The sequence below is a fragment of the Watersipora subatra genome, chromosome 2, assembly GCF_963576615.1.
Source record: "Watersipora subatra chromosome 2, tzWatSuba1.1, whole genome shotgun sequence".
NCBI classification, from domain to species: domain Eukaryota; kingdom Metazoa; phylum Bryozoa; class Gymnolaemata; order Cheilostomatida; family Watersiporidae; genus Watersipora; species Watersipora subatra.
The window spans coordinates 35,683,978-35,921,140 of NC_088709.1; the positions used below are offsets into that span (position 1 = coordinate 35,683,978).

The window sequence follows — 237,163 nt, forward strand, 5'->3', positions numbered from 1 at the left end:
CCAAAGAGCCCAAAATACCAAGATTATTCTAAGCGTTAGTCTTAGTATTTTGACTAAATGTGCTGTTAGTTGCAAGTACCCAGTTTTTAAATTACAATTGTAAAAGCATCAAACAAAACTGAAATGCTCAGAGCATGACTCAGAGCATGACTCAGAGCTACGTCAGCACGCCTATAACTATTGCCTGTTCTCTAAATTTTTGTGAGGTTATTCATAAAACAGATTCTGGTGAGAAAATTATAGAGTATAAATTATAGAGTAGCAAAATTATAGAGTAGCAAAATTATAGAGTAGCAAAATTATAGAGTAGCAAAATTATAGAGTAGCAAAATTATAGAGTAGCAAAATTATAGAGTAGCAAAATTATAGAGTAGCAAAATTATAGAGTAGCAAAATTATAGAGTAGCAAAATTATAGAGTAGCAAAATTATAGAGTAGCAAAATTATAGAGTAGCAAAATTATAGAGTAGCAAAATTATAGAGTAGCAAAATTATAGAGTAGCAAAATTATAGAGTAGCAAAATTATAGAGTAGCAAAATTATAGAGTAGCAAAATTATAGAGTAGCAAAATTATAGAGTAGCAAAATTATAGAGTAGCAAAATTATAGAGTAGCAAAATTATAGAGTAGCAAAATTATGTCGCTATGAAAAACATTCAAAAATTGAAGATTAATGTTGACATTGCTTACAAATATGAAACTTGATTCTCGCTTTAGGTGGCATGTAGAAATGTAAGTCCTACCCACAATGCACCTTGAATTGGTTTTCCTGTTCATCTTATCCAAACACTTTACCGGAGCATTCGTTCACCCTACACACAGCTTAGATGAACTTAAAGGTAATTACAATAATTATCGTTTTCTTTTCAAATGAAGTAATACACTTTCAGCTAGTTGTTTTTAGCATTTGTGTAAACATAAAAACTATCTTTAAAACATTGCTTTTATAAGACTTCTATTCAGTATTGCAAAATGAATTGTTAAATATTGTACAGCAATACAACTGTAGAACAAGTTAAACATTCATTCTATGGTTAAATATTGTACAGCAATACAACTGTAGAACAAGTTAAACATTCATTCTATGGTTAAATATTGTACAGCAATACAACTGTAGAACAAGTTAAACATTCATTCTATGGTTAAATATTGTACAGCAATACAACTGTAGAACAAGTTAAACATTCATTCTATGGTTAAATATTGTACAGCAATACAACTGTAGAACAAGTTAAACATTCATTCTATGGTTAAATATTGTACAGCAATACAACTGTAGAACAAGTTAAATATTGTACAGCAATACAACTGTAGAACAAGTTAAATATTCATTCTATGGTTAAATATTGTACAGCAATACAACTGTAGAACAAGTTAAACATTCATTCTATGGTTAAATATTGTACAGCAATACAACTGTAGAACAAGTTAAATATTGTACAGCAATACAACTGTAGAACAAGTTAAATATTGTACAGCAATACAACTGTAGAACAAGTTAAATATTGTACAGCAATACAACTGTAGAACAAGTTAAATATTCATTCTATGGTTAAATATTGTACAGCAATACAACTGTAGAACAAGTTAAACATTCATTCTATGGTTAAATATTGTACAGCAATACAACTGTAGAACAAGTTAAATATTGTACAGCAATACAACTGTAGAACAAGTTAAATATTGTACAGCAATACAACTGTAGAACAAGTTAAATATTGTACAGCAATACAACTGTAGAACAAGTTAAATATTGTACAGCAATACAACTGTAGAACAAGTTAAATATTCATTCTATGGTTAAATATTGTACAGCAATACAACTGTAGAACAAGTTAAATATTGTACAGCAATACAACTGTAGAACAAGTTAAACATTCATTCTATTGTTAAATATTGTACAGCAATACAACTGTAGAACAAGTTAAACATTCATTCTATGGTTAAATATTGTACAGCAATACAACTGTAGAACAAGTTAAACATTCATTCTATGGTTAAATATTGTACAGCAATACAACTGTAGAACAAGTTAAACATTCATTCTATGGTTGTATTGCTGTAGAATGAATAAAACCAAATGCAATGAATGCTTATGAGATTATTTCTTGCAATATGTGATGATTTGAAAGAGCTAGCTGCTACCAGATAGAAGTAGCCTGACTCTATTGGTTAAGTGCAAATACACTGCCTCGATGCCATGCTTCTTTTCAACATTTCTGCTCCTCATCTAGGCCTCGCAATCATGTCAAAATTGTTTTAAACACCAAAAAGAGTTATCAGCCCCATAGCTTGCAAATGAGAGACAAGCATAGCAACGGTTTCAAACAAACACTTAGGCCTGGTTCAGACGATGCCTTAGTCCGGAACACCAGAAGGCCCTGGCACAGATATCAGCAGAAGCCTGCACTGTCTCCATATGGTCTTCTGTCACATAGACCTGCTGATTAAAAAGAACATGGCTAGTCATTTTCTAGGTTTTAGGAATATTTGAAAATGTTCTCCAAAGTTTTGTAAAGACATGAATTCCATATGACGGTGGCATAACTATGTGGCATGCAGGGTTCTCTCCATAACTCACTTGTGTTCAAATGGCAGCCCAAAACTTTGCTGTAAAGAAGTTTTGGCAAGCCTTCCAACCCTTATAGATCCTAATCTATTGTCTCCGGGTCACAGACAAAAATTTTAATGCAACATGTGAATGGCACTTAGTTACTTCTCCACTTGCTGAAGTTTTCAGGGTTGAATGAGAAGACTACAGTATCTCTGGTAAATGCAACCTCATTTACACTTTCTTGATTTTTGAAAATTTGTATCGTGATGTCTAATATCGTTGTAATATTGCATGTTTGCTGGATGGTGGTGATTGGATGGAACCGTGAGGCATGACTCATTGTTAAATCTTTTGGTAAGTTACATTTAGTTTACCATCTGTTCATTATTTGTTTGGCTGAGCACGCTAAAACTTCTAACTGGTTTTTGATCTTAATTTGAATAAGCTAAAAAGGTTGGCAATTGAACACTGAAATAAAAACCCTCATAACTATATAGAACAATCCGGAAAAACATTGTGAAATATTTTTGTAGAATAGCTACTTTTTGCTTCCTCATCTGCTCCACTCAAGTATATGTGTTTCTCGTGTTAAAAGTGCAAGCAAGTTACTCAAATATAGAGAGATGAAAAAGAAACACAAACATACAGGGGTACACTCTGTAGTTCACTCTTGTATATTTACTAGCAGGCTTCAAAGAGAAACACAAACATACAGGGGTACACTCCGTAGTTCACTCTTGTATATTTGCTAGCAGGCTTCAAAGATAAACACAAACATACAGGGGTACACTCCGTAGTTCACTCTTGTATATTTACTAGCGGGCTTCAAAAAGAAACACAAACATACAGGGGTACACTCTGTAGTTCACTCTTGTATATTTACTAGCGGGCTTCAAAAAGAAACACAAACATACAGGGGTACACTCCGTAGTTCACTCTTGTATATTTACTAGCGGGCTTCAAAGAGAAACACAAACATACAGGGGTACACTCCGTAGTTCACTCTTGTATATTTACTAGCAGGCTTCAAAGATAAACACAAACATACAGGGGTACACTCCGTAGTTCACTCTTGTATATTTACTAGCGGGCTTCAAAGATAAACACAAACATACAGGGGTACACTCCGTAGTTCACTCTTGTATATTTACTAGCGGGCTTCAAAGATAAACACAAACATACAGGGGTACACTCCGTAGTTCACTCTTGTATATTTACTAGCGGGCTTCAAAAAGAAACACAAACATACAGGGGTACACTCCGTAGTTCACTCTTGTATATTTACTAGCAGGCTTCAAAGAGAAACACAAACATACAGGGGTACACTCCGTAGTTTATAATATGAGAGTCGGTATTCTGGCTACTTTTACACTCACATGATTGGTTTTACATTGTTCTTTATTTTCAAATGATGACGGACAGTAGTTTGCGCATATCACTGCTGATAAACCTTGGTAACCCAAATAGATTAATAAGTTATAGCCAGATGATGTTACAAAAAAGACCCTGTACATTTATCTATCGAAATAGACTTTGCCTAATCCAAAAACCAACCAGGTGCGATAGCTCTTAGGCTGAAAAACTTCAATGACCTGGTTTGTTCGATATATCACCACTGCATACTCTATCAGCGAAATATGCTTTTGGTAAACATTCATTAATTAGAAGGACAACGTGCAAAAATACCTATTCCATCCAATCGTTTGTCACACAGAAAATACTAAGCTTTATAATGCGTTTTCATAATAAATTTACTATGGCCATTATCGGATATCTTCTGGCTGCTTGTGACTAACATTGGCCATTATCGGATATCTTCTGGCTGCTTGTGACTAACATTTCTTTATAGAATTTTAAACATACCAACGTACGTGAGCACCTGCTGCCTAATAGTAATATAACAAGCATGAACAGGGTGAAAGTATGCCATCTCCCTTTTACGTACTGGCACAATATGTGATAACTGTGTGTCTTTACATTGCTGATAAAAGAACAGTAAAACAGTGCACATACATGTAGGTTATCCCACTGTATCAACTTTAACAGTAATTTAAGGCGCTTTTAAACCCTTATATTACATTAAAAATATTTTATTACATTTTATGTGAAAGGTTTTACATAAAAACTCTCAATATCTTGCAGATATTTTTTGGTGTTTCTATCATCCGATGGCACAATTGCATGGTTTAAATGCTAGCTGTAGAGCTACAGATACAGCTATACACTGTCTTACTAAACTGTACTTCAAAATGACAAGAAGCTATAGTTGCTTGTAGTGCAACAGTTGTTCTTTTTCACATTTATCATTTTTAGTAGAATGGAAGCAAATCTTTGACTAACAGCAGCGTCTGCTGTTCATTGTCACTTAATGAGGCAGCGCATGTGTTAACATGCATAAGTGTTGACATGACTAAAAGAAGGTTTTGCTGCTTCTAAACGTCTCTCACTGTAAGTTTGACAAATAAATCGACCAGACAGCTCGTTTACCTCTAAAGTTTTGAAGGCTGTCACTAGGTGCATGCTTGTAAATGTGCCTAAATCGATGGTACTAGTATCGATGGTACTAGTACCGATGGTACTAGTATCGATGGTACTAGTATCGATGGTACTAGTATCGACGGTACTAGTACCGTTTGCATCAGTTCATCGCCACCTAAAATAATGAAGCATTTACACTGCAGAGGTTTTAGCGCTTGCGTTAATAGCAGAAATGGGTCAGGCTACCACAAATAGTTCATGTAACATTACAAGCAGGATTATATAATGGCTTATAGGAATATATAGGAATAGTGGTATAGTGATCTCCCTCAACTGCCTCATTCATTTCATGCATTTACACTCCACAGAAAAATCAATGACGTTTACTGACAGCATTTGTCTAGTCGTGAGGTCGCAGGCTCTAGCACCCTCTCATTCTTCATCGGAGACGCCGTCAGGCAGCTCGGCTCGATTGATCACTCACAAAAAATTTGATGTTTTTGTGTAAAAGCTTTTATTTGGGATTTCCTGAAACATAATTGGAGGATTCTTTTGATGAAAGGGTAGATGGATGATGCGAAATAGTTGGTACCATTCTTCATCCGGTATGGGACCTCCGGGCATTGCCTGTTTTCTTTTTATGCTTATGGTCACTTTTGTGACTGCTGCCGTACCAGACCCAGGTAAGTTCGAACACTGAACTTGTTTTCTAGATTATATAGCTGCTTAGCACTTCCTTGTCTCATTAAACTAGCATCGGGGTTTTTTAAAGACTAGACTTTTCTAGACTATGAAAGAGCAACATATTTTCGTTGAGAACAAACTAGGTGCAGATATAAATGTTGTTCAAACCAGCTTCAACAGCATATTGTCCCAAGAAGATCCCAATACTAAATGCAAATAGTCGTGCACGCATTGTGTATTGGTCCCTCTTTTACACACACCAGAGGAATAAAGAAATTTTAAAAGAAACATTTACCTAGCAAACATGCATTCGCTCCTTCCTTGCCTTCGTTTCATTCCATCCATTAACTGATTTCTTAGGGAAAATGTCATTCAAGGGAAGAATTTTCAATTATATATTTTCTAATGCTTTAATCTGCCTTTAAATGTTATTTCTAATAATCTTTTATTTTTATAGAGAACATAAAATTTACGACTGGTTTGGTAAAAAAGTTGTGCTGTGAATACAACTAAATTAGACACAAACTTTTTTGAACTTACATAGACACCGACATGTGTTACATAGACACCGACATGTGTTACATAGACACCGACATGTGTTACATAGACACCGACATGTGTTACATAGACACCGACATGTGTTACATAGGCTTATGGTTATTTTCTGGGTATCTCACTAGCATTCCTCCATGTTCACAGTTTCTATATTTGACCAAACCTATGAGACACATAGAGGTTTTCTCATCTTATGTTGTTACTATTTCTTCCAGCTCTCGATGTTTCTATTTTGATACCCAATCGACTATGCCTCCTCTCTTTTATCAAGTAATTCATATTCGAAAGTCTAGTAATGATGGCTTTTGCTTTAAATAAACAATTTTTCTTTAGCAATTTTTGGTACTTTTGGCTGCAGTTAAAGGTATAATTTTTTTACTGTTGGTTGCAGTTGAAAGTACAATTTACAGTTTTCAACAAAACCAGACATCACTTGTAGCATGTAGGGTCATAAAAGATTATAACTTTTCCATTTGTACAAAGATATTTCTAGAACCCAAATTTTAAACATAAATGTCATAAGGAATGCTTCCTTCCAACTGTCAAGTGTGTCAATTGTGCTTGGTTTTACGCATTGAATGAGCATGTGAAGAGCTGATCTTCAAAGCATGTAAACAGGCATTGTAAAGCTGAACAAATCCAAAGACTTCTTCACCCTTCAGGTATTTTACCATTGAGAGGTTCAGCGCTTAGACACCTAGCGTGAATTCCTTAGACGATTTACAACCGTAAATCTAATTAATTTATTGAATTTTTGCTCTCTAACTTGATAGACAGTTAGTTTGTTTAATGAGCTGACAAGGTGGCTTCCAGAATGTTCTGTTGCCATGTTCTGTTGACTTTGCTTTAGCGTGAATACAATTTCTTGGCAAGTTGACAAGAGTGTCTCGCATTGTTTAAGATGGATGAATATCAGCGGCTAGAGAAAGTTCAAAAATGGAAAAGGTGGACACAAAAGTTACACAAGGTGACTTCCATGTCCGTGGGAAATCCAATATCTTGGATACTTCTAAAAATGTCGCTATGCCTGCGACTTAGGATACAGCAAAGACCTCTATTTGAACGCCACGGCGCTCTATTTTTCAACCCTTCTTCTTATTATATATAATAATGGTGGTCACATAGAGGGGGCGTTCAAAATAGAGGCTAGCGGTGTATTTTTCAAATGGCTTGTCAGAGTTTTGGAAAAATAAATTTAGCCCTTTTATGGGCGACGCGAAAGCCTCTTATATTTTGCCCTCTTTTTCATTGGAGATTTTGGATGCAATAAATCTTTTGGATGCAATAAATCTTTTGGATGCAATAAATCTGCTAACATAACTCTAACTTGTCAAAGATTTTTTAATAGATATACATCGGGAAATCGAGAAGTATTAACCCAGTTAATATCTAATATCTAATCTACCAGTTAATCTATTGCTTGCAATTACCCTGCTTTGCAATTCGCTATAGAACTTTCAATTTTTATTTCATTTTAAATTTGAAGGCATATTTTTATTTTATATTTATATTTACTAATGTTGCATAAAAGCCTATTGCACTCATTAATATATTTGCTACAGTTTGCAGCCAAAACTGGCTTTTTACGTGCAATAGAAGAATTTATTGTAAGATCAGATTACCGCAATGATGCTATCAAATAATGTGCTATAAATCTGCAAATTTATAAGTTATATAATGATAATCTATCAAATGTTACAAATATATAATTATGAACAAGTGACATAAAAGAACCATACTTATAATACAGGCAGAAACAAAAATTAAGGTTTTTAAAACAAAAATATTTGCATCATTTGCTCAGCCAGTTGCCTTTTGATTGTTGCTTTCGATGGAACGAACATCTTCTGGTTGTTCAATACCTTCCACAATGTCTTCTGACCTTAACTCTTTTTCTGTACTACTGAACTAGTCCATATTAGTGTTCAAACAATTTATTTAACAGAGCAAAACTTTTAGCCTAAAACTAGTGGTTCATATACCATTGTAAGTGCAAATCGTTATGTATACTTCAAGTATTAAGACCGCGTTAAACAAGGAGCTACTATTAGCCTGAGACAGTTATTAAAGATTTCTATGGTGTTGCTTTTAAAGTTTTAGCAAAAAAAGAGAAGCTTTAGAATTGGACATCGAGAGAATTAATTGTTATTCATGTAAACGATTTAATATTAATGTGATTTTGTGAACACTTTTCTACTAATCAGTTGATATTATGGGTTCATAAAAATCAAAGTAGTGGTCAAATGGAAGTGGTGCTCAATTAGAGGGTGGGGCTTTATTTTTCAATCCTTCTCCCATAGTGATCAAATGGAAATGGCATTTAAATAGAGGTTTTATGGTATTTGAAGCTCTTTAATAAAGTCATGCATCTGGTCTGTACTCCATCAGACCTTTATCAAGTTGCCTCTAGCATAAATACTATAGCCCAAGATCTATGAATAGATAGCCATACTCATATGGCTCCGTTTCCATACAAAATATTTGTTCTTTATAACATCTTCCTCTGCGTTAACAAATCCTCCTCTGGGTTAACAAATCTTGTTCTGTGTTAACAAACCCTCCTCTGCGTTAATAATCTGGCGTAACAATTATGTTACTAGCTATATTTCTAGAAACCTAGCATTTTGTCCTTAGCCAGTCAATTTCTGTTCATTAATGGTAACATCATCAAGATTGAAACAGCCTTTTCGATCTGTGACCTCAGCGATCTGTGACCTCAGCGATCTGTGACCTCAGCATTAATGCACTTATATCGTGAAATTAACAGCCAATAAGACAATATCAAAAATAAAAGTTTTATATTTGCTGCTTTCTTTATTGATGGTGGCTGCAACAACTGCGATTGATCAACTAGGCATTACGGATTGGCTGTCAAAAGACGATCCAAGAATTTAAATGAAGCAGTGTGAGTGGGATGTGTGCTGTCAGTGAATTATTCAGAGCATATCTACAATTGCGCTTTTCTTGTCAGAATATACCACCTTTTAAACATTGAACTACGAGCAAATATTACTTTAAAATTGGTTTCCTTCCCAGACTGAAACACAGTGAATGAACATACAAATGCTAACTGAAGACATTTTTAAAGAAGAGTCATTTTTAAATATCTATATTTTTTAAATATAAAAAATGTTAATTTTTTTGCTCAGACTAACGGACAAAAAGCATTTTTTATTTTTATCTGCTCGTTAATCATAGATCTAGTTGAGCGATAGAGCTTGTTTAGAGGGGGGTTTAGAGGGGGTTTAGAGGGGGTTTAGAGGGGGTTTAGAGGGAGGTTTAGAGGGGGATTTAGAGCGGAGTTTAGAGGGAGGTTTAGAGGGAGGTTTAGAGGGGGGTTTAGAGGGGGTTCAGAGCGGGGTTTAGAGCAGAGTTGAGAGGGGGGTTTAGAGGGGGGTTTAGAGCGGGGTTTAGGAGGGGTTTTAGAGGGGGGTTTAAGGAGGGGGTTTAGAGGGGGGTTTAGAGGGGGGGGTTTAGAGGGGGGTTTAGAGGGGGGTTTAGAGCGGGGTTTAGAGGGGAGTTTAGAGAGAGGTTTAGAGGGGGGTTTAGAGGGGGGTTCAGAGCAGGGTTTAGAGCAGAGTTGAGAGGGGGGTTTAGAGGGGGGTTTAGAGGGGGTTTAGAGCAGGGTTTAGAGGGGGGTTCAGAGCAGAGTTGAGAGGGGGGTTTAGAGGGGGGTTTAGAGGGGGGTTTAGAGCGGGGTTTAAAGGGGGATTTAGAGGGGGTTTAGAGGGGGGTTTAGAGAGGGTTTAGAGCGGGGTTTAGAGGGGGTTTAGAGGGGGGTTTAGAGGGGGTTTAGAAGGGGGTTTAGAGGGGGTTTAGAGCGGGGTTTAGAGGGGGTTTAGAGGGAGGTTCAGAGGGGGTTTAGAGGGGGGTTTAGAGGGGGGTTTAGAGCGGGGTTCAGAGGGGGGTTCAGAGGGGGGTTTAGAGGGGGATTCAGAGCGGGGTTTAGAGCAGAGTTGAGAGGGGGGTTTAGAGGGCACTAGTGAATAAAGTGAATAACGTTGAAGTGAATAGACAATCTTGTTAGATATTCTTCTGCTTCAAATCACAATTGAATTCCCATTGAAGGAGAATACATTTGATAAGCTTTTGAATTGTCAACAACTTGGCATGTTTCCCACTCAAACACTAATTTGCTGCTGAAGCTGTGTGAAAGCAAACAATGCTCAGGTAGTAATTCAATAATCGTGTGTGCAGCCTGGCTAAGCAGGTGATCAGAGGAGAATTGAAACTTACAAGAGTATCATGGAGCTCGTATGACTGCTGAATATTGGTTACGGCAAATATTGTTTGGCCGTTGCCAACTGCTCGCAATGAGCAAGACGTGAGAATTAGTTGTGGCTCGCCGCTGGGAATATGGCGCTCTTTTGCAACTTGCTCTGGAACTTGCTCTGGATCGTTCTTACGGGTCGGTAACGCCGTTACACTCTGTCCACGGTTGTACATGTTTCTTGATTTTTTATCTTGAGTAGGGCTAAAGTTTTTATGTTTCAAGTATAGTAGGTAGCCATTATAGCCACTGTGTTCTATGAGTACATAGCATTGGATGGGTGTTCTATGAGTACATAGCATTGGATGGGTGGAAAATAAGGTCTGAAGTCTGAATATATGACCATTTTATATTCACCTCATTGAACTACTTCACAGTTTATTTTCTTTTATACTTTTTAAATATAATTAGCGATGATATTTATTGTGATTAGTGTCAATGGAAAATGATATAGTTGAATTTTTTTTATTAAATTTGGTTTCATAGTGTTAGATTTGCCTTTGAGGGCCATTTTTAAACTCTGTTGATGATTGAGCCATTTTGCTTCTTAATACTTCATACTTGGCGTTGTATCATGTTAAATACCAACCAAGCGAAACTACAACAATCATTCTTTCTACCAAATGCTGAATGCACAGTTTTGAAGTATGCAATAATATTATACAAGTATGCTTTTTTGGAGAAAGTTGATTAGCTACTGCCATGGCTTCAGGCCTAATATAAAAACATGCATTTTTTCTGAAAATTTTTGAAAACCATAATCAATTTCTGGGCTTCTCATATTCTGAAGAGCACAATAATTTGAAAACCATTTAGGACTAATGCTACCAGTGGCCTGGTTTGATAGATGGATAGCTGTCGCATTTGCTGTGGTGGTCACACTTGCTGTGCCTGTCATTTATGGCGGTGTCCTACACTAGCGGCCTTTAATGATTATCTCTTCGCCTTTGTTTTTTACACAAAGGTAGCCGATTGAGTGTCAAGTCTTTCTTTCATCTTTTCTCACTCGATTTGACTTAGATGTGATTTGCTGCACTCTCACAACGCGAGAGTTTTGTCCCGGATCGATACCTTATAATAGAAAATGTTGACTTCTCTGTCTCATTATTTCATTCGTTCATTTTGCCTCAATGAGTTGCTTTACATTCAGAACATTCACATCTTATGAAGCACCTTATGGCGCACCTTACAGTACACCTTTTGGTATACTTTATGGTACACCTTTTGATACATCGTAAGGTACACCTTATGGTACACCTTACGGTAGATCTTATGGTACACCTTATGGCACCTGTAAATACTCTTGAAGTGTAAATAATATTCAACAAAGAATTTTTCAGATTAAGAACTGTTAGTGGCTAACAACCATAATATCGGTTAGTAACCATATTAACAGTTAGTAACCATATTAGCGGTTAGTAACCATAATAGCGGTTAGTAACCATAATAGTGGTTAGCAACCATAATAGCGGTTAGCAACCATATTGCAGTTGGTAACCATAATAGCGGTTAAGGTTGGCATCTTTTAAAACCAGACAAGTGGTTGTGAGAGTCCAGCTTTGGTAGAAAGTTGAACATTTGAATGGATACACTATTAGAACATCGCTGAGACGCTTACGTCAAATGAGGCTAGCGGAAATTTATTCTCCGTATTTCAATTTACTTTCACCATAGTTGAATTGTGCTCTAAAAACTCGATGCTTCTAGACCCAGGTTAGTTTTAAATTTGCTTCACTGGATACACGTACATCATCATTGACAAAGCTACTTTTTCCTGAGCCATAATGTGTTTTAGCGCTACTCGTTTGTCTATGATTGGAAAGCTCATTTGATCTCGGGAAAAGCTAATTAAAGCACAAATTAATAGTATTTGTTTGCCATAGAAAAACACACGATAGTTTACATTTTGAATTACCGACTCTCCTTTCTTCAAACGCTTTTGTTCAAGCATGAAATAGAAATGCTGATGCATGTAATTATCACTCATTGATAGAATATTTGAGTACTTATTAAATCTTTTTTAGTTTCACAAAAGTTAACAGATATTCAATTATCTTTCTTTTGAAGTAAACGAGGTATGTTGACTTTGTGAATGTTAGGCTAATATTTTTGTACCGCCAACACACCGACTATACATCCCCCTGTAAACTCTGTATAAACTCTGCTGCTTGAGCAGTACGTCTGACAGCTACATTGTACACTGTACATTGCACACTGTACAGCATACACTGTACATCATACACTGTACATCATACGCTGTACATCGTACATTGTACATTATACATCGCAGAGCTTATCTTAGCAATCTAGTTACAGCGTACTTTTCTGAGAGCAAGTTGGCTAAAAAAGATTTTTGTTGGTTTCATATACAATCAAAGACATTTGGATACTGAGTCCTTTACATGAAGCCAGGAACAAATACCTCTTTACATGAGAACACAGCTCTTAAGTGAGGCTAGTAGTAAGATATTAAAATACTTGGCATTAGGTATAATTCATCCCATAGCTCCAAAAATGATATAAAATTTTGTTTGAGTCCCATTAAAACGAATACATTATATAAAACTACATAAAAGTCGTATGTAAACATCTAAAACATATGTATAAACAAAACTAATGAAGTGATAATCAGTCACTTTATATGACTTTATAAAGGCATATAAATTGATACCTAATTAGTCACTTTATATGACTTTATAAAGTCATATAAAGTGATAATCAGTCACTTTATATGCCTTTATAAAGTCATTTCTGCTGTTACTTTAGTTTAGACACAGGTCTACAGAACACTGGGCTCACCAATAAGTAAGTTGGGTGAGCCCAGTGAGTGATACAAGTAAGTAGCGTAACTTACTTCAAGTTACACAAGAGATACTATATAACAACCTCATTTTCATATTCTTTATTTTATCATGTATCTTTTTTACATTTTAGTGGCTTTCCACTTTTACTTAAAAAACCATAATTTTCAAAAAGACTTTAAATGTTCTATCTTGAAAACTGCATCATATGTTAAGACAATTATTGGCTCAAATTTCATGTCATATATTTAAATATATCTGAATATATCTAATTATATCTAATTTTGTCTAAATATGTCTAAATATCTCTCAATAGGTGAATGTTTGACTGTATAGTGAAAAAAAGCACAATCACAAGTATTTACATTTGTTGATTTAACTCTGCATTTAGCTGCCAGTTGTAACATGAAAGAGTCTGAGTGAGTCTAAATGAGTCTGAGTAAGTCTGAATGAGTCTGAGTGAGTCTGAGTGAGTCTGAATGAGTCTGAGCGATTCTGAGTAAGTCTGAGTGACTCTGAGTGACTCTCAGTGAGTCTGAATAAATATGAGTGACTCTGAGTGACTCTCAGTGAGTCTGAGTGAGTCTGAATAAGTCTGAGTGAGTCTGAGTGAGTCTGAGTGAGTCTGAGTGACTCTGAGTGACTCTGTGTGACTCTGAGTGACTCTGAGTCTGAATGAGTCTGAATGAGTCTGAGTGAGTCTGAGTAAGTCTGAGTGACTCTGGGTGACTCTGAGTGAGTCTGAATGAGTCTGAATGAGTCTGAATGAGTCTGAATGAGTCTGAGTGAGTCTGAATGAGTCTGAGTGAGTCTGAATGACTCTGAGTGAGTCTAAGTAAGTCTGAATGAGTCTGAATGAGTCTGAGTGAGTCTGAATGAGTCTGAGTGAGTCTGAATGAGTCTGAGTGAGTCTAAGTAAGTCTGAATGAGTCTGAGTGAGTCTGAATGAGTCTGAGTGAGTCTGAATGAGTCTGAGTGAGTCTAAGTAAGTCTGAATGAGTCTGAGTGAGTCAAAGCAAAGCTTAAAATTGAACTTTAAATGTTACTGTGTTTCAAAACTAGGTAGGCTTTCATTACATGTATACACCCGAGCTCGAGTTCTCAAACACATCGCTATAGGCTAACGAAAAATCTCTGATAGACCGACTAATTGAGTAAGCCATTAAGACTGTTTATTGGTTATGGCTGTTATACAAACACTTAAATATATAGACTTTCAAATCTCTGTAGCTTTAGGGCACCAAACATGCGCTAGAGACATTCTTCTTATGTCTAGGGCACCAAACATGCGCTAGAGACATTCTTCCTATGTCTAGGGCACCAAACATGCGCTAGAGACATTCTTCCTATGTCTAGGGCACCAAACATAGGCTAGAGACATTCTTCCTATGTCTAGGGCACCAAACATAGGCTAGAGACATTCTTCCTATGTCTAGGGCACCAAACATGCGCTAGAGACATTCTTCCTATGTTTCTATCAAGTAATTCAATGTCCAGTGTGCATGTTACTGGGAATCAAAAAGGTAAAGATATGCATACCATCTGTAAATACATGTATATGACCAGCATTGTTTTGAGAAATCTAACTCAAAGCATTGCAGCTCAAGTAAAAATGATAGGAGTTCATGTATATTTATATTTTGAATGTTTCCATTGAAATGCACTTTTTAGTTGAGCACCTCCTGAGCAATGCTGTCCTAAGCAATGCTAACATGGTTATCATTGATTACATTTAACCCTAATCCTATCATGCCAACAGACACACTTGCCAAGCTACATCAACCATGTTGCCCTTGTTAACAGCGCGCAACATTTGCTGCATTTTGCAAACTGGTATCCATAATGTCACAACGAGTTTGTCCCAGTTTTGATGTGTTTATGCATATTTCAATGCCTATTTATTCCAGAAACTCTGAAACCTTTATCAAATCTGCAATTGTACTTTGTGTTGGGAAAATAAAAATGCCATGTTCTGGCTTATACATGACTCTAGACGTGATTGTACTTACCAAGTGTAATTATTTACCAAGTGTAATATTAATTTAAACTAGAACTAGGATGAATAGATCTTTCAAATCAGTGAAAAATTAAAGGTTAGCTTGCAATAAAATTCACATTACAGTTATTTGGTATCAAAAGATTCACCATGTCCTACTCTGTTGTGTTGTAAATGCCAAATATGTGGAAATGTGATTACAAGCTCTTAAAAGCTCAAAAACGAAAAGCCGCCGTAGATTGAAATCTCTTTATTTTGATGACGTAGCCATGAAATTTGGTTATTGTCTTGTCACGTATGTTCTCACGTGAATTGAAAGGCCAATAAAAAGCTCAATATAAGACTTATCGTAGCACTAGTTTATGACAAACACTTCGGGTTTTACCAAAGACCCCGTATCAAATATAGATGCTCGCTACTTTACAGTTTTGTTTCGGCCTGGTCTAATCGGCAAGTCGTGATCTGATCATGTGACCCAATACTTCGCAAATAATTTTTTCAGCACTTTTCGATTATCACAGGTGACCAACAGGCTCGCCATGATTATCAGACAATGATATGTACTCCTTCGAGCTACGGTTAAAAAATTAAATGAATTTTTACGGTAAGTTATAAGATATCACTGCTAAAAGTGACAGCATTACAATGACGAAAAACAGACGCGTAAGAACAATAGACATGGTTTTATTGAATGCGTGAAGTATATTTGTGAAAATTTTTCGACGAATAAGGTTGCATGAAAGTGTAAACAAAAACCATCTCTCACAATTAGATCACACTTGAGCCGTTTTGGAAAGAGAATCCAAACTACGGCGGTCTCGTGTGGCTGCGATTAACTGTTCGTTTTTTAGCTTTTAAGAGCTTATAATCACATTTCCACATATTTGGCACCTACAACACAACAGAGTAAGACATGGTGAATCTTTTGATACACAGGTGACCAACATGTTAGGTAAGGGGGGTGCCATGTTTGGTAAGGGGGTGCCATGTTTGGTAAGGGCGGTACCATTTTTGGTAAGGGAGATGCCATGCTTGGTAAGGGGGTGCCATGATTAGTAAAGGAGTTCCATGTGTGGTAAGGGGGGTGCAATGTTTGGTAAGCGGGTGCCATATGTAGTAAGGGGAATGTCATGTTTGGTAAGGTGAATGCCATGTTTGGTAAGAGAGTGCCATTTTGGTAAGGGGGTGACATGTGTGGTAAGGGGGGTACCATGTTTGGTAAGGGGGTGCCATGTTTGGTAAGGTGGGTGCCATGTGTGGTAAGGGGGGTGCCATATTTGGTAAGGTGAATGCCATGTTTGGTAAGGGAGTGCCATTTTGGTAAGGGGGTGACATGTGTGCTAGGGGGGGGGGTACCATGTTTGGTAAGGAAGTGCCATGCTTCGTAAGGGAGTGCCATGCTTTGTAAGGGAGTGCCATGTTTTGTAAGGGAGTGCCATGTTTCGTAAGGGAGTGCCATGTTTCGTAAGGGGAATGTCCTGGGAATAGGTGTTGAACGGATAGGTGCCTGCATTAGTGGCAAACAATGAATTAGGTGATATAGTGGGTAATGGTATTAACATCCCACATGTAGCATCATACAGTTTTACATAAATTAAGAAAAATAATAATCAAATAGTTTTCCAAATTAGAAAAAACAAAAAATTAAAATACTCATTTAAAATATTCTCATCTAAAAACAGGAAGCCATTTGATGGCTGAATGCATTATAATTAACACCTTGAAGGTTGACTTGCAATAAAATTCACATTACAGAAATAAACCACTCCTTTACTAAACATGGCACCCCCTTACCAAACATGGCACCCCCCTTACTAAGCATGGCACCCCCTTACCTAACATGGCACCCCCCTTAGCAAACATGGCACCCCCTTACCAAACATGGCACCCCCCTTACTGAACATGGCACCCCCTTACCTAACATGGCACCCCCCTTACCTACCATAACCTGTGTAACAACAGCTCTCTCTATCAGAAATATCAATGAGGAAGTAAAGCCTGGGAACTGCAGCTACTCCTTTAAACTAAATCTACAGCTCCAAGGCTTTCCTATCTCAACTGTAAAAAATCTTGTTGGGTTTAAATATTCGTGCCAATCTTAAAAACCGAAGGGCTTTTCATGTTGCGTAAGAAATATTGACAATCAAGTCGAGAAAAGCAGTTTGCCTAGCAGCGCCTTTGGCGGGCGACCATTATTAATTATAATATTTGCTCTATGCATTATAGACACAGTCTATTGATCGTCATGCGGAGTATGAAGGATGTACTAGAGAGGAAAATAAGTTTATATCTGCGAAACTGAGTCCTGGTCAAATATAGCCAAGTCTACGCTTGTATGAATACTGATTGGCAATTATGCAAATAGCCATAAACTGCTAACTCCCAGTAGCGAGTTAATTGCCTGTTTAGAGTTGAATAGACTGTAGGCTGATTGCACAGCGGACTGTAGGCTACGGACTGTAGGCTACGGACTGTAGGCTACGGACTGTAGGCTACGGACTGTAGGCTACGGACTGTAGGCTACGGTGCAGTACCGATGATTGCAGTATACTGTATGCTGATTGCACAGCGGACTGTAGGCTACGGACTGTAGGCTACGGTGCAGTACCGATGATTGCAGTATACTGTATGCTGATTGCACAGCGGACTGTAGGCTACGGTGCAGTACCGATGATTGCAGTATAGATTACTGCTGCTGGCAACTACATGCAGCTAAATCTAAATTTATCACTCAAATTATTTCACTAACAAATGGCTTTGCCAGTGTGTAGTCTTTGCACATGATATTAAAACCCACAAATTAGCTGCTTAATGGAGGTTCGCATGCACTTTGTTCTTTATAAAAGATAGAATAAGCATTCAATATGAATATTCCTTAGTTTTTGACAATCGTCGCAATACTTCTAAGAAGTATATTTTTTACGCGAGCTATTCTGTGAAGATTTCTTTAACATGGCTATTCATTTCAGTTAGTTACAGTAAAAGGAAACTACTAAATATTTAATATAAAAAGTGTCGAGTTTGTTTGTTCATCCGTCCGAAGTCACCTATGCTGATTGGAAAAAATATTACATCATGCGGACGTCGAACTCGCCAAATTCAGCTTAGCAACCTGGCATGGTACTACTTTCAATAATCATTCACCTGCTATGATTTGAGAATAGTTATGCACACACCTACTCTCTGTGCTTTTGTGGCACACCTGTTGATTTCTTACGACAGTACATACTTATTACCTGTGCTTTAGTGGCCCACCTGTTGATGTCTTATGGCAGTACATACTTATTACCTGTGCTTTAGTGGCCTACCTGTTGATCTCTTATGGCAGTACATACTTATTACCTGTGCTTTCGTGGCACACCTGTTGATCTCTTACAGCAGTACATACTTATTACCTGTGCTTTAGTGGCCCACCTGTTGATCTTTTACGGCAGTACATAGTACATACTTATTACCTGTGCTTAAGTGGCACACCTGTTGATCTCTTATGGCAGTACATACTTATTACCTGTGCTTTTGTGGCACATCTGTTGATCTCTTACTGCATTTTAAAGCTCTGTGTACTAGTGTGAATAACATGAGAAAAGGCTAGCTAACTCTTCACAACCAACCGCCATGGCTTAACAAGCACATCTGGTAGTTTCTCATCTCTTGAGCCTATGTGGGTTTTAAAATGAACATCAACTAGCTTTTATGAAATTTGGTTACTCGTAGGATATTCTTAGACTGCTTGCTAGTCCATTTGGTTACTCGTAGGATATTCTTAGACTGCTTGCTAGTCCATTTGGTTACTCGTAGGATATTCTTAGACTGCTTGCTAGTCCATTTGGTTACTCGTAGGATATTCTTAGACTGCTTGCTAGTCCATTTGGTTACTCGTAGGATATTCTTAGACTGCTTGCTAGTCCATTTGGTTACTCGTAGGATATTCTTAGACTGCTTGCTAGTCCATTTGGTTACTCGTAGGATATTCTTAGACTGCTTGCTAGTCCATCTACATGTTATGCCTTTTTATACAATGCATATATTCAGACATCAAAAGCTTATGACTGCGTGTTACCACTGAAAAAGATACAGATGGCCTTGTGCTGCTCGACAAGACCAAACTAGGCTAATGTAGGCATAGGCACATAAATTCTCTATACATAGGTGGTGACTAGGTGCTTTTTGCCTGCAGGTACATTAGCCCTATCAGCTGAGAAAAGACTAATAAAAGATCTAATAGCTACCTACAGGCAGGCTGGTGTAATAGGCCGGCCCGTGAGGAACACATCTGAACCAATCACCATCAGTTTTGGACTCGCCCTCATACAGATTATGAAGTTGGATGAGAAGAACCAGGTTCTCACTATCAGTACATGGTCCCGTTATGTAAGTGTTATTACCTGGTTCTCACAATCAGTACATGGTCCAGTTATGTAAGTGTTATTATCTGGTTCTCACTATCAGTACATGGTCAGGTTATGTAAGTGTTATTATCTGGTTCTTACTATCAGTACACGGTCCAGTTATGTAAGTGTTATTATCTGGTTCTCACTATCAGTACATGGTCCAGTTATGTAAGTGTTATTATCTGTTTCTCACTATCAGTACATGCTCCAGTTATGTCAGTGTTATTATCTGGTTCTCATTATCACTACATGCTCCAGTTATGTAAGTGTTATTATCTGGCTCTTACCATCAATACATGTTTCATCTAGTTATTTTTTTTCTTGATGTCTACTTCCAATTATTTAGATAATTCACTAAGTTTTGCACTTTCTTTTTTCTCATAACAAGCTCGTAATGATAAGTCATAGAAAACTTTGTGTCAACACAAGGTTAGAGAAACAGGTCTAACCAGGATAGATGTCACTTCAAAGGTACATAAACCAGTCTAACCAGTATACATGTCACTTCAAGGGTACATAAACCAGTCTAGCCAGTATAGATGTCACTTCAAAGGTACATAAACCAGTCTACCCAGTATACATGTCACTTCAAGGGTACATACACCAGTCTAACCAGTATAGATGTCACTTCAAGAATACATACACCAGTCTAACCAGTATAGCTGTCACTTCAAGGGTACATAAACCAGTCTAACCAATATAGATGTCACTTCAAGGGTACATAAACCAGTCTAACCAGTATAGATGTCACTTCAAGGGTACATAAACCAGTCTAACCAGTATAGATGTCACTTCAAGGGTACGTAATCCAGTCTAACCAGTATACATGTTATTTCAAGGGTACATACACCAGTCTAACCAGTATAGATGTCACTTCAAGGGTACATACACCAGTCTAACCAGTATAGATGTCACTTCAAGTGTAAATAAATCAGACTAATCAGGGGAGGGTGTCACTTCAAGGGTAGAGAAACCAGTCTAATCAGTGGTGGTGTCCCTTCAAGGGTAGAGAAACCAGTCTCATCTGTGGGGTGTTACTTCAAAATTAGAGAAGCAGGTGTGCTCAGCATTGATGTATGGAATGCACAGCCACTGTAAAAGTTAACATGTGTTATCTTTAAGTATGGTGTGGTGGATGGCGTCCTCTTCCATGTAGCCAAGCTGATGTACAGCCGAGTCAAGAGTAGCCAAGCCAGAGCCGTACCGACTGAAGACCGAGCCGAGCTGGACCGAGTCGGGCCGAGCCGTGCTGGGTCTAACCAAGCAGAACAGGGGCGGAATTTAGCATCTATATAAGCCCGAACATTTGTCTAGTGGAGCAGAGCTGTTCTGGGCCTGTTCATCGCTTGTCACTTGATTCATTTCTTGTACACCTTGATGAACTAAGCAGAAATATATGTATTGTACTCATGCACGAGTCTTGTACTAGTGGAGGAAAGTGAAGGTCGCACAAAACCTTTACACGTGTGGCAGCGGTGGGATTGGTAACGATCCCAAGAACTCCACCACAGGACTCGCATCTGGATCACTGGACTCTGGATGAACTGGGCTGCCTGAAAAACGGCGACACCGCTCCTACTAGAAGAACTTCCTGGCAACAGGAAGAAACCCAGAGAGAGCTGGGTTTCTTCGCCACCGAGATAGCATGGCTATGGAGACTTTCTGCAGCTCGCTGAGGGACCCTGCCCTGCAGAGACATCTGTTGGCCGTACCTACGCCCACATTGGCGGACGCTGTACGGGCTGGGAATGACTACCTCCAAATTCAAAGAGACTAGCGTAGACCCACCAAATCTTCAGTGCGAGCCCGGGAGGGAGGAGCCTCTGACCAGGTGAACTCGGCCGAGACCAATGTTATAGGACAACTAGTCCAGCTGGTCCAAACTCTTGCGGACAAGGTAGAGCGGCTCCAAGAGCAGATTTGCACTCAAACCGAAAGGAGGAGCCAGCCAGCTACTCTTTGCTGGGGATGTGGCCAACCGAGACACGTACAGAAAAATTGCCCTCGCCACACCAAACCGGTTTCGAGAAATGAAGGACGGCCACAGCAGTAGCTCCGACTACTGGCTGTGTCAAGGCCAAGCAAACACGGAAATACAATAGGACTTTGCGGGACTTGGCGGCGGCTGACGGCTGGTCTCAACCAGCAAGGACTAGACCATGGGAAGTTCGTGCACAGGAAGGGCCTGTGGTGACACGGAACCATTACCAATCCTTGGGTGAGACTAGTCTGGACAGCCCACCTGTCCCGGACACGACCTACGCCCCTCCATGCAAACGACAGGGATGTAACCCAAAGCGCAGCAGGGTGACCCCCAAATCTCCTCCACCCAGACACTGAGAACCATCCCCACTGGACTGAACAGTCGGAAGCCTGCCTTGAAAGCGGCAAGGCCGACCCCTTCTCCACCTTGGGGGTGGCAATCAGGGGAGCAGCAGAATTACTCCAGACGTGGGACGGCCCGAGGGACCGACTTCGCTCCACCACACAAAGGAAGTCTTCCAGGCCTCGCGTAGGATGTTCTGGAGGATACCACCAGGGCGCAACCCCTCAGCCAACTGCACTCCACCAGCTATTTCCTCCCAGGAGAAGTGGAGGAGCGGCCCATCTAGTTCCTACTGGACACTGGATGCACCAACAATCTGATCAATAAGCAGGTATTTGATCGATTGCCAGGAACCGTGCGGGACCGGCTCAAGGAGAGTGACAGCCACGGACTATTGGCTGACGGAACAGGGCTTCCCTTCTACGGAATAATCCGTGTAACTATCCGCTTGAGGGACGTGAAGACGGAGGAGGTTTTTGTAGTGAGCCGACTGAACGAGGATGCTATCCTCGAAATGCCGTTCTTCGTGGCTCATCAATGCGCTTTCGAGTTTGAGCAACCGGTGGTTCGAGTGAATGGCAGACAGCTAGTCTGCACGGACCGGCATGGGCGATTGCTTCAGAGCAAAGTGCAGGTGATAAGGGGGGTAGTGGTTTCTGCCCGGACAGAGATGGCAATACACTGTCGCATCAAAACGCGGAACTATTGTCCCATGGGACTAATCAAGGGATTTCTCGATGGACCTCCCGTAGCCAGTAGCCTGAACCAGCCGGGACCCAAGAAACAAGTCATCACCCGCTGTATGAATACTACAGAGTGGCAGCTGACTTTTCGGTCCGTAGTCACTATCGGCACATACATGGGAGTGGAGTGCATGTATACATGTATATACTTGTATATACATGTATGTATATACATGCACATACATGTATATACATGTATGTGCATGTATATACATGTATACCTATATACATGTATACATGTATATACATGAGCATTTTTATACATGTATGTGCATGTATACATGTATATACATGTATATAAATGTACACATGCACCTAACCTAACCTTTACATATGAGGTTTCACACCATCAAGAAATATTTCTGCAGAACTTGGAACTATATATGCAAATCATCTGATTTTCATGTGCTCACATATATGTATATAATTTTATTTTATTGTCAATTGCTGTGGAACATTTCAGCTGCATACGAACGTTGAAATTCCCATAGACTCCTACATTCCCATAGACTCACTCCTACATTACCATAGAATCTTACATTCCCTAGACTCTCACATTCCCATATATAGACTCCTACATTACCATAGACTCTCACATTCCCATAGACTCCTTTATTATCATAAACTCCTACATTCCCAGACTCCTACTTTGTAGTGGTGGCATGACTACCTACTCCAGTGGAATGAATCAGAGTATAATGGAGTCACGACAGTCGCTGTCCCTGCAAAAGAAATATGGCTGCCAGATATCGTGCTCTATAACTAGTAAGTTGTTCTAAACTATTTGTGGAGTTCAATTTTAAACATTTTATTTTTAAATTTTTGTTTGGCATCTGAACCAAAAACTTTTCAGATTTATGGTTCAAATGCCACTTTATTCAAAACGTTACATTCAAAAATGAGGTTTGGTTGTAATGCGTTGTATCAATTTATATAAAATAATATATAACTTCTTCTTGTCAGATAAAAGAACCACTATGCATAACGGTATATTATATTCATTTAATTGCTATAATATACAATACGTATTTGATCATGGTGTTATATAATGTAATCATATATATTTATCATTTGAAAATAATACTATATGATTCATACATGAATATAATAATATGTAATAATGACATCCTTTTTCGCATTGCATGCTTGCAAATGTCATCAATTAGAATGCCGTGCAAATGAAATCAAAAGCAAACTCTTTTTTATATACGTAAAAGAAGCCATAGAGGTGAGCAGACTATACAAGAGTTGTAGGTTGCCAAGTTATTCTAGACTCCCAAGGACTCTTAGAAAACACCACTAGAAAATCAATTGTCTTCTCTTGAAGCAAGAGGCGATTGAAACTCCATAAGTGTAAGAAAAGGTTAACAGTGTTGCTCTGGAAAGCTTTGAAATGAGAGAAGTAATGATGTGGAGGTCACTATTAGCATTCTTGGACAGTCTTGGAGAAGCATTGTTACTCCAATAGTACACAGGCAATCATACGGTTGCAATGATGCTACCAGGGCAGGCACCGCAATGCACGGACTCGTTGGTGTAGGTACCGCAATGCACGGGCTCGTTGGTGTAGCCACCGCAATGCGCGGACTCGTCGGTGTAGGTACCGCAATGCACGGACTCGTCGGTGTAGGTACTGCAATGCACAGACTCGTCGGTGTAGGTACCGCAATGCACGGACTCGTTGGTGTAGGCACTGCAATGCACGGACTCGTCGGTGTAGCCACCGCAATGCACGGACTCGTCGGTGTAGCCACCGCAATGCACGGACTCATCGGTGTAGGTACCGCAATGCACGGACTCGTTGGTGTAGGCACTGCAATGCACGGACTCGTCGGTGTAGCCACCGCAATGCACGGACTCGTCGGTGTAGGTACCGCAATGCACGGACTCGTTGGTGTAGCCACCGCAATGCACGGACTCATCGGTGTAGGTACTGCAATGCACGGACTCGTTGGTGTAGCCACCGCAATGCACGGACTCGTCGGTGTAGCCACCGCAATGCACGGACTCGTCGGTGTAGCCACCGCAATGCACGGACTCGTTGGTGTAGGTACCGCAATGCACGGACTCGTCGGTGTAGCCACCGCAATGCACGGACTCGTCGGTGTAGGTACCGCAATGCACGGACTCGTTGGTGTAGCCACCGCAATGCACGGACTCGTTGGTGTAGGTACCGCAATGCACGGACTCGTCGGTGTAGCCACCGCAATGCACGGACTCGTCGGTGTAGGTACCGCAATGCGCGGACTCGTTGGTGTAGCCACCGCAATTCACGGACTCGTTGGTGTAGGTACCGCAATGCACGGACTCGTCGGTGTAGCCACCGCAATGCACGGACTCGTTGGTGTAGGTACCGCAATGCACGGACTCGTCGGTGTAGGTACCGCAATGCACGGTTTTTAAGTTCTACCAGAGATTTTACATTTACTAAAGAAACTACAATATTTTAAGTTAAAAAACTTCCAACATAGACTGACATCTTTTTGCTTGAAGACTCGAGTATTTGCTCATTATATATGTATATTATATACATATATATAATATATACATATGTTATATTGTTATATATATACATATATGTAATATTATATTATTGCTCATTATATTATATTATATATATGCTAAAAAATTCTAATATTGATCATAAGGAGAAGTTTGACTGTAGTACTACTATACATGTAAAATTATTACAAATATTGATGTGATCATAAAAAGAGGTTTGACTGTAGTATTATACACGTAAAAGTATCACATATATTGATGTGATCATAAGGAGAGGTTTGACTGTAGTACCATAAATGTAAAAGTATCACATATATTTATGTGATCATAAGGAGAGGTTTGACTGTAGTACTATACACGTAAAAGTAGTACATATATTTATGGGATCATAAAGAGAGGTTTGACTGTAGTAGTATTCACGTAACAGTAGTACATATATTGATGTGATCATAAGGAGAGGTTTGACTGTAGTACAATAAATGTAAAAGTATCACATATATTGATGTGATCATAAGGAGAGGTTTGACTGTAGTACTATACACGTAAAAGTAGTACATAGATTTATGGGATCATAAAGAGAGGTTTGACTGTAGTAGTATTCACGTAACAGTAGTACATATATTGATGTGATCATAAGGAGAGGTTTGACTGTAGTAGTATTCACGTAACAGTAGTACATATATTGATGTGATCATAAGGAGAGGTTTGACTGTAGTACTATTAACGTTAAAGTATTAGATATATTGTAGATAAGTAGCAGGCTAGCATTGGCTAATAGCAAAAATGAAAGCAGTTGGAGTTGCAGTGGATGGCCTCCTTGTGGTCGAATAGGATGGCTAACTGGCTACACGCAATGGGAAAACTTCCCATTGGGAAACTAAAGGCAATCTTCTTGCAAAGGCTTTTTTGAGAAATATGAAAGTAATCCAATATTAAACATTTCGGTGCCTTTTTGCTTGACCACAATAAAAATGAATGGGAGTGACTGTCAAAAGCTGCTAAATATTTCATTAGCGTAAAGCCCATTGGCATGAGGCCAATTGTTATATTATTCATTAGCTGTCTTTTTCATGAAAGAGAGATGTAGACAGGCGAAAAACTGGCTTGATGGCCAACCTGAAAACAATTTCATCAAAGATTTAGTTTTTGCATTACTAATGGGAGAACGAACTCGTAGCTGAGGCTTGTATTCTTTGGGGATTTGAGTCACTCACAAGTTGCCAATCACAGTTTGATATTGAAAACAAGAAAAAGCGTAGAAAGGGTTTACGCTATATAAAAGTCTTGTTAGCTTTGCTGAATAATATTTAATCTACTAAATTATGAGATATTATCCTTACAGTTAAATCTTTAAAAAAAATTGGTAAATTTTACGCCTGTCAAGTCTGCCTAAACAGTTTGTGTGTATAGTCTGTGTGAACAGTCTGTGTGAACAGTTTGTGTGAACAGTCTGTGTGAACAGTCTGTGTGAACAGTTTGTGTGAACAGTTTGTGTGAACAGTTTGTGTGAACAGTCTGTGTTAACAGTCTGTGTAAACAGTCTGTGTGTACAGTTTGTGTGAATAGTTGGTGTGAACAGTTTGTGTGAACAGTTTGTGTGAACAGTCTGTGTGAACAGTCTGTGTGAACAGTCTGTGTGAACAGTTTGTGTGAACAGTTTGTGTGAACAGTTTGTGTGAACAGTCTGTGTAAACAGTCTGTGTGAACAGTCTGTGTGAACAGTCTGTGTGAACAGTCTGTGTGAACAGTTTGTGTGAATAGCCTGTGTGAACAGTTTGTGTGAACAGTTTGTGTGAATAGCCTGTGTGAACAGTCTGTGTGAACAGTTTGTGTGTACAGTCTGTGTGAACAGTTTGTGTGAACAGTTTGTGTAAACAGTCTGTGTGTACAGTCTGTGTGAACAGTTTGTGTGAACAGTCTGTGTGAACAGTTTGTGTAAACAGTCTGTGTGAACAGTTTGTGTGAATAGCCTTTGTGAACAGTTTGTGTGAACAGTTTGTGTGAACAGTTTGTGTGAACAGTTTGTGCGAATAGTTTGTGTGAACAGTTTGTGTGAACAGTTTGTGTGAACAGTTTGTGTGAACAGTTTGTGTGAACAGTCTGTGTGAACAGTCTGTGTGAACAGTTTGTGTGAATAGCCTGTGTGAACAGTCTGTGTGAACAGTCTGTGTGAACAGTTTGTGTGAACAGTCTGTGTGAACAGTCTGTGTGAACAGTCTGTGTGAACAGTTTGTGTGAATAGCCTGTGTGAACAGTTTGTGTGAACAGTTTGTGTGAATAGCCTGTGTGAACAGTTTGTGTGAACAGTTTGTGTGAAGAGTTTGTGTGAACAGTCTGTGTGAACAGTCTGTGTGAACAGTCTGTGTGAACAGTCTGTGTGAACAGTTTGTGTGAATAGCCTGTGTGAACAGTCTGTGTGAACAGTTTGTGTGAATAGCCTGTGTGAACAGTTTGTGTGAACAGTTTGTGTGAACAGTTTGTGTGAACAGTTTGTGTGAACAGTCTGTGTGAACAGTCTGAGTGAACAGTCTGTGTGAACAGTCTGTGTGAACAGTCTGTGTGAACATCTGTGTGAACAGTCTGTGTGAACAGTCTGTGTGAACAGTTTGTGTGAATAGCCTGTGTGAACAGTCTGTGTGAACAGTTTTTGTGAACAGTTTATGTGAACAGTCTGTGTGAACAGTCTGGGTGAACAGCCTGTGTGGACAGTTTGTGTGAACAGTCTGTGTGAACAGTCTGTGTGAACCGTTTTGTGTAAACAGTCTGTGTGAACAGTTTGTGTGAACAGTTTGTGTGAACAGTCTGTGTGAACAGTCTGTGTGAACAGTTTGTGTGAATAACCTATGTGAACAGTCTGTGTGAACAGTCTGTGTGAACAGTTTGTGTGAATAGCCTATGTGAACAGTCTGTGTGAACAGTTTGTGTGAACAGTTTGTGTGAACAGTCTGTGTGAACAGTCTGTGTGAATAGTCTGTGTGAACAGTCTGTGTGAACAGTTTGTGTGAATAGCCTGTGTGAACAGTCTGTGTGAACAGTTTGTGTGAACAGTTTGTGTGAACAGTCTGTGTGAACAGTGTGTGTGAACAGTCTGTGTGAACAGTTTGTGTGAATAGCCTGTGTGAACAGTTTGTGTGAACAGTTTGTGTGAACAGTTTGTGTGAACAGTTTGTGTGAACAGTTTGTGTGAACAGTCTGTGTGAACAGTCTGTGTGAACAGTCTGTGTGAACAGCCTGTGTGAACAGTTTGTGTGAATAGCCTTTGTGAACAGTCTGTGTGAACAGTTTGTGTGAACAGTCTGTGTGAACAGTCTGTGTGAACAGTCTGTGTGAACAGTCTGTGTGAACAGTTTGTGTAAACAGTCTGTGTGAACAGTCTGTGTGAACAGTTTGTGTGAACAGTTTGTGTGAACAGTTTGTGTGAACAGTCTGTGTGAAGAGTCTGTGTGAACAGTCTGTGTGTACAGTCTGTGTGAACAGTTTGTGTGAACAGTTTGTGTGTACAGTCTGTTTGAACAGTTTGTGTGAACAGTCTGTGGGAACAGTTTGTGTGAACAGTCTGTGTGAACAGTCTGTGTGAACAGTCTGTGTGAACAGTTTGTGTGAATAGCTTGTGTGAACAGTCTGTGTGAACAGTCTGTGTGAACAGTTTGTGTGAACAGTTTGTGTGAATAATTTGTGTGAACAGTTTGTGTGAACCGTCTGTGTGAACAGTCTGTGTGAACAGTTTGTGTGAACAGTTTGTGTGAATAGCCTGTGTGAACAGTCTGTGTGAACAGTTTGTGTGAATAGCCTGTGTGAACAGTCTGTGTGAACAGTTTTTGTGAACAGTTTGTGTGAACAGTCTTTGTGAACAGTCTGTGTGAACAGTCTGTGTGAACAGTCTGTGTGAACAGTCTGTGTGAACAGTCTGTGTGAACAGTCTGTGTGAACAGTCTGTGTGAACAGTTTGTGTGAATAGCCTGTGTGAACAATCTGTGTGAACAGTCTGTGTGAACAGTTTGTGTGAATAGCCTGTGTGAACAGTTTGTGTGAACAGTTTGTGTGTACAGTCTGTTTGAACAGTTTGTGTGAACAGTCTGTGGGAACAGTTTGTGTGAACAGTCTGTGTGAACAGTTTGTGTGAATAGCCTGTGTGAACAGTCTGTGTGAACAGTTTGTGTGAATAGCCTGTGTGAACAGTCTGTGTGAACAGTTTTTGTGAACAGTTTGTGTGAACAGTCTGTGTGAACAGTCTGTGTGAACAGTCTGTGTGAACAGTCTGTGTAAACAGTTTGTGTGAATAGCCTGTGTGAACAGTCTGTGTGAACAGTTTGTGTGAATAGCCTGTGTGAACGGTCTGTGTGAACAGTTTTTGTGAACAGTTTGTGTGAACAGTCTGTGTGAACAGTTTGTGTGAACAGTCTGTGTGAACAGTCTGTGTGAACAGTCTGTGTGAACAGTCTGTGTGAACAGTCTGTGTGAACAGTCTGTGTGAACAGTCTGTGTGAACAGTCTGTGTGAACAGTCTGTGTGAACAGTCTGTGTGAACAGTCTGTGTGAACAGTCTGTGTGAACAGTCTGTGTGAACAGTCTGTGTGAACAGTTTGTGTGAACAGTGTGTGTGAACAGTCTGTGTGAACAGTTTGTGTGAATAGCCTGTGTGAACAGTTTGTGTGAACAGTTTGTGTGAACAGTTTGTGTGAACAGTTTGTGTGAACAGTTTGTGTGAACAGTCTGTGTGAACAGTCTGTGTGAACAGTCTGTGTGAACAGCCTGTGTGAACAGTTTGTGTGAATAGCCTTTGTGAACAGTCTGTGTGAACAGTTTGTGTGAACAGTCTGTGTGAACAGTCTGTGTGAACAGTCTGTGTGAACAGTCTGTGTGAACAGTTTGTGTAAACAGTCTGTGTGAACAGTCTGTGTGAACAGTTTGTGTGAACAGTTTGTGTGAACAGTTTGTGTGAACAGTTTGTGTGAACAGTCTGTGTGAACAGTCTGAGTGAACAGTCTGTGTGAACAGTCTGTGTGAACAGTCTGTGTAAACATCTGTGTGAACAGTCTGTGTGAACAGTCTGTGTGAACAGTTTGTGTGAATAACCTGTGTGAACAGTCTGTGTGAACAGTTTTTGTGAACAGTTTATGTGAACAGTCTGTGTGAACAGTCTGGGTGAACAGCCTGTGTGGACAGTTTGTGTGAACAGTCTGTGTGAACAGTCTGTGTGAACAGTTTTGTGTAAACAGTCTGTGTGAACAGTTTGTGTGAACAGTTTGTGTGAACAGTCTGTGTGAACAGTCTGTGTGAACAGTTTGTGTGAATAACCTATGTGAACAGTCTGTGTGAACAGTCTGTGTGAACAGTTTGTGTGAATAGCCTATGTGAACAGTCTGTGTGAACAGTTTGTGTGAACAGTTTGTGTGAACAGTCTGTGTGAACAGTCTGTGTGAATAGTCTGTGTGAACAGTCTGTGTGAACAGTTTGTGTGAATAGCCTGTGTGAACAGTCTGTGTGAACAGTTTGTGTGAACAGTTTGTGTGAACAGTCTGTGTGAACAGTGTGTGTGAACAGTCTGTGTGAACAGTTTGTGTGAATAGCCTGTGTGAACAGTTTGTGTGAACAGTTTGTGTGAACAGTTTGTGTGAACAGTTTGTGTGAACAGTTTGTGTGAACAGTCTGTGTGAACAGTCTGTGTGAACAGTCTGTGTGAACAGCCTGTGTGAACAGTTTGTGTGAATAGCCTTTGTGAACAGTCTGTGTGAACAGTTTGTGTGAACAGTCTGTGTGAACAGTCTGTGTGAACAGTCTGTGTGAACAGTCTGTGTGAACAGTTTGTGTAAACAGTCTGTGTGAACAGTCTGTGTGAACAGTTTGTGTGAACAGTTTGTGTGAACAGTTTGTGTGAACAGTCTGTGCGAAGAGTCTGTGTGAACAGTCTGTGTGTACAGTCTGTGTGAACAGTTTGTGTGAACAGTTTGTGTGTACAGTCTGTTTGAACAGTTTGTGTGAACAGTCTGTGGGAACAGTTTGTGTGAACAGTCTGTGTGAACAGTCTGTGTGAACAGTCTGTGTGAACAGTTTGTGTGAATAGCTTGTGTGAACAGTCTGTGTGAACAGTCTGTGTGAACAGTTTGTGTGAATAGCCTGTGTGAACAGTTTGTGTGAACAGTTTGTGTGAATAATTTGTGTGAACAGTTTGTGTGAACCGTCTGTGTGAACAGTCTGTGTGAACAGTTTGTGTGAACAGTTTGTGTGAATAGCCTGTGTGAACAGTCTGTGTGAACAGTTTGTGTGAATAGCCTGTGTGAACAGTCTGTGTGAACAGTTTTTGTGAACAGTTTGTGTGAACAGTCTTTGTGAACAGTCTGTGTGAACAGTCTGTGTGAACAGTCTGTGTGAACAGTCTGTGTGAACAGTCTGTGTGAACAGTCTGTGTGAACAGTCTGTGTGAACAGTTTGTGTGAATAGCCTGTGTGAACAATCTGTGTGAACAGTCTGTGTGAACAGTTTGTGTGAATAGCCTGTGTGAACAGTTTGTGTGAACAGTTTGTGTGTACAGTCTGTTTGAACAGTTTGTGTGAACAGTCTGTGGGAACAGTTTGTGTGAACAGTCTGTGTGAACAGTTTGTGTGAATAGCCTGTGTGAACAGTCTGTGTGAACAGTTTGTGTGAATAGCCTGTGTGAACAGTCTGTGTGAACAGTTTTTGTGAACAGTTTGTGTGAACAGTCTGTGTGAACAGTCTGTGTGAACAGTCTGTGTGAACAGTCTGTGTAAACAGTTTGTGTGAATAGCCTGTGTGAACAGTTTGTGTGAACAGTTTGTGTGAATAGCCTGTGTGAACGGTCTGTGTGAACAGTTTTTGTGAACAGTTTGTGTGAACAGTCTGTGTGAACAGTCTGTGTGAACAGTCTGTGTGAACAGTCTGTGTGAACAGTCTGTGTGAACAGTCTGTGTGAACAGTCTGTGTGAACAGTCTGTGTGAACAGTCTGTGTGAACAGTCTGTGTGAACAGTCTGTGTGAACAGTCTGTGTGAACAGTCTGTGTGAACAGTCTGTGTGAACAGTCTGTGTGAACAGTCTGTGTGAACAGTTTGTGTGAACAGTGTGTGTGAACAGTCTGTGTGAACAGTTTGTGTGAATAGCCTGTGTGAACAGTTTGTGTGAACAGTTTGTGTGAACAGTTTGTGTGAACAGTTTGTGTGAACAGTTTGTGTGAACAGTCTGTGTGAACAGTCTGTGTGAACAGTCTGTGTGAACAGCCTGTGTGAACAGTTTGTGTGAATAGCCTTTGTGAACAGTCTGTGTGAACAGTTTGTGTGAACAGTCTGTGTGAACAGTCTGTGTGAACAGTCTGTGTGAACAGTCTGTGTGAACAGTTTGTGTAAACAGTCTGTGTGAACAGTCTGTGTGAACAGTTTGTGTGAACAGTTTGTGTGAACAGTTTGTGTGAACAGTCTGTGTGAAGAGTCTGTGTGAACAGTCTGTGTGTACAGTCTGTGTGAACAGTTTGTGTGAACAGTTTGTGTGTACAGTCTGTTTGAACAGTTTGTGTGAACAGTCTGTGGGAACAGTTTGTGTGAACAGTCTGTGTGAACAGTCTGTGTGAACAGTCTGTGTGAACAGTTTGTGTGAATAGCTTGTGTGAACAGTCTGTGTGAACAGTCTGTGTGAACAGTTTGTGTGAATAGCCTGTGTGAACAGTTTGTGTGAACAGTTTGTGTGAATAATTTGTGTGAACAGTTTGTGTGAACCGTCTGTGTGAACAGTCTGTGTGAACAGTTTGTGTGAACAGTTTGTGTGAATAGCCTGTGTGAACAGTCTGTGTGAACAGTTTGTGTGAATAGCCTGTGTGAACAGTCTGTGTGAACAGTTTTTGTGAACAGTTTGTGTGAACAGTCTTTGTGAACAGTCTGTGTGAACAGTCTGTGTGAACAGTCTGTGTGAACAGTCTGTGTGAACAGTCTGTGTGAACAGTCTGTGTGAACAGTCTGTGTGAACAGTTTGTGTGAATAGCCTGTGTGAACATTCTGTGTGAACAGTCTGTGTGAACAGTTTGTGTGAATAGCCTGTGTGAACAGTTTGTGTGAACAGTTTGTGTGTACAGTCTGTTTGAACAGTTTGTGTGAACAGTCTGTGGGAACAGTTTGTGTGAACAGTCTGTGTGAACAGTTTGTGTGAATAGCCTGTGTGAACAGTCTGTGTGAACAGTTTGTGTGAATAGCCTGTGTTAACAGTCTGTGTGAACAGTTTTTGTGAACAGTTTGTGTGAACAGTCTGTGTGAACAGTCTGTGTGAACAGTCTGTGTGAACAGTCTGTGTAAACAGTTTGTGTGAATAGCCTGTGTGAACAGTCTGTGTGAACAGTTTGTGTGAATAGCCTGTGTGAACGGTCTGTGTGAACAGTTTTTGTGAACAGTTTGTGTGAACAGTCTGTGTGAACAGTCTGTGTGAACAGTCTGTGTGAACAGTCAGTGTGAACAGTCTGTGTGAACAGTCTGTGTGAACAGTCTGTGTGAACAGTCTGTGTGAACAGTCTGTGTGAACAGTCTGTGTGAACAGTCAGTGTGAACAGTCTGTGTGAACAGTCTGTGTGAACAGTCTGTGTGAACAGTCTGTGTGAACAGTCCGTGTGAACAGTTTGTGTGAATAGCCTGTGTGAACAGTCTGTGTGAACAGTTTGTGTGAATAGCCTGTGTGAACAGTCTGTGTGAACAGTTTTTGTGAACAGTTTGTGTGAACAGTCTGTGTGAACAGTCTGTGTGAACAGTCTGTGTGAACAGTCTGTGTGAACAGTCTGTGTGAACAGTCTGTGTGAACAGTCTGTGCGAACAGTCTGTGCGAACAGTCTGTGCGAACAGTCTGTGCGAACAGTCTGCGTGAACAGTTTGTGTGAACAGTTTGTGTGAACAGTCTGTGTGAACAGTCTGTGGGAACAGTTTGTGTGAACAGTCTGTGTGAACAGTCTGTGTGAACAGTCTGTGTGAACAGTTTGTGTGAATAGCCTGTGTGAACAGTCTGTGTGAACAGTCTGTGTGAACAGTTTGTGTGAATAGCCTGTGTGAACAGTTTGTGTGAACAGTTTGTGTGAATAGTTTGTGTGAACAGTTTGTGTGAACAGTCTGTGTGAACAGTTTGTGTAAACAGTCTGTGTGAACAGTTTGTGTGAACAGTTTGTGTGAACAGTTTGTGTGAACAGTCTGTGTGAACAGTCTGTGTGAACAGTTTGTGTGAACAGTCTGTGTGAACAGTCTGTGTGAACAGTCTGTGTGAACAGTTTGTGTGAATAGCCTGTGTGTACAGTCTGTGTGAACAGTTTGTGTGAACCGTCTGTGTGAACAGTCTGTGTGAACAGTTTGTGTGAACAGTCTGTGGGAACAGTTTGTGTGAACAGTCTGTGTGAACAGTCTGTGTGAACAGTCTGTGTGAACAGTTTGTGTGAATAGCCTGTGTGAACAGTCTGTGTGAACAGTCTGTGTGAACAGTTTGTGTGAATAGCCTGTGTGAACAGTTTGTGTGAACAGTTTGTGTGAATAATTTGTGTGAACAGTTTGTGTGAACTGTCTGTGTGAACAGTCTGTGTGAACAGTTTGTGTGAACAGTTTGTGTGAATAGCCTGTGTGAACAGTCTGTGTGAACAGTTTGTGTGAATAGCCTGTGTGAACAGTCTGTGTGAACAGTTTTTGTGAACAGTTTGTGTGAACAGTCTGTGTGAACAGTCTGTGTGAACAGTCTGTGCGAACAGTCTGTGCGAACAGTCTGTGCGAACAGTCTGTGCGAACAGTCTGTGCGAACAGTCTGTGCGAACAGTCTGTGCGAACAGTCTGTGCGAACAGTTTGTGTGAACAGTTTGTGTGAACAGTCTGTGTGAACAGTCTGTGGGAACAGTTTGTGTGAACAGTCTGTGTGAACAGTCTGTGTGAACAGTTTGTGTGAATAGCCTGTGTGAACAGTCTGTGTGAACAGTCTGTGTGAACAGTTTGTGTGAATAGCCTGTGTGAACAGTTTGTGTGAACAGTTTGTGTGAATAGTTTGTGTGAACAGTCTGTGTGAACAGTTTGTGTGAACAGTTTGTGTGAACAGTCTGTGTGAACAGTCTGTGTGAACAATTTGTGTGAATAGCCTGTGTGTACAGTCTGTGTGAACAGTTTGTGTGAACCGTCTGTGTGAACAGTCTGTGTGAACAGTCTGTGTGAACAGTTTGTGTGAATAGCCTGTGTGAACAGCCTGTGTGAACAGTCTGTGTGAACAGTCTGTGTGAACAGTCTGTGTGAACAGTCTGTGTGAACAGTCTGTGTGAACAGTTTGTGTGCACAGTCTGTGTGAACAGTCTGTGTGAACAGTCTGTGTGATCAGTCTGTGTAAACAGTCTGTGTGAACAGTTTGTGTGAATAGCCTGTGTGAACAGCCTGTGTGAACAGTTTGTGTGAACAGTCTGTGTGAACAGTCTGTGTGAACAGTTTGTGTGATTAGCCTGTGTGAACAGCCTGTGTGAACAGTCTGTGTGAACAGTCTGTGTGAACAGTCTGTGTGAACAGTCTGTGTGAACAGTCTGTGTGAACAGTTTGTGTGAACAGTCTGTGTGAACAGTCTGTGTGAACAGTGTGTGTGTGAATAGCCTGTGTGAACAGCCTGTGTGAACAGTCTGTGTGAACAGTCTGTGTGAACAGTCTGTGTGAACAGTCTGTGTGAACAGTCTGTGTGAACAGTTTGTGTGAACAGTTTGTGTGAACAGTCTGTGTGAACAGTCTGTGTGAACAGTTTGTGTGAACAGTCTGTGTGAACGGTTTGTGTGAATAGTCTGTGTGAACAGTTTGTGTGAACAGTTTGTGTGAACAGTCTGTGTGAACAGTCTGTGTAAACAGCCTGTGTGAACAGTCTGTGTGAACAGTCTGTGTGAACAGTCTGTGTGAACAGTTTGTGTGAATAGCCTGTGTGAACAGCCTGTGTGAACAGTCTGTGTGAACAGTCTGTGTGAACAGCCTTTGTGAACAGTCTGTGTGAACAGTCTGTGTGAACAGTCTGTGTGAACAGTTAGTGTGAATAGCCTGTGTGAACAGCCTGTGTGAACAGTCTGTGTGAACAGTCTGTGTGAACAGTCTGTGTGAACAGTTTGTGTGAACAGTCTGTGTGAACAGTCTGTGTGAACAGTTTGTGTGAACAGTCTGTGTGAACAGTTTGTGTGAATAGTCTGTGTGAACAGTTTGTGTGAACAGTTTGTGTGAACAGTCTGTGTGAACAATCTGTGTGAACAGTTTGTGTAAACAGTTTGTGTAAACAGTTTGAGCTCATGTTTTGTTATTGACGAATAATATTTACTATGGTATAGATAATGTTTGCTAGCTGATTATAACTCTTGGAATATTCTTTTCATGTTGAAAACAATGTATAAATGATCTGAACTCCTTATCAGTGAAGCGATTGTTTGATAATATCAAATATTAACTGAGAACTGCTTGATTGGTTAACTGTGTCTGGCACCACACTGTCCAGCTCAATGTAGTTGATATAAATTTTATTATTAATTTTGTATGAAACTGTAGGCAGTTTGGACTCAAATATTTACCTACCTACCTACTTGTACACAAGTCTATACTTTTACAGTATATATTACACATGTTATTATATTATACAGTTTATATTGTTACAGTCCCTTTTGTGATATATTCCACAAAGTTGTAGAGAGTAATATATGAAGTTATATCTATACAAGACACTTTGTGACATAGAGAGCATAAGTAACCCATTAAAATTAAATCAATAATAAATAGATAATAAAACACACACAAAATTTATTTTATTGACTGCTTTTAAAAAATTTATGCAGGTCAAAAGCTTTAAATATGACAAACAATCATCAATAATTTATATATACAACATGAATTGTTTGTATTTTGTTGTGCGTATGTGTATATGTCCAGTGAATCGCGATAGCTTCAAATATTTCAACTGCAACAAAACTTTTGATTATTAAAATATTGGTCTGGCATTGTTTTCTTTATTTCATTAGTTTAGTATATTGTATTACCACTTTTTGTAAGGCAAAATTTGTTTCCTTTTTAAAAATTTATTCTAGCTGCGATTGCAGGTAAGTATGTTGCAGGTGCAGGTATACAAGTGAAACCTGCAGTATGTAACATACTTAGCGTGTAACCTGCGATTGCAGGTTACACGCTAAGTATGTTCTTTTTATTATTATTTTGTTTTGCCTTTTGCTTTTGTTTGTGTTTTTTTGGAAAGTTTTTTAAAAGCCATATAATATTTTAATATTATATGGCTTTAAAAATATATAATATTATTATATAATATTATATTATATTATTTTTTTAATATTCATATATTCATAACCTGTTTTTAATGGTCAGTTTCAAATGTTTCATTTCAATTTAAACGCCTTCAATTTACTGTTCGACTTTTCTTTTGCGTTGACTATCAACTTATTTCAAGGTCAATTACTGAACTGTCAACATTCACCTCCTAACACAGGGGTGGGCAGACTTTTTCAACCCGGCGGACATCTTGACTTTTAAAATTTGACAGACAACTCAGCTTGGGTCATACACCAAGATAATCCCACAACCAAACACGAATGAAGCGATTGTTTGGGAGCTTCATGCTAAATGCATATGCGCACACAACTCCTGAAAATTATCCATCAACGGCTGTTACCAAACCCTTGTACCGAACTTCCATCCAAAAGTTTAACCATTTTTGTGTAGAGTCGTTTAAGTATAATAATGATACAAAACACATTTAATTATATTTAAATATGTTACCAAGTCTTTGAAAGGTTGACGCAATATCCTAAAACTAACCCATCTGATCGGATTATCCATAAATAGACAGATTAATTTGGCCTAAAATTGCCATAAAAACTTGACAAGCCTTTTTAATCAAAATAAAGACTGGCCAACGAAACGCCAATAAGGCCGTGCGACAGAGAGTAGAATAATTAAGTCGTGCGCATCTTACGAGAAAAACGTGCACATTTCACCAGTCTGTGGCATTGTCCAATTGCCAAACGTTTCTGTAATTAATGTAGAAGTACTGAAAAGTAGTCGTTTCTTTTTGCCGATTCTAACGGACTCTGACATTTTGGACACTTATAATGAGTACTTTGGTATTCCAACTGATGTCCAAAGCGGTGAAAGTAAAGGAAATGAAATTCTTATAAGATTATTACAATATTTAATTGTAAAAATAATTATTCGATTTTATATGATTATTATAAGATTTAGTTATAAGAATAATCATTCGAATTTACAAGATCAAAATATATAGTGACCGATGGTGTGCAATATGTTACTGTTATTATTTTTCTGAAGATTTTGTTGATGATACTGCGACTGTGCCCCATATCGCGGTACTGCCAAGCCGTTTTTAATATCTGCAAAATTAAGTAATAGGCCTACATTTTCTTATAGATATATATCTATTTTTATGACAACCAGCTAAAATCTGTTTAGATTTTTAAATTCAGCATAATATTTTAGATATAAATACAGAAATCTAGATAAATATCACAACTTCTTGATACTGGTTGCTATGACCAATGATATACAGCCCCCCCAGCCTGTGTATATTACACAGCAGCTTGCCATTTTACTTCTAATATTGCATTTCTCCTATTGCAGGGAAGAGATATAAACATATAATCTTTTCCTTTCATTATTGCTGTTTGTTGTACATAATAACACCCAGTACATTACAGCTACCATTGCAGCTACCATTGCAGTTCTCCTATTGCACTGCAGTGCCATTTGACTGCAAATATTGCATTTCTCAACCGGCAGTACTTCTTGTTTTTCCATTATCACTTTGGTCGTGGGCTGTATGACAGGGGAATTTCTATTTTGTTGTAAAATTTGTCTGGTAAAAAAGCTGTCTTTGGAAAAAGCTGGTCAACTTGCCTCAAATTTGTTGTAGAGCTCCTAAATAAATATGCACAGGAAGACTGAGAAAACTGTCTACAAGCCAGTGCTTGCAGTTAACATACAAATACTTTACAACAACATTTGTTAAAAATAGTTTTTGTTTATTTTAATAAACATTCAAATGCATTTTTGGGCTTTGTAAATATATTCAACCATGTTACATAAAAATCTATTGATCTATTGCGAGCTCAATTTAGATTACGGCTTCCTTGTTGTCAAACGGTATAAGAAAGCCTCCATAATTTACTTCAAGTGCTAGTCTGAAATAAATATGCATTACAAACAGGAAAAATTTTTTTACAAGCAGTTCACTGACAACGTGAGTTGTCAGTTATTTTTGGAAATACATGCATGTATTTTTTTATTTTACATTATAACGCATTTTTGCACTCAGAAAATATATTTAACTAAATTGTATATAAGATCATTTCAGTAATTCATATGTTTGCTACAATTTGTGGCAAAAACTAGAATTTTATAACAATATAAAACAAGTTATGAGCCTCGATCCACCGCAAGCCCATTTTAGGTAACGGCAGTTGGGTTATTTAACGATATGCCATAAATCTGCCAATTAGTAAGTTATACAATAATAATAATTAGTCATCAAATGTTACAATGATATAATCAAAAACTAGTGACGCAGACAAAAATGTTTATAAAACTTGCAAAAACAGAAATAAAAAAATTCAAATACAAATTTTTTTGTAAATAAATTTATAAAAAATTTATTTACAACTGTTAGCTTTTTGGCTCAAACTAGTAGTTGCGATCTCCTGATCTAGCTGCTGATTCCAGTTGCAGTTTAGCTGCAACTGCATTCTAGCTGCAGCTTAGCACTTCAGCTTCATTTCATTTATCAAATTCTTCAAAGTCTTCTGTCCTAAAGTACTATTTTTCACTGCTATTTAAGCCAATACCAAAAAAATCCAAAATCCAAATATCCAAAAAGGTTTTTAGGAAAGCTGGAAATTTTTTGCTCAGCTTTTATAAATACTTTCCACAAAATGGAAAAGAAACTTTATTAACCTGCAGAGTTTTTCACAAGCGTGCAAAATAATAATATAAAAAACAAAAATAATATAGTTGTACATTAGTAGTGTATGTGTCATAATTGCTAAAACCAATAGTTAGTTGCTATAACACAAATTTATATATAAACTAAACAATTTTAAGGTCTATTGACTTGTGAGTTCTGACGGGCAATTATTCACATCAAACCTGAACTCCAGTACCAATCTTTTATGAGCCGAATTAAAAAGAAGAACGAGGCTGATCTGGCCCGCGAGCTGTAGTTTGCCCACTTCTGTCCTAACACCTTGCTTTTCACATGGACAGTTATATGTACGTTGTGATATCTTGAGTAAGCAGTCAAAATGGCCTATACGTCCTCCTTCTGCTCAATTAGACAAAGAACATTGTTTACTTTCATGAGCTTCAGCGATGAATTTCATTCCAATATCTAATTTTTACGTTTCTACCAATATCACTGTGTTAAAAATTTTGATGGATAGCAACAGTAATCTTTTTTATACATAAACTTCTATGCACAAATTGTTATTATTAGTTCAGCATATTCGTGATTTTTTTTTGTTTTCTCAGTTTGTATTAATTATATCATTATAAAATTACTTCATTGTAATCATTGTTGTAGAACAGACTTTATTGCCATTATTTGCAAATTATTTTACATTTAGGTATCTTTACTGTTGTTTTATTTTGTTTTAAGTTATTTGAACTGCACAAAACACTTTTCTTAAGAAAGGAAGTTTTCAAGCATTTGTATTTTCAAATATTGAACATCGTGGGAAACAATCAAATTCTTTAGATATTACACACTGTATTACATGTCTACCTCCTACGTGTCTACCCCCTACGTGTCTACCTCCTACGTGTCTACCTCCTACGTGTCTACCTCCTACGTGTCTACCTCCTACGTGTCTACCTCCTACGTGTCTACCTCCTACGTGTCTACCTCCTACGTGTCTACCTCCTACGTGTCTACCTCCTACGTGTCTACCTCCTACGTGTCTACCTCCTACGTGTCTACCTCCTACGTGTCTACCTCCTACGTGTCTACCTCCTACGTGTCTACCTCCTACATGTAGGTGTCAGTCAGCTCCAACATGTCTACCTCCTACATGTAGGTGTCAGTCAGCTCCAACATGTCTACCTCCTACATGTAGGTGTCAGTCAGCTCCAACATGCCTACCTCCTACATGTAGGTGTCAGTCAGCTCCAACATGTCTACCTCCTACATGTAGGTGTCAGTCAGCTCCAACATGTCTACCTCCTACATGTAGGTGTCAGTCAGCTCCAACATGCCTACCTCCTACATGTAGGTGTCAGTCAGCTCCAACATGTCTACCTCCTACATGTAGGTGTCAGTCAGCTCCAACATGCTGGCCAAGTATAAAAATCAAATACATGAATGAAAAACATTAAAATTATTATATATATTTAAACTAGCTCAAGTTACTCAAGTTCATTGGGTAAAGAAACTTAAACAATAGCAACTACATTACCTGCCACTGTTTATAAGCTGTTTTAACTATGAATGAGTATGTAGCATAAGAATGTTCTGTGTCAAGTTATAGGGCATAGGAAAACAACTCTGTAAACTTAAATAATGACAAATGGTTTTAGCGCGGATGATAGACTAGACGAAAAGAGAGAGGCGATGGCTGTAATACAGAGTGATGGATACGTACTCTGGATTCCTCCAGCCATATTTAAGAGCTCTTGCTCTATTGATATTACAAACTTCCCTTTCGACTCTCAAGTCTGTAACCTCAAGTTTGGAGTCTGGACTTCAGATGGTTTTAAGATTGACTTAGCATTCTATCAGGTAAGTAGACGATGTCATATGAGAGTTAGTTTAGCAGATTGATAAAATGTAACCAGATTAGCGCAGTATTCGACAAAGTATAACACTAAAGTCAGCATTATTGGTTTGTTGTACTGCTTATTATCTAGTGTACTGATGTATTATTGGTCAGACGAAGAGGCGATACTCTTCATGCTATAAGAATTTGGGCAAAATAATTATGATAAAATTGACAGGTCATTACTTTCAATGTATTTAGGATATACAACGCTCCATGATTTTTAACTTGTATGTAAGTGGCAATATCGTATGAATAATCTAAAACATTAGCCCAGATAAATTGTATTGAGCCTTGCAAAACATAGTTTTGTATTTTTTCCGTAACTAGATTAATGCCACGACATTGCCCGAGTAATAAAAAGTCGTTGCGCAGAAAACGTATTTTTATTTAACATCTACATTTACTGTTCCAACTTTTAAACTCCATAACATGAGAAAAGTGTTTTTGTGGAGTTCAAATAAATTAAGAGAAAAAGCAAACAATGAGTACATAGAATTGTATGTATAAAATAGCTTGCTGTTGCAGCAGAAGCTTGTATTCAAAGTTTTAATGGACGATACTGGTACCTCTCGATACTGGAACATACATAAAAATGAGATATCGAACTTTCTTTGTCTGATACTTTGTCTGATTGAATGGAGAAAAGATGCAGAAGCAACTCTTACTCCAAATAATAAAACAAATAATACAATATGCATAATACATATAGAATACAATATACATAATACATATAGAATACAATATACATAATACATATAGAATACAATATACATAATACATATAGAATACAATATGCATAATACATATAAAATACAATATACATAATACATATAGAATACAATATACATAATACATATAGAATACAATATACATAATACATATAGAATACAATATACATAATACATATAGAATACAATATACATAATACATATAGAATACAATATACATAATACATACATAATACAATATACATAATACATATAGAATACAATATACATAATACATATAGAATACAATATACATAATGCATATAGAATACAATATACATAATACATATATAATACAATATACATAACACATATAGAATACAATATACATAATACATATAGAATACAATATACATAATACATATAGAATACAATATACATAATACATATAGAATACAATATACATAATACATATAGAATACAATATACATAATACATATAGAATACAATATACATAATGCATATAGAATACAATATACATAATACATATAGAATTAACAATAAAAAACATCAAACACAAAAGGTAATATGAATTAACAATAAAAAGTGCACATTTAGTGTGTGAATTTGAAAAAAGGATGTAGAGTGTATAGTAAGAGCAATAGGAATGATGAAAACAGCTTAGCCTTGTGATTAGGCGAACTTGTTAGTAAACTAGCAATTTGAATTTCGCAACTTCAGCACGAAGGTGATTTCTTGCTCCTAAACCTTTATCACTATAACTGGACAGACAAACGGCCGACAGACAGACAGAGAAACATTGAGATTTAAATATATATGGGTCAAGTATTTTTGTGGTAAGCTAACTATCATTTTGATGCAAAGTTTTGTGATAGGCAAGTTTTGTGATAGGCATGTTTGACAAGTTTCGAAACTCCAACTTGAAAGCATTTTCTTACCAGAGGAAGTAAGAGGTTAGTGAAAGGTTACTGAAGGCCCTCATTATCGACTTTGGTGCTTCAAGCGCACATTCACACGTTGCTAAGGAAGTCTAGTTGTTTACGTGCCACTTCTATCATTCTAAGACCACTGTTATAGATCTAATGCTATGCTATATTCTAAAGAAGCCATGTCTATCACTCATTATCGCAAACTTGTTTGATTATTGTAAAATAGTGCATGTGAAATTAGCTGTTGTGTTAATGCAAGTTTGTTTAGCATTATAAATGCTTCAACAACAAAGAATGTCTTGAGTTTTCTTACGCTGATATTTTCCAAGACTGCAAACACTTCTTAAAAAGGTCGGCTCTTTTATGCAATTGTTTGGTATCTCAGTTGTGTCTTTATGCAGGATCTTCCAGCTATAGATTTAACAAACTACGTGGCTAGCAATGAATGGGATGTTATTGGTCATCCGGCCAGGAAAAACATTATACGATATCCATGTTGTGCTGCTCCATATCCTGACCTCACATTTACACTGATCGTGAGACGACAGGTGACTCCTTTTAGCTTCCCCTCATTAAAACTAGGCATAAACCAAACCCTGTTATTTAAATTGGACACTAAGTAACTAGCAAGAGCAATCGTTAGCAACCATATATCAAATTTTAAAAATATAATAACACAACATTGATTATATTATAAGCGCTATTGAACTTTGAATTTGTTTTAATCTGAAGCTTTGCGGTCGGTGGAAGGCCTTAAAGATTTTTAAACAGTAACCGTTTAATTTTTAGCAGAGGGGGTAAAGAACACAAAACATTGTTAAAAAAATAGAACAAAAAGTACCAAAGTGCCAGGACTTTTACTGGGATTTTGAGGTTTGACAACTCCAAAATCTTAATTGTTCTCAAGAATTGACAACTCCCAAATTATATTTGATATGCTTGTATGCTTACCGGAAGTCTGTTGAATTATTGAGAGTCAAACTAGTGTATGAAAAGGTGTCATGATAAGGATAAGGATTTAAGCTATATTTTTCCTTGCAAGTCAGCTGATACGCACCAGAATGCAGATGCTGAAATATTTTCCTTACTGTGATCATCAATAATTTACTAGTTAATACACCTATACTCAACTCCATCATTGCACGGTTCATTGAAGCTTTAGTTGTTTGGAACAGATGTAAGGCAAAAATACTTTGGTAACTTAAAGTTCTTTAATTTGGTTTGCTAAAAGTTAATAAGACAGGATCCGATGTTTAACCTGTGTACATTGCCCGAGTTTTTATGTTCCGCAGGTGGCGTTCTTCAGGTATATTTTAATACCACTCTGTGTTCTGTAGGTGGCGTTCTACAGCTATATTTTAATACTACCCTGTGTTCTGCTGTCTCTACTTACCATGGTGCTTTTCTGGCTCCCACCAGAGTCTCCAGCAAAAATGCAGTTAGGTAGGTAGTTTTATTTCATACAGTTACCAGGTAACTGCGTGTGTCATGCTTCAACAGTTGACTGCTTCTAAGAAACTGTCATTTAAGAATGACAGTTTATGACAGGTGTAAAGGGGCTTGCACTGAGAATTAGGCAGCTGCTTTTGGGACCTTTGAGCCTATTCTCGACATTAACTATGAATCTAACTTTAGAAATAGTTTTCTAGTTATTTGTAAGTTTGTAACTACCGTATTTGTTTTATTAAATTATTCTATGAACATATATTGTACTGTGAAACAGAATAGAAAGCTTTATTCTGAAAAAAACCTCAAGCACATTTGTAGGCGTTGAGGTTAATGTCGTTGTTGACATGTGTCACATTGCAGTTGTTGTTATTTTGTAAATAAGGATGTGACCATCAGTGGAGCTAATTTAGCAAGTCCGGATATTTAAATGTTGTGTTTTTGACTTTTTTTGTAGGAATGAACATATTTGTGGCATTTTTCTTACTGCTATTACTCTTAACCGAAAACACACCGCCCGCAGCTTCTTCCATACCACTTATAGGTAACACAGGCTGTGAAAAGTACTCTGTCGCTCTTGTCTTTATGGTTTGCAGTGTGAATCCCTAGTCTTTGTTCCCGTAGTTAGCAGTGTTTCTACTACTATTATTTCTTCCTTTCTGAATTTATGCCACTAATCAAAAACCTGTTATGGTGTAAACCCAGCTAAAAGCATAGCAGTTGAAGTTGCTTTATGACAGACTTATTTATGACTGACCTATTTATGACTGACCTATTTGCTGAACTGAATTCTTCACTTAAAAGGTGATTAGTTTATTTTTGTAACTAACAGGATTAATAGGGATCACAAGAATCACAACTTCACTTTATCTCTAAACTAGCTATGCTACCCGGTGTTGCCTAAGTATTAACAATCAGCTTATAAACAATGAGAAGTAATGAGAATTATTAGCTTTTAATATAAATAACTTGCTATTAGCGTGGCACATTGCCAATGGAAAATTTTAGTAAGCTAACTAATGACAATCACTTAGCTATCACCCTGAGTGGTATGCAAAGGTATGCACACCCAACATACTGATGTGTATGTGCTCTAAAATAGCGGCATATATCAGCATGCTAACAACTGATTCTCTATGGCCTATTGGGTAGGGCATCAGGCTGGTCAATGGTAGGGTCTGAGTTCAAATCTTCTTCAGTACAGATTTTTATTCCAAGATTTTAATAGCTATAACTGGAGGGACACACATACACACATACTTTGAGAAATATATATATATACTACCTGTGCTTCCTGGCGTTGCCCGGGTATTAACAATCAACTTACAAACAATGAGAAATGATGGGAGTTGCCACCTCTTGCTATTAGCCTGGCACATCGCCAATGGAAATTGGTATTAAGAATCAACTTATAAACAATGAAAAGTAATGAAAGTTGTCTGCCATTTTCTGACAGGCAACTTTCCAGCAAGTGGCAGGCTATTGCCAAGTGGCCTGGCACATTGCCAATGGAAAATTCTACAAAGCTAGTTAATACGGTAAGCTTCTAATGCCGGTAGGCACATGACATTGCGTCAGCATTGTTGTCCAGCTATAGCTATTCTAATAATAGCTATAGCTGGACAATCAAAAGAACGAAAAAACCGACCAACTTTGAGAAATATAAGTATAGATAGAAGATAGAAGTAACAGTTTTAGGTGAATAAAAAGTTTTTCCAAATTCTAGCAGCCACTGTTTTTGCCAGCCAGTACCCAAATTTATTGTATTTGATCCATAATATGCTTGCGGGGATACGTGAGATACCACCGCTAAGCATACCATAACGCATATATAACGCTGCCATTTATTAGTCAGCATATCAATTATAGTCTGCCTATAGCTCATCGCCTATTTGCTGCCAGTATTAGCATAAGCTTACTTTGATTAAACATATTTGTTTGCTCTAAAAACATTCTTTTTTGTTTCTTTAGTTTGTGTGTAGAAGAACTTGTGCTTTGTTATCATTTCAGTGCTTGTGGATTGTCTCTCTTCCCGTTGCAGGCATTAACATATTTACAGCATACTTTATCCTTGTTCTGTGTCTTGCTGAAATTACTCCCCAAGCGGTTGGTCACCTGAATATACCACTGATAGGTATGATGTTCAAAGCTTGCAATACCTTTAATCGACTTATGAAATGCATGCTACACATGGTTTGTAAGAGTAAAAATGCAAAAACTTGAACCAGTTATCATTGAAGATAGTAACTAGCTAGCTAGTGTACATACAAAAGATAAGTTTGTGTCCACGTTACTTACTGCGATTGGTATAATTCCTTCGTGGTTTAGTTCAAATATGTTAGCTAAATCTTGTGTACAGTTATGATCAAAGAGTATCTTCTGGAAATACCTTTGGACTTGATTAAAGAATTTCTGGGGACGGTTCAAAAGTTGATGGTACATTCTTTATTGGTTTTCCTTATGTAAAAACACGGAGTAGAGATGCGGAGTGAGACACGGGGTAAAGACACGGTGTAGAGACATGGAGTGAGACAGGGGGTAGAGACACGGAGTAGAGACAGGGAGTAAAGACATGGATTGGAGACAGGGGGTAGAGACATGAGTTAGAGACACGGTGTAGAGACATGGAGTGAGACAGGGGGTAGCGACAGGGGGTAGAGACATGAAGTAGAGACACACAGTGAGACAAGGGGTAGAGACATGAAGTAGAGACAAAGGGTTAGAGACATGGAGTGAGACACGAGATGATAAATATTTAGTATGAATACAATGTATATTGTCAAGGAAGCCTGCAGGGCTTCTTTACTAACACCACATCCTAACTCTAGATAAGAACTCCAGGTCTCTGAGTGTCAGAACATATATGTGCTTAGCTTAATCTTATATTGCAGAAATCACAATAATTCATAAGCAGGTGCAAATTGGCTTTGAGCTCTTTTTCCTTAGTGTCTTACATCCTTTCTGACTCAGACATGGGGCTGGCTGGCATTCATCACAATATTTAGCACGAATACAATGTATATGTAGTATGAACATGATATATATTTAGTATAAACACTATATATATTTAGTATGAACACGATATGTATTTAGTATGAACACGATATATATTTAGTATGAACACTATATATATTCAGTATGAACACTGTATATATTTAGTAAGATCACTGTATATATTTAGTATAAACATTTTATATATTAGTAGGAGCACGATATGTATTTGAATTTTTCTAAAAATATATTTTTATATGTATGAAAACAATAAATATTTAGTATGAATACACTCTTTATTTAATACAAAATGATATTAATTGGTATGAAAATGCCATATTTCAGGTGCATATTACTGCTTGAATATGATTATGATTACGCTGTCAACCTTTCTTGCTGTTATTGTCATCCATCTTTACTTCCGTGGAGACAGAACTAACCGTGTTCCAACATGGCTGAGAAAGGTAAGCACATGCTATTCACTGTATTCATCAAACTAATGACCAATTTTGGGGGCTAAGCAATAATTTCAATTTTTGAAGTTTTACATCATTTTCATTCAGTTTGTATGCCTCCTTTATTTATTGGTTTATCCAAAGGCGGTTCCTTTAGTTAAATGCGAGGCAAAAAGTTTTACGAGATTGTCAAGACTTTTTTCCTGATCGTTCGTGAAATGACCAGAGCGCTAGTCAATGGTTACCAAACAGTTGCAGGAATTATTCAAAGATTTTTCTTTTAAAACTAGCAATGTAGAGTTTTTTCTAGACTAAAATATTAGTAGCGTTATATACAATTACAGCGTAAATCCTATTTTTATCTTCAGACCGTTTTGGTGAGTCTGGCAAGACTCCTATGCATGTCAAACTACGTACCAAAGGAAAAATCGTGTGTCTACGAAGGGCTAAAGTCAGAAGACCCAAGGCTGAAAAAGGAGTTCAAGCGAATGAGAATCAAAGAGCTAAAATACAACAAATATCAGATAAAGGAAGTGAACAGTGCAAATATCAACGCTTGTAGTTGTAATTCTAATGGCAACGTTCCCGTGAAAGGTGCCTATAGTAAGAATAACATTGGATCCGCACCCAATGATCTCTCGCCGGATATGTCACCACTGCATTTACACCAGTCTTTAGAGGGTGATGTGAGGGAGATAAAGAGGTATATCAAAACAATTATCTATAGACAAAAACAGAAGGAAACATCAGATAAGATACGAGCTGAGTGGCGTGCTGTTGCACTTGTACTTGACAGAATGTTTTTCTTTTTGTATGTTTTATCTATAATTGTTTCTCTTGCTACCATGTTTCCACGTGCAGCGTAACCACTACCACTCCATACCGACAGTGTATACAGACAGCGCATACAGACACTGGTGAACAAGAACTTAGTAGCATCAGATAATGCTATATCTATGACATAATGGAAATAGCTTTCCCTATCACTTTTGTACATAGCTCAGCGCTAATTTTATTTTTGGCTGGCACAAGTCAAGTCACATAATGCTCCAAAATATTTAATGGTTCTAAAAATATATAAAGCTAATGTTGCTACCTCAAAGAAATCCTTGAACAGCAAAAAACTTTCCAAACCTATAATGAGAGTAGATGTGCAAGTTACGCCCAAGAAAAGGTAGACTTATTTATGCATTGAATTTATGGCTTCATCTGAAACCTCATTTGAAGCGTTCTACTTACAGTAGATGAATGATATTTGCTTTTGTAAATCAAGTTTATTGTGAGTGAAATAATGTACGAATTCAGAATATTTAATTGTCCCTTCCGCTTCCACAATGCTCTAAATTCAATTTATATCCTACCTTATTATATTTGTTTTGTGCTGTCTTTATAGTTTTTGTGCCATCTTATTTACTACAAATGGCAGTTTTTCAAAGACATCACTGATATTTTTAACATAGCTTTCCTTTTACTGAAACATGAAATTTATTTCGAAACATTGGAAGACTATGGCAGTCATATTATTTCTGTAGTGTATTAAGAGTTGTCCTTTTTTATAATTACAAGTTGCGACAATCTCAAAAAGCACGTATGAACTGTTACAACAGTTCATAGTGTTCATTGGACTTCAACAAGTTTCTATAATTTATAATGCAAAGTTAAATACTTTTTGCTCTAAGTATTAGGAAAGTATTGCTTTGCGATTTTGCACTTTGTACAAAGTATCACTTGTGCCATGTGTAAATACTTTCTTCTTAGAGTACATACAAGGGTACACAGGTTTTAAACAGTCTTATATCACATTTCCAAGTGAGATATCATAAGTGTTCCAAATTGGTAGAAATTTATCTAAAATTTAAAAAGTACTTTAAAGGAAGTCAAGCTAGATTAAAATCAAACATTTAGTCAACCAGTTAAAAGCTGTAGTGCAGAGAATAATTTGTGCTTTTCAATAATCACTTATTGGCTTCCGTAAAATTCAGACTTACCCCTGTGTGGATGATCTTTATTGATCCAAGTTGGTCTCAACATCAACCAAAGTAATGAGACCTCAACATCAACCAAAGTTATATGGTCTCAACATCAACCAAAGTTATATGGTCTCAACATCAACCAAAGTTATATGGTCTCAACATCAACCTAAGTTATGTGGTCTCAACATCAACCTAGGTTATGTGGTCTGAACATCAACCTAAGTTATGTGGTCTTGACACCAACCTAAATTATATGGTGTCAACATCAACCAGTTATATGGTCTGAACCATAAAGTTATCTCCCCCTAGAGTGATAACTACATGAGCGTTTCCAGTGCCAACAAGGAGCGTTTAGGCCACGCCTCTTTTTTGTGCTAGTCAGTCGTAGTGATTGACTAGATCAATAACATCAGCCAAGAGAAGGGATCATGAATTTCCAGTTGAGATAGTAATTAATGCTCATATTAAAGAAATGATGATTATAGTTTATTACTCCAATATATGCTTATTATTTAGAGCAATTCAATACCTACCAGGGATTGCTAAACATATTATGGAAATGTTTACTTTTTCATTTCCATAAACATAAATATTTCCATAATTTTAGGGAAATGGATATGGAAATTTTATTTTAAAAGTATGGAAATGGTATGAAAATGGAAATACATGTAATATGGAAATGAATTATGGAAATGGAATTAATATGGAAATTAATTATGGAAATTTTATGGAAATGGAAGTAATATGGAAATGAATTATGGAAATGGAATTAATATGGAAATGAATTATGGAACTTTTATGGAAATGAAATTAATATGGAAATGAATTATGGAAATGTTATGGAAATGGAAATAATATGGAAATAAAGTAAGGAAATGTTATGGAAATAGAAATAATATGGAAATGAATTATGGAAATGGAAATAATATGGAAATGAATTATGGAAATGTTATAGAAATAATATGGAAATGAATTATAGAAATGGAAATAATATGGAAATGAATTATGGAAATGTTATGGAAATGGAATTAATATGGAAATAAATTAAGGAAATGGAAGTAATATGGAAATTTTATGGAAATGGAAATAATATGGAAATGAATTATGAAAATGGAAATTGTGACATACACATAATCCCTGATACCTACATGACTTGCAAAGGCACTGAATAGATAGTGAGTGAAAGTAATGCAAGCAGTTACTCATAGATAACATACAGTCATACTAGGGTTGTATTACATTGGTGTGATGGGAAGCTAATCAACTGCCATCAACTATGAACTGTACTACCCGGTGTTGCCCGAGTAAGAAAAAAGTGTTTGGGCAGAAAATTCATTTTTATATAACATTTACTATTCTAACTTTTAAACTTCATATCATGTGAAAATATTTTAAAGCAGTTTAAATGAATTAAGAGGAAAAAGAAAACAACTCTAAGGTTTGCAAGCTTTTTCAAACAACTACAACTTTTAAATTTCATATCATGAAAGAAGTGTTTTGTTGAAATAAATTAGGAAAAAAAAAACTGTAAATGTGTTTAAATGTAAAATAATTAGCAAGTAATGGCTAAATATAATCTGTTTAGCTATGATTACAATGAAAAATTATTTAATAAATAAGGTAATAAAAAGTATATTTTATTTTTATATAATTATAGTTAGTAGAATTAAGTATAATTTATTTTTATTTAATATATAACAACATTTGCCACTTTAACTTTCAAACAACATATTATGAAAAGTGTTTTGTGTAATTGAAATAAATGAAGAGAAGAGAGAAAATAAAAACAACTGTAAATGTTTTCAAGCTTATTCAAACAACTACCACTTTTAAATTTCATATCATGAAAGAAGTTTTTTGTTGAAATGAATTAGGAAGAAAAATGAAACTGCAAATGTGTTTAAATGTAAAATAATTAGCAAGTAATGCTAACTATAATCTGTTTAGCTATGATTACAATAAAAAATTATTCTAATCATAGCTAATTTTTATTACTTTATTTAATAAATAAAGTAATTCACATCTACTTTTTTATTACTTTATTTAATAAATAAAGTATTAAAAAGTCTATTTTATTTTTAAATAATTGTAATTTAGTATAATTAAGTATAATTTATTTTTATTTAACATATAACAACATTTACAATTCTAACTTTCAAACTTTTTGCTTGCTTACATCAAGCAAAGATGTCCACTAATTAGTGGACATCTTTGCTTCAAGCTAGTCTATGTATTGAAATCTAATATTACATGCAAGGGCTGTTTGTGAACTGAGGTGACAATGAATCACTCTATCACCATACAATGTCAATACTTTCAGTTGATGACAGTCGATTAGCTTCCCATCACACCAATGTAATACAATCCCAGTATGACTATCTATCTTATCTATGAATAACCAATGATATACAGCCCCCATGTGTGGGGGCTGTATATCATTGGAGTTACTGATTGCATTAACTCACTTAACACCATCTATTCAGTGCCTTTGCAAAGCATGTAGGTATTGAATTGCTTTAAATAATAAGCATATATTAGAGTAATAAACTATAATTATCATTTCTTTAATATGAGCAATAACTACATGTACTATCTTAACTGGAAATTCATGATCATCCTCGTGGCCGATGTTATTGTTCTGTCGATCACTACGATTGATTAGCACAAAAAAGGGGCGTGGCCTAAACTCTCCTTGTTGGCACCGGAAACGCTGGTGTTGTTGAAGGCACAGTTATCACTCTAGGGGGAGATAACTCTATGGTCTGAACATCAACCAAAGTTATATGATCTCAACATCAACCAAAGTTATGAGGTCTCAACATCAACCAAAGTTATGAGATCTCAACATCAACCAAAGTTATGAGATCTCAACATCAACCTAAGTTATGAGATCTCAACATCAACCTAAGTTATGAGATCTCAACATCAACCTAAGTTATGTGGTCTCATCAGCAAAAAAATTTAAGACAGACTAGTAAAAGACATAATACAACCAATTACTTAGTGCTTTGAAAAAACTTGGTATGTAAATAAATTGCATCTTAAGTTGTACCTCATATATATATCATGCGTGGGTACCAGTACCGCATCATGTCAATGAACAAACAAGGTCAAAGCTACTAGTAGCTGTATCTACAAGTATTTTACTAGCTAAAAGAACAGTCTTCAAGTTATTCTATCTCAACAGAAATCTAAGAGCCGAAAATAGCAAACAAGAGAGCAGCAAAAACTAAGGTATTAAATTTGCACGATTAGCTTTGTTATTCACTCACTCGTCACTGCGTCATGCTTTCAGTCTATTTTGTTATGAAAATTCTCTCATAGCCGATATTCTCGCGGTTAAAATGAAGCATTCTTATCGAATCTGGAATGCCTGAAGGACATCCAAGAAGCCTTAACTTCGAGCTTCTATTAACTCCTAAAAGCTGGCAAAAAAATAAGCTGAAATTCACTTTCATGTAACTTTGTTGCACACAATATATAGGTATATATAATATAGGTTACAAACTGCAGTCTCCACTGTGGAAGCATAGACAATTACTCTGAAATGGCAAGGTACATGTTGAGTTGTCAACTTGTATGAACTTTCAGTAGCAAACGAGTAAAAAGCAGACAACCCCATGCAATTGCTAACAATGAAGCGCATAAATTCTTAAACCGAATGTCATTTTTCGCTATAATTTTTATTTCAATATAAAACATGGAAATAATAAAACATGCCATCCAGTGAAAACAGCAGGTCAAACAAAGCAAAGATTGGGAAGAGGGAAACATGTAGTGGACAATGACTAGCAGATGGTTGGGCACCGTGATTCGCCACTATGATGGACCAGAAGAGTGTAAGAGATAATACTAAAGGTTCATAAACAAACAACTCTACTTGTGGAATGACTTGCCAGACTTAGCAACGTCCAACAGTAACTGACATGGAAGGAACTGCTCGCCGTACAAGTCGCTATTCCTCTGCATGAGTTCAACCAACTTTCCAGCTCCATAGTGGTCAACAAACCTGAATGGACCTATAAGTAGATGCCTTTAATATAAGACAAGTATAGGGATTTTACAAGATCAGTCATCACGCTCACTCGACAACATTTGAAGTATGAACGATGCTTAGAGGCCTCAGAGCCATGAATGACTAACTACTAACTTCTCTCTTTTCACACAGTCCAAAGACAAATGGGCATTATTGATAACACAATTGAGTATCTTGTGAATAAAAAGTAAGTAAATGTTTTCCCAAACACAATTTTACTAAGACTGGCTTCCAATTAATCATTGAAATAAATAGTTTAATTAGTTTTGGTTTAACATAATGACAAAAATAGACTGCCTATAATAGTCAACTGTATCTCAATATCAACATCCATCTCAACAACTATAGCAGGCAATAGGTAAACTGTAACACATCCATCTCAACAACTATAGCAGGTAATAGGTAAACTGTAACACATCCATCTCAACAACTATAGCAGGTAATAGGTGAACTATAACACCTCCATCTCAACAACTATAGCAGGTAATAGGTAAACTGTAACACATCCATCTCAACAACTATAGCAGGTAATAGGTAAACTGTAACACATCCATCTCAACAACTATAACAGGCAATAGGTAAACTGTAACACATTCATCTCAACAACTATAGCAGGTAATAGGTGAACTATAACACATCCATCTCAACAACTATAGCAGGTAATAGGTGAACTGTAACACCTCCATCTCAACAACTATAGCAGGTAATAGGTAAACTGTAACACATCCATCTCAACAACTATAGCAGGTAATAGGTAAACTGTAACACATCCATCTCAACAACTATAGCAGGTAATAGGTAAACTGTAACACATCCATCTCAACAACTATAGCAGGTAATAGGTGAACTGTAACACCTCCATCTCAACAACTATAGCAGGTAATAGGTAAACTGTAACACATCCATCTCAACAACTATAGCAGGTAATAGGTAAACTGTAACACATCCATCTCAACAACTATAGCAGGTAATAGGTAAACTGAAACACGTCCATCTCAACAACTATAGCAGGCAATAGGTAAACTGTAACACATCCATCTCAACAACTATAGCAGGTAATAGGTAAACTGTAACACATCCATCTCAACAACTATAGCAGGTAATAGGTAAACTGTAACACATCCATCTCAACAACTATAGCAGGTAATAGGTAAACTGTAACACATCCATCTCAACAACTATAGCAGGTAATAGGTAAACTGAAACACGTCCATCTCAACAACTATAGCAGGTAATAGGTAAACTGTAACACATCCATCTCAACAACTATAGCAGGTAATAGGTAAACTGTAACACATCCATCACAACAACTATAGCAGGTAATAGGTAAACTGTAACACATCCATCTCAACAACTATAGCAGGTAATAGGTGAACTGTAACACCTCCATCTCAACAACTATAGCAGGTAATAGGTAAACTGTAACACATCCATCTCAACAACTATAGCAGGTAATAGGTGAACTGTAACACCTCCATCTCAACAACTATAGCAGGTAATAGGTGAACTGTAACACATCCATCTCAACAACTATAGCAGGTAATAGGTAAACTGTAACACATCCATCTCAACAACTATAGCAGGTAATAGGTAAACTGTAACACATCCATCTCAACAACTATAGCAGGTAATAGGTAAACTGTAACACATCCATCTCAACAACTATAGCAGGTAATAGGTGAACTATAACACCTCCATCTCAACAACTATAGCAGGTAATAGGTAAACTGTAACACATCCATCTCAACAACTATAGCAGGTAATAGGTAAACTGTAACACATCCATCTCAACAACTATAGCAGGCAATAGGTAAACTGTAACACATTCATCTCAACAACTATAGCAGGTAATAGGTGAACTGTAACACCTCCATCTCAACAACTATAGCAGGTAATAGGTAAACTGTAACACATCCATCTCAACAACTATAGCAGGTAATAGGTAAACTGTAACACATCCATCTCAACAACTATAGCAGGTAATAGGTAAACTGTAACACATCCATCTCAACAACTATAGCAGGTAATAGGTAAACTGTAACACATCCATCTCAACAACTATAGCAGGTAATAGGTGAACTGTAACACATCCATCTCAACAACTATAGCAGGTAATAGGTGAACTGTAACACATCCATCTCAACAACTATAGCAGGTAATAGGTAAACTGTAACACATCCATCTCAACAACTATAGCAGGTAATAGGTGAACTATAACACATCCATCTCAACAACTATAGCAGGTAATAGGTGAACTGTTACACATCCATCTCAACAACTATAGCAGGTAATAAGTAAACTGTAACACATCCATCTCAACAACTATAGCAGGTAATAGGTAAACTGTAACACATCCATCTCAACAACTATAGCAGGTAATAGGTAAACTGTAACACATCCATCTCAACAACTATAGCAGGTAATAGGTAAACTGTAACACATCCATCTCAACAACTATAGCAGGTAATAGGTAAACTGTAACACATCCATCTCAACAACTATAGCAGGTAATAGGTAAACTGTAACACATCCATCTCAACAACTATAGCAGGTAATAGGTAAACTGTAACACATCCATCTCAACAACTATAGCAGGTAATAGGTAAACTGTAACACATTCATCTCAACAACTATAGCAGGTAATAGGTAAACTGTAACACATCCATCTCGACAACTATAGCAGGTAATAGGTAAACTGTAACACATCCATCTCAACAACTATAGCAGGTAATAGGTAAACTGTAACACATCCATCTCAACAACTATAGCAGGTAATAGGTAAACTGTAACACATCCATCTCAACAACTATAGCAGGTAATAGGTAAACTGTAACACATCCATCTACACAACTATAGCAGGTAACAGGTAAACTGTAACACATCCATCTCAACAACTATAGCAGGTAATAGGTAAACTGTAACACATCCATCTCAACAACTATAGCAGGTAATAGGTAAACTGTAACACATCCATCTCAACAACTATAGCAGGTAATAGGTAAACTGTAACACATTCATCTCAACAACTATAGCAGGTAATAGGTGAACTGTTACACATCCATCTCAACAGCTATAGCAGGTAATAGGTAAACTGTAACACATCCATCTCAACAACTATAGCAGGCAATAAGTAAATTGTAACACATCCATCTCAACAACTATAGCAGGTAATAGGTAAACTGTAACACATCCATCTCAACAACTATAGCAGGTAATAGGTAAACTGTAACACATCCATCTCAACAACTATAGCAGGTAATAGGTGAACTGTTACACATCCATCTCAACAGCTATAGCAGGTAATAGGTAAACTGTAACACATCCATCTCAACAACTATAGCAGGCAATAAGTAAATTGTAACACATCCATCTCAACAACTATAGCAGGTAATAGGTAAACTGTAACACATCCATCTCAACAACTATAGCAGGTAATAGGTAAACTGTAACACATCCATCTCAACAACTATAGCAGGTAATAGGTAAACTGTAACACATCCATCTCAACAACTATAGCAGGTAATAGGTAAACTGTAACACATCCATCCGAACAACTATAGCAGGTAATAGGTAAACTGTAACACATCCATCTCAACAACTATAGCAGGTAATAGGTAAACTGTAACACATCCATCCGAACAACTATAGCAGGTAATAGGTAAACTGTAACACATCCATCTCAACAACTATAGCAGGTAATAGGTAAACTGTAATACATCCATCCGAACAACTATAGCAGGTAATAGGTAAACTGTAACACATCCATCTCAACAACTATAGCAGGTAATAGGTAAACTGTAACACATCCATCTCAACAACTATAGCAGGCAATAGGTAAACTGTAACACATCCATCTCAACAACTATAGCAGGTAATAGGTAAACTGTAACACATCCATCTCAACAACTATAGCAGGTAATAGGTAAACTGTAACACGTCCATCTCAACAACTATAGCAGGTAATAGGTGAACTGTAACACATCCATCTCAACAACTATAGCAGGTAATAGGTAAACTGTAACACATCCATCTCAACAACTATAGCAGGTAATAGGTAAACTGTAACACATCCATCTCAACAACTATAGCAGGTAATAGGTAAACTGTAACACGTCCATCTCAACAACTATAGCAGGCAATAGGTAAACTGTAACACATCCATCTCAACAACTATAGCAGGTAATAGGTAAACTGTAACACATCTATCTCAACAACTATAGCAGGTAATAGGTAAACTGTAACACATCCATCTCAACAACTATAGCAGGTAATAGGTAAACTGTAACACATCCATCTCAATAACTATAGCAGGTAATAGGTAAACTGTAACACATCCATCTCAACAACTATAGCAGGTAATAGGTAAACTGTAACACGTCCATCTCAACAACTATAGCAGGCAATAGGTAAACTGTAACACATCCATCTCAACAACTATAGCAGGTAATAGGTAAACTGTAACACATCCATCTCAACAACTATAGCAGGTAATAGGTAAACTGTAACACATCCATCTCAACAACTATAGCAGGTAATAGGTGAACTGTTACACATCCATCTCAACAGCTATAGCAGGTAATAGGTAAACTGTAACACATCCATCTCAACAACTATAGCAGGCAATAAGTAAATTGTAACACATCCATCTCAACAACTATAGCAGGTAATAGGTAAACTGTAACACATCCATCTCAACAACTATAGCAGGTAATAGGTAAACTGTAACACATCCATCTCAACAACTATAGCAGGCAATAGGTAAACTGTAACACGTCCATCTCAACAACTATAGCAGGCAATAGGTAAACTGTAACACATCCATCTCAACAACTATAGCAGGTAATAGGTGAGCTGTAACACGTCCATCTCAACAACTATAGCAGGCAATAGGTAAACTGTAACACATCCATCTCAACAACTATAGCAGGTAATAGGTAAACTGTAACACATCCATCTCAACAACTATAGCAGGTAATAGGTAAACTGTAACACGTCCATCTCAACAACTATAGCAGGTAATATGTTCCTTGTATTGGTGTACGTTTATGAACGTGTGCTACTGTTGCAAAACAAGAAAGCCTTACATCTATTCACTATGTGACACCATGTTTGACAATGATGACAGCATCAACATTCCTCCCAGTGCATGAATCTCGCAAATGCATTACTTTCGGCACACTTAAAGATACTGACATTTGCAACTGGGGTCTTCCATGTATAACTAATAAACCATATCCTTGACCTTTGCAAACACAAGCCCACTGATATCTGTCACGAAGCACCAGTACAAACGAATACAAACCTCCTAAAAACGGTGGGAATCCCAGTCCAAACACAGCACCAACATCTCCATCCGACTGCAAGGCAAGTAGTAACATTATAGTTTTTCATGGCTAGCAACCATAAAATTTAATAACGTAGTCTCGTTACAAAGTGACTAAACTACGTATGATGTTTGTGCAAAGATACAAGGCAAAGGTGCAAGGCAAAGGTGTGGCCAAATACATACAGCCTGCTACAGAATCCACATACAGTACATGCTCTTACAGTGTAAAGAATAAGTTCCAGGAACGTTGATGTTATAGGGATTTTATGTTATACAAACAGTAAAATACATGTAAATTGCCTAATCTGTTATAAACTCTTTTTAAACTCACCTCTTTGACCCTTGAAAAAAGTAAAAAGCTCTAATCAATTTTTTTATTTATTGGCTGTTCAGTAACTGTAGTATTAGTGGTATTGACAACTTTCTTCCTGTTTTTTATCCCTTTCACTTGGTTTATGGTTCATGATTACGGTAACTTTACAAGTTAAGAGGAGCGCACAACTCCAACGTCAATTCACAACGATTCGGTCATTTTATTTTTAGATAAAGTCTATTTTATTATGGAAAACCAAAAGAATTATCTTTTATAAGTCTATAAAAAAGCAAAGCAAAATACAATTTTGCTATGATAGTGCTTATCTGTCCATTCGTCTATTCGACTGCAGGGTTCAAGGTTATGATGAAACTTCGATGATACTTCAACACATGACATTCAGATTGATAGACCAACACGTGACATTCAGATTGATAGACCAACACGTGACATTCAGATTGATAGACCAACACCCTAACAATTGCGTCAATCGATTGTATTTCTGAATAATTGTGCAGCTACCTATTCTCTCTGCTTTAGCGGTCCAACTGGCGATCTTTCTTGGCCAACTAGACTGCCAGGGTGCTGGTATATATAGACAGAGATAACCCTATACGTCCCACAGTACATATACATATATACATGGATTGAGATACATGCCGTTCACTCTCCAATGTGTGGCAAGAAAGAAAGCAATATTTTTAAAGCTAACTGCGAGACTCTTGCTATTCAAATCGAATTTGAGAACTTGCATCAACTTGACACCAACGTTATATGGAATTCTTAACGTAGTACAAAGAAAAACTTTGCATAAGGTAAATTATTTACGCTATGTAGAATTTATGTTATAGGAGCGTCTACTGTATAGATTACTTAAAGATGGACTCATTCCCTGTTTCCAACAGAATATGGTTGATAATTTTAACTATTATTGAACTTTGGAGTCGCAAACAAATTTAGTCATAGTCTTATCTCCAACTGTTTTAAATACGCAAGCGTTACCAGGGAATCAGGAAATCAACCACATTAGGTTTGGGTGAATAAAGAAACACCAGCATTGGCCTTATGTGATTATAGAATCACCCGCATTGGCCTTGGGTGATTAGGCTATAAATCCTGTATAGAGAGCAGTAGTACTTACAGGTGAAGCGATGATGTCCTCTTGAAGACACATGACAGCCTCATTGGTGAACCTTGCTACTAGTCTCATGGCGACATGATCAGGAATGTTTCTACAGATTTAACAAACTCTCAGAACATCGTCTGAACGCTAAGGTATTGATGATGGTATAGGCTAGCTAAACAATGCTGGGATGTCCAACTCCCTGTTATGGTACCCCCTCTTATGGTGCCCAACTCCCTGCTATGGTACCCAACCCCCTCCTATGGTGCCCAACTCTCTCTTCGGTGCCCAACTCTCTCTTCGGTGCCCAACTCTCTCTTCGGTACCCAACTCCCTGTTATGGTACCCAACCCCCTCCTATGGTACCCAACCCCCTCCTATGGTACCCAACTCCCTGTTACGGTACCCAACTCCCTGTTACGGTACCCAACTCCCTGTTACGGTACCCAACTCCCTGTTATGGTACCCAACTCCCTCCTATGGTACCCAACCCCCTCATATGGTACCCAACTCCCTGCTATGGTACCCAACTCCCTCCTATAGTGCACAACTGCCTGCTATGGTACCCAACTCCCTGCTATGGTACCCAATTACCTGCTATGGTACCGAACTGCCTGTTGTACTACCAAACTGCCTGTTGTGGTGCCCAACTCCCTGCTATGGTGCCCAACCCACACATGCAATGCAGATTTGAAAAAAATAACAATGGCACAGCCATCAGCACAGAAACCTTTTTTACAAAGCCTATGAACTTAACTGAGCATAGCGCGCCTGATACTGTTGAACAAAACAGTGCTGACGCAGGTTTACACTTACTCAGCCTTTGGTTCTATTCTGTACTTTTCCACAATCTTTGCGAACTCCTCATTCTCACTTCTTTCTTTCACACCAGGAGTGTATGTGAAGCAGCCCTTGTTCGCCTTTCTTCCTGATCAAAAGAAAATACATTGGCAATTACCAAAGTATTTTATCCACAATCTATTACAGGCATCTTGATGATAACCGGTACTAACAGGTGTCTTTGATTGCTACTAACAGACGTCTATGATGGTCACTGACAACAGGCGTCTATGATGGTCACTACCAATAGGTGTCTTTATGATAAGAGATACTGAGTAAATGCATTACTAACTGCCACTAGTACTGATACTGTGTAAATGAGTCACTAACTACTGCTAGTACTGCGACTGAGTAAATGAGTTACTAACTACTGCTAGTACTGCGACTGAGTAAATGAGTTACTAACTACTGTTAGTACTGTCACCGAGTAAATAGTTACTGACTATGGCTAGCAATTATACCAGGTGTAAGGGTCACTAACTGATGCTGATACTAACTGCTAAAAAGTTTAATGGTACTGAATCTAGTTGAATGAAGAGAACCTCAATAAGTTTGCTACCAAAAAACTGTAGGAAATGGTCTAGTGTTTTAGCCAGTTTATAGCTGCGAGACAATGTCCAACTATGGATAGACAATTTTGACCCTGAGATTAAGACACCGTAAGACACCGCCATCCTAGAAAAGTTCCTTTTTCAGTTCTTAGCTTCGATTCAATCAGGAGAGTCACACATTGAAATGCAATGGTCAAAGGTCACACACCGTAAAGATAAACGTTACCCCTGCTTTTAGGCCTCGGTGATGTACTGTATCACTGTACTGATGAGTACAGCGAGAACTTTTCATTCTCTGGAGAATATAGTTTCGAGTAGTTGCGAAGGTGAGTTTAGACTAATGTTTGTAAACTTCACATAATGATCACATCTTGTAAGGCATTCACACTCACCGAGCAGTCCAGCGTTGACCATGTCCTTAAGAACGCCTATATCTGCACCTCCATGCCTCGCACCAAACGCTTTGCCAAGGTCCTCCGCCACATGAGCAGCAACATCGACCCCAACCTCGTCAATCAGGGTCGCGGTGCCGACCGGGAAGCCAAAGTTCTTTGTGATTTTGTCTAAAGCTGATGGACCCACTCCTTCCTATAAAGAAAGCAATAGCAATAAGGAAATTGCAAAGTTGAAAATAATGAAACCTTGACAAGTAGCCATTGCGAACGTTCTACGAGACAATTGACAGAACCTTACTTGTGTCACAAACTCTATGGCCTTATCAAAACAATAATTCCAACACTAGCAACTACTGCGTACCATTTACTCATTATGAGCATGCTAATCATCTGACCAAAAAGAGAATACAGTGTAGAAATGTTTCGCTATGTTAAAACAGCTAATGCTTCAAAAACCTTGCCAGTCACAATGTCACTTGTTAGATAACTGAGCCTAGGCGTGACCATATCAACCAAACATTCTAAGCAGCGCACAACTTAATGCCATCGAGCTACATTGCTCACCACCAGTACTTCTAGAAGAAAAGATAAAGGTAAAAGTCATCTCACAAAAATAAAATTAGCTGCAAATTTCTCAAATGCAGACTATTGAGCAAACCAACCTTTTCACAAAGAGAATTATTATCAATGAATAGTCGTCAGCTTTTATTAGACGAGCTTAGCCTAGCCACTTTCCCTTTGAGCAAGATCTTTTATTATGGGAATTGCCAGATCCTCCTATAAACATTTGACTGAAAATACTCTTTAGCGAGTAAACTTACAAAAAGGTTTTTCATTCTCATAAACTTCACATTTTATTCTATCATAAACTGTACAGTATAACAAATATTAACATAAAAATAAAATGATTGTTTTATTGGTTGTTGAAATGGCGATGGCAATGAGTCCAGAAGTATCATTCAGTTTTTACCATTTTATTATGTATTATAATAAAATATAAACTTCGAAATGTTTTTAAAGTAAAGCAACACAACTTTTTGTTACAATGTAAATATAATTGACAAGCAGTTTGATCTCAAAACACCAGTTTTACTGTTAATAACACCTGCAATACAGCATCACGCTCCAAATGAAATTCACCGTGATAGTAACAGACACACTTTTAAAAATTATTTTAATTTTCCCACATCCAAACAAACTTTCAGTAAAATAAAAAATTGACACTGACAGCAATTTAAAAAAATATTAATTGGTCTTAAAAGACCAGCGTTGTAAAAAAGTTTACATTGTGAACATCACTCTTATTCAACTATCACCATTATCACGCTAACAGCACTGATTTGAAATTATTCCGTTTTCCATCTTCAATAATGAAAAATAATTATATACTTTATTGTCAAGATAGAATATACAGAAAATTGCAGAAGAATTGCGAATTGCTGTCCATTGGTTTATAAACAGACTGGCTTTACCCTTTTTTTAAATATAGTAATGTTGATGAGGGTATATGTATGGACCGCGACGATCGTCACATTCCCCACACTTTAGTGTGCAACTACTATATATCGCCACATAAAAGGCGATTCTAAAACGTTAAAACTTTTTTACCAAAGTACGGGGTCCAGCTTATACGTGTGTAACTCTAATTGAAAGCTAATGAAATGACATTACGGTAACTTAATTTTAACAACTACAACCTTTATTAACTCAACTTTATTAATGGAGGTAAAACAACAATGGTTACCGCTATAATTAACTTTTTCACGCTCAAATACATTTTTTACCTAGACAATTAAAGATTCAGTGAAACCAAAGATTTGACATTGATGCTTAAACGTTGCAATAACATTTGACTAAATTAATTAGCATAAAATTGTACATCATCTGATGCCATAAAAGAGCACGAACGTGTTGCAGATTGAGTTTGGACACTTTTTTATCATCTTAATACTGAAGAAAACCCATAGGAATGGGGTGAAGACAACCGTTACATCTAGCGTATCTAAGCTGGACCCAATGTTGCCAATGATACCGCCTGCTGAACCCAACAGGAAGAAGCTGAAACTAACTCGCTTGTTATTTAATTATTTGTTGCGATCTTGTCCAAGCTTATCACTAGTCTTGGAATAACGTTTAGAAATTATAATTCTCCAACGAAAAAATGATTTTATTATAGTAATAATATTATATGTCTCTTTTAAGAGCAAAACACCAGCTGACTTGCCTAACAAATTGCAGCAGTCCTCCTTTTATAGGAGGAATGCTTCGACATTCCGTTCTTGTTCAAACTCGCCGATCACATCGCTTTTCCGACTGCTGACTGTAAAATTTTTCATTCGCAACAATAAAAATTATTGAGGGATAACTAGCCATTGCAGTGCAATAGTGTAACTAGCAAAACGTCAATAAAATTTTATATAGACTATAGAACATTGTATATATATATATATATATATATATATATATATAGATATAGATATAGATATGTATAGAATATACATATCTATATCTATATATATATATATATATATATATATATACATATATATATAGATATATATATACATAGTCTATATATATATATATATATATAGACTATGTATAGAACAATATTCTTGGGAAACAGTAAGACCCAAAAAAGACAAAATAACAAAAAAGACTAAATACAAAATATTATCTCAAGAAAAAATAATAACAACAAAAAAATATGACTTGAATGACTTAAACAGCTTGATACGGCTTGGTACTTGATAGGAACAGATACTTGGACAATTTTGACAACCAATTATGAACATAAATAAATCCTTCAAACATGTGAATGAAAATAAATTTGTTAAAGATTGTTCATTGCGTACGAATTTTCTATAGATCTCGATAAATGGCGTCTGTCATCTTTTCTTCAATCCATTGTGAATGAATGCTCATGGAGTTGCTTCCCCAAGTGCACTTTGCAAAACTATCACTTATTTTATAGTTGATGCGCTAGAATAACATTAGCGATTTATTTTTAGGTTTACTACAATATTATCAGGGTGGCAAGTTAAGCATGTTCCGAGTCAGATGAATTACCACTATTACTATAGATTACGACATTATTATTATTGTTAAAAAATAAATACTCGCTGTCACTACTAGTATTGCCCAATAGATAATCATCAGAAGTCCGTTGACCTACAATTTATGAAACCTATGTAGCTGTAATGCGTCTGATCATCGCGAAGAACAAATAGCTATAGAAATGCGTTTTTGCAAAGCGAGACTAAGATCAGCGTGAGATGCAAACATGTTTTCCATTGGTTCAACGCAAACAGATGATTGTTGTTTTTGATTTCGAGCAAAGACATGATAGGCTAATTGTGCAAATACCCACCAATCAGAAACGTTTTGCACTAACGCTGCAAAGGCCACTCAAATTCTGTAACTTTTTGTTTTGACAGGTACATACGCCGTGTTACAATTTAAATGGTCGGCTTATATGCGAGTTCTTATTAATTCCCTGATTTCAGGGCTGTTCTTTCATGGTTGGCTTTATGTGAGATAGGTTTATATGCGGGGACATACGGTATATTTCTATGAATGATTTGCGATGAGAAAAAATACCAAAACTGGTAAGAAATTTTCATTAAAAATAAGGCTTTTTTACAATATACTGTTTACTAGGTGCTTGCCTCACACTAATAAGTAAGTTGATACGGTTTTGAGATATTCTTGTGACATATTATTTTTTTTATAAATAACAATATAGCAAACATTAAAAAAAACAGTAACATCATTTTTAACAACATGAATATGAACATGAATATTATATTGTTTTCAAATAATAATTTTTCATTTTTACATAAAATTCAATAGTATTTTTTAAATATAATATCTAAAAAGTATTTAATATTTATTTTTAATACATGTATTATTATATTCATTGTTTATTCGATTTTAATTTACTATTTACATTTATTATCTAAATACTAATTATGATATTATTTATAAATATGACAACATAATTAGTACAAATTATATTGTTAATTAATATAAATCGTACAATACTACAACAAAATATCACCTCCTACACTCAGATTACAACTCCAACTAGTACTTATTGTTCATAAATCTACAAAACATTATTATTAGTGTTTAAAATGTTATTTATCAAGAATACAACATATTACAAAAAAGTTACCAATTTTTAGTTGGAGGAATTGGTAAGGAGATAAATTTTAAATATCATTCAATAATCCAGATAGATTTATTGACTGCAGCATCTGTTTATTGATGCAATTTTATTTGAATTAAATATCTTTCAACCTAATAAGGGATATGTTGTTAATTTTCATACATCAACTAGAACAACAATCTACTACATAAACAGCAAAATTTGTGTGTGTGTGTGTGTGTGTGTGCGTGTATTTGTCCACCTTATAGAGCGGTCTTTCCTTTTTCCGATTCGGTCGTACGGAGCGAACTGAATTAATGAGTAGTAAATAAATCAATAAAATTAAATAAAATTAACTACTCATTAAATAAATTAATGAGTAGTAAATTACATGTAATTAATATTTACAGCCAACACATACGAGAAAGTACGTATGTGAATGTTTGCTTTTTCCGGCCACCTAGACAAATTGTTTTAGCGTCAAAAATTAGTACTAAATTTCTACTTCAAAAAGATAAGGACCTCTCATTCAATGGTGTATTTATTGTCTATGAATTGCCACACATCCACTACTTAAAAATGTTGGATTTGCCGGTGTCCGTGATAGTAAACATTTTCATTTCCTTCCGCAGCTGAGTTACTAATTCTTTTTCCAGCTACGAGTACTGTAACTTACTACTACAGAATTTGCTCGGGTACTCTGAGCGTTGCGATAGGCGACGATGAGAAGAAAGGCTGGTATCGACTTACTGTCACCCTGCTTTAGCCATGGCCAGCTGTATGTTGAATGTTCAAAAGTAGGCACAAGCCGAAAACAATTTGTTCATACACCCGACAGAAAAACAAAAAAAGTTGTGTATCTGCAAGTGTTGCGTTGAATTAACATTGTGTTATTGTTATGTCATGGTTGCATTGAATTAACATTATGTTATTGTTATGTCATGCTATGTTCTTCATGTTCTACTATACCTACATATTATCCACATGCAGCATTTTCTGACATAATTTGCAGTATATATATATATTTTTTAATGCATTCGTTTTTCTTATTGTATCTCATAAAAAGGCTATCATGTTGGCGTTATGTTTTAATATTATTTTAAGGTGCTAATGCAGCAGGGTTGGCTCGGTTTAAGCCAATGGTTTAAAGTTTTAAACCGAGCGGTTTAAACCAGCTGAACAAAAAAGGTTTTTTATGATTTTTTCATTATTTTTTGGTGAAAAACAACATTTTAAGCTCCTAGTGGTTCATGTGCTGAGCGGTAAAAATGCAGTTATATGTAACTATCAGCTGTGGAAGTTTATTTAAGACACAGTTGTAAAGTGATGGCAAAGCTCAAGTTGAAACTACATGAAATCTTAGCACAACAATGAATTAGTGAATTTCATTTTCAATTGGTTTTATCAAGTGATATAATGATCTCTTTGCTGATGAAACATAAAAAACATGTGAAATATACTAATCCAATCATCGTCTTTAATAATGAATGAATACTTTCTCAAGTCTGGCCGGTGAAAAAGGATTGCTTATAACTAGAAATTAAAACAATAAAATCCTTTTGGGCAAAAGCTTCAAGTTTGCAAACTAATATTTCATTTATTGGGCACAAGCCAAAGTAGTTGTACTGTTAGAATTCAGTTTATCATACTGAATTCCAGTATGATAAATATGACAGTATGCCTTGATATCATACTGTCTGTGCTGTTATACATATAAATTTTATCAACACAACCAAATTACTGCTACACTGTTTGTATATAGTATATACCATGTCAAAACACAGGCTGTAGATGCAGAACTGGTGAGCTATGATTAGTGTTTTAAGCACGTAGAAGTCTTCATTCAATAAATGCTGGCGATAGCAAAATATTTTGTAGAATTTCTTGAAAGATGCAACTTTTTCAATGTTGCCAGTTTGAAGAACTTCAGTTTGCCTAGCAATGTCAATTTCACTATCAGTTCTCTGTGCAAAAGTAGGACAACTCCAATTTAAGTGGTTTTGAGACTGATGCATTGTAGGCTAGCTGTAAAACACATTGCAGAATTTCATTGTTCTCCCCAACATTATTGACATGTATGACTGCATATGTGTATGCATAGTCTGATCAGGGCAACAATTTCAGTAGACTGCATATTTGGAGTTGTTTTGCAGTATGAAAGACAACTTGCAGCTAGCGATTCGGGTTTGGGGCTGTGGCGTCACTCGAGAATGCGTGTGAGATCTTTTGCGCCCCCGAGTACGGTGTGAGTCTTCAAGCGCGGTGCTCCGGATGAACGATTTGGCGAGTGCGAGACAATTGATTGCGAGGCGCGTGCAAGGCGATTGATTGCGAGGCGAGTGGGAGGTGAGGGATTGCGAGGCAAGTGCGCGATTGCCAACTGCTCGGCAAGGAAAGACTGGTCGACTGCGTCGGGGACTCGGCGGCAAAAGCACGTGATCGTCAACTGCAAATATAGACGGGTATGAATGGATGCATGAATCTAGACGTATGAATCTAGAATATTTACTAGATTTTACACGCATCTTCGTTTACCATTCCAACTTTTCAACTTCACGAGAAAATATCTTTGCGCAGTTCAAATGGACTAAGAGAAGAAAGAAAACAACTTTAAAGGTTTTCAGACTTTTTCAAACAACTTCAACTTCTAAATTTGATATCATAAAAGAAGTGTATGGTTGAAATAAATTAAGAAAAATGAAACTGTAAATGTGTTAAAATGTAAATGTGAAATCATTAGCAAGTAATGGCTAAATATAGTTTGTTTTGCTACGATTACAATGAAATACTACTTGGTATACGATTTTATGATTTTAGTGTTTCAGTGTTGGCATCCTAAGGTGAAAATATCGTATAGACGTGTAGAGTGGTATATAAACCCATAGTAATTATCTAATGCAATCACTGCCTGTTATAAATCATTATCATTAAAAATTAGTAACAAAACAATATGTTTGCCTTAGTAACTATAATTACCTACAGTAACTTTAGTGTATTTTCTGGCTACGATCTGCAAAAGAATGTAACATTACAATGTACTACGTACGGAGTTCTTACCTTCGAGACAGACGTGTAATATAAACGCTGAATCTAACTTATATAAATTTAGCTTACTAAAAAATCATACTTGAAAAAAGCTTCCGTATGGATTTTAGTAAATTTTAACTAAAATTTTATCACATCTGTTTGCGAACCCGTTTTTATTATAACGGATGACGCAGAACTGAGATATAATCGCCAGATTTTAATTTCGAGAATGATTATTCTTGATATCGTTTTGCGGAAAACAAATTAGCCCTAGTACAACGAAGATGAAAAAGCATTATGTTTCATAGAGTTAGTAGAATTCATAGAGTTTCAATTAGCACGTCATTTAGCGTGGAAATACCTATAAACTAATGTGCTATTATCAGAATTAAGGAAACGTAGTGTGGCTGGGAAAATGTCTTCGGAGTAGCTGAAATAAATTAAAGCAAAGAAATGTAGATGTGTAATAAATAGCAAGTGTGTGAAGTATGAAACAGATGATTTTGTAATGATACAATTAATACAAACTGAAAAAATCAAATAAAAATAGTTATTTCGTCGCAATCAGTACAACAATCGCCAAATTTAATTTTCGAGAGAATCTATTGTTGATATCGTTTTGCCTAAAAAAAATTAGCCCTAATACGGCAAGGATGAAAGAGCATCGCGTTTCATAGTGCTAAAAGAATTCAGAGTTTCAATTAATACGTCAGTTTGGGTGTAAACGGAAAAGGATGTAAACGTTATGCAGTAAGAGCTATAAATTGTAAAAGCTTTCGTGGTCACGTGGTTAAAGCACTGGATTACAAAACTGTGTTTGCAATCTTCGTGAGTCCAAATCCAACAAAATGTGAAATATTAACTCCAAAATTTTAATAGCTATAGCTGGACATACCGAAGGACGGATGATAGAAAACAGACGACAAACCTTGAGAAATACATACATACATATATATAGATTAGCAAAAATTCGTAGCTGTAATGCATCTGATATGGCTAGATACTGCTAGGAAGATTATGCAATAAAAAATTTAATTTTTGCAAAGCGAAACTACGCTCAGACTGGGTTGTAAACCTATTTTCTATCGGCTAAACGCATGCAGAAAATTGTTTCCTTTTATTCAAGTCTAGATATGATAGGGTAATTTGATTATCTAGTCACTAACTACTCACTAATCCGAAAGGTTTTGTACGAAGCCTACCAACGCCGCATCATGTGACTCTTGGTCATATGCAAAGGCTTTGCTGAGCCGTACTACTACATACCACGAGTCACCATGAGCTAGTAATACGTACTAGTACATGGTAGTACGTACTAGTACATACTACTAGCTAGTACTACATACTAGCTTGTGGTAACGAAAAAGTTACCTAAATAAATATCATCAACTTGAGAAGAACTTACAGACAAGGAATATGTTGTGGCGCTAATGAACTATTTTTATATTTGGGAGAAGACAACCCCGACAGAATGATGATAATCTCTAAGACTATGTGACATCATTCAGTATAACAATTTCTTCTCTCATGCAAGTGATTTGCTGATTGATTTAATAGAATACCTGAAGGCAGCGAATAGCTTCTGCCAGTGTAGGAGCAAGCATACGGGTCGTGTAGAAGCCCGGGCCATCCTTTACTACAATGATTGTCTTGCCTTGCTTCAATCCCACCGCCACAGCAGCCGATTTCGCTTCCTACATGATGAGCAACATTTGGGGAAATCTTTGCATAGTTTATTGTATAAGCTGAAATAGGCTAGTCTATGGGCTAGTCTATGGGCTAGTCTATGGGATAGTCAATGGGATAGTCTATGGGATAGTCTATGGGATAGTCTATAGGTGAGATCTAGTCGAATCATAACTCTAAGGGCAGTCTAGGCTTGCCACTGCACATCCTACAGACACAATCATAAACCTTGCAAGAACAGTTAGCTGTATAAAGCATATAAGAAAGATGGCCAACATGACTGACTTATTAAGCTGGCGAAGACCTACTTGACTAGTTTTGTCGGTAGCAATAATCTCTAGAAGGGGCATTTTATCCACTGGAGAGAAATAATGCATTCCGATGACATTCTCAGGCCTTGCACTGGCTTTAGCTATTTCTGCAATAGGCAGTGCTGAAGTGTTGCTTGCGAAAATGCAGTGTGGTGGAATGTGCTACAACAGTGACAAGCAAAAACTATTATAACAATAAAAATATCTCAAAATCTCAAGCAGTAGTGCAAGATGACATGGCTCCTTGGTTTTAGTTGCATTTCTTCTCTCACTCAACAAGTAATTTTCTCACTTCACAAGTACTTCTCTCACTTCACAAGTACTTCTCTCACTTCACAAGTACTTCTCTCACTCAACAACTACTTCTCTCACTCAACAAGTACTCCTCTCACTCAACAAGTACTCCTCTCACTCAACAAGTACTTCTCTCACTCAACAAGTACTTCTCTCACTCAACAAGTACTTCTCTCACTCAACAAGTACTCCTCTCACTTAACAAGTACTCCTCTCACTCAACAAGTACTTCTCTCACTCAACAAGTACTTCTCTCTCTTAACAACTACTTCTCTCACTCAACAAATACTTCTCTCACTCAACAAGTACTTCTCTCACTCAACAAGTACTTCTCTCACTCAACAAGTACTTCTCTCACTCAACTAGTACTCCTCTCACTCAACAAGTACTTCTCTCACTCAACAAGTACTTCTCTCACTCAACTAGTACTCCTCTCACTCAACAAGTACTTCTCTCACTCAACAAGTACTTCTCTCTCTTAACAACTACTTCTCTCACTCAACAAGTACTTCTCTCTCTTAACAACTACTTCTCTCACTCAACTAGTACTTCTCTCACTCAACAAGTACTTCTCTCACTCAACAAGTACTTCTCTCACTCAACAAGTACTTCTCTCACTCAACAAGTACTTCTCTCACTCAACAAGTACTTCTCTCTCTTAACAACTACTTCTCTCACTCAACAAGTACTTCTCTCACTCAACTAGTACTCCTCTCACTCAACAAGTACTCCTCTCACTCAACAAGCACTTCTCTCACTCAACAAGTACTTCTCTCACTCAACAAGTACTTCTCTCACTCAACAAGTACTTCTCTCACTCAACTAGTACCCCTCTCACTCAACAAGTACTCCTCTCACTCAACAAGTACTTCTCTCACTCAACAAGTACTTCTCTCACTCAACAAGTACTTCTCTCACTCAACAAGTACTTCTCTCACTCATCTAGTACTCCTCTCACTCAACAAGTACTTCTCTCACTCAACAAGTACTTCTCTCTCTCTTAACAACTACTTCTCTCACTCAACAAGTACTTCTCTCACTCAACAAGTACTTCTCTCACTCAACTAGTACTCCTCTCACTCAACAAGTACTTCTCCCACTCAACAAGTACTTCTCTCACTCATCAGGTACTACTCTTACTCAGGAAGTATTTCTCTCTCAAGAAGGAATGAAATCTAGTAAGACGCATGTTTGTCTCATGCTAACATTCAATAGTAAGCTTAGCATAGTAAACATATAATTCTTATTGGTACCATGAAAAAGATTGGCCTAGGTGAATAGATATATCATATAAATATATGGTATATATATCTTTGTTTTAATGTGTCACTACTACAGAACAAACAATAGTCTTTCAGTCTGTTTTCCAGGATTTCCAAAACCTTTCTCTCCTTGTTACATACAGCCAAAACTACTTGGAAATTATTTTCAATTTTCTGTTTAATGCTGAGTTTGAATTCATTAATAATTGAGTAGGTGTACAATAACTTAGTTATTGTACAACTACTAAAAGGTCACTACCTATAGTCACTAGAAATGAAATCAAGCAAATGATTGACTTTAATTGTCAATTGGTTGACAAAAAAACCGAAAAAATAATCAGATTGTTACTAGCTTTCACCGTCATTTGTTAGAGAAGCTGAAAAGCTGATACTCGGATATCAGGTTTGCATGTTGGGTCATACGTAGACTCACTTATGCACTTATGTCCTATTCAGGATACTGCTGCGACCAGAGCTTACCTGGACTCTATTACTATTTCTTTCTAAGATTGTGAAAAGATTACTAAGTATTTTTATTAAAAAAAACTTGCATGAAATTATGTATAAAACCACTTAATATGATATGAAAAATACCTAAGATTATTACTTGACCATAGACCGCACCTTCTCTACTTCCTGTATAACAGCATGCTTGATTTTAATGTCTTCAAAGACTGCCTCTATCACCATGTCACACTTGTCAAATCCATCATATGTGAGCGTTGGGTCGACGAAAGACATGGTCTTGTCCCTGATGAAGCTACAAGAAACTGAAGTTGTTGACATGGATGCTGATACAGTGACCATCACCTCTACATCATGAACATGCAAATAACTAGCGAGGAACATCGAAGGAAGTAATAAAAAAATTATTATGTAAGATGATAGGATTGGATTAAACACACTAAACTATAAATGCACTGAACAGACAATACAATAAACCATGCAACCTAATGCACTAACATCTGACACTAAACCGATAGATACGCCAAGCTATAGATACGCCAAGCTATAGATACGCCAAGCTATAGATACGCCAAGCTATAGATACGCCAAGCTATAGATACGCCAAGCTATAGATACGCCAAGCTATAGATACGCCAAGCTATAGATACGCCAAGCTATAGAGACGCCAAGCTATAGAGACGCCAAGCTATAGAGACGCCAAGCTATAGAGACGCCAAGCTATAGAGACGCCAAGCTATAGAGACGCCAAGCTATAGATACGCCAAGCTATAGATACGCCAAGCTATAGATACGCCAAGCTATAGATACGCCAAGCTATAGATACGCCAAGCTATAGATACGCCAAGCTATAGATACGCCAAGCTATAGATACGCCAAGCTATAGATACGCCAAGCTATAGATACGCCAAGCTATAGATACGCCAAGCTATAGATACGCCAAGCTATAGATACGCCAAGCTATAGATACGCCAAGCTATAGATACGCCAAGCTATAGATACGCCAAGCTATAGATACGCCAAGCTATAGATACGCCAAGCTATAGATACGCCAAGCTATAGATACGCCAAGCTATAGATACGCCAAGCTATAGATACGCCAAGCTATAGATACGCCAAGCTATAGATACGCCAAGCTATAGATACGCCAAGCTATAAATACGCCAAGCTATAAATACGCCAAGCTATAAATACGCCAAGCTATAAATACGCCAAGCTATAAATACGCCAAGCTATAAATACGCCAAGCTATAAATACGCCAAGCTACAAATACGCCAAGCTATAAATACGCCAAGCTATAAATACGCCAAGCTATAAATACGCCAAGCTATAAATACGCCAAGCCATAAATACGCCAAGCCATAAATACACTAAACCAACAATACATTAGTTCTTTCACAACCAAATTAATTTCTTTGCCGGGACATAATTACAGATTTAATAAAATCTAATATGTGGCATGGGCGCGCACAAATCACCATCACTTTTGAACCACAAGGTCTACAAAAGATGTTTTGATACCAAATTAATTAACATAAAATTTTGCATCAGATGATGCCATAAACATACCACTAATGCATGGCGGAAAGAGCTCGGTCACTTTTTGGTCATTTTCGAAAAGAATGTGAGCATGTCTGAGTCGGACGATTTATCAATTAATCAATATTATTAGAGCTTAAGGCATTATTAGCATTATTAGCATTATTATTACTGATAAAAATAGAAATAATCACTTTCAGTAGTGCATGCAATTGTTTAATAAAAATCCCCCAAAGGCCCGTGGATCTAAAATTAGCAAAGGTTCGTAGCTGTAATGCGTCTGACACGGCTGATCATAGCTAGGAAAAAATCGCGATAAAAAATAAGTTTTTGCAAAGAGAAGGTTGTAAACATATTTTCTATTAGCTCTATGAATGCTGAAAATTGTTTCCTTTCATTTAAGTACAGATATGATAGGCTAATTTATAGGCTAAATAATTAACTACTCGCTAATCAGAAACTATTTGTATGCAGCCTACTAAAGCCGCATCGTGTGGCTCTTGGATATACACAAACGCTTTGCCGAGCCGTTCTACGCAGCTCGTAGTAGCGAAAGAGTTGAACTAACGAAATGCTGACAATTTGTAATGCTGGCCAACCTGGAAATCTTTTTCTTCTTCACCTGAGTGGCGAGCCCTTTGTATATCTGGTCTTGACCTCTAGCAAGGCCAACTTTATTCATATCCTTCATGAGCACTTTGTAACCCTTGTCTATGCTCACCTGTACTATGCCTGCTCCCATTAAACCAGCTCCCAGCACCGACAAGGTTCTACAAGTTGTTTTCATGTACCAACTGAAAAAACCATTCTGATACACATGTGGTAAGTCAAAGCTGAACTAGGATTATGATTACAAAAGAAAATATGCTCTTTAGTCATCCAAAGGTTTCGGCTCACGAGTTTGCACAATTCATGGAGTTACTTCTTTTAAGAGCTCAACTGTGAGGATAACTTCGGCGCACAACTCCAAACCTGACTCACTCGCTTATATAAATAGTATAAGTCACTCACTTGTAGTCATGCTTGGGTTTGCCATATTTGTTTTTCTTGGCTTCTGTCGAGCCCTGGAATAAGCCTATCAATGACTTGCTTTCATTAGTTACACCAAGCTCTCCGAAGCCCTTAGCCTCGGCAGGGAATCCCATTTTGGGGCCTTTCTCAAGTCCAGTACGTATCACCTACAGAATAAAGCAGAATCTTATGTTCTTAGTTTCCACGACTTTCCACTTTAATAATCTTGTACACTTGGCAGTTCTAAATGTTTAGTTTAAGAAATTTCTTTTGAATGTGGGACAAAGACTCACATTCAACAGACAAGACAAGCCTAAAAAAGATGGCAACGGAAAATATTTGTAAATCAGCTGTCTGAGAAAATAGAGGGTGAGAAACCTTGGAAGTATAATAGGAGAGAAACTGATAATCCACTGATTACAACAGCTTCTATGAAGGCTTGGTAGAGGGAAGAGCCAAAAAAGTATTATTGAGGACAAGTTTAAAATATGAGCGCGGTGAAACGTCAATGTATGGTCACCCTTACCTATGAGTCTTATGAGAGCGGTGAAACGTAAATGTATGATCACCCTTACCTATGAGTCTTATGAGAGCGGTGAAACGTCAATGTATGATCACCCTTACCTATGAGTCTTATGAGAGCGGTGAAACGTCAATGTATGATCACCCTTACCTATGAGTCTTATGAGCGCGGTGAAACGTCAATGTATGATCACCCTTACCTATGAGTCTTATGAGAGCGGTGAAACGTCAATGTATGATCACCCTTACCTATGAGTCTTATGAGCGCGGTGAAACGTCAATGTATGATCACCCTTACCTATGAGTCTTATGAGCGCGGTGAAACGTCAATGTATGGTCACCCTTACCTATGAGTCTTATGAGAGCGGTGAAACGTCAATGTATGATCACCCTTACCTATGAGTCTTATGAGAGCGGTGAAACGTCAATGTATGATCACCCTTACCTATGAGCGTGGTGAAACGTCAATGTATGATCACCCTTACCTATGAGTCTTATGAGTGCGGTGAAACGTCAATGTATGATCACCCTTACCTATGAGTCTTATGAGCGCGGTGAAACGTCAATGTATGATCACCCTTACCTATGAGTCTTATGAGTGCGGTGAAACGTCAATGTATGATCACCCTTACCTATGAGTCTTATGAGTGCGGTGAAACGTCAATGTATGATCACCCTTACCTATGAGTCTTATGAGCGCGGTGAAACGTCAATGTATGATCACCCTTACCTATGAGTCTTATGAGAGCGGTGAAACGTCAATGTATGGTCACCCTTACCTATGAGTCTTATGAGAGCGGTGAAACGTCAATGTATGATCACCCTTACCTATGAGTCTTATGAGCGCGGTGAAACGTCAATGTATGATCACCCTTACCTATGAGTCTTATGAGCGCGGTGAAACGTCAATGTATGGTCACCCATACCTATGAGTCTTATGAGCGCGGTGAAACGTCAATGTATGATCACCCTTACCTATGAGTCTTATGAGCGCGGTGAAACGTCAATGTATGGTCACCCTTACCTATGAGTCTTATGAGAGCGGTGAAACGTCAATGTATGATCACCCTTACCTATGAGTCTTATGAGAGCGGTGAAACGTCAATGTATGATCACCCTTACCTATGAGTCTTATGAGTGCGGTGAAACGTCAATGTATGATCACCCTTACCTATGAGTCTTATGAGCGCGGTGAAACGTCAATGTATGATCACCCTTACCTATGAGTCTTATGAGTGCGGTGAAACGTCAATGTATGATCACCCTTACCTATGAGTCTTATGAGTGCGGTGAAACGTCAATGTATGATCACCCTTACCTATGAGTCTTATGAGCGTGGTGAAACGTCAATGTATGGTCACCCTTACCTATGAGTCTTATGAGAGCGGTGAAACGTCAATGTATGATCACCCTTACCTATGAGTCTTATGAGTGCGGTGAAACGTCAATGTATGATCACCCTTACCTATGAGTCTTATGAGCGCGGTGAAACGTCAATGTATGATCACCCTTACCTATGAGTCTTATGAGCGCGGTGAAACGTCAATGTATGGTCACCCTTACCTATGAGTCTTATGAGCGCGGTGAAACGTCAATGTATGATCACCCTTACCTATGAGTCTTATGAGAGCGGTGAAACGTCAATGTATGATCACCCTTACCTATGAGTCTTATGAGCGCGGTGAAACGTCAATGTATGATCACCCTTACCTATGAGTCTTATGAGCGCGGTGAAACGTCAATGTATGATCACCCTTACCTATGAGTCTTATGAGAGCGGTGAAACGTCAATGTATGATCACCCTTACCTATGAGTCTTATGACATACAAAATGAAGTTTGAGTAACACCTCATTTAGGAACCAAAGTAATTTTCAACATACATCATTTGTAGCCTCTTGGAACACTCAAGTTTTATAAATCATTACATATGTATGCAGCTTTTCTATGCATGGTTTGATTGCATATTATTAAACTCATATTAAGAGGTGCTTGATAACTTCTAAAACGATAGATCCCACAAATGCTAGCGCAAGTGATATCAGTGATAGAAAGAAGGCAGTTGCGCTTTCCTTGGGATTAAATGAAGAAAATATAGAAAAATTGAGATAAAACATATTTTACCGAGCCCCTGCATTACCCGTTTTACACCTAAATTCACTTGTCTTCAGCGTAAAGGCAAAGAAAGCGACAGTTAAAACACATTTGTTATGATTACTTCATCTATTTACTTGTATACATTAAACTATGTTTCAAACATAGTTCAAACACAGTTTTATATATATATATATATATTAAAGTATATTAATAAGTAGATAATAAAGTAGTAACATATTAAATTTATATATCATTATACAAACTAGGTTTGTATTTAATTGATCATATTTGTTAATTTCAATGTAAAGTACACATAGAAAAGATTTACAGATAGACCTATTGAACGGAAGACTCAATGAATTTAAGGGTCTTGGCAGAAAGAATCTCATCTTTATTCTTAATTCATGTTGATACTGTAGATTTAGAAAGTTTCTTTCTTTTGTTTTCCTTTCCTCACTTGGTTTTACTCTTTAAATTTTATTAATAATATCAACCTTCTACTGGTAAGTTTTTGTTTTATATTTCTTTTTCAATTCCCGAAGACATGTTTGAAAAACATTGAATAAGGCTTGGAACTGTGATTGTTGATTAGCCTTTGATTATTCACTTCTGGATCTAAGGTAAGTAAATGTTCAACTATTGCTCAGGTTTGGTGCATAGTCATAGCTCACAACCTATGTTCAGTGAGTCCTTTGGTTCAGTGAGTCCTTGGGTTCAGTGAGTCCTTTCGCTCAGTGAGTCCTTTCGTTCAGTGAGTCCTTGGGTTCAGTGAGTCCTTTGGTTCAGTGAATCCTTTGGTTCAGTGAGTCCTTTCGTTCAGTGAGTCCTTGGGTTCAGTGAGTCCTTTGGTTCAGTGAATCCTTTGGTTCAGTGAGTCCTTTCGTTCAGTGAGTCCTTTCGTTCAGTGAGTCCTTTCGTTCAGTGAGTCCTCTCGTTCAGTGAGCCCTTTCGTTCAGTGAGTCCTTCCGTTCAGTGAGTCCTTTTCCAAACTTTTTCCCAGTTCGCAAAATAAATATGGCTTTACTAGTAGCGCAATTTGCTCTATCAAGGTTATGTGTTAGCTGCCGATCTAGAGCTTGATCTATTTAATTGACGCACCTCTCACAATCACCAAGGAATATATGTCACAACCGTTGCACTGATTCTGTGATTGTGACTAATACTAGTGTACTTGTGACTAATACTAGCTCCGTTTATTCTTACTCTTTTACTATATTTTATTTTGAATTAGAAAGAGTTAATTTGAATTAATCAGACTATTTACAATGGTAAGTGATATTGAGAGACAAGGACTCACATAAATGTTCGAATTAAGCAGAAATTTGAATTATTCAGGCTCGAATTATTCAGACTTCACTGTAGTAGTACATCCACAATGTAAAACATTTTTGCTTCTGTTCAACCATATTTTAACTCACAGGTTAACCAGAACCAAGTAATGTAATTTTTATAGAAATTCAAATAAAAATGATAAATAAATAAACAAAAAACCTGCAGCATCAAGAGACAATGAGAGCAATGAAAAATGAAAGTTGATGTTCACCTTGATTTTTTGTGAACGCTTGATTAGTGTGAAAAACAGCAATGAGTAGCTCGACAAGTGAACCATTTTCAATATCCAAAACTGATCAATAAATCCATGATCTTGAGAGGAGCAGGGTACTTTCAATATCCAAAACTGATCAATACCTCAATGATCTTGAGAGGCGCAGGGTACTTTCCATTCGTCTGCTTCATAACAGTAGTCTTGGCTTTGTTAAACACAAAATTCCTACCGAATTCATATCCAAGCATCCAGTCTGTTACCTGTCAAGTTAAAGAATAGGCTTGGGATTTATAGCGTGAGTGCACACGTCCCTTTCAATTGTCCTACTCATTTGTAACTGTAGTATTTCTTTAATATATAACAGTCGTATCTGTTTAACATATGACTGTAATATATGTTTAACATATAACAGAAGTATCTGTTCAACATATAACAGAAGTATCTGTTCAACATATAACATTAGTATCTGTTTAAAATCTAACTGTAATATCTGTTTAACATATAACTGTGGTATCAGTTTAACATATAACTGTGGTATCAGTTTAACATATAACTGTGGTAGCTGTTTAACATATAACTGTGGTATCTGTTTGACATATAACTGTGGTATCAGTTTAACATATAACTGTGGTATCAGTTTAACATATAACTGTGGTATCAGTTTAACATATAACTGTGGTATCAGTTTAACATATAACTGTGGTATCAGTTTAACATATAACTGTGGTAGCTGTTTAACATATAACTGTGGTATCTGTTTAACATATAACTGTGGTATCTGTTTAACATATAACTGTGGTAGCTGTTTAACATATAACTGTAGTATCTGTTTGACATATAACTGTGGTATCTGTTTGACATATAACTGTGGTATCAGTTTAACATATAACTGTGGTATCAGTTTAACATATAACTGTGGTATCAGTTTAACATATAACTGTGGTATCAGTTTAACATATAACTGTGGTATCAGTTTAACATATAACTGTGGTATCAGTTTAACATATAACTGTGGTAGCTGTTTAACATATAACTGTGGTAGCTGTTTAACATATAACTGTAGTATCTGTTTGACATATAACTGTAGTAGCTGTTTGACATATAACTGTGGTAGCTGTTTGACATATAACTGTGGTATCTGTTTGACATATAACTGTGGTATCTGTTTGACATATAACTGTAGTATCTCTTTAACATATAACTGTAGTATCTCTTTAACATATAACTGTGGTAGCTGTTTAACATATAACTGTAGTATCTGTTTGACATATAACTGTAGTAGCTGTTTGACATATAACTGTGGTAGCTGTTTGACATATAACTGTGGTATCTGTTTGACATATAACTGTGGTAGCTGTTTGACATATAACTGTGGTATCTGTTTGACATATAACTGTGGTATCTGTTTGACATATAACTGTGGTATCTGTTTGACATATAACTGTGGTATCTGTTTGACATATAACTGTAGTATCTCTTTAACATATAACTGTGGTATCAGTTTAACATATAACTGTAGTAGCTGTTTAACATATAACTGTGGTATCAGTTTGGCATATAACTGTGGTATCTGTTTAACATATAACTGTGGTAGCTGTTTAACATATAACTGTGGTATCAGTTTGACATATAACTGTGGTATCTGTTTAACATATAACTGTGGTAGCTGTTTAACATATAACTGTGGTATCTGTTTAACATATAACTGTGGTAGCTGTTTAACATATAACTGTGGTATCTGTTTGACATATAACTGTGGTATCTGTTTGACATATAACTGTGGTATCTGTTTGACATATAACTGTGGTATCTCTTTAACATAAAGCTGTAGTACCTGTTTAAAGAATGAATTGCAACAAAATTCACATTACAGTTGTTTGGTATCAAAAGACTCACCATGTCTTACTCTGCTGTGTTGTAGGTGCAAAATATGTGGAAATATGATTACAAGATCTTAAAAGCTCAAAAACGAACAGTTAATCCCCGCCATCACGAAACCGCCGTAGATTGGAATCAGTTTATGTCTCTGATGTAATCAATCCATTTGGTTATTGTTTTGACACGTGACGTTATCACGTGAATTGAAAGGCCAATAAAAGGCTCAATATAAAACTTCTCGTAGAAGTAGCTTAAGACAAACACTTCGGGTTTTACCGAAGAGCCCTTATCAAATATAGATGCTCGCTACTTTACAGTTTCGTTTCAGCCTGGTCTAATCATCTAACCGTAATCTGATCATGTAACCCATACTTCCTGCCAAATAGTGCGAACATTTCTGCAGCATTTTTTTACCATCACAGGCGACCGACAGGCTCGCCATGTTTACCAGAGGATGATATGCACTCCTTTGAGCTAATGTTGATAAATCAAACAAACTTTTACAGCGGGTTTTGAGATATCAGTGCTTGAAATGACAGCATTCCAATGATGATGAAATAGACGCGTATGAACAATAAACATGGTTTTATTGAATGTGTGAAGTATATTTGTGAAAATACTTAGACGAATGAGGTTGCATGAAAATGTAAACAAGCCATCGTGTTCATCTACGTCCCATTTGAGCCATTATGGAAAGGGATTCTAATCTACAGCAGTTGCATGATGGCGACGATTAATTGTTCGTTTTTGAGCTTTTATGAGCTTGTAATCACATTTTCACATATTTTGCACCTACAACACAGCAAAGTAAGACATGGTGAATCTTTTGATACCAAATAACTGTAATGTGAATTTTGTTGCAAGTCAACATTTTACATCTAACTGTAGTATCTGTTTAACATATAACTGCAACATCGGTCAACGTATGATTGTAGTAGGATATGTGTTTCCCATTTAGCTGTAGTATCTGTTTAACATATAACTGTATATTACGTTTAACATTTCACTACTTTACGTAGCTGACATAAAACATGCTCTATCTGCTTAATCCCATTCGTTTTCGACCTAGCTTCACTACCTTGTCTGCGGCGTTACGTTTACGGGGCTGTTTTTTCACCGTTCCATTTGTAAGACCTTTCGCTGTCTGAATGGCAATCTCCCGAAGATACTCCAGCGTTCTGATATTGGCTGGTTTCAGGCCAGGCCCTGCATATATTATGATGATCAGCAGGTAAAACAAAGTGAGGACAACTAACGATACGGTCAATTAATAGCCAACTGGGAACAAGCGTAAAACAGTTCAAATTAATACTTCAAAATGAAAAAAACAGTAGCTCGTGGAAAAACTGAAATATGATCAGCTACAATCAGTACAAGTACAAGTACAACTTTAACTGTGGATGAAACATTTATAAAGATACTAAATGCACCAAATTACTGCAAGACAGCAGTTCTACCAAGAGTTCAATTTCCAAATTAGCTGGTTTTAATCTTACAGCAAAATATAATCATACTAAGATAGTTGAGAAGTAGTTAAAGAATACGGCAGTTTATACCCAAGAATAAGGCAGTTTATACCCAAGAATAAGGCAGTTTATACCCAAGAATAAAACAGTTTATACCCAAGAATAAAACAGTTTATACCCAAGAATAAGACAGTTTATACCCAAGAATAAGACAGTTTATACCCAAGAATGAGACAGTTTATATCCAAGAATAAGACAATTTATACCCAAAAATACGGCAGTTTATACCCAAGAATAAGACAGTTTATACCCAAGGGTAAGGCAGTTTATACCTAACAACAAGGCAGTTTATACCCAAGAACAAAGCAGTTTGTACCTAATAACAAGGCAGTTTATACACAAGAGTAAGGCAGCTTATCCCAAGAATAAGGTCAAAATGCTTGTGCTACGTTTGTGAACACCTTGACTCCTGCTATAAATATTTTACAACTATTGTTCACGGCTAACTAGTAAGCGATAGTAACAAATTATGGTGACACGCATCGGATGTAAAACCATATTACAATGATAGTGATTCTGTGAAGTTGTAAAGAAAGCCCACCAATGTCAACAATAACGGGACTGATTTCAGAACTGTCAAACATCACCTTGCGCAATAAAACTGAGATTGCGTGCATACTTCTTCGCCATGCTTGCGAAATGACCTTGACATTGATCTTCACATCAGTCGAAATTGGATCCGATGCCGTCCACAAACAGCCAATCAAGATGCAGACAGTTGCGATCATCGGTGTCAAAGTTCAACATGTTGAAAGTCTATCGCATCGTTGCTAGCAACAATTGCGTTGGCCGCCCATCGCAAAATGATGTCGCGGCCCATCGTTGAGGTCTATCGCATCGCTAACCGTCGATTTGAGCGATAGTGTGTACGAGCCTGAGCCTCTACACGTGGTCCGGCTATACCTGTATTCCAAACCTATCACAGGTGGTAAAGCTATAACTGTATTCCAAACGTGTTATAGATTGTCAAGCCATAACTATGTTATGAATATGCTATAGGTAGCCACACCACACGAATGCATTGTCAGCTTGTATTAAATAATATATTTTCACCAGAGCTTTTGAACACCTCTATTCAAGTATAAAGGTCGAACTGGATACACCTCTATTCAAGTATAAAGGATACATGGGTACAGAAAAAGCTTACAAAACCTAAGGTGAAGAAACAAACTAGTGCATCATTTAATAAGGGAAGGATGTCTAAAATGTACTGATATCATATCCAGTGCTCATTCATCATTTAATAAGGGAAGGATGTCTAAAATGTACTGATATCATATCCAGTGCTCATTCATCATGTAATAAGGGAAGGATGTCTAAAATGTACTGATATCATATCCAGTGCTCATTCATCATTTAATAAGGGAAGGATGTCTAAAATGTACTGATATCATATCCAGTGCTCATTCATCATTTAATAAGGGAAGGATGTCTAAAATGTACTGATATCATATCCAGTGCTCATTCATCATTTAATAAGGGAAGGATGTCTAAAATGTACTGATATCATATCCAGTGCTCATTCATCATTTAATAAAGGAAGGATGTCTAAAATGTACTGATATCATATCCAGTGCTCATTCATCATTTAATAAGGGAAGGATGTCTAAAATGTACTGATATCATATCCAGTGCTCATTCATCATTTAATAAGGGAAGGATGTCTAAAATGTACTGATATCATATCCGGCGCTCTTTCAAGAAGTTTTAGAGAACCAACCACCAGCATTTACCGAATTATAATGGAAGTTTTCTGGCCTAATAGAACATCTAAAGCAAATAGATAAAACATTTTTGTATTATGAAGATAAACGGTTTCTGATGAAATTTTTGTGGCTGATTTTTTATTCTAGTGTCAATATACTCACAAGCTTCAGTGGGACCTGCACTGGCACCAGTAGTGGTAAAGGTTACATCTCAAATGAAGCCCAGGCACCTAAGGCGGCACCTAAGGCGGCACCTAAGGCGGCAAGTGAATTAAATGCAAGTGCTGCTTACCAAGAGGTTCTATTGTAGCATTAATCAATCCCATTTTCTTTGCTTTCACAGGTTTGATTTGTTTACCCGTAAGGGCCATGTCAAGCGCTGTGGGTACAGAGACGAGCTTAGGAAGACGCTGTGTGCCGCCCGCACCAGGCAATAGACCGAGCTGTACTTCTGGTAGACTGAGAGCTGTCTGTTTGTCGTTCACAGCAATCCTGTAATGCGCCGCAAGTGCCACCTGTGTAGAAGGAATACATAGAAGACCTGTTGTACGGGTATTTGAAATATACAGACCACATTTTGTGAGATTTTACTAAGTTAAGACAAAACCCAACCATTAGTTTGTTATGTGTGCAGTTCTAGAAGACAAAATGTGCATGAAAGTAGTCTAAATATACATGACTAGTTCTAAATACAGCCACTTTTATAACTTATACCTCCTATAACGTAAATTTCAGATAACGAAAAGAATTTATGCAAAGTTTTTGCTTCCTGCAATGTAAAAAATTCCATATCATATGAAGCGTTAAGTCGGTGCAAGTTCTCAAATTCGATTTAAACAATGATATTCTTGTAGCTGGCCTTAAAATGTCGATCTACCAATTGGAATGTCACAATGTGGAGTATCTTCGAACTCCACTCGAACTAACAAGTATCACAGACATTGTTACAGTAAAAATTTACTTTTGTGGTGCTTTATTATAGACCTTGATGTCTAGAGAAAATGAACAAATCATCATAAAGATGTCAAAGATGTGTGATCCATTAAACTTATAAAATTACCGCTATCATAGACCATAAAACATGTGAAAGTAATATGAAAAAGGAGAAAAGTGGTCACTGAAAACCAATAATACTGCAGTTACAGAACAGCCAACAAATTAAAATACTATGTATTGTTTTAACCTTTTTGCATCGCCAAAGGGGTGAGTTTGGAAAGATCTTAGAACGGAGGCAATTTACATGTATATATTTTCTGGTTTTCATAACGTACAATCCCTAAAACGTAAACATTCCTGGAACAAATTATTTACGCTATAGGAGCGTTTACTGTACAGTAGACGCACCTACAATGTATACCTCCTATATAATGTATATAATGTATATAATGTATATAACGTATACAAAACAAAACCTCCTACAAAACTTAGAGGACCAGTTTATAGGCGAGTGACTCTGATTGAAAGCAAAGGAAATGACATGATAACTTAATTTTAACAAGTACAACCTAAATCTTTATTGGCTCAACTTTATTAATAAAAGTAAAACATAACAATAATGGCTACCGCTATAATTAACTCACTCCCAAACAAATTTTTATGGAGACAAATATTCGGTAAACAACATATTGGACATTGGCGCATATAAGTTGTCATAACATTTGACCAAATTAATTAGCATAAAATTTATTCTCTTCATACAATCATGGTGGAATGGCATGTTACAGGTCAGACGAGTGACCACTATCACTATAGCTTACAGCGTTTTTTTATTACTGTTAACCCTTTTAACCCTGGCTGTTCATGTCAATGCGTCAAATACCCTGGGCCATTTGTCTAATGATCCAAAGTTTTTAAAGTTTTATTAAATATATCTAAATGTGCTCATAATACAATGAAATTTGGTAAAACACCAAAAAAAAGTCGGCCAACCCACAGCAAATGTCATCATACAAAAAAAACAGTACTTCACCATTATTTGGGTTAAAACTATAAAGGGTCGTACGATTTTAAAAACTCGTAAAAACATTTACAGTAGTATCGTATCAATCGAGCACATGTTCATCATCATTTCATGACTCCAAATATACTGCAAAATTATAGTTAGTATCCAAAATTTTTCATTAGCATCACAATCATTTATGACCAACGAACAAATCGTATCAATTTTTTTGCGTTATCGTTCATATAAATTTTTTTATTATAACGAAGGAGTTAGATAAAGATATTTGAAAACTGTTACAAATTCAAGTGAAACTTCTGGTCTAACATTTTGTGCAAAAATTAATTTGATTGGTTCGTGCCGTTACTTAGAAACAGCTTTTGTAAACAGAGCCATATGAATGCCCAAATTCCGGCCGTTAGGGTTTCTGACACACCCTACGCAATGCCAGAAAACAGGCCCATCAGGGTTCAAAGGGTTAAAAATAAATACTCACTGCCACTACTACTATTACCCAACAAATAATCATCGGAAATCCATTGATCTACAATTTATAAAACCTACAAAGCTCAAATTCCTCTGATCATTGCATAGAACAAATCGCTATGAAAATGTGCTTTTGAAAAGTGAAACTAAGATCAGCGTGAGATGCAAACATGTTTTCCATTGGCTCAACGCAAACAGATGATTGTTTCCTTTCGATTAAACAGAGGCACGATCGACTAATTACATAACTACTCACCAATCAGAAACGTTTTGTACTAAGCTCGCCAAAGTCGCTCAATTTTCGCAACCAATGCCCTGATAGATACGTACGACGTTTTACGATTTATAAGATCGGCTTATATGAGAGTTCTTAAAACTTCCCTGATTCAGGGCTGTTTTTCTAGGGTCGGCTTATAAGCGAGATAGGCTTATATGCAGGGATGTCCGGTAACTAGACTCATCTTCAATAGGATAACTTTGTAACTCTCAGCTTGTCAAGACCGTGAATACTTAGCGATGTCTGGTGTCAAAACTAACTTGTTGAGCGCTTGGTGGTGCTCACCTCAAGGCTGTACAAGGTTGGAAAAAACCACAGTTTTTATGAAAAAATCAGGATTTTTTTGTTTAAACCGGTTTTTATGGTTTTTATAATTTTACCAAGGTTTTTTTGCTATTTTAAGTCTAATTAACATCACTTACTATAGCTGCATGATTGAGTATTGAACATACATATGTGAAATCATCTGTTAAAGATGGTACTGTGGGAGCTGTTATGGGAAAAAAAGAGAAAAAACATGAAAATTTCGGAATGAGTCTTTAATCAAACATGATCGATAAAATACAGAGCAGAAATCTTATCACATAAAGTGAATATTTTACATACAGCTCTATGTATAAGTAGAAATTTTAATCCAAGTGATAAGTCGTGTGGTAGTGTAGAGCAGAGCATAATGCAGATGCATTGCTAGTGTTTGGAGCTGTGGCAGATGACTCAACTTCTATCACCTGAATGCCAGCATCACTGTCTAAATTGGTGTTTTCAGCTTGACATTTTGCTACGTGAGCTTTAAGCCTATCTGTGGGACCTCGCATTACGACCGCACACCTATTACATTTTGCCTTAAAACTTTTGCCTTTTGCAGTTTGAGTGAAAAACTGCCAAACAGGATTCTGTTAGCGATGCATGTTTGAAATTTGAGACATAACTTTTCAAAACACAAAAACTTGATAAACTGAATTCTAACAGTACAACTACTTTGGCTTGTGCCCAATAAATGAAATATTAGTTTGCAAACTTGAAGCTTTTGCCCAAAAGGATTTTATTGTTTTAATTTCTAGTTATAAGCAATCCTTTTTCACCGGCCAGACTTGAGAAAGTATTCATTCATTATTAGAGACGATGATTGGATTAGTATATTTCACATGGTTTTTATATTTCATCAGCAAAGAGATCATTATATCACTTGATAAAACCAATTGAAAATGAAATTCACTAGTTCATTGTTGGGCTAGGATTTCATGTAGTTTCAACTTGAGCTCTGCCATCACTTTACAACTGTGTCTTAAATACACTTTCACAGCTGATAATGACATATAGTTGCATTTCTACCGCACATGAACCACTAGGAGCTTAAAATATTATGTTTTTCACAAAAAATAATGGAAAAACCATAAAAACCGGTTTTTCGGCTGGTTTAAACTGCTCAGTTTAAACCATTGGTTTAAATGGAGCCAACCTTGAGGATATACAACAAGAGTTTGGTGGTGCTCACCTCAAGGCCTCCACCAAGACATGATCCCATAATGGCAGCAACAGAGGGCTTGCTGTTTTCCTCAATCATAGTGAGCAACTCTTGTCCTCTGGTAGAGAGCTCCTCAAGCTCTTCTTGACTCTTGCAGTTCTTAATCATGCTAGTAATTACAGAAAATACATCTTAGTCCAGAATATTCAGTCAACATTCATGCTTGTGTCTCACAAAAGCCTCAAAAACATACAGATTTCATTACAAACTAGATCAATTAATCAGCCAAAGAGATCTTTATCACTTGATTTAAACCTTGCCAAATATTCAGTTGAAAATTAGGTTGGTTACATTAATTTTCATGACCATCATCATTCTGTGAGGATAACTAACCGAAAATACTCTGTGACTGACACCATTGAAAGGTGCTTTTGTTTATTCACAAACAGCAATCACTTTCACTTTAAGATGTAGCATTTTTTATTATAATTTATTTAAATATCACCATATTTCAATTATTTCTATATTAAATATCTTCATATGTCTATTATTTCTATATTAAATAGCACTATATTTGTGATATTACAAACAATTACTGCAACACAAATTCTAATTTGAAAACAATGATGAACACTGTAGCTACAAGTAGTCTTTATCCTAGAAAGAAAGACTTTATCGAGAGGCAGCCAATACGCTACGAAGTTACAAGCTACGGAAAAAGTATACAACTCACAGTTGATTGGTAAGCTCGCCAGGGCAATTACAAGTAACTACCGCCATTTGTCTTACCATCAATAGTGGCTATTACACGGATAGATTTTGTGTTATAGCAAAATGTAACGAATATGAAACAAATATACCATAAATTAAAGTGAGTTAAACTTTTAGATGGACCGCAATCACCAATTAAATTATTAGCTTTTAAGCGGAGTTGATGCAGACAGCATCAAAATTCCATGAGCCGAATAGAATATAGTGGAACCTCTATTTACGAAAAACCCAACAAATGAAAACTCCTGGTTATCGAGCGACTTTTCGTAGAAATATAGCTCCAACTCACGAAAGATGTTTCTGGATGCGAAAGGCCTTTTTTTATGTTTTGGCTGATTTGTTTTATTTTTTTGATAAGCAAAACAAAAATAATAGGTGAAACACAAAAAAATAAACTTTAATTTTACCATTATAATTGATATATTGTGCGAAATTTTCAATTACACACAATGCGCTAATTGAAAATTTGCACAATGCTCAAATTGTGTAAAACGCACACAAATGTGTGTGCTTATGAATTGCACACAAATGCAATCATGTGCAATTTCACATAATTGTGTAATTGAAGTGCAATTGTGAGAAGGGACAATAAATTTAACCCTTTTACAATGAAACGATACTAATATTTTTCTCTCTCTTTGGACTTTAAGACTCTAGAGACTTTAATGCTGTCAACATCAGGATTTTTCCTATATTTTGCGTTCTCCTTCGGGCGGAGCGACACTAATATCATCGGCATAAGGATTTTTGCTAAACTGTTTTATGTGAATCGATTTATTGAATTTTATTCAATAAATCTTTTTCGATTTTATTGAATTTCAATGGTGTTGCATTCAAAGTATTGAGTAAAACATATTAGACTGATACAGTTATTAAGTATTTAAATGGTGTTACATTCAAAGTATTGAGTAAAACATATTAGACTGGTACAGTTATTAAGTATTTCAATGGTGTTGCATTCAAAGTATTGAGTAAAACATATTAGACTGATACAGTTATTAAGTATTTCAATGGTGTTGCATTCAAAGTATTGAGTAAAACATATTAGACTGATACAGTTATTAAGTATTTAAATGGTGTTGCATTCAAAGTATTGAGTAAAACATATTAGACTGATACAGTTATTAAGTATTTCAATGGTGTTACATTCAAAGTATTGAGTAAAACATATACTGATACAGTTATTAAGTATTTAAATGGTGTTGCTTTCAAAGTATTGAGTAAAACATATTAGACTGATACAGTTATTAAGTATTTAAATGGTGTTGCATTCAAAGTATGGAGTAAAACATATTAGACTGATACAGTTATTAAGTATTTAAATGGTGTTGCATTCAAAGTATTGAGTAAAACATATACTGATACAGTTATTAAGTATTTAAATGGTGTTGCTTTCAAAGTATTGAGTAAAACATATTAGACTGATACAGTTATTAAGTATTTCAATGGTATTGCATTCAAAGTATTGAGTAAAACATATTATACTGATACAGTTATTAAGTATTTAAATGGTGTTACATTCAAAGTATTGAGTAAAACATATTATACTGATACAGATATTAAGTATTTCAATGGTATTGCATTCAAAGTATTGAGTAAAACATATGAGACTGATACAGTTATTAAGTATTTCAATGGTGTTGCATTCAAAGTATTGAGTAAAACATATTATACTGATACAGTTATTAAGTATTTCAATGGTGTTGCATTCATCAAAGTATTGAGTAAAACATATACTGATACAGTTATTAAGTATTTCAATGGTGTTGCATTCAAAGTATTGAGTAAAACATATTAGACTGATACAGTTATTAAGTATTTCAATGGTATTGCATTCAAAGTATGGAGTAAAACATATACTGATACAGTTATTAAGTATTTCAATGGTGTTGCATTCAAAGTATTGAGTAAAACATATTAGACTGATACAGTTATTAAGTATTTCAATGGTGTTGCATTCAAAGTATTGAGTAAAACATATTAGACTGATACAATTATTAAGTATTTCAATGGTATTGCATTCAAAGTATGGAGTAAAACATATACTGATACAGTTATTAAGTATTTCAATGGTGTTACATTCAAAGTATTGAGTAAAACATATTATACTGATACAGTTATTAAGTATTTAAATGGTGTTGCATTCAAAGTATTGAGTAAAACATATTAGACTGATACAGTTATTAAGTATTTAAATGGTGTTACATTCAAAGTATTGAGTAAAACATATTAGACTGATACAGTTATTAAGTATTTCAATGGTGTTGCATTCAAAGTATTGAGTAAAACATATTAGACTGATACAGTTATTAAGTATTTCAATGGTATTGCATTCAAAGTATGGAGTAAAACATATTATACTGATACAGTTATTAAGTATTTAAATGGTGTTACATTCAAAGTATTGAGTAAAACATATTAGACTGATACAGTTATTAAGTATTTAAATGGTGTTACATTCAAAGTATTGAGTAAAACATATTAGACTGATACAGTTATTAAGTATTTCAATGGTGTTACATTTAAAGTATTGAGTAAAACATATTATACTGATACAGTTATTAAGTATTTAAATGGTGTTACATTCAAAGTATTGAGTAAAACATATTAGACTGATACAGTTATTAAGTATTTAAATGGTGTTACATTCAAAGTATTGAGTAAAACATATTAGACTGATACAGTTATTAAGTATTTCAATGGTGTTACATTTAAAGTATTGAGTAAAACATATTAGACTGATACAGTTATTAAGTATTTCAATGGTGTTACATTTAAAGTATTGAGTAAAACATATTATACTGATACAGTTATTAAGTATTTAAATGGTGTTACATTCAAAGTATTGAGTAAAACATATTAGACTGATACAGTTATTAAGTATTTCAATGGTGTTACATTTAAAGTATTGAGTAAAACATATTAGACTGATACAGTTATTAAGTATTTCAATGGTGTTACATTTAAAGTATTGAGTAAAACATATTATACTGATACAGTTATTAAGTATTTCAATGGTGTTACATTTAAAGTATTGAGTAAAACATATTATACTGATACAGTTATTAAGTATTTCAATGGTGTTACATTTAAAGTATTGAGTAAAACATATTATACTGATACAGTTATTAAGTATTTAAATGGTGTTGCATTCAAAGTATTGAGTAAAACATATTAGACTGATACAGTTATTAAGTATTTCAATGGTATTGCATTCAAAGTATGGAGTAAAACATATTATACTGATACAGTTATTAAGTATTTCAATGGTATTGCATTCAAAGTATGGAGTAAAACATATTATACTGATACAGATATTAAGTATTTCAATGGTATTGCATTCAAAGTATTGAGTAAAACATATTATACTGATACAGTTATTAAGTATTTCAATGGTGTTACATTCAAAGTATTGAGTAAAACATATTATACTGATACAGTTATTAAGTATTTAAATGGTGTTGCTTTCAAAGTATTGAGTAAAACATATTATACTGATACAGTTATTAAGTATTTCAATGGTATTGCATTCAAAGTATGGAGTAAAACATATTATACTGATACAGATATTAAGTATTTCAATGGTATTGCATTCAAAGTATTGAGTAAAACATATTATACTGATACAGTTATTAAGTATTTAAATGGTGTTACATTCAAAGTATTGAGTAAAACATATTATACTGATACAGTTATTAAGTATTTAAATGTTGTTACACTCAAAGTATTGAGTAAAACATATTATACTGATACAGTTATTAAGTATTTAAATGGTGTTGCTTTCAAAGTATTGAGTAAAACATATTAGACTGATACAGTTATTAAGTATTTAAATGGTGTTGCATTCAAAGTATTGAGTAAAACATATTAGACTGATACAGTTATTAAGTATTTCAATGGTGTTACATTCAAAGTATTGAGTAAAACATATTATACTGATACAGTTATTAAGTATTTAAATGGTGTTGCTTTCAAAGTATTGAGTAAAACATATTATACTGATACAGTTATTAAGTATTTCAATGGTATTGCATTCAAAGTATTGAGTAAAACATATTATACTGATACAGTTATTAAGTATTTAAATGGTGTTACATTCAAAGTATTGAGTAAAACATATTATACTGATACAGTTATTAAGTATTTAAATGGTGTTACACTCAAAGTATTGAGTAAAACATATTATACTGATACAGTTATTAAGTATTTAAATGGTGTTGCATTCAAAGTATTGAGTAAAACATATTATACTGATACAGTTATTAAGTATTTCAATGGTGTTACATTCAAAGTATTGAGTAATACATATTATACTGATACAGTTATTAAGTATTTAAATGGTGTTGCTTTCAAAGTATTGAGTAAAACATATTATACTGATACAGTTATTAAGTATTTCAATGGTATTGCATTCAAAGTATGGAGTAAAACATATTATACTGATACAGATATTAAGTATTTCAATGGTATTGCATTCAAAGTATTGAGTAAAACATATTATACTGATACAGTTATTAAGTATTTAAATGGTGTTACATTCAAAGTATTGAGTAAAACATATTATACTGATACAGTTATTAAGTATTTAAATGGTGTTACACTCAAAGTATTGAGTAAAACATATTATACTGATACAGTTATTAAGTATTTAAATGGTGTTGCATTCAAAGTATTGAGTAAAACATATTAGACTGATACAGTTATTAAGTATTTCAATGGTATTGCATTCAAAGTATGGAGTAAAACATATACTGATACAGTTATTAAGTATTTCAATGGTGTTGCTTTCAAAGTATTGAGTAAAACATATTATACTGATACAATTATTAAGTATTTCAATGGTGTTGCATTCAAAGTATTGAGTAAAACATATTATACTGATACAGTTATTAAGTATTTAAATGGTGTTGCTTTCAAAGTATTGAGTAAAACATATTAGACTGATACAGTTATTAAGTATTTAAATGGTGTTGCATTCAAAGTATGGAGTAAAACATATTAGACTGATACAGTTATTAAGTATTTAAATGGTGTTGCTTTCAAAGTATTGAGTAAAACATATTAGACTGATACAGTTATTAAGTATTTCAATGGTATTGCATTCAAAGTATTGAGTAAAACATATTATACTGATACAGTTATTAAGTATTTAAATGGTGTTACATTCAAAGTATTGAGTAAAACATATTAGACTGATACAGTTATTAAGTATTTAAATGGTGTTACATTCAAAGTATTGAGTAAAACATATTATACTGATACAGATATTAAGTATTTCAATGGTATTGCATTCAAAGTATTGAGTAAAACATATGAGACTGATACAGTTATTAAGTATTTCAATGGTGTTGCATTCAAAGTATTGAGTAAAACATATTAAACTGATACAGTTATTAAGTATTTAAATGGTGTTGCTTTCAAAGTATTGAGGAAAAACCCGAAATATTTTGGAGCTAGAAAACAGAATTTAATACTCAGTAACAAGGCTATTACGTCATACACTGTTCCTGAAGAGTATTCTCATCGCACATCAGAACGTTTTAAAATCTTCAGATCAGGTTGTAAACCACAATATGGATACACCTGAAGAGAATGTTTTGAAGTCTTCAGATCAGGTTGTAAACCATAATATGGATACATCTGAAGAGAATGTTTTGAAATCTTCAGATCAGGTTGTAAACCACAATATGGATACATCTGAAGAACATGGACCAAAATTAGACCTTTGCGATTTTGAATCAGAGTTCTGATGATTGTGATGATCGATCTGCTCAGGTACCTACACCGTCACTAAAATCATGGCAACCACTACAGCAACAACGGTAGAATTAAGTTTTTTTGATGTAACCGAGTCATTATTAATACGCTTTTGCGGAGAACTTTCTACCAATCATGTTCTATTATGGGTCTGTGATGATCAAAGAATGCCAAAGTGGCGGTCAAATAGAAGTGGCATTCAACATTTCTATAGCGGCATTCTAATAGAAGAGGTGTTCAAATAAAGGTGGCATCCAAATAGAGGTTTTACGGTAAATCCTTTTACTTACATTCCTAAAACATTTATTCTGAGTAAAACCAAACCAATAAAACAACGCAACGCCCACACCTCTGGCCGACATCTTCACACTGCCCGCAGTCTTCCCTTAATCTGATCTAGATGGCCAATGCTAAAGGTAAATATACAAACCGCTCCTAATTTTTATTCGTTATTTCTTTGTGCTGTCTTTCCATGTCTATTTTCTATTTATTATACAGTAATATAATTCTAACATGCATCTTTTACAGGTTTTAACCATTATATATAATTTACATAAATATTATGTCCAAGTTTTATGAAAGCTTGGAATGGGTTAAGGGATTTATATTGTAACATGCATTGCTACTTATAAAACTGACTACTTATAAAACAGCTTCTGTAATGAATAGATTTTGTAAGCAGTGTGTCTATTGTATATAGTCTACTGTCTACAGGGTCTACTGTATATAATCTACTGTTTACAGGGTCTACTATATACACTAGACCCTGTAGACCCTGTAGACAGTCTACTGTCAACAGGGTCTACTGTATACAAGTTGAAAATTTTAAGTAAACATTTACAAATGAATGGAATGGTTGATCAAAAATTTCATATGATGATGGATTATTGAGCTGTAGTGAATGTAGCCCATGTCTATTTGCTGTAGAAATGCACCAATCATATGGGATACTGTTAATGAGTGCAGCCCATGTCTATTTGCTGTAGAAATGCACCAATCATATGGGATACTCCTAGTGAGTGTAGCCCAGGTCTATTTGCTGTAGAAATGCACTAATCATATGGGATACTGTTAGTGAGTGCAGCCCAGGTCTATTTGCTGTAGAAATGCACCAATCATATGGGATACTGTTAGTGAGTGCAGCCCATGTCTATTTGCTGTAGAAATGCACCAATCATATGGGATACTGTTAGTGAGTGCAGCCCATGTCTATTTATTGTAGAAATCCACCAATCATATGGGATACTCTTAGTGAGTGTAGCCCAGGTCTATTTGCTGTAGAAATGCACCAATCATATGGGATACTGCTAACAGCTCTTTTTAAAAATATCATTTTTGAACTAAATTAGAAAAGAACAATCTCATAGAACATATTCACTAATTGCATGTAATGGAACAGATGATGATAAGATGAAGGCTTTGGAAAGCATACCCACATTTAGACAATAACAGAGTGTGTTGGGATAAAGCCTTACTTTATGTCAGCGCCTGCGATAAAACAGCCTGGCTTGGCTGAGGCCAACACCACTGACTTCACCTCAGGAGTCTCATAGATATACTTCAACGCATTCAGCATCTCAGAATCTAACATCTTGTCTAGTACATTAACCTGAAAAAAAGACAGTAATTTTACATGCCTACAAACTCATTTGTGTACTAACAATAAGTGGGTCAGTTGCTATTTGAGTGGTAAAGAACGAAAGCGAAAAGATTGGAAAAAGCTCACTATATCACAGATTAAAATCATAAAGGTGACATTGGAGTAAACAGACCTTGAAAAGTATACCCATACTTTTCAAGGTCCCCTCGCCATACAGTATTAATTCATTCCAGTGTTGGCATCAGAAGGCAAATATGTCGTATTGAGGGGTATAAAAACACATAGTAATTATCTAATGCAAACACCACTTGGTAAAAGACATCACAAATTTTTGTAAGTAATGTACATATTAAAAATTAGTAACAAAATAGTATATTAACCCTAGTAACAATAGTTAACTTATAGTTAACTTAGTAACTATAGCTTCATTGCCATGGTAACCATTTTCTTACTTCTTCTTGTAATGTCGTTATAATCAATCTTATAGCCCATAGATAACAAATTAAAGTTATAATGAATAACGATGTTAATAACGATGTTAATAAGTTAATACCGAATATATATATATGTATGTAGTTATATAGCTATATACATATATTGAATTAAATTTTATAGTAAATATTATATTCAACTCTTAAATGCATAATAAACTTTCACTGTTGCTTACTTTTCACTAATTTTCGTCTCACGCAATAGCAAGCATTTACAAAACATGAAGAATGCTGAACTGAAAAAGAAAGAGCCAGCATCGTATCTCTTTCAGAGGGATTTCGGTAAAAGGCATATCAGCATTTTATAACAATCTTCTATTTTTTTCTTCTAGACAACAAGGTCTATTATGCAAAAGAAAATGATAAAAAAACTTTCTATATGTTTAAAATGAAGTAAAACACAAATATATTTACTAATGTAATAAAAGCATGTAATACATGTAATAAAAGTGGTGTCTGTCTGGCAGTCCATCTATCCACAACCAAGGTTCAAGGTTAATGTAAAAGATAGCTTTCGATGAGACTCAAACTCGTGACAATCAACTTGATAGACCGACACTAACACCTGCACCAATCAACTGCCTGTAAGTATTTCAGAATAATCGTACACCTACTTATTCCCTGCACTTTATTGGCACACCTGATGCTCTCTTACAGGGCTCTAGACGACCAGAGCACTAGCTTACACAGCGCACTAGACGACCAGAGCACTAGCATACACAGCGCACTAGACGACGAGAGCACTAGCATACACAGCGCACTAGACGACCAGAGCACTAGCATACACAGCGCACTAGACGACCAGAGCACTAGCATACACAGCGCACTAGACGACCAGAGCACTAGCATACACAGGGCACTAGACGACCAGAGCACTAGCATACACAGGGCACTAGACGACCAGAGCACTAGCATACACAGCGCACTAGACGACCAGAGCACTAGCATAGACAGCGCACTAGACGACCAGAGCACTAGCATACACAGGGCACTAGACGACCAGAGCACTAGCATACACAGGGCACTAGACGACCAGAGCACTAGCATAGACAGCGCACTAGACGACCAGAGCACTAGCATACACAGGGCACTAGACGACCAGAGCACTAGCATACACAGCGCACTAGACGACCAGAGCACTAGCATACACAGCGCACTAGACGACCAGAGCACTAGCATACACAGGGGACTAGACGACCAGAGCACTAGCATACACACGCATAATAGAGATAACCCTATACGGAGTTTTCTCTCCCAAGTGTAGCAAGAGAGAGAAAGCGAGAGCGATATTTTTAAGGCTAACTACACGATTGTCATTATTCAAATTGAATTTGAGAACTTGAACCGACGTGACACTTTCTGTTATATGAAATTTTTTTATGTAGCATGAAGCAAACTTGACATATATTTTTTTGCGAATTGTGGAATTTACATTATACGTTATACGAGGTATAAGTTATAGGCGGTATAAGTTATAGGAGGTATAAGTTATAAGAGGTATACGTTATAGGGGGTATGCGTTATAGGAGGTATACGTTATAGGAGGTATACGTTATAGGAGGTACAGTCAAACATGGATAACTCGAACTTCACGGGACCGAGCAAAAGTGTTCGAATTATCAGAGCGTTCAAGTTATCAGAGCACTGTCACAAGTCCATGTATTTACTTATTTATTAGTAGATACATGTACATATGCAAACTATAATATAAATCAAAAGCACAAATGGCTTGTTTCAAATTAAATGCTTCTAATGTAAAGTTTAAAACGTTTTTATCAAAAAGTATAGAGATTTTTCTATCACTTGAGATTGGTTTGTTGTTTGAGGTGATGTTATTGCCAGGACGTTTTTTTAGATTGACATTGGCAAAACTTGATCGTTGTTGAAATGCTCAAAAGAAAAGACATCTTTTTCTTTTGAGCGTTTTACCCACAATCAATTTTGCCGACTTTTCTTGAAGTTTATGCAACTTCAAGAAAAAGTTACCAAAGAAAAATCCCTTACTTTACCTGGGATTCGTTAAGAGCAACACTCCGAGGCAGTTCAATTAAAAGTTTTACGAGGTTTAACGGTACATTGTATATCACTCACGCTTTTTGAATGGATACTTATTGAATGTACACACGTATTCTGTGTTTAGGTCAAACGATGAATAGTTTTTTTAGCTAAGACAACGTATACGTTTAATAAACACAATTTTAAGACGTTTTAAACATTCAACATTCCGACGTTGATTCAACACGGAATCACCGTCGGAAAACTATTCGTCACGGGCTAGCCGGGTCACGCACTCAAGGATTTTCGCCACGCACATACAAAACAACATGCTGTTTTTGTTTTGTATGTGCGTGGCGAATATCCTTGCGCGCGTGACCCGGCTAGCCCGTGCTATTAATCGTATAGCAGTATAAATCAAATTTGACCAAACCTTTAGAAAAGTCGTTGACAAAATTATTTTGCCGATGGTGGTAATAACAACGCTTATGAATTACGAAAAGATGAGGTTTACCTCTATGGCTTTGAATAAAGTGATTTTCTAAAGCGATAACAACCGTTTCGGTAGCCGTTGGGCAAAAAAACAGTTCGAATTAACAGTGTTGAGTTCGAGTTATCTATAGCAATTTATCATTACGTGGGAACGGACCAAAGAAACTGTTCGAATTAACCATGTTTTCGAGCTATCCGTGGCCGAGTTATCCATGTTTGACTGTATAAGTTATAGGAGGTATAAGTTATAGGAAGTATACGTTATAGGAGGTATAAGTTATAGGAGGTATAAGTTATAGGTATACGTTATAGGAGGTATAAGTTATAGGAGGTATAAGTTATAGGAGGTATACGTTATAGGAGGTATAAGTTATAGTAGGTATACGTTATAGGAGGTATACGTTATAGGAGTTATACGTTATAGGAGGTATAAGTTATAGGAGGTATAAGTTATAGGAGGTATACGTTATAGGAGGTATACGTTATAGGAGGTATACGTTATAGGAGTTATAAGTTATAGGAGGTATAAGTTATAGGAGGTATAAGTTATAGGAGGTATAAGTTATAGGAGGTATACGTTATAGGAGGTATAAGTTATAGGAGGTATACGTTATAAGAGGTATACGTTATAAGAGGTATACGTTATAGGAGGTATAGATTATAGGAGGTATAAGTTATAGGAGGTATATGTTATATGAGGTATAAGTTATAGGAGGTATACGTTATAAGAGGTATAAGTTATAGGAGGTATATGTTATATGAGGTATAAGTTATAGGAGGTATACGCTATAGGAGGTATACGTTATAGGAGGTATAAGTTATAGGAGGTATAAGTTATAGGAGGTATACGTTATAGGAGGTATAAGTTATAGGAGGTATACGTTATAGGAGGTCTAAGTTATAGGAGGTATAAGTTATAGGAGGTATATGTTATAGGAAGTATACGTTATAGGAGGTATAAGTTATAGGAGTTATAAATTATAGGAGTTATACGTTATAGGAGGTATAAGTTATATGAGGTATACGTTATAGGAGGTATACGCTATAGGAGGTATAAGTTATAGGAGGTATAAGTTATAGGAGGTATACGTTATAGGAAGTATACGTTATAGGAGGTATAAGTTATAGGAGTTATACGTTATAGGAGATATAAGTTATAGGAGTTATACGTTATATGAGGTATACGTTATAGGAGGTATACGTTATAGGAGTTATACGTTATAGGAGGTATACGTTATAGCGGGTAGGACCTATTTGTTATAGGAGGTACATGCTATAGGAGCGTCTGCTGTATACCAGTTTCAAACTGACACATGAAAACAGGTGGATAAAGAGAATACTAGTATCAAAACACAAGATGTAAAATACTAGCAGCCACAATAAAGGAAACTCACCGGAGAGTTTGGAGTATCAAAGGTGATGATTCCAACACCATCTTGAATCTCTGTTTTTACACGATCACCTAGGAGTCGCTGTGAGGTGGAGATGTGCCGCCAATGCACACCACTTTGTTCTGTAAATCCAAGCAACAGTTGTAATATTTAAGGCAAAGCTAGTCATTAACTGCAATCTACTATGCGATGAATAGGTTTATGAGATTTACTAGTAACACTCGTGTCAAATCAAACATGGCATTTACAGACATTCGCGAAGCTTTAGATAGGCTTCCTTGCACTGTCTACTAGTGCTGCACGATAATACGATATAATTCGATGTGACGATATATTTCGGTGGATGATTTTATATTTGGTCAGTTTTCAAGTTGATATGAATATTGAAGCCGATATTTTATTGAAATATCCGCTTATTTTATTTGAAAAACTGGAGTTGTCTATTCTTTTTATTGTAAAGAGGGGACAACTCCGGTTTTTCATTCGATATTAAAGGTTGACTTGCAACCAAATTCACATTACAGTTATTTGATATGAAAAGATTCACCATGTCTTATCCTGTTGTAGGTGCAAAATATGTGGAAATGTGATTACAAGCTCTTAAAAGCTCAAAAACGAACAGTTAATCGCAGCCACACGAGACCATCGTAGTTTGGATTCTCTTTCCAAAACTGCTCAAATGTGACGTAGTTGTAGTAGATGGTTTCTGTTTACACTTTCATGCAACCTTATTCGTCGAAATATTTCTACAAATATACTTCACGCATTCAGTAAAACCATGTATATTGTTCTTACGCGTCTGTTTTATCGTCATTTTAACGCTGTCACTTTTAGCACTGATATCTTATAACTTACCGTAAAAATTCGTTTAATTTTTTAGCTTTAGCTTGAAGGAGTACATATCATTGTCTGATAATCATGACAAGCCTGTTGGTCACTTGTGATAATCGAAAAGTGCTGCAGAAATTATTTGCGAAGTATTGGGTCACATGATCAGATTACGACTTGCCGATTAGATCAAACCGAAACAAAACTGTAAAGTAGCGAGCATTTATATTTGATACGGGGTCTTCGGTAAAACCCGAAGTGTTTGTCATAAACTAGTGCTACAATAAGTTTTATATTGAGCTTTTTATTGGCCTTTCAATTCATGTGAGAACATCATGTGACAAGACAAGAACCAAATTTCATGACTATGTCAGAGAAATAAAGAGATTCCAATCTACGGCGGCTTTTCGTTTTTGAGCTTTTAAGAGCTTGTAATTACATTTCCACATATTTGGCACCTACAACACAACAGAGTAAGACATGGTGAATCTTTTGATACCAAATAACTGAAATGTGAACTTTTTTGCAAGTCAACCTTTAACCAATATCCTCTCATATCGTTCATGTTAAAGCCTAACACTATATATCGAAAGAAGACAACTCCAATGTTCGATATTTTTCGATATTCGATATATTTAGAGACCAAATAATCAAATGTACATGCAAAGATATCGTGCAGCACTACTGTCTACGAATCCTGAGGTAGTTTGGCATCGTCAAAGTCTACACATTTTTCAAAAACTGTACGATCCAGAGTAATTTTCTTGTAGACTATTTTTAAACGTTTGGCATGCTTGAACGCAAGCAGTAGTCAGGACCTGACTACTTCTTGCGTTCAAGCAATAGTCATGTCCTAACTACTTCTTGTGTTCAAGCAATAGTCATGTCGTAACTACTTCTTGTGTTCAAGCAATAGTCATGTCGTAACTACTTCTTGCGTTCAAGCAATAGTCATGTCCTGACTACTTCTGGTGTTCAAGCAATAGTCATGTCCCAACTACTTCTTGTGTTCAAGCAATAGTCATGTCGTAACTACTTCTTGTGTTCAAGCAATAATCATGTCCTGACTACTTCTGGTGTTAAAGCAATAGTCATGTCCCAACTACTTCTTGTGTTCAAGCAATAGTCATGTCGTAACTACTTTTTGTGTTCAAGCAATAGTCATGTCGTAACTACTTCTTGTGTTCAAGCAATAGTCATTTCCTGACTACTTCTGGTGTTAAAGCAATAGTCATGTCCCAACTACTTCTTGTGTTCAAGCAATAGTCATGTCGTAACTACTTTTTGTGTTCAAGCAATAGTCTTGTCTTAACTACTTTTTGTGTTCAAGCAATAGTCATGTCCTAACTACTTCTTGTGTTCAAGCAATAGTCATGTCGGACTACTTCTCGTGTTCAAATGAACGACAATGAGTTCCCCGGCAAAGAAAGGTGTTGAATTTAGAGCAAAAGACATTGTAACAATGTTAGACAGAAAACTAGAGTTGCCCCGATTCTAATATCGGAATCGGTATCGGTGCCGATATGGGTGTTAAGTATCTGAATCGGTATCGGCCGATCTTTTCTTAAAAAATCGGAAATTTCAGATAGTTTTTACAAATCAACTATTTAGCAGAAACCCGTATTTTAGCCTGCTACACTAATGAAAAATCATCAGCTGCAAGTTCCTTACTTTTACCTAATGAATTCCGGGCCTGTCACACAATCTATTTCATGTCTATAGCCCAATAAACATCCACACAGCTGAGGAATCTTTTGGTTTTAGTCAGGACGTATTTCTCAATTACAGCGATATGATTTATTGCAGCTAATCACGTACATAAGAACAATGATGAGATACAGAATGCGGTGTAATGTTTCTATTTACTAGCATTACGAAAGTAATTTGAGCAGTTGATGCATAAAGTTATCTATCTCTCTCTTGATCCTGACGATATGCTGTATCGTTTGTATCGCATAAAATAACCTCAGTGGCTTATCGGTATTTAGCCTGTCCTCCATGATCTGTGACAAGTGAGTCTTTCTTCAACACGACTGACTACATCGTTAGCGATACAAAATGAAGACGCCTCACTGAGATACTTGAATCACTAACGGTAATTAAACGAAACATTTATTTGCTTTAAACAGGTACAGGCGCAGCAGTTCGTTCAGCAGTAGAAGAGAGACTTCATTATCCCAGATAAAGAAGATACTGTACCACTAACAGTAATTATTATTAATAACAGATTTCAAGAAACATGCACTGTTTTGTTACTAGAAGCACGGTATGGCAGGATGTGGAATGTATATACATGTATATCTTTTTTCCATTAATACAAACAAATAATACATCAATATTTATATTTTCTTAGCATTATATTTATATTTGCATAATAAAATTAACAATTATCTATGCAACCCAAAAGATCTGAATCGGTATCTGAATCGGATTATTTTTCAATAAGAATCGGAATATCGAATCGGTATCTGAATCGGCTGGTGAAATTAGAATCAGGGCATCTCTACAGAAAACACCATACAAAACATAAGTCTTGTTTATAGAAACTAAAGGTTTCGGGTCATTGACTTTTGAAAGACATTGTTTTTTTCTATTAGTCAAAAAAAATGGCATTTCCTGTTAATGATTTAAAGAGGCATAGAGGTTTATAGTGTAATGGAACATGAGTTAAGGCAGTTGTCACGAAGTTTTGAAAGTCCTGATAAATATTTAGAAATCGTTTGCAACATCGAGATGAAATGTGTACTATTTTGCCGTTATCCATTTCTTTTACCACTGTTATTAAATACTCATCATAACTGTTTAAAACTTTTTCATAGGAAACCTTAATATATTTCTAGTGTTAATATATCAGGTTTTTGGAAATCTTGTAATCATATTATGATCATCTACCAGTCGTTAGGCTTCATAGATTCTTGGCCACTGTAAATTCGCAGGAATGCAAAAATGGCACTCGGATTATAGAAGTGTTTGTGCCGAACTGCAAAAATGGCACACAAAGAGTTAAATGATACCAACTATTTTATACATGAGTAGCAAACATTTCACAGACAAAAAGTAGCTGAGGCAATAGAAGCCAATAAAAACTTTCTGTTAGAGCAGTACATAAAATCATTGAGCGTCAGCATCATAGCATGAATAAAAATTGTTTTTCGTGTGATCAGAGTGAGAACTAACACATTGCCAGGCTAACTATCTTGTTTTTATTGATAATGACAATTATATGCAAAGGGTTGCTTTCTATATAAGCCACTTTGGCAACTTTTTAAAAGAAAGTTGGTAACTGGGATGTAAAAGCCTCAGCATTTTTTTTGCATAAGACACCAAGCCATTAAATTCAAGCTTTTTCACCGAAATAACAGACTTTAGACGTGTTGAGATACCCGCCGGTTATTCTGACATAAATGCTCATTTCAGTAGGGGGTCAGCTTGTTCTTGACCCATTAGCCAAGCCAGTCACTGTGTCAGTAGTCAGTCAATTGAACATCTTTTGTCTCACCGCCTCTTAGCACTCTCCCTCGCAGTTGATCATATGCACTGAAATTGTTTACACTAACTACTATTAGCGTCTGAGTTGTGGTAACTTGTAATCCTTCTTGGTTTACTCTGACAATCGCTTATACAAGGCAAAGCCTGCTCCGTCCAGAAATAGTGGCATAAAAAACTAAAAAATTTTCAATTTTCTGCAACTTACCAACCAATTTTAATTTACCACACCGGTCACTCACGTCTCCTGAGTTGTATTTCTCATAGCACTGCACAAGATCGGATAAATTCACTAGTTTGATTTACTGAAATAGTCGAAATAGCCTATAAGAAGGTCACACACCCTTAACAGTTTGAGTAAATTGAATGCAAGAACAACACGTTATGCACACATCGTTTTCGGCAGTCATTCAGCATGTCGACAGTAATTGACGAATGAAATGCTCCTGCACTAACAGGTCTGTGTACAAACATAATTCACTAACTACAACTTACGGCAAAATAATTTTGAAAAGCGGCCAGACAACAACCCAATAGTTTTAAACGACATTCTATCACGTCGATGTGCTATCAATATTTACACCCTCTGTCCATTAAATTGGAACGATCGTTCAATAGTGTATCGGAAATACAAACGCAGCCGGCGCTGGACTTTGCCCTTTAAGTGCTATTTCCTGAAGAAAATTAATCCGCAGAAGAGTGAGTATAATTTGAACAATATAGTCGAACGGGGCGTTTGTGGAGCAATGCTTCTAAACGTGATTGTCTAGCCAAGTGTCGTACGCTCTACCTGCCCAACGTGTCAAGAACGATTACTTTTCCGATTGGTTGTTGCCATGCGGCAAGGTATTTTTGGATCAGGCACTCGCAGTGTCCTAATTTCTTGCGTTAATTCTGGTATTATTTGCAGTGTTTTTTACTTTTGAATCACCAGTTACAAAGTTACACAAAAATGATAAATACGACGCAGATTTACAATAATTTTGTGCGCTTGTTTAATACATGAGTCGTCAGTCAAAAATAATTCAGTTTGCAGCGTTATGTGCGGTTGTGGAAAAATTATGTTATGCATAAGTAATCCGAACCCACACACAACATTAGTGTTGAATTTGCTTTGTCGTTGTATTTTATTTTGACCATGTTTAGTTAGTGCACTTTTGCTTAGCTTGTGGAAACTAATTTGATTATTACTGGTCCAGGTACAAGTGAAGGTGTTAAGCTATTGTGAGCAATACTGATATTTACCAGTAAAAGTTACTTATTTATTCTATAAGTCAAACAATTAAAATACACAACTAACAAAATTCTAAAACAATAATATTAAGGACAAAAGGTTAAAAGCTAATAAAAGGTACATCCTTACTCGAACGGTCGTCCGTGTTTGCTTGGCTCGATCCATGCGGCTGCGAGTTTCGATAGTCAGATGAGAGTCATGGCAGTCCTTATGTGTAGAGAGATAGGTAGTTGAGATTGTGGTGTAGAATAGGCTCAGCTGATGAAGGACAATAAGAGTCCATAGGCAGGGGAGAGAGAGAGCTCCTCAGCAGGCAGAGGGGAGAGCGTCCAAGGAGGTCCTCAGGAAGAGAGAAAGATGGAATTAGAGATGGGAATAAAGATCCTGAGTCATTGGAGCTGTTTTCTTTTATAGATGTCTGGCATGTGGTATGATTAGCCTGTGGGTGTAGGCTGAGTGTTAAGGTTCAATGCTTTTTGTTAGGCGTGTGAAGATATCTTGTTTGCGTAAGTCTTCAGCTGGTGCACATGATGTTGACATGTAGGGTGGAGCTCGTGACTTACTCCTGGTATCTAGGTCATGTTTGATAGGAGTGGCAAATCTGGATGTGACTCATTTTGATTCGTCTCTAATGTTTCTCTGGTGACTTTTTGATGATGATGGTTGGTAGGTTTTGTTGCTTCGACTTCTCTTTGGCATGTTCTCCATCTGGTGTTGACGCAGTTTGCTTTCTTCCAATTAATTGATTTCTTCCAATTCTGAAGTTCATAATTTTCTTTCGACGTTTCCAATTATTGAATCATTCGATTTCTTTTAGGCATCTTGCTGCTTGTAGGCATTATATGCTTATCCTGTGATCTGGCTGCATTCCCTGTTGGTATCCTGTTTCCACAGTATCTTCATACAACAGCAGCACTCACTGCTTGTTTTAAGAGATCAAGAAAAAGAATCAAGATTAAGCAATCAATCGAGATCAAGCGATAAGGTGTTAAGGGTGGAGTAAGGAGGAAAAACTAGTTTCATTTACTTTTGTCTTCCTTTCGCTAATGATCAAATATTTTAGGGTTTGATGTGATCGAATGGTTTGACTGTCACATTTTAATACACCACCGTGTTATGAATAAGAATTTTGTTTAAACTGACAATGTTTATATATGCAAGCTTATAAATGGCAGTTTTAACGTAATTAGTCGAGGCTGCTTCTAGTTCGTACTTTAGGTGATTCTCTGTTTTGTAGTAGCATTTCACCGCTGAAAAATCTAATTTAAAGCAGCATTTACCAAAAATGTATTCAAAATATATAAACTCTTTCATTAGTGTTAGTCATCGATAGTTTCAAATCTTTACATCAAAGTTGTAAACTTAAATGTCTATGATGTAGAGATATTGATTATATGTTTAAGCAGACCCGGGCTATGACCACAGGCTATAAGCTATGTGCGCAAATGCTGTAAAATAGAGAAAGAGACAAGCAGCTCTCGATGAACATTAGTGATTACAAATGTATCAAACTGCCAACTTTGTTTCATGACTATGCGTTTTAAGTAAACCCTACTAGGCAAGAGTAGGCAATTCCCAAATCGAGGGCGAGCCGGCACCAGACTCGAGGGTGAGTTGATAAACAAACTCGAGGGTGAGCCGATAAACAGATTCGAGGGTGAGCTGATAGACAGACTTGAGGGCACACCGATAAACACATTTGAGGGCGAGCCAATAAACAGACTCAAGGGCAAGCTGATAAACAGACTCGATAGTGAGCCAATAAACAAACTCGAGGTTTAGCCGATAAACAGATTTGAGGGTGAGCCGATAAACAGACTCAGGGGCGAGTCGATAAACAGACTCGAAGGTGAGCCGATAAATAGACTCCTGGGTGCCTTCTCCCAACTTTTACATCTTGGTGAGCCAATCGCAATAATTCATCATGTTCAGTCAATAGCCCTTATGGAGAATGCAGCTATGATTTGCTGACAGTTATCACAAGACCGAGGTCGAAAACAGTGACAAGAATTATCCCTCCTATACTCCCACCAATATCATGGCACGCAATAAGAATTATTGTTCGGTCAATAGCACATATATAGTAAATGCAGCTATAATACGTTGCCTGATATCACAACGAGAAAGTCAAAGACAAGTGACAAAGACGGTGACAAGAATTTGATACTCTACTTTTTCTTGTGCAATCAAGCAGAGCTATAGTTGAAGAACACAGTATCTTTAGTGCTACTATAACTCACAGCACCCGGCAGTAACACACCAAGTAATGGTAAAACTAAAAGGTTATATAGCAAACCAAGGGGAGTATCCACAGTTGATTGGCTGCACAATAAATAGGTCGACTGTTACCGCAATAAAATATTTTGAACACAAAAACAATCATATTATTTAACTAATCACGTAATACGAGTATTCACAATTTTTTAAGTATTTGTATAGTAACACTAGCCGAATGCCCGCATTACACGGGCATCAAAAAACAGCTTATAAACAGTGGCAGGTAGTTTAGTTGCCTGCCATTAGCCTGGTACATCGCCAATGAATGATATAAGTACACGACTATCTGTATTGCTAAACTTAGAGCATTGCGTAATTCAGAGTGCTATGTGTATTTTAGCCGGCAGAGCGACTCATATCGCATCTCGCGTAGCGCAAATGGTAAAGATATCACCTGCTTACCAGGTGATTCCAAGATCAAATCCAGCACAAACCGAATCATTCATTTCTAGTTTTTAGTAGCTATATCTGGACACATCGAATGACAAACTTTGAGATTTATATACAGTGAAACATGGATAACTCGCCCTCGGATATAGCGAACACATGGTTAACTCGAATGGATTTGCTTGGTCCGTTCCCACGCAATGATAAATGGCTCTATATAACTCGAACTCAACACTGTTATAACGAACTGTTTTTTGCCCAACGGCTACCGAAACGGTTGCTATCGCTTTAGAAAATCACTTTATTCCAAGCCATAGAAGTAAACCTCAACTTTTCGTAATTCATAAGCGTCGTTATTACCTCCATCGGCAAAATATTTTTGTCAACGACTTTTCTAAAGGTTTGGTAAAATTTGATTTATCCTACTATACGATGAATAGCACGGGCTAGCCGGGTCACGCGCGCAAGGATTTTCGCCACGCACATACAAAACAAAAACAGCATGTTGTTTCTTTTGTATTTGCGTGGCGAAAATCCTTGAGTGCGTGACCCGGCTAGCCCGTGATGAATAGTTTTCCTACGTTGATTCCGTGTTGAATCAATGTCGGAATGTTGAATGTTTAAAACGTCTTAAAAATTGTTGTAATTAAACGTATACGTTGTCTTAGCTAAAAAAAACTTCGTTTGACCTAAACACAGAATACGTGTGTACATTCAATAAGTATCCATTCAAAAAGCGTGAGTGGTATACAATGTACCGTAAAACCTCATAAAACTTTTAATTGAACTGCCTCGGAGTGTTGCTCTTAACGAATCCCAGCTAAAGTAAGGTAATCTTTGCATAAACTTCAAGAAAAATCTGCAAAATTGATCGTGGATAAAACGCTCAAAAGAAAAAGATGTCTTTTCTTTTGAGCATTTCAGCAACGATCAAGTTTTGCCAATGTCAATCTAAAAAGCGTCCTGGCAATAACATCACCTCAAACAACAAACCAATCTCAAGTGATAGAAAAATCTCTATACTTTTTGATAAAAACGTTTTAAGCTTTATATTAGAAGCATTAAATTTAAAACAAGTCATTTGTGCTTTTGATTTATATTATAGTTTGTATATGTTCATGTATCTACTAATAAATAAGTAAATACATGGACTTGTGACAGTGCTCTGATAACTTGAACGCTCTGATAATTCGAACATTTTTGCTCGGTCCCTTGAAGTTTGAGTTATCCGAGTTTCACTGTATATATATATATACATACGACAAGAGATGCTTCGCATGGCTCATGCCTCCCGTTGGATAAAACATGCACGGCTGAACCTTGATATTCAAAGTTAATCAGATACTATATTTGTTTCCTATGTAAAAACTGTCATACATCGGAGGAAATATTTTTATAAATATTCCCTCTACTTTATTTTATTCAATCTCAAACTTATAAAACAGTAAGTTCTTCAAGTACATCTCCATACACCTATTGTCATACACGTATCTCCATACACGTATCTCCATACACGTATCTCCATACACCTATCTCCATACACCTATCTCCATACACCTATCTCCATACACCTATCTCCAAAATCTCTATACTTTTTGATAAATACGTTTTAAACTTTACATTAGAAGCATTTAATTTGAAACAAGCCATTTGTGCTTTTGATTTATATTATAGTTTGTATATGTACATGTATCTACTAATAAATAAGTAAATACATGGACTTGTGACAGTGCTCTGATAACTTGAACACTCTGATAATTCGAACACTTTTGCTCGGTCCCTTGAAGTTTGAGTTATCCGAGTTTCACTGTATATACAGTGCACCCTCGAGATACGATGTTAATCCGTTCCAAGGTTGGCATTGTATAGTGAAAAAATCGTATGTAGGGGTATAGAAACCATTGTAATTACACAATGCAAAGAAAAATGGTAAAAATTGTCCAAAATTTTATAAAAATGTTGTACATATTAAAAATTAGTAACAAAATACTATGTTAACTTTAATAGCTATAGTTACCTACAGTAGCTGCATTGTATTAAGTGCACCTAGTGCTTATAATCTGCAAAACTGTAAAATGCAACATCATGTGTGTACGAAATGCAGTACGCACCGTAAGGAGTTCTTACTATCAAGACGTACGTACAGCATAAGCTTTTAATTCACTTCAAATATGTTTAGCTTACTAAACACACATTCAAAGCTAGTTAAAGCTGTGTTTCAGTATGTATTTGTAACTATTTCATTAAATTTTAACTTTTCATCACTAATATCTTTTCGCTTCCCAGCTTTTACTTTAGCCTTTAGCGTGTCTGGTTAAAACTTTTTTAAACCTAACTTGACCGTAAAAGCTGTGCGTTGCAATTCTCAAAAACGGCCTCTCGTACACTTGACCATATAATGGCCATCAAAAAATGAAATTTTATTTACTATACAGTAGTGTACGCACATACCTTTGGAGTAACGTGACTTGAGCTGTTGATTTAGTTTATTATTTTTGGGTCGTGACAAGCAGAAATTGCCAGGAAGACACAACTTTGCTGCTGGTACAGAGAGTGCTCGAAGAAAATAAGCTAACTTGGTGCGGATTATTACTTATTGAGGATGTCGCTTGCTCGTGCACTGTAAATGCTGGTGCAGTGCAGAAAATTGCTAGCTAGCTAACATTTGTAAAAAGATTCAGAGAAGGTTGTACAGTAGTTTGTCTTGAATGAAACGTGCACAGAAATCAATGTACCCATACATACATAGGTTTATACGTATTTATACCCTAAACGGCATGGTTTTAGCATCTTCTAGAAAGTAATATGGATGCGTCAACTATCTTGAGTAGCTAGTTATATATGAGTTACATACATACGATGATTTGTATTTACGTAGTAAAAAACAGGCCTATCTGCAAAGACATGGTTAAACAAGAAAATAAAACAAAATCAAAATGAAATAAATAAAACATAAAATTTATTAAATAAAGCACGAAAAAATGCCAAACAAAGAAGATAAATAATGATATGCATTTTACAGTATTGTTTTTATGTACCAGTTCACATCGGTAAATTAACACTTCACAATTTTCTGTCGATGTAGGTTTTTATGTCTCTTCTACATTCCGTGTATTGCTTTCAACTCCTTCAAGTCGTCAGTCGTAAGCTCCTCCTTGTGCTTGCTTCAACGAATTTCTTATTTTTAATAATTGCAATTGTTGACTGGTTGCGAACATATTCCTTGGCAATGTTAACAATACAGGCGTCTTCTTCCTATTTATTTATGACCTCCAACTCTGTTGTCATGGAAATCATTTTTCCTTTGTATGGTAGAGGGATTATAATGCTAAAAATGGATACTCGCTCCAGACTTGCCAACTCAAGAGCGGGGCAATGCGTGAGATTTGGTTTTGGGGCAATTGATGTATTAATGATAGTATATATGAAATTGTGGAATTAGGGGCAAAAATCTCACGCATTTTCCTTTTTTCTTTGGAGTGATTGCGTGAGTCTCACGTCCAATGCGTGAGAGTTGGCAGGTATGACTTGCTCTCGATTATGTGCTTTTCACAAAATTTCCCACATGGAACGCTGACCTGAGAGAAGTCGGTCATCGTGTCTCTTCTAAACGTTGTGAAATGTTTTCGGCAAACCGCATTTCGGCGTCTTTGTTATTTCGACGTGCGTTATGAGCTCACCGACCGCCAAATTTTAACTCGGGCGAAACTTTTCTCAAATTCGTATGGTAAAATAAAACTCGTAAAGCGACGTGAAGATCTCACGATATTCAACTTCGTAAGGTGAAAAAATCGTATATCAGGGTAATCGTATCTCGAGGGTGCACTGTACTAGCTGTGCTACCCGGCATTGCCCGCGCAGTAAAACATCCTTTGGACAAAAAATTGATTTGTACTTAACATATAACAGCATTTGTCATTCTAACTTTCAAACTACAGATCATGAGAAAAGTGTTTTGTGTAGTTGAAATAATTTGAGAGAAAATAAAAACAGCTGTAAAGGTTTTCAAACTTTGTCAAACAACTTTTAAACTTCATATCATGAGGAAAATGTTTCGTGCAGATGAAATAAATTGAAAAAAAATAAAACGGCTATAAACGGGTTTAGATGTAAAAGTGAAATAATTAGTAAGTAATAGCTAAATTGAGTCTGTTTTGCTATGATTACAATAAGAGATGATTCAGTAATGATACAATTAATACGAACTGAGCAAACAGCATAAAAATTCTGAATATGTTGAATTAATAATAACAATTCTTGCATAGAAGTGTGTGTATAAAAAATTACTGTTCCACCAGCAGCGATCCATCAAAACTCAAGTACGACGATACTGGTACGACGATATGTAAAAATGAGATATTGTAGTGTCTTTGTCTGATCGAAGGTGTGAGAATCTAGAAGCCTTTCTATTCGAGATAATACATGTCCGCGTGAAAAGTATTAACCTTTACAGTGATTTAGCAATTGAACCTTACTAAAAGCCGGAAATAGAGGTTCACAAAAATTCAAAAAAGGCATTGTGTTTCATAGAGTTGATAGAATTTAATCTCCAAATTCTAATATCGAGAGAGTCTATTGTTGATATCGGTTTGCAGAAAACAAATTAGCCCTAATACGGCAAGGGCAAAAAAGCATCGCATTTCATAGAGCTAAAAGAATTCATAGAGCTGTAATTATTATGTCATTTTGGTGTGAAAAAGGAAAACGATGTATACGTTATGTATAAAGAGAGTGCAATTGTATGAGCTTCAGTGGTCTCATGGTTAATACGTTGAATTATCAACCTGTGTTCGCGATCTTCGCGAGTTCTAGTCCAGCATAATGTGGAATTTTAAATCCAAAATTTTAATAGCTATAGCTGGACATGCAGAAAACATACTTTGAGAAATAAATACATAAATAGATGCAAGTCTTAAAACAGTATGGTATAAATAATTAACATAAAAATTTGCTATTATAAAACATACATACTACAAAAGATATGTGTTAAGCGAGCACATTGTAATTAACTATTCAAATTTGAATAAACCGGGATAAATCACATCACATACAACGTAATATAGATACATAGTCAGCAATTTGGAGTGACCGAGTTATAGACTTGCAGAGAATGCATCAACAACTTTATTATTCACGCTGACAGCCTATAAATACGGGTACCAACTGATAGTCACTTCATTCATACCCCTCTCCCATCTCAGCCCTCTTCAGGGCCACCATTTCTGTCTCAAGAGCTCTATTCCATGATGCAAATGATGGGAAATTCGTATCGTAATTATTGTCAACTTTTTTTATTACATGTTCATATCAATTTACTCTAATTTATGTACTTCCATATCAAACCACTTTCTAAACCTACTTCACAATTAATCAGATACACAAAAGTTAATGAGATGTTGTAAGTGACAAAACTAGGTCTATCTAGTTCAGTGGTTCCCAACTGGTGGTCCATGGACCCCTAGGGGTCCACAGGAGGTTTTGAGGGGGTCCACAGGCTGGAGCCAGTAATGGTTTTTCTAGCTAGATATTTACAGCTATTTCTGTCATAGTGGTTGGATCAATGATATAAAACCCTAAAAGGATAGACGACGGCTATCATATGGGTGGGGTTTAATGATCGAAGTCTGTTGGGATTGTGCTAGCCTGGGTTTCCGGGCTAATGCGATTCTCGCGGGGTGGTCGCGTTGTCTTGTTAGGTTTTTGGGTCTAGACTTTTATCACCTATGTGCGTCAATCGCTGGATAGTACCTGATTTCCGGTTAGTAGTACAAAACAACACAACCTGTAACCAGCAAACACGTAATTCTCTCTTTCCCTATTTAATTTCAGCGATATACTAAAATCCATGGAAAATAAAACATTTCAAGTTACTTATTTTTACCAATTTTCAGATTGGTAGGAGTTTTAGTATATGCTCAAATTTAAATATAATTTACCCGAAATCGTCCAAACAACGGCCTTCTTTCCATAGTTTTTGATTAATATTTTTCCACCTATAATATAAAATGGCCAAGTTTTTTGTCGTTGTCACATTGTTTGACCTGGCCAATAAGATGGGACAGCAGCAAAGCTGTGCAGTTTAGTTTTCATATTCAAAATCTAAATGTAAAACCAAATTTGGGTCATTTCACAATGGCGACTATTAATATCACTAGAAATTCTCCTGTCATACAGCCCATGACCAAAGTGATTTTGGAAAAAAGAAAGGGTACTGATGGTTAAGAAATGCAATATTAGCAGTCAAATGGCACTGCAGTGCAATAGGATAACTGCAATGGTAGCTGTAATGTACTGGGTGTGGGTGTTATTATATACAACAAACAGCAATAATGAAAGGAAAAGATTATGTTTATATCTCTCCCCCTGCAATAGGAGAAATACAATATTAGAAGTAAAATGCACTGATATTATTAGAATAACCAATATTATTAATATAGTAATACAGTAATAATAAAAAACCAATGCACAATTTTGTTTACATTTCAAAACGTAATAGCTAACAATATCAAGAAGTTGTGATGTCTATATAGATTTTTAGAAAATCTATTTAACAACGCTATTTAGAAAAAATGATAACAGTAACATATTGCCCATCATCGATGTTGTTAGTGTGACTATAACATTTCAATAGTCATCCAAACTTATAATTAAATATTGTAATAATCTCATAAAAATTGTTAGAAAAAATATCATCGCCATTTCCTTTACTTTGACTGCGTTGTACATCAGCTAGAATACCAAAGTACTCAAAAGCGTCTACAATGTCAGTTACTTTGAAATCGGCAAAAATGAAACGATTATATTTCAGTACTTCTACGTTAATTACAGAAACCTTCGGCAATTCGACAATGCTATGGAATGGTGAAATGTGCACGTTATTTTTTTGTGAAATGCGCACGACTTAAACAATAACTGTCACGAACAACTTTTATCGTATTTACAGGGTGAATCAGACACGCTGATTCCAATTTTGTACTCAAAATAAAGATTAGTTCACTAACTTTCAGAGTAATGAAGGCTTTTTTACAGCGTTTTAATATCGGTCTTGAAAACAACACGATCGGCATAACAAGCTCCGCCCATAAATACGTGACGTAACCTAGCTTTTTAGTAACAGAAGTTACGTAGGGATGTTTAGACCGATTTAGAATAATAGATATGGGTGTTTTAAAATCCATTAATATCTAAATTCAGCCTTAAAAATAATATCAGTCTTTTCTGAAAGGTAGATGAGCTATTTAACATTGCATATTTTAAAAAGCGCGATAACAACGCTAGCTTGTGATAAAACCGCGCTTTTTGAGCTCATTTTCCACGGCGTCCAGCCCATTTAAACGTCATGTAACAAGCTACGAGCAATTTTAAATAGCTTATATACCTTTCATAAAAATCTGAAATTATTTTACATGCTGGATTTAGATAATAATGGGTTTTCAGACACCCATCTCTATTATTCTAAATCGGACTAAACATTCCTAACTTCCGTTCCTGAAAAAGCTAGGTTTCGTCACATATTTATGGGCGGAGCTTGTAATGCCGATTGTGTTGTTTTTGAAACGGATATTGAAACGCTTTAAAAAAGCCTAAATGACTTTGAAGGTTAGTGGACTAATCTTTATTTTGAGTACAAAATCGGAATCAGCGTGTCTGATTTACCTAGGAACAACTATAAAAGTTGTTCGTGACAGTTATGGTTTAATGGTTCTATTCTCTGTCGCTCGGCGTTTCAATTGCCGGTCTTAATTTTGATAAAATTGAGGCTTGGCAAGTTTTAATAACGATTTTTGGCCAAATTAATCTATTTGTGTATAATCCGTTCAGATTGGTAAGTTTTAAGATACTGTTGACACTTTTCAAAGACTTGGTAATATATTTAAATAGGTTTATATGTGTTTTGTATCGTTATTATACTTAAACGACTCTACAAAAAAATGGTTAAATTTGTTGGTGAGATTTCGGTACAAGGGTTTGCGACGTTGTTGATGAATAATTTTCGTGAGTTGTGTGCACATGCATTTATCATAAAACTCAAACATTTGCTCCGCTTGTTTGGTCGTGGGATGAATGCTTGTTAATGACAGCTGACTGATCATAATTGTGACAATATTTGGCAACTATATTTATTTGACAACAAAATGAAACCAGCAGATCGTTGAAAAAACCAAAAATGTTTTTGAAGATAAAACCATTGAAGAATTGTGGCCTTCAATGATTCATCCATATCCACAGACAGCCAAACACGCCCTTCGAACTCTGCTCCCAATTGTGTCTACATACTTATGCGAGTCCGCTTTCTCCTTTATGGCTGTTCTCAAATCGAAACAATGAAACCGACTGGGTCTTTGTCAACCATTTCCCCAAAGATTGAGAATTTGGTGAAAAACAAGAAGTATTTTCGTCTATATCACTAACGAACTGAAAATGAACAGTCAAAGCAATTTAGTATAGCATTGCTTTATGTAAGTAAATAAAGAGAAACATGTCAAATCTATTGACTCTTACATGTATATTATTCTAATTTATAATGTACGCCAATTTAAAATACATTGGTATAAACACCATATATTATGATGTTTATAAAGGGGTCCATGACTTTGAGATAAAGAGCTCAGGGGGTCCATGGCTCCAAGGTAGTTGGGAACCACTGATCTAGTTGAAATAATGCCATGCTTTCCTTTGTGGCTTCCTGTCACCATTTTGTTTACATTCATCTCCTCCCGATTAGTTTCACCAGTTTGTTTCAACGTTAAATAGGCATTTTTGATTTTTTGATCCATTCTACCTCACTCTTAGTCACTACTAGTTTGAATTCATAATCATGTGGCTCCCGAGACTAAGTGAAGAGGCTGATTGGGGTTTGATTTGCGCGCTGGCGGGTTAGGTAACATCATCCTGCATTAATCTAATTTCATTATTTTATAGCGAAGGGTTAGACCATAACGCCCCTTCAGACCATAAAGCGCCCCTTCAGACCGTAAAGCGTGTTGTTTTTCTGTTGTGCTTCAACTTCAATAAGCTTTCCTTTGTGGCTGTCATCAAGCTAAGATGATATTATGTCACAACTCAAGTTTGATATAGCCATGCTCTAATGGTTTACTTGCAGTCAGTTAACCTCTTAATTTTTTTAGGAAATGGCTGGGTATGTCACAGCTGCTCTTCAAAGACTGGATAGATTTACTCAGGAATATAAAGGTAACTGTGTTTCAGCTGGAGCTGCATAATTTTAAGTAAAATGCTTTAAAGTTTCTTCTGCATGAATATCTTTTGTTCACATAATAATTCTAAGTTTACTGATTGACCTTGTATTACTTACTCACAAATATTTTTTGTTTTTTTCTTTACAACAATCAGGGTTGGCTCGGTTTAAACCAGCCAAAAAAACTGGTTGTTTCATTATTTTTTGTGAAAAACATAATATTTTAAGCTTCTAATGGTTCCTATATGGTAGAAATGCAATTATATGTAATTATCAGCTATGGAAGTTAATTTAGTTCCCAGCAGTAAAGTGATGGCAGAGCTCAAGTTGAAACTACATGAAATCCTAGCACAACAATGAATTAGTGAATGGTGATCTCTTTACTGATAAAATATAAAAACCATGTGAAATATACTAATCCAATCATCGTCTCTAATAATGAATGAAAACTTTATCAAGTCTGGCCAGTCAGAAATGATTGCTTATAATTAGAAATTAAAACAATAAAAATTTGTTGGGCAAGAACTTTAGGTTTGCAAACTAATATTTCATTTATTAGGCACAAGCCAAAGTAGTTGGATTGTTAGAATTCAGTTTATCAAGTTTTTTGTTTCGAAAAGTTCGAGTTGTGCCTTTAATTTCCCACATGCCTCGCAAACAGGATCCTGTTTGGCAGTTTTTCGCTCGAACTGCAAAAGACAAAGGTTTTAAGGCAAATTGTAATAGGGGTGCTGTCATAACACGAGGTCACGCAGATAGGCTCATGTAGCAAAATGTCAAGCTGAAAACACCAATTTAGACAGTAATGCTAGTATTCAGGTGATAGAAGTTGAGTCATCTGCCACTGCTCCAAACACTAGCAATGCATCTGCATTATGCTCTGCTCTACACTACCACACGACTTATCACTTGGATTAAAATTCCTACTTATACATCGAGCTGTATGTAAAATATTCACTTTATGTGATAAGATTTCTTCTCTGTATTTCTTCAATCATGTTTGATTAAAGGTTTATAAAGGAAATTTCCATGTTTTCTCTCTTTTTCCCATAACAACTTCTACAGTACCATATTTAACAGATGATTCCACATATGTATGTTCAATGCTCAATCATGCAGTTATAGTAAGGGATGCAAAAACCTTGGTCAAATTATATAAACCAGTTTAAACCATAAAAACTGGTTTAAACCAAAAAAGCCTGGTTTTTGCATAAAAACTGTCTTTTTTCTAATTCTGACAACAATACAACAGCAGTCTTTCATTTTCTAAAACAAAATCGGAAACGAGAATGCTAAATAGTCAGAGTGGCAATATTGTTGTCGTATTCCAGATATTTTGAAACCAACTTATGATTTGCTTCCTTTTGTTTGTTGACTGCAAGATTTTAATGTATATTTAATATCTTAGACACATATATCTAGCGAAAAAATGTGTTTTGTGGTTTTATTGCATTAACTTACGTTTAATAAAAACTAAATTAAAAATTAATCTATACAGTAGATGCTTTTGTAACGTATACTTCCTATGATGTAAATTCCAAATAACTTAAAAAATTTATGTAGTTTTTGCTTTGTACTACATAAAAAATTCCATATACCCTACAGGATGAATTTATTCGCGGAGTTATATTTCGCGAAAATTGCCATTTCATGCATATTCGCGGATTAATTTATTCGCGGCTAAAAACTGTCACTCTCTATGAAAAGTTAACTTTATTACGTCTAGCAATAGAGTTAACCACACGCATGCGCACATTGCGTGTTTTGTTTTCTATTTAGCTTACAACTACACGTACGGGTCGATCGTGCTAAGCTATAATTTTTTTGCTGCGTTCAGAGGTTTTCACGAATATTCATAGATTTGGAGCCCTTTGATGAACCAACATTTTGTGGTAAGTAATGAGTTTTTCACATTTACTACATTAGTTGAATTTTACTTTGGTTCTTCGGTAAAACGCAATATTTATTTTTTCCGTTCCTACCGCTTCATTATTTGTTTTAGTGTGAGAGACAGATTTTTCAACATACACGGAAGCACAATGATGGCAAGGGTGGTAGATGTCATTTTTAGAAGATCACCAATCATTCAGGGAGGTCTTGAAATTGAGGTAGAAGTGACCGCATCTGCTAACGGGGAGAATATATCTGTTTTAAAAAAGGAACAAAAACGCCTTTAAGACCACAAATCTTTGGCCAACTGGCAGAACTTTGCAATAGTAAGCCACGAGGAGAGTTCTGATGATAACTTCCTTACCAGACATGTAGTAGCGAGAGAATCGCCTTTAACATCTACCCAAGACAGTGACAGCGACAGAGCTGCTATTACCAAAATAACTAGTCCGAGAGCACCATTACACGCTAGTATTCACTTATCAAGAGTACCGGTTTAATTTTATTGCTAGACAACCGCCATATGGACTAAACTGTTTATATTTACTCCATTCATCGTTTGTAAAATTTCATTTGTATTTGAAATATTTTATTTGTACACTCAAGTTTGTAATAAATTATAATATACATACATATCTAAATATATATATATCATAAATATATATCTATACATGAAATAAAATATATAATATCATCATGTTTGCTGCAGCGATATCAAGGAGTTGTTGTCGATGAAGGGGGTCTAGGTTGACTGCTTCTCTGCTAATATTCCTGCCTTGATGAATATTACTACTTGTCTCTAGTTTTCGAAATTGGAGTAGGTTGTTTCATTCTCAATCTGCAGTAAACACAAAAAAGAAAACATAATAATAAGTGTTGCGGAAGTACAAAAACAATAGCTGAAGTATTTAATGAAAGCGATCAGTTTTAAACAAAAGAATTAATTGATGCAGTTAATTATGGAAAAACGTATCTGCACCGCCAATCAAATACATACCATAATATCCAAATCCGAATCATGATCGTCCTCAACTTCGGTATTAGAGATTGATAGAGTTGATTTCAATTGAAAAGACTAGGAGAGATTTTTTGCAATGACGAAGCCATGCCGAATAACTTGTGAAAACCTTGAATAATTTTGTAAAGTTTGATGCAACGGCAATAAAACTCGAAGCCTGGCGATGATATTAAAGAAGTTTTGGAACTCGGCTACGTTTAGTACTTCTGCCTAAAGGCTATTTTCGCGATGACGCCATTCTGCATATCTTGTGATAACCTTGAATAATTTTGTAAATAAATGTGATGTATTTGCAATGGTGTTAGCTCAAAGCCCAGGCAATGATTTTAAAAATGTTTTGGAACTCAACTACGTTTAGTATTTATATTAAAAACTAGCCTAGCGACTAGTTTTTAATTTGATGCAGTAGTTATTATCCCTTGTGATTAAAAATAGAACTAATTATTCACGGAATTTAATAATTTGCGGAATTGACTGTTCGCGAAATCGCGAATTTTTATAACTAACGAATATTTTCATCCTGTAGGGTAACGTAAAGTGTCAAATGGGGGCAACTTCTTAAATTCGATTTGAACGGTAACATACTATCTCGTCGTACTTGTGAGAGTATGTGTGTGTGTATATCTATTATATACAACTTCCATGACATTTTAGTTTGATGTGATAGATCGTCAGATGTATCGACAAAACAGATAATAGGTAGGGGAGAGTGGGGTACATTGGGACATGGGGTACAATGGGACAGGTGTGTTTACTAACAAACTAATTATCCAATCAGATTGTTGTTGAGATTTCATAAAGCAGGAAGTGATGTAAGAGGTACTCCATCTTGGATTTGCCATGTGCTACACTAACAGCTGAGTGGTAAGTAAATATATATTTTTGTGGCCAAAAGTAAAAATATTGATACATAAATAAAAGGTTGTACAATAAATATAAATATATTTATAAAAGCTTTAACAGTAGTATGATTTAACAGTACATATAGCCTTATACAAGTTTAAATGGCTACTTTATGAAGCTAATACTTACCTAATTTTTTTGAAATTAAGTTAAATATAGCAGGTTGGGGTACAATGGGACAGGTACACTGGGACACTGTCCCATTGTACCCCAAACCACACCAATATTTGTAATACTAAAATATTTTCAAAAATTCTTACTGCATGGTGTTATGACGGTTTCTCTTTTTGCTGCAGGTGATTTAAACAGCTTCAAAATGCCTAGAAAACCCAAGCGAGCAAAAAATCCAAGAGCGCCGCCTCCTTCTAATGAGACTGAAAGTTGCTATAATGCTAGTGCTTGAGGAAAGCCACTCAATTCGCCAAGCTGCTGACATACACGGCATATCACGATCAGTCCTGCACAGGCATGTAAAGGAAGCTAAACTGAAGGGGTTAGAAAATATTCACAATTTCCAGCCAAATTTGAGCAATCGCAAGGTGTTTACAGAAGAGCAAGAAAAGATGTTATGTGATTACCTGCTCACAGCTGCCAAGCATCATCATGGTCTAACTCCTGTTACTGCTAGAAAATTTGCATACGAATACGCCGAAAAAGTTAATGCCGACTTTCCACACAGTTGGCGCAATACTAAGTGTGCAGGGTTAGACTGGCTATATGGTTTCAGAAAAAGGTTTCCTCAAATCAGCATCCGAACACCTGAGGCTACCAGTCTTAGTAGACTGACCAGTTTTAATAAAACCAATATTCAAGAATTTTTCAGAAATCTGGAACAACTACTGGTTAATAACAAGTTTGAGGCTCAACATATCTATAATGTTGATGAAACTGGGTTAACAACGGCACACAAACCACCCAAAATATTGGCGGACAAAAAGTCTAAACAAGTAGGCCAGCTTACTTCTGCTGAGAGAGGAACACTTGTGACGTTTGTGGGATGCATAAATGCTTTAGGGAATGCCATACCTCCATTTATGATATTTCCCCGAGTACACTTTAAGCCTACTATGATCAATGGAGCCCCTTCTGGAACATCTGGAGCTGCCCAACCTACTGGCTGGATGACTGGTGAAGTTTTTATTGACTGGTTGAAACATTTCAAGAAGCATACTTCATGTAATCCAGCAAATTCAGTTTTACTCCTGATGGACAACCATGTAAGCCACATAACAGTTGAAAGTGTTACATTTGCGAAAGAAAATGGAATCTCTTTGCTTACCTTCCCTCCCCATTGCTCGCATAAATTGCAACCCTTAGATAGAAGTATCTATGGGCCACTTAAACGTCAATATAACACTGCATGCAACAACTGGATGGTGAACCACCCCGGAAGAACCATTTCCATACATGACATTGGAGGACTAGTTGGACAGGCATACCCTAAAGCTTTTACATGTGAAAACATAACATCAGGCTTCAAAGTTGCTGGCATATGGCCGTTCAATCCTGATATATTTACAGACAATGATTTTATGGGATCATACGTTACTGACAAGGACAATCCCAACCAGAGAGACCAGTTAGATATCGATCCAAGCAAAGGTACATCAAGTCAAGTTATAGCTACTCCAACGCAACCAGCTGCAACTGTTGCACACCCTAATTGTCCTACACCAGAAGAAGTCCGACCATATCCAAAAGCCCCACTTAGAAAGGGCAACAAAGCTGTGGGTAGACAAGGCAGGTCGATGGTGCTAACAGACACTCCAGTGAAAGAACAACTGATAGCCAGACTAACCGCAAAAACAGGTAATGCGTTGTTTTAGTAGCATATAGAAATACAGTGTGAATAATTGAACTGACAGTCTGGTTCTATTATTTATCTCTAGCTTTCATCCAAGTTTAAATGTGACTGTTAATTTTAGCAAGGAATGCGAGCAAGCAGAAAAAGAAAATGAAAAGAGTGCTCACACCTGAAGAAAGCAGTGAAGATGATGAGGCAGAAGCTGAAAATCTACTAGCTACTGCTCTGGAGTCTGACAGTGATGACTATGCTGAAGAGAACTGCGATGTCAACGCAATAAGCATAGGATCATTCGTAGTTGTCAAATATAGCAGCAGCAAATTTGTGGCATATCATGTAGGACAAATCCAAAATATTGAAGACGACTCAGTTAAAATCAACTTTTTAAGGCGGTGTGGTGATTCTTTTGTTTGGCCTGATGTAAAAGATGAGGATGTTGTGCTGCAAGACAGCATAGAAACTATCTTGCCTAATCCTACCTCAGTGGGTGGGACTGCGCGTGTGTGTATGAAACTGCAGTTTGCAGCTGATGTTTCCAATGTTAACTAACATTATTATTAGGCTAGTAGTAATAAACCTGTCAGGCATACTAATGTATGTGTATATGAAGCTGCAATAGCATAAATATTCATATTAATTAATGGGTATAATTTAGATGATTGTTATTCATGTAAAAATAAATGTTGTTTCAACTAAAGCATACCATCCCAATGACCCCATGACCTGTCCCAATGTACCCTGACATCTGGGGTACATTGGGACAGCAGTGTGACTTAATAAAATCGGCAAAAACACATAAAAAAATTAAGTTACATAGTAATCATTAAAGGTAAATGAACTCGAACGGTCAGACTACATATTCTGCAATTTTCAACTTTTTCCGAGCACTATGTTCCGAACAATTGTAAAAACTCATTTTTTTGTCCCAATGTACCCCACTCTCCCCTACTGCACAGTTGTTAATAGATACACGAAGGCGGTCGATCGGTGCAGTTGTTACAGCATTTGTCTACCAATATGAATGTCACGAGTTAGAGTATCGCGGTTAGAGTTGGAGTATCGCCGAAAATTATCTTTTATCCTAATCTTGAACCTAAATACAGATAGACAACAAATCGGTAGACTCCACTCTTTTTATAGTAAAATATTTTCTTGTTTCGCTTTATTGTAAAGGCATAAAGTATTTATTATTAGTTTTACTTTCCAGAATAGACTTTGCTGTCTTGGACAAATGAACAAAACATTGTAAATGTACTTCGACTATGTGTGTTCCCCTTCAACTTGTTGTAAAGTTACTGTAATCATAGTCTATAAAACTAGTGAGATTGATCAGAAAAAGGAGACAATTTGTCGATGCAAACTGATAATACTACAGTGAACGATACAGCCAACAAATTAAAAAGTTAAGTCATCTTTTCTTTCTGTATGGCCAAAGGGGTGAGTTTAGAAAGATCTTGCAACGGATTAGGTAATTTACATTAAAGGTTGACTTACAACAAAACTCACATGACAGTTATTTGGTATCGAAAGGTTCACCTTGTCGTACTCTGCTCTGCTGTGTTGTAGGTGCAAAATATGTGAAAATGTGCTTACAAGCTCTTCAAAGCTCAAAAACGAACATTTAATCGCAGCCATTACGGAAACGCCGCAGGTTGCAATTTCTATATTTCAATGGCGTACTCAACTCAATGTGGTTATTGTTTTGACATGAGATGTTATCACGTGAATTGCAAGGCCAATAAAAGGTTCAATATAAAACGTCTCGTAGCACTAGTTTATGACAAACACTTCGGGTTCTACCGAAAAGCCCGTATCAAATATAGATGCTCGCAACATTTTGTTCCATTTCAGCTGGGTCTAATCATCTAGTCGTAATCTGATCATGTGACCCATACTTACTGCCAAATTGCGCGAACAAATTTTGCAGCATTTTTCGACAACCACGGTGGACCAACAGGCTCGTCATGGTTATCAGAGGATGCTATGCACTCCTTCAAGTTGAGGTTAAAAAATTAAATGACGTTTTACGGTAGGTTTTGAGATATCAGTGCTCAACATGACAGCATTACAATGATGATGAAATAGACATGTAAGGACGATAGACATGGTTTTATTGAATGCGTGAAGTATATTTGTGAAAATATTTCGACGAATGAGGTTGCATGAAAGTTTACAACAGAAGCACATCGCGTTCAACTACGTCCCATTTGAGCCGTTTTGGAGAGGGTGGTCCAACCTACAGCGTTTTCGTGATGGCTGCGATTAACTGTTCGTTTTTGAGCTTTTAAGAGCTTGTAATCACATGTCCACATATTTTGCACCTACAACACAGCAGAGTAAGACATAGTAAACCTTTTAATACCAAATAATTGTAATGTGAATTTTGTTGCAAGTCAACCTTTATTTTTTGCTGTTTCTATAACGCAAAATCGCTATAACGCAAACGTTCCTGGAACGGATTATTTAAGTTGTAAGAGTGTTTACTGTAATTAATTTTGCTCAATCTTAAAATAGTAATGATAGACGGCAGGATCGTGATACATTAAATGTCTTTAGCAATGCATTAGAGCCTTTAGCAATGCATTAGTGCCTAAATGAATACAGTTCGATAATCAAGCACTTTAGCAATGCATTAGTGCCTAAATAATTACAGTTCGATAACCAAGCACTTTAGCAATGCATTAGTGCCTAAATAATTACAGTTCGATAACCAAGCACCCACAATTACGTTTAAAGCCTTATTTATACTATCAACTAATGTTATGTATTTTAGAAAAAATTTATACAAAAACCTCCGATAAATGAAGCTAAATTGATAGTCAGCTATGTAACAGTAATGCTAATTAACTTAACGTCAATGACTTTCGATTTTCAAAGTTGAACAGTTTTTCCACAGGTTGCATTAGTGATGCATTAGTCATGCATAGACTCCCCGACTGACACGTACTATTGAGTGGCGCCTGAGAAGAGCCTATCATTCTTTTAACCAAGCATTTCTTATAAATTAGTTGACATGTATTATAAATATATTATCTTTATTATGAATATTTTTTAGGTATTATAAATATGCACATCATTATGATTACTCAAAAGTTCATTTAATGACAGCACCTAATATTATTACTCAAAAGTTCATTTAATGACAGCACCTAATATTATTTATGTTTGATATTTAAATATGTTTTAATTTGTTGAGAAAATGAAACCGAAATGTTTTCTGTTTTTCTTTGGTACACTCAGCTTAATTCTCCTTTGGCAGATCCAAGATCTGATGGTCTATTCGGCATGTCTAGTCTATGGCCTAGTGTGGCACTCTGCCTTCTATATACTCTGGCAGTAACCGTCGTTGGACCATGGTGGATGTCAAACAGGAAGCCTTTTGAGATTAAAGGTCTCATGATAGCTTACAACTTTTCTATGGTGGCATTCTGTGGTTACATCTTGTGTGAGGTGGGTAAGAACAGCATGTTTGAATTGTGGTTACATCTTGTGTGAGGTGGGTAAGAACAGCAGGTTTGAATTGTGGTTACATCTTGTGTGAGGTGGGTAAGAACAGCAGGTTTGAATTGTGGTTACATCTTGTGTGAGGTGGGTAAGAACAGCATGTTTGAATTGTGGTTACATCTTGTGTGAGGTGGGTAAGAACAGCATGTTTGAATTGTGGTTACATCTTGTGTGAGGTGGGTAAGAACAGCAGGTTTGAACTGTGAGGTGGGAAGAACAGCTGGTTTGAACTGATTTAGTAATGATCAACAAAAATATGTTTTTATTGGCACTTTGCCAACTTATCTTAGTAACAACTGTCCCATTTGGAAAGAGAATCCAACCTACAGCGGTCTTCAGCTTTTAAGAGCTTGTAATCACATTTCCACATATTTGGCACCTACAACACAACAGACTAAGGCATGGTGAATCTTTTGATACCAAATAACTGTGATGGGAATTTTGTTGCAAGTCAACCTGTAAGTAAAGATTTTAGGAGATCTCTTTATGCTAAACGCCATCTCCCACTTTAAATATGACAGTTAATAAGTTCTTTATGCTTAACGACATCTCCCACTTTAAATATGACAGTTAATAAGTTCTTTATGCTAAACGACATCTCCCACTTTAAATATGACAGTTGATAAGTTCTTTATGCTAAACGACATCTCCCACTTTAAATATGACAGTTGATAAGTTCTTTATGCTAAACGACATATCCCACTTTAAATATGACAGTTAATAAGTTCTTTATGCTAAACGACATCTCCCACTTTAAATATGACAGTTAACAAGTTCTTTATGCTAAACGACGACTCCCACTTTAAATATGACAGTTAATAAGTTCTTTATGCTAAACGACATCTCCCACTTTAAATATGACAGTTGATAAGTTCTTTATGCTAAACGACATCTCCCACTTTAAATATGACAGTTAATAAGTTCTTTATGCTAAACGACATATCCCACTTTAAATATGACAATTAATAAGTTCTTTATGCTAAACGACATCTCCCACTTTAAATATGACAGTTAATAAGTTCTTTATGCTAAACGACATCTCCCACTTTAAATATGACAGTTAATAAGTTCTTTATGCTAAACGACATCTCCCACTTTAAATATGACAGTTAATAAGTTCTTTAAGCTAAACGACATCTCCCACTTTAAATATGACAGTTAACAAGTTCTTTATGCTAAACGACGACTCCCACTTTAAATATGACAGTTAATAAGTTCTTTATGCTAAACGACATCTCCCACTTTAAATATGACAGTTAATAAGTTCTTTATGCTAAACGACGACTCCCACTTTAAATATGACAGTTAATAAGTTCTTTGTAAAGTATAAGCTCTGTCAAGCCATTAATATAAAATTTACATTTTTATAAAAGCAGTTAGAGTTGTGTCGCTACTATGTATTTTACAGTTCCTCATGTCTGGGTGGCTCACTGGATATAGTCTGAGATGTCAGCCCGTAGATTATTCAGAATCTCCACAGGCTCTCAGGGTGAGCTACTTGTATTTGCTTCTCTCACCAATGAAGTTATTCTCAGTATTTCTCTTGTCTTTTTCTTTTTAGACCACTTGACTAACTGGTACATGTATAATATTAGTGAATGTACATATATTGAGGGTGTAAGGGTGGCCTAGTGATAGCGCCTTTGATTGTCAACCATGGGGTTGGAGGTTCGAGTCCTGCTTAATGCTGATCTGATGAAAAGCTCTCGGCAAGCTTTCAACCCTAAATTGCTGAGTCTTTCGTATATAGACCATAATTTGGAGACCCCATTTACTACATTGACAATAAGGGCATGTTAAAGATCCACCTCTCTCCTTTGTGTACTGGGCAAGTGAAATGGCTAACCTGGCTCTGTCAGACTGGACGCGTTGCACTGGCATCCCTTCATTTTAATCCGACAGTTCCGGAAGTGGTAGATACTGAAACTGGGTCACCTCTTCTCTACTATACCGCTCAACCCAAGCATGCATCGCTAAGATGCAAGTCATTGTTGAAAGTGACAGGCAGCAAGCCACATATCTACAGTATATTGCTGCATCTCTAGAATATGATGAACCCACAAATACATAGTGAGGAGATAGAGTGATGCCTGCATTTGCTGAGAATATATTTCAAGTCAGTCCAAGTCTCAAAAAAACATTGTCTTAGGAAATTAATATTGTGTCAGTGTTTCCTGTTTTATTTTTGGAACAATTTTGTTTTCAACAAATTGACTAAACAAAGTTTAAATTGCATTCACTAATGAATAATTGTTCACTTGAACTATCAGAATTGGTTGTGTCCGAGTAAATCAGATTGACCAAAGTTGGCTCTGTTGAAGTTCACCCCCTTGAGTTAGTGCTAGTTAATGCTGCACTGGCTCATCTCTGCAATTATTTAAGTTCACCCCTTTGAGTTAGCGCTGCACTGGCTCATTTCTTCAATTATGTCCTTCGACATCAATAGCCACTTAATTAGCCATTGGACAATGCAAATGATTGTTTTTAGTTGTTCAAAGATACATTTGTACATTAGCGAGAAAAAACTCTAGAGATGTTTCCTTTAGTCATTCAATGCATGTTTGAATATTTTCATATCTGTTGCATGTATGAATTAGGGAATTTCGTCATGGTTACTGCTGAAACAGCTGTTGTGTGCAGTAATGATGTTGCTCACTTTTTATTGATAAGTTCTCACAAGAGGTGCTCTGCTTTGACTTTACGTGGCTCTTTTTAATGCTCTGGGTTCTAATGAGGAGAGCTAAATTATTTTGTAGATGCTGAGAGCCTGCCACCTATTCTATATATCCAAATTTGTTGAGTTCGTAGATACGGTAAGTAATTTAATGCAGAAATAATGTTTTACTATCTTGTGTTCCACATGCACCCAATTGCTAGGCACTAGTTGTACCCAATTGCTAGGTACTAGTTGCACCCAATTGCTATGCACTAGTTGCACCCAATTGCTATGCACTAGTTGCACCCAATTGCTAGGTACTAGTTGCACCCAATTGCTATGCACTAGTTGCACCCAATTGCTATGCACTAGTTGCACCCAATTGCTATGCACTAGTTGCACCCAATTGCTATGCACTAGTTGCACCCAATTGCTATGCACTAGTTGCACCCAATTGCTATGCACTAGTTGCACCCAATTGCTAGGCACTAGTTGTACCCAATTGCTAGGTACTAGTTGCACCCAATTGCTATGCACTAGTTGCACCCAATTGCTATGCACTAGTTGCACCCAATTGCTATGCACTAGTTGCACCCAATTGCTATGCACTAGTTGCACCCATTTGCTATGCACTAGTTGCACCCAATTGCTAGGTACTAGTTGCACCCAATTGCTAGGTACTAGTTGTACCCAATTGCTAGGTACTAGTTGTACCCAATTGCTATGCACTAGTTGCACCCAATTGCTATGCACTAGTTGCACCCAATTGCTATGCACTAGTTGCACCCAATTGCTAGGTACTAGTTGCACCCAATTGCTATGCACTAGTTGCACCCAATTGCTATGCACTAGTTGCACCCAATTGCTATGCACTAGTTGTACCCAATTGCTATGCACTAGTTGCACCCAATTGCTATGCACTAGTTGCACCCAATTGCTAGGCACTAGTTGCACCCAATTGCTAGGCACCAGTTGCACTAATGGCAGTAGTAATAGTGCTCTGCATAAATGTAGTTTTGCTGCCGCATAATTACACAGCATTACTGTAAAATCTTTCAACACAAGTTATTCATAGCTAAAGTTGGTTTATTCCAACTGAGAATTCCATTTTTGTCTACATTTTGTAAGTAATCTGATCTTTACACAATAGTTCTTTCTGTCATACTATACGATTGTCCTGCGGTTCACAGATAATAAAAACAGCTTATAAAGATGACCTAACCTACTACCTTACCTTTACACTAAATTACCAATGCAATGAGGGCATTCACTTAGTGAGGTCAACTGGTAATGGTTATGTGTGATGCAACATCATTATACATTTTTTAACGGATGTAATGACTATCTTCACCATTGTTAATCGCAATGCTCAGTTGAACATTGTGGTTTTATGGTTCAGTTGGATGGTCTTATGGTTCAGAACTGGAGGTTGTGAGATCGATTCCTTTGCAAAGTGGATTTTTTGTCACTAAAACTTAATCGCCATGACTGGACAGGCACTAAGATTTATATAGATTATTAGTGAAATGCCCGGCGTTGCGCGGGTATTAAAAAATAGCTTATAAAACATTGGCAGTTAGGCCTAATGTAGTTGCCTGCCACTTGCCATTAGCCATTAGCTAGTTTGAGTAAGCCTACTAATAAGAGCTATTTGCTCTCACAGTTGAGCACGCATACAGTTACGCTACCACTCTCTGTGACATTGCGCCATAACGGACAGGGGTAGCGTATTTGCACCCACATAACGACATATATCGCCTAATGAGTCCATTAAGGTCGTGTTGCTTGATTAGTAAGGGATTGGATTGGTGAATGGGAGGGTCTGAGATCAAATAATCTACGATACAGATTCTTCCTTGTAAGATCTTAATAGTTATAACTGCATAAACGCAGAAACACACACAAACTTTGAGAAATATATACCGGTATACAGTGAAACTCGAATAAGTCAAACTTTACGGGACCGAGCGAAAGTGTTAGAGTTATCAGAGCGTTCAAGTTATCAGAGCACTGTCACAAGTGCACTTATTTATCAGTAGATACGTACATGTACAAACTGTATAAATTAAAAGCATAGATTGCTTGTTGCAAGTTAAAAGGCCTCTCATGTAAAGTTAAAACGCTTAGAAAAAGACATCTTTTTCTCCTGAGCGTTTTAACCAAGATCAATTTTGCCAATTTTACTTTAAGTTTATCCGAGGCTACCTCGTTTTTCCTTGTCGTCGAAAGGCGATGATGTTTGATTTTGGATGATGTTGAATGGCGATGATGTTGAAGGGCAAAGCGGATGTTTGCTAAAATTTGATTTTTTACACACCTTTCGAAAAGTCGTTAACGAAAATATTTTGCCGAATATTTTGCCTCATGACGCCTGAGAACTACTAAAAGTTGATGTTTATCTCTATGGCTTGGAATAAAGTGATATTTTAAAGTGATAACAACCATCTCGGTAGCTGTTGGGCAAAAAACTGTTCGATTTAATGATGTTGAGATCGAGTTGTCTAAAGCAATTTCGCTCGAGTTAATTATGTGTTCGAGCTATCCGAGGGCGAGTTATTTGAGTTTGACTGTACAGTATATAGATAGATGTTTTAGACAAAAGTTCTTTCTGCCACACTTTATGTGTAGACAGAGAGTCTTAAAATTTGCGAGGAAATCCATTTATCGTCATCTGGGATTATCATAGGAAGATAGTTATGACCTGCCCTATCTTGTGCTTAATAATTTCTAATGAAGCTGTCTGTTTATAGGCAAGTCCCTTAAAAATGGAAAAGCTTATTCCTTGAGAAACATTGCCCTGTGTGTATTTCCATTGCTAAGGCAGCAAGCCTTCACATTGAAACTTGCATCACTTTCATCTAGGCCTATTTCATTTGCTCTCAAATTCAGGCCAGCATAATGTCTACTCGAGACGTAATGTTCACTCGAGACGGTTTTTTTTTCACTTAGCGCTGACTTCTCGAAAGCATTAAGGAAAGCACTTATTAGCTACTTTCACCCATATTCGAAGCATTCATTTTTCTTGAGCAGAGAAAGTCGTTTGAGCAACTTGACTGCCGATAAAAAACATTTGTCAAATCATAGAAGATGGATGCTTAACAAGAAAACTTTGTAGTTGATCTCCACAGATGCATAAAAACATTTTCTTCAATAACTTTTAACGACAAAATCTCGTTGTCTAAATTTTGTAGTTTTGAATAATACTATCTTAAGGACATTCGCTACAATAATACGATCTTTAAGGTTGACTTGCAATAAAATTCACATTACAGTTATTTGGTATCAAAAGATTCACCATGTCTTACTCTGTTGTAGGTGCCAAATATGTGGAAATGTGATTACAAGCTCTTAAAAGCTCAAAAACGAAAAGCCGCCGTAGATTGGAATCTTTTTATTTCTCTGACGTAGTCATGACAGTTTGGTTATTGTCTTGTCACGTGATGTTCTCACGTGAATTGAAAGGCCAATAAAAAGCTCAACATAAAACTTATCGTAGCACTAGTTTATGACACTTCGGGTTTTACCGAAGACTCCGTATCAAATATAGATGCTCGCTACTTTACAGTTTTGTTTCGGTTTGGTCTAATCGGCAAGTCGTAATCTGATCATGTGACCCAATACTTCGCAAATAATTTCTGCAGCACTTTTCAATTATCACAAGTGACCAACAGGCTCGTCATGATTATCAGACAATGATATGTACTCCTTCGAGCTAAGGTTAAAAAATTAAATGAGTTTTTACGGTAAGTTATAAGATATCAGTGCTAAAAGTGACAGCATTACGATGACGATAAAACAGACGTGTAAGAACAATAGACATGGTTTTATTGAATGCGTGAAGTATATTTGTGAAAATATTTCGTCGAATAAGGTTGCTTGAAAGTATAAACTGAAACCATCTACCACAACTACGTCACATTTGAGCCGTTCTGGAAAGAGAATCCAAACTACGGCGGTCTCGTGTGGCTGCGATTTTCTGTTCGTTTTGTAGCTTTTAAGAGCTTGTAATCACATTTCCACATATTTTGCACCTACAACAGAGTAAGACATGGTGAATCTTTTCATATCAAATAATTAATGTGAATTTTGTTGCAAGTCAACCTTTAAGGTACAGACATTGCCATATGTACTGACTATTGTCATTAAGCTTTACATTTATTTGCATCAAATCCATGTCTGTAGGAAATTTAACCAATAAAATATAACAAACACAATGTGTTTTATTACAGTAACAAGCGAGCAACTTAGATACACTCGTTCTAGTCATTGCAACACATAAAACATCAACAGTTAAAAGTTTAGTTTAAATCGATATCATATACAAATTTATAATAGTGGAACCTCCATATATTTGTAGAGGCCATTTCATTTCAAGTGTTAGGAGTGAAAGCTTCTCATGGGAGGTGATAACTTTAATAAAACATCGATTAGAGGAATAGATATTTTATCACATATTTGCATTATATGTAGGAAATCATGACAACCAAAATAACCTTTAATATTTTGCATATTTTTCGACCATCGCAAAAAATTGATAAATCTTTTGGGTGGATTGGTGAGTGAAATAGCCAATCAGACCTATTAATTATACTTCATATAGTTAATAGGTCTATGTAGCCGATGCTCTGTTCAAAAACAGATGAACTAGGAGGGAATGCTGTGGTTTCTTCTTGAGTAAACTTAGCTTTGGTAACTTAGTTATACCACCTGAGCCTTTAGAACACTTGGGGTAAGAAGAGATGGCTGAAGAGAAGCAGTGGTAACAGGCTGTAACACGAGGCATGCTATACTATTTTCTAGATAGTTTACACTGATTAGCTGACTGATTAGCGATTCAAGTCTTGAACAAACTAAAAATAATTATGAAAAATAAAAGAAAACGAAATTCGATTGTTTATCTCTCACTTTTTTGATCTTACATGATTTATTTATGTAAAAAACTGAATGGCAGATAATTGCGCTATTTAAATAACATCAAGTTGGACAGTTAGTGTATTAGAATTAAAATTAGTTGTAGAAATAATTTACTAGTGAACTTTGAAATTATACGTCTCTGCAAGAATGTGGTCATTTTGCATCCGCGCAGAACATGATCATTTTATTAACCAACAGTTAATGCTCATTTTCCTATCCAATGGGCATTGTCATGTGTACACACTAAGTAGACTTGATCACTTTTATCCATTAATTCATGTGGTCTTAGCTCAACAAGTAGAATAAATATCTGATATAAAATCAGTCTTGTGTAGATAAGCTAAGGTTTCTCATATGACTGCTAAGGTTTCTCATATGACTGCTAAGGTTTCTCATATGACTGCTAAGGTTTCTCATATGACTGCTAAGGTTTCTCATATGACTGCTAAGGTTTCTCATATGACTGCTAAGGTTTCTCATATGACTATTAAGGTTTCTCATATGACTGTTAAGGTTTCTCATATGACTGCTAAGGTTTCTCATATGACTGCTAAGGTTTCTCATATGACTGCTTAGGTTTCTCATATGACTGCTAAGGTTTCTCATATGACTGCTAAGGTTTCTCATATGACTGCTAAGGTTTCTCATATGACTGCTAAGGTTTCTCATATGACTGCCAAGGTTTCTCATATGACTGCTAAGGTTTCTCATATGACTGCTAAGGTTTCTCATATGACTGCTAAGGTTTCTCATATGACTGCTAAGGTTTCTCATATGACTGCTAAGGTTTCTCATATGACTGCTAAGGTTTCTCATATGACTGCTAAGGTCTCAGGAGCAGCGTAAGATTCATAAGTTTACTCGGATATGAATTGGCCTGAGATAAGTGAGGGTAGCCTCATCACTGCTCCAATAATTATCATTCATGACCACAGCATGGGGAATAAGTCTAATTAATAAGTTATTTTATTGTCAACTGTATATTGTTTTCATGTTGAAGATATAATATATTGTCCTTCAGAGGTTTGTTTCAGGCCAGAAAAGCAATGTTAGGATAGAAGAATGTTACTTCTGTTGTAGATATTTTTTGTTATGAGGAAGAAGTTCACCCATATTTCCTTCCTTCATGTGTTTCATCACGGAATTATGCCTGCATCCTGGTGGTTTGGCGTCAAATTTGTACCAGGTGATTGTTAGCTCAGGCTATTAAACCTCATACCAACTAAATTAAGGACAAGTATTATTAGGTCGCATGTTATAACATTACGTACGATGATTGGAACTTAGTCATAATAGTCCTACCTTGGCTTTGACAATCCTACCTTAGTTACCCTACAGGATGAATTTATTCGCGGAGTTATATTTCGCGAAAATTGCCATTTCATGCATATTCGCGGACTAATTTATTCGCAGCTGAAAACTGTCACTCTCTATGAAGAGTTAACTCTATTACGTCTAGCAATAGAGTTAACCTTACGCATGCGCGGCTGCGCGCATTGCACGTTTCGTTTTCTATTTAGCTTACAACTACGCGTACGGGTCGACCATGCTAAGCTATAAATTTTTTGCTGCGTTCAGAGGTTTTCACGAATATTCATAGATTTGGAGGCCTTTGATGAACCAACAATTTGTGGCAAGTAATGGGTTTTCACATTTACTAAATTAGTTGAATTTTACTTTGGTTCTTTGGTAAAACGCAATATTTATTTTTTCCATCCCTACCGCTTCATTATTTGTTTTAGTGTGCGAGGGAGATTTTTCATCATACACAGAAGCACAATGATTGCAAGGGTGGTAGATGTCATTCTTAGAAGATCACTAATCATTCAGGGAGGTTTTGAAATTGCGGTAGAAATGACCGCAGCTGCTAACGAGGAGAATATATCTGTTTTAAAAAAGAAACAAAAACGCCTTTACAAGCACAAACCTTTGGCCAACCGGCAAAACTTTGCAATAGTAAGCCACGAGGAGAGTTCTGATGATAACTTCCTCACCAGTCATGTAGTAGTGAAAGAATTGCCTTTAACATCTACCCAAGACAGTGACAGCGACAGAGCTGCTATTACCAAAATAACTAGTCAGAGAGCACCATTACACGCTAGTTTTCACTTATCAACAGTACTAGTTTAATTTTTTTGCTAGACAACCGCCATATGGACTAAACTGTTTATATTTACTCCATTCATCGTTTGTAAAATTTCATTTGTATTTGAAATATTTTATTTGTACACTCAAGTTTGTAATAAATTATAATATATCTATACATGAAATAAAATATATAATTTAATCATGTTTGCTGCAGCGATATCAAGGAGTTGTTGTCGATGAAGGGGGTCTAGGTTGACTGGTTGCTTCTCTGCCAATATTCCTGCCTTGATGAACATTACTACTTGTCTCTAGTTTTCGTAATCGGAGCAGGTTGTTTCATTCTCAATCTGCAGTAAACACAAAAAAAGAAAAAAATATTAATAAGTGTTACGGCAGTACAAAAACAATAGCTGAAGTATTTAATGAAAGCGATCAGTTTTTAAACAAAAGAATCAACTAATGCAGTTAATTATGGAAAAACGTATCTGCACCGCAAATCAAATACATACCATAATGTCCAGATCAGAATCATGATCGTCCTCAACTTCGGTATTAGAGATTGATGGAGTTGATTTCAATGTAAAAAGACTAGGAGAGATTTTTTGCAATGACGAAGCCGTGCCGAATAACTTGTAAAAATCTTGAATAATTTTGTAAAGTTTGATGCAATGGCAATAAAACTCGAAGCCTGGCGATGAAGTTTTGGAACTCGGCTACGTTTAGTTCTTCTGCCTAGCGGCTATTTTTGCGATGACGCCATTTTGCATATCTTGTGACAACCTTGAATAATTTTGTAAATAAATGTGATGCATTGGCAATGGTGTTAGCTCAAAGCCCAGGCAATGATTTTAAAAATGTTTAGGAACTCAACTACGTTTAGTATTTATATTAAAAACTAGCCTAGCGACTATTTTTTAATTTGATGCAGTAGTTATTCTCCCTTGTGATTAAAAATAGAGCTAATTATTCACGGAATTTAATAATTCGCGGAATTGACTGATCGCGAATTTTTATAACCAACGAATATTTTCATCCTGTAGGGTATAACAATCCTACCTTAGTGATAACAATCCTACCTTTGTGATAACAATCCTACCTTAGTCAACAATACTACCTTTGTCATAACAATCCTATCTTAGTCATAACAATCTTACCTTAGTCTAAACAATCCTACCTTAGTAGTCACAACATTACAGCTCACACTTATTATAGTTTAGTAATACTTTGGTTGTTACTGATCTAGACATTTCTGGTTCATTTTGTCAATACAATTTAATATTTTTTGCCCAATATTTTCTGCTGTTTTTGGTACAAAAAACTTGGTAGAACCATCTTCTCAGAATGCTGTAGAGTATCATTGTATTGGCAATGTGCATGTAAAAGGTGTCCTCTAGCGATATTTAACAATCAATAGGAGGATTTGGGACATTCCACGCCATGCTCAACTGTTTCATACACGTAGTCATGTACCTGTACTATGGTCTGGCTGCTATGGGCCCTCAGTATCACAAGTATATTTGGTGGAAGAAGCACCTTACCAAGATGCAAATAGTAAGTTTCATATTACCTTTTCGCTTTTCTCTCATTGTAGAAGGTGTTTTATTGTTAAATATGTCCATCATGTAATGTAAGTCAACTTTCACTTCTACGGTATAATTAGCTTTGTCAAAATTCTAAGATAACAGGAAAACTGTATAAGCTCTATATAGTACCAAATACAGCAGCTTTAGATAGTACTCACTACAGTAGCTTTAGATAGTACTAAGTACAGTAGCTTTAGATAGTACTCAGTACAGTAACTTTAGATAATACTCAGTACAGTAACCTTAGATAGTACTAAGTCCAGTAGCTTTAGATAGTACTCAGTAGAGTAACTTAAGATAGTACTCAGTATAGTAGCTTTAGATAGTACTCAGTGCAGTAACTTTAGATAGTACTCAGCACAGTAGCTTTAGATAGTACTCAGTACAGTAACTTTAAATATTACTCAGTACAGTAGCTTTAGATAGTACTAAGTACAGTAGCTTTAGATAGTATTCAGTACAGTAACCTTAGATAGTACTCAGTACAGTAGCTTTAGATAGTACTCAGTACAGTAGCTTTAGATAGCACTCAGTACAGTAACTTTAGATAGTACTCAGTACAGTAACTTTAGATAGTACTCAGTACAGTAGCTTTAGATAGTACTCAGTAGAGTAACTTAAGATAGTACTCAGTATAGTAGCTTTAGATAGTACTCAGTGCAGTAACTTTAGATAGTACTCAGCACAGTAGCTTTAGATAGTACTCAGTACAGTAACTTTAAATATTACTCACTACAGTAGCTTTAGATAGTACTAAGTACAGTAGCTTTAGATAGTACTCAGTACAGTAACTTTAGATAATACTCAGTACAGTAACCTTAGATAGTACTAAGTCCAGTAGCTTTAGATAGTACTCAGTAGAGTAACTTAAGATAGTACTCAGTATAGTAGCTTTAGATAGTACTCAGTGCAGTAACTTTAGATAGTAATCAGTACAGTAGCTTTAGATAGCACTCAGTACAGTAACTTTAGATAGTACTCAGTACAGTAACCTTAGATAGTACTCAGTACAGTAGCTTTAGATAGTATTCAGTACAGTAACCTTAGATAGTACTCAGTACAGTAGCTTTAGATAGTACTCAGTACAGTAGCTTTAGATAGCACTCAGTACAGTAACTTTAGATAGTACTCAGTACAGTAACTTTAGATAGTACTCAGTACAGTAGCTTTAGATAGTACTCAGTACAGTAACCTTAGATAGTACTCAGTACAGTAACTTTAGATAGCACTCAGTATAGTAACTTTAGATAGTACTCAGTACAGTAACTTTAGATAGTACTCAGTACAGTAGCTTTAGATAGTACTCAGTACAGTAACCTTAGATAGTACTCAGTACAGTAGCTTTAGATAGTACTCAGTGCAGTAACTTTAGATAGTACTCAGTACAGTAACCTTAGATAGTACTCAGTACAGTAGCTTTAGATAGTACTCAGTACAGTAACTTTAGATATTACTCAGTAGAGTAACTTAAGATAGTACTCAGTACAGTAACTTTAGATAGTACTCAGTACAGTAACTTTAGATAGTACTCAGTACAGTAACTTTAGATAGTACTCAGTACAGTAGCTTTAGATAGTACTCAGTACAATAACCTTAGATAGTACTTAGTACAGTAGCTTCAGATAGTACTCAGTACAGAAACTTTAGATAGTACTCAGTACAGTAACTTTAGATAGTACTCAGTACAGTAACTTTAGATAGTACTCAGTACAGTAGCTTTAGATAGTACTCAGTACAATAACCTTAGATAGTACTTAGTACAGTAGCTTCAGATAGTACTCAGTGCAGTAACTTTAGATAGTACTCAGCACAGTAGCTTTAGATAGTACTCAGTACAGTAACTTTAAATATTACTCACTACAGTAGCTTTAGATAGTACTAAGTACAGTAGCTTTAGATAGTACTCAGTACAGTAACTTTAGATAATACTCAGTACAGTAACCTTAGATAGTACTAAGTCCAGTAGCTTTAGATAGTACTCAGTAGAGTAACTTAAGATAGTACTCAGTATAGTAGCTTTAGATAGTACTCAGTGCAGTAACTTTAGATAGTAATCAGTACAGTAGCTTTAGATAGCACTCAGTACAGTAACTTTAGATAGTACTCAGTACAGTAACCTTAGATAGTACTCAGTACAGTAGCTTTAGATAGTATTCAGTACAGTAACCTTAGATAGTACTCAGTACAGTAGCTTTAGATAGTACTCAGTACAGTAGCTTTAGATAGCACTCAGTACAGTAACTTTAGATAGTACTCAGTACAGTAACTTTAGATAGTACTCAGTACAGTAGCTTTAGATAGTACTCAGTACAGTAACCTTAGATAGTACTCAGTACAGTAACTTTAGATAGCACTCAGTATAGTAACTTTAGATAGTACTCAGTACAGTAACTTTAGATAGTACTCAGTACAGTAGCTTTAGATAGTACTCAGTACAGTAACCTTAGATAGTACTCAGTACAGTAGCTTTAGATAGTACTCAGTGCAGTAACTTTAGATAGTACTCAGTACAGTAACCTTAGATAGTACTCAGTACAGTAGCTTTAGATAGTACTCAGTACAGTAACTTTAGATATTACTCAGTAGAGTAACTTAAGATAGTACTCAGTACAGTAACTTTAGATAGTACTCAGTACAGTAACTTTAGATAGTACTCAGTACAGTAACTTTAGATAGTACTCAGTACAGTAGCTTTAGATAGTACTCAGTACAATAACCTTAGATAGTACTTAGTACAGTAGCTTCAGATAGTACTCAGTACAGAAACTTTAGATATTACTCAGTACAGTAACTTTAGATAGTACTCGGAACAGTAACCTTAGATAGTACTCAGTACAGTAGCTTTAGATAGCACTCAGTACAGTAACTTTAGATAGTACTCAGTACAGTAACTTTAGATAGTACTCAGTACAGTAGCTTTAGATAGTACTCAGTACAGTAACCTTAGATAGTACTCAGTACAGTAACTTTAGATAGCACTCAGTATAGTAACTTTAGATAGTACTCAGTACAGTAACTTTAGATAGTACTCAGTACAGTAGCTTTAGATAGTACTCAGTACAGTAACCTTAGATAGTACTCAGTACAGTAGCTTTAGATAGTACTCAGTGCAGTAACTTTAGATAGTACTCAGTACAGTAACCTTAGATAGTACTCAGTACAGTAGCTTTAGATAGTACTCAGTACAGTAACTTTAGATATTACTCAGTAGAGTAACTTAAGATAGTACTCAGTACAGTAACTTTAGATAGTACTCAGTACAGTAACTTTAGATAGTACTCAGTACAGTAACTTTAGATAGTACTCAGTGCAGTAGCTTTAGATAGTACTCAGTACAATAACCTTAGATAGTACTTAGTACAGTAGCTTCAGATAGTACTCAGTACAGAAACTTTAGATATTACTCAGTACAGTAACTTTAGATAGTACTCGGAACAGTAACCTTAGATAGTACTCAGTACAGTAGCTTTAGGTAGTACTAAATATAAAACTTTTCTTCCATCTGCTTATCTGATAGCTTTTATAAACCTTTAAATTTTATTTCATATTTTTCCTTTAGGGTCAATTTATAATTGTGACACTCCATTCTGTTCAACTCCTCTTCATCAGCTGTGATTATCCAATTATATTTGCCTACTGGATTCTCTCCTACGCGCTAATCTTCCTCTTTATGTTTCTCAACTTCTACATTCAAGCCTACAGAAGTAGGTCACGCAAGGAAGAAAGCAACAATTCTTCGAAGTTGCCCGATGATGGCATAGCTGGGTCTAAGAAACTTTACAATGAACATTATAAAAGCTCTTAACATCAGGATATGTGCACTCCTTGTTATTCATATCAAGAGCCCATCGCTCGTATTTTGCTCCGAGCTATCCTTCTTTTGCGGAGATCTCTACAGGTTTTGATTTGGAGTATGACTTTTCTTGCACTACTAGCTGTTATCTCTGTTATCTGGGTATTTATATAATATTATATTCAACTTAATCAGCTGACAGGAAGTCTATCGATGCAAATGACCATCAAGTTCCTGTGACTAGTCATTTATGAAGCACATTTTATTTCACTTGTTATATTGATAGATGTCAATAGAAAGGCATTGTTGGCATGTATTTAAAGAATGCTCAGAATACGAAGGTCAAGGTTAGATGTGTGCTAAATTGTACTTTTAGTGCATTCTAATATAAATTTTTACACATTTTGCTTGTTTCTCTTGTCGTAATTCATACTAACATTAAACATGTGCTCAGTCTTTGGTTTAATATTCAGTCTGGTTCAATATTCAACATTAAAATCTCTGGAAAGGTTTCCTACCCTTGAATTTCTATACTAATTCTTATTTGGAACAAATTACTAGTCCTCTTTTCCTTGTTAGCTAAATAAAATTATCCTCAATTTATTATCAAAATAAATAGTTCTACCCCTTACGTGGTTGATTACCATCTTTATACGAACTACTCAAACCATGTATACCATGTACCCTCACCATGTGTACCCTCACCATGTGTACCCTCACCATGTACCCTCACCATGTGTACCCTCACCATGTACCCTCACCTCAAACTATGTATACCATGTACCCTCACCTCAAATGTAACCCAACTAGGAAAACAGCTCTAAAACAGTGAATGTTATAAAGTTATAAAAAGTCACGCATGCTGTAATAAAATAAAGGTGGCGTTCAAGTAGAGGTTGTACGTAACCCAACCCGACAAGTCATAACACGCCATGCCCACCTATCAGAGGTCAACGTTGTAGAAGAGCTCATGGCGGGTGGCGTATTATGGCTCAGCACAGTGTGGGTGTATTTCCAAGAGTCACATGGCGCATAGCCACGGTATCCATCCAATATAAACCTTTTGGATGCAATTAATCTGCTAACTTAGCTCCAACTTGTCAAAGATATCTTAATAACTACATATTGAGAAACCAAGAAATTTATACATGTATATATATATATATATATATATATATATATATATGCACATGCTACAGACAGTACTGTTTCGGCTATTGAAGCCTCATCAGTGCAGCTCGGGGCAAGCAAGGGAAACAAATCCCATTGCTAATGAGAGCCGACTTCCTGCCATGAAACAACTAAGTTGCCTCACAGACTTTAAGAAAGTCAATGTGCTGACACCAAAGTGATATACGGTATATATACTGTATATTTCTCAACGTTTGTCTGTGTATCTGTTGTTGTGTATGTCCATCTGAAGTTATTAAAATCTTGGAAGCAAAATTCCACATTTTGATGGATTTGAACTCACAGAGATTGCTAGCACAAGTTTAGAAACCAGGCTCTCTACCACTGAGCCATACAAGGTGTAATGATTTATCAAAAGTGATGATTCATCATAAGCATACTTTATCATAAGAGCATTTATTATAATGCGTAATAATTATCATATGCCGTATAGCGTATGCACACGCTAACTACTTCAGCATTGCGCCCACGCATTACGATGCCCTGTTAAAAAATATTTTGGCACTCAGTATATGCAACACAATGCTTCTTTGTCTTCTTTTTGTTAGGGCTAACTCGTTCCGTCCCACGATGTCAACAATAATTTATCTCAAACCTAAAATTTGGCGATTTGTGTACTGATTATATACCTTATTAAAAGATATACGTTGCTCGCCATGGCGAGTTCAGAATTATTCGTCAGGGTAAAAATGGTTTCGCAAGCAGATCAATGATAAAACTTCAGCTAAATGATGTATTTATTGATACATTGCGCCTACGGGTTACTATGCCCCTATAGAACACGACGCTTTCCGCCAAACCATATCAACAAACAGTTCTCTCAAAAAAATATTTGGCGACTGTTGTACTGCTTTTTATTTGGTTATAATAATTCTTATTTGGTTTTCGCCTTTTTGTATTAATTGTATTATTACCAAATCATCTGTTTCGTAGTTTACATACTTGCTATTTATTTCACATCTACATTTAGTTCTCTTATTTATTCCAGCTGCTCAGAATACTTTTTCCCAGCTACACTATATTTACTTGATTTTCATTTGGTACCTTGCATTCCACAATCATTCAATATGGAAGTCTTTTCCTTTTATTTATTTACGCCTTTCATGTTATTTCTTTTAATGAAAATAATTTCTTCCATCAGTTCTATCTAAAACATCTTTGTTTGTACGAATATTTTCCAATTTTTTACTCGTTTATTGTAATATCAATTTAGTATATTAATATGCGCAATTTCCTTTACTCAACAGACGTATATTGAGTTGGATACACACGTGTTCCTTTCCTCAACAGATGAATATTGAGTTCGTTACACACGTGTTCCTTTCCTCAACAGACGAATATTGAGTTCGATACACACGTGTTCCTTTCTTCAACAGACAAATATTGAGTTCGTGACACACGTGTGTTCCTTTCCTCAACAGACGAATATTGAGTTCGTGACACACGTCTGTTCCTTTCCTCAACAGACGAATATTGAGTTCGTGACACGCGTGTGTTCCTTTCCTCAACAGATGAATATTGAGTTCGTGACACACGTGTGTTCCTTTCCTCAACAGACGAATATTGAGTTCGTGACACGCGTTCCTTTCCTCAACAGACGAATATTGAGGTCGTGACACGTGTTCCTTTCCTCTACAGACGAATATTGATTTCGTGACACACGTGTGTCCCTACCTCAACAGACGAATATTGAGTTCATTACAATCTTTTCACTGCATCCATCCCAATACCCACTAAACCGTTGCACACTAAAGATATGGAAACCAAACAGCGGAGCTTAACTGTGTTTTCATTGCAGATGTTTTCATTGTTTAATCATGTTTTTGCAGGTCTGTTTTTTACTACGTAAATACAAATCATCGCATGTATGTAACTCATATATACCTAGCTAATCAAGTATGTAACTCATAGATAACTAGCTAATCAAGATAGTTGACGCATCCACATTACCTTCTCAAACTTGCTAAAGCCTTTCCCTCTAGCGTATAAATAAGCATAAACTTCTGGATGTATGGTTACATTGATTCTTATGCACATTTCATACAAAATAAACTACAACCTTTTCTGGATCCTTTTATAAGCGTTAGCTAGCAAGCAATTATCTGCATTGCACCAGCATTTACATTTCACCAGCAAGCATCATCCTCAATGAGTGAGCAAGTAGGCTATCTTCTACAATGCACCAATTAGCTTGTTTTCTTCGAGCACTCTCTGCACCAACAGAAAAGCTATGTCTTTCTGGCCATTTCTACCTTTCAGACCCCAAAAGTAGTAAGCTTTCTAGTAGAATTAAAAAATTGGAGTTGCGATCCTTTCGACAAGATTAGCTTCTTTTAGCTTGCTAAAATTTTTTATTTCATTATATATTAAACTTGTTTTTTTAAGTGTACAGTAACATAATTAGCATTGATACGTTTTTGCCTCCTCTCTGCTCTACTCGTTACATGTACCAGCCCAAGTCATGTTACTCCAAAGGTATGTACAGTATAGTAAATAAAATTTCTTTTTTTTTTCGATGGCCATTAAATGGTCAAGTGTGCCAGAGGGCGCTTTTGAGAATTGCATCGCTCGGCCTTTCTTGTCGAATTAGGTTGAACAAGATTTTAACTAGACACGCTAAATGTTATAGTGAAAGCGAAGACAGCAACTGATAAGTGATAAAATTTTAGTGATAAAAAGTTAATATTCAGTAAAATAGTTACAAGTACATACTAAAACTTAGTTTTACTTGTGAGTTTAGTAAGCTAAACTTATTTGCAGTGAATTATAAGTTTATGTTATGCGTACATCTTGAAGGTAAGAACTCCTTACCATACGCAATGCATTTGGTACACACATTACAATGTTGCATTTTATTGCAGATCATAACCATTAAATACAGTAAATCCAATACAATTACTGTAGGTAACTATAGTTACTAAAGTTAACATACTGTTTTGTTACTAATTGTCAATATGTACATTTGAATAAAACTTTGATGATTTTCACGATTTTTACCAGGGATGTTTGCTTTGTATGATTACAATGGTTTCTATACCACTACATATGAATTTTTCCCCATGCGATGCCAACCGTGGAACAGATCAGCATCGTATCCCGAGGGTGCACTGTTACAGTAGCAGCGCTCAACTAAACTGAGCACTACATCAACAGCACACACCAATCCAGTGATGCAAACATGCCTACAAACAAACCACCAAAATATGTTAATACATAAACATTGTTCATTTTTTAATGTACATGAGGGATGCCCAAATAACGGCCTGCGGTGGCCCGCTATCAAATTTAATGTAACCCACCTTACAAGGTCTCCAAAAAATTACTTTTTGCACATATTTGGTATGCAACCCATTTTAGGCTGGTTTGTAAAGCTTTATGTAGAGTATTTCTCTGTACAAATGGCCGCACACAATCTCTATTCCATATTCACTAAAAACAATTAAACATAATTTGTTATTGGCACATGGATGTAATTGTAAAGTAATATAAAATGTATAGTTATAAAAATACAATAATGTTCTTAAACTCATATACAACTTGAGTTCATATCATCATACATCTTGTGGCCTACCGAATTCTCAAATAATAAATATTGGCCCTCGATTAAAGACATTTTGGCACCCCTGCTGTACATCAATATAAGTTAATACAGGCTTATAACAATTATGCACTAATATCGCACACACTACATGATGCAGCTGCTAGTCTAGAAAACTAAAAAGCAGAACAATACACGCACAAAGATCACAAACTAGAAAAGGGAACAAACAATAAACGAAGAACGTTTAACCATAGAAGCAAACTGAAATTTTGTGGAAAAACGGATTATATCAGGTCACCAAACAATAGGCCATTACTAGAATATTACGTGTGCAATTCTGATTTAATCCAAAATTTATTAGTATTAGTATATCAGTCTACTTCGACCATAGCGAAGAAATAGGAAGCGAACAGTAAAACAAGCAACAATTTCAACAACAAAATGTAGTACCACCAAGTGTTGTATAAAGGTGTATCATCCATTGTTCTCAAACTCATAAGATATGTTTTTGTGTCTAATAAAAACGGAGTTAGACACTCCATACTAGACAACTGTATAGGCCATTTATAGCCACGGTCTGCAACTGACCGACTATTGAGTATATCAAATAGTCTATCAACTGTCTGCAGAAACACAACAAGAAACCACATTTACTAATATTGGGCGAATTTTAATATTTACAACTTATATAAGTTAACCTACATTATTCCAACTGTGATCACACTGCTATGCATGACATCAAAATTTCCAATAACAAGTCTGCAGTATCAAATTGCAGTTAGTTACACATGGGAAAATAGACTCACACGCACTAACCTGAATGAACTCAACTGTGGCATCACAGTCTTGAAACTGTGGCAAATTTAATTCTCTCAGGGTAATTAGAGAATCAGCCACTGATGCAGATAACACCTGAGTAGCAAGAGCAACCTATAAAAGGTATAAGCATACAAATAAGCACACTAGCTAAGCTAAATTGGCTAAACCCATATTGGTGAATTAGCCTGCCTTGGCATGCCTACTGACAATGATGTATGAGAACAGTGACTATTGCTATTTGAACTTAGCAGCACCAGTCCTGACCTACTTTGCCTCCAGCACCAGCCAAGATGAATCAACCAGCAGCACAAATTAATTCTAGTAAAAACAGTCAACGATAGTGATGCGTAAAATTGATAATAAAATCAGGTAAAGGTTCACTAAAGGCTGGCTGTGAGTAGTAACAGAAGTAAGCCACTAACCAGCTATTAGCAAGTTACTACTAACCAGTTGCTAGTAAGCTACTAGTAAGATACTAACCAGCTACTACTAGCAAGCTACTACTAACCAGCTATTCGTAAGCTACTACTAACCAGTTGCTAGCAAGCTACTACTAACCAGCTATTCGTAAGCTACTACTAACCAGTTGCTAGCAAGCTACTACTAACCAGCTATTCGTAAGCTACTACTAACCAGTTGCTAGCAAGCTACTACTAACCAGCTATTCGTAAGCTACTACTAACCAGTTGCTAGCAAGCTACTACTAACCAGCTATTCGTAAGCTACTACTAACCAGTTGCTAGCAAGCTACTACTAACCAGCTATTCGTAAGCTACTACTAACCAGTTGCTAGCAAGCTACTACTAACCAGCTGCGAGTGTTTTGTTATCAATTTGCTAATCACTGAAGGTTGTTATGAATAAACAAAGGGCTAAGATTACAAGTTTTACTAACACCGTCGGATACAGGTGGTGCGTGTTGTATTGCGTTAATTCATAAAACGAGAAATATGATAACAAGTTATGTAACAATAATGTATGAAACGTTACATAATATTAATGTGTACCAGAAAATGCTAATATATAATGTGAATTAATTAGTGAATGAACTGTGTTATGTAATATCACTCGAAGTGTTATAGTGTTAGTTTATGACACGCAACATCTCCTTCGCTCTAGCAATGTTTAATTCCATTGGTTCAGTCAGTGTGCAGTTTATTGCGTCACGAAATCATTCAGCCATGACGGGGCATTTCTCACTCGATGTGAGCGTCTCGGTTGCTGCGCATCCGCTGGATTCGGGTTTTCGTTCGGCGGCTCATTCTGGTCTGGGTTATCGCGAGGTGGTTCAGGATTGTCCACTACCTCGACATATCGGCTGTAAGTCTCTACGGTTTTGACGCAACATATCATTATTTACATTCACGGCGTAGGAGCGATCCGAGAGCTGCTTCGCTACTACAGCTCCCTTTCAGTTACGACGGTGGGCGGTCCAGTCGCGTACTATCACCGGCTGGCCTTCATTTAGTCGTGCAAGGTTCCGGGCCCGTTTATTATATTGGTATTGATCATTTCTTTTCTTATTTTGCTTCTGTTGCCATGCTTCAGTGTTGGTCATCTGGGTGTTGGTGGTCTGAAGAAGTATGGATCTTGTGGCTCTGTCTAGCAAGAGTTGAATTGGGCTTTTGTCCATCGATGCCGTTGGCATGTTTCGCAGCTCGAGCATTCCCAGTTCGGAACTTTTGCACCTCCGCAAGTTTCGTTTAGCAATTTTCACTGCGGACTCTGCCTTGCCGTTGAATTGCGGGAAGTGTGGAGAGCTGGTTGTATGTTCGAACTGCAACTCTTTTCGAAACGGCGCGAACATATGCGACGTAAATTGGGGCCATTGTCAGATTGCACAACCTTTGGGATTCCCAGACGGGCAAAGCATTTCTTGAGTTTGTGGATAACCTCTTCCACTGAGGAGTTGGATTGTTTCTTGAATTCGAAATAGTCGGTAGTGTAGTCAACGATTACTAGATATTGTTTGTTGCTAAAGTCAAACAGATCTACCCCAACTTTAGTCCATCTAGCCTGTGGGATGTGGTGACTCTGAAGCGTTTCCCTCTGCTGCTGTGGGTGGTCTATTTGACATGTGTTGCGTGTCTCGATTAGGCACTTAATGTCGTCGGGCATGCCAACCCAGAAAACAGTGAGGCGTGCTCGTCGTAGGGTGGAGTTTATACCAGCATGGTTGGCGTGTAGGAGGTTTAATGTGTTTTTCTGTAACGCTTTTGGAATCACCGCTCTTTGACCTTTGTAGATAATGTCTTGTTTGATTGTTAGCTCCTCAATGAAGTGTCGGTATTTATGATAAGTGGACTGGTCAGCCTGTTTCTTGCTCCACCCACTGTGAATGAGCTTGATTAAATGCTATGATTCGCTGTCCTCCTTAGTAGCTGAAGCCACTTCTTTGAGTAGGGGATCCTGTATGGGGTTGTCGGTATCTGTTACATTAATTGCAAATAGGTGTTCCAATGGTTGGTGATGAGTGGGTTTGCCAAAGTATGATTCCCTCGATAGTAGGTCGGCGGTTATCTGCTCGGTTCCCTTCTTCCAGACAACTTTGACTTTTGGATATCTTTGTAGTTGTAGTAGCATGGCCCGAAGACGCCTCGATGCTTTGTGGATCGATTTGTTGAAAATCGAGTCAAGTGGTTGATGATCAGTGTGGATAGTAACGTCAACATGTCCGAAAATATATTGGTCGAAGCGTTCAGTACCATATGATATGGCGAGGCATTCGGGTTCTAGTGGTACATACTGTTGTTCACACGTTGTTAGGCTTCTCGAGGCGTACGCTATTGGTTTTCCATCTTGAAACAATGCCACACCGAAGCCTGCGGTGGATGCATCGGTTTGCAACACAACTGGCTTAGTCACGTCAAAGTATTGTAGTGTGTCGGAGTCAGTCAGTATAGTCTTTAGTTTGTCAAACGAAGCTTTTTGGTCAGTATCCCAGCTGAAACTGTTGCCTTGTTTCAGCAGTCGTCATAGTAGTTCTGATTCTGCCGCTAGGTTTTTCACGAACTTGGTCATGTATGTAACATGGCCCAGGAAACGTTTTACTCCTAGCTGAGTTGTCGGTTGCTGCATTTTTCGGATCGCAGTTACTTTGTTGGGATCTGGTTTTATGCCGTCGGTGGTTAGTAGGTGGCCTATGTAAGGAAGTTCCTTTTGAAGAAAACGGCATTTGTCCTTGTTCAGTTTCAGGCCTATTTTTTGAGCTCGTTCTAGCAGTGCTCGAAGGTTGTTGTCATGCTGTTTTCGTGTGGTTCCGTATATGAGAAGATCATCTGCAAATACTGTCACACCATTCAGTCCAGTTAGCCCTTCCGTCAGTCGTCTTTGAAATTATTCCGGAGCTGATGCAATGCCAAATGGCATGCGCAGATATTTGTATTGGCCAGTAGGGGTCCAGAATGTAGTCAGGTCAGTGGATGAGTCTGTTAGTGAAATCTGATAAAATCCCTCTTTGGCGTCACACAGGGAGAAAAAGCGTGCGTTGTTGAGTTGGGGTAGCACGTCTTCTAAGGTGGGTAGGACGGAGTGGTTCTTTTTGATTGCTTTGTTGAGGTTTTGTGGGTCTGTAAATACGCAGATATTGCCATTAGGTTTACGAACGGGTTGGAGGTGACTTATCCAATCAGTTGGATGGTCTACCTTGGCTACAATCCCGCACTCTTCTAATTTGTCGATTGCTGCTATGAGATCTTCTTTCATTGACAGTGGTACCTTACATGGTCTGACTTGCACTGGTCGGCAGTTTGGGTCTAGTTCGATGTCGTAGAGTCCGTCTAGTTTGCCAAGTCCAGTAAATACGTCTACCAATTCGTCAAGTAAGTTGTCAATCTGGTTGTCGGATGATGATATGGCATTGACTTGTTCACCCATCTTGAGCAGCTCTAGTTGTTGACAGGTTTTCCAAGACAATAAACTGTGCTGTTTAGTGTCCACAACAAGAAATTTTCGAGATGTGTATTGTCCATTTTGATCCTCTATCATCAGGCCTGTCCATCCGAGTGGAATGCACTTGCTTTGGTCATACAATGTTAATGTTGTGTTAGTTAGGGTCAAGTTTGGTTTCCCTAGTCTGTCATAGTCTGTCATAGTCAGTGTGTTGCACGATGCAGCTGAATCAAGCTGAAATTCAATAGGCACTGCTATGTTACTGATCTGTACAGAAATGTTAGCTAGAAGTTTGCGGTTACGTTCAGTGGTGGTAATACTGTAGACTTGTTCTACCTCGCTGTCCGAGGAATAGTTCCATGAGAGTTGATTTACAACTTGTTGGGCCTTTGATCTACATACTGTTGCATTGTGGTTGTATTTCTTACAGTTATTGCATTGTTTTCCATGCGCAGGGCAGGATCGTGGAGGGTGACTCAGTCCACAGTTTCCACATTTGGATTCCTTGTTTGAATTTGTTTTTGGTGGGTTTGATGCGGTTCGGTTTGTATGAGGGCTTCTATTACCTCTTGTTGAATTATTCGGGAATGGTGGTCAGTGTTTGACTGCATATGCTTGTTTTTCTTTACTGTTTTCAGCTAAGTTTTTGAAGTCTTTGGAGGTCGATTCCTCTCGCCGACACAGCTCTACAGCTTTGTCAAGGTCGGCGTCGTTTTGTTCAAAGAGCTTTCTGCGAGTTTTATCATTCTTGATGCCTAGAATAAGGGCGTGTATGACCATACAGTTGTACATATCTTGGAAGTCACACAGAGAAGCTATAATATGTAGCTCAGTTATGAATTCATCCACAGTCTGATTGCCTTGTTTACAGGTTAACAATGCATGTGTTCTGGCTATCAAGTTGATTCTGGGTTTGCAATAATTGTCGAATTGCTGAATAACTTTGTCATACTTGATTTTGTCTCCATCTTCAACTCACGTAAATGATTCGTATATTAGATTTCCTCTCTCACCAATTGTTCGTAGTAGTAGTGCTGTTTTGATTTTACTGTCTACCTCATCTTTGGATGTTGCTACCAAAAATTGTTCAAAGTCTCTTTTGAATATCTTCCATGAGTCCGGTAAGTTTTGGCCATTATCGATAGGCCTGGGCGCTAGTAAATTCTCCATATGTTTCTGAGTCAATTGATTATATTTTCCTCACTCGGGGGGGGGGGGGCACCATGTTTTGTTATCAATTTGCTAATCACTGAAGGTTGTCATGAATAAACAAACGGCTAAGATTACAAGTTTTACTAACACCGCCGGATACGGGTGGTGCGTGTTGTATTGCGTTAATTCATAAAATGAGAAATATGATAACAAGTTATGTAACAATAATGTATGAAACGTTACATAATATTAATGTGTACCAGAAAATGCTAATATATAATGTGAAGTAATTAGTGAATGAACTGTGTTATGTAATATCACTCTAAGTGTTATAGTGTTAGTCTATGACACACAACAACGAGCAAGCTTCTAACCAGCTACTACTAGCAAGCTACTACTAACCAGCTGTTAGCAAGCTACTACTATCCCACTGCTAGCAAGCTTCTAACCAGCTACTAATAGCTTCTAAGCTCTAACCAGCTACTAGCGAGCTTCTAACCAGCTACTAGTAAGCTTTTACCCAGCTACTAGCAAGCTTGTTTTAAACAGCTACTGCTGTACTAGTGCTACTAATGCAGAAATAAAACTCTAAACTCACTTGTGATTGATACATCTTTAACCCTCCGTGGTTCATGGTTGTCGTAGTGGTAACAATTAATGGCAAAACACTGATTTCTAGCAGATAAATGAGTTTTTTTTCTTGGGATAACTATGATCTGCCGCTTTTCTAATTACAGTCGGAAGTCCATGTAGCATTTTTCAAAATGGCGCTCAAATTGTCACATGAAAATTCATTGGTTTAGATAGGTCGATGCTTTTTGAATTAAAAACCCCTAGAATGGCAAAAGTCATTCGCGAGTACGGAAATCTGGGCGATGCTATGTTGAGGTAGTGTTTGAGTTATTTTCATTGTGTTCCATGTGAGAAAGAAATCTAAATTCAGTTTTAACAGCTATGGAAGATCATGAATACACCGCTAAATCAAAGGAACAAACTACTGAGATTACTACTAATAATTTATGTAAGAGACAAAAGGGTGTAGGTGCACAGTGCTATTGCTATTCCATGAATTGCAAAAACCGCAGGAATGGACTTTCAAAGGAAAGGGCATGACATTTCACAAGTGAGTCACTTTTACTACTAGTTCTATTATTATTGCTAAAGTCTACGACTACTACTAGTTGTGCTACTACTAGTTAATACTGCCACTAGTTAGTTCCACTACACTAGTCACTGGGTGAGTGAGAGTCGATCAGTGTCACTACTGAGTGTACGAGTTTGACTGTATGTTGTCGATGATTAGATGAATTTATATGCTAATGAGTGAACTTTTTCTTCCTTCAGAACAAAGGTTTTTTATTATTTAGAGTTGAAATTTTTATTATATTAATATTTAGGAATTACCAACCATCACGTTATTTCTAAATAAATATTTGACAAATATATTTGTAGTGCCTATAATATTATTTATTGTTGTACCTGGATATAACAATAGCAGTAAGGAGCTAAGAGTAATAATACTATTGTTATTACTACTGTTACTAACTACTACAGTTTCATTTTAGTTTTTAGATTTCCAAACAAAGCAACTGAGAACTCTTGTTATTTACAATGGCATCGCAACTGCAGAAGAGTGAATACGCTTGATCCTTGGGCATTTATCTGCGGCGAACGCTTCAATGATCCATGTTTTGACAAAACAGGTTAAAATTTTCGACTGAAACCAGATGGTGTGCCCACATATCTAAAAAAAATTCAGAAACCTCAAACAGCACACAACAGTGACAGCTGCCACAGCAAGTGCTTAGGAATATGTCTGCAGCTTAGCAGAAGATGTTGATGTGAATTTGTCTAGTGATGCATCTGTGGCATTGGTTAGTACTTCTTTGCAGTATTTCTGCAATTTGTTTGTTGTCATTTCAATTGAAATAATCTCAGGGATGCAATCCATTTTTGATTCACGCTTGATTAAGAAATTGCCATTAAGCTTTATGCCTACGATGTGTGTGAATGACTTCCAGTGAAAATTGCCACATTTTACATAGCGATGTGGTAGCATTTTGACCTGTTTTATTTTCGCTTATTTTATTAGTTGTATTGTTGTATCGTAAGTGTACTATGTTTATGTGAATAAGACATTCATTTTGGTTGATTTTATGTAATTGTTATAATTGACGCTTTTGTTTAGGTGGTTGAAATAATAATCCTACTGTTACTCAGTTTAAGGCTACCTTTCACAAACTTATCAGCAAATATGGTGCAAAATCAGATGCTAGTAAGACAGGTAATGTTACTGCTCAAAACGAGATTCTCATCATACAGGCTACTCCAGAAGTTGATCAGTTTGTGGAGCGCACAATGACTTCAGATATCAAATTTCTGTTATAGGTAATGGTATAGTCTACATAGCTGGCTACATTGTGCAAAAGCTAACTAAAGTGCTGTCGTGACATTGGCCGCCAGTCGTTGGTTACCACTAAGTCAAGTATCCAGTACCGACATCTCTATACTCTACTCGAGCTACAAAACAATGAAGGATTGGTGCATCCATCAGACGGTGTCATCAGGATCCTGCTAGTAGCAGATCGATACTGTCGTATTAATGCAAAGCCAGATCCACTCCATTGTGCGGTGTATGTTATCAGTGGTGTAGGGTCTAGTAATGTGCTATGCCTTGGGAAACACCTTACGGACACAGAAGATGGCATATCCAACCACTGCTTCATCTACTATATAAACGGCAATCGTTGTCTATCTGTGTATCTGTCTGTCCGCTTTATAGAGTACCGTACTTTTCGGACTATTAGCCGCTACTTTTATATAAGGGCGTGTCTATTCTGTGGTTTTTTTTCACCGCTAGGGCGCATTAACGGGAATCTCCGGTTAGTACACGCCTCCATTATAATACGTAACCTGCTATTCATCGTAGGGATGGATGATAAATACTGATATGCTAATAGTATGAGTTGTCTTCTCGATATATTGAGTCACCGATAACTCCCAAATATGAGCAGTATAAATAAATTATATGGCGGTCTTTTTTTTCGATTCGATCGTACGAAGCAAACTTAATGAATATGAGTAAGTAGTAAAATTAAATTAGTAGTAAATATTAGTAGTGAATTAAATAAAATTTACTACTCTTTAAATAAATTAATGAGTAGTAAATTACATCTAATTAATATTTACTGCCAACGTGTACCGGGAAGGTCATGTGAACATTTGTTTCTTGCAACCACTAGAAAAACGCTGTTCTCTATCTACTATATAAACGGCAATCGTTGTCTGTCTGTTTGATTGAGTGTCCGCCTTATAGAGCGGTTATTCCTTTTATCGTCGTACGAATTTCGGTCGTACGAAGCGAACTGAATTAATATGTGTAGTAACGGTAAATAAATTATAGAGCGGTCTTTCTTTTTCTATTCGGTCGAACAAAGCCAACCGAACTAATATGAATACTAAATATCGTAATTTCGTAATATGGACTATTAGCCGCTACTTTTCTCTGACGATTTGAGCCAAGCGGCTTATATGAAGGTGTGGCGATTCTGTTGTTTTTCTTTCACCGCTCGGGCGCATTAACCGAAATCCCCGGTTAGCACGCTTTTTAAACAGCAAATTTTCTGCCGTGTTGAAAAGCGCCTTCCTGAGTTCTGCGGCCTATACAAAGGTGTCTATACAGCTATACAAATGTACTATTTATTAAATAAAATAAATTAACGAGTAGTTATTTACATGCAATTAATATTTACTGCCAACGTGTACTAGAAAGGAAAGAAAGGGAGAGAGAGGGAGAGAGGGAGAAGAGAGGGGGGAGAGGGGGAGGGAGAGAAGGGGAGAGAGAGCGAGAAGGAGAGGGGGAGAGAGAGAGGGGGAGAGAGAGAGGGAGAGAAAGGGAGAGAGAGGGGGGAGAGAGGGAGAGAGAGAGAAGGGGAGAGAGAGGGAGAGCGAGGAGGAGAGGGGGGGAGAGAGAGAGGGAGAGAAAGAGGGAGAAAAAGAGGGAGAGAGAGGAGGAGAGGGAGAGAGAGAGGGGGAAGAGGGAGGGAGAGGGGAGAGACGGAGAGAGGGGAAAGAAGGAGAGAGGGAGAGATGGAGAGAGGGAGATGTAACTGCATATTTGGAATTGTTTTACAGTACGAAAGCCAACTCTCAATAAACCTTATGCTGACCGTGAATCTGTTACTGTAGGCGGGTAATGCAGCTAGTTGATGAAAAACCGACAGCATCATTATGGTAAAATCGTACATTCAAACTGCGAGGTGCATGTTTGCGGCATAAAGTACGAAAGCAGTACTTTTTAAAGGCCAGTAGCAATGTAATCACTGTAATATTCATCTGTAGCTGTGGTTGTGCTGCTGTTTCTAATCTGATTAAAGTTCTTAGAAACTCTGATGCACCTCGGCTCAATATTCAGTAGTATACAAATCTCCTTTTACACAGTTTCTGTAATGTGTATGTATAAGTTTAATCATCTGATTAAATAATTCCTGCATTTCTTTGTTTGCAGTATTTGGATTATCCTCTAATACAACTGTTTTTACTTTCCTTTTAGTTGTTGCAGTAGTTTATTCCATCTTTTACAGATACTGTACTAAACATATCATACATTCATGAGCTATTATCACTTGAATCTTGAAAACGGTTTCTGTTTTGACAGCATATGTGTTGTTTTTATCGAAATATTTCATGTGCTAAATTTCTCCATTATGGTTTATGCATATGTAATATAATTTTTAATCTAATGGAACAGTTGTTATTTGCCTGAATATATCATTGGCAGGGTTTATGTATCTGTAATACAACAGTTTGTACAAATAATATGGTCCGTGAAAATCTATTTTACATCTACTTACAATTTGTTATATCCCACTCCATATGTTATAAATAGGTTTTCTTCTATCAGGGCACTCTAAACGTTGTGTAGGAGGAGTTTTCATAAACACCCAGCTGAGAAATAACTATTCAACATGTATGTTCTTGTCATTTTTCACTGTTTGTTTACAAACGGAACTAGTATACGATTAGCTCTCCAATATGGTGCATGCATTACATATCGCTATCAATGTAAAAGTCACGTGATTATCATTCCAGGGGTTTCAAGTTCAATGCCGACGCCATTCCAGGTGTAGTATAATTCAGTGATTAGACCAAACTGAAACTGACTTTATTGGTCTTTCAATTCACGTGATAACACCACGTATCAAAACAATAAACACATCGAACTGAAATCAAAATACATGTAAAGGGATTCCAAACTACGGCGCCTACCATTTGAGGCAAAAATCTCACACATTTTCAGTTTTTTCTTTGGGGTGATTGTGTGAGTCTCACGCCCAATGCGTGAGAGTTGGCAGGCATGTATTTTTGCCTTCAGTGTTATTCATGCATAAACATACCTGCCAACTCTCACGCATTGGAGTGAAATACAATCTTACTGGTGAAATACAATCATTATGTACTGGTGATTGCGTGAGACTCACGCAATCACCCCAAAAAAAATGAAAATGCGTGAGAAATGCGTGAGATTTTTGCCCCAATTTCCACGATTTTATATATACTATCATTGATACATCAATTGCCCCAAAACCAAATTTCAAGCATTGCCCCACTTTTGGGTTGGCAGGCCTGTGCATAAATAACAGTTCATTAACACGCTGCTTGTTTGTGCGATAAACCCTACACACAATAATATGCATTCGTATATCAGGCTAATACAAAACATTAGACTTTAGCAGTCTCAATGAATGTAGATAGTTGAACCTTGGTTGTCAAACACCGCTAGGAACTGAATAAATTGATCCTTGGTTCAAATGTTTAAACAATAGTGAACTCATTTCATTTTCCATGTAACTGAAGGAACACTGCATTCAATATAAAACATCTGCTCTGGTAAGGTGCTGCACAAATCAGAAAATGATATCGATTGAAAAAACTATATAAACCTTGACCGAATTGTGACAAAAATTTTTGCAGATTGTTAATTTGGCTATCTACTATCTGCAAGAAAAATCAACACATGTCTGATAACATGATGAATCTTTGTGATGAGTTTCGTACTTTATCATTATGTTATGCCGTGGTTATCAAGTGGTAGCCACAATGCTGTATTGTGCCAAGTTATTGATACTTTGACATTTGATATGCATGCCCTATCTCTCTTCTAGTTACCCGATGAATGAGTCGCATAAGGTACATTACTCTCTTTGTATTCAGCAAACAATGACTTCTGCTAACGAGGATAATAGTAGCTAGCATTGAGTAAGCTGATGAGTTGCTACGCGACGATGAGCCGATAGTTCACTGGAATAAGCGAGGCGTGAAAGCTTTAAACTAAATAGTTCTACACGCATGCGCTTTTTATATTGCACCAGTTTAATTTCTTTATCAAAACACATTGCATTTTAAATAATGTAATTGAAGTTCTTGCAATTATTTTTCTCGTTAATGTTTATCAAGTTTGAAAGTTTTGTTTTGATATAGTTCCGTAGTTACCAATATTCATACGCCATTAACAACGCCCATAACTACCGGGTTGCATTTGATATACAATCCGTTTAGCTCACTAAGCAACTAACACAGAGCACAAGCCAAGAGGTGTGCTAGTGTGTTGGCTACATTACAACTGATAGGGTGTGAATAGCGGCAAGTCTTGCATTTTTGCAGCTAAAAATGTTCAAAAATACATTCCAAAGTGGATTCTTATCCATACTATACAGCATTGGGAGTAAACCTCTACAGATTTGGGACAAAAAGGTAACAAGATTATTTAATATGCATGACCCACAAAAAGTATGCTTACTTTCATGAGAAAAATAGTTTTTAGTTTTTATTAATATTGATATTCTGTTTGCACAATCATGTTGTTCTAATAGTCTAGCGTTCAGCAGGTTCTGGTGTATATTGAATCAGCACGTTCAGCACATATATACAGTGTATATGGTATATATTCCGTATATATATACGCCTATATCGGTGTATATATTTACCATATCTGTATATATGTATCTATATACCGTATATATATATATATATACCGTATATATATACCGTATATATATATACCGTATATATATATACCGTATATATATATATATATATACAAATAGAGAAGTGTATCATTTTCTTATGTGTATTGCAGGTCCGGAATGGGCACATTAAGCGAATTACAGATAATGATATTCAGTCACTGGTGCTGGAGATTGTCGGAACAAATGTCAGGTTAGTAGCCAGTTGGTGCATGTTTGTAAATATCAATTAAACTTCTCTTAATCTCAATTCAACTGATGGTGGCCATCTCTTCAGCATTCCTAATTCAATTCAATCATTTTTGCAGCACCACATATATCACCTGTCCAGCTGATGCTAAGAAAACGCTTGGGATCAAACTTCCTTTTCTTGTCATGATCATCAAAAATTTGAAAAAGTACTTCACATTCGAAGTGCAGGTGAGTCTTATTATACAGGCGCTATGGAAAACTTAATTTTGAAACACTTTTGAATGCGGCTATTATTGTAACTGATAAATATGCTAACAGTAACTTTGACTGCTTCTAAATTTGATGTTGAATTTCAGGTATTAGACGACAAAAATGTGAGGAGACGATTTCGTGCTAGTAACTATCAAAGCACAACAAGGGTCAAACCATTTATCTGCACAATGCCTATGAGATTGGATGATGGTTGGAACCAAATTCAGTTCAACTTATCAGACTTCACACGGCGTGCATATGGTACCAACTACATAGAGACACTGAGAGTTCAGGTGTGTAATAACTGCTTCAAGTTTCTAGCAATTTTAGTGCTACACAGCGCTATCGCCTTCCTTGTAGTCTGTAGTATAGGATAAGCACGAATGAAAAGCAATTATAGTAAGAATTTTAAACGAGTTCATTTGTGTCAGATGACTTTAGAATCGACACTAAAAAGTTTTAACTGAATATATAAGTACTATACAGTATGATACATTGCCGCCTGTTTTAATTGACTATAATTAACTCCATATACAAATGTATGTTCTATTATGGAAATACCTTGATATATTATGATATAATCTTTGCAACTAACTCATATGCATGTTTTTCAGATTCATGCCAACTGTCGAATTAGGAGAGTGTACTTTTCCGATAGACTTTACTCAGAAGATGAGCTACCTCCAGAGTTCAAACTATACTTACCTGTACAAAACAAAAAGGCATAGTGACACTTACAGCGTTCCAGACACTCAAAACTATCTCAAAGACGAAACAATCTTGCTGCGGACTCGGAATACGACTGCAAGAACAGACTTGTATATCAAAAGTCTGTTGTTTATGGAGATCAACTGTGATTAAGCACACGACTAAGGCCAACATGTTATCTGGCAGTTGTTGAGGGTGCTTTGCATGGGCACGATCTAAAAATATTCAACAGCAACGCCATGACCTTTTAATTAAGCAACTCATTATATGGCTATGCGATCAGGCTGTCAACTCCAAGGAGTTAAACCCTTCATTTATCTCCTCCACTGCGGCATGGATCATTAACTAGCAAGTTTACTAACTGCGCCCATGCGATATGTCCTTCGATGTCATGTGATTCGCTGTTTAGTTTTTGTAGTCGTTTAATGATTCCATCACAAGGTGCGTATCATTTTATTTTTTAGAGCAATTCACTGCCCATCTTAACAATGTTTCCATAATGGCCAATTTATTTGTTACTTTTTATTGTAATTTTTGCAATAAATGGAGATAAACTAACATGTTTTACAAAGTTGTATGCTTTTGGAGAAATTAGATGTTTGCAGACTGATGGTCATCTTAACTTGTCATGCACATATAGTACAATTTACTATTTTGTTGTGGTGGTTGCTAGGCAACCATGCATAGGTGAACCCCATGAAGCTTCAGCTTCATCAAGTGCAGTTCTTTCACTCCGCTGTGCAGGAAATTCATTCACAGGAATGAGTACATGTATTAGGTTGTCATGCTGTGTTACTATGTGTTATACGCGCGCCCTATGCAACCTTATTGATTTAGCTTCACAAGCACTCTACTTTGGCTGACAAACTAAACATAAACAAATATTTTCAACAGTGTGGCTAGATAATGGACATTAACAAAAGAATGCTGTCAGCACGTATATATCAGAGTGAAGCATTTACTCGAATAAAATCATGAGATATTTTATCCTGATTGATACGCATGAGTAAAATCATGTAAAACAGCATTTTCAGTGCTGGTCAAATCTTACGAGGAATGACACAGATAGATCATCTTGCATCTTCGTCATGTAGGGAGTATTTTTGGACCATTCTTGTGGTTTCTGCTTAATCAGTGAAAGCCCTGAGTATGGCATGCCATTATAGCTATTACCTGCCTAATATTTAACCATATTGATGTAACTAGGATGACCTAGTACCATAAAGTGAAACTACTCACATGGAAACAATGGACACAAATTTGCTTAATCTAATTGGCCACTTTAATTATTACATTGATAGCGCGCGCTGCGACATTGTCAATTGCTGGGCAACCATAGTAAACATAAGGCCAGCGTATAACAAGTATAGAATCACACCGATACAAAGGTGATGACACTTAACAACAAAGTCAATGAGAATCACTATGACACTGGCTAAACAAATTATACACAGTACAATTACTGGTCAATTCATTATTCAACAGCTAGCAACATGACCAGATAATGGAGTGTTGATTGTAGGAGCGATGAAGGCTAAGGAAAACAAGACTCAGTACAACTAGAATTGTTCGGTGAATTGCGAGTGATCGAGACATGAAGTGATCGAGACATAATTATTTGGTAGTATACAAGGTTCTTTCAAAGAGGAAGTATACAAAATATCTCATCCCCTGCGTTACAAAAGGATGAGATATTTTGTATAGTAAACAAAAAGGTTTGCCTGAAAGACTTGTCCTTGTCCAATCAAAAGAGGCCTTTTTGTTTCACCCTACTTAATCTACCTTACCATTTCAGACAAGGGAGTACTTATTGAGAAGAGATGCTAAGCATTTTATTTGGATAAAATTGTCGAACATGTACATGACAAAGGTGCAGACTTACCAAAATACAAAAATTCTGTGAGTAATGAAGATACTATATGCAGCCAAGTACCATGAAGGAAAATGAACAAGAGACAATTGTGCTGCTAATAATGGAAAAGAACCAATGCACCACTTGTTACAGCCACCTAGAAGAATTAGTTCGCTCCGTGTCAGACATTTAAACATATCTATGCAGTTTTGGCTCGGAGAGCAGCTCGCTTGCCTGTGACTGCTTGGAATCCTGACTTTATGCTGGCAACAGAACTTCGGCTGCCACAATGCTTGCACTGGAGAAAAAAGAGGCGAATTTCTCTCTCCAGCAGAGTGTCAGGAGAGCGACAGGTGTGGCAGGTGACATATTCTTCTACAAAGGCAAATACTTGGAGATTGGAGGGTATTTAGGATATTGTGAACGCAATTCGACGTACAGTAGACTGTCCTAAAACGTAAATAATCCGTTCCGAGAACGTTTATATAATAGAGAGGGATTGTATGTTATACGAACAGTAAAATACATGTTAATCCCACGACCAAACAAGCGGAGCGAAGTGGGGGGAGTTCTTATGATAAATGCATGTGCACACAACTTACGAAAATTATTCATCAACAATGAGACGAACCCTCGTCAAGAAATTTCGTCAACAAATTTAAGCATCGTTATGTAAAGTCGTTAAAGTATAATAACGTTACAAAATACATTTAAACCAATTTAAATATGTTACCAAGTCTTTGTAAACCTTCGATAATATCTTAAAACTTACCCATCTGATCGGATTATACACAAATAGACAGATTAATTTCAACGAAAATCGCCACAAAACACTTGAAAAGCTTGGTTTAATAAAAGTTAAGACCGAAAATTGAAACGCCGAGGGACAGATAATAGAACGATGAAGTCTTGCGCAGTTCACGAAAAAATAACGTGCACTTTTCACCAGTCTATAGCATTGTCGAACTGCCGAAGGTTTTGGCAATTAACATAGGAGTACAGAAATCGTTTCATTTTTGCCGATTTCAATTTTTTCATTTTCATTTGCCGACACATTTGAATACTTTCCCATTCTAACTGATGTCCAACGCAGTATAAGTAAAGCAAATGACGATGATATTTTTAACGTTTCTTATGAGATTATTACAATAATTAATTATAAGTTTGGATGACTACAGAACAATGACTACGTAGTACAGACTTTCTAAAAATCTAACGCAGTGTAAGTAAAGGCATGACGATGATATTTTTTCTAACGGTTCTAATGAGATTATTGCAATAATTAATTATAAGTTTGGATGACTACAGGACAATGACGACGTAGTACAGATTTTCTAAAAATCTATATAAATATCGCAACTTCGTGATATTGTTAGCTATGCCGTTTTGAAATGTAAACAAAATTGTGCATTGGTTTTTTATTATTACTATATAAATAATATTGGTTATTCTAATAATATCAGTGCATTTTACTTCTAATATTGGCCAATATTGCATTTCTTTTTTTTGCAGGAGAAGAGATATAAACATATAAGCTTTTCCTTTCATTATTGCTATTTGTTGTATATAATAACACCCAGCACATTACAGCTACCTTTGCAGTTATCCTATTTGACTGCTAATATTGCATTTCTCAACCATCAGTACCCTTTCTTTTTTCCAATATCACTTTGGTCGTGGGCTGTATGACAGTGGAATTTCTAGTTGATAAAATAAATGTAAGAAACTAATTCATTCCAAGATCACCCCAGCACTCACTCCATCAGCCCTTCAAATAGGAAAAAACTAAATTTCTGTAATTTTTTGATTCAATGAATACTTGTGCAGCTACTTATTCTCTGCGCTTTATCGGCACATCTGACGGCCTCTCACGACACACTAGGCTGTTGGAGTACTAGTATATACAATAGAAATACACACTAGGCTGTTGGAGTACTAGTTTATATAATAGAGATACACACTAGGCTGTTGGAGTATTAGTATATATAATAGAAATACACACTAGGCTGTTGGAGTACAAGTATATATAATCGAGATATACACTAGACTGTTGGAGTACTAGTATATATAATAGATACGCACTAGGCTGTTGGAGTACTAGTATATATAATAGATACACACTAGGCTGTTGGAGTATTAGTATATATAATAGAAATACACACTAGGCTGTTGGAGTACAAGTATATATAATCGAGATATACACTAGGCTGTTGGAGTACTAGTATATGTAATAGATACGCACTAGGCTGTTGGAGTACTAGTATATATAATCGAGATATACACTAGACTGTTGGAGTACTAGTATATATAATAAAAATACACACTAGGCTGTTGGAGTACTAGTTTATATAATAGAGATACACACTAAGCTGTTGGAGTACTAGTATATATAATAGAGATACACACTAGGCTGTTGGAGTACTAGTATATATAATAGAAATACACACTAGGCTGTTGGAGTACTAGTATATATAATAGAAATACACACTAGACTGTTGGAGTACTAGTATATATAATAGAAATACACACTAGGCTGTTGGAGTACTAGTATATATAATAGAAATACACACTAGGCTGTTGGAGTACTAGTTTATATAATAGAGATACACACTAGACTGTTGGAGTATTAGTATATATAATAGAGATACACACTAGACTGTTGGAGTACTAGTATATATAATAGAGATATACACTAGACTGTTGGGGTACTAGTATATATAATAGAAATACACACTAGACTGTTGGGGTACTAGTATATATAATAGAAATACACACTAGGCTGTTGGAGTACTAGTATATATAATAGAAATACACACTAAGCTGTTGGAGTACTAGTATATATAATAGAGATACACACTAGGCTGTTGGAGTACTAGTATATATAATAGAAATACACACTAGACTGTTGGAGTACTAGTATATATAATAGAAATACACACTAAGCTGTTGGAGTACTAGTATATATAATAGAGATACACACTAGGCTGTTGGAGTACTAGTATATATAATAGAAATACACACTAGGCTGTTGGAGTACTAGTATATATAATAGAGATACACACTAGACTGTTGGAGTACTAGTATATATAATAGAAATACACACTAGACTGTTGGAGTACTAGTATATATAATAGAAATACACACTAGACTGTTGGGGTACTAGTATATATAATAGAAATACACACTAGACTGTTGGGGTACTAGTATATATAATAGAAATACACACTAGGCTGTTGGAGTACTAGTATATATAATAGAAATACACACTAAGCTGTTGGAGTACTAGTATATATAATAGAGATACACACTAAGCTGTTGGAGTACTAGTATATATAATAGAAATACACACTAAGCTGTTGGAGTACTAGTATATATAATAGAGATACACACTAAGCTGTTGGAGTACTAGAATATATAATAGATACACACTAGGCTGTTGGAGTACTAGTATATATAATAGAGATACACACTAGGCTGCCAGAGTACTAGTATATATAATAGAAATACACACTAGGCTGTTGGAGTACTAGTATATATAATAGAAATACACACTAGACTGTTGGAGTACTAGTATATACAATAGAAATACACACTAGACTGTTGGAGTACTAGTATATATAATAGAAATACACACTAGGCTGCTGGAGTACTAGTATATATAATAGAAATACACACTAGACTGTTGGAGTACTAGAATATATAATAGATACACACTAGACTGTTGGAGTACTAGTATATATAATAGAGATATACACTAGACTGTTGGAGTACTAGTATATATAATAGAGATACGCACTAGGCTGTTGGAGTACTAGTATATATAATAGAAATACACACTAGGCTGTTGGAGTACTAGTATATGTAATAGATACGCACTAGGCTGTTGGAGTACTAGTATATATAATAGAGATACACACTAGACTGTTGGAGTACTAGTATATATAATAGAGATACGCACTAGGCTGTTGGAGTACTAGTATATATAATAGAAATACACACTAGGCTGTTGGAGTACTAGTATATGTAATAGAGATACACACTAGACTGTTGGAGTACTAGTATATATAATAGAGATAATAATATAATACTGTGCCCACTCGCCATAGGATTTTAATCCTATCCAGGGTTGGCGTCGTGTGGTGAAAATTTTTTGTGTCGGGGTATAGAAACCATAGCAATTATAAAATGCAAACATCCCCTGGTAAAAATCGTCAAACTTTTTTGTAAATGCTGTACACATTAATAATTAGTAACCAAATAGTATGCTAACCTTAGTAGCAGTAACTTAGTGTATTTAGCGGTTACGAAATGTCACATTACAATGTACAATGTGTGTGTACAGTAGCAGCAGTATGTACCGTAGGTAGTTCTCATCTTTGAGACAGACGTATACCATAAACTTTGAGTTTAACTTAAATGAATTTAGCTTACTATACACACACTTAACCCTTTGGCTAGGGAAACGAACAAAATGTCGTTTACCAGTTGCGTGGGGAAACGACATCTATGTCGCTTTCGGTAGACGTTTATAAAGCTGTCGCCTAGTAACATTAAACAAAGGATATGAACACTAGTAAGTTTTAAATATCATCAACAAGATATCGGTCAATGATTTACAAAATGAAACGATTATCTGAGAGGCGTTGCTTTGTGCTAAAAGCTAAACAATTCGCGCCTCCTTAGAAAAGAGTAAAAGTTGGAAAAACCAGTCAACATCGGCTTGACTTTCAAAACGGTAAAATAAAAGATTATTTGATCCTGCGATCGTTAGTGATTTTTTGTCTGATCAGAATAAAATAATTCAAATGATAGAAGTGATGTAAACTTTTTGGACTTTTAATATACTTAGAATATACAGAGAAAACGATTGTTATGGTGGCTCGCACGGCTACGTTATAGCGTTTGACTCTACCAAAAAAAAATGCTTCCAAGCATTTCATACAGGAACAATTGCACATGGTTGTATTTTTTAGTAGTAGATATATAAATGAACTAGCTGTGCCACCCGGCGTTGCCCGTGTAATAGAAGAGTATTTGGACAGAAAATTGATTTGTATTTAATATATAACAACATTTCCCATTCTAACTTTCAAACTACATATCATGAGAAAAGTTTTTTGTCTTATAAACAATGAGAAGTAGTGAGTTTTGCTATTAGCCAGTTTAATAATGTGAGCGAACAGCTTCGCGTGACGTTATGCTATCACCCGCGTCACACGCAAAGCAGTTAGGTTTGGTTTTGCTCTGATATAATGACTTATATTGGCAGGCAAGGTGTCAGACTGGTGAACGGCTTGGTCCGAGATCGAATCCTCTTTGGTACAGAATATTTATTCCAAGATTTTAAGATAGTTGGATCTCCGACGACGACACACGGACAGACTTTGAGAAATATAGATGTTTATGTACAAAATGTTTTGTTCATAGAAATAAATTTAAGATCTGAGCTATGCATGTTTATAAAATATCGATTTTATTGAACTTTCGAAAATAAATTACACGAGTTTCGGTTGTTTTTGGGGGGCTTATACCTGGTCAAAGGGCTAAAGTCAAGTTTTTATGTGTGTATTTTAACTATCTACTGAGCTTCAACTTGTCATCGCTAAAATTTTATCACCTATCGGTTTCCGGCTTTGTTTTCACTATAAATTTTGGCTGACCTCATTAAAATCTTCTTCAACCTCATTCGACAAGAAGGCCCAAGCTATGTCGTTCTCGAAGGCGGCCTCTCGCATACTTGGCCATTCAATAGCCATAGAAAGAAAAAACTAAAGTTTATTATTGTATCTTAAACTATCTTTTGAGTGACATGATTTGAGCTGCTACATATATAGTGAGTAGAGCAGAAAGGAGGCAAAAACATATCAATGCTAATTATGTTACTGTGAATGGATCTTCACATGTACTTTTTGTGAGCAGACTAAGAAAAGTTGTCTGATCCCTAACCTTCTGTTTGAAGAGATCGCGACTCCAACTTTGCTACCGATTTTTAAATGGGAAATATTAGGATTTTTACATGAGAAATGCTGGCCTGAGAGAAATCAGTCATACAAAACAGAACAGCATACCGGCATCTTTGCCATTTTAACATAATAAGCCGATTAACTGCCAAATTTGAATTTTGAGCGAAATTTCTGTTGAACTCGTATGACGAAATAGGATTCGAATGGCGCGGACGAGAAATGTGTTTCAATTCGTAAGGCGAAAAAATCCTATAACAGGGACATTGTAACCTGAGAGCGCACTGTACATCTTTTTTTTTCTCCCAAATGCGGTAACACATTGCATATTGAATATTGTGTGTAATTTCAACCGAATAATAGGTCTCATGAAAATTTTCAAGTCGCGAAAATGAACTGGAAGATTGGTGAACTGTACAAATATTGACTGGAAAAAGCTGTGATGCTATATATCGGAAATTTCGGTGTAAAAGTTGACCTGGCGTATAAGTCGAGGTATAAAGTTTGGTTTAAAAATTCTGATTTTGACATGTACCTGCCATGTAAGTCGACCCCTTCTCTGGCTCAAATTGTTTGTTCGCTAATAGTTCAGTTGGCAATAGAGGTGGGTGATGCGTAGCTGATGAAATGGTATTTAAAGACGCCATCAGTGAAAATGCCCATGGTTTTTGCGCCGTCGGCAATACGTACAAATAAAACGAGAGACGACAGTTCTAGTGAAAACCATAAGGCACGAAAAATGATACTTCACCATCGTATTGGTCCGCCTTGCCAATAGAATGAAACAGCCACTTTTGATAATATGTACATTTTTAACAGAAAAGCCATACCGCAAGGCAGATTGATGTCAAGAATCGTGATTTATGTACAAGAAAAAAGATGGATGGACGATAGTGGATATGTCAAATGAATTACCGAAGTGTGGGCTTATGGGCAGGCACTATGAAAAACATGATATTCCAGAAGAGGATCCTAGCGATGACAATTTGAATGGTGAAGAATGGGGCTGTGTTTGATTCATTTCAATTGAGATTACTAGTATTTTACTATTTTATTATTTTATTAATAAATCCAGATACAGTGCATACCGGGTTTTACCTTTTCCTGCCACCTTCAATGTGGCACACAACGTTTTTCTGTCCTCTCCATACGGCATTTTTGTCACTAAACGACATCAACAAAAATGTCTTTCAAAAATCAAATTTGGCGGTCGATGTGCTGAATACATCAGAATAACGAAGAAGCTGATATGCTATTCGCGATCATACGCTATCAAATCTCTCCTACAACGCCTGAAAGAGATATGATAGTGAAAACGAAGCCAGAAACAGGTAATAAAGGTTAAGATGATGACAAAGTTGAAGGTGCGTTAAGTATACACACTAAAACTTAGCTTCAAGTTTTCACCATGGGTGTCTGCATTAGATAATTACTATAATTACTATGGGTTTCTATACAACATTTTTGCCTTTCGATGCCAACACTTGAACCGATTAATGTCGTATGGCAGGGGTCCATTGTGTGTCATATCATGTAATTTTGATTTAAAATGGTTTTTGAAGTTGAATTTTACTAGAACTCGTGACATGAAAAATGTGACCGCTGTATAAATCGATGATGAATTTGTACGCTTGAAATTTGGTGCCAAATTTTCAACTTACACGGCAGAATTTATGGTAATTGTGTTAAAATCGCTCGCTTTTTGAACTAGATTATCTAAAAATTGCATGGTCAAAATCCTTATTAATGAAAACAGCAGGCGTTAATAGGTTTTAAATGAATGACTTCTCAGAATAGCTGAATATTACTGACAATTTTTTTAATTCCCAAGTTGTGTGAAGAATCTCTGGTTAGCACACTATATAAAATGTACGGACAAGCCAATTGGTGCAATCCTATAACAACCACTCGAAAGTTAATGTAGTTAATATACATATGGCGAAGAGTAAATATTTGTGGAAACTGCTTCCACCTTGCGCTAGAATTATCTAGCATGTTGAGTAACTAAAAGTACATAATTGTATCTGTAGTATCATATAGCATACACAGAGCCATAGAACGTATCACAGCAATGTACATGTAATACCTACTTATATATCTGCGAAGGACAGTTTCAATGTGCTTCTGCTGGTACTTTCCTTTGAGAATGAGGGAATTGTTAGCATCCACATTTCCACTGCAATGTAAAGGCAGTAAAGCGTAACAACTATTACTATAACACCCTGAGAGTTGTCTATCTTTTCTTGTAAGAGAAGATTAATGTCAATTGGATGTCAGTACTATTTCATATAGCAAACAATAATTGACCACAAAGCATAACTTCTGCTCTGCATCATTTGCTTAAAATATTTTACAGTGGACTCCCGCCATTACAGTGGACTCCCGCCATACCACACTAATTGTTCCTATGTTGGCATCATTAGACAAAAATGCAGTATAGAGTGGTATAGATACCCATAGTAGTTACCTAATACAAACACCTCCGGGTAAAAAACATCAAAACTATATATTTACTGCACATATTAAAAATTAGAAACAAAATAATATGGTCCCTTCCCAACTATAGTTATCTACAGCAACTTTAGTGTATTTAGTGGTTATGATCTGCTCATGATTCTTACATTTTCCATTAAAGGCTGACTCACAACAAAATTCACATTACAGTTATTTGGTATTAAAAGGTTCACCATGTCTTACTCTGTTGTGTTGTAGGTGCAAAATATTTGCAAATATGATTATACTCTTAAAAGCTAAAAAACAAACAGTTAATCGCAGCCATCACGAGACCGCCGTAGTTTGGATTCTCTTTCCAAAACGGCTCAAATGTGACGTAACTGTGAGAGATGGTTTCTGTTTACACTTTCATGCAACCTTATTCGTCGAAATATTTTCACAAATATACTTCACGCATTCAATAAAACCATGTCCATTGTTCTTACGCATCTGTTTTATTGTCATTGTAATGCTGTCACTTTTAGCAGTGATATCTTATAACTTACCATAAAAATTCATTTAATTTTTTAACCTTAGCTCGAAGGAGTACATATCATTGTCTGATAATCATGACGAGCCTGTTGGTCACCTGTGATAATCGAAAAGTGCTGCAAAAATTATTTTCGAAGTATTGGGTCACATGATCAGATTACGACTTGACGATTAGTTCAAGCCGAAACAAAACTGTAAAGTAGCGAGCATCTATATTTGATACGGGGTCTTCGGTAAAACCCGAAGTGTTTGTCATAAACTAGTGCTACGATAAGTTTATATTGAGCTTTTTATTGGCCTTTCAATTCACGTGAGAACATCACGTGGCAAGACAATAACCAAACTGTCATGGCTACATCAGAGAAATAAACGGATTCCAATCTACGGCGGCTTTTCGTTTTCTTGTAATCACATTTCCACATATTTGGCACCTACAACAGGGTAAGACATGGTGAACCTTTTGATACCAAATAACTGTAATGTGAATTTTGTTGCAAGTCAACCTTTAAGTAGAGGTAAGCTGAATTTAGAATTTCGAGTGAAATAGTGCTGTGAGAGATGAGAATATGATGAGTAGAAAGATATATGAGCTCTAAGCGAAGTCCGAAATTTAAACAACTAACATTCAGAATGTGGCATTTTTTAAATAGATCCCCAGTCGAGAAATAAAAAGGTTTCTTGTTAATAATGCAAATTACTCTTTTTTGATAAATAATTTTTGAAGATAAATTAATGGAGCATTCCCCAAGGCTTCAATACAATATGAAATATTATATTGTATTGAAGCATATATTTATGGCATCAGATGAGGTACAGTTTTAAGCTAATAATTTGGTCAAATGTTATGACAACTTGAAAGCATCAATATCAAATATGTAGTTTGACAGAATATTTAATTGTCTTCGTAAAAAATTTATTTGGCAGTGAAAGAGTTAATGGTAGTGGCAACCATTATTGTCGTCTTACTTTTATTAGTGAAGTTTAGTAAATAAAGGTTCGAGTTGTAGTTGTTGAAATTAACTTAACATAATGTCATTTTGTTTGCTTTCAATCAGAGTTACGCATGTATAATCCAAACCCCTTCGTTCAGAAATTGTTTGCGTTCTAGAATCGGCTCATATGCGGGATATACGGCAACTAATATACCTTCTTATAAGACTTTCACTCATCTTGCAGCAGAACTTTACGACCCACGCCCTATCACTTGCTTTTCAACACCTTGGAAGCTGTCAAGCACAACTAACCTTGTTCCAAGCTCGGCAAGGAGAAACTGCAGAAGGTGCTTGGGAGGTCGCTTCAATAGCTTGCAGATATCTGCAAAGTTTGTGAACGCCGTCTTCTTAGTGCCCACTCTGGCAAGCTGAGGTGGCTTCATTACAAACATCTTTCTCTGACCAAGTTCCATGTCAGGATTTCTTTCTTTCATGATATTGAAAACTCGGTTGAGTAACTGCATTGGAAGACCAATCATTCAGAGATGACAATAACACAAGATTGAAATGCTTGAAGGAATAGTTTGCAAATAGCATGGTGAAACAAACTAGATCCACGGCCAGTTTGTACTAGGGATTATGTATATGTATTTTTGATATTCAGTGCTTCTAATGAACCAACGAAAGTAAAGAAAACTCAGATGCAAACCGTTGCCTGCACCAACTAATGAAAGATTAAAAGACATAGACAGTGTCTTTGTTTGAATTAAGTTGGCATAATGTCATTTCATTTGCTCCCAATCAGAGTTACGCGCGGATAAGCCCGACTCCTTAGTTGGGTAACAATTTTGCGTTCTAGAATCGGCTCATGTGCGGGAATGTACAGTATGTTCTAAATGAACCAGCAAAATGGAATTTCCACAAAGTGGCAAGTGCATTGTTTGAAGTGAAAAGCCTTAATTCTAACACATTGGCAAACTTACACTGTTCGCTATTGCTATACAAATGTTAGTTATTGCTATACCTGTAAACCCGTGTACGTATCCTATTTGTGGCATACTTTTACAATACATTGTATATACAGTACTGATATCCGTAAAAGATTAAGGAGAACTGAAAGGAAAATCAACGCGGCAACAATGAAACTAAATATTTGTGAGCCAATTAGAATCCGTATAACAAAATAGTGAATAGTGCTTAGCAGATATTCTCTGTAGAAGAAAAACAAAAGACGATCAAATTTCATTGAATAGAGTTGTAAAGTTGTCTAGTGCTATTCTTATAAAAGACTAGTTTTATCAGTGACATCGACCAGGCCGTCACTATGGGACTTGTTATTTAACTAGACGACTGCTAGGACACTGACAGCGCAGCGTCATACATGGAAATCAGGGCTAGCGTCGTACATGGAAATTAGGGCCAGCGTCATACATGGAAAATAGGGCCAACGTCAGTGGTGAAGATGCCGTGGAGTTACATCATGTCAATGTAATCTACTGTACAGCTGAACACTCCGCTTCATGTTAAATCTATTCATTTCAAAACAAAGAAATGACTACAACTTTCAAGTGTATGTTATCATCATTAAATGAAACAACAAAGCTGGAAACCAGTAGGATTACTGTACCCGATTTATTCTTAAAACTAGTATAGAAGGCCCCCTGAAACAATGCTGCGTATGCTGATAAACAATACAGTGTATGCTGATAACCAATGCTGCATATGCTGATAAACAATACTGTGTACGCTAACAACTAACACTGCGTATGCTGATGAACAATACTGTGTATGCTGATAACCAATACTGTGTATGCTGATAACCAATACTATGTATGCTGATAACCAATACTGTGTATGCTGATAACTAATACTGCGTATGCTGATAACCAATACTGTGTATGCTGATAACCAATACTGTGTACGCTGATAACCAATACTGCGAATGCTGATAACCAACACTGTGTATGCTGATAGCCAATACTGTGTACGCTGATAGCCAATACTGCGAATGCTAACAACCAATACTGTGTATGCTGATAACTAATACTGTGTATGCTGATAACCAATACTGTGTATGCTGATAACCAATACTGTGTATGCTAATAACCAATACTGTGTACGCTGATAACCAAAACTGTGTACGCTGATAACCAATACTGGGTACGCTGATAACCAATACTGTGTATGCTGATAACCAAAACTGTGTATGCTGATAGCCAATACTGTGTACGCTGATAACCAATACTGTGTATGCTAATAACCAATACTGTGTATGCTAATAACCAATACTGTGTATGCTAATAACCAATACTGTGTATGCTAATAACCAATACTGTGTATGCTGATAACCAATACTGGGTACGCTGATAACCAATACTGTGTATGCTGATAACCAATACTGTGTATGCTAACAACCAATACTGTGTATGCTGATAACCAATACTGTGTATGCTAATAACCAATACTGTGTATGCTAATAACCAATACTGCATATGCTAATAACCAATACTGGGTATGCTGATAACTAATACTGTGTATGCTAACAACCAATACTGCGTATGCTAATAACCAATACTGTGTATGCTAATAACCAATACTGTGTATGCTAATAACCAATACTGTGTATGCTGAAAACAAATACTGGGTATGCTAATAACCAATACTGTGTATGCTGATAACTAATACTGTGTATGCTAACAACCAATACTGTGTATGCTAATAACCAATACTGGGTATGCTGATAACACATACTGCGTATGCTGATAACCAATACTGCGTATGCTAATAATCAATACTGTGTATGCTAATAACCAATACTGTGTATGCTGATAACCAATACTGCGTATGCTGATAACCAATACTGTGTATGCTAATAACCAATACTGTGTATGCTGATAACCAATACTGCGTATGCTAATAACCAATACTGTGTATGCTAATAACCAATACTGTGTATGCTGATAACCAATACTGCGTATGCTGATAACCAATACTGTGTATGCTAATAACCAATACTGTGTATGCTAATAACCAATACTGTGTATGCTAATAACCAATACTGTGTATGCTGATAACCAATACTGTGTATGCTGATAACCAATTCTGTGTATGCTGATAACCAATACTGCGTATGCTGATAACCAATACTGTGTATGCTGATAACTAATACTGCGTATGCTGATAACCAATACTGCGTATGCTGATAACCAATACTGCGTATGCTGATAACCAATACTGTGTATGCTGATAACTAATACTGTGTATGCTGATAACCAATACTGCGTATGCTGATAACCAATACTGCGTATGCTGATAACCAATACTGCGTATGCTAATAACCAATACTGTGTATGCTAATAACCAATACTGCGTATGCTAATAACCAATACTGTGTATGCTGATAACCAATACTGTGTATGCTAACAACCAATACTGTGTATGCTAATAACCAATACTGTGTATGCTGATAACCAATACTGCGTATGCTGATAACCAATACTGTGTATGCTAAAAACCAATACTGTGTATGCTAAAAACCAATACTGCGTATGCTAATAACCAATACTGTGTATGCTGATAACCAATACTGTGTATGCTAATAACCAATACTGTGTATGCTGATAACCAATACTGCGTATGCTAATAACCAATACTGTGTATGCTGATAACCAATACTGTGAATGCTAATAACTAATACTGTGTATGCTAATAACCAATACTGTGTATGCTAATAACTAATACTGTGTATGCTAATAACCAATACTGTGAATGCTAATAACTAATACTGTGTATGCTAATAACCAATACTGTGTATGCTAATAACCAATACTGTGTATGCTGATAACCAATACTGTGTATGCTGATAACCAATACTGTGTATGCTAATAACCAATACTGTGTATGCTGATAACCAATACTGTGTATGCTAATAACCAATACTGGGTATGCTGATAAACAATACTGTGTATGCTAAAAACCAATACTGTGTATGCTAAAAACCAATACTGTGTATGCTAATAACTAATACTGTGTATGCTAATAACCAATACTGCGTATGCTAATAACCAATACTGTGTATGCTGATAACCAATACTGTGTATGCTAATAACCAATACTGTGTATGCTAATAACCAATACTGTGTATGCTGATAACCAATACTGTGTATGCTAATAACCAATACTGTGTATGCTAATAACCAATACTGTGTATGCTAATAACCAATACTGTGTATGCTGATAACCAATACTGGGTATGCTGATAACCAATACTGTGTATGCTAATAACCAATACTGTGTATGCTGATAACCAATACTGTGTATGCTGATAACTAATAATGTGTATGCTAATAACCAATACTGTGTATGCTGATAACCAATACTGTGTATGCTGATAACCAATACTGCGTATGCTAATAACCAATACTGTGTATGCTGATAACCAATACTGTGTATGCTGATAACCAATACTGCGTATGCTGATAACCAATACTGTGTATGCTAATAACCAATACTGTGTATGCTGATAACTAATACTGTGTATGCTAATAACCAATACTGTGTATGCTAATAACCAATACTGTGTATGCTGATAACCAATACTGTGTATGCTGATAACTAATAATGTGTATGCTAATAACTAATACTGTGTATGCTAATAACTAATACTGTGTATGCTAATAACCAATACTGTGTATGCTAATAACCAATACTGTGTATGCTGATAACTAATACTGCGTATGCTAATAACCAATACTGTGTATGCTAATAACCAATACTGTGTATGCTGATAACCAATACTGTGTATGCTAATAACCAATACTGTGTATGCTAATAACCAATACTGTGTATGCTGATAACCAATACTGTGTATGCTAATAACCAATACTGTGTATGCTAATAACCAATACTGTGTATGCTGATAACCAATACTGTGTATGCTGATAACCAATACTGCGTATGCTAATAACCAATACTGTGTATGCTGATAACCAATACTGTGAATGCTAATAACTAATACTGTGTATGCTAATAACCAATACTGTGTATGCTAATAACCAATACTGTGTATGCTGATAACCAATACTGTGTATGCTGATAACCAATACTGTGTATGCTAATAACCAATACTGTGTATGCTGATAACCAATACTGTGTATGCTAATAACCAATACTGGGTATGCTGATAAACAATACTGTGTATGCTAAAAACCAATACTGTGTATGCTAAAAACCAATACTGCGTATGCTAATAACCAATACTGTGTATGCTGATAACCAATACTGTGTATGCTAATAACCAATACTGTGTATGCTAATAACCAATACTGTGTATGCTGATAACCAATACTGTGTATGCTAATAACCAATACTGTGTATGCTAATAACCAATACTGCGTATGCTGATAACTAATACTGCGTATGCTAATAACCAATACTGTGTATGCTGATAACTAATACTGTGTATGCTGATAACCAATACTGTGTATGCTAATAACCAATACTGTGTATGCTAATAACCAATACTGTGTATGCTAATAACCAATACTGTGTATGCTGATAACTAATACTGTGTATGCTGATAACCAATACTGTGTATGCTAATAACCAATACTGCGTATGCTGATAACTAATACTGCGTATGCTAATAACCAATACTGTGTATGCTGATAACCAATACTGTGTATGCTGATAACCAATACTGTGTATGCTGATAACTAATAATGTGTATGCTAATAACCAATACTGTGTATGCTGATAACCAATACTGTGTATGCTAATAACCAATACTGTGTATGCTGATAACCAATACTGTGTATGCTAATAACCAATACTGTGTATGCTGATAACCAATACTGTGTATGCTGATAACCAATACTGTGTATGCTGATAACTAATACTGCGTATGCTGATAACTAATACTGTGTATGCTAATAACCAATACTGTGTATGCTAATAACCAATACTGTGTATGCTAAAAACCAATACTGTGTATGCTAATAACCAATACTGTGTATGCTGATAACCAATACTGTGTATGCTGATAACCAATACTGTGTATGCTGATAACTAATAATGTGTATGCTAATAACCAATACTGTGTATGCTGATAACCAATACTGCGTATGCTGATAACCAACACTGTGTATGCTGATAGCCAATACTGTGTACGCTGATAACCAATACTGCAAATGCTAAGAACCAATACTGTGTATGCTGATAACTAATACTGCGTATGCTAATAACCAATACTGTGTATGCTGATAACCAATACTGGGTATGCTGATAACTAATACTGTGTATGCTAACAACCAATACTGTGTATGCTGATAACCAATACTGTGTATGCTGATAACTAATAATGTGTATGCTAATAACCAATACTGTGTATGCTGATAACCAATACTGGGTATGCTGATAACCAATACTGTGTATGCTAACAACCAATACTGTGTATGCTGATAACCAATACTGGGTATGCTGATAACTAATACTGTGTATGCTAACAACCAATACTGTGTATGCTGATAACTAATACTGCGTATGCTAATAACCAATACTGTGTATGCTAATAACCAATACTGTGTATGCTAACAACCAATACTGTGTATGCTGATAACTAATACTGTGTATGCTAATAACCAATACTGTGTATGCTGATAACTAATACTGTGTATGCTAATAACCAATACTGTGTATGCTAATAACCAATACTGTGTATGCTAATAACCAATACTGTGTATGCTAATAACCAATACTGCGTATGCTGATAACTAATACTGTGTATGCTGATAACTAATACTGTGTATGCTAATAACCAATACTGCGTATGCTGATAACCAACACTGTGTATGCTGATAGCCAATACTGTGTACGCTGATAACCAATACTGTGTATGCTAATAACCAATACTGTGTATGCTAATAACCAATACTGTGTATGCTAATAACCAATACTGCGAATGCTAATAACCAATACTGTGTATGCTGATAACTAATACTGCGTATGCTAATAACCAATACTGCGTATGCTAATAACCAATACTGTGTATGCTGATAACCAATACTGTGTATGCTGATAACCAATACTGTGTATGCTGATAACTAATAATGTGTATGCTAATAACCAATACTGTGTATGCTGATAACCAATACTGCGTATGCTGATAACCAACACTGTGTATGCTGATAGCCAATACTGTGTACGCTGATAACCAATACTGCAAATGCTAAGAACCAATACTGTGTATGCTGATAACTAATACTGCGTATGCTAATAACCAATACTGTGTATGCTGATAACCAATACTGGGTATGCTGATAACTAATACTGTGTATGCTAACAACCAATACTGTGTATGCTGATAACTAATACTGCGTATGCTAATAACCAATACTGTGTATGCTAATAACCAATACTGTGTATGCTAACAACCAATACTGTGTATGCTAATAACCAATACTGTGTATGCTGATAACTAATACTGTGTATGCTAACAACCAATACTGTGTATGCTGATAAACAATACTGCGTATGCTGATAACTAATACTGCGTATGCTGATAAACAATACTGCGTATGCTAATAAGCAATACTGTGTATGCTGATAAACAATACTGCGTATGCTGATAACTAATACTGCGTATGCTGATAAACAATACTGCGTATGCTGATAACTAATACTGCGTATGCTGATAAACAATACTGTGTATGCTGATAAGCAATACTGCGTATGCTGATAACTAATACTGCGTATGCTGATAAACAATACTGTGTATGCTGATAAACAATACTGCGTATGCTGATAACTAATACTGCGTATGCTGATAAACAATACTGCGTATGCTGATAACTAATACTGCGTATGCTGATAAACAATACTGTGTATGCTAACAACCAATACTGTGTATGCTGATAAGCAATACTGTGTATGCTAATAACCAATACTGTGTATGCTAATAACCAATACTGTGTATGCTAATAACCAATACTGTGTATGCTAACAACCAATACTGTGTATGCTGATAACCAATACTGTGTATGCTGATAACTAATACTGCGAATGCTAACAACCAATACTGTGTATGCTGATAACTAATACTGTGTATGCTAATAACCAATACTGTGTATGCTAATAACCAATACTGTGTATGCTAATAACCAATACTGTGTATGCTAATAACCAATACTGTGTATGCTAACAACCAATACTGTGTATGCTGATAACCAATACTGTGTATGCTGATAACTAATACTGCGAATGCTAACAACCAATACTGTGTATGCTGATAACTAATACTGTGTATGCTAATAACCAATACTGTGTATGCTAATAACCAATACTGTGTATGCTGATAAAGAATACTGCGTATGCTGATAACTAATACTGCGTATGCTGATAAACAATACTGCGTATGCTGATAACTAATACTGCGTATGCTGATAAACAATACTGCGTATGCTGATAACTAATACTGCGTATGCTGATAAACAATACTGTGTATGCTGATAAGCAATACTGTGTATGCTAATAACCAATACTGTGTATGCTAATAACCAATACTGTGTATGCTAATAACCAATACTGTGTATGCTGATAAAGAATACTGCGTATGCTGATAACTAATACTGCGTATGCTGATAAACAATACTGTGTATGCTGATAAACAATGCTGTGTATGCTGATAAACAATGCTGTGTATGCTGATAACTAATACTGTGTATGCTAATAACCAATACTGTGTATGCTGATAAACAATACTGCGTATGCTGATAACTAATACTGCGTATGCTGATAAACAATACTGTGTATGCTGATAAACAATACTGTGTACGCTAATAAACAATACTGCGTATGCTGATAACTAATACTGCGTATGCTGATAACTAATACTGTGTATGCTGATAAACAATGCTGTGTATGCTGATAACTAATACTGTGTATGCTAATAACCAATACTGTGTATGCTGATAAACGATACTGCGTATGCTAATAACCAATACTGTGTATGCTGATAACCAATACTGTGTATGCTGATAAACAATACTGCGTATGCTGATAACTAATACTGCGTATGCTGATAAACAATGCTGCAAATGGGGATAAAGGAAAAAATCAACATTCACAACACCGTGGTAAATAGGTATATATGTGTTCTGGTCAAATATCCTCCGACTTGGGCAAATAAAGGTAATCTTATCCATGTTAAATGCCGTTATTTCAAGGAGTATATCATTTAAGAACCATAAGGGTAGCTAAAAAATACACCAAGCAACGTTATTGAACTAAGATCTATCGTCTAAATGAAGAAAATCTGGGTTGACAGGCTATAGGAAGTAGAGCGATGAAATGAGGAAAATCAGAAGACAATTACCTGCTCATATGTATAATCCTCATTGGTCTTTGTATATTCTCCCTCTTCAACCTTGACCGATCTGACAGCCTCTTCCTGCCCAAGCACCTGGCTTGTGTCATTTATCTTCACTTTCTTCTTGTCTTTCGATTTTTTCTTATGTGAGCCAAACTCCTTGATGAAGTCATCCTCGGCGACCTAGCAAACAACCTCAAGCGTATAAAAGTGGGTCGAGTTTGTCAAGTACAGCATGACATAGAGAGTAATAATAATATCAAGTACAACATGGCATAGAGAGTAATAATAATAGCAAGCACAGCATGACATAGAGAGTAATAATAATATCAAGTACAGCATGACACAGAGAGTAATAATAATATCAAGTACAACATGACACAGAGAGTAATGATAATATTAAGTACAGCATGACATAGAGAGTAATAATAATATCAAGTACAACATGGCATAGAGAGTAATAATAATATCAAGTACAGCATGACATAGAGAGTAATAATAATATCAAGTACAGCATGACATAGAGAGTAATAATAATATCAAGTACAACATGGCATAGAGAGTAATAATAATAGCAAGTACAGCATGACATAGAGAGTAATAATAATATCAAGTACAGCATGACACAGAGAGTAATAATAATATCAAGTACAACATGACATAGAGAGTAATGATAATATTAAGTACAGCATGACATAGAGAGTAATAATAATATCAAGTACAGCATGGCATAGAGAGTAATAATAATATCAAGTACAACATGACATAGAGAGTAATAATAATATCAAGTACAGCATGACATAGAGAGTAATAATAATATCAAGTACAACATGGCATAGAGAGTAATAATAATATCAAGTACAGCATGACAGAGAGTAATAATAATATCAAGTACAGCATGGCATAGAGAGTAATAATAATATCAAGTACAACATGGCATAGAGAGTAATAATAATAGCAAGTACAGCATGACATAGAGAGTAATAATAATATCAAGTACAGCATGACACAGAGAGTAATAATAATATCAAGTACAACATGACACAGAGAGTAATGATAATATTAAGTACAGCATGACATAGAGAGTAATAATAATAGCAAGTACAGCATGACATAGAGAGTAATAATAATATCAAGTACAGCATGACACAGAGAGTAATAATAATATCAAGTACAACATGACACAGAGAGTAATGATAATATTAAGTACAGCATGACATAGAGAGTAATAATAATATCAAGTACAACATGACATAGAGAGTAATAATAATATCAAATACAGCATGACATAGAGAGTAATAATAATATCAAGTACAGCATGACATAGAGAGTAATAATAATATCAAGTACAACATGACATAGAGAGTAATAATAATATCAAGTACAACATGACATAGAGAGTAATAATAATATCAAGTACAACATGACAGAGAGTAATAATAATATCAAGTACAACATGACAGAGAGTAATAATAATATCAAGTACAACATGACATAGAGAGTAATAATAATATCAAGTACAACATGACATAGAGAGTAATAATAATATCAAGTACAACATGACATAGAGAGTAATAATAATATCAAGTACAACATGACATAGAGAGTAATAATAATATCAAGTACAACATGACATAGAGAGTAATAATAATATCAAGTACAACATGACATAGAGAGTAATAATAATATCAAATACAGCATGACATAGAGAGTAATAATAATATCAAGTACAGCATGACATAGAGAGTAATAATAATATCAAGTACAACATGACATAGAGAGTAATAATAATATCAAGTACAACATGACATAGAGAGTAATAATAATATCAAGTACAACATGACATAGAGAGTAATAATAATATCAAGTACAACATGACAGAGAGTAATAATAATATCAAGTACAACATGACATAGAGAGTAATAATAATATCAAGTACAACATGACATAGAGAGTAATAATAATATCAAGTACAACATGACATAGAGAGTAATAATAATATCAAGTACAACATGACATAGAGAGTAATAATAATATCAAGTACAACATGACATAGAGAGTAATAATAATATCAAGTACAACATGACATAGAGAGTAATAATAATATCAAGTACAACATGACATAGAGAGTAATAATAATATCAAGTACAACATGACATAGAGAGTAATAATAATATCAAGTACAACATGACATAGAGAGTAATAATAATATCAAGTACAACATGACATAGAGAGTAATAATAATATCAAGTACAACATGACATAGAGAGTAATAATAATATCAAGTACAACATGACATAGAGAGTAATAATAATATCAAGTACAACATGACGTAGAGAGTAATAATAATATCAAGTACAACATGACATAGAGAGTAATAATAATATCAAGTACAACATGGCATAGAGAGTAATAATAATATCAAGTACAACATGACATAGAGAGTAATAATAATATCAAGTACAACATGACATAGAGAGTAATAATAATATCAAGTACAGCATGACATAGAGAGTAATAATAATATCAAGTACAACATGACATAGCGAGTAATAATAATATCAAGTACAACATGACACAGAGAGTAATAATAATATCAAGTACAGCATGACATAGAGAGTAATAATAATATCAAGTACAGCATGGCATAGAGAGTAATAATAATATCAAGTACAACATAACATAGAGAGTAATAATAATATCAAGTACAGCATGACATAGAGAGTAATAATAATATCAAGTACAACATAACATAGAGAGTAATAATAATATCAAGTACAGCATGACATAGAGAGTAATAATAATATCAAGTACAGCATGACATAGAGAGTAATAATAATATCAAGTACAACATGACATAGAGAGTAATAATAATATCAAGTACAACATGGCATAGAGAGTAATAATAATATCAAGTACAGCATGACCTAGAGAGTAATAATAATATCAAGTACAACATGGCATAGAGAGTAATAATAATATCAAGTACAACGTGACATAGAGAGTAATAATAATATCAAGTACAGCATGGCATAGAGAGTAATAATAATATCAAGTACAACATGACATAGAGAGTAATATTAATATCAAGTACAACATGACATAGAGAGTAATAATAACATCAAGACACTTTTATCACGGCATTTTAAGGAACTGTTGAAAGATAGTCCATAGTGTAGTAACTTACTTTCCAATTATACTGCAAGAGTTGAAAAATTATTTTTGAAGAAAGTTTATTTGGAAGGTTTGGAAGAAATCCAGTGTCCTCGTATAATTTTGAAAAAATTAAAAAAAAAAGTTGAAGATCTCAAATATTCAGAAAACAGATTGTGATTGACTGCCTATTCGACAAGCGTACAGAACAAAGTAAGAAGACCTAATGCGACATCTGAATCGAACACATTTTTTATTATTGTGCTCATCCGAAAATGAAAGCTCTCCTGCTGAGGTTTAATCGCCAATAAGAACACAAAAACCAAAAGAATCAATAAATGGAAGGAAGATGAATGCAAGGAAGATGAATGCAAGGAAGATGAAAGGAAAAGATACATAACTTACCTCAGGTAATGTTTCTGCAACAGACTTCATGTCTATCTGTGGTTCCGCGAGTTCAGACTTCACTTCTGTAACATATCTGAGCGAATTAAATAACGCTTTATAAAGAGACTGTCAAGTCATTAGCCAAGACACTGGGCAGAGTATTCCTTACAGAGGCGCTCATGACATATTTTCATCATCATCGGCAGGGTTGGCTTGGTTTAAACCGAGTGGTTTAAACCAGCAGAAAAAAGCTCCTAGTGATTCATGCGCGGTAGAAATGCAATTATATGTAATTATTAGCTGTAGAAGTTTATTTAGCACATAGTAGTAAATTGATAGCAGAGCTCAAGTTAAAACTACATGAAATCCTAGCACAACAATGAATTAGTGAATTTCATTTTCAATTGGTTTTATCAAGTGATATAATGATCTTTTTAATGATGAAATATTAAAACCATGTGAAATATACTAATCCAATCGTCTCTAATAATGAGTGCATACTTTCTCAACTCTGGCCAGTGAGAAAGGTTTACTTATAACTAGAAATTAAAACAATAAAATCCTTTTGGGCAAAAGCTTTAAAGGTTGACTTGCAACAAAATTCGCATAGCGACAGCCGTTGTTTGGATTCTCTTTCCAAAACGGCTCAAATGCGACGTAGTTGTAGGAGATGGCTTCTGTTTACACTTTCAAGCAACTTCATTTGTCGGAACATTTTCACAAATATACTTCACGCATTCAATAAAACCATGTCTATTGTTCTTAAGCATCTGTTTTATCATCATTGTAATGCTGTCACTTTTAGCAGTGATATCTTATAACTTACCATAAAAATACATTTAATTTTTTAACCTTAGCTCGAAGGAGTACATATCATTGTCTGATAATCAAGACGAGTCTGTTGGTCACTTGTGATAATCGAAAAGTGCTGCAAAAATTATTTTCGAAGTATTGGGTCACATGATCAGATTACGACTTGACGATTAGACCAAACCGAAACAAAACTGAAAAGTAGCGAGCATCTATATTTGATACGGGGTCTTCGGTAAAAGCCGAAGTGTTCGTCATAAACTAGTGCTACGATAAGTTTTATATTGAGCTTTGTATTGGCCTTTCAATTCACGTGAGAACATCACGTGACAAGACAATAACCAAACTGTCATGGTTACGTCAGAGAAATAAAAAGATTCCAATCTACGGCGGCTTTTCGTTTTTGAGCCATTAAGAGCTTGTAATCACATTTCCACATATTTGGCACCTACAACAGAGTAAGACATGGTGAATCTTTTGATACCAAATAACTGTAATGTAAATTTTGTTGCAAGTCAACCTTTAAATTTGCAAACTAATATTTCATTTATTGGGCACAAGCCAAAGTAGTTGGATAATTAGAATTCAGTTTATCAAGTTTTTTGTGTTTGAAAAAAGTTAAAGTTGTGCCTCAAATTTCCAACAAGTTGTGCCTCGCCAACAGGATCCCGTTTGGCAGTTTTTCACGAACTGCAAAAGGCAAAGGTTCCAAGGCAGAATGTAATAGGTGTGCTGTCGTAACGCGAGGTCACGCAGATAGGCTTAAAGCTCACATAGCAAAATGTCAAGCTGAAAACACCAATTTAGACAGTGATGCTGGCATTCAGGTGATAGAAGTTGAGTCATCTGCTACTGCTCCAAACACTAGCAATGCATCTGCATTATGCTCTGCTCTACACTACCACACGACTTATCACTAGGATTAAAGTTCCTACTTATACAGTTTTCTCTCTTTTTCCCATAACAGCTCCCACAGTACCATCTTTAATAGATGATTCCACATATGTATGTTCAATACTCACTCATGCAACTATAGTAAGTGATGTTAATTAGACTTGAAATTGCAAAAACCTTGGTAAAATTATAAAAACCATAAAAACCGGTTTAAACCATAAAAACCGGTTTAAACCATAAATACCTGGTTTTTTCATAAAAACCATGGTTTTTTTAATCCTGATCATCGGATAATGAAACGAAACATCAACATAACAAGAGGAAAACCTAGCCGTGCGTCAAACAAAGAAATAGCATTAAATAAATACACAGCATACAGGATCCAACCCTGCATTGGACTGGCTCCGACCATTGAACTTAAATAACTTGAATACTTGAGCTTAAATAACTTCGGTCGATTGAATAGTGTATGGAGATGAAAAGGAAACTTCTTTCCTACTCATGTACTGAATGTTGAATGTCAGAAAAGCCTACTTTGTGATAAAATAGCTAAATCGGATGGCCATGTAAAATATTGAAAATTTTTCTCATGAGAAACATCTAATAAAACCTGACTGAACACTCGGCAGCGAAGAACAACATTTGACCACAATGGATTTTGAGCGAAAAAGTGTTGCAATTTTTAATCAACTTTGTATACATAAAACACTGAAACTAATTCATCCAATCCAACATAATTATCACAATGGTAGCGGTATTTGGATAATTAGGAACCTGCACAAATGTGAATGTCTGAATGGCGAAGGGCCAGTAACAAACAAAGTTTATCTAATAAACACAGATAGGTAACAAACGACAAAACTAATACATGTTTTGTGTAACATAACATGCTCTGAACATAAAGCGGCTCAGATAAATTCCTTCGCAGTGTCAACCAGTTCAGCCTGTCCCATCGGTGCAAACAAAAACCTTGAGAAGTTTCAATGCAGAGTTTCAATGCTTTTCGGATTTGGTGAAATGTTATCAACAGCAATTACATACCTGTTGTTGCTTCATCTGTAACTGGAGTACCACCTGCTAGGGCAGATTCCAGGTCAAAAGGTGTCTTCTTTTTCTTCTTCTTTTTTTTCATGCTTGGATCAAAGATCTAGAAGAGTATATACAGCAATTGAACATTGTGAGCAACATTACAAATTCACCAACATCAACTCCATAATCTGTGATTAGAGATTAATGAGATCGTAGATAAAAAGAAAACTATTCAAAACCTCCGTAAAACTTCTCTGCGTAGATATATCATGTATTAATTCACAAGACAATGTTTACATAAAGTATGAGCATAACAGAGGCTACCAAATACTGCTAGGCCAAAAGTTTTCTATTCACCAGAAAAAGTCAATCTCTCATACAATGCTGAAAATATACTCTCTCCCTAAGTACCATGTCCTAGAACGTAGGTGGTCCCGGTATCTCCCGCACTTCCTATAACCATTGACTTTTCTAGGCAGGTTTCAACAGTGGTTTCCCATTACTTTTTGCTGGGTATTTTATTGAGAAACTCTAGCTAGTTAAGCTGCCGGCTCACAGAGGAGCTCCTTCACCCTTTATCAGGCTTTGTTTGCAGTCCTGCAGGATTGCTAGCCACCTTCCTTGTACTAGCTGGAATGCAGATGGGGAGCCGGTGTAGTCGCCAATGACCCTACCAGATTTGGCACAGGAGCAATTGTGCTTGGACGCCTTTCCTAACACCACCATGGTTAATAGGTAACTCGAACCACTGACCGATTGATCTTAAGCCAACGCCTTAACCACTGAACCCCGTCTGCTTCGGCGAAGATAGTCTAATGTTCTACGAAAAATTTCAAAGGCACAATGAATTCTGATTAATCATCATTGACTTTGCTGGACTATGGACCAGCAAGGTCTCTTTAAGCTGGGCATTTTCAGCTTCCAGACGAGCACATTTCAAACGGACAGCAATGTCCCTGTCACTGGAGGTAGTAGGCGTCGAAAGACTTTCTGTAGCCATTGGGCGTTTCCGTTTCTTCAGTTCCCATTATTTTGTGGCTTGGCAGGAAGCAGCTGGTCTTCATTGAATGTTACGTTGGGCAGGTTATTTATATATGTGCATTTTGCATTAGGTCGCCCAGTTTCCTGTTAACAAACTCCCAAAGTGGTCTACTGTTCATCATTTTCATTGTTTTTAGTAAATGAATGTAAAGACTGACGAGTTCCTTCCATCATATTTATCCATTCCTGGATGCGTTTACGACTTTACGCTAAAACCTACTTCAATTTTATCACATCGCTTATTCTGACTTTTCTTAATTGTATTAAAAGTAGTACAAACATTTAATTACCACCACTGCAAGGTTTAGATAAGTTTAAAAAAGAACAAATATATTCCTAGCACTTGATAGGTGATAACACAAACGTTCGGTCATTTATACTAGGTAATGAGTTTATCTAAATACATGTAGTTGCATTTCGAGCTAGAGCAACTTAATAACATGAGAATATCGAGTCTATCAACTGCCAGGAAAATACGCAGAAAAATTAAACCAATTTAACTTCAATGGTACCGACGTTAATGTAGAGTAAGCTTACGTAGCATGCAATATCGCATAACTTCATTCCTGTAACTGCCACAAGTAAATATGATTCTTCTGGTTACCTGTTCGGAAGGTTGCTCCATCTCGGTATCTTGATCAGGCATGATCCACCTAAATTGAATAATACCAGAAAAGGACGCAGGCAAATTTGCTTGTAGTTGATCGATTTATCCTGACTGAATGGCGTAGATGAATTTGGATGGGAATATTGCATCAGTTTTTCACCAGGCGGTTGACTGCGTTCCCATATTAATGACGAACCCAAAGTATTGATGTTTGTGAAAAAGTTTATATAAATACTAATAACGATCATTTCAAGTTTGATTAAAAAAATAACTCTTTAATTCATTAAAAAATTCGTACGAAAGAATTTAGGTAGGACAGCTCAACCCTAACCTTGATCACACCTACTGAACGCAAAACCCATTGAACGCAACCCCTGGAATGGCAAAGGTCATTCACGAGTACTGAAATCCGGGCGACGCCATGTTAAGTTAGCTTCATTTGCTTTAAGTTAGCGAGTAAATTACATTGTGTTCAATGTGAGAAAAAAATCTAATTTCAGATTCAACAGCTATGGAAGATCACGAATACACCGCTAAATCAAAGGAACATACTACTGAGATTACTACTAATAAGTTATGTAAGAGACAGAAGGGTGTAGGTGCACATTGCTATTGCTATTATATTTCAAAGAAAAGGGCACGGCATTTCACAAGTGAGCCACTTGTATTACTAGTTCTATTACTATTGCTTAAGTCTACGACTACTACTAGTTGTGCTATTACTAGTTAGTACTGCCACTGGTTATTTCTACTACACTAGTCAACAGGATTTCGAACATTACCCTTTGGACAGTATTTTAAGGGCCATGTTTTGTCACCAAGCAGGAAACCAAAAGCCGCGCCTGTGTGACTCTTATATTTGTATTTGGTGTGGCCAAAAAGCAAAACAATAGCACGTGCGTAGCACCAGTAAAAGCAATACCATGAAGTCTGTAACTACGCACATAGACATACAGCTACAACATGTAAAATTCCCTCTTTTTTTAAACAAAAAACATACAGATTGTCCTAATCGCATTAAAGCTAAAGCACCAAACTAAAGTGACTAAACCTAATAAACCATGGTAATATAAACTCAAAATAAAGTTTATAAGAGACGAACACTATCTCAGTATCTTAATGACTAACTTTGATCATAGTCATTCAGCAAAGCTGGTTCTCGACGAACTCGGAGAGGGTGACCCATGTTTTCTGCAACCTCACATGGCTGTCTAACCGAATCAGACTGGTTGTTGTCTGGAACTTGTAATCTTGGCCGAAGATCGCGTTGATTTCTCCTAAACATTTCACCATCACACACTACTGCACACGACCTATCTGAAAGCATCTTGCGCACTTGAGCTTCTTTCCAGCTTTTCTGGTGTGCTCGATAATCCCGCAACATCACTGGTTCACCAATTTTTAAAGGTGATAAATTCTTAGATGACTTGTACTGTGTTCTGGTTTGTTGCCTCTTAGCTCTCTTCTCCTCAGAACTGAGCTGCTCTGCTTTTGACCTCATCTTGGCGTCAGAAGGAAGTGTAGAACGAGTTGACCTGCCAAGAAGATGCTCTATGGGACTGGTGGTCATGTTCTCTGTTGTCGTGTTACAGTATTTTAGCAATGCTAACTCTGGGTCAGCAACTCTCCTCAGAATTATTTTGGCTATTTTCACAGCAGACTCTACTTTGCCATTAGATTGAGGGTAGTGCGGGCTGCTTGTTGTTTGAGTGAAGCACCATTCTTTGGCAAAATGAACAAACTGTTGAGATGTAAACTGGGGACCGTTATTACTCTGGACTTGCACTGGAGTACTCTATGTGACAAAGATTTTCTTTAGTGCTGTGATCACATCACAAGTGTCCTGACTGCTTATACGTTCATGCTCCCAATAATCAGAGGTGTAGTCTACAGCCATAATATCATGTTTTCTTTGCTGTTCAAACAGATCCACCCCTACTTTGTTCCATACCTTGAGTGGGACATTATGGGCGTCGTATTCTTCTCTGGGTTGTTTTGGGGCATCTTTCAAGCAGACCAAACATGCTTGACAGTGTTTGGTGAGTTCCTCAGCCATTCCTTTCTAATACACAGACCGTGTTGCGCGGCGGAGTGTGGCCTGCACTTCTTGGTGACTGGCAACCAGTTTGTCTAACATACTTTTTTGAAGTACTCTAGGCACCAACACACGCAGTCCTTTAAACATGAGTCTTCTTTCTACTGCTAGCTCATCTCGAAATAACCAGTACTTCTTCATTGGTTCCTGAACTGCACTTGGATTATTAGGCCAGCCTTCCAACACCCATCTCATCAACATCTGCAACTCTTGATGTTGTTCTGTAGCAGCTTGTAGATCTTCATAGATCTGGTCTGGCAATGCCATATGACAGGGAACCTCCCACACAGCAAAGACATGCGACCTCTCTGGTGTCCCAGAAGGCTTCTCCATGTTGCTATCCCACGAAAGGAAGTCTGCTGAGAGCTGCTCCTTACCAGGTTTCCAAACCAGGTTAACTCCCTCATATCTCTGAAAAGAGAGTAACATTGACTGCATACGACGAGGAGCCTTAAATACTGGTTTTTTTGAAGATGGAGACTAAGGGCTTATGATCTGTGTGAACGGTGACATTCGAGTGGACAAAAATTTACTGGTCCAACCTTGACAGAGCATAAACCACTGCTAACATTTCCAACTCGGTAGGGGCATAGTTTGTCTCACTATCCGTCAGAGATCTAGAAATATAAGCAACTGGGTTTCCTGCCTAAAGTAGCGTAGCTCCCAAGCCTTCTGTAGAAACATCAGTCTGAACAACTATCAGGGAATTTGTGTCAAAGAACTGGAGTGTCTCAGCATTAGTCAAACTTTTCTTAATCATTGTGAAAGCATCTTGTTGACTCGACTCCCAAACAAACTTTGTACCTTTCTTTGACTGTAACAGCCTACGAAAAGGTTCTGCCTCAGCTGATAAGTTTGAAATAAACTAGCCATCAATGTCACATGACCTAAAAACCTCTTTACTGCCTCAACCGAAGTTGGTGGTTGCATGTTCTGAATAGCCTCTATTTTTCGTGGATCCGGTTGTAGACCTTTGAAAAACAGGATATGACCTATATATGGAAGATATGAGTGACGAAATTTGCATTTGTCTTTGTTTAGCCAGACATCCTGGCCTTTTCCAATAACTTCCTGAGATTTATGTTATGATCCTGCCAATCTTTTCCGAATACTAGTATGTCGTCTGCAACCACAGCTATTCCTTCCAATCCCTCTAATGCATTTGCTAGCCTTCTTTAGAACTCTTCAGGGGCCGAAGAAATTCCGAATGGCAATCTAACATACTTGTAGCGTGACTCAGGAGTCCAAAAAGTGGTGAGATCTGTTGACTCTTCTGCTAACTTGACTTGCTGAAAACCACTCTCTGCATCACAGAGAGAAAAACATGTCGCAGCATTCAGCTGTGGGAGTATGTCTTCTAAAGTTGGCATTTCAACATGATTGCGTATAGAACTGCTCGGTTTAGATTCTGGGGGTCAATACAGACGGTTCCCAACCTACGAACGAGTTACGTTCCGAACGATTGTTCGTAAGGTGAATTTGTTCGTAAGTTGCTTCAGTGCTATATTAGTAGGGTAACCAATAAAGTAAAGGCCGGCAAATTCCTTTACAATACGTACAGTAAAAATAAAAAAGTTCTTTGCGCACTGGAGATACGTTCACGCACTTATGCGCTGCAACGAATTGGGCAGAGAAAGGTGGATGCTGGATTGGGCTTCTGAGTAGTGCCTATTTCCGCCGCTAATACGTCGGTAATACCGTTGGTATTAGCGGCGGACATACGCGCAGACCTGTTCGTATGTACGGGTTGTTCGTAACTCGAATGTTCGTAAGTAGGGAACCGTCTGTACATATCCTAATGTCTCCGTTTCCTGATAGGAATCATATGACTAATCCAAGCTGTTGGCTTGTCAACATTCTCAATAATTCCTTGTTTCTCAAGTGACCTGATCTCCTTCTCTACTTCTGCTTTCAATGTCAATGACACTTTTCGACAACTCAATGCGATATTCTCCTGGCAGCTCACCCAAACCACCGAATACGTCCTCATACTCAAGTAACACACCTTGCATATCTGTATCGGACACAAAGTTTACTGTCTCAGACAAATGTAAGAGCTCCATTCCCAAGCATGCAACACCTGATAGTAAACTAAGTTGGCGACTTTCCACCATGACAAAACGTAACTTTATCTCTTTACCCCTTTGGTCCTTCACTTTCAGGTAGCGCCATCCACGTGGTGTGCAAGATGTTTGATCATACATGTTGATTGTTGAGTGTAGTATCAGTCTTTTGTAGCTTAGGACTGCCTAGTGCACAGTAATCATGGACTGCGAGAATGTTACAGGTCGCACCTGTATCAAATTGAAACTCAATTTGTCGGGTGACAACAGGAGATGATAATGTCAGTGTTGACAACAGCTTCCTATCTTTCATGGTGATGGATATACTGTTGCTATATTCTTTGTCTGTAGCATAATTCAGCAGTTCTGCTTGATGTACCAATTCCTTCTTCGTAGTTCCATCCTGAAAGTTTTGACTGCGAACTGTGCAACACCGTGCATAATCATTCATCTTCGAACATTTGTGGCACTTCTGACCATAGGCTGGACATGAACGAGGGGGTGTACTCCACTACACCTATTGCAATTGGCTGCAGAAACAGAGGGTTTTGGCTGGCTTTTCCTGGGCTTTGACTCATTTTTTTATACCAGCTCAATGCATTAACATCTTTCGCTACCGTACCCTCTATTGCTTTAAGATCTCTTGCTGCCGCTTCAATTGACCGACACAATTCTAGAGCTTCTTCCAGTTTGATCTTTGTTGTCACAAACATTCTACGCTTCATTTTGTCAATTTCTACACCAAGTATCAAAGCTTGCAGAACCATGCGATCATACATAGCATCAAAGTCACAGTCTCGAGCAATCCTATGCAGCTCTGTAATGAACTCGTCTATAGTCATGCTGCCCTGTTTGGTTGTCAAAAGCTGATGAGTCATTGCAACTGTGTTAACCCTGGGAGCACAAAACTCGGCGAATTTTTTACATACTTGCCTATAGACCGTTATACTGGCCTCACTAGACCATGAAAAAGAATCATATATGTTTAAACCCCTAAGCCCAATAGTTCGGAAAAGCAGTGGTACCTTTTCAGCATCAGCACAGTCACTCTTGTCTTTTACAACCAGAAATAAATTGAAGTTTCTTTTGAACCTCTTCCATTGTTCTGGCTAATCTAACCTTCTTTCAGTGGTTCAGGGCATAAAAACCTTTCCATTTTGACCGACAGTGTTAAAATTTTCACAAAAAACGACTAATATGACTAGTAAAACTATTATGACAACTCCAGTTTTAAATTTTGTTAACATAATATTCTCACTGCCAGCGTCAAATACCACTGATGTAGTAGTTAAAAATGCCGACTCACTCAATAAAATACAATACACAATCTAGTTCATACTGAAACACAATACCACATTACACAACACTGTACCAAACAAAATTCGTGTGAGAATGGGCTTTGGGTTGCTTGCCGAGTTACTCCCCAACGTCAACTTATTAAATCAATTTATTCTATACACAACCCAATTTCGTTAACATCAAATCAAATAACTCGGGGCACCATATAACGTGTTTGGGTTTATGGTTGCTTACTAGCTAAAGGCTGACCAACAGGATTTCAAACATTACCCTTCGGACAGTATTTTGGGGGTCATTTTTTGTCACCAAGCAGGAAACCAAAAGCCGCACCTGCATGACTCTTATATTTGTATTTGGTGTGGCCAAAAAGCAAAACAATAGCACATGCGTAGCACCAGTAAAATCAATACCATGAAGTCTGTGACTACGCACGTGGACATACAGCTACAACATGTAACAATATAAGCGTTAGCTTACCAGGATTACCGTTAATACAAAATATCGTAAAGGAAAGTCGCTAAAACAAATAAATCACCGAAACACACTATATAGTAAAAGAGTGAATAAATGTACGTCCTGTCACAAAAAGCAACGTTTCCTAGCTCTGCCAATTCAAGAGTGTCTACAAATCTTAAACACAACAAATTGATCCTAGCTTTTGCGAGGCTTTCTTAAGAAAGCTAGCCTTAATGCAAAAGCAGACTACTGCGAGAACAGGGCAGCTAACCAGTAGTTGTGGGTTCACGGTCAGCAAGCCACAGAATCGAATCGCACCGACTCACTAAATCCGGAAATTCATAACAAGTGTGACTACCACGTTTTTTTCTTAAGTTCTAAAGTCTTTTTAGCAGCTGATGTTTCAGGCGCGAAATTCAGTAAACTCACGCCTGATGACAATAAATTTCCTTGCTTCTGTCGCTTCCATTTTGTACTTTTATGAATGCAATCTTACCGTTTCGATGCTGCTCTCTGAAAATACTGACCGCAGTTAGCTGTTATTTCTGTTATTCTACCCTGTGAGTTATCTAATACACGTGGCTATTTCGTGCATTTATTTGGCTTTTTTGTTATCAAACATAGGTAGGCCTACAGGTATTCTTGCGGTGAATGAAGTGCGCCATGTCCACAAAGCAACAGCTCATGTTTGCTGATAGCCTCTCAGACGCCCTATCACTCATCAAGGCACATGAAATAGAATATATGGTGAAGTATATAAGTGCTGATCAAAAACTCAGCAAACTCAGGACCGACTCTGAAAACAAACCTTTATCGTTACCAGGTCAGTATGATCTACATGTATTTTCTTGATAGTTATCACGGAGTGTTTTTCTTATCAGGTAATCTTTGGAATGTGTAGCGGCTGTACTGGATGTACGTGTAAGTGCACAGACTTATTAATATATTCCAATCTCTCAGTTTGGAAAGGCACTTTATTTCATCACTGCCCATTTTACGAATTCAATTGTAATGTGTCTGCTCGTGGGTGTAAAGGGGCGAGTGTACTATCTGGTGTGATAATCAATAGTGACATTTTACAAATGATGGATGAGCCTTTCGACATGCAGACTTCTTTGCACTGGAGTCCTCAATTATTGAGTGGAATCTATCATCAAAATACTTTCATCTAAAATTACAAAAGCAGCATTTTTTATATTTTTAATTTCGTTTTTTTCAGCAATTCAACTGGGCGATTGCACATGATTTTTGATAAATGGGCTTTCTAATAGCTTAACTTTTTTCTAGATACCCAGAAACGGAGTGTGGTCGCCTATCAGGAGAAGGCTGTTATAAATATAGGATCAGTGACCCTAGCATGTCAGCATGAAGCAGACCATAATGCTGGAAAGAAATTGAAATTAAAATTAGCTGTGAGTAAGCTTTATGTTTATGCTAAGGTCTTTATGTTTCTTTTTTTTCAAGTAAAATCTGTGATAGCCAGAGTATGTAACGCAGCCAGAACATGTAACGAACCTACAATCAAGGTTGTAATTCAACAAATCAGTAACAATCATATTCACGCCCATAGTAGACATTCTGCCCGATTTAAGATGCTTTCAGACTATAGTAAACCATTGCCATACTATTTTATTTAATTTGTTTCGGTGTTAGCATTGCAAGTCATCAATTTCTAAATGAGAAGTACAAAGACCCATAGAAATTACCTAATGCAAACACCCTCTGGTAAAATTCATCAAAAGTTTGTATGCATATTGTACATAATAAAATTCAGTAACAAGATAATATTGGCGAATAACACAGACAGATAAACATAGTGGTACTGTATTTTGATCAAGAAAAGTGTTACCTCACAGACCTTTGCGCGTTTGCTAATTAAATACATTTATGTTATGCACCATCTGGATACATTAGTATTCATTCATTCATTTTTTCAAAACTACAGTTTGCACTTTGGTTTTACCTGCAGGTTTACACGAAACCCACCACATCTGCGGCTCCGATGGGAAAGTTTGCAGATGCAAGATGGAGCCAATGACTGCGGGCTATTTGCAATCGCTTTCTTGGTAGAGACATTATTTGGGTTCAACCCGGCCAAGGTATAAGGTTATATGGATTTAATCTATGACATTCCACTTTTGTTTTGATGAAATGAAACATTGTTTTTATATATTAACTTCTGGAATAGCCGTATCATTTCTTTCACACTTGCAGCAATTTGAGTTCAGAAAGCAATTTTGTCCATCGTTCCCTATGCATCTAACTATATGTACAATGACTAAGTGACAATCTTTCGATGATATGTTTCTATGCTGACTTGCAGATAAAATCCAAGTAAGAAGGGTAAAAGCAATTACTGTTGTGCTACTGCACTTTAGATTGGCTTGGTTTCAATACAACCCTTATGTGACCTTGCACTGTGCATAATCGGTCGTTTACGTGTACCAACATTTACTCCCTAATGATGTGTACCACGCTTATAACATATTTTCTGATTAAGAATCCTAATATTAACCCAACCTAATAATCGTTTTCTGTTAACAACCGGTGTGGTATTTATTTACCTACTATTTCTAATTTTAAGTAGAGTAGACACTCTTACAAAGTAAGTAATCCGTTCCAGCAGCGTTTATGTTATATGGAGTTTACGTTATTCGAATAGTAAAATACAAGTGAATTGCCTAATCTGTTGCAAAATATTTTCAAACTCGTCCCTTTGGTCATACAGATTAGTAAATCACATTTGTACTCAGCAGGTGACTTTTGACCAGAAACTGTTGCGCATGCATTTGTTCAACTGCCTGAAAGAGGGAGAGCTCACACGGTTCCCCAGGTGCCTGGAGGACAAAAGGCGGGTTCGCTCAACATACGTGACAGTGAAGGTAAAAAAGACCTGTGCATCAGTTTCTGCATAATTGTGGAGGCAGAAAACATAAAGATAAGCAATGTTCAACATATCAAATTTTTCATATAAACATGCATAGTTTGAATTTTTGTTCAGACTTTCAGGTTTACTGCACGTGCAGATTGACATGGCGGAAAGATGGAGAGGAAGGAGTAGAATGTGACCAGTGTGGGGACTGGTATCATCCCCATTGTGTGGGACTACCTATTGGCTACACCATTGGGAAACATATCATTCCCTGCAGATGTGACAGATGTATTTTAAGGCGGATGCCATATCAAGCAAATAGCTAAAGCATTACTTTGTACGTTCAATATAGTGCTGCATCACAATGTGCATCTGGTACATCCATAATGAATGCAAATATTGCAATACCAATGTAAGGATTGTGAAAGATAACCTTATTTACCACAAACAATGTAAAAGCTCTATTGTGTTCATGTGAATTGTTATAAGTTTTTTGGTGTAACTAACTTCATTTTGAAACACAATTTTTAAAATAAGAAAATTTAAAGTAACTTTTGTGTGAGTGTGCTCTATATCGAATGTGAATGGTTCTTTTTACTGAAGGGTTCTGAACTTCAAATAGAGATATCACCTAGAATACAAATGTATGTAGTAAATGGATGTCTATATAGTACCAACAATAGCATAAAGAATTTGAAATTGTATATGTGAGATCTGATTTATCAGTGATCAGCATCAACAGTTACTAACAGTAATAATACAATAATTTTCAATTAAAAGCCAAAACAGAGTTTACTAAAAGTTTTCCTTTAGGGAAACAGCCCCTTGAAAAGATGGCAGCTGGTATTTTTGGAGAAGAAACAACTCTGTAAAAGTAGTTACAACCTCTGCAGCAAGCAGCGGTTGCATGTACTTGATTTTTGTGCGTATCTTGTAGTGGAATCATAGCCTTATAAGTTAGGGAAATCGCCAAATTAATCTTCCTCTTAATTTGAAGTACATGTAGTTGCTATAATGTTCTTATTATCAATGCTCGCGTATATCTATTATAGAATTCCCCACCTCATGACGACAATTACTAAATATCCTCTCGACTGAACAACCTGCCAAGATTGGCCGGCGAACGGTAACACTAATTTATATTAACTTTCCCGCCTGCAAACGTCAGCTGCGAAAAAGACTTTCGATAAACACAGTCACATCATTGGCCGGCAAACGGTAACGCTAATTATATTAAGTTTCATGCCTGAGAACGTCAGCTGCTAAAAAACTCCCACTCCTACGGGCTAGCCTAGTCCCGCACCTAAGGATTTCCGCCACACACACAAAACACAAACAACAGGGTAATCCCACTAATCGCTGTCTTTGGCATGAATATTCAAAAATAGGAACAGATGTCACTTCTATCGGCCAAACACAAGCTACTAATGGATCAGCAACCTATTAATGTATCCGAATACCTCATATAAAATAAGACAGCCAACTTACATAATGGTTAATGCCCATTTTTTCTCTGGAAATATACCTGCCCGCGACTTTTGGCCAAGAATAACCAGGGTTCTTCATACACCAAAGTATCTCTCACGGGTTCTGGAGGTTGTCCATTATTTGGCATTATCGGGTGGATCAATTCATTGAACTCAAAACCCCAGGGGTTTTAAGTTCAATGGGTCCATTGCTCCCGTACCGAAACTTAAACAATTTTAAGCCAATCAAAATCAACTTCAGTCAAAATATTAGAGTTAGCTGTAAATTCAAGCAGGCGAGCACCTGAAGCACAGAACAGGCGCCATAACTCTTTTCCTTACCAGACGAAGTAAGACCAGAACCATGGATAAAGAGAATCAGGACCCCTCTGCCTCTGTGGTTGTTGATGAATACCTGCGTTTATTTAACAGATGGTTTGATACTCAACAATAAAACAAGCATGCCTGTGAAGCTTGGATACATTTATTTGAACAAGAATTACAAGAGTGTAAGTTCGTGATCTGAACAACATGGGTTTTATTTGTGGCTGCCAACAAGGAGTTAACAAACTCCTTGGTGTCATAACATTAGTTCAACTTGACTTCATCTGGAGACAATATATCTAAGCCTCACAGGGTTTCCTTGAAAGTCATTATACCATGATGGCACGTCCGCTTCTCATGATGCTTGTTAGAAATGTCAGAGCTAGCTTGTCAACACATTGTCAAGGGTGCAAACTGTTGTTGACCTGCTTGCACCAAACCCTTCTTCCATGCTCCTTTTCAACATCTGTTTGCTCACTGATCCTTTTGGTACCTTTACCAGACCTACATTACGTTCTGGTGATAATAACTAGGCGCTGTTATGTGTGGTTGTGGAGAAATTATGTTATGCATAACTAATCCGAATCCACACACAACATCAATGTTGAATTTGCTTGTCATATTATTCTGTTTTAACTATGTTTAGTTTGTGTACTTTTGCTTAGCTTGTGGGAACTAATTTCATTATTACTGGTTCAGGCACTAATGAAGGTGTTAAGCTATTGTAAGTAATGCTGATATCTACCAGTACAAGTTACTTCTTTATTCTCTAAGTCAAACAATGAAATACACAACTAACAAAATTCTAAAACAATAATATTAATGACAAACAATTAGAAGAGCTAATAAAAATTACATCTTTACTCGAGCGGTCGTCTATTCTTGTTGATAAGTTCTGTACAGCTGCGAGTTTCGACAGTCAAACAATAATCGTGAGAGGCCATAGGTAGAGAGTGTCGGCAGTTGAGATAGTGGCGTAGAGGAGGCTCAGCTGGTGGAGGAGAAGGAGGCTCCATTGGTAGAGGAGAGAGGGAGAGGGAGAGAGGGAGGGAGGGAGGGAGAGAGAGTGAGAGAGAGAGTGAGTGAGAGTGAGTGAGAGAGAGAGAGGCTCCTCAGCAGGCAGATGAGAAAGCGTCCAAGGAGGCCTTGGGAAGAGAAAGAGCCAGAGCTCAAGCTAGAGCCGGAGATAGAGATGGGGATAGAGATGCTGAGTCATTAGAGCTGTTCTCTTTTATAGATGTCTGGCATGTGGGGTGGTTAGCCTGTGGGTGTAGGTTGAGTGTTAAGGTTCGATGCTTTCTGTCAGGCGTGTGAAGATTTCTTGTTTGCGTAAGTTTTCAGCTGGTGCACGTGATGTTGACATGTAGGGTGGAGCTCGTGACCTACTCCTGGTGTCTAGGTCATGTTTGACAGGAGTGGCAGATCTGTATGTGACTCATTTGACTCGTCTCTATTGTTTCTCTGGTGGCTTTTTGATGATAGTGGTTGGTAAGTTTAATTGCTTCGACTTCCCTTTGGCATGTTCTCCATCTGGTGTTGACGCAGTTTCTATGATTGATTTCTTCCAAATTTGAAGTTTCTAATTTGCTTTTGACACTTTCTAATTATTGAATATTTTAATGTCTTTGGGCGTCTTGCTGCTTGTATGAATTATATGCTTATCCTGTGGTCTGGCTACATTCCCTGTTGGTATCTTGTTTTCGCAGTATTTCCATACAACAGCGCCATCTGATATTTACATTATACATACACATACGAGTTATTACCACTGCACAAATCATATAAAACTATGAGCATTCAGGCTGTACACATAAGCTTGTTTGATTGTTGTCATTGTGCTGTCCTCAGATGCCAATCCTTCGTTTTTTCGTCACGTTATTTTATCGTTATCGGCCATCTTTATAGAAAATCTTATCGTTAAAAACAAAGCTTTTGCAATGAATTTTTGAAAACGATGCTTTTGCTTGCAATTTTTTATTATAGTATCAAAAAACACCAAAAGTACTAATAAATAAAAGAATAACGATCGTTTTCTACATATAGCGACTTTTTCATGAACGAGCGCGTGTGCAAACGGCTTGATGACGTGAAGAAAACGATAGTATCCGTCGTTTTTTGCATTCATACACAAGCCCGTGATATTGTGTTGGTTCTTGCGACCAACACGTAGAGGCGACTAGGTCGGCTTACTCTACCGGTCAACATTCACCCTTCACAGGAGGTTGTGTGCTGGTTCCCCGTGACCAACACGTAGAGGCGACTATGTCGGCTTACTCTACCGGTCAACATTAACCACTTCACACAAGGGATTGCACAAAAGGGGTTTTATACTAGGTCGACAGGGTCGACCGGGGGTCGACGAGGTCGACAGTGTTTTTATGAGTCTATTCCAACAGCACAGTCCATAGACCAAGTCTTTGGAGATAGCTATATGCCGTGGTGATCCTTGTATTGCTTAAGGTAGCAGAAGGAGTATGATTCAATTGCAATGAATGTATTGAATGAATACAAAGGGCCGAGACCCTATCTTATGTACATGAAATTATGCAAATTAGATATAATTAAGCCAGCCTCCCTTAGGGGCGTGGTTAACAAAAAGAAAGAGAACATAACCCTTGTTAGAAAATATCTTAACTGTACAAGAGAGGGTGGAAGTTTTGTTTTCCACCACAATATACAAATAAACTTTTTATGCTCTTATTGTGAAACCGTAATAACTTTGTGCAATCGATTTCTTACAGGATCCAACTCTTTATGCTGATTAATCCAACTCTTTATGCTGGTAATCCAACTCTTTATGCTGGTTAATCCAACTCGTTATACTGGTTAATCCAACTCTTTATGCTGGTTAATCCAACTCTTTATGCTGGTTAATCCAACTCTTTATGCTGGTTGATCCAACTCTTTATGCTGGTTAATCCAACTCTTTATGCTGGTTAATCCAACTGCTGAAGCTGATTTGATTCAGAATAAGAATTGAAGAATCTCTTTTTAAAATCTGTAAGCCCCTAGGCTCCAGATTTAGTAAGAACATAGCATCTCTCCTATTAACCAACCTGAAGCTCAAGTTTGGTCGTGACATCAAACTTTCTAACATTATCATTCAATCAGACATGCTCAGGGATATATCTGGTGTGCGGTATGTGGAGGGGTGTGTATCTGACATAATTGATGTCAACATCATTGAGTCTAAAAGAGAATTTGAGCTCAACCTAACAGTTACTAACAAGAACAGCACCAAGTATGTGTGCATACAGTTAAACAACACAAACACCTTCTCTCTCAAGGTGGCTGATCAAGTTCGATCGAGTATTGACAGCCTGAATTGCTCGATCCGCAACACTCATAATTTGTTTTGGGCAATAGTGCAAATATATAAAGCAGTACTATGCCAAAGAAACACTTTAGTGAACTGTACTAGGGTGATGGTAACAAATTCAAGATCCAAAACAGTATGTTCTCAATGTAAGAAGAAAGAATCCGATGCTAGGCACCAATTAAAAATGTGGTTGTGTCAAAATCGAGTCGATTTTAAAAGGAAGTATTTTTCTTTGCCTATCAGTTGATATGTTGTTTGTTGTGTTAAGCAATCTCATTGTCAAGATATTTGAAGATTAAAATCAAAAAACATTGATCGCGGTATAAACGCTCAGGCCAAGAAAACATGCCCAGACTCTCGTATTCACATCAGCTATTGCGATAAAAGTCTAGTTCTACGCGGCTCTATTGGCATATATTTTATCTTGCTTTTGCTCATGTTGGCTAGAACAAAATTTTAAATCCAGATACATCATTACCAATGTCTCAAACAAGGAAAATTAAAAAATTGTCGTAATAGCTGCTTCTAAATGCTGTGTGAACATCTTAGTACCGACTATCAACTCTATCGGTCTATAGTAATTCTGTCAAGCAAACTATGTAGAATAAGGTCTTTGTATCGGCACAGTACCGTCGCTACTCACACCAATGATAGACAGCCCCCCAAAAGCCCCGCCTACATTATGCCCGTCACCTATCCTGGGAGGACTGTATATCATTGCCCATACCGAAAACTAGTTTCTTATTAAGTAAAATAAGCAAGCCGCGTCTTTGAAAAGAATATGTGGCGAAACCAACTACATCCCTAAAAGACAAGTACATTGTATAGTCGACTGTCAATGTTATGGAGTCATTATTGGTATCAATTCGTAAAAATTCACTGGTCACATTTGATTAGTTGATTCAAGTACTAAACAAAATTAATGGTCTGGCCATGCAAAAGTGCCTGTCCATGCAGCTCTGATTGCACTTCATAAATCCATCTATCAGACAAGATTTCAGCACAGGTGTCAGCGGGCCTGTGATGTTCAATGGGCTATTCAATGTTCTGTAAATCATGTTTTGCATTATCTTCAACAATATTATTTTATTATATAGTTTTTACGAGCAAAAAAATTTTCATCTCGGCATAAAGCTTTTATTAAAAATATCCATCCAATTCGTGGCCACTCACATAGTTTCAGCTCATACAATAAGACAAATTCATCTACTGCAGCAAACTCAAACAGAACATCATGGTTTATGCAGCACACATTCAAGTCTCTCTTTCCCATTTATGGCAGTTTCCACATTGACAAAGCTGCTTCAGCTGTTGGGACCACATAAACATCCTGTAATCGATAAAACAAATGCAATAAATATATATTATTCATAGATATGTCCTTCTAACGCGTATCTACTGAAAGCTTTTAAATTGGGAGTTAGATAGATTGCGCGAGTAACTTTAAAAATGAATAAATGTTTAACAAAAGCATAAGTACACCAAGCTAACGATTCGAAGCTTTGGTTCTTGAAGTTAAAGATGTGCATTGATCAATCGATTTTTTTCACTTTCTACAAGTGAGAAGTAAACATCTAAAGTCAAATCATAAATCTAATGTTCTAGCTAAAACTGCCAAAGAAAATATGAAGCAAATATAGCTAGGTGAAACGATTAAAAATTACAAAACGATGATTGGTGATAGCAAAAAGTAATAATTCTATTAATTAGTACATGTATTAATGAGTACTAAAAATATTACTTTTAGTATATTCATCAATCTAAGCCATTGTATTGCTAGATGCTATGGATTAAAAAGAAGCCATCAATAACTCACTGTACATACGTATCTCGCACTCACGCAGGAAACTACATTATAACCTCAAACAGGGAAATGTAATCTGAATGTAAACACAACAGTAAATCTATAGGAGACTCAAACTGAAAGATAAATTTACCTCCATTCTCCTATCTTCCTCTGTAGCACTTCAACCACCTGATGCTCAGAAAACTCGGGCTCACCTTCGTAGTAACTTTACAGTACTTTTTACAATTCTGTTATTCGTCAATAAAATGTGTCAATCGAGTAATTCGTTAAAGGAGCAATGTTAATTGATTTAGTAAATATCCATGTTCGTGCGATTTAATAATAGAGTAAAATCCCCAAATTTGAGATCACAGACAACGCGTTTTAAAAGTGACAACATTTATTACGACCTATATAAAAATTTTGCGCTGATGATTGGCTAATGAAGCGATCTTATATTTATCGCTCGTGGACTCTTTTCAGATGTATTACTAGTTACATCACGAATGAAGCACCCGCTGGTATCTGAACTTTTTAAGAGATGGCCTCATTCAAACGCATATATCTCTGGGCAGGATTAGTCTACAAAGACAAAAATGGCATCAAATTGTAGCTGATGTTTTAGCCTTTTTTTGGTCATAATTTCATTAAATCGACCTTTTTGACGCAACCACATCTTCAAGAAGGAGGGCAACAAAAGACGCAGAGATAGCACTCATGGGGCAGCTAGATAAAATAGGAACAGACATTCGTTCTCATGTTGAGAACCAGTTATTGAGACTAGACTTTGGCCCAACACTCCAGTTCAACACCAGGTTAGTTTTTTATTTCTTTATCTGGATGTAATGATAATGGTTTGTATGTTTCATGGTAAATAATGTTTTTCCATTCAAATCCTCTGCATAAGAAAATTGTATTGGGAGTGGTTAAGAAGAGTTACTTAAAACAATGACTAACAAAATGCGGTATAAAAACAATCCCATAAAACCATAAACTACTAAACGCATGAACTAATATCCAACAAAAAGAAAAATCAGTCATATCTTATTATTTATTATTATTATTTATTATTATTTATTATTATCTTACTGTGATTAATCCGATTACCTACAATGCAAAGGAATCTCATGAAGGTTTTGGCGATGAGACCCAAAACAGTCCAACACAACATGACTTATTTAAATAATTTGTTTTCTCAGTACACTACATTGCTGCCTTATGGCATTTTGCCACAGTAGAGTAAGATATGAGGACACAAGGAATGATGGGTCATTGGCAATACTTCTATCACCGTCAGTCTTGAAGAAACTTAAGAATAGAGTTCGGCATGTGGTTGGCATAAATCAAGATGTCCTCAAGTGGATGTCAGAAGAGGCCAGTCGCTTGAACCTAACCATCAATGGCTGTAGAGGATCGCTTGTGGTGGATAAAACCTCTCTACAAGTAAGCAAAAACAATAATGTAAAAAATAAGACATGCAAAATATCATTCATTTTATTAACAACTATCCTCAAGAACATATGTGATTCAAATGTGTTCTCCAATTAGCTTCCGAGTGGGAAGGGAAGCATTTTCACATCAGGCCAAAAAGATATTATGACTCCTCAACTAATCGAAAAGCTTTCTCCAGAATATCTGACAATTAGTGTAACTCGATCACTGCTTTGACTGTTATCCATCGGAATGCTTGTACACTCATGTATAACAACTGAATGGCTTATGACCTAATACATGTATGCCTATACTTAGCCCCTGATAATAGTTTTGGACCTGGGTTGGACCTGAAACACGGAGGGTTAATGACATATTATTTCACAAGTGAGTTTAGCGTTTTATTCTTGCATAAGTATCATTAGTACAGCAGTAGCTGTTTAGAAGAAGCTTGCTAGTAGCTGTTTAGTAGCTTGCTAGTGACTGGTTAGAAGCTTGCTAGTAGCTGGTTAGGAGCTTGCTAGTAGCTGGTTAGAAGCTTGCTAGTAGCTGATTAGAAGCTTGCTAGTAGCTGGTTAGGAGCTTGCTAGTAGCTAGTTAGAAGCTTGCTAGCAGCTGGTTAGTAGTAGCTTGCTAGCAGCTGGTTAGTAGTAGAGTGCTAGTAGTAGCTGGTTAGTATCTTGCTAGTAGCTAGTTAGCCAATTTAGCTTAGCTAGTGTGCTTATCTGTATGCTTATAACTTTTATAGGTTGCTCTTGCTACCGAAGTGTTATCTGCATCAGTGGCTGATTCTTTAATTACCCTGAAAAAGTTAAATTTGCCACAGTTTCAAGACTGTGATGCCACAGTTGAGTTCATTCGGGTTAGTGGGTGTGAGTCTATTTTCCCATGTATAGCTGCAATTTGATACTGCAGAGACTTGTTATTGGAAATTTAGATGTCATGCATGGCAGTGTGATCACAGTTGGAATATTGTAGGTTAACTTATATAAGTTGTAAATATTAAAATTCGCCCAATATTAGTAAATGTTTTTTCTCGTTGTGTTTCCGCAGAAAATTGATAGACTATTGTGGTAGATGACGTCCCCTTACATTTAGCCAAGCCCAAAGCCAAGCCAGAGCCATGCCGAGTCAAGACCGAGCCGTGCCGGGTCCAACCAAGCAGAACGGAGGCGGAGCTTACTAGCTATATAAGCTCGAACATTTGCGTAGAAGAGCAGAGCTGTTCTGGGCCTGTTCATTGCCTGTTACTTGAGAATTCTTGTACAACTTATGAACTAAGCAGAGAATATATGTATAAACTCATGCACCGAGTCTTGTACTAGTGGAGGAAAGTGAAGGTCGCACAAAACCTTTACACTGGTGGCAGCAGTGGGAGCGCTGACGATCCCAAGAACTCCACAACAGGACTCGCATCAGGATCACTGGACACTGGAAAGGTTACTAGACTTTGGATGAACTGGGCTGCCTAAAAAACGGCGACACTGCTCCTACTGGAAGAAACCCAGAGAGAAAGCTGTGGAAAGCCCTGCGGTATCGGACCCAGTAGATGCACTGCTCCGGGAGCAGAAACTTACTAAAGGCTCCAAAAGAAATTACCCGAGGAGGCAGCATGCTCCTACTGAAAGAACTTTCTACAGGAGGAAACCCAGAGAAAGCTGTGGAAAGCCCTGCCGTATCGGACCCAGTGGATGTACTGCTCCGGGAGCAGAAACCTACTAAAGAGTCCGATAGGACGCGCCTGAGGAGGCAGCGAGCTCTTACCGGGAGAACTTTCTACAGGAAGAAACCCAGTAAGGAGCTGACAGCCACGGACACAGTAGAGGCACAGCTTTGGGAAGAGAGCAGAAACCTACTGAAAGCCAGACATGGCCAATAGGAGAGCAAGAAGTGCTGACCCGGGATCCGACCGACTAGTCGAGGCACTAGAACGGGTACTACTGATGCCAAGGGCTAAGGAACTGGCACCACATTTTAAGACTCCCCAGTACACTGGAAAGGGAGATGTGGAGTACTTCATCACTCGCTTCACGGAGGTAGCCGACACCAACCAGTGGACGGAAGGAGCAACCCTATTGCACCTCCAGGAAGCACTGGGCAAACAGGCTGAGCACTGCGGACGGGCCGAGGACCAGGAAGCCATTTTCAATGCCCTCCGGGCAAGAGTAGGGCTATTCGCCAGGCAGGCGCTAAGCCAGCTCAACGCCCTTAGGCAAGAAGAAAGGACGACACTTCAGGAGCATGCTATGGAGGTCGAGAGGTTGGTATGCATTGCATACGGAGACCTGCCAAATTTACACCGAAATAGTATGGTGCAGCGACATCTGTTGGCTGTACATACGCCCACGCTGGCTGATGCTGTACGGGCCAAGAACGACTACCTCCAGATCCAAGGAGGCGAGTGTAAATCCACCGGATCTTCGGTACGAACCCTGGAGGGAGGAACCTCCAACCAGGTGAACTCGGCCGAAACCGATGTTATAGGACGACTAGCCTGGCTGGTCCAAACTCTCACGGACATGGTGGAATGGCTCCCGGAGCAGGTTTGCACTCCAACTGATAAAAGGAGCCAGCCAGCTACCCTTTGCTGAGGATGTGGGCAACCGGGGCATGTACGGAAGAATTGCCCTCGCTACACCAAACCGCCTTCCGGAAATGAAGAACGGCCACAGCAGTAGCTCCGACTACTGGCTGTACCAAGGCCAAACAACCCCGGAAACACAATAGGACTATATGAGATTCAGTGACAGCCGACGGTTGGTCTAAACCAGCAAGGACTAAGCCGAGGAAAGTTCGTGCACAGGAAAGGCCTGTGGAGACACGAAACTACTACCAATCTTTGAGAGAGGCCAATCTGGACATTCCCACTGTCCCGGATACCGCCTATGCCCCTCTGTGCGAACGGCAGAGACGTAGCCCGAAACGAAGGAGGGTGACCCCCAAATCCCCTCCACCCCAGACAGCGAGAACCACCTCTACTGGACCGGATGGTTGGAAGCTTGCCTTAAAGGCGGCAGGGCCGACCTCTTCTCCGCCTTGGGGATGGCAGTCACAGGAACCGCGGGTCTACCCCGGACGTGGGATGGTCCGAGGGACCGACCCCGCCCCACTGCAGAAAGGAAGGCTCCCAGGCCTCCCGGAAGATGTTTTGAAAAACACCACTAGGGCGCCAGCCCTCAGCTGACCTCACTCCACCAGCTATTTCCTTCTATAGTTTGGTCGTGACATCAAACTTTCTAACATTATCATTCAATCAGACATGCTCAGGGATATATCTGGTGTGCGGTATGTGGAGGGGTGTGTATCTGACATAATTGATGTCAACATCATTGAGTCTAAAAGAGAATTTGAGCTCAACCTAACAGTTACTAACAAGAACAGCACCAAGTATGTGTGCATACAGTTAAACAACACAAACACCTTCTCTCTCAAGGTGGCTGATCAAGTTCGATCGAGTATTGACAGCCTGAATTGCTCGATCCGCAACACTCATAATTTGTTTTGGGCAATAGTGCAAATATATAAAGCAGTACTATGCCAAAGAAACACTTTAGTGAACTGTACTAGGGTGATGGTAACAAATTCAAGATCCAAAACAGTATGTTCTCAATGTAAGAAGAAAGAATCCGATGCTAGGCACCAATTAAAAATGTGGTTGTGTCAAAATCGAGTCGATTTTAAAAGGAAGTATTTTTCTTTGCCTATCAGTTGATATGTTGTTTGTTGTGTTAAGCAATCTCATTGTCAAGATATTTGAAGATTAAAATCAAAAAACATTGATCGCGGTATAAACGCTCAGGCCAAGAAAACATGCCCAGACTCTCGTATTCACATCAGCTATTGCGATAAAAGTCTAGTCCTACGCGGCTCTATTGGCATATATTTTATCTTGCTTTTGCTCATGTTGGCTAGAACAAAATTTTAAATCCAGATACATCATTACCAATGTCTCAAACAAGGAAAATTAAAAAATTGTAGTAATAGCTGCTTCTAAATGCTGTGTGAACATCTTAGTACCGACTATCAACTCTATCGGTCTATAGTAATTCTGTCAAGCAAACTATGTAGAATAAGGTCTTTGTATCGGCACAGTACTGTCGCTACTCACACTAATGATAGACAGCCCCCCAAAAGCCCCGCCTACATTATGAAGAGCGGAGGGGCGGCCCATCCAGTTTCTTTTAGACACAGGGTGCACCACAAACCTAATCAATAAGCAGGTGTTTGACCGATTGCCAGGAGCCGTACGGGACCAACTCAAAGAGAGTGACAGTCATGGACTATTGGCTGACAAAACACGGATCCCCTTCTACGGGATAATCCGTCTGGTTTTCGAGGTTATGGTCCGGAGCCACTATTGGCACTTATAGGGAGTGGAGACCCCGCAGGTCGAAGAGGACGATCCCTTACTGTGTGATGCCGGTCCGATTCAATCAATAGAGTGCCGGTTCACTTTGAGGAATTGTTCCAGGCGACCCAGCTGAACTGTGAGGGGACGAGTCAAACGGCGAGGTTGGCTTCCTTGCTGAGTCGATATGCCACCGTGTTCAGTACGGGTGACGACGACGTAGGAAGGACCACTGAGGTGAAACATTCCATTCCACTTAAAGAATAAAGATAGCATAATATTATTATGCTTTATTAGTTATCTTGAGGTGTTGACTGATGTTCTAAAAAAAGAATCAAGGAGATTGACCCCCTTGAAGCTGAGATATAGACAGCCAAACACAGGTCTACCTAATAAAGAATCAGAGGAAAACCCTTCGAAAATCCCAAAAACTGTGACGTATAAAATCGACTTAATGGTCATGTGCCGGAGTTGCGCACCCTTACCGCCGTTATGTATAATGATTGTTTTGGCTACGAGATGTGAAACGCTTCTCGCGATAGTAAATAATTTACATACTAGCTCTGGTTTCTCAGGAAAATCATCCAAACATTGTGTGGTAAAGGCATTTGCCCACAACCCCTCGCCATTATTTTTTAAAGCAGAAGAGCAGATTTTGACTATTGTGCTTCAAATTTTAACTCGATCTCCACGGATATGCTCCGAAGATCATCTGTTCAACGAACGGCGCGTGTATAGTCTATATGCGATATCCGCGATTGCAGTTTGTTTAGAATAAAAAATAGGAATGGGACTTTTTGTCCCTTCATCATTTTTCTACTGTGTATCTACTGCAGCATTCAGTGGATTTTCATGATTATCGTCACTATTAACAGACTGGAAGTTCACTACAGCCATAATCTTAAAAAGACTAACTTGACCGTGCTGCTCTTGCTATAGGAAAAGAAAACGATAACTTTTGCTTAGATTTTTCTATTGATCTATTATCTTATCTATGATTATTTTTTATGATTTATATAATATTCATAATGCATATTATACAAAATAATAATATAACTGCGTATAGAATAAATGATGTAACTAATATAATTTGTAGAAAATTCCAAATGATAACCGAGATTGATGATTGATTCTATTTATTAGCTATAGCTATAGTTAAAAAATCTGAACAACGCTAAAGATGAGTCTGAATAGGGAAGCTAAGTAGGAGAACAACAAAACTGAGCTGAACTAGCAAGATAGAGAAATGTTGCGAAATAATAGATGCGTGTAATTATTTTATGCTAAAACTAATCTACACGTCAGAGGGATTGGTTCGGAATTCTAGGAGCGATGATTGTTAGGCCCAATTTGATTGTTCTATACTTCCAGAGATTAAACCAATTAAAACGCCGTGATTGTTATAGGAGAGCGCATTAGTTGGCTTAATTGACCAATGGCACACAAGTCGATTTCATACGTCATATATTGATGATTACCAAAACACTTTTGTTTTTTGGTAGACCTGTGTTTGGCTGGCTATATCTCAGCTTCTGGTTGGTCAATCTCCTTGATTTTTTTTTAGAACATCAGTCAACACCTCAAGATGAATAATAAAGCATAATAATATTATGCTTTTTCTATTCTTTAAGAAGGGCACCCGGCCAATCGGGCAACTCTCCCACAGACTTGGACCGGAGAAGGAGGCCGAGGCCAAAAGGCAGGTACAGAATCTGCTCAAGCGAAGACTTATCGAGCCAGCCGGAAGAGCTTGGAGCTCCCCCGTGGTGTTGGTCCGGAAGAAGGACGGGAAGTGGCGCTTCTGCATCGACTATCGGCGTCTAAACGCCTTCATCGAGCAGGACGCCTACCCTCTACCCAGGATCGACGACAGCCTGGACGCCCTGTCTGGCAGCTGCTATTTCAGCACGCTCGACCTAGTGACCGGGTACTGACAGGTACCTCTGGATGCATAGGCGCAGGAGAAAGCGGCCTTCTCAACACGGTCCGGATTATGGAAATGGAAGGTGTTGCCTTTCGGACTGACGTCTGCCCCCGCCACCTTCCAAAGGCTCATGGAACGCGTTCTACATGGCCTCCACTAGAGAACGCTGCTACTATATCTGGATTATATTATAGTCATTGCCCCGGACTTCAATACGCATCTGCATCGGCTGGAGGAGATCTTCCAGAGACTCCACAAGGCCGGACTGAAGTTAAAGCCGTCCAAGTGCAAACTATTGCAACCCCAGGTCCGCTACCTGGGCCACATAGTAAGCCAGGACGGAGTCTCTACAGATCCTGACAAGGTGAAGGCAGTCATGGAGTGGCCGAGCCTGCGCGGAGTGAAAAAACTCTTAGGATTCCTCGGGACGGTCGGCTACTACCGACAATATATCCCAGAGCTCGCCACTACAGCGCATCCATTGCACTGACTGACTGCAAAAAGAGAGCCCTGGAGATAGACAGAAGGAGAACAGATTGCCATCAACACACTGAAGGATAGTATCAGCACCGCCCCGATCTTTGGCTACCCGGATCCCCGGAGGCAGTACATCCTGGACACAGACGCCAGCGAATGTGGAGTGGGGGCCATGCTGTTCAAGTACAGGAGGGCTGCGAGAGAGTCATTGCTTACTACAGCAAGAGCCTCACCCCCTCGGAGCACAATTACTGCGTCACCTGATGGAAGCTGCTGGCGGTGGTAAAGGCAATGAAGCGCTTTCGGCCGTATTTGTATGGCCAGGAGTTCCTCCTACGGACGGACCACACGTCTCTCTGGTGGCTATGCAGGAGGAAGGAAGCCTCGAACCAGGTAGCCTGGTGGCTAGAGATCCTGGCTGAGTTCCGCTATGTCCTAGAGCATCAGTCAAGGACTCGCCACGAGAACGCAGATAGGTTGAGCAAGCAAACCTGCGAGGACTGCCGGCAGTGCGTGAGCAATGAGCAGAGGGACGGGGGCCCCTTGCGAAAGGAGTTGGCAAAGGAACAAGGGCTGTTAGCCGCGTGAGTACTGACCAGTTACCTGGATGGGATTTCCGCTCTCGACAAGGCGAGATTGACCCTAGGCAACATCGCATACCCCGAAGGGCCGGCCAGCAACTCGCACGGGACTCCCGCCCAAACAGTGGCTGGATTGAACCTGGGTGCCGGAGGTTCCTCCGAGGGGCTACCGGCTACACCAGGGATAACAGGACCAAAGGGTGAGCTGGCAAGGACACAGGCCACCGGACATGGACCAATGGCCATCATGTATCGTGCCATCACCACAGAAGAAGAGTGCCAGCCGAACACCTGGAAGTCGGGAGCAGAGAGCTGGATAACCTGCATCACATGCGAGGCTCTCTGCGTATACGATAGGACGGCGTGCTGGAAGCACGCGTGGCCCGCTGGGCCACGCCCGATGGTGCGCCATCTGCCCCTCGGCCATGCGGGAGACCACGGTGTGGCAAACGCACACCCTGGCTCACTCTGGGGTGGGAAGAACGATCAGCCGCTTCCAGCTGATTTGGTACTGGCCCGGACTGACGACCACAGTCAGACGGCTCATCAAGAGTTGTGAGGTGTGCCAGGCTGCAAAGCTTGTAGGGACAAAGGCGACTGGAGAGAAAAGAAGGCTCTACGCTGGGCGATTCTGGCAGAAAATTGCCGTGGACCTGGTAGGGCCATTTTCGGTCACGCCTAAGGGGAACAAGAGGGTGCTGAACCTCACAGACCACTTCACCCGATGGCAGGATGCACTGGCACTACCTGACGCCACAGCCCTGGTGGTCACAAACGCACTACATAAATGAGCGGGTCTTCTGCTACCTGGTCTTACTCGAGCAGATCCACACGGGCCAGGGGGCGCAGTTTGAGAGCCAATTGATGGCCAAACTGTGCCAACTCTGAAATGTGGGGAAAACCCATACGACTCCCTTATCACCCACAGGCCAACGAAATCGTTCAATGGAACAATCGGAGAATCGGAGACTCCTTGAGGGCACTACTCCTGGCCTGGGGACTGGACGAGTAGGACCTGCTGCTTCCCCAACTGATGAGAGCATACCGAGGCACACCCCACTCCCCAACCGGAGAGTCAGCCAACATGTTGATGTTGGGATGGGAGCTGAGGTTGCCGGACCAGCTGGAAAGCCACCCACCACTGACCGAGTTTTTTACTGCCCATGAGCACGCCCTCAAGGTGCAGCGAAGGCTGCAGACGGTGCATGAGGCGCTGCGACAAAGTCAGATGGAGGTGAGACAGGAGGACCGGGATGAGCCACTGCTGTACGCCCCAGGCAACTGGGTATGGCTCACGAATAAACGCCGGAGACGGGGAGATAATCCCAAGCTGCAGGCAAAGTTCGTGGGACCATACCAGGTCCTGAAGTCCTGGGAAACCACAAATATCTGGTGGAACGACAGGGCCAGTTTTCCATTCAGAGTGAAGGAAGGCTGAAACCTTATCATGCTTGCCCAAAAAGGTTGGGGCAAGCCCCCGCCACCCTGGAGCCAAGGAGGGGTCCTAACATGAAAGGAGCTCGACTAGTGCTGCACGATAAAGCGATATAATTCAATGTGACGATATATTTCAGTGGACGATTTTATATTTTGTCAGTTTTCAAATCGATATGAATATCGAAGCCGATATTTTATCGTTACATCATTCATTTATTCACCCGATTTTATATCGTCATATTGGTGCAGCACTACCAAAACCAAACCTTTGAAAGCACGCGCGCGAACCCCAACGCTTCCTCTTACAAATTGTGCTTTTTTCGACTGAGCTTGGGATTATAATCCTAGGTTGGCCACGATTAGATATTTATAATGAAGCTTGGTACTTTGCTAGCTCCATTATTAGTATTGCCAATTTACATCCTTCTATATTAATTTATCATAATCAATCTAACCAAATTTGCAGATAAATCAACTCTACCTGCTTTTTTCTTAATTTAAATAATATAATTAATAAAAAGAATCTTCATTTAATTTTTATAAAATTATATTATGTATTTATTGATATTTTCAAGAAATCATTTTATTTAGATCTCAACTCGATTTATTTCTTTCTTCTTACCGCGTAAGTTGTAAAATATAATGTATTATTTGTATCAAAGTGGAATTGACTATTATTGATTAATTAATGATTAATGTTTATTTAAAAGAAATAAATGATGAAGCTCACCGACGACGGTAAATGGGGGCCGGGAGGGGGAGTTCACAATTTAGGAAAAGAAGATTAATTTGAGTGGAAAAAACTACATAATTTAATATTAATTTATTATTAGTTGATGAATAAATTGAAAATTTATACTATATATTTGTATTATAAGTATTTATTTATATAATAAAATATAGTATTCACTAACTAAATGATGATCAGATTAGATATAACACAAACAGGAGCTTGCTAATAAATCAAACAATTTAAATTAAAATAAGACTAAAGTGAGTATAAAAGAAGAACTTAACTAAATGGTGGTTGATTGAAATGAATGCAATAAATGTTATCCATCTTTATTTATCTTACATTGTTTGGATCAGATCTTTTGACTCACTTCCCTGACTCTCATGTCTCTACTTATAGGAAGAAATCATGTCAAATCTATCAGATGACGATGATGGCATAGTTGAAGTGCAGACAGATACCCAAGCAGCTAGTGGTACAAGTAAAAGTACTAGTAGTTCCTCAAAACTTAACTGTGACAACAAAAAGAGCTGCCTGTTGGGCTTTCTTCTCAATTAAAGATATATCAGTAAGTACAAAGTGTTTTATTTCAACCATTAATTTAGTTTATGTGGCTGTGAACTCTGCCAATGGAAATCAACTACGGCAAGCGGTCACACTATCTCACCAGCCTATTCTTGCATTAGAGTAAACTGTTATGCAGTAACTTTGTAGTAAAGCAGGTATAGCTGTTATAATCCTAGCAATGCATGATTGATTCTAGCAATGCTCGATTCTATTTCCAGAAGAGAGACCGAGTGTCCCGCGACTTTTGCAAGGCAGTTGTTAAAACAAATGACAGCGGCACTAGTAACCTACTAACACACATAAGAGTACACCACGCAGTGCAGTTTGCAGAGATATCACCAAATTTCAGACCAAAACAAATAAAGAAAGAGAGACCAAAACCATCTTCACAACCTACATTAAGCCAAACTTGGGAAAGCAAGACACCTTACAATAAAGATAATGATAGACATTCATCATTGAATCAGGCTGTAGTCACATTTCTTGTATCTGGTAAGTAGTCTTGTTACAATTTGTTCCTAACACTTTGTTATCCTCATTATATTATAACAAGTCTTTAATCATTTGTAATTCATGAAATGTAGAACCGAATTGACCTGACCATCTTTGTTTATTATCAGCGGTGCAGGAGTACTTTCAACAAAACAGTTTTCCTACTAATAGTCTCTAGTTGATCCGCACTAATCTTTGTGATTGATCTTAAGTTCATGTCAACATTGTACTTTTAGGAAATGTGCTTCTATGGACAGTTGACAAACCCTCATTCAGGTCAAGGGTGGTTGCTCTCGATCAGAGATATAAGATGCCTTCCCGAAACTTCTTTACAAGCGAAACGATTCCAGCCATGTTCACCAGTTTGAAGGAAAAGATTTTCTCAGAACTACAGAGAGACAAATGGTAAATTATAATAAATCAAACAAACCACCAGAACAGCTTAAACCATCAGCATTTTATTTTTGATCTGACCACTGCTTACCTAATCAGGATATAATCTATCAATATAGACTGCGGTGATAAGTGATGGTCATAGAGACCCAATTTTTTTTCTGTGAATTTAATAGGATTATGATATATTATTTCCAGTTTGAGCATTACCACTGATGGATAGTCCTCTATTACACAAGATCCGTATCTATCGTTATCTGGCCATTACATTGATGATGAATGGAACCTACAGACACGGTGCCTAAAGACTGAATACTATCCTGGGCGACACACTGCTGAAAATATGAGAGACTTCATGTTAGATGGCCTTGCGAAGTTTGGAATGAAATCTGGGTCTGTTGTTTGTTGAACCACGGACTCTGCTGCAAACATGATACAGACAGCCTCGATTGCAGGTAGGTGTTGTCTTCCCATGCTTTAAAATTGGAGGCATTAGATATGACAGCTTGAAAGTAAGCTTGTTGATAGTTGCTGAATGATGAAGAATTCTGTGTCATGTTTGTTTATATGAAATATATTTTCCATCTGATTCAGCAATCAGCTTTTTTATTCTGCTGGCTGGGGTTTGGAGCGATGGGTGTCTAAAAATCTGTGTCAGATGGAGAATATATCACAACAAACCATTGATGTCTTGAACTATCTGCTGTTAACCTCCTATATTTGTTCTTTAGCGTTGAGAAGGATCTCATGTATTGGACACTTGATTCATAACGCTGTCCTAAAGTCACTCACCAGTGAAGAAGTTGAGAGAATGTTGGTTAGATGCAGGCAAATCGTTGCTCTTTTTCACAGAAGCCATCTTTATAAAGCTGAACTTCTCAAGCACCAGAAGAAGCTTCTCCTCCCCCAACAACAGCTTATCAATGATGTGTCAACACGGTGGGGTTCTAAGTACGAGATGGTAAAGAGGATAAGAGCACAGCTCTATGCCATCAATAGAATCTTTATTGATGACAAGAAGAATCGTCATCTGCACATTGATGTCAAAGACTCGGTAACATTGGATCAAATACTTAAGCACTTGAGGGCTTTGAACCATTGACCGACTTGCTCAGTGGTGACAAAGAAGTCACTGTTTCGAGTGCTATACCACTATTAAGACATGTCCACTGCCTTTGCCGGCATGAGGATGATGACAAGGTGATTGCTATGGACATCAAAATCACCATTGAGTCCTACATTACGGAGAATGTGAAGGGAGTAGAAGAGACAGCTGAACAAACAGCAAAAAGAGAGCGTCTAAAGAAACCAGAGAAAGCCAAAATACTGCTGTTTCTGTGTGTTGCAGAGGTTTTGGACCCGAGGTACCTTGGTGTGTCAACAGCCACTGATGAAATTGCAGACAACTGGCTGTCATAGCCTGAGCTTGATGATGTCAAGGAAGAAATCATAAGATTAGGCGTGGAACTCTGGGCGGCACAGGATGAGGAAACTGAAAAAGAGACTTAATATCAAGAATATCAAGCCGAAAAGCCTAAGAGGAAAAGCCTCGCATCTATTCTTTTGACTAGTACCACGGACAACTCTACAGCCAACTATGAACCTCAGACTTGAGCGCCTGCACAGATGCTTAGACGGGAACTTGAGTTCTATTTACAGCTCACCGCCCACCCAGAGACAGATCTGCTGCAGTGGTGGAAGGGCCACATGAAGGAGTTACCGTTACTCAGCAGCCTGGCTCGCTATGTGCTTTCTTCATGTGCTACCAGTGTCACAAGTGAAAGGTTGTTCTCTCTGGCAGGACATATCTCAGTAAAAGGCGTAATGCTTTAAAACTTAGTTTTTTGAACATGTTGGTGTGTTTAAGTTTTAATAGTAATGTGTAAGACTTACACATTACTATTAAAAACTTAGACACACCAACATAACATTTAGTGTTTATGATTGTTTTGTACGGCTTTGAAGCGGTGGCATACACTAAGTTTCTTTCTACTATGATATATCAATAAAAGAGGAACCATAAAATCTTCATCATTTTCTGTCATCAATTAAGTTGAGTAGATCAAGAATGTAAAGTTGAATTGAATATCTTTATTCGTTTGCAAAACTGGAGCTGGCCACTCTCCTTATTGTGAAGAGGAGACAACTCCTGTTTTTTTTAGCCGATATTGTCAATATCGTTCACGTTAAAGCCTAACACTATATATCGATAGAAAACAACTCCAATGTTTGATATTTTTCAATATTCGATATATTTAGAGACCAAATAATCGAATGTACATGCACAGATATTGTGCAGCACTAAGCTCGACCCAGCAGGCCTGAGAGGAGGCAGGAGGAGGGCAGAATAGACCCTGTACCCATAATTCCATCCCCCCTAGCTAGGAAAAGTCGCTAATGGAAGCTGCTGAAAAACGAGGGCAGGAGATATCTCTGGGAAAAAATCCGGCCAGACCGGAGGAAAGAGAAAGCCAAAGACGCCCTCCGAGCTCTGAGGAAATCAATCCGGCCATGCGGGAAAAAGTTCCGGAAGAACCTGAAGCAAACCCGGTGGAAACCGGAGAGACCACAACACCAGATCCCATCAACCCCGTAATCCAATCAACTGCGGTCCGGCACAATCCGAGGCCAGCCCGGACAACTAGGAAGCCGGAACAGTACGGAGATGGTGTATTATTCTATAGAATTGCCGGAAAACGGTCCGAAGGTCGCGCGGGAAAGTTGTGAAACGGTTCTCATGGACGCAACCAACGCTTTCCTTTTAAAGCACTCGTTTTCTCTGAATGACATCAGAGCGCTGGAAAAGGTGGATAGCATAGGCAACACATCATTACAGGACTTACTGACTTCGGTCACAATTAGCTTGAAAGAAGCTGGAGAAGGAATGGAGAGGCCAACACCGACAAACGTGGTAACCTACAAGGGGGATGACACGGAGCTGGATATGACACGACAACTGGACTCTGCCGTATTAGAAATTACCGAAGAAGGAGCAAAGGCGTTGTTAGATGCAGCCCTAACCGAGGAGAGAGTGGAAGATCTGCTCAACGAGGCCCTCACCGGAGTTGTCCTCTTCTCTGCCGGCTGTTACCGTTAGAGAAAGCACGCCCATAAGAAAACCGGAGCCAGAGGAAACCAGGCCACGGAAGAAGGCAATAGTAAGAACTATCAAATACCTGTCTCCTTGGACGGTCTCACATGCAGAGGAACAGGTGAAGGACGGGAGTTGCCGGATCTACCAGTTCACAACCAGCACCCGGCGGATCCACTTTCATGTCCTACAACACTACGCCGTGTTTGTGTGCTCCTGTTACTGGCAGCACGTGTCGAGAGATGAAATGCTATTACACCACACTACTCACCAACAGGGAGGAACCAACAGGGAGCCGGTGGTGTATCTGGTCGACCAGGACTCCTAGGAGCAGTTCTGTCAGGAGAACGGGCAAGGATTTCTGACGATGGCTGCCTGCACTCCCACTATTAGAGGAAGGAGGCGCCGTAGCCCGCGAAGAGGAGTCGAGCAAGCCAGGACTCAGCTGTGCCCTCTCTAGCCCGAGTCCGCCCGGCCTCGACCAGGAGGAGCTGGACGGCCTTGGATCCTCCCGGGTCACGCACGCTGGCCGAGCTGGTGGGACGGACTCTAGCTAGCCAGACCCTCTTGCAGACGGAGCCGGGCTCGGTTGTTAGCACAAGACGCCCAGGAGTGGCAAAGGCTGCCGAGACAATGCAGACGGTCTTACAGCAGGGACACCTGGAGGGTCAGGAGCGCCAGCTACTGCTGGAGGAGGTGGATCGCCTCCGCTATGGAGGCCGCCAGCATGAGCCCCTGGCTCAACTGGTGCTCTCTCAGGACATAACTTGGAGACCTTAGTCGCCAATGGGGGGAGTGTGTGGTGGATGGCATCCCTTTACATTTAGCCAAGCCCAAAGCCAAGCCAGAGCCGTGCCGAGTCAAGACCGAGCTGTGCCGGGTCCAACCAAGTAGAACGGAGGCGGCGCTTACTAGCTATATAAGCTCAAACATTTGTGTAAAAGAGCAGAGCTGTTCTGATCCTGTTCATTGCCAGTTACTTGAGCATTCTTGTACAACTTATGAACTAAGCAGAAAATATATGTATAAACTCATGCATCGAGCCTTGTACTAGTGGAGGAAAGTGAAGGTTGCACAAAACCTTTACACTATTTGATATACTCAATAGTCGGTCAGTTGCAGGCCGTGGCTATAAATGGCCTATACGGTTGTCTGGTATAGAGTGTCTAACTCCGTTTTCACTAGACACAAAGACATATCTTATGAGTTTGAGAACAATGGATGATACACCTTTATACAACACTAGGCGCTACTACATTTTTGTTGTTGAAATTGTTGCTTGTTTTACTGTTCGTTTTCTATCTCTTCGCTATGGTCGAAGTAGACTGAAATACTAATCAGAATTGCACACATAGAATTCTGGTAATGATCTATTGTTTGATGACCTGATATAGTCTGTTATTTTTCACAATATGTCAGTTTGTTTCTATGGTTAAATACTTTTTGTTTATTGTTCCCTCTTCTAGCTGATGATCCTTGTGTGTGTATTGTTCTGCTTTTTAGTTTTCTAGACTAGCAGCTGCATCATGTAGTGTGTGCGATATTAGTGCATAATTGTTATAAGCCTGTATTAACTTATATTGATGTACAGCAGGAGTGCCAAAGTGTCTTTAATTGAGGGCCAATATTTAATATTCAAAAATTTTGGTAGGCCACAAGATGTATGATGATATGAACTCAAGTTGTATATGAGTTTAAGAACATTATTGTATTTTTATACTATATACATTATACTATATACTTTATACTATATATATTTTATACTATATACTTTATACTATATATATTATATTACTTTACAATTACATCCATGTGTCAATAACAAATTATGTTTAGTTGTCTTTAGTGAATATGGAATACAGATTATGTGGGCCATTTGTATAGAGAAGTACTCTACATAAAGCTTTACAAACCAGCTTAAAATGGGTTACATTCCAAATATGTGCAAAAAGTAATTTTTTGGAGACCTTGTAAGGTGGGCCACGTTAAATTTGATGGTGGGCCACCACAGGCCGCTATTTGAGCATCCCTCATTTACAGTAAAAAAATGAACAATGTTTATGTATTGACATATTTTGGTGGTTTGTTTGTAGGCATGTTTGCATTACTGTATTGGTGTGTGCTGTTGATGTAGTGCTAGGTTTAGTTGAGAAGCTACTGAAGCCTGGTCATTTAGATTACCTGCTGATGTACAAGTTCTCACAATACCATCTAGAGTTGTTCTTTAATGCTTTGCGGAGGTGTGGTATGTAGTACAGTGCTTGTTAATTCATCTCATTTAAGTATAGCTGAAAATGCGCATATTATTCTTTGCAGTATGCGATTTTACCTGCTGGATATAGCTTTTCACACCACATCCTGCTTTCAAGCAAAATAGATCAAGTGGGTCAATCAAAGATCATACAAAAATGATATCACCAAGCTTCAAGATAATGGGTGCCAAATCCTAAATATAATCAATTCATATATTGCTAGACACCATGATATTGCTCGACTATGAATCTGTTTTCTTAGTATGTTTGATTGTAATGGGGACATTTTTGCTGATACCTTAACTGCCTAACAATTTCCTTTTAAAAATCATTATTTAGTCCATATTTTAGCACCATTTCCATTTTATTTTCAATTGAAACAAAGGGTAACTGTTATTATTTCAGGAGGCTAGAGCAACAACTTATCAGTAGAGCGGTTGCATCATATCTTTAGGCGCTTGGTTACAAGATGTGGTTTTACACCAGGAACTACTGGTAATGTCAGATCTATGGATGACACTGCATTGTTACAAGCTTCTACTACCTATGTGCCACCAACTGTTGGTAGTGAAGATTATGTTGAAGATGTTATTGACAGACAAACTATGCTTTCAGAAGGAATGCTAAACATTACATCACAACCTGTTCTTAGTAACATTGCTGTATATTTATCTGGTTGGCTTGTCAGAAAACTGCTTAAAAAGTTGCGTTGTGTGCCATGTTGACTCTCCCTAATTCAGTCAAAGGAAATTATCAATGATGATATTCATGTTCTGTTAAGAATTAAGAACAACGGTGGCTTGATTTCTCCTTCTGATGGTGTTCTAACAACTGTTCTTTGCATCGAAAAGTATCTGAATGCTGCTACATCAGCAAATCAATGTTTGAAATATCTCAAAACTCTGAAGTGTGTAAAAGAAGAGATTGTACGCTATGATATATTCAAATGAAAGAAACATTGTATTGACACTTTTGTAGGAATTGATAATCATCACTTCCCACTACTAGCTTTAGTGGTTGAAACATATTTTAATTTAAGACAGCACCACTTTGCCAACTTAAGAAACCTAGATTTACATAAAGTGAATATCAGACATAATGCTACAAAAACATATTATTTAGCGGACAGTGAACTGTTATGTCGCTGTGACATAAACTGTCTATAGCCGGTTTATGTTAGTATTTATTTTGAGACTTCTCTTTATATATGCATACAAATTGTACAGTTTGCAAGCATGTAGTAGTTCTATTTATTACACAATTTATATATACTATAATGCTAATAGACATTATATTAGGATCATCAGAGCATCTGGCTCATTAATTTTTTATGCATGGATCATTTATTTTCTGAATCACAAACAAATTTGATGGTCAAGTATAATGTAATTAAGATTTATAGTTTGCTTTATATATTTATACAAATTGTACAGTTCGAAGGCATTTAGTTGTTTAATTTGTTATATACTTTTTATATATAATGGTATCAGACATTGTATTAGCATCTGAGCATCTGGTTCATTTTCTATGCATAAATCATTTATTTTTTAAATCACAAATGAATTCTGTGGTCAAGCATACTGTAGTTAAGATTTATAGTTTGCTTTTGGTCTACATCAAAGAATAACACATAAATATAACACAAATCAAAATATATTGAGTGTTGGGACCTACTGGCACAATAGCTAAAGCTAATCTAGGCTCGAGGCCAATCCAACCACTTTTCGAACAAAGCAATTTAGGTTGAAAGAATTTAGTCAAATGTATACAAAAGTTTTGGCCAGTTTTCTGCTCTTGGTGATGTAAACAACTATTGTGATCTCTTATTAGATAGTCAATAAATTTTAAAGCTAAAGTTCACTGGGCTGGTAAGGCGAGCAATGCCAATGATACCATTAAATCCAGTGGAAACATCTGTTAATAAGACATGCAAATTATATAGAGCCCATATAGAGTTGTCTGCCTATTGTTGAATCCATGCCGATAGCCATCTACAACAAAAACTTATAGCCTATGAATGTAGATCTCTAGCTAGCTTTGCTTTGATATACAGGTTGAATGAATATGTAGATCTTTATCTTGATTTTGATATATAGATTAAGATTGGGGATGGATAAAAGCAACCGCAAGCTCATTGAAATTAAATGTTGTACAATGTTGCTAGGTTACTCTAAAGGAGGCGTGACTATGTAGCCTATTTCAAGATGGCGCTCAAATTGTTTCACTGATAAATGACCTTGGCCATTTCGGGGGTAGTATAATTCAGTGATCACACCTACCATAAAACCTTCAATTGAGCGCCACCTTTTGTGTAAAGCCCGCCTCTATTTGACCGCCACCATTGGAGAAGGGTGAAAAATTGAGCGCCACCTTCTAATTGAAAGGGGCTAACTCCAAACTACGGCGTTTTGGTGATGGCTGCGATTAACTGTTCGTTTTTGAGTTTTTAAGAGCTTGTAATCACATTTCCATATATTTTGCACCTACAACACAGCAGAGTAAGACATGGTGAAACCTTTGATACCAAATAACTGTAATGTGAATTATGTTGCAAGTCAACTTTTACAACTTTGAACGCAACAATATAAAAATAGTGGTAATCATAGTTTGTAAACCAGCCAAAAACCTATTAGACAAACTCGGTGAGGTTGAAAGCCTGCAATTGTTAAACACAATGAATCAGAATAGCCTACCTTTGTATCTGTGATACAAAGGTAGTTAGATAGACATCCAAACACATATTGATTCTGTGCCAATAATAGAGAAACAAATGTTAGATGATGAGGTTGATCTTTTTACTGGTGCCTCATCTAAAGGTTACCTACATTGTATCAGTATGAATGGAACTCTCATTGTATCAGTATGAATGGAACTCTCATTGTATCAGTATGAATGGAACTCTCATTGTATCAGTATGAATGGAACTCTCATTGTATCAGTATGAATGGAACTCTCATTGTATCAGTATGAATGGAACTCTCATTGTATCAGTATGAATGGAACTCTCATTGTATCAGTATGAATGGAACTCTCATTGTATCAGTATGAATGGAACTCTCATTGTATCAGTATGAATGGAACTCTCATTGTATCAGTATGAATGGAACTCTCATTGTATCAGTATGAATGGAACTCTCATTGTATCAGTATGAATGGAACTCTCATTGTATCAGTATGAATGGAACTCTCATTGTATCAGTATGAATGGAACTCTCATTGTATCAGTATGAATGGAACTCTCATTGTATCAGTATGAATGGAACTCTCATTGTATCAGTATGAATGGAACTCTCATTACCTGCTAAAAGAATTCTTCTGCAAATATCAATGGGACACACATCGGGATCATTACGAGGAAGTTGTAGATAGGGCAGCTATATTGATGCTCCCACACATTGAATCTTTATCAGGTAAATAAGATGTCTGGAATATCATTCTGAACATCCCGTCGCTGATGCAAAAAGCCTGTGCATACAAAAAGTGTCAACATGTAACTATAAAAAACTAGGCTGTGGTCCGAGCCGACAAAAGAACTCTAAAAATGAAGTTTCGTTGGGACCCCCTTTCATTGGCATTTTTTGCTGCGATTTACACTAATTTGAGTATGGAAAGTTCAAAACTTAAGAGTTGCCGCAGCTGCCATCCCACTTCCATGAGAAATTTGATAAAAATTATGTTTAGGATTGATCTGCCTTGCCAATAAGGTTCCCTCTGTAGAAGCATCAGATTTGCAACCTATTTTATAATTATTTTGCAGTGATTGAGGATGTCAGTGGTGAAATCAGAATTCATCTATCTATTTTCTAACATTCCATATATCATGATTGTTACATGTACATGTAAATTATATACATACATATATACATGTGTATATATATGGTTCAATAGCTTCAATTTACAAAAAAAAATCAAAAAGTTCTATAGCCTGTCACTGATGGGTCAGAAAATAACAAGAAAAGTGCAAGCGCTGCGAACTTGATGACTAATAATAGTAACTCTAATATCAACAGTCGTACAAAGCATGCCGGATTACTTTAAAATATCAACAGTCGTACAAAGCATGCCGGATTACTTTAAATTATCAACAGTCGTACAAAGCATGCCGGATTACTTTAAATTATCAACAGTCGTACAAAGCATGCCGGATTACTTTAAAATATCAACAGTCGTACAAAGCATGCCGGATTACTTTAAATTATCAACAGTCGTACAAAGCATGCCGGATTACTTTAAATTATCAACAGTCGTACAAAGCATGCCGGATTACTTTAAAATATCAACAGACGTACAAAGCATGCCGGATTACTTTAAAATATCAACAGTCGTACAAAGCATGCCGGATTACTTTAAATTATCAACAGTCGTACAAAGCATGCCGGATTACTTTAAAATATCAACAGTCGTACAAAGCATGCCGGATTACTTTAAAATATCGCACATCCTGACTATTTGCTCAGTATGTTGAGTTTTTATTCATCATCCTTAAATCGTCATCAGCTTTGCCGTCATACCGGCTCATCTGTTTCTTTGGCAGCTGGATTTTAAACACCCCTATAGAACTGCATGTAGAATATCAGGTGGGGGCATGATTCTGGTAGGACACTCCACTGCATACTCATCGTTTTCCTTATCCAGTATCCACCCTTGTGAAGAAGAAAAAGATGCATCGGCAAGTTATGTTGCTGCCTCTTTCCATATAGGTACTGCTACATAATTGGCACGATGCACATGTTCTTTCAACGATTGATGGTAGGGAGGGACTGACATGCACCAGACTTGGACACAAATAGCCGGTACCTTAGCCAGTTGATGTCTGCGCTATAATTGTCCTGGGTGTTATCTTCCTGGCCATAGAGTCTGCTTGGGTTATGTCTCACAGAGAGAATAATGTTGCTCCAAAACTTAGATGATTCTCCAAGTCCTTTCATTGCCTGCTGACAGTCGACATCTGTTTTGACGAGTTTCCTGTGACTTTTCTTCCATTTGCCTGCAAAGAACGAAACTGCATCACAGCCAGAGAAAGCATGCAAACATATGAGACTTTCAAATTAGTAGATTATCTCCGATCGGAGTAGCCATTGCACTGACATCTGATAACCACTTCTCTTTCTCTCCAATAAGAAAGACTGAGTCAGCGTTTAATATTCTTACTATGGGCAAGTGCTATGATTTGATTACCACTTGTGAATAGTGGTAATGGAATGTCATGTTTGCTCATGTCATGGGTGTCAGCAGCATGACATGCATACATCACGAGACAGACGCATGTCTGCCTTCTTATAATCACAAGCCAAAGTAGGTGCCTTTGTAATGGTGGGTTGAGCATAAAGGCTGGTTCCCACCATATCTTATCTATGAGTTGCATTAACTCACATACTTAAAGGTTGACTTGCAACAAAATTCACATTACAGTTATTTGATATGAAAAGATTCACCATGTCTTACTCTTTTGTAGGTGCAAAATATGTAGAAATGTGATTAAAAGCTCTTGAAAGCTAAAAAAAATGAACAGTTAATCGCAGCCACACGAGACCGCCGTAGTTTGAATTCTCTTTTCAAAACGGCTCAAATGTGACGTAACTGTGAGAGATGGTTTCTGTTTACACTTTCATGCAACCTTATTCGTCGAAATATTTTCACAAATATACTTCACTCATTCAATAAAATCATGTCTATTGTTCTTACGCGTCTGTTTTATCATCATTGTAATGCTGTCACTTTTAGCACTGATATCTTATAACTTACCATAAAAATTCGTTTAATTTTTTAGCCTTAGCTTGAAGGGGTAAATATCATTGTCTGATAATCATGACGAGTCTATTGGTCATTTGTGATAATCGAAAAGTGCTGCAAAAATTATTTGCGAAGTATTGGGTTGTATGATCAGATTGTTATGGCTGAAAATCATGTTTTTGAAATAGCTGTATATTAGCAATGTTCCCACAAACGTAAATGTCAAGAGATTAGTTAATAGGTAGGAAACTTAGCAGTTACAATACATTCCTACAGCATATATTATCTCCCACTAACGGAAACAAGTATGCATCAACAACCATTGCTTACATGCTGCATACGTGTACAATATTCTTACCATTTGATTGTGGAGTTGGGAATTATTTACTCATTCCATAGCAACACTATAGTAGGAACACAACTCCTATTCAGTCTATCCATTTATATAGAAGTAGCTTTATAGTTATATTCATTCCATGTCTAGCGACTAAGGAAACAACATCAGTTTATTGTATACTAATAGTTGATCGATCAACATGTATATTGTATCATAATATCTTACATCTAGACTGCTATTCTAACCCCAACCCAGACACTAGAGGGTTGGTTGGAGGTGCACGTACAGTAGCTTATATATATGAGGCATCGTTACATGAACTATAGCATTGGATTAGCCTGGTTGTAGAACCGTAACCTGACCATCACTAGACTACCCTTCACCTATCGGCATCGACACTCACGTAGACGGTGAATAACACACTAAAGCACCAGCTAACCAGAGTCCTCTGCACCTAACGACAAACACAACTGAAGTGAAGACTATCCATATATAAGGAGATTTGGACTCATACTAATACTGAAGGTAGATAGCTCATTTAGAACAAAATAAGCTACAACAAGATTACGACTTGCCGATTAGACCAAATCGAAATCAAACTGTAAAGTAGCGAGCACCTATATTTGATACGGGGTCTTCGGTAAAACCCGAAGTGTTTGTCGTAAACTAGTGCTACGACAAGTTTTATATTGAGCTTTTTATTGGCCTTTCAATTCACGAGAGAACATCAGCAAATTATAGATCCTATTGGAAAATCGCCGTTTCCTGTTACAATAAAATTTAGTCGGCTCGCTGCAAACATAGAAACCCAAACTGATGTTTGCGTGTTTGCACTGAAGTTCCATCCATCTACATGTAGTACCGTTTAATAGTATATCCAACTACTATTAGACGGTACTACATGTCCTACTATATCCAATTCTACCATCCAACTAAATCTTTCCAGTATCCATGAATGTATATACTCCTGAGTCCTGACCATAGGGTTCGTTAGCTATAGTTGCGGTGTAGTATACTTTTAATTTTGTTAGAGAGATAGAATAATAAATGTTGTTGCTTCTTCCCTCATCATTCCCACTTTCATTCCCACAATCCTTAACTTCGGAGTCCCTGGTTGGTTGCAGGGTGCATTAGTTTATAATCATTGTCAACACAACACGTAGTATCTACGTAACAATGACAGCACACAAAATCAGCGAGTCAAATCGGATACTCAATCAATCGGAAACATCGGTTTTTCAATAGGATCTATAATTTTTCTAATTCTACTAACGTTTACAACAGAGACTGCTCTTTGGTTAAACGTTGTAATCGTATTTTTTCCAAATAAATTGTTGCGCGAAATCCATTATGATTACCAATGGAGCAACTACCATAACATCGCAGCCAAGCCGCATTTACGGAAGAGAACAACTCCCTTTCAGTGCAGCTGATGCATCAGGTGCAGTACGTCTTGTGACAAGCTGTTGTGTTGCTCGCCCGCTCGACGGATGGACAACTCAGCAAAAACAACAGTTTGTCAAGACAGGCTAAAACGCTGCTTGTTGGCACCGGAAACGCTCGTGTTGTTATCACTCCAGGGAGAGATAATTCTATGCTGTAGTCATCCAGTGTGAAACTATGAATATCAACCCCATATCGACATCACTTCCTTGTTGCTTCCAGACTTTAGAGAGGCTTTTTCAGTTTGGTATCTTCAAAGCTTTGTTACTAATATGAAGATTGCTTTGTAGACTCATATCATCTTTTGCTTTGCTCAATACTCATGATTTTCTTCTTGTATTAGTTGCCGATCACAAAACCTACACAAGCAGCCTTGTATTTTTAGCATGAGCAATAAGCGCATCAAGAATGGTATCAGCAAGTGGTCCAAATGTTGAAAAAATAGCGCTGGTAGGCAGAGCTTAGATAAGCGCCATAGTAGGCCTACCCATATAAAGATGGCCCCAGATCCTCAATATCTTGGAGTCACCGCATTTGTGGTAGTCTGATCATGTCTGCCATAGATATGAACTGGTCCTCAATAAAGTTTTCTGACTCAGTTGTCCTCAAGTTACCTTAGCTGAAATATCCAAAAACCACAGTTAGAGGTGCAGTTCTTGCACCTTTACAAAAAAGTTCGAAGGCACCATAGGTAAGTGTTGGACAATCTGCTTAATTGATTCTGTCGAGGCAAGTTTGATCGATATTTTTACCAGTTACGCAGCCGTGTATTAAGCATGATGCAGATACACTCATCATAACACTTGTTATGATAGGCCATCTCTAAAACAACCGCGTCTTAATCAAAGTGCATGAGTATATTTTCTTCCTATTTGATGGTAGCAGTATTTTTTAAGCCACCTGCATATGTAGGCAAGCATACCGCATGCATATGTAGGCAAGCATACCGCATGCAAAATTAGCAAAATGTTTACAAGCATGCTTGCACATGTGAATAGGAGTTTAAATCAGCTGTGGAAGTCATAGCAGCTCGCAGGGTGATGTGATGCCAATCATTGGTACCGTACAAATACAAGTTGGACTGCAAAACAATACAAAACACCGCTTATAAATTACTTACCATAGTCAAAGCAACTGAAGGAATCATGCCTCAGTTAATTTACAGGATAGATGGACATACCAGCAGACTCAGTTTTGGATACATGAAAAACAGCTTTGCGAGTAGTTGATTTGTGTGAGGAGTACCGCATTTCCTTTTCACAAATCACGCATGCGTGTTCAAATTTAGGTCTTGATGCGGAGAAGTGGACAGCAGAATTGGATCTTGTGATTTTCTTTGGTGGCTCATCTTCATCTTGACAAGGTGTATCGTGAGTAGCAGGTTTCCAACTCGCTTCATGTGGCTAAATGACCGCCAAAACTACATTGGTCGGAGAAATCACTATAACTTGGTCAGTTAAGACTAACAAACCAGAGTCTATTTAATAAACAAGCGCAAGGCTAATGTTAATGCCTGGCTGGATGGGAATTTAGTTATTTTTAAAACTGAATACAAGCAGCTTGATCATTAGCCCACTCTACTGTTTAGTACAGACCATGTCAGCAGTTGTTTATCTTCAATAATAATTAATAATCATGTAATTGAATTACATAATAACTATTTTATAGAATAATTAAACTCATATTATCTCATTCTGAATGTTTGAGTGGTAAAGTATCTCAAGTCTAGAAAAATACTCACCTCACTGTGTTTTTCCTAGCAAGCTCAATCTTGCTGTTGTTAGTCAGGCTTTGATAGCATGCTCTATTAATATGAGAGCCCTTGCAGATAGCTTGAAAATATACATAATTGGCAAACGACCTTCCAGGTTCTTTAAAAAGTATTTTTCCAGCTTTTTAGACACTGGCGAATTGTTCGATTTGTGTGCTCAGTCAATGTTATCAAATTATTTTCTTGAGAATCATTTATGTGGGCTACAGAAGCCATGTCAAAGCTCAAACCATGCATGACAAAAATTTTTTTTAGCTGGCAATACTTTTATCTTGAACTTTGTAATAAGGAGACAAACTTTGACTTATTCAGTAAAGGGCCAATCACATTTTGGTTTTAAAGGAGACAACTCCTTAAAATCTATCAAACCTAAAATGTGAAAATTCTCCCACTAGTGAAAATGGTAGGGATGGCAACTCATTGGATATGAATTCTACACCATGAAATCCATCTAGTACGTGCAACAAACTGTCACTGAAAAGAGATGCCAACGGAAATGCAAGATAAACTGCCTTGGCCCACGGCCTAAACCATTTCGGACAAAAGAATTATTGCCAATAAAATGATATTTAAGCGAAATTCATCTTACAGAAATGGAGAAAAACTTTCTGCCACGAAGGAAAAGTTTAATATTGCCCAATATAGCCTTAGAGAGGCAATGACCAGGCATCTAGAAAAACTAACACAATCACTTACTGAGGCAAATGGCAACAAGTTCTGGAGGAAGTTCAAAGCAGCTTATTGCAGAAGGTCCTCTCAAGATATTGCCAATCTGAATAACAGTGATCAGGTGATTACGAAGAACAGTAAAAAGGCTGAACTTTTTTATGATGATATATTCAATGTCAAACATCTAGAGTATTGCGAAATTGAACCAGAGAGGTGTAATACTTTGTTGAGGTCTAAACCATAATTTACATGTCTCCAACAATAATTTTCCTAATGCTCAAATTAGTGTGGATAAGAACTTGACATCTGTCAAACGTGTCAAATGTACTAACAAGAGTCCAGATGGCAATGGTATACACCCTTCTTTATACGAGAAACTATGAGCCTTGAGGAACTATGAACCTTGAGGAACTATGAACCTTGAGGAACTATGAACCTTGAGGAACTATGAACCTTGAGGAACTATGAACCTTGAGGAACTATGAACCTTGAAGAACTATGAACCTTGAGGAACTATGAACCTTGAGGAACTATGAACCTTGAGGAACTATGAACCTTGAGGAACTATGAACCTTGAGGAACTATGAACCTTGAGGAACTATGAACTTGGAGGAACTATGAACCTTGAGGAACTATGAACCTTGAGGAACAATGAACCTTGAGGAACTATGAACCTTGAGGAACTATGAACCTTGAGGAACTATGAACCTTGAGGAACTATGAACCTTGAGGAACTATGAACTTTGAGGAACTATGAACCTTGAGGAACTATGAACCTTGAGAAACTATGAACCTTGAGGAACTATGAACCTTGAGGAATTATGAACCTTGAGGAATTATGAACCTTGAGGAACTATGAACCTTGAGGAACTATGAACCTTGAGAAACTATGAACCTTGAGGAACTATGAACCTTGAGGAACTATGAACCTTGAGGAACTATGAACCTTGAGGAACTATGAACCTTGAGGAACCATGAACCTTGAGGAACTATGAACCTTGAAGAACTATGAACTCTCAAGGAGTGAGAATAAATGTATGCAATGTCTACAAGACTACAATTGTCCTAAATCAGCCAATCCAAGAGCCATTAATATTGTTTGCAAACAACAGGAGCACTAAAACATCTCCGGCACATTTGCTGAGTAAAGTTGTAATGGCAAAAAGTGCTGCATTCCATTTTTGAATGCTTAAATGAACTCAGAATAAAAAGGAGATCTGCCATGGAGATCGTTAGTCAAATGCCATCCTGGTATACACAACAAGTCAGGCAACTGATTGTACTTGAGTCAGCCATAGCATTTCAATTAATTAAAATCTTGCTTGCTAATATTTCACTTCACACGTGAGTCCTTCAATCTTTAAGAATCAAGTACACCATTGAAAAATGCAATGAGCAAGGCAGCTCTAGTCGGACATCGGCAAATATAACTAGCAACTAGTTGCGGTTTACAGTGTTTTTCCAACATGTTTGTATTAGATACACATAATGATTGATCAATTCCTAAAGAGAGCATCCTCCGCTCACGATTGTTGCACCAAAATAAGCGTTAAAAGCATAAGTAGATATGAAATG

General features: G+C 37.1%; 7 protein-coding genes and 1 long non-coding RNA gene across 10 annotated transcripts; 4 read left to right on the forward strand and 4 right to left on the reverse strand.

Moving 5' to 3' along the window:
• The first annotated feature begins 715 nt into the window (after positions 1-715).
• Positions 716-50,091, forward strand: LOC137386733 (neuronal acetylcholine receptor subunit alpha-10-like). 3 transcript variants are annotated; one of them, XM_068072855.1, is made up of 9 exons: positions 716-839; positions 19,525-19,709; positions 23,454-23,563; positions 41,853-42,054; positions 44,153-44,299; positions 45,089-45,194; positions 45,655-45,741; positions 48,534-48,652; positions 49,012-50,091. In XM_068072855.1, exons 1-9 carry the CDS (start codon positions 749-751, stop codon positions 49,507-49,509), a joined length of 1,545 nt encoding a protein of 514 aa, XP_067928956.1. In that variant the 5' UTR covers positions 716-748; the 3' UTR covers positions 49,510-50,091. The 3 variants fall into 3 exon arrangements, with proteins under 3 accessions (XP_067928956.1, XP_067928955.1, XP_067928957.1); XM_068072854.1 differs by lacking the exon at positions 716-839 and adding an exon at positions 5,582-5,715 and having other exon boundaries at positions 19,516-19,709; XM_068072856.1 differs by lacking the exon at positions 716-839 and adding an exon at positions 10,560-10,679 and having other exon boundaries at positions 19,516-19,709.
• A 4,189-nt stretch (positions 50,092-54,280) lies between these two features.
• LOC137388953 (trifunctional enzyme subunit alpha, mitochondrial-like) lies at positions 54,281-107,860 on the reverse strand. The gene is made up of 17 exons (XM_068075463.1): positions 107,694-107,860; positions 102,888-103,006; positions 98,391-98,524; positions 90,418-90,556; positions 86,513-86,735; positions 84,067-84,194; positions 81,254-81,370; positions 76,947-77,113; positions 76,535-76,705; positions 74,555-74,690; positions 72,372-72,536; positions 71,940-72,071; positions 63,198-63,393; positions 62,231-62,342; positions 61,433-61,523; positions 59,955-60,009; positions 54,281-54,635 (listed from the first exon to the last, which is right to left on the reverse strand). The coding sequence occupies exons 1-17, from the start codon at positions 107,746-107,748 to the stop codon at positions 54,493-54,495; spliced, it is 2,283 nt and encodes a 760-aa protein (XP_067931564.1). The 5' UTR covers positions 107,749-107,860; the 3' UTR covers positions 54,281-54,492.
• Positions 107,861-108,000: 140 nt separating this feature from the next.
• On the forward strand, positions 108,001-145,048 carry LOC137386744 (very long chain fatty acid elongase 7-like). Its single transcript, XM_068072868.1, has 8 exons — positions 108,001-108,044; positions 120,225-120,288; positions 129,167-129,357; positions 130,820-130,900; positions 132,168-132,224; positions 138,062-138,167; positions 140,484-140,620; positions 144,212-145,048. Exons 2-8 carry the CDS (start codon positions 120,228-120,230, stop codon positions 144,455-144,457), a joined length of 879 nt encoding a protein of 292 aa, XP_067928969.1. The 5' UTR covers positions 108,001-108,044; positions 120,225-120,227; the 3' UTR covers positions 144,458-145,048.
• LOC137387040 (uncharacterized) lies at positions 123,945-126,456 on the forward strand. Its single transcript, XM_068073320.1, has 3 exons — positions 123,945-124,064; positions 124,400-125,912; positions 126,029-126,456. The coding sequence occupies exons 2-3, from the start codon at positions 124,472-124,474 to the stop codon at positions 126,454-126,456; spliced, it is 1,869 nt and encodes a 622-aa protein (XP_067929421.1). The 5' UTR covers positions 123,945-124,064; positions 124,400-124,471.
• A 3,438-nt stretch (positions 145,049-148,486) lies between the features above and the next one.
• On the reverse strand, positions 148,487-150,884 carry LOC137388761 (uncharacterized). Its single transcript, XR_010978023.1, has 3 exons — positions 150,805-150,884; positions 149,994-150,107; positions 148,487-148,818 (listed from the first exon to the last, which is right to left on the reverse strand). It is a non-coding gene; the product is annotated as an uncharacterized lncRNA (long non-coding RNA).
• A 10,750-nt stretch (positions 150,885-161,634) lies between these two features.
• Positions 161,635-163,775, forward strand: LOC137386967 (cilia- and flagella-associated protein 20). Its single transcript, XM_068073217.1, has 5 exons — positions 161,635-161,791; positions 162,177-162,256; positions 162,372-162,483; positions 162,612-162,800; positions 163,122-163,775. Exons 1-5 carry the CDS (start codon positions 161,708-161,710, stop codon positions 163,233-163,235), a joined length of 579 nt encoding a protein of 192 aa, XP_067929318.1. The 5' UTR covers positions 161,635-161,707; the 3' UTR covers positions 163,236-163,775.
• A 1,255-nt stretch (positions 163,776-165,030) lies between these two features.
• Positions 165,031-192,415, reverse strand: LOC137386999 (eukaryotic translation initiation factor 2 subunit 2-like). Its single transcript, XM_068073271.1, has 7 exons — positions 192,227-192,415; positions 190,594-190,699; positions 187,867-187,931; positions 184,315-184,491; positions 175,257-175,462; positions 173,118-173,203; positions 165,031-165,442 (listed from the first exon to the last, which is right to left on the reverse strand). Exons 1-7 carry the CDS (start codon positions 192,266-192,268, stop codon positions 165,267-165,269), a joined length of 858 nt encoding a protein of 285 aa, XP_067929372.1. The 5' UTR covers positions 192,269-192,415; the 3' UTR covers positions 165,031-165,266.
• A 937-nt stretch (positions 192,416-193,352) lies between these two features.
• Positions 193,353-194,285, reverse strand: LOC137388164 (uncharacterized). Its single transcript, XM_068074668.1, has 2 exons — positions 194,181-194,285; positions 193,353-194,024 (listed from the first exon to the last, which is right to left on the reverse strand). Exons 1-2 carry the CDS (start codon positions 194,283-194,285, stop codon positions 193,353-193,355), a joined length of 777 nt encoding a protein of 258 aa, XP_067930769.1.
• Between the last annotated feature and the right edge of the window lie 42,878 nt (positions 194,286-237,163).

What these genes read in the sequence shown, in the direction of transcription:
- LOC137386733 (XM_068072854.1), top strand. Translation starts at nt 5,604, where the DNA reads ATGATGCGAAATAGTTGGTACCATTCTTCATCCGGTATGGGACCTCCG. An exon ending in TGCTGCCGTACCAGACCCAG is followed by an intron (nt 5,716 to 19,515) that starts GTAAGTTCGAAC and finishes TTTTGCCTGCAG; the next exon opens with GTACATTAGCCCTATCAGCT. An exon ending in TCCAGCAAAAATGCAGTTAG is followed by an intron (nt 45,195 to 45,654) that starts GTAGGTAGTTTT and finishes CTTTTTTTGTAG; the next exon opens with GAATGAACATATTTGTGGCA.
- LOC137388953 (XM_068075463.1), bottom strand. Translation starts at nt 107,748, where the DNA reads ATGTCGTTTAAAACTATTGGGTTGTTGTCTGGCCGCTTTTCAAAATTA. An exon ending in TTGATACTCCAAACTCTCCG is followed by an intron (nt 98,525 to 102,887) that starts GTGAGTTTCCTT and finishes TCTTTTTTTCAG; the next exon opens with GTTAATGTACTAGACAAGAT. An exon ending in AGAATAGAACCAAAGGCTGA is followed by an intron (nt 61,524 to 62,230) that starts GTAAGTGTAAAC and finishes TTAAATCTGTAG; the next exon opens with AAACATTCCTGATCATGTCG.
- LOC137386744 (XM_068072868.1), top strand. Translation starts at nt 120,228, where the DNA reads ATGGCTGGGTATGTCACAGCTGCTCTTCAAAGACTGGATAGATTTACT. An exon ending in ATTTACTCAGGAATATAAAG is followed by an intron (nt 120,289 to 129,166) that starts GTAACTGTGTTT and finishes CTCCTTTGGCAG; the next exon opens with ATCCAAGATCTGATGGTCTA. An exon ending in ACCTTACCAAGATGCAAATA is followed by an intron (nt 140,621 to 144,211) that starts GTAAGTTTCATA and finishes TTTTTCCTTTAG; the next exon opens with GGTCAATTTATAATTGTGAC.
- LOC137387040 (XM_068073320.1), top strand. Translation starts at nt 124,472, where the DNA reads ATGAGACTGAAAGTTGCTATAATGCTAGTGCTTGAGGAAAGCCACTCA. An exon ending in CAGACTAACCGCAAAAACAG is followed by an intron (nt 125,913 to 126,028) that starts GTAATGCGTTGT and finishes TGTTAATTTTAG; the next exon opens with CAAGGAATGCGAGCAAGCAG.
- LOC137386967 (XM_068073217.1), top strand. Translation starts at nt 161,708, where the DNA reads ATGTTCAAAAATACATTCCAAAGTGGATTCTTATCCATACTATACAGC. An exon ending in TACAGATTTGGGACAAAAAG is followed by an intron (nt 161,792 to 162,176) that starts GTAACAAGATTA and finishes TGTGTATTGCAG; the next exon opens with GTCCGGAATGGGCACATTAA. An exon ending in TAGAGACACTGAGAGTTCAG is followed by an intron (nt 162,801 to 163,121) that starts GTGTGTAATAAC and finishes CATGTTTTTCAG; the next exon opens with ATTCATGCCAACTGTCGAAT.
- LOC137386999 (XM_068073271.1), bottom strand. Translation starts at nt 192,268, where the DNA reads ATGCCTGATCAAGATACCGAGATGGAGCAACCTTCCGAACAG. An exon ending in AGGATTATACATATGAGCAG is followed by an intron (nt 175,463 to 184,314) that starts GTAATTGTCTTC and finishes CTTCCAATGCAG; the next exon opens with TTACTCAACCGAGTTTTCAA. An exon ending in TGTCCTTCGCAGATATATAA is followed by an intron (nt 165,443 to 173,117) that starts GTAGGTATTACA and finishes TTGCCTTTGTAG; the next exon opens with AAGAATATGTCACCTGCCAC.
- LOC137388164 (XM_068074668.1), bottom strand. Translation starts at nt 194,285, where the DNA reads ATGGCTGAGGAACTCACCAAACACTGTCAAGCATGTTTGGTCTGCTTG. An exon ending in CCCATAATGTCCCACTCAAG is followed by an intron (nt 194,025 to 194,180) that starts GTATGGAACAAA and finishes TTTGTCACATAG; the next exon opens with AGTACTCCAGTGCAAGTCCA.